Raw genomic sequence first — 264,949 nt, 5'->3', positions numbered from 1 at the left:
TACAGTGAGATTTAGACTTGTTTTATTTGTAAGGCCTCCTGTGTTGCAGCACCGCTCTGTACCATGTCTAGAAACCCATACAGTTATTTCCATATGAGCAGTTACATGCTGCTTCCCACCCGCCGCCTCCTACACAGATCTAAATTGGTTCTTGGCTTCATGATGAGCTAAAGTGTTGTAGCATCACTTAATAATTCTTTTGGTGTAGCAGGAAATATGTTTACCAATCAGGGAGTGAGTGCACAAGTGAGTCTGACAATATTTCAGGCAGTTTTTGCTGACAATTACTGTCCTGCATTCAATACAGCTGAGTGAGAAACAGCCGGAGGTAGAATGGTCAAAAATATATAAAGAGGCTAATTCTGTTATTATAGCACAACTACAATAAAACTAAACAGAGTAGCAGGGAAAGCGTGGTCTTCAACTTTTTTTGCCATTCTGTGAACAGGGATGTCAATGCACAGAATACTATAATACCCCTTGTTGCACTGGAAACAGTAACCAGAGGAGAAATATCAAAAACACATAAAAGCAGAATTCAAGTATGACCTTTTCTTTTTCACTGGCAAGCTAATAGATCATAAACCAAACCTCACATTGATGCAAGCCTCGGAGGAACAATCCTGACTGACTGCCAGTTTAATAAATGCTTCATCACTTACTGTGATTTTCCCTTTGATGTGAGTAGAATAAGTAAATTTGCCACATTAATTCTGCAAGCACAGGTGGATATTAAAGCTTTAGTTTGAGAGTATTATATTTACATGTTTTATTCCGGTGTTATTTGTTTTTCTTTCAGCACGATTATGAAATCAGGCAAATTTGAAAGAGCCCGTTGGGAGCTGTAGTATAAACAAAGACAGAACTGCTTAAGTTCTGGCAAAAATCACATTCATTTTCTTTAAAATCAACAGATGTTTGCAGCTCCTGTGCCTTTCTAATTAAACGCCGATACCAAATGAGCAGCTTGTACATATTCACTTGACAACTTTGTGACATGTAGAGGTGTAAATTTGTTATACATCGGTAAAATATAAAATGTTACATTCAGGGGTAACCAATCAAATTATATATACTTAATTAATATCTATTCAGTTTATACAAAGCACATTTTCCTCAATGATTTGAATAATTAAAACTCTGACTTTTTATTTTTCTGCTACGTTTTATTCAAAACTATTGCTTCATGTTTATTGAGGGTGAAGAATCATTTTTTCAAACTTTTTCTTGGAACTTTTGCAACATAAGGTCTAATCCCAAAGCAGCAAATTGGCTACGAAACCATCCAAAAGTGGGTCCACATTGATGCTAATTTACTGACAAGTAATGCCGTGTTGTTTGTCATGGAAGACACTTTTCCAGATGCTTACATTTATTGGCTCAGACTAAGTAAGATCCTGAAACTTGCTCATGTATTTATGCCATAATGAATGGTGCACTAGGCTGTGAGTGTGACTAGATGTTGCGATATTTCCAAATGGTGTGTGTGGTGTTACATTAAATTATCGATTAAATAAAATGAAAGAATGATAATCAGTGATATGATTTTAAAGAAATCATATCAAAAAGATTTTTTTTTAAATTGTTATGTGCTGCCATGTAACCATACCTACTCCCTCTTATGAAAACAGAAGACAATAACTGTTTTATTTTACCAGCAGAGTTATACAAAGCATGCACAGACATTATACCCAGCTACAATTATATGATCTCCCAATTAGCTCTCGGTTGACATTTACTGCCTTTTCATGCTCTGCAGTAGGGGATATGAAAATGTTTATTGAGCTATACACTTTGGCAAAAGGCCATGTTGGACGTGAAGTTAAAGACACAAGAGTCCATATAAACCTGCCTTTAACAGTGTTTGTTATTTTACTTAATTCAAATTACAAGATTTATATCCCTGTTTTTTCTCCCTTTCACTGGGTGGGTGGTGTAACAGATACCTCTCCTCAAAAGCCAAGTGCCTTGTCTGCTGAAGCAGGACACTTTCAGCCAAAGTGTTTATTCCTGAGTTTATTCCTGTCTGTTGTAAGTCCTACAGTCATGCATAATTTCCTTTTAAAAATCATGTTGTTAATCATGTTGCTTTATCAACAAATGCAGTTGCATTTTTATTTTTTTTGCCTCTTACCTTCTCTCTTCTCTTAGCTATTAAAAAGCTTTATGATTTATGATAGCGAGTAGACTGAGGGAATCCACATAATAAATAACTGCAAAGCCAGCTGAAGCTGCTGTTACTTATAAAGATTTCTCTTTGTTTTCATTTGGGGCCATTACAGTAGAGACATCCAGTGGATGCTGAACATGGTCCAGATCAGCAGGTGGCACTCTCATAACAGCAAAACAGAGTAGCTGTCACTCGCCACAGGATGATAAATTTAGGTGGAGGAAATGCGCTGCACTGAGGAGCTGACATTTTTGCCTTTTAGTTTGTCTTAAGCCTTTCAGAGAGGATGGCTTCAATCACTGGGATTATAATAAATGGCTTTCAAAGATAGGCCTCATCTGACCCGCACAGAGGGATGAAAATTTTTTATTTATTTATTTATTTATTTTTTATTTTTTTGGGGGGGAAGGGGGGGGTCAAATTTATGGACAAATGACAAGTGAATATTTTTAAATGGTCAGGTTCTTTGATATGAGTTGATTCCTCTAAATTCTCATTTGAATAATTCTGTTATTCACTTATGGAATCAGTTATGGGTATAAAGGAGCCAATGATAACAACTCATAATATTTCTTTTTCTCTCGATACAATTAGCTGTAAACAGGATCTCTGTTGCCAGTGACACACTCACATAATGCAGTTGATATCTCTTAAAAAATTTAAATTGATCAAAATTTTGCTCATGAAATTGCAGAAAACATACAGTGTGAGATGCAATGAATGAAGCAACTTCCATCAAACACGATAGATCTGCATTTTTAATCAGATAAATAATAAAGACTAAATCTAAATAAATATCTTTATGATCACATTTGCGATGATTATGTCTTTTAGTTATCTGAATTGCTGCAGTCCTTACTATTGCATTTCCCATTACAGAATGGGTTTCAGCACACCTGCATGCCTTGCAAAACCACGTCCCCGCTCTTGTCGTACTGACAATTATAAAATCTGTTTCACAAATCCCTCACAGGTGAAGCGGAGACGCTGTTGCAGCTTATCAGCAGTAATCATGTATCTATTTAGGCTTATTGACCTGTCAGATGAGCAGAGTTTGCAGGTTACAGAGAAAATAAAATTATGCTACTCAAAATAACGATTTCCCACCCGTCTGCTGTAGGCCAGAAAAGAACTGAGATCGGCAAGAATAATTACTTCCAACTCAAACCCTTGACGAATTAATGGCGATAAAGTCCCAAAATGGCAGAGGTCACGCACTGGATGAAATTAACAGTATTTCCAATTTTCTCTTGGATCCAGGTTCCCTCCGTTAAGACTCAGGGTCATTTACTCCTGACCCAGTTTCTTCTTGGTGGGATGCTCAAGAGACTAAGAAGCAATTTCCCTCATATTCCATCAAATAGGAGTGAGGAGTGAGGTGTTAACAGTGTTGCAGGAAGAGAAAACACTCTAGCTTGACTTGCACTGACACATCTCAGGATTAATAAAGTCTGCCAACATGTACTCAAGTTATGAACAAAACGCTATTTTTAAAACATGGTTAAACTCAGCATTCTGGAGATGCACATTTTTTAGGGCAGCATGGTGAAAGATAGTCTCCTTTAATTTACAAAGTGAAAAATTATCTCCCTGAACACATTATTTTTTAACTGCATACCAGTTTCTGTTGAGATGAAATGAGAGCAACAGCATAGCAGGGATTCTAATAGCTTTATCTAAGAGAATGAAGGAGTGAACTGTAGCTCCTGTAAGACTATGATTCACTAAATTGCAAAGAACTTTAATACATATTTGTGTTACTTTTGTGAAGCACTAACAAAAACATATTTTAGCAATAAGGAACACAGTTACAAATGCTTGCTGTTTATTCAGAGGACCTTGTCAGTTTTATGTTGTTCTAAACTGAACAATGTCTTTTTTCTTTACACTTTTGTTCCACCTCCAGACAGGAGGTGCGTTTAACTGTTGCAGACAACCAGTCTGTTTCAGTTGTTGCATTATCTACGTAAAAGGGTTATTTTGTTTGTGCTTTGGTTATGTTTTGGCTATTTTTTTTGCTTGTGCCAAATAGAAGCTGAAGTGCACAATCTTTTGCTCTGTGTACCAGGTTTATTTGGTGACCTCTTTTTTTTTGAATCACACTTTAATGTGAGTGTGTGTGTGTAAAGGTGAAATGCAGGTGATTTGCTTAGACCTCCCTTCCCCCATTAACCCATCTGCCCACCAGTAAACCAGAGCATTGCATTTTAAACTTGTTTGTATAAATAGATTAGAGGGCAATTGATTTTGTTTTACCATTGTCTGTACACTAATTTCTCAATTACTTGAATCACATCTCTGCCCATTTAAGTATAATGGACCTTAACACATTTTTGGTTTTGGTTATTGGTACTGATTTGAAGTGATTTCTCCCTGGGATTCTGTGTGGCAGGTATCTGTGTCTTTGTGATGCACCTTACTTACAAGGCTTGCTCCTGATAACTTTTGAAATGACCACTCCTCCACACAGTGAGTTATTCACTTTGTGGTGCTGATAAAGAAAGAGCTGTCAGACATGGAGCTAATGTGATTTGCTTTCCCATTGAAAGTGCCTGCAGAGAATAAAACTTCTTAGACATCTTCACTTTGCAGTGGCTCAACGCCCTCCTCTGGCCAAGCTGCAATACTTAAAAAAAAAAGAAAAAAAGCTATTGGAAGACCTATATCTGAGTGTGGCAGGGCGTGGCCTGCGGTGCCATGCAGGGAAGGCGGATGCACCTGTACCGCAGGCCACGCCCTGCCACACTCAGATATAGGTCTTCCAATAGCTTTTTTCTTTTTTTTTAAATCACGCAGATCAGTTTGTGATCCAGTTTTAACAAGGACGTCATCGCTGATTCAAAAATGCAAATCCAAAAACCAAGGTGCCTAATTTTGTCTTTTATATACAGTCTATGCTGCTGTATAGACAAAACATTTTTTGGCATCAATGTGAGTTATTTATTTATTTATTTATTTATTTATTTTTGTTTGTCTTTATTAGGATAATACAGAAATGAACAGGACTCGCCCATCTGATTTTAATGAACCTTACATCTATGATCAGTAGTTTTTCTTCGGTCGTACATTTGTGTGTTGTGCTTGGAGTGCACTTCTCCCAATGAAGTGGGAATTTGAAAGAGTGGAATGGCCTTCAGGTCCTCATGACCTCCAATATTTGTGAAAGATGCTTTGACAAATATTTCGGGGCCAGGGTGATAGAAGGATCAACACAACACGGGACTTAATAGATTTAGCATTGAACACAACATACAGCTCTTTGTTTCCTACTTGAAACCAACAGGGAACTTTTATATATTTTCTAAAAGTATGACCGTAGCCTTTGCTCATCTTAACCATGTGTTTATTAATGTAACCATGACAACAAATGTCTACTAAGGTAGAGTAATAATTTTAACCCAAATCTCAGTGTTTCTCTCGAAAATCTTATTTTTAATGACATCAATGAGCATTGTCACATCATAAAGCATAAACGATTTTGTCCTGCTTATTAAGAAATTAAATATAAAAGGAAATTTTTTTTTTTAAATAGTGATTTTAATTTACATCACCTGGACGTTTAATTTGCATGAGTGCCATTTAACCCCAACCTTTCTTGGGGCATGTAGAAATGTCTGCTTAAATCTGCAGTTGCTCACTTACAATTAAAGACATAAGAGCAGTTTCCTCACCGACACATTTAGAGTTACATATTACTGATGTGTCCATCTGAGCTTTTTTTCCCCTTTACCAGCCTTTAATTTGATGCAACAAATAAAATTATGAGACTTGCTCTGAGCAACATTGTGAAAATGCAGTATGCCTAATTAAGTTATCACATTGTCTTGTGAGTGAGGTCTATTATGGGCTATGATTCAGGTAATATCACTGGCTGTTGGTTCTGTATTAGTAAGCACAAGACTGAGAATCCACATATTAATATTTACCATTACCGTGTTTTCTGCCTCCCGCTGATCAATTAAAAGCTACTGCACACAGAATAAAAAAGGAAACACAGTATTCCAACACTCACTTGTTTTCTAGCTTGTATTAAAAGAAGTTTTTCATCTGTAAGAGTTTTCTTTTCTTTTTTTTTTCATCTGAATTCGTAAGGCAGATCCATTCAGTGGATGTACGTGTCATTTAGTGCAACACAGTGCTGAGTTTTACTGTTCGGGAAAGACCATTATTTGAGTAGCTGCCATTAGTGGAGCCTATTCAAGCTCATGCTATCAGTGGCTGATAAGTAGATTAGTGGAGGGGTTGGGGGAGATGGTGAGAGTGGGTGCTTGCTTAGATAATGTGCCAGCGTCTCTCAGCAGTGTGAGCCGCCAAGGCTGATAATGAAAGCTGGCTACTAACCAAAAGGTTCCAAATCAATTTACAGATTTGGGCACATTTAGGAGAGGGCAGTGAAAAGGCAAATTGAGCCATTACTGTGGCTGTGTGTGTAAATGAGAACGTGCCCTTGACAGTCTTCTGACATTCAGGTGAGAGACACTTACTACATTTGATATGTCTGTGGGAAATGTGGAAAACATGGAGGATAACAAAAGAAACTACAAAAAAATCCTCCAAAATCTGAAAGTGAATCAATCCCCAAAGAAGCTCACGTTAAAGTGGCAAGTTTTAAAGCAGGTATAGACATGTTTACACCCTGGTACAAACAGCCAGTACAGCTCACAGATTTAAATTAATATGGACTTAAAGTTATGCATAATTAAGAGGAATGTAACAATGGACGATGATGTCAGAGATCAACTATCATCACTGCTGACCAATCAAGGCAATTTTGATCTAATTTGCCCACTGCTGCATTAAATTAATATTGTTCATATTCATAGATTCATAGCAACTTCAATCTGCAAAGGCACATATCATCACACAACTAAATATGTAATATGTAATACAGATGAGTCTAACATTTGTTTATGGTAGCTCTGTTTCCACATAAAGCGCACCTCATAACTGATCTCAGAGCAGTGAAAGGAGAGACAGTGGCAGCTTGTCTAGGATGCTAATCTGCCACTAGTCTTCTGTCAAAGACTGGAGTTTTATCCAAAACTGCTGGCCTCTCAGCTTGACGGGCTTCAGTCATTGTTATTGGGAAAGAGATGTACTTGTGAACTGGAAACATGCTATAGTTGGGATCAAAGGTAAGAGTACAGATATTTTGCTCTTTTGCTTAGAACTGGAAATGCCAGTCTCATTTTCTGGACTCCAAGTATTGCACAGATATAGTTGCCTTAAATGTGTAGGGTTAGAACTATGAAAGCGTGCTTTGGCCACCTGTTTAGAGAGAATGGGTTATAAGTACTTATGTGCACAGAGACAGATTATCCTTTCTATTGTTTACAAGCTAATGTTTTTCTATTACATGCCAAACTCATCTGACAGTTTGGTTTTTAGCTGATAGGCAATGATGACACATTCAAGTGTTGTGTAATCTGTGGCAGCCAGCTTTAATTTTGTATATTTTCTCAGATGTTTGACATTTTGACAGGTTGACATATGCTGCTGTCTAAGAGGAAGACAAAATAAATTAAACCATGGAGAGGGGAAGCATGGATGGCTCATTTAATAACTTTGAAAATAAAAGTCAGAAAAAATGATTTGCTTCTCCACCGAGTGAAATGTGCCAAAAACGCATTTTTTCTTGCCTTGAGCATGTTTATATGGAAATGGAGCACTGTGAATTTCAAGAAATCCTGCCTCTAGCACAGAATTATATCTGCTATTGTTGACTGGAGATAAATAATGGTGGTAGTAACACAGAGAAAATTATCATCATTTACCAATTCAAAGCTCTGAAAGGTAGTAAGTCTTGTGTGGGATATTAGTTTAATTGATGGGAGGAAGTCCTTTAATCTATCAAAGCAGTGCTCTTTGTTGTCTTGTTAAATCTTGGCAATGGTTGTAAATTTATGAGCAATTGACAAGGGAACTTCCTTTAGAACTGTGCCTGAAGTGATAAGACTATTGTTTGTTTGACAATAATTGCAGTTCCCCAATGAACAAATTAAATATTCAAAAGTGAAAAAAAATTAATAGAAAAAAATATAAATTAATCCTGAGAATGTACTTAAAATGTAATTTAATGTACCTGTCGTTGGTTTGTTGTTCTCATGCAGTAGAGATTTGCTTGACTCATATCTTCAGAATACTGGATTCACCCCGAGAATAACAAAGTCTGTCCTCACACAAAATAGATTTCTGGCAAGACTCATATGGAAGAAAGAAATGATATACGATATCTACGAGGCCACAGGCTTCACTCGAGCTTCAGCCAGAGCCTGTTGAAGCCTGAAGAGATGAACTAGCTGTACCTTTTTTTGCTGTAATAACCAGCTGTTGTTGATTGAACCGCAGTGCCTGGAGGAGTGCGCGGGCAGATGCTTTGGTGACACAGAGAATGACAAACACTCCCCGCCAGCATCTGTATCAACACAAAATGTATGCATGATATGCAGCTTCACACACACGTGTACTCCACAGCTAGGAGAACAATTGTCCAGCGCATCACATGAATGTCAACAAATACTACAGGGGTTCATCAGAATGCGCCTCCAGTCATCCACAGTGGAGTACAAGGGCCAGGCTGTTAGGAACTACTAAAGGATGAGGGAGTTAGAGATTTGTTTGATGTTTTTAAATTATAAGTGACTTAATGTGAATGAGTGAACGACATACATACATATATATATATATATATATATATATATATGTTGGTAGTAATATGCAGAATAACTGTGAAAAATAGGGGAAATGACAAATCTGTTGCCATCTACATGCACAAAACTTCAGATATTCCGCCCACAGTAGTGACGTAGTTGCAGCTAGATGGTGATTTAACTGCAAAATGCCATTGGCACTCACCAACCTTGCTCTTATATAGGAACATAAGCACACTGGATCTAGTTGGCAACCTACCTGTTGCAAAAAAAAGTGCTGACAAACTGTGTAAAGAGTGAGTCAGATTGATTGCAATGTGCTGGCAGATTATCTGGGTTTATAAATTAGATTCCAATTATTTGCAAACCTTCACCAAACTTTCTGAGAGTCGCTGCTTTCAGATTGTTAGACTGCAGTGCTACAGAGAGCTAACCTTCCACATATGCAATTGTCCTGCAGTTTAAAGTGGCTTCCCAGAAGCTGAGGGTCTAGCATGCTCAAGTACAGCAATAAATAAATAAAATAAAAAATTGCATTTCTCTAGAGAAAATGGAATGTGAAAGCTAAAAATGTGAAAATTTGGCTCGAAATGCTCAAAAATATTTGAAATACTAAAAGCAGAACTTGCTGAATGAGCTTAATTGCATAAGATTACAAAAAATATCAATCAGCTTAATAAAAAAGGCAAGAGTACCAAAAACTGAAAATACACTAAATAAACCAAAAAAGTACTGTCATGGGCTGGTTGTGTGGCAGGCAGAGAGAGGACCCAAAACGTAGGACTTGGCAGACAGGCTTAACTTAAGACACACATTATTTTCTGGCAGATGGCTGATTAAACAACATAACAAGCAGAGCTGAACTGGAGTAACTGAAACCACAAACCCTGACTAACAGACAGGAGCGCACACAACATGAGAACATGACAGCGTTGTGACAAGGAAACCAAGGACCTAAATACACAGGATAACGAAAGGATGGCCAACAGGTGAAAACACAGCTAAACCTAATAACTGCTTGTGCCACCCTTGGCAGCAAAAACTGCAGTCAAGCATTTGGCATAACCAGCAATGAGTGTTGTAGAGGAATTCTGGCCCACTCTTCTTTGCAGGATTGTTTTAATTCAACAACATTGAAGGGTTTCTGAGTATGAATGTCCTGTTTAAATTTAAGCCAAAACATCTCGATCAGATTAAAGTCCAGACTTTGACTTGGCATCTCCAAAACCTTCATTTTGCTTTTTTCTAACTGTTCAGAGGTGGAGATGCTGGTATGCTGTTAGACCATTGTCGCTGTTGTATGACCCTAGTGTGCTTAAGCTTCAGGGCATAAACTCAGGGTCTGATGTTCTTCAGGATTTCCTTGGTCTCCAGCAAAGAGCCCAAGACCATCACACTGCCACCGCCATCCATGACTGTTCATCTGATGTTCTTTTTATGTAATGCTGTGTAAGGGTTAGAAAGCCTTAGAAGAGGCTTTGCCACCTTTTCCAGGCTGAGAAATGTCAATGAGTTTGTTTCTTTTCTTGAGTTCCTTTTAGATTGTGGCATGATGTGCTTCTTTTTAAGGGCTTGTAGCCAACTTCACTTTGCCAAGAAATCACTATTTAAATGATTTCTTGACTCAGCAGATTTGCCAATAATCAGGTTTTGGTATCAACCTTTTAAAAAAAATGGTGTGTCACAATTAATTCATGATTTAACATTTTGTGCATATGCAACCAAGTCTTGTAAATTATATCTAACTATATCTAACCAAGATTAGGTTAATTTTAATAGGACTTCACAGGATTTCAGTGAGCTTGCAAGAAGACAAAATAATTTTGGTTATTCATCATTACTTTCATGCGGAGCAGGGGAGGTGTGCTGGAGTTATAAATTTAATCTGAACAACCTTCAAGCCATAGAAGAAGGACTCCTGAGTGCTATTTCCCCGTGAAACTGGCATTTTCTTGTTAACTCTTTCACAATAAAGTATTAATAAAGTCACTGGATTCGCTGGTAGCATCAGAAATATAAGTACAAATCTAGGAGACAACTTCTAGCATTAAGTTTTAAGAGACACGGACATCTTCTTACAATATAACTACACAGATATGAATCATATATTTCCTCACAGACAAGGATTCTGCCTATCTTCGTGAGACATGAAAAATAATTTTCCTTGTATGGGCTTTAAAAACTCAGTATAAACTAAAAGTTTAGGTTTAGATTTCCTGCATATTGAAATATAACAATAAAAGAATCAGTTCTGACTCACGAGCGCATATTTTGCTAGTATGTAATTGTAATTTTATTGATGTTAAGATGTTTACAATCACCCGAAAATAATCAATATGTTTATCTTGACTTCGCTAAGTTGTTACTGGAGTTTTCTGTTTTCTGCTCTGGAGTGCATTTTTGCTCACTGTGCGTGTGTGTGTGTGTTTGTGTGTGTGGTAAATTATCAGTTGGTACCTTTGTTGTTTAATTGTTATAAACCCATGTACTGGATTTTTCCAGCCTTCAGTCTCGATAAGCTCTCGATGCATTCACAGACTTTGTTATCAGTGGGAAGAGAAAAAAAAATGCAGCTCATTAACGGCTTCAGTGACTTTGTGTAATGAGCTTTGTCAAGGCTTCAAAAATCTGTTTTACTTTGAATTCAATTTTCTCAAGTAAAAAAAATCAATTTATTAGTTCATTATCGAGTCGTTGGCATGAAAAAATGTGTAATTGATTAATTTATCAAATCTGTGTGTCTTGGATAGCCTCTGGTTTTCATTTCTATCGTACTGAGGGCGAAGTCTCCCTTCGTGCCCTTGGTTTTAAAATATTGTTATTATTATTATTCATTCTGGCACAGTATCAAATCTAACAATTTTCAGCTGTGCCAGGACACAACTCAAAATTACATCCCCTACTTTATTTATTTATTTCACCACTCTCTCACAGTGACCACCTTGGCAGCAGTTTTGACACCGGATGAATGACTAATGAAAAAACAAAGTAACGTATTGCCTCTTTTTCTGCATTCTATTGAAATGACAATTTCAGTAATGCATATTTTGAAAAGCTGAGTATTACAGAAATATGTCTTTTTTTTCAATTTCTGCAGTACTTTTACTTCTTAGTTTTACAATTTTATCCATTATTTGACCCTGAATTACATTTACATATATAGGTTTGAAAGTTTAAATAATATCCCACGAGGCTGTGACTGAAGGTGGAGGAAATTAAGACTATTATCATATCCGATTTTAGACACCATAGCACAATAGCAGGCTAACACCATCCACTTCCAGAAATTTCTTGCAGCCTGTGCACACCCCCATATCTGTGAAGAATGGCACAGCGTGCTAGTCTGCCTGTCTATCTTTTTTTCTTATCTGTCTATTGAATGTAGTGAAGCAGATTCTGTTTCCAGCACTGGTAAGATCTGGGAAGCTGGGCTCAAGGCGCAACAGCTTGAGCACACATTGGCTAGTATCCACTAACTCAGGCTCTACAGTTAATGAGGACACTGAACTCTTTTTACACAACACCGAGCTTAAAATACGTTCACCCTCAGTACTAAAACAACTATAACACGCAGCAATAGAGAGGTATAAAGAAGTGGAAGGAAGAAAGCAGCGGCCAAGACATGACAGAGCAATCTAAGAATAGAAGATGACAAGGTGATGAAGGACAGGACGGTGGAAGGAGAGGCAACAAAGAAGAGAAGGGCTAAGGACAGAGACAGGACTGGACAGAATGAGGTGGGAGAGAGCAGGACTGAGTCATCATTATGGTAATAGAGAGCGGTAGTGAGTGCTGAGCAGCCGAACCACGCTGACTCATTCAAATGCACTTTCGGTTACACACAGAATGTCATAGTGCACCCCAGGGAGAGCATCGTCAGTCCAAGGTTAGAAAAATACACTGAACTTCACTTGTCTGTCCTTCAGTTACATGCTAATCCTCTTTATACAATGCAGAAAAAGATACTATGATACTGTGTTATAAAAATGTAGTTTAAAGTGATCGTTCATACTGCCGAACACCTTAAGAATTTTCACACATGCATGCATTCATCCAAAAGGTGGGGTACCCAGATCGCCGGCCTATCTGACACAGAGAGACAGTTAGACATTTGCACCTACAAGCAATTTAGAATCACAATTACCATAACATGTCTTTGGTAGGAAACCACATTACCCAGTGACAACCCACATAGGCAAATGAGATTGGTACGCAGGTAAAACATGCAAACTCCTAACAGAAAGATCCGAGCTAGCTGATGGATTCAAATCCAGGACTAACGACTACACAGTGTAATTCTAAGTATTTAAACAAATTCATGGACAGCTTACACAGATTTCAAAAGTAGTTGCACAGACACCAAACAAAATCATGTTCATTCAGTCATTTTGTGAAAAATCCATTGCTGACATCAACAGCTGATTCATAGCGTCCTTTGTGAGGCTCTCGCTGGCTTTCACTACAGCCACTTTCAGCTCCTGATATTTGTGCTGTTGTCTCATATCTTTACTCTAGTCTTCAAGTTGAAAGCTACACTTGCCACACTCTCAAAGCTCAGTCAGGACAGGACTTCAAACATCATTGAGGCTAGGAGGAAACTGTGAAACAGCAAACATGAAACCTGATGTGGTTTGACTTCAGTTTGCAGTACAGTTGTATGACCCTGTTAAAAAGTGAAACTATGTTTTTAAAAAAGGCCAATTCATGTATTTATCCTCTATATTTAAAGGCTAAGTTGAATATATTTTAATAATGTGTTAGTATAGCATATTTTGGAGCTAAAACTTTGTGCAGTTTCTAATTAAACAATAGCCGTAACTCTTGGGAATGATTCTCACAGGCTTTAACACTCTCACCTTTTAATGAGGCGATGTCATGCATTTCCAAACTGAATTTTGCCTCTCTATCATTACTTTGCTCACGGTGCTTGCAAGACAGATAAAGTTAAGAAAAGTCAACTTTTCAAGAGCGGCTGCAGGTACCAGCCAGTCAAGTCAGGTTTATTTAAATGCACCAGCACTGCCACTAACCAACCGAACAGTGCTGTGAAAATGAGTTTGAGTTGGATTCTTTCACCATTTAGCTTAAAAACTGGCAGTGAATAATCACCCTGCTGCCAACTGAAGAGTGGTTAACTTGCCTTGTGAGTGACTGGTTGTTATCCTTGACAACTGCACAAGCCAATAAATCTCTCACAAATGCCAAGCATACCTATGTGTGAATTCTGTTCATCTGCTCATTAATGCAAATATCTAATCGGCTAATCATGTGGTAGCAACGCAGCATTTACACATGGTTAACACGACCTGCTGAAGTTCAGAGCATCAGAATGGGGAAGAAGGTGATTGTGACTCTGAACATGAGCTGGTCTGAGTATTTCACTTACTGTTAATGGAAAATGGTCCAAAAAGAGAAAATATCCAGTGAGTGCTGGTGTAATGGTGTACCTGAGTATTGTTGGTGACAGTATTCATCTTTTTATGAACACGGTGTACCATCTTCTGATGGCTGGTTCCAGCAGGATAATGCATATCACTAAGTTCAGATCATCTCAAGCATGACAATGAGTTGTTGAACTCAAATTTGCTCCATAGTCACCAGCACCTTTGGGATGAGATTCACATATTGATGTGATGCCAACGAATCTGTAGCAACTGTGCTGAGACTGAGCAAAAATCAAAATCTTAGCACCTTGTTAAATCTATACCATTAAGAATGTGACCAGTGAGTGTAGGTTCCCATACAGCTAAAAATGTTCGCACATACCTGCAAGGCAACCTTATTTTCTCCTTAACATAGAGCTGACATGTTAGACAGAGCTGAAACATTTTCATTGTGTCATCTACCGGATTAAAATGAATAGTTTAATTTTTAGCAATTGGCTAAATGAAAGAAGTCAAACTGAAAAGGGGATTTGATTTAAATGCACCATCTGCACAATATTTACAAAATTATTTTCATAATATTTCTGCAAGCACCACCCTCCTAATGAGCTGCTAATGAGTGTGAAACAGAGTGTGGAGTGCCAGATGTAGTGCCCCTTTAACCTAATAACTCATAATGGTGGTTCATGTGCTAAATTAGAGCATCACAAACTGTAAAGTGATTAGAAGTGTCAATAAGACGCCTGAAAAGCTTTTTTCTCCTCTGTCAATTAGCATAACGGATTTCCTAATTGGATTCTTTTTGATGTGATCCGTTTGTTATCAGTATGCTGTTTTCCTAGGAAGATATCAAATTTAAGATCCCTTAGAGATAATTTATTATATGTGTTAGGATAAATAGAAATTCGGCTCTGCTCATATTGTGATCACTTGCCACCTAATATGACCATTTGTGAATAGTTTAGGACATATGAGCCTTTAAATTGTATTTTGTCTTGCTAACTTATCTATAATCTGTAAGACGCATTCAAAACAAAGTGGGAATAACTGCTTCAAGTAATGCAGGAAGCAGCACCAGTGTGGATAAGTGGCTATTAATACCTACATTATTGTGTCATTGAGATTACATTTAAATAAATGATTATATGCAAACTTATATCACATTAGCAGTTTAATAAAAGATAGCCTCTAAAGTGGATTAATTGATTTCTATCATTGTGATTTAATATCTCCCTGCCATAAAATGTGTTTCAGGGCTCAGTCACACTGGTGAAGAGACTGTTCAGTGACCCCTGCAACCTCCTGTTACTAAGGTGCAATCCCCAACCAGTTGGTGAGTGGTGGCTGGCTGTTGCTGGGTGAAAGAGGCTGTTGCACCAAAAACCTCTGTAATTGCTTTAGCTGCTAGCAGATTGATGCGGTTTTCCATAGTTGGAAGACACCAACTTGTCTCCAAACAGTCAACATCTGCTTTTTAGGCTGTAGTGAAATTTGATAACATGTAATGTAAACTGGAAACAGACAGCATTTGTTGGAATGATTTCCTTTCACCCTCAGTCTGAAATAAACAACCTAACATACACACATTAATCTCACACATGTGCACACAAAATGGATGGATGGATGGACTGGTATTTGCCAGGAGCCATTGACCACTCTGTAATACACAAGTGGGCTTCAGCAATCAGTTTCACAGCCACTGCTAATAACATCTAGCAAATACAGGGAGTGCAGAATTATTAGGCAAGTTGTATTTTTGAGGAATAATTTTATTATTGAACAACAACCATTTTCTCAATGAACCCAAAAAACTCATTAATATCAAAGCTGAATGTTTTTGGAAGTAGTTTTTAGTTTGTTTTTAGTTTTAGCTATTTTAGGGGGATATCTGTGTGTGCAGGTGACTATTACTGTGCATAATTATTAGGCAACTTAACAAAAAACAAATATATACCCATTTCAATTATTTATTTTTACCAGTGAAACCAATATAACATCTCCACATTCACAAATATACATTTCTGACATTCAAAAACAAAACAAAAACAAATCAGCGACCAATATAGCCACCTTTCTTTGCAAGGACACTCAAACGAATCAGAATCAGAATCAGAAAGGGTTTTACTGCCAAATGTTGAGCGGGTTTACAACATTAGGAAATTGCTGCGGTGCTTCAGTGCAAACATACTGTTATAAATACTGTTATAAATTAAGCTTAAATAGACATGAAAATAAAAATGAGAATAAGAATTAAAAGTGCTAAGTAGATAGATAGATATATACATGATATATACATGAGTGCAGGTGGTGATCAGTGCCAAACATGGAATGATGCAGTGAACACAGCGTTTTGATCTGTTCACCATCAACATTGCGTGCAGCAGCAACCACAGCCTCCCAGACACTGTACAGAGAGGTGTACTGTTTTCCCTCCTTGTAAATCTCACATTTGATGATGGACCACAGGTTCTCAATGGGGTTCAGATCAGGTGAACAAGGTGGCCATGTCATTAGTTTTTCTTCTTTTATACCCTTTCTTGTCAGCCATGCTGTGGAGTACTTGGATGCGTGTGATGGAGCATTGTCCTGCATGAAAATCATGTTTTTCTTGAAGGATGCAGACTTCTTCCTGTACCACTGCTTGAAGAAGGTGTCTTCCAGAAACTGGCAGTAGGACTGGGAGTTGAGCTTGACTCCATCCTCAACCCGAAAAGGCCCCACAAGCTCATCTTTGATGATACCAGCCCAAACCAGTACTCCACCTCCACCTTGCTGGCGTCTGAGTCGGACTGGAGCTCTCTGCCCTTTACCAATCCAGCCACGGGCCCATCCATCTGGCCCATCAAGACTCACTCTCATTTCATCAGTCCATAAAACCTTAGAAAAATCAGTCTTGAGATATTTCTTGGCCCAGTCTTGACGTTTCAGCTTGTGTGTCTTGTTCAGTGGTAGTCGTCTTTCAGCCTTTCTTACCTTGACCATGTCTCTGAGTATTGCACACCTTGTGCTTTTGGGCACTCCAGTGATGTTGCAGCTCTGAAATATGGCCAAACTGGTGGCAAGTGGCATCTTGGCAGCTGCACGCTTGACTTTTCTCAGTTCATGGGCAGTTATTTTGCGCCTTGGTTTTTCCACACGCTTCTTGCGACCCTGTTGACTATTTTGAATGAAACGCTTGATTGTTCGATGATCACGCTTCAGAAGCTTTGCAATTTTGAGACTGCTGCATCCCTCTGCAAGATATCTCACTGTTTTTGACTTTTCTGAGCCTGTCAAGTCCTTCTTTTGACCCATTTTGCCAAAGGAAAGGACGTTGCCTAATAATTATGCACACCTGATATAGGGTGTTGATGTCATTAGACCACACCCCTTCTCATTACAGAGATGCACATCACCTAATATGCTTAATTGGTAGTAGGCTTTCGAGCCTATACAGCTTGGAGTAAGACAACATGCATGAAGAGGATGATGTGGACAAAATACTCATTTGCCTAATAATTCTGCACTTCCTGTATACAACAACAACCACTTCCCCACCAGGTGAGAACATTTGTACATTTTTTGCTATTAACTGGTGGTTTTCACATGGTCACCAACTAGCCAGGGCCTGAGATACTGATGTTGACTCATTGTCTTGAGTGAATGTGCAAACTGGTATGTTAAAGTAATGTAGAAATAAACAAGAAATAAACAATGGCATGTATCAGTTCACTACTCAGTGTGTGTGTGTGTGTGTGTGTGTGTGTGTGTGTGGGGGGGGGTTGTGAAACATGTTTTTTCCTAGTGAGACTTGCAATTATTCTATAACTGGAAGCACATGTGTGGGTTATTGTTCATGTATACTGTAACTGCCACCCATTTGATCTCTCCAGGATAGCAGGATGAAACAAGCGGAAGGGATTACTTGCAAGTCCTGTGTGACCCAGGTCTTGTTGATGGTCATTACAGCTGTCGGGTCTGGTGGTTGTTGACCTTTTCAGATATAGCATTTAAACCTTTCCGTGTGAGTCATTTCAGGACATTTAGATGGATTTAACTCTGCTGGTGCTGTCATTTGCAAACTGAGCCCTCTTCAGCTTGGGTGCTAAGCTGCTGCGAGTGCTGCACACAGGCAGGTGGAAATTTGGGTTGCTCATATGTATGTGTTGGAAGAATTTAATGGGGGTCATGTCCACACCGTATTGTTTCTGACCTGGGGGCTTATCTGAAATATGTGGTGTTGTGGGGTCAGTGTGTTCATGTCATCTTGATGCTAGCACTAGAGGGAAGGCTGCCTCTTTAGGTTTTGTTCAGCTGGATTTAAAGAGCATATTTGTCTTTGGACACGGGTCCCATTATCCCGGAGAAAGGCAGGCGCCCATTTAGCCATTTAAGCTGATGCTGATAATGCCACAGAAACATATTCATCTGTTTGTGAGCAGCTCTGTCCAAGCTGCTCACAAACCCTTCAGACACTCTCAAAATCTCTTTCACTGTTTTTTGCTGTCATCCTTTCATCTTCATTGGATTCTCAATGTATTTCTTATTATGATCAACACTTTAGGACTAATGAATCACCATTAGGAGGATATAAAGAACAACAATTGGCTGAGCAGACATCTGGCATGTGTATGCCTGGGCCCACTTTTTGCCAATAAATGTCATAAATGATGTTAGGCATTGTAATTAGATGAAACTACAATATCAATGCAGTTGTAAACTACAATTTTAAGCTATTTTATAAAAGCCATACTAGGGCTTACCCATCATTGTTATCTTGCTCAGAGTTTTTCTGTCAGACAAGGACTCTTATCATTGGCATGAGCAGCATTTCTTCTACATCTCGACTTGACACATTTTTCACTGTTACAAGGATACAGTCAATCTGAAACCCAGAGGACAGATTTTCAGTATTAGCTGTATTATTAACAGTATTATTAACAGTAGTAGATTCTTCAGAGACAGGTTTGAGATGGACATGCTTATTGTTTTTGTAATCAGAATACATACTTTCATACATCATAGAATAATTCTTATAATTATAATTATCTAATAATCTTTTTAATCACATATAGTTTTATGGTCATCTTTAGTAAATAGCTGGCATTCTGCAGTAGATTATTTCTCAGATATAATGCAATCAAGAGATCAGGCTTCCCTAATGCATGAGCGCACAGGCATCAGTTTTCCTTTAGTTCCAGAGGAGCCTATATTTTTTGGAATCACATACCAGCAAAATGAAGTTAAGCCTGGAGATGTGTATTATTGTGTCTGCTCCTAAGCAGTGAAAATCTCCCATGTCATTACATCTCAGAGATGCTCTAAAGCAGAGGTTCCCAAAGTGTGGGGCCCACCTTCTAGGGGGGGCGTGAACATCTTTCTTGTAAAACAAAGGGGGCCCAGCAAAAAAGGTTTGGGAACCACTGCTCTAAAGGATTGAGATTTGGAGGCTGTAGTAGCCATTTGAGTATTCAGTGTGCCCACTGTCACGTCATGACATGGCGTGGCAGAAGATGGACACATTGTGGCTATAAAGGTACGGACATGGTCAGCAACAATACTCAGAGTGCTACAAAGAGGCCCACAGTGTGTCAAATCCTTCACGCAATTAAACTCCCACCAACAGGCTGAACTAATGATACAAGCCAAAATCATACATTGTTGTTTGCACCAAATTCTGACACTGCCATCTGAATGGTACAGCAGAAATAAGACTCATCAGGCCAGGAAGTGTTTTTCCAATCTTCTATTGTCCAATTTTTGGTGAGCCTATGTCAGTTGTAGCCTATATCAACTTTTGCAACCTTAACAAGATTGTAAAAAAGATAATCTATACAGAATGAAAGAAAAGAGAAAGTGCCTATCACCTTCAAGAGAGGCAAGCGTGACAAAGGGCGATCAATACAAGACAAACGGCGTTGGGGCAAAGCCCTCAGATCACGGTCATTTTGACAAATGAGCCCAGCTTTGTGAAACAGGCAGTGAAAACAAATACCTTCTGCTTCAGGCATCACAATTTTGGAGGTAAGTGACATTCCCCCGAATGAGCGGAGACAAAACAAAAGAACAAAAGATAAATGTGTTACTGCATGGAAGAGAGAGCGTGGCAGGCTCGCAGCTAAATGTAACTCTGGACTGAAAGTAGTAATGCCGAAGAGAAGTATCTTTTTTTTTCTGACACAAGAACAAAATTAGTTCACACTGGGCAGAAGAACAATCCTCGTCTTTGTTTGCTTTGGGAACTGTTTCCCCCCCACGGAAAAATCCAGAGCTGAAATAAAATAACTATCAACATTTGAACACTGCCATGAAACATTTTGTAGAGACAGACTTCCCCACTGCAGCATTTGTTCATTTGTCCACTGTCCTCTTAGCCTCTTTCTCTGAATACCAAATTAAAGAGAAACCGTAGCATCTTGTCAGCAGGGTCACCTTAGCCTAAATTCCTCTCTGCTATCCAATCTCTCTGGGCAGTTTGCGGAAATTGCTCAGCAATCCTTCACATGTGGAGTATTATAATTTGATCTGTCAGTCAACGGACACTCAAGGGAATGCCACATTCGGGTGATTGACTCTGAGCAAACTGCATTAGTTGTGAACTAAACATGTTGACAAAACAGAGCAAGATTCCAGGTGCTGGAGATGCTGTCATAAACATAATCTTATCATCAACAAGTCCCTTGGCTTGTCCATGATAAAACTAGTACAGGGACGTTGAATGTAATGTGTTGATGAGCTTATTTGTCACTTTAATGAGGTTGGACACAGGAAATGTGAGAACAGTTTTGTTGCCTCTCTGGTGTTTTTTTCTCTCCCTCTTTTGTCTCTTTGCAGATCTTTAAGCTGTGCGGTGACTGACAGTTGTTGTTGTCTTAATCTTTTATTCAAAAGAACTTAAGACCAAAGATTTACTCAGAATACTGTTCAGCCTAACTTCTTTATCACGAGAAAAATAAAGACACTGACTGAGCAAACGTAGCAATAAATTAATAAATCACTAACTAATTTGATATGTATCAGATAAATGCTGTTTAATATGCTGAAGTCCTCTAATTGTCCCCCTCTTAAGCATCTGTGACTGATACCCAGAGGGCCAGCATCCACCTCCTATTTTCCAACAGCACCATCATAATGGACTTTTAATGGAGGGCATAATAGGTTTTATGGCGTAATGAATTTACTGCAATTGTTGCCTTGGGTGGCAAGAAAGCACAGGCAATGTACAGTAAACAGTTTCAGCTGACTGTGACACTCAGTCACGTTTATATTGTGACCTTTGCAAAAACACACAGCTAGCATATATTACCCAGATAGTGCAAAGTGGACATGCCTACTTAGAATTCGGTCAGAAGTTTAGATCCACTTATCATGGAGATGAATGCCATTGTAATTTGGGGCTTTTAATAATTTCTTTGAGCTGTTGTTTTTCCAGGGTGGAATGATTGTACAGTATGCGTCTTTTATGATTTAAAAAACAAAAACAAAACAAGAATTAGGTGCATACGTTTGAAATTAGTTTTAATTTTTGCTCAGTGTCGAAAGTATACCTATAGGCTCAAAGAAGTGTTGCTGACAGTTCTTGTAGCTTGAAAAAGGCCAAGACATATTAACTTATAGTGAAACATGCTCACTCATAGCTTTTAGTTTCTCTCTGGCAGCATGTCCACAGGGAAGGGAGCTTTACAGTATATTAGCATGAACTGAGCCGGTGGTGCAGCCATTACTCTAAAATCAACACAGTCTAACTCTGCCTCCTGAGGAAGTTTTATGGTCAAAGTGTGAGGCTTTTAAACCTAAGACACCTGTACCAGCTCTCAAGCACGGTGATGGTAGCATCACGCTCTGGGGCTGTTTAGCTGCCAGTGGTACTGCTAATTACACAAAGAGGATAGAATAATGAAGAAGGAGGACTACGTCTAAATTATTCAAGTTCATCTTAAATCAACAGCTAAATGATTGCAACTAGAACACAACTGGATGTTCAACCAGGACAATGATCCCAAACACACATCAAAACTGGTTTTGTGATGGATAAAGCAGGTGATCATGATGTTTCTGCAATGGTCTCTCCAAAGCCCCAGCCTCACTAAAAGCCAGGTCTATGCCAGGAAACCTGCCAATTTAAATCCACTCAAGCTCGCTAATGGCTCCAGCGAGGGTGTGCTCGTTTCAGCACGTATGTATACTTTTGACCTGATACTGATTAGAGAAAATTTTAAAAAACTGCTTTGACGAGCATAACTTTTGACCATAAAAGCACATATTGTAAATAGTATGCAAAATAATGCTGATGTATTGTTATCAGAGGAGTCAAATGTAGGCCTGGATTTAAGGAAACAGCAGGGGGAAAAACATCTCAGCAAGAGGCAGGATGCACGCAAACAGACCAACAACTAACAAGGGCAACACATTTCTCTATTTTGTGCCTCCTTGTATCCTCTTTCCTTTGTTCTGCTTTCTGTGACCCAAAAATCAATCTCAGTGTGTCATCTTTAAGGACATCTCAAAATGCAATTCAAAATGTAACAAGGACAGAGAAGCTAGGAGCCATGCTTAGGGAGCTATAATTGAAGATGCACAAAGACGCTGTTTTTACCTGTGACACGTGAAAAGAGGCTTGTAACAGCACTGGAATATAAAAAGGACTCTACAAATAAGTATCTCTTGTATTTCTAAGTTGTTTTAATTATTTAAGATGATCACCTCTACAATCAAACTCTGTGCTCTTCCAGTGTTTGTGCTAAAAACAAAAATATGTACTGGCTCACTCCCGGTGGCTACCTGGCGGGGCCTGGCGCCTGTTGCTCGGTCGGGCCTCCTTCGGGGTGCGGGGGGCCCTCGGGCCTCCAGCCTCTGGGCCTGCGGCTTGGTTCACTCTGGCACAGCTGGCTGCCGGCAGAGCCGGCGGGCACGCCGGTGCAGCCCCCTCTAGCTTCTGGGTGACGCCTCGTCTGGGGATCCTCAGCCCTTCCCATGAGGGTGGCACGGATGCCCCTCCGGTGGTCCTCCTTGGGCTCTCGCATTCTGAGGCCTCTGGATGTCTGGGGCCTGGATCTCCTCCATGCCTGCTTCATGCCCTGGGGGACGGGGCTATGGCTCGCTACATCCTCTTGCAGACCATTACATGTGGAAACCATTTGAATACAAGCGCGCTGATCCACACAGGTGTGCACACGGGTGTTCACTGCTCGTAGACTTAAATTACACCTTTCTTGGCTGCTACTTCAAAGCACATTGTGCGCTGTCTGTCCTGCGTGCTGCACAACAACATAGAATATTTAGTATTTACTGCTGTTTACACTTAGCTAGATTAATGCGATGGTGTTGTGTTTAGTATGTTGTTTTGGTTTATTTTTTGCTTGTTTTCTATTCTTCTTCTCTCAACAGGTGATCCAGGAGATTTTTTTTCTCTCCCCCTTTCTCACTGTCCCTCTCCCCTTCTGTTTTTCTTTTCCTTCCTCTTTCTTTCTCCCTTTCCTATCCCTCAGTCATGTCTGTCCCGTTTGTAACATCTGAAAATGAAATATAATAAATAATAAAAACAAAGGTCGATCAAATGGACCAATACGGCAATGCCACGATGATCCATTTGGCAAAGTAAATCCATTGGGTATCCTTGTTGGTCTTCAGACAACAATTCTGATGGCTAAAGAACCAAATGGGACAGGAAAAAACAAAAACAAAAAAACAAAAACAAAAGTATGAAATCTGTACATTATGTACAACCTGTACAAACCTGTTTTGAATTTAATTAAAAGTAAGCTCAAATATAACACTGAACACTTATATCGGAGATCTGATATACATACTGTGGGCTGTGATAAAACAGTGGACTATTGACGCATCACATTTGACTGACATGACTTTAAAAGGAAGTGTGCCTGTGTGTGCTTCAGCTTTTTTCTTCTAGTGTTCCTTTCGCAGCTCCCATGCTCACATGTCTGTTGAAAGGGAGGAGAAGAGGCCAAGAAAAGAATAGATGGTATATAGAGGATTATAGTGCATTCAAAAAGAGAAAAAAACAGACCAAGATGGGAAGTAAAACAACAGAAGAAGGACAGAAATAGTAGAATTGAATCAAGCTAAGAGGCTAAGCAGAAAAGTAGATAAATTGGGAGACAGACAAGAAAAAAAAGAAAAAGCTAAATACTAAAAAACACAAAGAAACAATTCTACAAAGTTAAACAAAGCAAAAGTAAAACTGTCTTTCTTCCATAATTGATATCAAACTGAAAAGGCACTTTTTAGAGGGGAAACTAAAAATAAAATTGGATCAGAAACATGTTTAATTTTGTTCACCATTTAATCAGCTCACTGTTTTTCTTAGTTATTTATTCATTTATTTGAACACATGCAATGTGAACTGTATCAGGAACAGATTCATAAGCACCCCCACAGACACTTGCTTGACTAGTGGTCAAGCTGCGAAGCTGTTATCATTTTTCATGTTAGTTTTCAGCTCCAGGAGCGAGCAGCTCACCATCCATGCTGTCAAGCTAAATAGAACTTGCCCTTGCTTTGCATTACGGTTGACGTTACTACTGTTGTCAGCTTTGTAGTATAAGCAACACAGAGCTTCTTGTTAGCGTCTCCTACTGGTTTGCACCAGTTTGAGTGCTGTTGATTTCCACAGCGGCTCTGTTAATCCATGTGGTGCGACAGATGCTGAGAGAGTTGATTATGTATCCCCAGTGGCAACATAATACAGTCAGCTGAGCCTAAAGCGCTTGAAGTGGTCACCTACTTTGACGACAGTAGGAGGATTTTGCAACAGATAATTTCAATACAGTTTAAACCCATTTTTGGATTAGTACAGATTTTCTCTCATATAGTACACATCTCTATTCAGTAGCTGGAAAAAAATAAGAATTGCAAAATAAAAAGGAAATGTTTTACAAGATGTGCTTTTATAAAGACATGTCTATGGTCCCTCGACTTTTCATCTGAAGTATAACCGTTTGCTTTCACTGTGAACATTTTGCTGCATGTAGGGCGTAATGCAGCATATAGAGTGAACAAGACAGGAATGCCACTTGGAGAATTCTAAGTATACTGTGTTATAAGGCAATGCTGCTGTTTTATAATTTAAGAATATAACTTTGAGTGCAGGAGCAGGGAAAAGAGTTGGTGTGCTCTCAAACACAACTGAAAAGTTTAGTGTTTAATTCAGTGCTCTGACGACAGGCTGTGCACCCATCTGGTTAATAGGAAAGGGATTTTATTTTCTAGCTGGGTGCCCAGTTTTCATGAAAAAAAACATACACGGAAGAAGGAAGCCAAAAGTATTTTGTTGCATGGGAGTCCATACTACATGTATGCAGTGAATACAATACTTAACAGCAGCAGGAACTGGTCCTTTGGTTATCCACCAGTCACTAATAGGCATGGGAATCCAGTTGAATCCAGTTCCTTAATTGACAGTGTATTACATGTTTGCACTAATGATTTTTTTTAACACCTGAGTCACACTTAGGCATGTTTTTACACCGTGTGCACACTCAGAAAAACCTGTGTATACTGAAAACCTGTGCAGGCCTATTTTTTTCCCAAAGAGATACTTGGTTAGGAATCAGTAAATAAAAGGACCTGGACAATACAAAAATCTTAATAACACTGGTAAAAGTTCTGAAAGTTTTGGACTTTTAACTGTATTTTCATGCATTTAACTGTAGTTACAGTTTTTCATACATATAAAAACATCCCATATAGCCATAAATACATCAATACATATACAGTACGTACTGTACTGTATATAGCAGAGATGACAATAAAGTTTAGTTTGACTTTGAAAGTAATAAATAAACAATTAAACCTGGCAGGACTAAACTTTTATAATTTCAGGACACAATGGCCGATGAGATACCAGAACTCTAATTTTACACATTTATTTCTTACAGTTTATGCCCAAAGAGTCATGTCAACAGATTTCTTTCATTTACTACAGCAGCATCTCTTTGTTATGTAGAAAACCTGAGAAGTACTGTTGAAGTTGCACTTCTTTTTCTTGTATTAAGACATCTCAGGGATTAAATGTGTAGTTAAACTTCTTTACACTAAGAGAAAGTTAGTTAAGTTTTACTGGTCTGGCCCACTCAGGAACAAAGTTGGCTGTACACGGCCCACAAAAGAGTCTGACATCCCAGCATATCATGAACTCTAGAGCCTACCAACAAACTGAAGCATCATTTTCTATTCCGGTGACCCAAAATTTATCAAATCTGACTATATTTATTTTGAAAGCATTTTTTCCCCTTCTAGATCAATTTAATTATTCTGTACTTAATATACACTACACTCTACAGGTCGACACATCAATAAAAATCTCACAGTCTCCAAGTGTTGTCTGGTGGTTCTGAGAGTACCAAAGTACTAGAAATCGATAAAAGACATGCACGAAGACAACGCACACAAAAACATCTTTAACGATTAAAAAAGTGCAGCATTCAGAATAACAAACGCAGAAAGCAACCAAACACAAAAATGAGATGTGAATACTAAAAAACACAGCCAAATACAGAAAATCTGCAACTGGCACACACAAAGAAAACTTTTTCAACAAAGTAACGAAATTGCAAATATGTTCACAAGAATATGCTGGCATGCTGTGTAAAATAATTCTTCACCATCCAGACAATTTATTCAACTGAAGATTTTTAAGAGGCATAAACTAATCCCTAAAAAAACATATTGACCCAATTCATTAACAGACAAAAAACCCACTGAGGATGTAGAGTGGATTCCAACTTGAAGGAGAGGAGGTTTCCTTTTCCTTCTTTTTCTTTTAATCATTTGAGGTGGCATTTTGGGAACAACTAGAATGACTAAAAGAACAAATGCACCACACACTGCATGCCTCGTGAAGCCCCTGTTGTTAAAGTAGGTACAAATTGCAGTATGACAACTATTTTCATTTCACAGAGATCCTAGACATAAGGCCAAACCATCTCTGTGTCTAACATCTTTTTAATGGGAAAACATTGTGCTGCAATACTGTAGGTATACAGAGCATTCTCTAACAAAATTACTGGCAAAACCTCTGTAATATCCCAGGATCCCCAACTAATTAAAGTATGTGCTATCTTTTATGTCTCCAACAACACAATCTCATACTACTCAACCATTTATAACTGATAATGAAGAAAGTCAGTAGCAATATCTGATAATACACATTCCACTTTGCAGGCTTCTCATGTCAGGGCAACAACTTGCAGTGGCATGCTGCTTGTACCCTTGTGCTTGCATGGTCTTCGTGATGCTTTCAAAATTAATTAGCTCTCCGGGATAACATCCAGTACCCCGTATTCCCATTTATGTTGATATATGTGCAAATATTAAAAAGGAAGCAGAGTAAATCTATACACGGCCATGCTTGACTGACATTCAGTGTGCTTGCTCAGGCATACAGTAAAAATGTATGTATGCATCAGCATGCATTGTCCTAGTGGAAATGTTAGTGGAACATCATGCTTGTCTGCACGCGATAGCAACCACACCTCAGCTCGATTCGTGTCTCCAAAGGCTGACCCGCGTCATCTTCATCCGGCCACAAATCTGAGTCATGCTTGTTTGTGAGAAAATCTGATTCTACATCAAAATGTGCTTCAGGCTAACCTAACATTGGTTAACATTGCATTACATTACATGTTAGAGAAACAGGGCAAAGGTGGGATTTTATACTTCACATTTTCATGCTTTTATGGAGCGTAAACGATTTATTTAGCCGGTGCTTTTTGTGTAATCACTTAATTAAAGCAACTGTGGGTTTTTCCCCATCTCAGCCAATTCCAATGTGTTCATTTCACTTACATGACTGTGGAAAGGGAGAGAGAACTATAAGCACAGCATTCATACAACAAACTCGCAGCATGAGAGCACTCTCTAAAAAACTGATTTCACTGACTTCACTGAATCATTTCTGTGTGTGTCAACAACACATGAGCAGTGCATACATTCAGACTGCATCTCCTCTGATGCTGGTGATAAATACTGGCACAACAAGCCAGCTGTAAAATACTGCCTTGGAATAGAGCTTGTTGCTATGGATGAGACTGGATGTTGACTGGCTCACCAATTTCCTGTGGTCCTTCATATAAAAACCTGATTACTACACATGCAATAATCATCCAGCCTGATTGGATTGGCTCCTTCCACCAACCCCTTCTGTCTCCCCCTCTCTAACTCTATCTCTCTCTCAGCACCTCCTTTCTTTTCTGTTTCAGGCCAATTGATTGCCTCTGGTCCCTTCTGTGTGCTTCAGACCAGAAAGCAATGTATTAAGTGCTTGTTTGGATCAATCTAATGTGCAGTGGTAGCACATTCACAAACTGCTGACTGGCCAGCAAAACTCATTAATTTGCCATGCAATGTTTTCCAGAGATCCCAGCGCTTCATTATGTACATGTAACATCCACAAGTTGGACACCTGCAAAGCTTTCAGAGAGAGATTTGTGTGCTTGCAGAAAATAATATTTCTGGGGCAGTAATTAAGTGGTTCAATTAACTTTCCCTTTTTCCGGCCAAGAACAATAGAGTTCCCACACGTAAGGACATTGCTCTCTATGGCATTGCATGATTCATGCTTTGGATTTGAAAGAGGGTTGTTTTCTTTAGCGAAATTCTCTCAGTTTGAGCCGTCCACAGTTGCTGCTAACTCTCTGGCGTGCAGACATGCATTTGCTGCCTCTGTTGCACATGCAGCAACTTCATTTTTCCTGCCATCTTTTTTCATGAGTGGGTTTAAATGCCTCAGTATACTTAAAATAAAGTGCCTGTCAGAACATGTAACCACACCTGAAACATGGTGTCTTGTGCACTAATGGAAATTTTTACGGTGAAGGATGCAGCTGAGCGGAAGCCTTTGAGTCAGGCCATTTAAAAGAGGTGATAGGATTTAGATGTGTTTGGACAGCGTCTCACACGTTTTAGCTATGTCCGAAGACACGCTCAATTTCATATACGAAGAACTACATTTACTGTCATCTATTAAAGTATCTGAAATCTCAATGTGTAAATGTATCATGCAGTGCCTTATAAGAAATAAGGGGGTCATTTCAGGTGCAGCTTATAGTAGATAAACTGAACCCTTAATATGTAGAAGGATCATACTACAAACCTTCAGGTTGCTAAGTTGTGTGATAATATCCTTTATCCAGTGTGCAAGCATGCAGTGCCTCTCTGATGGATGGAAGGTCTATTTTTGTGACACATATGTGCTAAAAGTAAGGTTTTACAAAGAAACATGTGAACGCTACATTTGCCACATTAGGATTTTTTACTGTGGTTAATTAGCTAACAAGGCCCTCCACTGCTGTTTTAATGGAGTAATTTGGTTTTGACCACAGCTGATGTTCAGGCATCATTAACTTGGATGTCTATAATCAAGCAGTGAAAAAAATAACACACCGAAGAATGACGGAGGTCATAGTTTTGTTCATTTTAGCCTTGATTTGTGGCTCTGTCCTGATTCTGTGGCTCTTCAGAGCGGCTATTCTTCAAACCGTATAAACCTGCTCATCACTTACGACATATTTACAGCTGTCTTGGTCTCGACTGAAAGCATCACATCATTTTCTTAAATTATAGTAGCTGGTATCCTCTTTGGATTTTGAGTCTGTGTGTATTTTACAGGTATTACTAGGACTGGGACCTAAATGTGTTTTCACATTTATGTCACATCAAAAAGCAACTCTCCCAAACTTAAAGTATTACACTTTACGGTAAAAATCTGCTTGAAGGTTAGGTATGAGTGGGGAAGTGGAACCAGCTACCAGCTTTGCAGTCACATCTGATAAAAATATCCTCAGAATGACAGAGAACTGTACATCTACACTCCATCGATTTTAATATTTTAACCTCAGCTGTGAAATACAGCACACGTTTCTTTGAAAGTTATAGAGCTTTTGAACTTGTGTACTTAACATTTCAAAAAGCTGAGTCAATTCCACAGTTTCAAAAATGTCTTAAAAGGACTTGTTTTAAACATGATTTTAGTTTTTTTTTTCAAAAACATAAAAATATAATATTTTGTAGACCTTAACAGACTCTCCATTTGAAGATGTTCTGCAGAAAAACATGAATTAGATGAATGCATGCTGTCTATATATACTCTACATGCTAGTTAACATAATGACTCAAAATAACTTGTGAGAATGACCAGGGAGTTACTTTCCTTCACCATGGTAACTGAAGCACTGCAAGCATGTTATTATAAAGCCCATATGGATATGCATATGGAACCATCAATTACAATAAAGTCTTCATTACTTGAAATGCTTAGACTCACGATACAGTAATAGATAAGATAGCCACTGTTTTGTCACCTGACAAGCAAGGAAGAGATCTAATAGGTAAACCTACATTTTGGTGGAAAAAACATCCACTCTTGAGCCTGTTTTTCATCTTAGAAATTGCTGCCGACTGATTAATCAGTTTTACTGCAGCACTTAAACAGCTCTTATTCAAAGTCTATATACTGCTTTCTTTACTCAGCTTTCAAATGATCCTCCATTTGTCCAATAGATGATGTAGACTGCTGATCTTTTCACCCTGTAATTCAGTTGCTTATAGAAGCACTATGTAAATTTTCTGTGATTCACAGATGGTATGGGACATTTGTGCTGATATGTTGGGTTTGAATTTCCCCAAATGTGGTGCTGTGCATTATTACCAAAAACTCTTCCCTTTGGTTGTGTCTGTCTGAAGGACATTGGTCTAGAAGTCTTGTGATTTGTTCAGATGCACCTTTGGAAGTGTAAGCTGTGCTTTCATGTTCATTTAAGACAGAAAAGCTTTCTCCTGGTAAACATCAAAACAACCTAAACTTGCTTAGTCTTTTACTAACTGTGCTGTCATGAGCTTAATTGTTTAACACAATATTGAGGCTTGTAGAGATTTTTGGGTTTTTTGCAGTTTCTCTGAGTAGTGCATGGTCTGACCTGAATGCTCCAAACCAACACACTCCCTAAACTTTTGCAAAACTCCCCAAACACTTGCTTAAGTACATATGTTGGCACTCCCTGGTTGCTACTTACCTTCTTATTTTAATGGAAGTAGCAAGAGTGACTTAATTTTTCACAAAACTGTATATCCAGACATGAACGTAATGCAGTTAATATTGTCCACCATTGTAAATCTATTTTACAGCTGTATCTCTGTAATTGGAAGTCTTCACTGCACTTCAAGTACAAGAGGCTGTGTTCTGGCAAAGGTCAACTACAGATTCTCTATTCCTCGAAAACTTTAAATTCTGTAAATATTTCAGGTGTAAACAGACGTGAGGCTGAAAAATAAAGCTGGAGGAGATACTTTTCATTTTCAACATGCAAAATCTTCCAGCATTTAGGTCATCATATTCATGCTTCTTCATCCTAGCAGATTTCCTCACTTGAATGTCTGGTTCAATATCTGATATTATTGCTGCTATGAAAACTGGATGAAACAGTACCGTACGCTAGTCGCAAGCAGGCGTAAACAGGCATAAATACAACAACCATTCCAACTCAACAGCAGGTTTAGTATCCAAAAAGGTTATGATTAGGCTTTTGTCGAAGAGATGTTAATTGTGGTATTTTGCGCACACATAGTTTATTGCATTGTCCTGCAGTTTGCTTTTAACTGTGTGCACTCCTCATGGATAAATAACAAATCAATACCCTTGCGGTGGTTGGATGCATCAGCAGGGATGATGAGACAGAGTACCGGGCTGTGGTCGACTCCTTTGTCACGTGGTGTGAGCAGAATCATCTGCAGCTCAACGTGGCAAAGACCAAGGAACTGATCGTGGACTTCAGGAAGACCAGGAAACACTTGACCCCTGTTTCAATCCAGGGGGTCAGTGTTGACATTGTGGAGGACTATAAATACCTTGGAGTACACATTGACAATAAACTGGACTGGGCTAAAAACACCACAGCACTTTACAGGAAGGGCCAGAGTCGTCTCTATTTTTTGAGGCGACTGAGGTCCTTCAACATCTGCCAGAAAATGCTGAGGATTTTCTATGAGTCTGTGGTGGCCAGTGCGATCCTCTATGCTGTTGCATGCTGGGGGAGCAGGCTGAGGGTCGCAGATGCCAACAGACTTAATAAACTAATCCGTAAGGCCAGCAATGTTGTGGGGATGGAGCTGGACTCCCTCAAGGTGGTGTCGGAGAGGCGGATGCTGTCCAAGATAAAGACAATGTTGGATAACACCTCCCACCCACTCCATGACATGCTGGTCAGTCACAGGAGCTCGTTCAGTGAGAGACTGAGATTACCGAAAAGCACCACTGAACGACACAGGAAATCATTCCTGCCTGTGGCCATCTCCCTGTACAACGCATCCACTTAACACACTGTTTGCTGCTACAGCTACACATGTTTCTTTTCCAAATATTTATTTATAAGTGACTTATGTATGTATGTATGTATGTATGTATATATATGTATATATTGTACTATTCTTAGTTAGCGTATTGTCTGTCTTGTCTTAATGTTGGTTTAAAATGGAGCACTGTAACAAAAAATAATTTCCCCCAGGGATCAATAAAGTATTCTGATTCTGATTCTGATTCTGAAATTGATGACATTTCCTGATACTATTCAGTCCTAAATCCTTCCCTTTACAATTAGCCTGCATTTCTTATGCAGCAGAGGAACTTTACAACAAATCCACAGCATTTGGTTTGATAAAAATGACTTGGTGAGTTCATTTGTAGATATCACTTTTTATATCCTCTATCCAGCTTTAATTTGCCCATGTGCGATCATTATGTAAAAGGCAAATGCTGACGATATGCGTCACTAACAAAAAGTATGGCTCTGAGCACTGCATGTAAATGTCCTCTAAGAGATCAGAAACAGAGCCTTTTTTCACATTTTAAACTTTGGTTTCATGGCTGCTTTGAGCTGAATTCAAACAGTGGATGATTGAGTTGCAAAGATATGGTTCACCTGACTCATCTGATGCTCCAGCCTGCAGCAAACACACAAAAATACAGTTTCTTTTCTACAGAAGCTCTGGCTTTTGGCAGCTATACGCACATGAAATCTCCAGACAGTTACATCTTGTCCAAACACAAAATGACTTTCAGGGGTCACTGGAGTGATCTGGCTAATCATATTTATGAGGGTAAAATAGTCTGCACTTACCGCCTCTGCCTGCCTACCTCTACCAGTCAAAGTAAATTCCAGGCAAGCTAAACCTCCAAGAGTGGAAATAGAACAGAAGTGTGTTTTGATTGAATATGCCCATCCCAATTATGCTGTACCTCTCAGGCGTCTGACTTCATTATTTCACCTTCCCATCAGGGTGTGTTTCTTCATCAAGGGAGGCAAGTCGAGTGTCGCAGTGAACCCTTGAATTTCATTAGAGAGCTTTTTTTTTTTTGCTCGTTCACTTTTCAACTCTATTGTGTAGTTTCCAGAATGGAAATGTAGTAGTCAGGTGGAGAGCGGTTTAGCTTACCGGGTTCATTGATCCACTTGATTCCAAGCTGTGAATCCAGTCTTCTGAATATTCCCATATAGAGTAATGTGACAGAGACGAACTGAACAGATTTTGTAAGGATTGTCCTAATAGTTACATTTTCACAGGCAATTTGCTGCACCAGTAGTCTCTGAATGTGTGTGATGTACAGCCTTTGTTTTTAAAGTGCAAATGTGGCTCGTCGAGAGCACCTCATTTAAAAATAAAGTGGAAGGTATACATTTTTGTGCACTGCTTGACAGAGCTGCTTTACTAAATTTTGTTCCCCGCATGTGTATGATCACAGTTTTTTTTTATTAAGTTCTAGGCTCCCAGGCATGCACTGGATTATGTAAAACATAGCAATAAATACAGTTATGTAGATTTCAATTCGTTCTGCTTTTTATTTTTTAAAAAGGAATAAATGTAACATGTAATGAAAAAAGAAAAAACACACTGAAATGCAGTTTTTTCCCAAAACACTTCAGTTAGAGCAGATAGTGAGATAGCAGGTGCAATTTGTTTTCATGTTTTTAATAAAAATGCAGCTTTAAAATTTTTTCATGATGCTAAAGGGATTCAGGCTCTTTAATATTTCCAAATAGCTCCAAAAGCACATAATGAGGTAAGTAAGAAACATAATACATACCTCTTTATTCTTTGGGATGTTCTTCATCTCGTCCATATCCCAGATACATCTCCCTCTTTTTATTGTCTTTGTTCCACTCTCGTCTGGATTCACAACCAGTTTCTTTGTCCAGGCTGTAAAACTCCTTAGACGGCGTATCACCCTCCTGCCTCAAAACCTGTGCTGAACAGCTGGCTCCCATCTTTACCCGCATCTTCAACAGATCCCTGGAGCTGTGTGAAGTTCCCTCCTGCTTCAAACGCTCCACCATCATCCCTGTTCCCAAGAAACCCACCATCACAGGACTGAATGACTACAGACCAGTCGCCTTGACGTCTGTGGTCATGAAATCCTTTGAACGCCTGCTGTTAGCCCATCTGAAAGACATTACAGGCCACCAGCTAGACCCTCTGCAGTTTGCCTACCGGGCAAACAGGTCAGTGGATGATGCAGTGAACATGGGGCTGCATTACATCCTGCAACACCTTGACCGCCCGGGAACGTATGCCAGGGTCCTGTTTGTGGACTTTAGTTCGGCTTTTAACACCATTGTGCCTGAACTTCTCTCCTCCAAACTCTCCCAGCTCAGCGTGTCACCAGCTACCTGTCAGTGGATCACCAGCTTCCTGACAGACAGAAAGCAACAACTGAGGCTCGGGGAGATCACCTCTGAAACTCGGTCCCTCAGTATTGGTCCCCCTCACCATATCAGACAGCCCTGTGTCGACTGTGAAGATCTTCAAGTTCCTGGGTACCACCATCTCCCAGGACCTGAAGTGGGAGACCAACATCAACTCCATCCTCAAAAAGACCCAGCAGAGGATGTACTTCCTGAGACAACTGGGAAAGTACAGTCTTCCACAGGAGCTGCTGATCCAGTTCTACACTGCGGTCATTGAGTCTGTCCTGTGCTCCTCCATCACAGTCTGGTATGGAGCAGCCACTAAACAGGACAGGAGCAGACTGCAGCGGACTGTACGGGCAGCAGAAAGGATCATCGGCGCCCCCCTGCCCTCCATCCAGGATCATTACCTCTCAAGAACCAGGAAACGGGCAGGGAAAATCATCACAGACCCCTCACACCCTGCACACAGACTTTTTGATCTGCTGCCCTCTGGTAGACGGTGTAGACGCCTACATGCAGTTTAATTTGAAATGTATGCTTTTATTTTGATAGTGCAGAAAACAGGAAGTTGGGCGAGAGGAGAGTGGAGCCATATGGTTTTTTGACCTCGCAATCTCTCTTCATCCATTTTGAATTGACCTTTATAAGTTTTTGTAATTTGTAATTCTGTTGCTGTGTACCTGTTTGGACTTTTGAAGTAAATATTGAGAAGCTATCAAGGACTGCGGTTTCGTTTTTTGTTTTTTGTGGATAAGGAAAGAGGGACCAAGCGGAGCATCAAGCTAAGGCTCCATTAGAAGGAAACCTACATTAGTCAAAAAACCTGCTCTTCACGGATTAATGGAGTTTGGAAACGCCTGACTATAAAGTAAGAAGGAAATACCGAACCGAGGAAAAACTGAAGATGGAAAACCGTAAGTCTTAAATTGCCTTGCCTTTTTTTTTTTAATTTGCTGAGGTGCATGTGTATTGATTGAGTTTGGAATTTTGCTACCCATGGACGAACAAAACAGTGGAAAAAGGATTGTAAAAATGACTGAGAAGGCTATGGAAGACTGCAAGACTAGAAATGTCAACACACGTAGACATAAGCTCTCTCAATTAACCGGCATGAAAAAAGAAATTGAGCAATTAATGGAAGATGATGCAAACGTTGACCTCGTTAAAAATAAATTACGAGTTGACTTTAGCTCTTTGCAGCAAGACTTTGCTAGCCTAAATTCTGAACTGCAACAACTTATGAGTGAAGAGGAATTTTTGGAAGATCAAAATAGTTGGTTTGATCCAAAGAACAAGTCCCTGAATGATTTCTTTTGGAAATGTGAAGGGTGGATGAATGAAGTCATGAAACTCTCTGAACAGAACAGAGAGGACGACACAAGAAAGCAGGCAGACAATAGGTCCATGTCATCAAAGTTGGCAAGCAAACGCTCCAGTAGATCTGGATCACAGCGCGGAAGCATTTCCTCTACATCTTCTTCTACATCTTCCTCTATTAGATTAAAGGTAGAAATGGAGCGTGCTGCATTAAAGGCAAAGGCTGCAGCTCTGGAGAAGAGTTTGGCAATAGAAAAGGAAGAAGCGGATTGGTACGCAGAAATGAAAGGAAAAGAGGCTGCAATAAAGGCTAAAAAGGAAATGCATGCTATGCAGACTGCCCTTGCTGAGTCAGATGCAAAACTGGAAGTTTTGCAAAAATATGAAGATACACAGCCAGACATGAGCATTTTTGCAGATGATGATCAGAATGGCAAAACTGAAATTAAAACCACATTCCACCCAACATCGCAGTACGTCTCATCAGCACCCTACGATGGCGACGATGTGCAGACACCAATGCATGAAAGGACAGTGCCTGCGCCAAGCACTGAAAGGGCCGGTGAACCTGTGCTCGATAGTTTGTGTCAAGCCATTTCTCAGCAAGTTAATGTCACTGAGTACCTGGTAAAGAATCACAAAGCTTCTCTATTACCTGACATCTCCATTCCAACTTTCAACGGAGATCCACTTGAATACAACTCTTTTATCGGTTCCATTGAACATGGAATTGAAAACTGCACCGATAATAATCGTGATCGTCTACAGTATTTGCTTCAGTACACGAGTGGACAACCACATGAGTTGGTTAAAAGTTGCATCCACATGGAACCTTCAGTGGGTTATACAAAGGCGAAACAAATGCTCAAAGAGTTTTTTGGAGATGACTTTAAGATAGCTGAAGCCTACATAAAGGAGGCCTTGGATTGGCAGACAATTAAGCCAGAAGACGGCACTGCACTACAGTCCTTTGCATTGTTTCTCACCGGCTGCTACAATGCAATGACAGATGTTAACTACATGGAAGACTTGGATAATACGTCTAACCTAAGGGCATTAGCTAACAAGCTTCCTTACAAACTTAAAGAAGCGTGGCGAAAATATGCTTGTGACCTGCAAGACAAAACGAAGAAAAAGGTCAAGTTTAAGGATTTTGTCAACTTTATCAATAAGCAAGTTAGGTACGTGCTACACCCACTTTATGGAAATATAAGGGAAACTACAACAGGTGTGAAGGACTCATTCAGACAAAGAGCAAAGCCACAATATGCAGAGACATTCAAACCAAAGAAAGTGTTTACAACAGCAATCACTGACCCTCAAATGGAAAACAAGACAGAAAGTGCCAAACAAGTGGCATCAAAAACACGGACCGTCCAAGTGGATTCAAGCAGCAAACCTTGTGTTTATTGCAAGGGAGAGCAACACAACCTCCAAATCTGCAGAAAGCTCAAGGACAAGCCTCACAAGGACAAGATTGAGTTTTTAAGGAGCATAGGACTGTGTTTTGCCTGTTTGAAACATGGCCACATGAGTAGCAGCTGCAAAGACAAGCTCCATTGTCAAGAATGCTCTCGACTGCATCCTACCCTGCTGCACATCACCAATAGGGACTCACAAGAAGAAACAGCAAGGGGGGCTGCTCAACAGTTCGTATCAAGTGCTCTTGTACAAACAACAGCAACTTTCAGCATGACTGGGGCCGGTAAGGAAGATTGTATTCTTCCAATCGTTCCAGTACGTGTCAAGGCCCAGAAAGGAACCAAGACAGTAACAACATATGCATTCTTGGATCAAGGCAGCTCAGCCACCTTTGTGACAGAGTCACTGATAAAACAACTGAAACTGAATGGACGAATTACGAAAATTTCACTCCGCACGATGGGAAATGAATCTGTTGTGAACACCTGCATTGTGACTGGACTGGAAGTCAGTAGTCTGGATGGTAGCCAGTTTATTAAACTTTCAGAGGTGTATGCACAAGACCACATTCCTGTAAGTAAAAACAATATCCCAAGCCAAGAAGATGTTGACAGGTGGTCACACCTGACGGAAGTGAAACTTCCCACTATCCAAGCGGATGTTGGATTACTCATAGGAGTGAATGTTCCCAAAGCCATGGAACCGCTTAAGGTGGTAAACAGCGTGGACAATGGACCCTACGCAGTGAGAACAATATTAGGTTGGACAGTAAATGGACCACTTAGGAGTGGAGGCGACATGAGTGGGAGAAACAGATCGGCACAAGTGACTGTGAATAGGATATCAGTAGCCAGGTTGGAAGAGCTCTGGCAGCTACAGTTTAAGCAGGACTTTCCTGATGCAGGACAAGACGAAAATCTTGAAATGTCCAAGGAAGATCGTCAGTTTCTGAACATGGTGTCTCAGTCTGCAAAACTGGAGGATGGCCATTATAGTATTTGTCTTCCAGTGAGAAGCAAGGCGCTGTGCTTGCCAAGCAACAGAGAAGTCGCAGTGCAACGTGCGCTGAACTTACAGAAAAGATTCACCAGAGATGTCAAGTTTTACGAGGAATATGTTGCATATATGGATGATATCCTAAAAAAGGGTTACGCGATCAAACTGAACGATGCTGAATGTAAGTCACTGGAGGGACGAACATGGTATTTGCCTCATCATGGAGTGAGACATCCGGTCAAGCAAAGGTTACGTGTTGTCTTCGACTGCGGGGCAAGCTTTCAAGGAACATCGCTGAACCAGCATCTCTTGCAGGGACCGGATTTGACAAGCTCACTGGTGGGAGTCCTCCTGAGGTTTCGACAGGAGATTGTGGCAGTAATGGCTGATGTGGAGGCCATGTTCCACCAGGTCAGAGTCAGCAAGGAAGATACAGATCTCCTCAGGTTTCTTTGGTGGTCTGATGGGAATTACAAGGAGAAGCTTGCAGAACACAAAATGTTGGTCCACATCTTTGGTGCCACCTCTTCGCCAAGTGTTGCATCTTTTGCACTTCAGAAATGCGCTACTGATTTCGAAAGGGAATTTGGTCAAGAAGCTGCAAGGACAGTCAAGAAAAATTTTTACGTGGACGACTGTCTTAAGTCAATTGCAGAGGAAGATGCAGCAATCACCCTGTGTTCTGACTTGAGGAACATGTTGGCAAAAGGCGGATTTCGACTAACAAAATGGTCAAGCAACAGCAGAAAGTTGCTCAACTCAATTCCTGATGAAGAAAGAGCACAAGGATTTAAAGTTCTGAATCCGGACGAGAGTAATTTGCCGATGGAAAGAGCATTGGGAATTCAGTGGTGTGCTGAATCAGATCAGTTCAAGTTCAAGATCAACCTTAAAAACAGACCGAACACTAGAAGGGGACTGCTTTCCCTTCTCAGCTCCATCTTTGATCCACTGGGATTTGTTGCTCCGGTGATTCTGTGTGCGAAAAAAATCTTGCACGATTTATGTAGGAGGAAATACGGCTGGGATGAATACCTACCGGAGGACGTCATTAAGAGCTGGAATAAGTGGGTTGCAGATTTGCAAAGGCTTGACGACTTTGGAGTTGACAGGAGCATCAAGTCAAAGCAGTTTGGTGCACCAGTCTTTGCGCAGTTGCATCATTTCGCTGACGCAAGCGAAGACGCTTATGGCACAGCAAGCTACCTGTTGCTGCGCAATGCAAGTGGCGAGACTCAGTCCACCTTGGTAATGGCAAAGGCAAGGGTTGCACCTTTGAAGTGTCCAACCATCCCACGAATGGAACTGATTGCCGCAACAGTTGCAGTGAAGATGGATAAACTTCTAAAGAAGGAACTAGAAGTAGAACTGCATGAATCTGTTTTTTGGACAGATAGCACGGCTGTGCTAAAGTACTTGAATAGTGAAGGCACAAGATTCAAGACCTTTGTTTCTAATAGGATCTCAGTAATCTTGAGCCATTCTCACATTCGGCAGTGGAGATATGTCAATACCACTTTGAATCCAGCAGATCATGTCTCTAGAGGACAGACTGTTGCAGCATTCTTAAAATGTGGCGATTGGCTTTCGGGACCAAGTTTCCTATTCTGCTCAGAAGATCAGTGGCCGAAGAATCCAGATCCCAGAATGCTGGATTTTGATGACTTAGAGGTCAAAAGAGAAGCTCAGACACATGTCATTCAGATGCAAGGGCTCAAAGACGCAGTAGACCAGCTGATGAATCACTACTCATCTTGGACAAAGCTAAAGCGTGCTGTAGCCTGGTTCATGAAACTGAAGAGTTTGCTTAAGGAATTAATAGCAAAGAGAAAGGAAGCAAGCACAATGAGTGAGGAAATCAGGATGAGCCAATTCAAGAAAGCTTTCAAGGGAAAAAATCTAACCTGTGATGATTTGTCTAAAGCAGAAATGGAAATTGTGAAGTACTGTCAGAAGCAAAGTTTTGAACAGGACTTGGCAATGCTGAAAGAACATCAAAGGGTGAAGAAAAAAGGCTCTCTCTACAAGTTGACTCCAGTACTGCAAGATGGAGTCATAAGAGTTGGAGGAAGGTTGAGTCGAGCAGCGATGCCAGATGATGCTAAGCAGCAAGTCATCTTGCCAAAGGAGTCACATATCACACAGCTTGTGTTAAGACATACCCATGATGTTACAGCTCACGCCGGACGGAATCACATGTTGGCTCATCTGCGTCAAAAATTTTGGATCCCTGGAGCAAATGGAGCCATTAGAAGGTTCTTGTCAAAATGTGTCACCTGTAAAAGGCTACACGGAAGTACTGGCAAACAAATAATGGCAGATTTACCAAAATGCAGGATCCTGCCTGATGACCCTCCGTTCACCAAAGTAGGTGTTGACTACTTTGGTCCATTCCTGGTAAAAAGGGGAAGAAGTCAAGTAAAAAGATATGGTGTCATTTTCACATGTCTTACCACACGAGCTGTACATCTGGAGGTTGCATCTTCACTTGACACTGATGCGTGTCTCAACGCCATCAGAAGATTCCTTGCCAGAAGAGGACAAGTTAAAGAGATGTACTCGGATAATGGAACCAACTTCCGATCAGCTAACAGTGAGTTAAAGAAAGCAATTAAAGAATGGAACTCCAGTATGATCATAAAATCATTGCAGCAAAGGGGGATCCAATGGCATTTTAATCCACCAGCAGGATCTCACCATGGAGGAAGCTGGGAGAGACTCATCCGCTCAGTGAGAAAAATTTTGAACGTCACAGTAAAAGAACAACTGTTGGATGAAGAAGGTCTCCACACCTTGCTGTGTGAAGCTGAGGCTATTATAAACAGCAGGCCTATTACAAAGGAATCTTCAGATCCCAATGACCTGGAGGCTTTAACACCCAACCATCTCCTGTTGCTGAAGGTTAAGCCAGAATTACCCCCAGGAATCTTCAACAAGGATGCCCAGTATGTAAATCGCAGGTGGAGACAAATCCAATATCTTGCAGACATTTTTTGGAAACGCTGGTGCAAGGAATACCTCATGCAGCTCCAAGAGCGTCAACGATGGACTACACCTAAGAGAAATTTCCATGTTGGTGACGTTGTGCTGATCGTAGATGACACAGCACCCAGAAATTCATGGCCACTAGGAAGAATCGTAGAGACCTTTCCAGACCAGAAAGGTCTGGTGCGTCAGGTGAAAGTAAAGACCAAGACCAATGAGCTTTGTCGACCAGTTACAAAGCTGTGCCTTTTGCAAGAAGCTGAAGATAATTGATGCACTCTTCGAAAATCAAGAACTAGTTTCCTCTGAGGGGAGGAAAGTGAAAGAAGATTCTTTTAAGATAGTTGAAGTTCAGTTAAGTGATGTAGCCATAGATCTTTTCATTTAAGTTAAAGATTTTGTAGTAATTGTTTCAAAGACATTGATAACAATTAGGGGCCGGTAATGTAGAAGCCTACATGCAGTTTAATTTGAAATGTATGCTTTTATTTTGATAGTGCAGAAAACAGGAAGTTGGGCGAGAGGAGAGTGGTGTCAAGGCTCGGCTGTGTGGCGGGCAGGAGGAGGACCCAAACGCAAAACTCACAGACACGGGGATGAACTCAAAATCACAGCTTTAATGCTGGAATGGCAGAACATAGGAGATACAAAACTAAACTGGGAAAAGTAAACTAACATACGCAGAGAGACACAGGGAGATCCACACAACATGAGGGACGACGTCACGCTGAACAGAGGGAGACGCAGACAGAAATACACAGAGGGTTAACGAGGGAAGTGGGAACACACGGGGAACACAGGTGACACTGATAATCATAACGAGACAGGGCGGGGTGAACTGAACACTGACGGGAGAGGTGAAACAGGAAGTACAGAGGTTCAGACAGGAGGAGAGAGAGCACGAGTAGAACACCAACGTAACAGGCAGGGGAGACACGGAATAAACACGAAAGGGGACGAGGGCTCATAAATACATAGAGGGCACACAGGGGGAAGAGAGAGCACGGGGAGAACTTAGACATAATGGGCAGGGGAAGCATGGAATAAAACATAAGGAGAGACGAGGGCTCACAGATACACAGAGGGGCACACAGGGGGTAAGAGCCATGAAGGGAGAACACTTAGGGAACAACACAACAGGGCAACTCAGAAAACATGGCCTAAGCAAGGAACAAAATACAAACATACAAGGAAACTAAGAACACTGGGCCAACATGGCCCAGGACCATGACAGTACCCCCCCCTCAAGGGCTGGCTCCAGACAGCCCAAACACAGAAAAACAAAACCAAACAGAAAACAACCCAGGGCGGGCGGCGGGGGCCCAGGACGGAGGGCTCGGAACAGAAAACAAAAGAAGAGCACAGCAAACACCGGAGCCCAAGAAAATAACCCAAACACAGAGCAGTTCAGGGGGCCGACCGTGCGGAAGGCAACGGCGGCGACGTGGAAACAGTTCAGGAGGCCGGCCGTGCGCAAGGCAACGGCGGCGACGTGGAAACAGTTCAGGAGGCCGGCCGTGCGCAAGGCAACGGCGGCGACGTGGAAACAGTTCAGGAGGCCGGCCGTGCGCAAGGCGGCGGCGGCGGCGAAGGAGACGACGGAGCAGTTCAGGGGGCCGACCGCGCGGAAGGCGGCGGCGGCGGCGAGGGAGACGACGGAGCAGTTCAGGGGGCCGGCCGCGCGGAAGGCGGCGGCGGCTCTCCAGTGTCAGGCGTGCTGGCCATGGCCCGGTGGGCACAGGACCAGACGAAACGCAGGCTGAAGACTCTGAGGCTGGACCAGACGAAGCGCAGGCTGAAGACTCTGAGGCTGGGCCAGACGAGGACGAAGACTCTGAGGCTGGGCCAGACGAGGACGAAGACTCTGAGGCTGGGCCAGACGAGGACGAAGACTCTGAGGCTGGGCCAGACGAGGACGAAGACTCTGAGGCTGGACCAGGCGGAGCAGGAGCAGCTGATGCAGAGGCCGGACCGGGCGAGGATGAAGGCTCTGAGGCTGCAGAGGATGAAGGCTCTGAGGCTGCAGAGGATGAAGGCTCTGAGGCTGCAGAGGATGAAGGCTCTGAGGCTGCAGCAGACGAAGCACAGGCCGGAGCTGCAGCAGACGAAGCACAGGCCGGAGCTGCAGCAGACGAAGCACAGGCCGGAGCTGCAGCAGACGAAGCACAGGCCGGAGCTGCAGCAGACGAAGCACAGGCCGGAGCTGGACCAGGAGGAGCAGAAGCCAAAGCTGGACCAGGAGGAGCAGAAGCCAAAGCTGGACCAGGAGGAGCAGAAGCACAGGCAGAGGCTGGCCCAGGCGTAGCAGAAGCACAGGCAGAGGCTGGCCCAGGCGTAGCAGAAGCACAGGCAGAGGCTGGCCCAGGCGATGACGAAGACTCGGATGCAGCTGGCCCAGGCGACGACGAGGCGGTCGCAGATGGCGGCTGGACAGGCTCCTCGGGCCCTCCAGCTGATGCGGCGTGAGGCTGAACGGGCCCCTCGGACCCTCCAGCGGAGACGTGAGGCTGAACGGGCCCCTCGGACCCTCCAGCGGAGACAGGAGGCTGAACGGGCCCCTCGGACCCTCCAGCGGAGACAGGAGGCTGAACGGGCCCCTCGGACCCTCCAGCGGAGACAGGAGGCTGAACGGGCCCCTCGGACCCTCCAGCGGAGACAGGAGGCTGACCGGGCTCACTGGAACCCCCAGCGGACGAGGTAGATGGCGGCGTGGGAGCCGCGGAGTCCTGGATGAGCTCATCCGAGCTTCCAGCAGGAGCTGATGTAGAGCCAGAGAGGTTTGAGACCCCTGGCTGAATGTTAAGCCGAACAGAAGACCGTATTGCTGTCGGGGACTGGGCCAATGGTTCAGGTGCGAGCTGAGCTGCTGGACACACGGGGACCTGAGCTGCTGGACACACGGGGACCTGAGCTGCTGGACACACGGGGACCTGAGCTGCTGGACACACGGGGACCTGAGCTGCTAACGGTGGAGAAGTAAACGACTGTACAGGGGACTGAACTGATGTCTGTAGTAACGGTGGTGGTGAGAGTGGAGTAGGTGGTGGAGTTAATGACTCCACAGGGGAATGAACTAGAGGTGGTGACGGTTGTGGTGCTGGTGGTTGAGTGGGTGACTGTGCTAAAGGAGGCTGCACTGGGGACACTGGAGACTGCACTGGGGAAAGCAGGGCTGCAGGTGACTGCACTGGGGACACTGGAGACTGCACTGGGGACACTGGAGACTGCACTGGGGACACTGGAGACTGCACTGGGGACACTGGAGACTGCACTGGGGACACTGGAGACTGCAGTGATGGTTGTAAAGTTGGAAACCGAGCTGACGATAAGGCTGATGATTCCTCTGCCAACTGAGCTATTGACTGGGCTAGGGATTGAAATAAGGTTTGTAGTAAGTCAGGCTGTGGATGTGACTGTGCTATGGGAAGCGAGGCTGAATGTGGTGGAGGTGGCGACTGAGCTTCGGGCCGGGCGGCTAACAGAGATTCATGGCGAGTCACTCCTGGCAACTCTGTAGGCCTTAAGCTGTCCATGTTAGGAGTAGCAGTCTCTAAAACAGTCACAGCACAGGAAGATCCAGGTTTAGCAGAGTCAGTAATACCGAGCACAAAGGGATCCGTTGCGGACACAGGAGCATTCACACAAACGGTTTCTAAATATATAGGTTGGAGAGCAGAATATTGTCCGAGTTGGTCCGACTTGGAAGTGGCATGGAAGAAACAGTTAGTGTCACTCACCACCGGAGTTTGCTCAGAAACGTTAGGGCGGCGGCGGCGTGAGCGCCGTTTTCGCCGAGAGGGGGGAGGAGATGAGCCGGGCCGCGAATCCTCCAGCGGACCGGGCTGAACGTCCTCCGACCCCTCACACTGGAGAGGCAGCTCCGGGCGGACGCCTACGGTGGAAACAAGGAAGTCCCGGATGTGGGGGTGCAGCGCGCCGAACAGCCACGGGAGTCCGGACACCATCCGCTGTAGACGGGCGGCTACGACCTCCCGGTGTTCGTCTCCTGGCAGCGCCTCCCACTCCTGACAGTGGTACTCCACCGTATAGATCAAATCCTCCCGGAGCTCAGCGGAGGGGTTGTGAGTTGCTGGGTCCATTACTGGTGACGTCGTACTGTCAAGGCTCGGCTGTGTGGCGGGCAGGAGGAGGACCCAAACGCAAAACTCACAGACACGGGGATGAACTCAAAATCACAGCTTTAATGCTGGAATGGCAGAACATAGGAGATACAAAACTAAACTGGGAAAAGTAAACTAACATACGCAGAGAGACACAGGGAGATCCACACAACATGAGGGACGACGTCACGCTGAACAGAGGGAGACGCAGACAGAAATACACAGAGGGTTAACGAGGGAAGTGGGAACACACGGGGAACACAGGTGACACTGATAATCATAACGAGACAGGGCGGGGTGAACTGAACACTGACGGGAGAGGTGAAACAGGAAGTACAGAGGTTCAGACAGGAGGAGAGAGAGCACGAGTAGAACACCAACGTAACAGGCAGGGGAGACACGGAATAAACACGAAAGGGGACGAGGGCTCATAAATACATAGAGGGCACACAGGGGGAAGAGAGAGCACGGGGAGAACTTAGACATAATGGGCAGGGGAAGCATGGAATAAAACATAAGGAGAGACGAGGGCTCACAGATACACAGAGGGGCACACAGGGGGTAAGAGCCATGAAGGGAGAACACTTAGGGAACAACACAACAGGGCAACTCAGAAAACATGGCCTAAGCAAGGAACAAAATACAAACATACAAGGAAACTAAGAACACTGGGCCAACATGGCCCAGGACCATGACAAGTGGAGCCATATGGTTTTTTGACCTCGCAATCTCTCTTCATCCATTTTGAATTGACCTTTATAAGTTTTTGTAATTTGGAATTCTGTTGCTGTGTACCTGTTTGGACTTTTGAAGTAAATATTGAGAAGCTATCAAGGACTGCGGTTTCGTTTTTTGTTTTTTGTGGATAAGGAAAGAGGGACCAAGCGGAGCGTCAAGCTAAGGCTCCATTAGAAGGAAACCTACAGACGGTACAGAAGCCTGCAGACCAGGACCACCCGACACAGGAACAGTTTCTTTCCCCTCGCCATCTCCCTCCTAAACAGTTGACCTGTCACACTGCCAGACTGCAACTGCACCTTATGTACATTCTGTAGTATTCATTCCACCTCATTCATTTCTGTATTTTATGTATATAAGTTTAGATTAGTTATTTATAGTTGGTTTACAAAGCTTTGTGTATGTATGTGTATGCATGTGTAATGTGTGTATATAGACACGTGTGTGTGTGTGTGTGTGTGTGTGTGTGTGTGTGTGTGTGTGTGTGTGTGTGTGATTTACATTGCTGTGCTTGAGAGCCACCATCTACCGGAACCAAATTCCCTGTATGTGTCTGCACATATACTTGGCCAATAAACACGATTCTGATTCTGATTCTGAAAACGTAATACTTTATGTAACATCTGTTCCATGTGTTAAATAAAAAGAAAATTATTATTTGACATTTTCCTCTCATTGTCTCTGTAGGGCAAGAGCTTGGAAGATGCTTGAATCTGTGAGTGAAAAAGGTGAAATAAAAAGTACCAAGCCCAGTACAAAACAAGAAGTGGTGTTGTTAAAGTAAACCCCCCATGATATGACACAATGGCTGCTCAGCCATGGATCCCCATGCAATGAAGTCATTAAATGCCATTCATAATCAAAAAGTTTCTTGCCAAAAATCTGAGTCATCTCCCTGTTGGGCACTGTGTTGCGGAGTGCCTGCTATGTTCATCTTACCACTCGCACTTGTGCACCAACACAATTTTCACTTAACGTTACTCGGCATGTGAATGTGGCTCCCTGTGACTTCATCCTCTTACTCAAAACAAATTCAAACTGAAGGGTTGTCATTCTGACAGAGAGGAGGAAATCCAGCATGTATTACACATGCAGGAAACCACAGCTGCACGGTGATGGGCCCATATATGCAGAGGAACAGCTAAGCCGTTTGTATGAATGAGAAAATAATAATCAAAGCAAACGATGGTCTATCCTGTACTGTGGGGAATTAATACATAGTCTGTGGGGATGTTGATCAACATGATAAAATAAAGGCAGATTTTAAAAAAAAAAGTTGCCTTCACAGTTAAGTTACAAAACAAATAATCTGAAATGTAAATTCTCTTTTTTCAATCAACTCTTTTCTTGCTTTTGGAGCAGCTGTTGAAAAGCTAACCTCTAGAGCACTTGCTTCCTGCTCAAAGCCCATAATAATGATTGTCTTATTGTAGCTATTTCACATTAGAGTACACAAATGACAACAAAAATGATTTAATTATACATACGAGCCTGATGTGACTTTTTTCCAGGACAGAACAAATGAAATGGAACCAGCAATTAGAGCTCAGTGTTTGGCAGATCGGCCCCGAGTTTCATATTCAGTATCTCTTGCGCTGTTACAGCTGACATGCTGCTTAGGAGTCAGTGGGCAAGCATATTCATGTTTAGTCTTTAGCATAAATGATTAGTAATCCCTTCTTTTTCCAGTGAAATATCCAAGTTTTTTTTTTATTCTTTCCCCCATTAAGACGAGTCTTGACACTTCAACATGTATCAATAAAGAAGTTGTTTGACAACAGTTAGAATAGGTTCTGGGTGTTTCCAAGAGGAGCCCTGGTAAGCTATATAAGCAAAGATCACCATCACTAACTTTTGATCCACACCCAATCATTTTGTTGTATACTATAAGTTGTTCACATAAACAAAATCTAAAAATCTAAAAATACATGAACTAGAAACTGCAACCTGCATCAAAGTGAATAATTTTTTGTGTAATTCTAAAGAAATCTGGATCTGCACAGCATAAAAAAAGTCAATGTTGATGTAGCTCCCTGATAAACATGCTTGATAAAGTTTAGCGCATATTTATACAAGGCGTATAAAACCTTGTGGTAATTTGCCTTCACTAAGCCAAATGTAAGAGCAGAAGTGGAACATTTTCTTTTATGTTTCGTTCTCTTGGCGTTCACTCTAACATAGGTGAACAATGAATCGGTGTCCTTGCAACGGAGTGATTTTGACTGGGGTTCAGTATGTGCTCAAATAGCTGCTCATCAGAACACAGACAGCTCTCTGAAAAACACATACTGAAGATTTTTCATAAGGATCACTGATAATGGACAGCAGAATGTTTCTCTGACATTATTGACTTGCTGTATGTTTGGTAATGAACTGATGATGGTGAGAGGGATAAAACAGGCAGATGGATGACTCTGACCCTGTGGCAGTTATTGATGCACATCTACTTTGAGCTTAAGGCTGTAATTCACATTTGATGGTCAGCTGGTTTTATTGTTCGGTCACTTTTGTTTTTCCTCGATTACTTTGCAAATTATTTTTTATAGTGAAGCAGTGTTAAATATGAAATAAAACAAAATCGCAGTTTTAATTTCAATACACTTGTTCACAGCATTAATCACACAGCATTAATTTAAGTATGTGATAAGTGAGGAGCAAGGTCAGCCTTTTCTTTCTTTTTCTTTTTTCTTTCTTTTTGTAACCAGAAATCCACTGATACTGCAGAGTCTGCATTATATTAATATAGATAATAAAATCTTAAACTCTTTAAAGGTCCAATGCATTCTCACTGAAGATATAAAAAAGTCTTTACTTTGCAAATCAGACTGCTCAGGTTTATGCCCCGTCCATTCAAAATGAATGCAGCACTTAAGTGAGTTACTGCCTTGAGGCTTTTGTTCTTTTCAGCATAACTGAATATATTTTCAGAAAAACTCCAAAACAAAGCAAATGCCTTTAGAATGAAGTGCAGCACAAGAGAACGGACACTGTCTTGCAGTCTGTCTGTGGTGGTTTTAATGATAAAACCTCATCTCAAATTGCTTATTGACCTGTTTATGTACATGGCTTTAACCCATGATGCCACTCAGGCCACTGTTCCTGTTTTTCTTCTAGCTGGAGGCGGTGAAGCGCATCGATTTGCCCATTTGAAGTCTTACTTAATTCAGAAATAAAAACACACTGTACCTTCCTCCCACTGTGGATTAGTATAGATGTTGGTCTCCTATGGCCACCGCTAAACAAGTGCAGGGTTGTCTTATATATTTTACTTTAGGGTTTGCACAAAGTGGCAGTTCCATGATATCAAATTAATGGAGTGAGTGAACCACTTGGTCTCCCATTGATTCCAATAAGACAAAGCAGTCAAGGGAGAAACGTATCACAGCTAGTTTCATAAACATGCTGAGGAAGGAGTTTCAGCTTCAGGACTGGAGAATTTTTCAGTGTTTACCAAACACAGAAAAAGCATTATTTAGAGTAATGGGTTTACAGTGGACTAATCAGAAAAAACTGTCATTTTGATGCATAAAGTGGAGCTTAAAATTACAGTGGTGTATAAAAAGGGGCCTCCAATTATTTTATTATATAGTTTAATCAAAGGTTAAAATGGGATTTGGCAAGTGGGGAAACCCCTGAGATCCAGTCTAGCACTCTAGCAGTGAGGAAAAAATGGCTCACCTCAGAAGAACTCTCAAACTTGATTGGCACACTGAGTTCTAGTGGAGTCTAGTCTTTTACAGGTCGAACTGATCAGCTGACCTGCACTGCCGCTGTGCATCTGACCTTTAATGTTCTCTGTGGGTTAAGGTGAGTGCTGTCAGTGACATGTTAGCAAATGTTACACAAACCATCATATTGTGGCTGCTAACACCTGAAAGTGAAAATCTGGCAAGCACTACTTAAGGTCATCATCAGCTTAATGATTAGTGCTACCCCTAACCTATAGCTGGCCAAATCCCTGTCTTACTTTAAACTTTATTACACTACTGCAGATTATCCAGTTATATAGAAACCACTTATTTAAACTGCACTTATAGTTCACTCACAAAGCCTTTGGATTACACAAATATAATTTTCATCTGATTCATCTAATGCAACAATATTAATTAGCTAGATATCTAACTGATTAAAGTCTAAAACGACTGACATTGCAAATTCAAACTTTAATTGATTCTATTTCAGTCATTATCATGTTATTTGCTGAACAATAACAGCAAATAAAAATCTATAATTTCCTGACCTCTTTCTTCTATGCAGTTAAAACACATTAACAATATTAATACTTATTTTCCACCCTGATTTACGAATAAATTCTTTACAAATCCTACCATGTGGATTCATGGATTTTTTTTTTCACATTCTGTCTCTCACAGTTGAAGTGTACCTCTGGTGCAAATTACTGACCTCTGTCATCATTTTAAGTGGGGGAACTTGCACAATCGGTGGCTGACTAAATACTTTTTTGCCCCACTGTATACAGAGGGAGAGAGAGAATGTCAATTTCATCATTTTTGTGACTAAGAATTTCATTTATAAAACATTGTGTATTTCATTTCACAGTTTTCTAAAATTCAACTATTCAGAAATTGTGACTAGCTGTCTTTTTCAATGTGCAACAAAATGGTTTGAAAGTGGATCGACTGAGTATTTTTCAAAATATCTTGAAAACTATATATGTATGTATGATCAAACTGTACCATAACAGTTTTACAGCATGTAAATTGAAGACATGATGATTTGAGGTGGAATAATCGTACAGTTAACTCAGTGTCAGATTATTTGAGCTTTGTGACATGTTGTGTTATCCTTATGGACTCAGCCATGATCAGCAGCAATACTCAGGATGTGGCCTTTAGACAATGCTCATTTGGTACTAAGTGACCCAAAGTATGGCCATAAAATGTCATCCACACGATTACACCACCTTCTGTTTCAGGTAACACTTTTTCAGATTTTTCCAATTTGGCTGATCCTAAGTTACAGCAGCCTACAGCAACAGAAAGCCACACCAGGTGCTATCCTGTCAGCTAAGAACAGGAAACTGACATCAGCAAGGCCTTTTCACCTAGAGAACTGCCACTCAACGGTTATTTCCTCTTTTTCGTACCATTCACAGGAAACTCAAGAGACGGTTGTGTGGGAAAATTCCAGTAGATCAGCAGAGATGTCTTCTGATCTCTTTTCATGCAAAGTTTTCATTAACTTTGCATGAAAACAAAATGGCACATTAAAATTGAAAAGGGTGTAAATGATGTAAAGATAAAGATCTAAACCACGCTGTAAAGCTTTGATCACCTCAGACTCTGAGGGGCACATTCAAGCTAGGTTCATGTTCAGATTTTGAGTTTTCTTATTTGACTTTGTGAAGTGACATATTAATGCACAGCAAATAAAATAACTATTTTCACAAATGGAGTTAAGTCCATATGTTTTTAAGCCTGTACACCACCCCGATGGATTTAAAATCAATCAAAATTTGAGTGAATTGCAGACTTTTAGCTTTGATTTGAGGTGTTTCACTAAAGTATTGAACTGTCTAGAAATTACACATTTACATATAGTGTTATATTAAATGCTTTCCTGATGTGCACTGTATTGTAGGTTATTTGACCTAAAAACAAACAATAACGAAATAAAATTTTCAGTTAATTTTCAATGTGAATTTTGAGCTAATGTTGTTTTCAAATGTGGCTAAATAGCACTCACTCTTCATTACCCTGCAGTGCATTATTTGGCTTGCATATAAAGTTTAGCTGTATCATATGTTTGGTATGGAGAATTTTAACTTGCAAGAATTTTCCTGTGACATCAACAAAAGTGTGACTCGACCCTGCTCAAAAGCAAGAATGTTGAAATGCCCGAATAGCCCAATTCAGGCATAATACCAGCGCACATGGTTGGTTTTATATTGAACACATATTTTATATCTAAATACATTTCTGTGCATATCAAATACCTTCATATGCAACCTTCATTTATCATCTAAGCAAAGTTGCATATGATGTACTCATAATGGATAAAAAGAGAGGGCAAAGTACCGCATAATTTTTATGGAAATAAATGTCCTTTTCATAGCTTTTGGCATATTTGTTCTTGTTGAATAATTCTCACAAGAATGCTGCTGTAACTGGTAAAGTCGTTTTTTAGTCTGCATCTCTTTCAGACAGTATATAGTAAAAAGTAAAATATTTATTTTCTGATTTTGTTCTTCATCTGCAACTCAAAGCTTTGTAAAATCTATATAAAAACAAAACACAAGTTAGTTAGTTAAATAACAGGCACTGTGAAATGACAAAACTGATATTTATTTATATATGTATTCATTTTTTAGAACATAAGTATAAATTTCCATCATCCAAAGCCCATACCGGGTCCACAGAATCCATCCACCTACACATCTGCTGTAAAAGCAGTTTCCACAGTCAAGGTTATGGCAGGTGAAATCAGAATGATCCCACGGCTCATCATATAGATGAGCTAAAGGAAACATGTTTTTTTTCTCTTAATCAACGTTTTTTTTTATCTTGATATTGCTTTCTGCTGTCAAAGTAATAGCCACTCAATCAAGGCCATACACGCTGAGCAGCTGTAGTCCAATATCCTCTTCAAGTCTGCATACACATGCCGGCTTTACAAACACCCTAAACCTCATGACTTTGTGTCCTTGCGAGTCTGCTTCTGTTATCACTCTGTTCTGCATATTATATATATATATGAGTATAATAACAGTGCAGTCATTGTTGTAAGACAATGCCAAGAGGTCAATATCAGCATTGTGCCTTCATTTACGTAATTGACAAGATCATCATAAATATATTCATGTTCCTATTCCAGCCAGCAAGTGTTTAGATTAAATTTCCTCACATTAAAGATGGAGAGTATATTGATGCCTTAAGCGATCTAAAATGTATTATTATCACTGTTATTCATTATTTGCACTCTGCCTACCAAGAGAAGAAATCAAGCATGATAATCCTCAACCATGCATGCCCCTTCAAACAAAAGCAAATTGATTGTTTTATTAGAAGGGAAAAAAGGCAGTGAAGTGTGTATTGATGATCTGCCAACATAGAAATCTGCTGATAACCTATGTCACTGCAAGATTTTCAATCAGCAACCCATGAGGTGTGAATGTTCTGGGATGCTGAATCAAAGGACAGTGAACTTTTAAAATGTAAGAACAGAAAAAATGAATTGTTAAGAACTGCAGTAATCATTTGACATTTAAAGAGCCAGAGCAACCTTGAGGGACATAGAGCACACTTTCATCTTTCAAATGAAATGAAAACTTTCCTTTTAGTGTTGTTCACCGGTGCATAATGAAAAGCATCTTCTCCACATGGAACAAAAGTTCAGTGGACTGAATCTACAGCTTGTAAAGCCAAAGCACAAGCACGGCAAATGACGGATGAATCAAGAAAGGGCACATCTACATGAGTCTTGTCTTAACAAAAATGTCTTCTTTGATAGATTAGAGTTCTCATAAATACCTAAGGGGGTTGTATGGGCTTTTACTTCCTCTGCCTCGCCCATTGTTGTGTCTTAATAAATGATGGTAATCTTGTTGAAGCCGGGTACAGCTGCAGACATTCCAGCACAACACTGAATATTTCATTAAGGTTTGAAGAGTTAGCGTGCAGCAGCTAATGATGGACCAAGCCTCCTCTAAGCCACTTCCATCCTCCAAAAATACTTTCAGTGTAGTTTTTCTGGGTGCCCTGAGAATAATAGGAGAATATCATTATGACCCAATAAGCCACAGCACCCGAGAGCTTAATTTTAGTTAGCACCCTGACTTGCACTATCCACTATGCATGCTTGAAGTATTTTCTTGTCTGTCTTCACACGCATATGAACTTGAAGGACTATGATGTTGGCCTACCCTAAACTGGGTGGTATGTATTAAAATAGCATCTGCTTCAATGCCGAGCCCCAAGGATTCCCAGAAAAGTCTTGCTTTGGAATGAGATAGCCAAGGCTATTCACCTCACATGGCACCTGTGTGACCTGTGTAATGTGTGGCTGACACAATTGTATATGATTATATTATTATATTAAATTAATATTTACCTTTTATATTCTACGTATTTCCTCTATACTACAACAAACTTGAAAGTACAAAAAGAAATAAAAGGTTATGGTCCAAAACAAGCAGCAATTTTATGTCAAGTTTTGCAGCCTTGGGTGTTTTTTTCTAGGTACCATAGTTTGTCCTTAGACAGTTGTCTTGTCTTGTATTACTGTTTTGTCCCGAAGCCCAAGCATTCGTATCCTCTTGGTGGTGAGTTACTACAGCCTCATTTGTCCTTCTGTTCTATTTTCTCTGCATCCCTCAGGACTGTAATAATATTCAGACCCTCATGGTCCTTGTCAGAAACAATCCTCTTTCATACCACACTCTGAAGTCTTACTACTAAGACTCCAGAGTGACTTAAACACTTTCTCTGGGACTCCTATGAGAAGAAGCCTCATGCCACACAGGTCCTGACCACTTGCCTACTTACTGTGGTTGGGATGTGAGCAGTGCAGACAGTTCAGGGACATGCACAGTGAATTTCCATTTAGTGTCAGAAAGATTAAGATCATAGAAGATGATGGTGGCACAAAACCATTTTGCGCCAGACTTAGCATATAAATGGAAAAAAGATTAAATCACCAACAACTAAAGAGTTCATTGTCACCTCCTGATAGGCTATGCTACAGCATGCACAAGAGGGAAAATGGCTTTTGTTAGTAAAAGTCAAGATATTATGCTATTGGGCAATTAAAATAAAAGCTTCCGAAGTCTGGTGGTGGTGAATTTCTCAGTTTTCTGCACCACACAGCTCTGACTGTAGCTCATATTTCCTCTCTTGGTCGCTCTGTTTACAAGTAACTAATTTGCATTCTTCAAAAGCAAAGTTGCTCTGGGGAAATAGAGTGTTTTTGAGTCAAGAGTGATATCTAAGAAGATTATAAGTCAAAAAAGGGCTTAGAGAGTGCAAACCTCAGCGAGATTGCCTAATCCTAGAAATATATTTCAAAAGTAAGATATTTAATATTTTTTAAATAAATTTATTGAAAAAAAAATAAAATTCTATCCTCTTCAAAATAAGGCTTTCAAAATATGCTCAGCAAAAGATCATCACGGTTATTTTTACATCTTAGAAAAGAGCTTAAATAAATATTTGAGTTGCATCATAGCTTGCTGTTGTGCTGCCAATGACAATTAATCATTTGGACCGTTTGGTATTTTAGACATTTTTATATGTGATAAGTCTAATATCACCTTTAGTTGCTATTTAAACATAAAAACAATCTGAAAACGTTGCTTGCACAAAAGAATTAAAAACATGGAGAAAAAATGGACGAGATAAACAGTTAATATCTATCCTCTTAGACTACTGTGTAAAAATCTTGAGCCACCCTTCATATCTTCATCCTTTGCGAGGAAAATGGGAAAAATAGTTCAGCAATTTATCCAAATCGGCAATCACATGTGGAAATAAAGAACACAGTTAGTACAGTTTTACGAATCTTGAAAGTCGGTATCTGATATGACCACCTTTGCTCCTCAACACATTGTGAACTGTTTTAGACAAGCTTTCTTATAATGTCATTAAGTTATGAACTATTCTTTAGGAATAGTTCTCCGTGCTTCTCTAAGGACAGTCAAAGCTCTGTTTTGGTTGTTTGGTGCCTTTTGTTCTCTTCTCTCTCGGGATGATCCCATACTGCTCCAAAAATGTTGAGGTCTGGGTTCTGGGGAGACCAATCCATGACCAGTGTTGGGCAAGTTACTTTGAAAAAGTAATTAATTATAGTTACTAGTTAATTCTTTTAAAAAAGTAACTGAGTTAGTAACTGAGTTACAGAGTCTAAAAGTAATTAATTACTTGAAAAGTAACTATTGCGTTACTTAAAAAAAAATTTTTTACCCTCTGGGGTCCAGGGTATAATTGGCCATTTTTAACTACTTTTGATGTTTCCTCTGCATTTCACCTTTAAAAACTATTTACTTTGCCTTTTTTGGCATCATTGTTTTCAGCACAACCTCACGTGTCTGAATTTACAGTTATATTTTCATTTTGACGTACTGTATTAACACAATTGATCTAAAATCAGGCAAAAAAAAAAAAATTCAAGTAAAAAAAGTTATATTTTTTACTGTAACAACCACAAACATGTTTAATGAATCCTATTTCATAACTTTAAATGCAAATATAAATTGTCAATTTTAAAATCATATGCACAAGTTTTGCAAACAACAAAGTTATTTGCAGCCATTTACCTTTTACCCTTTTTAAAATAACCATTTCAAACTATTTACAGAACAATCAGCTGTTCTGCATTCAATAAGATGCCACACAAATTATTTGTGCCACTTCAAAAATTTCTGTCCACTATAAAGGAAAACATCACAGCCTGATACCTGCAGGTCTGACAGCAGCAGGTGTATCACTCCTGTTTTCTACCTGGAGACAGCAGTCGCCTCATTGTTCTGAAACACAACACAAAACTATCCACAACACTACACATTAACTACACAAGACAGCACATTAACTACACACTCCAAACACGATAAACGTCACAAATCTCTCACATCTCAAAACTCGCTCTCTCTCTTTTTCTGCTGTCTTTCTCTCTCTCTTTCTCTCTCTCGCTGTCACTCCTAAACTTCCCCCTCTTCCTAAACAACCAAATGTCATGTTGCCATATCACTTTTGATTGGTCAACATGGTACATTTTTCCACCAACACGAAAAGGCTAATTTTTTGTTTTTTGTTTTTTTGGTCATAAGCAGAGAGTGCTTGCTAGCGCTGGCCTTAGACCAGGGGTCGACAACCTTTCTGATGATGAGTGCCATTTAAAATTTCCTCAGAAGTCAGTGTGCCATATGATTGCATTAGCAATAAATTTAATAACGCTCTATATTAACAGTTACACACTATATAGAACAACTTCATAGAATTATATTTGTTTGCAGATGTTGGCAGCTATCAGCGAATAGTTATCAGCTATTTTGAAACAAAAAGACACTTTCTATCCATAACAAGAACTCTATAACAGCAAATGAACAACAGAAAATGCAAATGCTATTTATGGTCTCCTCACAACAATGATAAGAAAAATAAACTGGGTCAGTATGGCATGTTTGTTAATACAGGGATACACATGTTAATGTGATCTCTGGTCTCCCACTCAGACACACATGTCTCTGAGTGTCCAGCATTCAGACGGCTACCCGAGGACACTCTTCGTGTGAGAGAAAATCTGCTCACACAGATATGTGGAGCCAAATACTGTCAATAAGGCCTCTACAATGTTCTGAAGACAGTTAAACTTGTCAGGTAGTGATGGCCAGCTGGTGAAAATTCAAGCTCCATGAACACGCACAGCTGTGGATTCTAGCTGCGTTCGTAGTTCTGCAAACTTTGACCCCCACAGAGTCGAGCTTTTCAGTTCAATCAGCTGCATGTCGATGTCCTCTGTGTCCAATCAGTTAATGCGAGACAAACCCAGCTGCTCATTAAAGCTTTTTGATTTGATTAGAAAAAATAAACATTGGTCCAAAGTCCCAAAAACACATTCTGTCTCGAGTCTTCGGATGCTGGTGCTGCGCTGAGCGGACAGCTCCTGAAGCATTTGAAGTGTTGGAATGTGGAAATTTCAACATCACTTGAAAAAACTGCCAGCTAGCAACGTCCCTCTCACCAGTAGGTTAAGTTATTTTTAGCCAATTACAAGTTGAATCTGGTAGTTGGGATTGTTAGCTAAGATACTGTCATTAAGATGCGGCACAACTATGCGAGCTAATTTGCGATATGCACCGCTATGCACGGTAACGGCGTTGTAACGATTGAAATGTAATTAGTTAGATTACTCGTTACTGAAAAAGGCATTACTGTCCATGACTGATAATGTTTTATTGTTTTTTTTGTTTTTGTTTTTTCCCAAATGCATTGGTTATGTGCCTTTGCCACAGATAGTCAGTGCAATTTCTCTTTGTTTCCCTTGCTTATAATTATAAAATTGCTTATAGGCTGCGTTCACAGATTTTGAATTCTGCCAACAGTTGTCAGTTGCCCAAATCAGAAATTATAATTAAAGAGTTGTTATATTTAAATATAACAACTCTTTAATTATAATTTCTCATCTTTGTAATAAAAGCATCTCATGCAGCAATTAAAGTGCAACTACCATCCACCTCTGTAAAAGAAATCTATCTCAGGTTTCCACTAATTTGTTGTCAAAATTAGTCGAATTAGATTAATGTCTTTAATGTGTTTTTAAAGAACGTTGCATGTGCTGTCCAAAGACTTTGGATTGAAAGCACCAAAATCTTAGTTTTTGCCCTTATAACCCTGCCATTGCCCAATGCCATAATACTTGATATGATTAACTTAGCTTGAGGTAAAAATTTAATTCATTTTTGCACAAAATGGCTGAAATGATGAACATTGGTGGTACTGACAACGTGAAAGCTACTAAATGTAAAAACATGATGTTCTGGCAGTACACAATCTTGAAAAAGAAAATTGGCTCCAAGGAAAAGCTTTTTGAGACAGCTTTTTTTAAAGGTACTGATTGGCAGAGATCCCCCTATTTCCATACAAATGTATTACTTTGGTAATATTATTTGACACATATATCCAACATATATCCAAATGTTTTCATGATGAAAACAAATCTCACTCACTTGTGGCCATTGATTAAAATTTAAGGCTACGAGTTAAATGAATCATGAAATTAAACAGAGATGTAGTGACACAATTAAATCCTTCACTATCTTTATGTTTATGCTTCATAGGCAACCAAGTGACACAGCACGTGCTACTGGACTGGATAGTGAGCGTGACCCACTCCTATGTGCAGCAGCCCCTGAACAGCGTGCAATGTTGTCTGGTTATCACAGATTGCCAGGATGGCTGGTGTTTTGAATTGTTTGGACTGCCATAAAGAATGCCTTCTTGACAGCAACTAAAACCATTTCTGACGAGGCTTTCAGTGAACAGTAGTTGGGTTAACTGAAATGTCAGATCCACCTTGTAGGTCCTGTGTTTGGTCTTTGCTGATTTTTTTCCTCTTTCTTAAGGACACAACTTTCAGATACTCATCAATCACTTTTCTTTTATCCTCTGCTACATTATACATTATTTGAGATATGCCAAGTTCATAGCTAATATTCCTCTGGGAATCACCTTGGTACAAAAATGCTATTTTATGTCAGTCAAACTGTCTAAACATCCTATTTTGCATATTCACACAGGGAAACAGAAACAAATGATGTGGTTTGTGATAGGCTGCCAACAAATTGCCTAAAGATCCAATTTAAAATTGGCTCTTTACTAAGTTGTCTGTTCTGTGTAAACACAACACTGGTTCATGCCTTGAGATAGGTACCTTTTTATGTTTGAATGATCATAGGTCAGTGTTAAGTGGCTGAACAGACAACAAAAGAAAAAGTATTACTCTATAAATTGTCAGATACAAGGAGTACTGTGTGTTCCTAATTTGGGTAGGCTAAGTTATTCACTTGGGCTGAAAGTGTTTCTTGCCCGTGTGTGATTTAAGTCTGAAGCAGCGAGAGCCTCACCTACGCCTTTGCCAAACAGCAGTTCTGACACGGACATGCACAGTATAGGGTATAGTATGTGAGCTCCATTAGCCGCCCCAGCATTGCCATGCCTGAGACAATTTCTGGTGGAATTCTTGCTTTGAATTCTGTGCAGCTCAGGAGACAAACAGCCTCTAAGAGTGTATATTTTATTCCACAGCTGATTATTCATTTTCACAACTAAATGGAGTCCTTGTCATTTAAATTGCACACACTATTTAGAGCTATGCCACTTTATAACAAACAGGGCATCAGAGGAATTGGGTTTTGACATGTGTGTAAATGCTGTGGATTTTAAAAAATTAATCAGTTAGATAGAAAAAAATGTAAAAGGACATTTCAAAGTGCTTAAATTGGAAAAGAAAAGTATCACTTTGGACCTTTTAGGCCCATTCAGGAATGCCATTATTAAGCTCTATTGTGTGTTTCTGCTGGAAGAAAATGACGTTATTGTTGGGCCTCACACGGTTTCACCTCTTGTTGCTTTCAGAAGGCATTTGAAGTCGCTCCCTTCTCGCCCACCTGTAGAAAGAGATCAGCGGGAAATTTATTGGTGCTTAAAAACAGCAGTAGGCAGGTCAGTGTGCTCCCTTTGATGTGCAGATATTTCACCTGCTCATACTCCGGCTTTCTGTGAGTGTGTGTGTGTGTGTGTGTATTTGTGTGTTAGGACCCACTACAGGCTGTCACCAGAGGCTGTGCCTCAGACACTGTTGTCATGGTAACACCATTCTCCAATTCGATGACAAGCATGAAAGGCACGTTAAGAGACTGAACGTTTCTGTGAGGGCAGAGACACACTTATAGGTTTCGCCCCAATTGTGAGGCAAATAGATGTCTCTCTGTTTTTCTGTCTCTTAGTCTGTGTGTGTTTTGTCAAATGCAGCGTGTTAATGTTTATTTCATATTTGTAAGATAACGTATCCCTGTTTCTTTGCTAGAGAAATCCCCACGAGGTTGTGACTGGGGCTTTCCACAAATTCAGACATCTGTAGTTCTGTGTAGATGACAGGGGTGTAGGTCATTTAACTTATGCAGTCTTTTGTTTTTTTTAACTGTTTGCATGATTTGTTTACAATGTGGCTCATCCAAGTTTCATCCCACTGGCAGCTGTGATCAGATCTGATTTCCCGCTAAGGAAAAGGTGAGTGAATAATGCATTCTTTCTGTATTTCCGTTGACCTTTTAAGTCAGCATGTGAATTCACATCCAGAAATTATTAGCTTGTGGTCCACAGCCAACAAACACAGCTGACTCAGAGGTTATTATCTTATCTTAAAATTTGGTAAGCAGGGGATAAGTCCACTTTAGTATTTATCTAAAACATGAGAACACAAGCCTGATCTATTGTTATATATATATACACACATACACACACACACACACGCACACACACACACACACACACGCACGCACGCACGCACGCACGCACGCACGCACGCACGCACACACACACATGCCTCTAAAAGTCTGTTTTTTTCTTCTGTAATGGTACCTTTTTACTTCCGAAACGTAATTATGGATTATACAACCACTAAATCTTCTGTGTAAAAACACACCTATGCTCACCAGAAACACTGGCCTTCAGAGCACTCTCTCATGCAGATCTGGGCAGGTTGATTATACTGGAGGAGCCAGAAGAGAAGTGAAATAATCAGTCCATAAACAGATCACAGGATCCTCAGGTGGCAAGAGACTACAAAAAGGAATAAACAAAAAAGGTAAGTTAATAGACCCTTTGTCAATGGCAATGAGCCAGGAGGGAATGAAAACTAAACACAAAACACAAGAGCCAAAGCACTACCAAAGAAAACGGAAAACAAATAACAATCCCAATGAAACACAGACCCGAAAACTTAACAGAAGAGGAAACTAAGAGGGGGCTATTAAATTCCACAGTGTAAAAAGCAGCTAGAGTTAAAATATAACAACAAGGCTCATAATACAAAATTAAGAACACCTAATATTACACAAGAAATCAAAATCATAAAACACTGGGACCACATTGGGATTAAGACACTACAATATGATATGGCATTGTGATATATTCAAATGAAGTTGAAAATTTCACACAGGAGAAAAAAAAATTGCTTTTTAAATTTTTATTTTTTTAAATCCTGTCCTGTCTTGTAGATTTTGAAATCAGAATCATGATCTGAATGAGCTGTTGTGTCAAACACATTTTGCTTTTCCAAGATAAACTCTCTATATGCTCCTCTTGTTCAGGTGTTTCTTGTATCTGTTTTATTTATTCTTTTCTATTTGTGTTACTTCAGTTATTACATTGTATGTCGTATACAGTATGACAATGTCTAAGTCAGGACAGGCAGTGAAAAAAGGGAAGGAGGAAGGAAATAGAGGGAAATATAATAAAAGGATAGAGTACAAATAGAAATGCACAATGTATCGGCAACTGCTGCACCTGTAAGAAAAACAAACAAACATACAGCACGTGGGACACAGAAATATGAAAATGCATGGGTACATAAATCAACAGTCTTCCTGCAGTGTGTGTGTGTGTGTGTGTGTGTGTGTGTGTGTGTGTGTGTGTGTGTGTGTGTGTGTGTGTGTGAGACAGAGAGAGAGTGTCTCTGTATATAAGATAAGATAAGATAGAACTTTATTAATCCCTCGGGTGGGTTCCTCTGGGAAATTCGATTTCCAAAAAGCACAGCACCGACAGAAGTTACAGAGTTATATGTGTCTTTGTCCTAAAAAGTACTTGAAAATGAGGGTGGAAAGTCGCAATAACGCAACCCAGGAGCCAGAGGCAGTTAAAGATGGATCCAGGAGAACCAGGGAATCCTGGAATTGTTTTTAGTTTTAGCTATTTTAGGGGGATATCTGTGTGTGCAGGTGACTATTACTGTGCATAATTATTAGGCAACTTAACAAAAAACAAATATATACCCATTTATATATTTTTTTTTTTTTACCAGTGAAACCAATATAACATCTCCACATTCACAAATATACATTTCTGACATTCAAAAACAAAACAAAAACAAATCAGCGACCAATATAGCCACCTTTCTTTGCAAGGACACTCAAAAGCCTGCCATCCATGGATTCTGTCAGTGTTTTGATCTGTTCACCATCAACATTGCGTGCAGCAGCAACCACAGCCTCCCAGACACTGTTCAGAGAGGTGTACTGTTTTCCCTCCTTGTAAATCTCACATTTGATGATGGACCACAGGTTCTCAATGCGGTTCAGATCAGGTGAACGAGGAGGCCATGTCATTAGTTTTTCTTCTTTTATACCCTGTCTTGCCAGCCACGCTGTGGAGTACTTGGACGCGTGTGATGGAGCATTGTCCTGCATGAAAATCATGTTTTTCTTGAAGGATGCAGACTTCTTCCTGTACCACTGCTTGAAGAAGGTGTCTTCCAGAAACTGGCAGTAGGACTGGGAGTTGAGCTCGACTCCATCCTCAACCCGAAAAGGCCCCACTAGCTCATCTTTGATCATACCAGCCCAAACCAGTACTCCACCTCCACCTTGCTGGCGTCTGAGTTGGACTGGAGCTCTCTGCCCTTTACCAATCCAGCCACGGGCCCATCCATCTGGCCCATCAAGACTCACTCTCATTTCATCAGTCCATAAAACCTTAGAAAAATCAGTCTTGAGATATTTCTTGGCCCAGTCTTGACGTTTCAGCTTGTGTGTCTTGTTCAGTGGTGGTCGTCTTTCAGCCTTTCTTACCTTGGCCATGTCTCTGAGTATTGCACACCTTGTGCTTTTGGGCACTCCAGTGATGTTGCAGCTCTGAAATATGGCCAAACTGGTGGCAAGTGGCATCTTGGCAGCTGCACGCTTGACTTTTCTCAGTTCATGGGCAGTTATTTTGCACCTTGGTTTTTCCACACGCTTCTTGCGACCCTGTTGACTATTTTGAATGAAACGCTTGATTGTTCGATGATCACGTTTCAGAAGCTTTGCAATTTTGAGACTGCTGCATCCCTCTGCAAGATATCTCACTATTTTTGACTTTTCTGAGCCTGTCAAGTCCTTCTTTTGACCCATTTTGCCAAAGGAAAGGAAGTTGCCTAATAATTATGCACACCTGATATAGGGTGTTGATGTCATTAGACCACACCCCTTCTCATTACAGAGATGCACATCACCTAATATGCTTAATTGGTAGTAGGCTTTCGAGCCTATACAGCTTGGAGTAAGACAACATGCATGAAGAGGATGATGTGGACAAAATACTCATTTGCCTAATAATTCTGCACTCCCTGTACTTTCGAGAAAAAAAAAGCTCAGCTGGTGCAAGAATATCAGTTCGACCCAGGTTTTAACATCATTCATTAGTCAAATACAAATGCAGCAGATGTTGTAATGTAGATAAATAACAGTGCTCAAATTCAAAGAGTTCTTAACTTTAATTGATGGTTGCTGTTAAGCTATAATCTAATACAGTAATTAATACACCTTTTCTTTACACTGTGAAATCTGTTGACAGTCTATGTAGAAAAAAGAACTGCATGTCCAGTGTGAATCACTTCATAGCCAAAATATATTAGCATATCAGGTCACCTGAATGAATCTTGACAACCTGTGAATAATATTCATGTTCATTAAAGCTGAGTCACTATATATTTGCATTTCAGAGTGCCTTTGAGTAGCTCATAAACCTGAACCGATTTTAATAAGGACAGATGAATAAAAACTGAAAGCAGAAAGGAGATGATGATATATGTATCTTTTTAAACTTCTTTTCCCCCATGCTTCACCAACTTGTGTTCTTCTTTTCTTGCTGCGAAAGTAAGGACGAGACTCACCCAGACAACAGAAAGTACAGGAGTTAGGAAGAGCATCTGCTCAGCTTAAATATATGAAAAAAATCCCTCACTGTGATGTTTGAGAAGACTTCAGTAATGAAGCAAGGTGTTTCCCCCCCTTCTGTTCTCCCCCTTTTGATCACATATTAATTCACTCTGAAGGAAGCAGAAGAGCTGCTTTGAAAAAAAAGGAAATCTAAAAGATCAACACCTTTAGCACACTATTTGAATTTGGTAATAGTTTTGGCGGAAAGGAAGTTAGGACACTGGAGTTTTTTGGTGTCTCTGGTGAGCAATATGACTCACATGGGAATCCAAATGGGTATAAATATTCAAACCAGCTATGTTTGCATGTGCATTTCTAAAGCTGCTCTATAGAGAAGCTGAAAGAACGGCTCTCAGCCAATGACCCTGCATCAGTGTGGAAGGGCCTGCAGGTTTGAGATGGATAGACTCACACCCCTAACCCAACCCTCTCACCCCCCTATCCTCCCGCCTGGAACTAAGAATATACATTCAGGATGAGAGCTGACTGTTTCAGAAACAGAAGCCCCGGGACCAGGCAGTGTTTCACCCACCTGTCTCAAAACATGTGCTAAACAGCTGGCTCCTATCTATACCAGCATCTTCAATAGATCTCTGAATCTGTGTGAAGTTCCTTCCTGCTTCAAATGCTCCACCATTATCCCGGTCCCCAAGAAACCCACCTTTATAGGACTGAATGATTATAGACCAGTCGCCTTGACGTCTGTGATCATGAAATCCTTTGAACGCCTGCTGTTAGCCCATCTGAAGGACATTACAGGCCACCAGCTGGACCCCCTGCAATTTACCTACCGGGCAAACAGGTCAGTGGATGATGCAGTGAACATGGGACTGCATTACATCCTGCAACATCTCGACCACCCAGGGTCCTGTTTGTGGACTTTAGTTCGGCTTTTAATACCATTGTGCCTGAACTCCTCTCCTCCAAACTCTCCCAGCTCAGCGTGTCACCAGCTACATCTCAGTGGATCACAAGCTTCCTGACAGACAGGAAGCAGCAAGTGAGGCTCGGGGAGATCACCTCTGAAACACGGTCCCTCAGTTTTGGTGCCCCTCAAGGATGTGTCCTCTCACCACTATTACTCTCCCTCTACACCAATGACTGCACTTCCAAGAACTCAGCTGTTAAACTCCTGAAGTTTGTAGATCACACCACCGTCATTGGCCTCATTCAGGATGGTGATGAGTCTGCATACCGGCAGGAAGTTGAGCGGGTGGTACTCTGGTGCAGTCAGCATAACCTGCAGCTGAACATGCTTAAGACTGCAGAGATGACAGTGGACTTCAGGAAACATCCCTCAACACTGCTCTCCCTCACCATATCAGACAGCCCTGTGTCTACTGTGGAGATCTTCAAGTTCCTGATTACCACCATCTCCCAGGACTTGAAAGACCACTCCCTTGGTAACGATGAGCAAGAGGGATGAGGAAGTGTGATTAGTGCTGCGGTTTGGGGAAGGCCTTGAAGGGGACTGGTGACGGCTCTCGGGCCAGGCAGAACCCCCTGTACTACGAGAAATAAAGGGAGGAAAGGAAGAGAGGAGAGGACAGGAGAAGAGAAGATAGAAAAAAGGGGGGGGCATGAAAATGAGAACAGCAGGTATTGGAGAAGGGGGGCTTTTATAGGCAGAGGCCAGAGGGGCGTGAAGGAGGAGTGGTCCCGCTCCTGAAATTCAGATCATATCTCCACACATATATATATGTGTGTGTGTGTATACTGTGTCATTTACATATTGTTGTGTTTTACAGTGTTGTGCTTGAGAGACACCATCAACAACCAAATTCCTCGTATGTGTTTGCGCATATACTTGGCCAATAAATGTGATTCTGATTCCGATATGAAGTATCTATAACTTTAGAGAAATTTGAGGTTCAACTGGGTTTTAAAATGTCAGGGCACAGCTTGTTTATATCCCAATTATTCATGTTTGCTCATAAAGATGCATCTCACATCACTGCATTTCATAGGAAGCAGCTAAATCACAGGCCATGACTCAAGCACTTTATGTGTGTGTGTGTGTGTGTGTGTGTGTGTGTGTGTGTGTGTGTGTGTGCGCGCGCGCCTGCATACATGTCTGTACTCACAAGCACAGGGGCGACTGAGCCCCTGAATTCACATTCTGACAAGAGCCCTGCAGAAATCGACAGGAGTGGGATTCTGAGGCAGCCTTCTTTCTGTATCAGGGTTCATTTGAGGCACTAGAATTGCAGCGTTGATTAAAGTTGCATGCAAATCAAACCCAGTCTGCTGAAATAAGTGTTCTTTAGAGGCACACTGTTATGCCCTGTGTCAAACTCAACTAAAAGGAGGTCATTCTCAACCAATAATTACTTCACATGGCTCAGGGACCTCTGGATTGTGAAGACAGAACATAAAGGACCTTCGGTCTTCATGCCTTTATAACAAATGTACATTCTGATGAAATTGTAGCCTTGAAAATCATCCTGTTCTATTTCACGTGGTTTTTTGAGATCGTGTGAGACCTTGTGAGGGCATTTACATTCACAGTTGGGGTATTTTACAAAAAATACTTAATGTAAAATATTATACAGTGCATTAGAGCATGTACGTTTTATCAAAGTAATAAATATAATAGGTGCGCTGTTCAGTAAGAAATTTTATTCTGGCTGACATCAGTGAGAGTTAATGTCTTCTGGGAAGAATAACAAACCTTGCCGGATTTAGATTTTGCAAAGGCATTAATGGAGATAGAAATTACACTCATGCTTTAAGGAATGAACTTGTAATTAGGTTTTAGTGGAGCAACTTTATTGATCTCTTCTGTTTCTCAGTAGCAAACAGTTGAAGGCTGTATTTGTACTCTACAGTCTGCAAACACTGAGACAGTACGTGTTTTTTTGTAATTATATACATCATTTCCTGCTTCTTATAGTATTTGATATGTATTTATCATTAAACAAAGGAGTTGTAGTTTGTCTCAGTTTGACATGTGGCATGATTACCTTCAGGCCGATGCAAGCTTTTCACTTTTTTGTGCCATTGACAAAGACAATAAATGTTTCCATTCATTCAATTAGCACAAAATAAAGGCTTAGATTTAACTTGTTTTGGCATTTCTTGTTCATCCTGGTGGTGTGGCTTTTAGATCAGAGAATATTGCTCAGAATCTATACCACCTGTTATTCTGTCATCATAATCCAGCCTATGTAGGCTACACTTAGATTCATCAATCATGCTCTCAAGAGTTATCTCTGATAAGGAGGGTTTTTATGCTTACCTTGGCAAGAAGCACAGCTTTGAAAAAGATGACTATTTAGTCTCATGGTAATATATTTCCATTGCCAAACAGTAGTACTCCTTGTTGAACATGCACCATATTTTTATATTATCCCATCAAAAAGGGATCTTATAAGCAGAGTGGATCTGTGATGGATGACGCATTTAGCACTTCATCCATCAAACATGAGAAGCAGGTCTCCTCCTGGGCTTCATTCCCTGAAGACGGCATGTCTGTAGTGCATACAGGGCTCTTCTAACACCGGATCCGCTTTTAGAGTTTTTTCACGAACAGTACAAAAGAAGGTTGCATCCATTATATTAAAAACATCACAATAAACTGAAGGCATAATAATAAAAGCACACATCAATGCTAATTATTTTACCCTCTAAAGCTTTGTGTGAACCTCAGGCAACAAACTATGATATCCCTTTTAATGTGGGCTGCTGTACTGCTATGTAACGGCACAGGATTACGGTTTTCTGCTGCCATACACAGATCTAAAGCTGGAACAGTGAATCATATATCAGTGTCTGACCTCAGTGAGCCTGGCCACAGACAGACATAGTGATATATAGTGCCTATCTGATGTTCCTCCCCCTTAGCTTTAAGAGTTTAAAGCGTTTAGTCGCGTTGTCTCTCATTTTCCCTACAAACACGTGCATATTTTGCTGCCTTCATAGGTCACCATCGCTGCTATTTCTTTAGCACTGAATCCTTAATATAGTTCTAGCAAATGTGGCATCTAATTAACTGTCACAACTTTCCCAGAGAGAAATGATGGATAATGTGGAAGGGTTGCATTAATAAAACTCAGCCAAGCAGTGTAAAGCATAGACTTGGGAACAGGGACGCCTGGGCTCTGGGGTACTATTGCATGCAGTCGGGCTTTGCAGATGGAGGCGTGTGTGTTTCAAGTTTAAATCAAGTCAGAAGCTGTGCGAAAGGGTACTCCCTCACTCCTGGGGAGCAGCAATCGGGGAAGAGTTTTTAACAGCGGTGTGCAGTCACTGTCATGCTGCAGAGTCATCTGTGATTTACAGTGTAATTGGTGCATAATTTGCCAGCTGGTACATGTTTAATTTAATAAATTATGTTTCCAACACAAGAAATGAGAGGGGAGTCAAACATTTATTTATTATTTCTTTTTTCCCCCATCTCTCTATGTTGCCCTTGACTTTACAGGAGCTCCATGAGGTGGTTGCTTAACTCACAGGGATATTTGCAGGTCTCCGCTTTTGATATTGGAAAGCTCTGTAATGGGGCACGATTGGACTCTGTTGTTGGCCTTGAGTCTTTCTCTGGTGTGTATTCATGCTTATCTCTGCCTGCGGCTATAATCAGAATCAGAATCAGAATACTTTATTGATCCCTGGGGGAAATTATTTAGTTGAAGGTCAGAGAGATGGACTGTAGGCAAAAGTTTAGAAAGTGCCTATTTGCATATGAATGAAGTGAGGAACAGAATATCTGGTAACATGAGCTGTAAAAAGACTTGTGGTTGTCCTGTTCTCAGCAGAGTGGTTAGCACTGTTGCCTCACAGCAAGAAGGCTCTGGGATTGGATCTGCCATCAGGCTGATGTCTTGATGTGTGGACTTTGGATGTTGTCTGCATGTTTTCTTGACTTCTCTCCAGGAACTCTGGCTTCATCTCACAGTCCAAAGACATGCAGTTAGTAGGGTTTGGTTATTTAGTGATTCTGTTTGGTGAATGTGAGTGTGAATGGTTGACTGTCTCTCTGTGTTAGTACTGAGGCAGACTGGTAACCTGCCAAGGGTGTACCCTGCCTCTTGCCCTATGGCAGCTGGGATAGGCTCCAGTATCCCCGCAACCCTGAAGTGGATAAGCAGAAAATAATGGATGGATATAAATACATATGCCCTTTTTGACTTTAATATTCCATCCTTTCCAGCCGCATTGGCTGCATAGCTGTAGTTTGAATAGCAACCCTATTCTTACTAGAAGTCCAAGCAGTGCTGTGATAACAGCTAAGCAATAAATCAGTTTCAGTTCAGGTGATTCATCTGGATGTGGCACAAAACAACAGCATGGGTGTGTTATACCACTGTAAGGTTACATGCTGAGGTGTTTGTGAGCACCGGGCTCAGCTGCAAACACCCAAGTACAAAGTCACGTCACAATACAGTAGCAACACATTTCAGCGCCTCGGCTGGAGACAACTTTTACGGGGAACAAAATCTTTGGCAACAAGCTAACAAGTTTTAAAAGGAGCAGTGAGAGGATGTGGCACTGGTTTCTTACATGGATGCTCGTGTGTGTCTGCGTGTGTGCGAGTGTCACCTCTGAGGGGAAATGGATGCAGCTGCGCTTGATAAGAGTGCAATCCGTGCCCGTGGTGCTGTCACAATCCCCACTTTCATTTAACATGCCCTTTCCTATGTGAATCAGTCTGTCTCATGTCACCAAGCTTGACACCCACATATCTTCTCGCCCTTTTTTCCCATTTCGCGGGTCTTGCTTCTCTTCACTCTCCGTCCCTCTCTGTGAGGTCCCCCCTCCCCCTCCCCCCCGTCCACCATCCATGCCGCCACCAAGTCTGATTCACTGTCAGGTCCATCTGCCTGTTCCTCGTCAACTTCGCAGCATCCTTTCACTCAACAGTACATTGAGGATAGCAGTTACGGATTGTCTAAATTACTGTGAAAGCCAAGGAAAACTGGGAAGCTGGAAAAAAGATCCACACATCGACTCATCAAACCTGAGAAAAGCATTAAGTGAAATTATTTACTGGTTTTCTTTTTAAAGCAGGTTTTCGGTGCAGCAGTGCTCTGTTGGTACTAATGCAACCATTCGCATGTCAGGCTGTCAAATATTCTGTAAGGAGTGGGCACAAAGTATGACAAAGATGTAAAGTTAAATGTAGCATATTGTACAGTAACCCACTGAAAGGCGAGGCAGGTAGGACAAGTCACGATACAATGATTCACATTAAAGATCATGTCATTTGTCCTCGGGGGAAATCCATTTCCATGAAAGATCTGTAAATGTCTACTTCTTTTTCAATTTTGGAACCTCCTTTATAAAATTCATCACTTGTAAAACATGCTTCAGAGTAATTGACAACTCTGACATGCACATGCTTGCTCTATATCTTTGTCAGTTTGAATCAATTTCAGTTTCTTGCTATCCTTTTAGAGTGTAGACAGTTCCCCAGACTCTACGTTTCCATCTTTAGTTTATCATCCATGTTTCTGTGCAAATGTCTGACTACATTTACTTTGTGTCTGCACCAGCTTACGCTGTTGTATGTGGGGATCCATTAATTGGTTTTCCTTCCTGCTTTTGTTGCTTGAGCTTCTGATTGGTGGCTGACCTGCTCTGCCACCTGATGTGATGTTAGCAGCTGCAGATGTGTCCTGTCTTAATATTATCAAAATATCAAATTAGTAATTCTCTACCTCAGGTTCTTGGAGGTAGTCCCACATGATTTTTCTCCAATTTGCTGACATGATTTCTGGCTTTTGTGGCTATGCCACAGCATGTTGCCTTAATTACACAATAATGGGAAATTGCAGTAATCTCATAATAATGTACTGCTTTTTTGGTTGTTTGTTTGTTTTTTCAGTGCACTAAATTCACCAAATTTCAAGAATAGAATCAAATGACATTCACTTTTTGCTTCCATTTTCAGGCTAGGCTAAAACACAAGGATACAAGTTATACTAGCTCCACTTTTATGATTCCGCTTAAAACTTTCCTGGGGGCTTCCCCTGATGCACCAAGCTTTTTTTTTTTTTTATCATAACTTCAGTTTTTTTTCCTTAATATAGCACCAAATCACAATAACAGTCATCTCAAGGTGCACTCTTCTGTTTTCAGTCTCCATGTTTATGTGACTGCAAATCCCTGACGTTATGTTTATACACCGCCATTGCATTTAATTGTTAGTTAGTATTGAATAATCTCCTTTAGTGTTCCTTTTCTTCTGTCTTCCTCCCGTCATCCCCTACTACAAGCAGTAGAAGGCTGCCTTTCCCGGCTGAGGATGTGTCTGGTTCCGCTGAAAGTTTCTTCCTCTTAAAATGAAGTTTTCTCTTCCCACTGCTCCCAACTTATTGCTTAGAGGGTGTCATGAATTTGGAGGTTTCTTTCTAATACTGTAGGATCTTTAACTTACAACATGTAGTGGTTTGAAGTGAATTATAGGTGCTATATAAATAAAACTGAACTGAATTGAAGTTCAGTAGTTTATCACAAAACAACTGGAGCGTTCAACAACAGGGAACGAATGAAATCCAATCAGAGGAAAATGACAGATGTGGAGAGATCTACAGATCTAAAGCACAAAGAAAAAGAAGACAGATAATGCCAACGAAAGGGAAAACCTACCTTGTCTATGGAAGTGTTGACTTTTCTTCTTTCCTACTTACCAGCAGTATTTAACCATGGCTCTCCACTCCATTGATTGCCACTATGGTAGTAATACCCAGGGCACTCACTTTCTTTTGTGGATTTTCTGTTTGTTTAAGAAGAAACTCTATTCAGTACTTACTTTCTGTGTCTCTCCTTCATTGCAGAAAACCTCTTAGAACGCTCGCCAGTTCACCCTCCGGAAAAACCTGCCTGACGCACTTTCACACTGGAAACACTGCCATGCAGAAGCCTCAAAGAAACTGGAAACAGGCTCTGTAGAAAAGGAAACCAAGGAACTAAGGAACTAAGAAAATTTAGTAAAGTATTACGAAATTCTAAGTTGTTGATTTCTAAGTTTGTTCATTAAAATCTGTTAAACCTTTTCCCGTGTATCGTACTACTGAGAATTTAATTATTTTTTAGAGAAAGAGTAATAACAATAATAATAATAATAATAATAACTGCATGGAAGAAGCCTCAAATGTCGCATGATGTCTGGTCAGCTGTTGTTTCCCCCCTCCCCCTTCCTTTGAGCCATATGTGTGGTATCACCAGAGCAGGGATAAAACCTCTGGATTTTACAGTATTAAACCTGTTTTATCTCAGCTTTGCTGGGAGATTATGCTTCACAGAAGAAACCCACCATCTGTCTGCTGGGCCAGAAAATAAAAGACATTTCGCTCCCTGTTTATGGATGAAAGGATATATGTTGCAGAACTACTACAGAGCTAAACCAAGCTATGCTTCACGGGTCAGAGAGTGCAATATCGGCGGAATAACAGTCTCCTTTATGTACTCAGGCAACATACTGTACAGAAGCCATACAACGCCCAGTTCGCTTTTGTGACATACACTGGGTTGGAGGGCAAAAGAGAATCTGAGGGTTTTGATTTGATTTTCCACACTTAACTCCATCTCATCACCATTCTTTGTTTTCTTCAGTCACTTGAAACGTCCTGCCATAGAGAAGTGCACAAGTGTAAGAAAAAAAGGAATTTTAACCTTTATGCTCTGTCCTCTGACTAGTGCTGTTTTGCAAAAAAGTGACAAACACTGCTGAATAAAATCCATAGAACCTGCTCAACTTTCATTCTGCTGCGCTTGTAGAAATATAATCCCAACTTGCAACTTTGCAAAAAAAAAAAAAAGATGGTGTAGCCAAAAAGGTAACTGATTAAATATTCATCCTGATCCCTGTCTTGCACTACTCCAACAAAAACAATGCCAGTGAGCTGAAAAAGTATCCTTGATATGTCCTTCATAGCACTCAATACAACGCATTGACCAAATCATTCTCATTTCACATTATGATGTTACCTTATTTTCACATTTCAGCAGAGTAATAGAAAGATTTTCACTCAAGGTTTTTCCATTCATCACACAGCAGTAATTGAGCTAAACAAGAGGCCAGCATCCGTTCCATTCTTAGCGTATTCATTTGGAAGATGTCATTGTCCATGGATGCAAGGGTGAAGAGACGATCAAGCAGCAAATGAGTCAGATTTTTCTTTCTTTATTTTATGTCTTCAGTGTACTGTATGAATGAATTTCTTTCATCCTTGGCCATCATCTTCTGGGAACAATGAGAGCTGGGAAGTCACGGACAGGTCGGAGTATGTGACCAGGATTATTGGTGTCATCTATCAGTCCGCAGTCTATAAATATAGCACTTTGTGATGTGTAGCGTTGAAGACAGGTTGCATGAAGAAATTCTTACCAAAGAGAAGTGGCGCTAAACATTTCAAAAGGCTAGTGAGACCAGTTAATGTTTTTTCAACACACAAAAATCAATCAAGTCTGCATAAAAAGTTTTTTGTTTTTGTTTTTGTTTGTTTTAACCTGACAAAATGTTCTCCTAACAGACCAGCTGGTCCACTAGAGGACAACATGTGAATCTATTACACGCTTTGTTGTGACACTGTGTTGAGAATTTCTGAGGGTTTCTTCATAAACTAGATTTCATTGTTAATTTTTTTTTAATTAACACTGAAAATTCAATATTATAATCTAATATAATATATTCAGTGTTAAAATGAAACAAGTATGGTTACAGTCTAGCCAGTTACCACATAATTTCCCTATTCTTGAGAACAGGTTAGCACTTTTCTACAACTTACCTATATTTAACGACCATGCTTAATGTTATGCATTATTAAGAGTATGGTGGCCCTTTTGAGTGGCACATGAGTGTCAACACAGGCTGCTATATCCAGTAGCTGCCTGCTTGGCATCTCCTCGGCTTACCAAGTCGCTAAAATAGGCATTTTGACTGTGTTTATAGTGTTGACGCCTTTTGGGGTATTTTTCATGCAATGACGTTACAAAGTGCATAGGTGTCTATACAGTTAATTCTACCAAAAGAGACAAAACTATTTTACCTACACTGTACTTTTGACTTTCCTGTCCACCCACAGCGCCTTGTAGTCTATTAATGCAACTCACTTGCCAAGCATGAAATGATATCTTAGCATGCTTCACTCTTCTGTAATTATGTTCACTTGTGGCTACAAAAACCAAGATGGCGAGTGCCGATATACTTAACCTTAGGCTTCACGGGGTAGTGTACAAACAAGTGAGTGATGTTGTGCTGGCTGTGTTCACATTTATATGGAAAAAGGGATAACTCAGAAATATTTGTAGCAACTTTAGTGTCAGAGAGGCAGAGTGGGACCGTTCTTGGTGTTTATGTTTGGCATCTGACTAACTCCGAACTCAGTAGTTCTCTTTGATATTCCTCTCCACTCCACTCCTTTTCCCTCCCATTTCTGTGTGTGCGTTTATTAAGTAGAAAGCTCAGGCTCACACATTTTTGTATCACCCAATTTCAAAGATTTTACACTAATGATTCAGCTTAGTGTGAATTTGGAGTGCATCTAATTGCATCTTGCTAACACAGAAAATACCAATAGGGCTCTTTTTTTTGTAAAGCTTGTCATGATGTTTGTCTATCTCAGAGTGCTTTGCTCTAACTTAAAGTGCCTAGCAACAGCCATCTGGGATCCTCAGGGTGCTCCAAGAGGTGATTGACTTCATCTTCAAGAGCAGATGGCAACCCTTAAGGCAAGGTTGCCCTAACGTCATATCCCTAGATTTCTCTTTATCAAATCAAGAGATGGTGGTCTGTCTGAGGGGTAAAATGTAAACAAACAGCAAGAATCAATCAAAAATAAAACAAAGAGAGGGGTTAAACACTGTACAGAGGCGCCGAAAAGAATGGTTGCTTTTTATTGATTGTGTCACTGTCAGCTCCATGCTGGGATATGGTTCTGGCACATGATCTTTTTTTTGCAATCGGGATACAGAGTGCAGGAAGAGCTCAGTCTCCTCCTGCACAATATGATCTTTTTTATAAACTTCAAGTAACACTGAATAGCATAACTTAGGTTGGACCTTTTAATAAGTATCACTTTTATGACTTCATATTTATTATATAACAACATGTTCTGTTAAAGTAGACCAAAAGCCCTGAAGCTTGCTTCTACTGTTTTCTTTTACAGAATACAGATGAGCTGTACTCTAGCTCTATCACCACTATCAGGATGTCTTTTTGTGGGATGTGTGTAAATCTTACTTGCAAAGGAGGGACTTATCTGGTGGGGTGCAGAAATTAAACATCCTGAACTCGGGCGTTTTTGAATGAGATGCTCAAAATCGAATCTTCGCCTGTTTCTTCCTGCTTTCAAATGCGAGCACTGAAGTCATGACGTGAGCCCCTCAGAAACATGCAAATTAGACTGCACAGGCTCATATAATCTGATAAACATCCTCTATTGAATACCAAGTGCCTAAACGCAATTTCTGCAGGAAATTATAGTGCTGATGAGCAGGCGATACGTCGTTATAAATGGCGCCATAAAAGCCCGTCAGGGATTTGCAGTCACAGTCTTATTGTCTTTGAAAAATGTGCTTATTGTGGCACGTCCCCCTGTTGTGGAATTACGCAAAAAACTATCTTACCCTCTAATTAGCCAAATATTCTGACCCAGATATGATCGACTGGATTTGGAAATAGAAGTCGATACGCTTGCAGGCAGCATGTCTCCGAGGGCTATCTTATCTGTGAGCACACAATCCCAATAGAGGCGACCCACAATCAGCTCTCTCTCCTCCCCAGACGGATCATAACCAAACTGTGCTGTCTGCTGAAATCCAACCACCAAAGTCCTTGAAAGCATAGCAAGGACCAGCAAAAAGAATTAAAGCCTAAATTTAGCCTCGGCTGTCTGCGTCACTTGATGCAGTGGTAAGTTAAAGATGGGTTTATGGGTTTAGTAGAAAATGTCTATTTTTAAAACAAGGCAGTGAGTAAATTGTTTGATTTAAAATCAAGCATCAACATTTTGTACCTAGACCAACAGGCCCTCTACATTTTTTTAATCTCTTTAACTTTGAAAGTGATAATGAGGATTTGTTCTTTGGAGTATCGATCTGGTCAGAGATGCGGATCACATTTTGAAGGAGTGGCTGTTTGGATAAGGCTGCGGGGCTGATAAGTGTGACTGTCGGCTGACATTGGCTGAGAGGACGGTAGCTGAACTCATTAGACTAATGAATTTGGGGGAAGGGAGGGGAGTGAACGATGCGTTTGAAGGAGAGGAGAGGGCAGGAATAGACTGACCTTTTTGAAGACTGAAGAAAGTGAGATATGAGAGACTCAGGTTAGCTGTGTCAGCATTATCTAGAAAGCTAGAGTGTGTAGCCCGAGGGCGGATGTGTTTCAAATTATCAGGCTGTAAGAACACTTTCCCAAACGAGATTATTTAATGAGCAACTCCGTGCATACATGAGCTACACGTCCATATTTTCTTTACAGCTTCACTATTCACAGGTTTTGAAAGAACAGGACCAAATCTCTCGAGTTCTATAAAACCATGTCTTTATATTTCATGCCTTGGATGAAGGCTGTAATTTGCTCTTAGTTATAACCCCGAAGAAGGTCAGGAGAATAAAGAGATCATATAATATCCAGGATTCCCTGAAAGCTGCTTTCAGCTATGCCCTTATTCATAAGGGGTTGCCAAAGCAGGTAGTGCCAAATTAAATTTAGCAGGTTTTTACACCAGACACCTGTATTTGTGTCTCGCCACAGAATCAAACCAGAGATATTTTATTTGTTTGGCAAATGCATAAATGTGTAAATCACTAGACTATAAAAAACTGGATGAAGATGGTGAATAAAAAGAACATAGCGTGGCCTACAAACCACAGGACCTCTGAAACAATGTCCTTTGGATGGACATGTTTGGTGTCATGTTTGGGGAAAACCAAACAAAGCATATCAACACAAACACGTCATACTAACTTTCTACTAACTAACTTTTTGTCATGTTTTGCAACCACAGGACCTGGACATTTTGCCCTATTGACAGTGAACTCCTTTTTAAACCAAAGTATTCTAAAGTAAAATGTGAAGTCATCTTTGTAACAACTAAAGCAAACCCATAAACCCAAATTATGTCATGCAGAAGGCCAACAATGCCAAGCACACCAGCAAATCTCCAACAGAATGGATGAAAAAGAAAAGACTCAATGTCCCATACATCACTGTATGTAAGTACAGTATATGGTCTATTGCATAATGTCCACTAATGGAAGTACCAACTGAAACACAACTGAGACACAGTAAATACTACAGCCGGCAGGGAATTAGCTTACAGACAGAAAAACAGTAAACAAACAAATAAAACTAGAATGTTCAGAGTATTAAATAAGCAGGAATTTAAAAGTCCTCTGTGGGAAGACACATATTGTATAAAACCACACACTGCATAAAGGCACTGAGGGTTTGAACAAAGGTGAGGTAAAGGAGACCTGGGAGGATTAACTGACTGTCATGCCAGAGGCGTGCATGGGAAATATCTTCCACAGGGGGGAAATGACAATGAGTCTCCTAGTAAAAACGCACATTCTGCTGGGGAAAAATGCAGCACAGGCCGAAGGAGAAATGAGGGTCAATGAAAACATCCCATGGGCTGATATGTTCTGGATCAGCAACAAAACTGCACTCCACCAATAATTTTATGAAAATGCTCAGCACTGAAGCGCTCCTCATTATTGTTATACTTTTAAGTTCTTCTTGGAGCAGGAATTTTTCCACCAGTAGTAACCACCCTCAAAGTATAACCATTCACACTCGTGCCTATATGCATTAGTTTTGTAATCATCGCTGCTTCCACTACTGCTAGTGTCAGAGCCTGGTTTTGTTGTTTTTTCTTGTTAACTATTACATTCCCATGAGTACACAAGACAATCCTCTGGTCTAAGCTGCAACTTGGAAAAATGTACATGAATGATTAATAAACTGCAGGTTAAAGGTAAAAGTTAAAGTAAACACAAGTCCTGTGCACAAAGCCAACAGCACAATACTCTCTTCAAAAATTCATAAAACAAGAGAGGGGAGTTTTATACAGAGGAAATTGCCTCTCGAGGCAAAATTTGCAACCTCTTTACAGACAGACAATGACACAGAAAATCATTTGTCTCCTCTGTAAATCCAGTAATATCCCTCAAGCCTTTTGAAGTATAAATATCCTGCAGTCTGTGCGGTATTTTCTACACAAACTATATTTATCCAGTGAAAGACTTTACCGAGCAGTATCTCCTGGGTGCACAAGGCCCGCACAATATGATCTCCATGGGACATTTTACTTTATTGCAGCAGCTGCAAGAATACAGGCGAATGCCTTGCTTAGTAACGAGGTCAAATATATTCTATATGGTGGGAAGGCTACTTGTTATTTGTTGAGTAAGTTGGGGGAAAAGGTGATCACAAATAAGGTAAGACTAACTTATCTAAGGGCAAATCCTTATTAAACAAATGTATTCAGTGCATGGGAGACAAAAAATACTGCAGTGTATGAGGAGTTGCAGTGACTATGTTTTACAAAGGAGTGAATGCGTTCCTGTGCTGCATCATTTCTAGAAGACCTGTCAGTAATAAATATTGCAGTGCGACAAAAAGTCCATGTATAAACAAATGGATTCCTCGCTGACTGTCAAAGTTTTAAATTGCAAACTTGAAAAAGTGTAAAAAGTCAGATTTTTGCCAACATGAAAGCCGGTTCTCCATCCCATCTGGCCTTAGGAGTAGGGATGGGTATCGTTTAGGTTTTATCCAATACCAGTACCAAACCGGTACTTTTGAAACAGTGCCGGTGCTCGAACTGGTGCTGAAAGAATGGAGAACACAAACTTTGTCCAAAAACCTCTCATGTTTAGCCGTTTTCCACTTTTTCTTTGGTCATTTTAGCTTTTTGCCAGGGTGAAGGGAGTATCTGCCATCAAACAAGAAGACATGTAACTACGACGGTGTTTGCTAGTTCACCTTACATGCATTAATGTAATAACGTGGTTAGCCTACTCAACGTAAATTACACACCAACAACATGAAGCTACTGACCCAGAGAAGAACGGCTGCTGCTGCCATCATCATCCGTCATCATTTCTGCTACACTGGCAGGACTAGGGGCCAGGACTCTCCTCTTCGGGTTTTTGGGGGATGTTGCTAACTCCGGGTCCGATAACAGGCAACCCACCTGCAGTAGATGTGCACGGTGTGAGGTCTCGCAGCAAGCTATCAAATACGGTGCATTTCTCGGCTTTTAAAAAAACGCTATGCGTCGCCAGGTGTTTCATCAGATTCGAGGTGTTACCTCCTTTGCACAGTATCACAGTATCAGCTTAAAGCACTTGTTGCAGGCTGCTGAGTTTGCATCTTTTGCTGTGAAGTACAGCCAGACTTTTGACCGCTTCGCCTTGGGCATTTTTAATCTGTAGCTCTGCTCTAAAAGAACGTACGTACCTGGGTCCGCCTACTACGCTTGCAAAGGTAAAATGATTGGCTGGAATCCAAAGTGTATGACATCTCAGGGAAAAAAAGCACCAAAATAAAGCACCGCAATGTGCGCTGCTTTTCGGTCTGGTTACTAACGTTTATGTCAGAACCGGTGCCATCATGGCACCGGACACCGGTACCCATCCCTACTTAGGAGATGTGAATATGTAATGGGTGCTGCTCGGCTAGACGATTGGAGTTTTGTTTTGCTGCTGTGCAGGTGCTTCAGGTGACTGGCAAAGCCTTTGACACTTTTCACCCGTACTTAGGACTTGATCAGTGGCGACCAAAGAAGCAGAAAAATCAATGGAGCAATAACACCCGCTTCACTCCAGGACCAAGTCAATATTAGTCTGAGATGGTTTTTCTTTCCACGGTTTATTGAAGCAATTCACCCCCTTACTGCTGAGGAAATGTGGTTTGTCCTCAAGCTCTATTTATCACAAGGTGTGCACTTAGCTCTCCTGTATGTCAGTTCCACAAAATCCCCACCGCCAGGACAGTTTTTTTTTGTCCTTTTTAATCACAAATATGATGAGGTAATCCAGGAACAGGAGGACAATGATTAGATATTTTTTATGATTCATGGGCTGGTTTGACAGTTTGCATGAATCATACAGGGGGCACTATAGTGTTTTTGTTACACTCTGCTTCTTGTCACAGTCGCTTTTTTCTTGCCTCTCACGCTGAAGTCTGGTGTATTAAACTGTAGACAAAAAATGCTGCAAACATCCATGTAGTGTGAATAAATAAAGGGTTGGACACAGCTGCATGTTGATTTGTTTATCTGGACAGCAGAGCTTTTCGGTGCTGACTTGGCACCGCTGGGGTTTTGAATGCACACTCACACAAACTGTCTCGCACACATACCATAAGCCTATTTATACATCAAGCAAAATTATTTTTCGGGAGACGCTAAAACAGAAAATACTCGGTTATGACAAGACGTGTGTGATAAAAGCAACATTTTGGATGTAAACCCAGAAGCATTCCCTTGAACTGAATGCATTACAGGCCACAAATGCTGTTATGTACACTTTTCTCAGCTTTTGCTATTATCTTTACATCAGCGTAAAAATCTCTTTACAAAAAGACCAGCATTAAAAATCCTACCGAAAAGCACCCATGTATTGTGAGTATTGTCAGCAAAAAAAGTGTATGTAAAGAAAAAGCATTAAAGGAAAATGTCATGACACTTAAACTATTCAAAACAAATCTGCAGAAGAATTCTGTAATGCCATTGCTAATAAGGGTGTTTGTTACTTTTCGTGTATCACACTTTTCATAATATAAATTAGCATAGCATTAGCAGCGCTTTAGACAGATGAGCCAGCAATGATGATTATGGTAGCACTCGACTTTGTCATTGTACTGGGTCGTTTGACCCAGTGTTTCTATGTTCTGGATGATACTGTTTATTTTCAATATTCTATGTTGATTTCTAGGTTCATTGTTGGATTTCTCCTTGTCTTAAGAGCATTTAGGTTGACCTGCTCTTAGTTCTCTTTGTTTTCCCCCTTCAGGTCAACATGTCTCTTCATCTGCAGTCATAGTGTCAATCCCTCTTGTTTTAGTCCTGGCCTCTGTGTTTGTTACTTCCTGTTTGTTTGGGGGTTTTTTTGGTTTTTTTTATAGTCTCCTGTCTCTGTGTATTATGTTCAGTTTTGCTTCCCCTGTTTGGTGTTGGGTGATCCATTTAGCGGTGTGTGTGTTTCTTGAGACTATTTAGTTCCTGGCTTCAACTGAATCTGAGTTTTGTTCAGTAATAAAGCTGCCTTTCGCTTTCACTCATGTTGTCCAAGTCCTGCGTTTGGGTCCTAACTTGCCTGCCACACAGTGAACAGATTATAACAGACTGAGTCACAAATAAGACAAATTTTGTTGTATAACCATACTTCTGTGTAGTAGAAGAATATCCTGGGGAGAGAAACGTCTTCAAAGCCTTACTTTGTGGAGAATTTATCAAAAATATAAGGGAAAAAAAGCTAAAAATCCATCTTTTAAAGTAATCCCTGAAATTAAAATTATGGTCCTCTCCTAATTTGTTCAGATTACGGGTTGGCGTTAAACTGCAGAAGCTGCCAAGAGCTGTTCCAAATGTTGCAAGTGCAAAAGACCTGCTTCTAGAAGGAATTTCCTTAAAGTATCATGAGTAAAAGTACTGCTTTCTGTTGTATTGCAGATCAGAACAGCAAGTTTCAACCTAGTGCTCAGGCACAACACAAATGTGAGTTTTAAGATTCGTTATTATAAAGAAATAAAAAACTAAGTTTAGATTTATTTTTGAACTGGTCTCAATTATTTGTGGAATGCAAGAAATGTTTAATATTTCTTTGGACTTCAGTTAATCATGAAACTATGTAAGCAGCTAAGAGGTTAAATGTGCCTTTAGTTTACCTGCTTAAACTTCTGAAATATTGCAAGGTCCTTCTTTTACTTACAAGGTTAAAATGGGCCAGAGCGATCGAGAAAGGCATCCCTGCACCTTCAGCTAATGTGTAATTCAAACTGATGGGCAATGTAATACTAAATACTATCTAGTCAGATGATTTTTCTTCTCTGTTAAGTATGCACATGGCCCTGACAGCACACATCCATTCTTCCTTCTCATTGCTGTCCTGTGTTCATGCTGCCAAAGTCCATAAAGTTGAATTTGCATGCTTCAGCATCGAGCTAGCAACTGAAGAGGAGCAGGCATTAATGGAGAAACATTTTTTTAAAAGTGGCAGGTAATTTGAAATAGCTTTATAAATATCAAATACACAAACTGTTTCTTTGTAATTTGGTACTGAATTTGTTCGCTAACTAAAGATGCATTTGCTACATTTTCCAGTGAGAAAAATAAAAGTTGATGAGTGATACTCCTAACTAAACTGTAAATGTCAATTTTCTTTTCATAGTAGCAAATCAGTGTCTATTTATGTAAATTTAATGATATTCTAGAAAAACTGTACAAAACTGTAAAATACACAGTAAAATACTTTTATATTTGTAACGGAGCGGAAAGGCTGATTTTATTTCCAAGATGTTTTGTGTTTTTAAAAGGAAGGAAACCTTCCTCAAAACGGGCAGAGCAGTGGAGCCGCCAAGGGAAAGCACACGATAAAAAAACTGTAAGATTAAAAATATAATTTATTATATTTAAATAGTTAAAAATGTAGAATGAATTAAAACAACCCTGGCCAAGGGATAACACAATAAAAATCAATAAAACACAACATTAAAAGTCCAGTGGGATCCACCACGGCATAAAAGTCACAAAAAACTAAGAAATCCAGCGTAGTAGTAAAAGAGGGAAATCCAGCGGAGTCCTCGCCTTCCTCCCCGCATTCCACGTCCCGGTGCACCCGGGTGGGCAGAGCTCTCAACTCCGCCCGCCGCTTCTTTAAAACTGCAATCGGCACCAGCTGTCTCACTGCTTCTGCTCTCCCGCAGTGCACAAGCTGGCTCTTGTCGTTATTGCCGTCTGACTGCCCGCTGCGCGTCCCTAGTCGCTGGTGGTGGCGCGTCCCCAGTCGCTGGTCACCTGCTAACGCCCAGCTCCACCAGCCCCTTCGGCTTGCAGGCGCTGCCGCCTGGCACCACTTACTCCTGGCCGTCTCTCTAGCCTCTCGGTCGAACTCCTTCCTTTGGTCTGCCAGGCCCTCTTATTGGCCTCTCTGGGATCTCTCGCAGGTGTGATCACTTTATTATCAGGTAGGGGCGGAGTCTTTCCAGGACAAGTCACCAAATAAATACCATTAAAACATGCAGTAAAACTCATAAAAATAAACCAGTGTACAATATTAAAATATTAAAAAGGTAAAACGCAGCAAAACATGCATAGTAGAAAAACTTAGATGACTTGTCCCTTTCCACCCCGTGACATATTACAATTTTGTTTTTACAGTGCAGTCAGTAATACAGTATATGATGTGCTACAGGAGGTATGTGAAAAAAGTGTATTTGAATTACACTAAAAGTGTTTTACAGGTCAGAGAGTGCTGGGTAAACTAGGTTAGACTGGTAAAAGTATAACTTCAGCATAAAAAGTTTTATTTAAGGCCTTATTTGTGCTGGGAATTGCTTTGAACATAATTAAAAAGGGCTCATATGTGTTTCAGTATAGCTGTTAAGTAACAGGGCTTGCTTCTATAAGGACTTCATTAGGAGTCATTAATTTTAGCTGATGATGTTATTTAATAACACTTGCCAAATTCCACCTTGATATTACTTTTATACTGGAGAGGGATTGGAAAGTAGTCATAATGGCTCGCACAACATCTGCTTTTAAATCCACAAGAGCAATAAACCAGCAGCGGCACAGGTCAGCTGATCATGGTTGGTATGCAAAGAAAGCAAATCTACTCCTGCAGCCAAAATCAAAAAAGGCTGGAGGCTGTACTGATTTATTCAAACATGCAAACATAAATGGAAATGGGGGTCTATACGCTAGAAACAGAGTTTATCCAATTCTAACAAGTTTGAAAGTCAACATTTGATGACCAACATGGCTTTCAGATACTATTTATCTGCTGTAGATATCTTTTTTTATGCCTGCAACGTCCTCTTATGTCCTCCAGTTGTCCAGTTTAAGTTTTTAGGGATACACTACACATTGTGCTGACATATGCCAGGTTTTCTGGCCAATATCTCTTTGGAAATCACCTTTTGGTACAAAAATGCCATTTTATGCCTGTCAAACTGTTATCTTTGACACCTTTTTGTCTGTGAAGGTTCTCAGTCATCCAGGTCATCGCAGTCAAAGGAGCTTGCAAAGAAAAGCGTCTGGACTTCTTTAAGTTGCTTGAAGACGTTTCACCTCTCATCCGAGAAGCTTCTTCAGTTCTAAGGTCAAATATCTGCCATCTATAATCCAGTTTTAAGATCCCTTCCCAGACGCCTTAACGCCCACTCACATCCTGGGCCATCTGACCTCAGGAATTCGCATGATAAGGTGGGGCCAGGTTTCACAATGAGCTCACCCGAAACCCTGGCTGATTGGGACCCACACCCAGTTTCACACCTTGGCTCAGGCGATTAGATGATCTTCAGGGGGTCCTTTTGTCCCTCTTTGGGGGGTTACTCCCACTAGGTTTAAATCTGGGACTCCCCACCATTTGACCTTAGAACTGAAGAAGCTTCTCGGATGAGAGGTGAAACGTCTTCAAGCAACTTAAAGAAGTCCAGATGCTTTTCTTTGCAAGCTCCTTTGACACCTTTTGTAAGTTCGACTGAAGAAAAGTGAACAAATGATGCAAAGTAATAAGCTGTCTGATACGTGGAAACAACATTGATCCATACCATGAGTTAAGCAAAGTTAAGGAAAGGGAGACATTACACAGTAAAAGTCTTGAGTGAAACTCAAATTACAGTACAGTACTCAAAAGCCAGTAAGCATGCACTACTGTGATTTAATGAGCAGGTAAGGCACTTAAAAGAAGTCATATGATGAAATATGGCATCATGTAAAATGTTCCAGGCAGTGGGTAAACTGGGAAACCTTCTTCTGTTTCTCCCACAAACATATTTTGCACAGCATAACTGCTCGACCTATAAGCAGGTTGTAGTTCAATACCGTAATAACGAAAGAAAATGTAAGAAGCTTTGTGTTTGTGTTGGCCTCTCAGGGGATGCTGCAGCTTAAGGCAGTGTTAGTGCCCCACTGACATCAAACTGCTGTCTCTTTGAAAGAATAAATATACAACTGGCTGATGGGTAAATTCTCAAATAAAACCAGCATTATCTAAAAGCAGAGAGAGTCGAGGATTGCCCCACACTACACTTAGAGGTCATAGTGTGAAACTGGGCTCGTTATCACACAGTAACACATTTAAATTCGTGAAGCTCCCTCATGTACTTCTGAGTTGCCCTTGATCAAGACACAAAACACCCCTTTTGCTCCAGTCGAGCAGTCGGTTGCGCCGAGCAATCCCCAGACATGTTGTTCCCCTCAGTACTTGTAATCTTGTGAATATGAAGCAGGAAAGTGCAGGCAAAAGAGCACGTATGATCATGTGATTTGGATAAAGGCCGGTGTTATGAAATGCATTTTTCAAAAGCCTCTTTATATTTAATTCCTTTTCCAATATGTGTTAAACACAGACTAGACCCTGTCCACCAACAGACTCCCTTATGTGAAACTTGGCTTGGTGTCAATAATGTACGTTATTTAATGCGCAGACAGAAGCATCATTTATTTAAGTGCTGAAACATGACCATGTATATAGAACAATTGATCCTCACGTCAATAAAGTGCATTGAGCTACCCATTTAACCTTGCCTTCAATTAATCTAGAATCAAAGGAGCTCGCTAGTGCGCACTGATTCACATTTGCATCTTTATGTCTTAACAGCACAGTCTTGCACTGAGTTGTGAGAATGGTCTGAGTCCCCCTCTCTTGTGGTTGAATGTTGCAATGTTTCTAGGGAGTACTTCAGTGTGTGCTGTGATGTAATCTGTCATCCTAAAAGCCACAAGATAAAATAGTGTCTGTAACTCCATAGTCGGCTTCTGTTAAAGCTGAGAAAATAGCAGCGCACTACCAACGTCATTACGCAATATTACAAATAACAAAATCCCAAACTATTCCGGGACAGTGGGGGATTAAAGCGTCGAGATTTGGATGGGAAATCTCAGTTTTCTAATCAGACCACGCATGCAGTTCCCCATCTGTCTGCAGTACGCTTCCGTTAGACGCGTTTATTAAGCATCTCCAGTGAGTCGAGCTTTGATCTCGAAATGCATGCGCTTGGCAAAGTTATTGTTGTCTAATTTTTATTAGTGTGTCCGTGTTCGGTTGATGGAAGAGAAAAGCCTTTGTTTGCTGGAAGCCAATGCTTTATTGATTATCTCACCGGTTTTAAGGTAGCTGAGAATTTCCCCTTTCCTGCATTTTCACGCTGTGCTTTCTTTGGGCCCCTGAGTGCACTTCAGTAACCTCATCCATAAATTTGAAACAAACTTGCCATGCAAGCAAATCATGGGCTGGGAGGCAAAACTGCAAACGCCATTCAAATACAGAGGGGCGGGGGATGTCATTTTTTATGCTGCTGTTGCTCTCAGCAGTAATGAAAAATAAACATTCAAATACTGTATGTACTCTACATACAGTAGTGCTTGCTCATCTTTTTGGATATTTTAAAAATATTCAGTCACTGGAACAACTAAACCCAGATATCTTCATTTATTAACATCTGCAGAAAAATTAAAAAAAGTAATACCCATGTATCCAAGTACAGATTGTATACTGAAGTGTAAAAATGCACAAAGTCACAATTGGAAAATTGCACATTTTAAAGAAAATATGAGTCAAAATTAGGATATAATTAGCTTCCCAGTACAGTCAGCCATCAGATGCACTGCCGCGGGGACACAGCTGTCGATGTGCTGTGTTGTTAATTATTTATTTGAGTGCATAGAGAGGATTCTCTCTTTGGGATCATTTCTCCATACCTGCAAATTCCCAGAGCTCTCAAAACCTATGCATGAAAAAAAAAAAATGAACCCTTTTCTGGTGGCAAAGGGCTGCCTTGGATTCCATCTATTAGGGAGGGAGGCTGTAATGCAGTGAAAAATTGACACTAAAGAGATATTGCTTTCCCAAGTCAGAATGACCTGTGTTAGTTTTTTTTTTCACACTTTGATAGCAGGCCCAGGGTCACTGAATATATCAACAGATATATGCAGCAGGTACGTCGCCAAGTTCAGTTTTTGCCAGGCGTAGATGATCATATTTTTGCTGGACCCTAACATTTGCCAATGCATACTGATGAAACTGCTCCTTATTGCGTCCTTTATCACCACCCGAAATTGCACCTTTCAGCACCTGAACTCTAAAACACAAAGCGGTATTTTCGTAGAGAAATGAACGCCAACGGCGGCGTCCAAATAGAGGCGGGCAAGCACAGTTGCAAGTAAACACCTATTTGTGCAGTGATGCATAATTCCAGGAAGTGCAGTGTGTGGAGCTGTCACAAGATGAATGTGTTTCCCTCCTTATTCATGAAGTGGTGTAAAAAAACACGGAGTGCACGGGGTTCATGTGTAATGGGAGTTAAAGCAGAAAACAAATGTATTGGAGGAAAAAAAAATGCCTGAAAAAAATTCACGTCATTTAAACAAAATCTCCAGTTTCTTTTTGAATCAGTGTTGACTCACTACTGCGAATACTTGGTACAGCACCAGCAAGAAGAACATGGTCGATCGTTGTTCTAAATCCTGTTCTACCTTGATTTTAACAGCAGTGAAATCAGTCGTGGTGACCCAACGGGAAATATTGTTTGTCGGTTCGAACACAAATCCTTATTACTGACTTTGACTTAGAGCCTGCTTTGAGAAGGGCATGAGGTTACAGACACATGGTGAATGAGTCACATTGTCTGCTTTTATCATGGATAATATTAGACCTGTGTGAGAAAAAATCCTGCTAGGGAAAAAAAGAAGGCTTAAATAAGTTGTTAGTGAGTTTCTGTCACAGTTTTAATGGTTTATTGTGATTCTAGACATAAAACAAAATAATTTGCAAATCTCACTCTTGGATGTCCAAGGCTGGAAACGAGAACTTAACAGTATGGTATGTACCAGCTCTTTTGAATAAAATCCAATTTGTTTTTCTAGGTCGCATACCTTTGGCAACAAAGAGTTGTCTGCATTGAATTGCTTGTGAGCTGTTAATCTAAGTTGAATCTAACATCTTAAAACTTATTGCAGATTTTAAATTGGCACTTTTTCAGAACCTTCTTTGAGATTGTAAAGTCAATCTGACAAGAAAAAAGAAACTGACATTACAACGTTGGATCAGTCTAATCACTATTTGCTTTTTGTTATATCTGCAGCTACTTTGGCGTTACAATCAAAAGTACTTTAAATGAAAATGCGCTGTCAAGTATTATAGCTGGAAATCACCCCTCAATACAGCTATACTTGTGATACAATGTTATTGAGATTTGTAACATTTTTTGATTAATAACATATATTGCAATGATTCACTTATTTTTCTGCAGCTGCAAATCACATCTTAAAATTTAAACTTTAAGACTGACATAACTTTAAAGATCACGTTTGTTTTTTCACACCAACACTGCCACTAAAATTTGCCATAAGACAAAGTCAGCCTGCTTTCAGTCTGTGACTGACTATAGCAAAGTTGGCAAATAGATGTATGTTTCTGATAATACAGCAATTAACTGTGATAAACTGTCAAAATCACACATCTGTTGCTGTTACCAAAGTTTACATTTAACAAAAATTCACATTTATCAATTACATTTTCATCCACCAACCTTCCTGTTCTACAGTAATATAACCAGAATACATTCAGCGGGCAAACAGTTGAGTTGAGTCCTCTCAACAAAGACTCATTCAGTCTAAATGCGACATACTGGAAATATGTCTGCATTTTTAAATTAGGCAGCAATTATTTACAAACCTTCAGCAATTTTTTTTCACAGTGACTGCAATCAGTCCAAGTCACACTGCAACTGTTTGCAGAAAGGTCGCCTCTGCAATCATCTTGTGATCAGAATTTATGGTTCACAGAAATTGTGAAAAAATTCAGTAAAATCGCCACAGCCACAGTTTTTTGTAGATTTAAGGAGGTTGTCCTTTTTTCACTTGTGTGACTGAACCGTTAGCTTGCTATGAAATAGCAGGTAGCTTTATCAAGCTAAGTGTGTCCAATAAGTGAGGGTTTTAAACACGTTGGAGCTGATTTGATATAAGTATTTGAATTTATTTAATAAAATATCCGTAACTGGTGTCCCTGTATTGATACTATGTTGCATGGATTTGTCTTCCCCTACCCTAGTAAGCATCTGGGTTTTTGAAGAGACACCAGCTGTTATTTTTTTTATTTTCTTTCTGTGAAACTCTTTTTAACATTAGTGTTAACTTTGAAAATATTTTTTTGTTGTTGTCTCATTTGTATGTAAAGTGAAATGATATTTTTCCTTTAAAAATGATCTCAGTGAGTCATGTAAGCTTTTGATTCCCATGCAAATTTGACACTTTATCTCAAAAGTGACTGCAGTGAAGTAAAAAAAATAAAAATAGCTTCACAAACGTGGGATAAAATAAGCAGAATTTGTCATCAGCCATCAAGTGCTGATATTTTTAGCTTTTCTGTTTCCCCACTGAATCGAATAATAGCTAATATCTGTTTTCAGCAATATCAGACCCAGCACTGCAAATTTGTTCAAGAGAAGGATTTGCATTGTTCACAAACTTATTGTATTCCACAAAGTGAAAATAATTTTTGTTCTGATAAATTAAACATATGCATATTAAACCAAAATCAACCTATTCTCAACTGTATATTTTCTGTTACTGTAATTAATACCACCAAAAAAGTAGAACGCACAGGTCAGTCAAAGTCTGTCTGCATTTGTAGAGCTTACAAAACACAATCACTCATGGTGAACAGCTTGTTGGATGAAATAATGCTAATTGTAAAGGCGAGAAGAAGGTTGTTTATTGCGGCTAAACTGTGATATCCAGACTGGTGTAAGTACAGTGAGGGGTTAAGTGGTTCAGTGTGGGAGAAAGAAGACATGCAGCATTTTTATCCAGTCCACTGACTGTCAGAAGCTCAGCAGTGGTGGCAGTCTGTGATTTGTAGCTGTCTAAGGATTTGCCCTTGAATCAAAGGCGTCAGACATCTGTTTGTTGATGGCTCTGAGTCGTGTGTATGCCGAAGACCCCGTCCAACTGATGGCCTTATTCAGTGTAAATACGGTGCCTTCTTAGCCTACCTGCTGTTGCCAGCGACAGCTGTGCATCAGGCAGACTTGGCGTCCCGCCACTCTCCCCCTGAGCTTTTGAAAGCACTGTAAATGACATTTTTCCCATGAATGCAAGAATTAAAGAGTGATTCTGAAGTAGTTTTCTACATCTGTCTCCCTGTCTGTGTTTGTGGATAAACTCATATTTATGTGAGAACATGAACTGCTATTTAAAACCTAACTGTTGTTTTAATATTTAAGTGACATATTACATTTTGGGAGTTCACCCACAAATGACCATGTATGCAGCGTGAGCTAATGCTGGCAGAGACAACCAAAAAGTGCACACCTGTCTGACATCATTTCATACATAATGATGAGGTAAACAGGATGACCACAAATAGCCATGGGTGAAGTGTGTTGCCCAAGGACACAACGACCGAGACAGTCCAAGCCGGGGATCGAACCGGCAACCTTCCGATTACAAGGCGACCTCCCAATTCTTGAGCCATGATCGCCCACACTTGGATGCCGCCCGTCTGTATATTGGAGATCCAATGAAGTCATTCCCAGGACCAAATGTAACTTTTAATTTTCCGCTTTTATTTGCAGCGACTGATAAAGCCGTCGGGGGAGCAATATACTTTTTTTATCGACTACAAAAATAATTCAGTCACGAGGTTTACTTTCATTTCCACAGCTGCTCTCTAATTTTGGTTCCAGGAAGGCCACTCATTTGTTATCGGAAAATGGGGCCAGCACACCTTCGCGATATATCAGTCTCCGGGACTACCGGTGGGGGTCACCTAGCAACCCCCTCCCCCTTCAAGTAACGATACAGCTCAAGGCCGTAGACACAGGGAAGCTATAAATGAGGCTGTTATGAGGCCGGCCACCTGCCCGTGGATCAGCTTAATGTTTTTTATAATCATCAGATACGTGCAGGTGCCATTCATCCACACCAGAGACAGTTTACTATAGAGATATCTGAGACACCTGTGACTCAGACATTTTACAAAACAATGACAGGCTGCCACAATCTGTCTGTACTCCCTGTTTTATTGGTCATAAACATGCATATCTGTACCCTCTCTTGTATGCAGCTCGGAAAAAATAGCATAATTGTGTCTGACACAGCCCTGACACTACCCTTTTCCATTCTCACTCTGTCGTCTCTCTTCCCTGTACGCGTGTGCCTCTAGGCCATCCTGCAAGCCAAAAAAAACCCCCACAATTGCATGAAAGTGTTGTTCACCGTGGACTGAATTCCAAAAGCAGTCGACAACTAAATGTTTCCTAAAAAGAAACTCTTAGAGAGATGGCACTGCAATTTTTTGGACACTGCAGGGAGCAGTTACCTTTCTTGTACTGAAAAATGAGGCACTTCAGAGACATTTAATCCATATATTGGGAGGTTTTGCAGGATTTACTTTGCTTTGCACTTGTACGCAAGCAGCAGCAAAACAGCATAAATAGAAGATTGTTTCTAGCATTCGCTGCCACATTTTGCACAATATATGTGGGCTGTTGTTGTAGTGTTAACATGTATCATCTCTGACAAGTGGCTGTTTTTGTCCATGCAAATAGAAAAGCCTTTTCAAAGGATGCTGAGTAAAACACTATTTAGAATAATGTAGCAGCGGAGCAAAAAGGAGTACCTCCCTTAAAAAAAATATATTGCTCAATCTTTATACTTTTTTGTGTAGATGGAATAGGAGGTGATAGTAGGTCTGTTTTGGCTGGGCTACAGCACCTTTTAAAAAGATGTGTACTTTATTTCAGTGAGAAAGGCTAATGAATACTTTCATAACAAATGTGGTGTTCTGTAGTTTGCAATAAAAGAAGACTTACACTTACCATCCACCAAAGAAGGGCATTTGTGCAATAACTCCCAGACTGGTTTCACTTTGCCAAGCAAAGTAGAACGACATTGTCTGCATTCAAACATGCACTTCAAAGTCTGTCAGAACATTAGATATCAATGGACCCCCAATGAGGCCAATGGGGCCTGCCCACCGGGCCTGGCTCCAGCACTGGCAACATATCGGGGCCTCTTCCATCTGTTGCCCTCGTGCCTGTGTGTGTTTGCGTGTGCGTGAGTGTGTGTGTGTGTGTGCGCGCACGCTAGCCTACTCAACTCCCATCTCTATCATCTGCTGAACTCCGGTCCCTCTCTGTCCTCTTATTAGACTTGAAAAGACACACCAGATGGCTTGCGGGGAAAAAAAAATCATAAATCGCCAACAAGGAAAGAGGCGCCACCCACAGCCATGGCAGGGCTCTCAAAGATTTAAGGCATACATGACATACTTTGAACACACAAATGTAGACACACGAGCCCACGCCAGTTCATGTTTGACATGCGGAAATGGCACGTGTTGGAGAAAAAAAAAGACAGAGCGCAGCAAATAAATTACAAGATCAAACCTTATTATCGATTTCTGATGTGTTCAGTCAACACACGCTGCCTTGACTTTGTGACTACGAGTTATGCCAGTGCGGGCACTGCCTGCACAGTCATATTCTGCTTGCAAACCGAGTGGTCGGGTTTATATATAGACCTGCAGAAAAGCAGGTTTCAGAGGGTCCATGTATCAAACGCACTCAGGCTCACATTCACAATGATGCCTTCAGACATTCCAGTGCACCAGTGCAAAGTAAAACCGAAACTTAGTTCCCAAACCCTCTTGTTGTGCAACACTAAGGAAGGACAAAAAAGACTATGTAAATATTAAAAGTGTTCATAAAACTATAAGAAGCTTATTATTGTTGCTGTTGGAGAAAACAAAGCTGGTTGCTTTTATTTACTTTTCTGTCTTGTGGTAACTTACTGCTGACTGCAGTCTTACCAGGAAGGCATGAAAGTAGTAGAAACTCTTTAATGTAACTCACAGGATGAAGGGAAACTCAGACCACACTGCTGAACTATTTCTGTAAGTTGACCTTCAGCTGATATAAGATCAGAAGCTGTTTGGAGGTCAGCTGTGGTCTTTTGTTCTGGCATATCATAAAAAGTCCAGATAAACAGTTTCACTGAAGGACAACACACCATAGGATAAGTGCCTTTGTATCCACTTTGAAAAGAGTATAAACATTCAAGTCTTCAGAGAATCCCGTGAAGAAGAAGAAGTGTCAGAGGTTTCATAATAACAATAATAGCAGCTCACTTCTACTTTGGTCTGAACTCATCTTACAGGCAATACCCCTGATTCTGATTTGATCACATGTGATTCTAACCACTCTGTGGACTCTGTGCAACCTCCTTTAAATTTTTCTTTGCAGTACTGGAGCGCTCATCCTTGCCAATAAATTGCTCTGCCCAACGCCTGTGTAACACTCTCGTGTTTTGTTTTATTTTTGCTTTGGGCAGCTCAAGTCATGAGAGTTGGAGCCGACCGACAGGCTAAAGCTCAAAATACTGCATGGCACTTTGCAGCAAAATGTGGCATAGAGTCGCAAGATCTTCTGCGGGGTTTTTTCTTCGGGTTATTCAGGCTTACAGATGAGCACAACATCGTGTTAGTGGCTGCTTGCATAGCAGTAATTCAGCGATTTGAATTCCATCTTGGCTGCTGCCTTGAGAGATGCAAAGCAGTCTGTGAGTTTTAATATAGTGAAAGGACTTAAAAGCATATGCGTAGAGATGTCTTTGTACGCATGTGTTATAATCAGAGAAAACTATGTCTTTCTTTCTCTCTCTGCTAATTTTTCCAGGTATGACATCCACCACTTGAACAAGGCCACCTCGCCTGTTCCAGCATCCCTTAGGTGGTGAACTGGCTCAAGTGGCGTTTCTGATCCTCGCACCAGATGCTGTCTCACCTCCATCACAGGCAGGCTCTTTATTCAGTGACGCCTGAAATTAGATGGTGCACATTTAAGGCGAATGGAAATTTTGGTGGTGAAATTGGCACTGGGGTGTTTGTTGCCAGTCACCGAGGCTATGGCAGCGTGAAGAGAAGCACACTGTGGATTTTCTAATAATTCAGAACCAAATGGCTCTTTTGAGAGTACAAAATTTTCTTCATTCAACCCAGTTTCCAGCAATAAGTTTCTGCGTGTGTGCCGCCGTGCAGCCAGTCGTGCGTGAGGCAATCCTTTGTCTGTGAGTGAATTCACCATCGCCAAAACCAACATATGCTCTTGCATACAGCGATGCTCCTCGTGACCAAGCTGTTGTCTTGTCAGAGATAAGGGATCTGTAAAGAAGAGTGGCACTGAGGAGTGGAGGTTGTGCGGTCTGCCTCTTACTCAGGGTAAGTAAAGTGGCAAACAAGACTTATCAGTGTACTTTTTCCCACTCTTTTTATTTTGCTCAGCATCTTTTCCCCTCCTGTTTCACTATTGCCCTTTCCCTCCTGCTTCTGAGCAGCTCCTCATTTCCTTCTTTCCTCACCCCCCTCTCGTGCTCCTTTCATTGCTGCAGCCCACCCTGCTCCGAGCTTTAATGGTACATGCCATTAGAAAGCCCGTCTCTGGAAGGGAGGAGGGGGGAGGGTGGTCTCAGCCTCAGCTAAGAGGCTACTTTAGTCTCCCGACATAAGCACATTCACAGATGTCCCTGAACGGGCAGAGTCTCCTCACCCATCACGACAGAGCAGCCCGCTCCTGTGTGAAGCGACGAGCCGTGGACAGAGAGGAACGCAGAGGGATAAAAAGCGAGGTAGTGAGAACGAGGGCGGGAGGGAGAGCAGGAGAAAGAAGAGGTGAAGAGCCACAGAGCAAAAAGAAATACATCGCTGTTACTCTGACGTCTCCCCCCCGTGCTCCCTGTTTTGGTGTGAATGCAAGAAGAGGAGAAGGGGGGAAAGGGGAAGGAAAATAAATCCCGGGAGCTTGAGTCGACTCTTTGCTTTATATTCCCATCTTTTTTTTCCTTTCTTTCTTTTTTTTTTCTATCTCCATCATCCAAGGCATGACGGCGAGTTTCAGCTGGCACTGCAGAATATAAGAAAGGGATGCTTTTTGAATGCCGCTTCTCTTCTGACAAGGGACAAGGAAGAGCGAAAGAGGGACAATAAACAGGATTTCTAGATTGATTGGGAGTCCCTATGCCGTATGCACTGGAATAGCAGGGTTGCTCTGAAGTCTTTCAATGAGGTAAAAAAATAAAAATAAAAATAAGATTATCTTTCTGTTTTCTGTGCGCCCGATTGGCTGTCATGGTCAGATATACATCTGAGAGGCACTTGAAAGCATGCACGTAGAAGCTTGACAGAGATAAACCCATTTCCATGCCGATCAGGTCTGGAACAGCAGTAGGGAGATTGCCATCTTTGTCCCTGGGTCGCCGTGAACAGCGGCACGCTGGAAGTGACAGGGAGAATCTATTCGTGTTGCATGCCGCAGAGAGGCAGTGTGAGCAGGCTTTCTCTCTCAGGAGAAGAGTCTCGGTCGCCCTGATGAAAGGAATTGCTGATAATCCTCATGATGAGCATTTGAGTGCTGAAAGAGCAGAAGGGCAAGGAGAGATTTTCTCTCAACCAGAAGTGCCGCCACACACGGTCTGACTGGAATTTAGAGTCAGCTGGCAAATGGAAACATAAATTTACTGTGTATATATATATATATATATATATATATATATATATATATATATATAGATAGATAGATAGATAGATATAGATAGATATAGATATTAAAAGGTCTAGTGAACAATATACATCCCCCATGAAGAGTATAAAAGAAGAGTTGGTAATGGAACAAGATGCTGTTTTCAAAAAAGCAAAGTCCAAGCACTTTCACTTGTTACCCTGGGGAGCTATACACTCCCTTCTAGACAGAAAATAACAACTTGTCCACACCACTGAACAAAAAAAGAGCATTGGCTTGAGAAAAGGGAAGCTTGAGTTAACTGGGCTGTATGTTCTTTTTCGTGACACCCAGCCAGGAAACTCCCAGCTCTTTGAGAAAAATGTAACACTTGCTCTCTCGGCCAGCACAGGTGCTCGACAAACATGTGCATGCAGAGAATAACTGTACTGTATGTATGCTGTCATTATATATTGTGGGTTTGGGTGATGATTGTGATTATTAGATGTTTGTGTGTGTACATAATTTGAAAGGTGCAGAAAATAGTGCTCCATCATGGGGAAGAGGGAAAGAGAGTGCAAATTTGGAGTGTGTATTGGTAATATCAATATTGCAGGGTTCAGTGCTTACTTACATGTGTTTGCTGCAGGTTAGCTGGGAGTTCTTAGCCTACTAACAGAAGTGGAAAGTCTTGCGCCATGTGGTTACAGGTCTGGAGGTCTGGGCTGTAGTCCTGAGTCCTTAGTCATGTGTCAAGACACATCAAGTTGTCTGTCCCTGGAAGTTCTGACTGGTACATTCACGGCATCCTCACACCCATCATGAATTCATTCATATTGGGCAAATATGTTTTCTCTCAGGCTCATATTAAAAACAAAAAACAAAAAAGTGACAGATTCGAAGAAATAAACAGTCCAAAATAAGTTGTTACACTTTGCTCCCTGTCTGATTTGGTGGAGTAATTTTTATAGTCTTTTTTTCAGCTAAGTGGTGTATTTATGTGCATTTGCAACATTAAATGAGAAATGAACCCAAAGCTGTGGTCGCTCAAAGGACAGTGTTTCTATTAGCCATGCTTAGACATACAGTTACAACACGGAAATATAGGCAAGTGTATAGCTCTGTTTCTCCACTTAATCTGTGTCACTGTCTGCATACATGACTGCAGCAACACCTGGTGCCTCTCTTTCCATTTTGTACAGTACGGTGGGCTAATGCTCACATGCAGTGAACCTGTGCATATTTGCTCCCAGCTGTTTCTCACACGGGTGTTGGGATGCTCGTGTAGCGCACATCTCCCTGACTGTGTATATATGAAGTCTCAGCTCAGTCTGGCAATGTCAGCAAATAGCATCCGTATCTCATTTATGGAAGCGGACGGCTTGTCATTTCGGTCTGTGTTCAAGGTTGCCCCCTCTTTGGCCACACAATACACAAAGCGCTCAGAGGCCAGAAATAAACACAAACACCGCCACCTTCCACCTGCCACCATAGCTCATGGTTTACAGGACAGAGCAGAACAGAGTCAGATAGGTATTACAAATCTACTCCTCTGGATTTATTTCCTATTTTTTTATAAAAACCTTTTACCACAATTACATATAAATCAAAATTATTTTTGTTCTGCGACGCTATAAAGCCAAAATTTCAATATTTTCCCTGACTATCCAGTTTCCTTTATAGCAGTAATAGAATGGCCTGAAAGCCTCTTTTTCTCACCGTCTTCCAGAAGGTTGTAAAACCTTCTATGTAGAGTGCTAATTGGTAATGTAAACACTCAAATGTCTTTATTAGTAAACCTTTTCACTGGATAATAAACCTTGAAATGTTCAGAAATAAATGTCAGGAGCTCAGAAACAAAGGTTTTGAAATCCATATCACCAAACTTAGCCGTCTCCACACAATGGCCCTCATTTACTAACAGTGCGTATGCACAAATCTGTGCGTAAATGGTGCGTACAAACATTTCCATGCAGACATTAGCAAATGATTACAGCAGCATATTATCACATTTTTAACAGCACTGCTTTAATGTAAAGCGGCAGCAGATTTTTTTTAAACAGTGAGGACTTCAGAATAAAAGTCACTATAATTAACATATAATACACTATAGCGCCACTATCCACAATCTTAAAGAGGTGCAGGTGTTGAATGTCCATGTGGAATACACATGTTCATCAGCAGCAGCTCAGCAGCATTTCACACCTCATTGCGCGGCGTAATAATATGTATGAAACCTGACAAGACGGAGGGATTAGACTTTGAACAAATGTTTTGAGAGCTATTGAGACGAAACCGCGGAGGTTCAGAAACAGAGAGCACCACGTGGGTGGATGCCAAGCAAGTCTACCTACACTGAGAGCTTGCAGATAAAGGTTTTGGAGCTGGACAACTTTCATTTATGTTTGATGTCTGTTGGGAGTGTGTTGTAGGTTTCTCTTTGAAGGTAACCAAGCTCCTCTGAAGATTCAGTCATGGAGCTGCCCAGCCTTGGGCAACGGAGGGGTAAAGCAGTACGTGACAGTACATTGTCTTTATCACAAAGGACAGTGTATATGGCTTAACAAAGTCTAAAGCAGCCAGTATGTGTCTGTACAGAGTAGTATACTGTTCCCCATAAATCTCAATGATCATGAAAATAAAATAGATGAAAAAAATCAGACTGTTTGCCAGAAGGCTTTGTCACCTCTGCTTGCAAATATCACACACTGTCGTGAGCAAATACAACACCAAAATGTGTGCCTGTATTTCACATTTACATTGAAAAATGAAACTGCCTCAAAGTACTAGTATTACACCAGAAAGCGATGTTTATTACTTATGAATGGTGAAGAAGAAACTGACTTTCTGCCTATTTTTTATGAAAAACACCTGTTAATTCATTTTGTGCCCCCCTGCATCAACACCAATTATCCACTTTATTAAAACATTATTTTGCACCAGGAACAGAGAGTGTGTTGATTTTTTTTTTTTTAAAAACCCATCTTTATCTTCCACCCCTGTCTCTAAGTGTTCATGGTGCGAAAGCTGGGTAAGGATGAATGGAAGACAGATGAGATTTAGACTTGATTCAAGGTTCTTTGTTATATAAATATTTGTTTCTTAGCACTGTATGTAAAAGCTCAGTCTGGGCAACAGTGTCAAAAGCTGAACTTTTAATTGTATGAAAACAAATGATGGCACGGTCTGAATATGGCCCAAGGCAGTAGGTGGGGAGGGCGGGCTAAAAAACATGCCCTTTGTAATGAACAAGCATAGAAGCGAAGTAAAAGCAAAATGGCAACTAAAAACAATCTGCTGGGCCTTGCAGCAGTGTTGTTGTACCTCAGCGGATTACACTCCACGGGGCACTTAAAATCTGTCTGGCTGCCCATTAAGACAGCCACTATCCTGGCTCATTAATGTCCTGCAGAGGAATTAGAATAAACGGTGCTCTACAGACTCACGTTGGCAGAGGCTCTCTGCCTTCTCTCCAGCAGCTTTTCTCCCTCCAGGGACAGCAGTTGTTTGCCCGCGGTACACCAGAGTAGCTTGGAGTGACCAGCAACACCAAATAATTAGATGCTCCACTCCTCCAAATGGCTGTAGCTGTTGAATTCATCCTGACTTGTTACAGCTATTTCAGGGACGATGCCAAATATAATCACTGTGTAGGATACCAACACTCACTTCAATGGGAAAATTGGGTTTGAAAAGCAAAGATTATAAGAAGAGGTTGGGATCTTGAAAGTAGCGAGCGATGACGCTCATAATCAAGTGCATTAAAGTCAAAGGAAAAGAGTGCCTGGAGGGGGACTAGATTAAGTTCTTCTTGTTTTTTGTTTTTCTGAGCAAGTTTTAGCATTTTTTAACAAGTGTTTAAATCTCCTGAAAGGTTATTGCTTCATAGCTTCTTACTTCTTACTTTTAATGGGCGATCGTGGCTCAAGAGTTGGGCGTTCGCCTTGTAATCGGAAGGTTGCCGGTTCGAGCCCCGGCTTGGACAGTCTTGGTCGTTGTGTCCTTGGGCAAGACACTTCACCCGTTGCCTACTGGTGGTGGTCAGAGGGCCCGGTGGCGCCAGTGTCCGGCAGCCTCGCCTCTGTCAGTGCGCCCCAGGGTGGCTGTGGCTACAATGTAGCTTGCCGTGAATGTATGGGTGGATGACTGGATATGTAAAGCGCTTTGGGGTCCTTAGGGACTAGTAAAAGCGCTATATAAATACAGGCCATTTACCATTTTAAATTGCAGTTATGAACAAAAAAAAGGGGAAAAAATATATTAGATACCATAATTTGTCAGGTGGAAACCATTGCATCCTGTCAAATACATCACTATTCCTCAGGCCAAGGGAGGAGACCCTCAGCTTTGGTTGTTCTTTTTGTTGCTGCTGCCATGTTCTTGCGTTATAAATGCATCCCGCCACTAGATGCCTCGTTCACTAAATCAATGTCAAATGAAAATAAATCTGTTTTTTTTTCTTCTTCTTCTTTTTCATTTTAAACCAACAAAAGAAAATCAATGTGTCAGTTCAATAAACTACACAAGTATGTTTCTCTTCTTGCCGTATTGCCGCGGGGAAATGAATTCAAATTTTTCAACGAAAAAAAAAAGAAAGAAAGAAATGTGACATTTTACCAGCTTCAGCTAACGTGTTTATTTCGCATACGCTGAACAAGTTGGTCTGATCATTAATCAAATGAGCAACGGGGATTTGCTGCTTTGGCTTGTAATGCTGTTTACCAGTTTAATCAGTAATGCTGCACGATTCAAATAAGTTTACCCTTTTTCTTAATTATTTTGTTCTTGTATAATCTCATTATGTGTATTTGTGGCTAACCATAGTCCCTGGGGGAAGTTCTGCTGTTTTAGAAAAAAAAAGAAGGGAGAGAAGCTATTAGAGACAGCTGGCAGTGTGGTATCAGTTGTGTTCACATTCATCGGGCATGCTGTAGATTAGGAGCAGAGATGCTACCGGAGGCATATCGTATGTGCAGTCGCATACTCTATGCACAGGCACACAAAGCCACACACAGTCTACAATATCTGCAAGCACAAACAATAAAGCTTTCCCTCCCCCTATTGTCGAATCCTATTCTGCTAAATAGTGACCAAGTATAGGGTGGAAAACACTTTTTTTTTTTTTATCCCTTTTCTTCTCTGTCTCAACCCATCTTAATATACTTTCATTGGGTGCATAAGCGAGGAGGGAGAGCCTCTTTGTGTCCTTCATGGCAAAATGAGCTTAACCTATAATCAGCGTGGTGGAGATGGCACAGCTCGAGTATCGCGGGGAGCGTTCGGCCCAGAGGTGGGAGCTTTTGCATGAAGCCAGCTGTGAGGCTATAGTATAGTTCCCTGCCTTAATAGTAGGTGTCTGAGATCAGGGGGGGCTGAGATGATCATTTCACATGATGACAGGGGTTTTCCCTTATCACGAACATGTCCACACAATGATAATGTGACCTGACAGTGCTGGTGATCACTGTGGGCGAGGTCTGTTGGTGCTGGTTAGAATGGAGTATTTCCGAGGGTCTACGCAGGCATCACACAAACACACACACACATAACATGTAGTTTTGAATATTTTATGCGTGTGCCAACTTGGAGATCATTCCTGATGTTTTTTGTGTTTTTTTTAGTAAGGAGTCTGTTCACAGCTATCAACACCAAATATAAATGTCTGACTGAGTCTTCTTTGCCTTTTTTTGTGCGTTTGTTTCTTTGTTGTTGTTGTTTTTTTTCTTTATTCGCCTGATAAAAATCCAGCTCCTACTTGTGGTTGCAGCTGTTTATACTTACAAATTAAGCAACAGTGATGGCGAGCACACAGCACAATAACATATTCCCAGGCACAAACGAGCTCTCTCAATTACCCTCTCGAGAAAATTCTAGAGGCTTTGACGTAAATCCCTCAGCTTTAACTGCAATAAGCATCCGTCCACCTCTCCAAGGGGAAAGGATCACCTTTTGAACATGCTGAGAGATTATTGCAGTGAACACATGGACACATTTATGAACCTCAGCCAGCTGCAGCCAACAAATGCAATGCAATGAAAAAAAGTGGTCTACCCATGAAAAAGAGATTGTGCTATTTCTCAGAAGCAGTATGAATAAAGAATGTGCTTCATATAATCAATATTGGTATTTATAGAACGACGTCTATTCAGCATAAAACTTCTAATTGACTACTAATTGACATAATGGATGGGTAATAATATGAGTAAAGCTGACAGCTGAGACATGGCATAGACTAATTTGCTTTCTGCTTAACCCTGATTAACTGCTCACCTCAAAGCGGGCTTACACCAAAAAAGAAAAGGCATCTTTCTAAGCTGATTAGGATGTATTTTGACCTCTTACATGTTACATTGTTAAACACGCCTTGCAGGTAAACTGACATTTTGATGGAGGTTTTTCTCTGATTCTCTGAGTTTTCCACTGATCTTTACTTTGTAATGCAAAAACAGTTTGTTTTCAACAAATCAGCAACTTTGGTTATTCTTGTTTTTGTTGTAGGTGGATTCTATACTCAGTCTGTGTTCCCATCTGTGGCCAGATCTGTGATCTTTGAAGGTGTTCAGCTTCATCCAGAATAACTCCTGATATCTCACCTTTGTTACCAGCTATACAGGAGCCAAGACTAGCATCTTGCACTTTTCCTCTTTCGTGGTGCATTGTGTAAATATTGAGATGCTATGCACTCGACGAAAAATAAATAAATTGCTCTTTGGTAAGCAGGTCCTTGATGTGTTTTGAGAAATCATTGTTAGAATTAACGATGGTGCTAGACGTGAGAATTCATCAGTAGGCTGCATCTCATTTGTGCTGAGCTCCATTCATAATGTTATTAAGAAACTGGATGTTTGACAGACAGAGACTGTGTTTCTCTATCATGTTATTGACTCACCTGAGACCAGTCGCAGCAGATGGTTGCCTGTCTCTGAGCCTGGTTCTACTAAAGGTTTCTTCCTGTTAGAAGGGTGTTTTTCCTTCCCACTGTTGCCAGGTACTTGCCCATATTTGGTCGTCTGATTGCTGAGGCTTTCTTACCATCACTGTGGGCTCTTTACCTTACAACATAATGCACCTTCGAGTGACTATTGTTGCTATGTGACTATTTGGTGCTATGTAAATAAAAGTGAATTCAACTGACTTGACATGTTGCCAGTTAAACTAATAAGCTACACCACCTATTTTTACAGACATTTTTTGGTCCCTGTCGCAACCTTTTTGAGACATCAAACTTAAAAATGGCCTTATCGTTTTCTCAACAAAATAAATTCTCTCAGCTTAAACATTTAATATGTTTTATGAGTTTCATTTTAAGTGAAATATAGGCTTTATGAGATTTGCAAATCTCAATCTATTGTCACTTCCATACCAACGTTTTTGGAATTGGGCTTGAAAATATAAACACTTAATATTCACTAAGTAAAAAATAAAACAAAATAAATCTTTGAGTCACGCTGTTGTGATTGGCAAATACTTTCCTTAAACTACACCCCTGCAGATTCTGTTCACAGAAGGCGGCCATATTAACACCTGCCAAAGCAGAGCTACAGTTCCTGCCACAGTACATGGAGCTGGTCTCCAGGACCACATTTTGCAATGACACACACACAGACAGACTTACAAGGTGAGAACAATGCCAGCCTCACTACTGCAGTTCATAATAAACTGACTGACCCTTTGAGGGCGTGCATGAGATTCTGTCTCTCTGTCACAGTTCACAGTGTAAGCTGCAGTTGTGGACCTTTGCAAAAACCAGCTTAGTGTGAAATAAGAAGAAATGCCAGGCTACTAGTGCGTCAATTTTCTAAATGATTTTCTAAATGATTTTCTAGATCTGAGACCAATCGGATTTACTAATCTATCCCATGAAAACACTATTTAAAACCATGACATTCTTGTGTTTTTTGTATTTTTTATCTTTTTTTTTTTTCATTTTATCCACCAGTGCTGGATGTGCTGAACTCATTTTCTGCCATGGCGCAATCATCCTCGTCACACAGTATGAAATAGGATTGGCACAGTGAGGCCTGTCTGGTTTTCCTATTCAGAGTTACTCGAGCTAATGTATGCAGCAGTTGTGACTGTTTTGACTTAGTGAGACGGATAAACACTCCTTTACAACCGGGAATTGCTCTAGATTAAATATTAATGAATGTTTCTTCCGTGTGTGAGAAATTTACATATGAAGACCAGCAATATCAAGCAAGATGGACCAAAAGTGATTAAATTCATCGTTTTTGATTTCACTGTTAAATTAGGTTTGTTATGATGGACCTTTAGAGGAACTAATTGAAAATATGCCCACTTTAAGAAGTCGGGGTGACATGAGTGAGAGGAAGAAGGATTTCATGTTCCAAAAAAACACTGCCTTATGCATAACGAGGAGTGAGACATGACAGGCCTCAACTAGCCTGTTGTTATTGTTCTAGTTGACGTGACTGCGTGGCATTTCATGTGCAGTGGGTGCCAATTACATCCCACTGGCAATCAATGCAAAGTGTCCCCGCTGCCGCTGATATACTATTAAAATGTGGGTTTGAACCACTTTAGTAAGTTTACTTTGCGTATGAAATATCGTCTCTGTTGTTGCTTTTGGCATCTGTGGATGAGAGGCCCGCTTTGAGGTGACGTGCTTTTTGCGACTAATTGTTACGATCAAGTTAAAGTCAAAATTTGAAAAGGACGAGCTGACCCGTTGGAGCGTCTTTTCATTTATCACCTTCTCTGCTCTGGGCTTCAATTTTTGAGCTTAATAAGAGCAGGGAGCAGCAAGTCTGACCGGCGTTAATTTGCTAAGCTTCTCAGCTATAAGAGTTAATTACCGTGAACAAACTGTGAAATACAGATACAAAATAAAGAGCTTAAACTGTTCATGCTTGTAATCATTTCCATAATCATTTCATAAGTGTTAAGTCTCTCTGCCAAAGAAGACTGGCACATTATGAAACGCGTGGACTTCAACGACAGCAGGCTTTCAAAGTCTATATTTCAGAACATGGAGAACGTCGACAGATGCCGAGTCTAATTTCTCTGTACTTAATGCTAACTAAGTTGTAGTTTTTATTTGCAGTCCTGAGGGCTGCTGCGTGGTGCCCCTTAGGCTACAGCTACGGAGCTTGTCCGTACCATCTGACTGCAGATATGATGGCCATGAATATTATCATTATCACTTAAAACATATCCAGAAATTACTAGAGCAGAAACTGAGCAATGACTTGTGCAGTCATGGTGCACAATTTGCACTTTATTTCAGCATGGGCATTCATGGCACTTCATAGCATGGCCTTGATGTTCATTTTACTGTAAGGTCAGCATTTAAAAGGCACAATCTGTAATATAACTATGGGAACCACTTATAACGCATTTTCATGCTGCTTTTGGATGATCACTAAAAGCAGCTGGGCTTTGAGACATTATAATCACAGACAATGTGAAAAAAGTGGACTGAAAGGGTAGCTGGAATTAATGTCATATATGGATTGTTACAATTTTCAGTAGAAAATGAGGGTCTATTGAAAAATAAACACATCCTAATGCATCTTTGTCACTGACCTGACCTGAGAGTAATGCATTGCAGGGTGGAACACACTGTCATCTACGTCAAGTTTAGCCGTCTCCCTGTAAGGCAGGTGATTTCTGAATGACTTATCCAGTTGTGTTCTTAACAGATCAATAGAGCAGTGCACTGAGGGACCTATTATACTGTTTCCTCTTTAGATTCCAGCGCAGTTTGAGAGGATCTCAATGAGAATGAATCAGCACTGTAGTCCTTTTTGTTCCCGTGAGAGACTCTGAGAAATATCTTATTCATGTCTACCTCATCTTTGCAAAAGTACAGGGGGAATGGAGCAAAAGAATGCTAGACAAGCTTTCTGTAAATTGTTACTGTGTAGATAAAGTGGTAGTTGCATTAAATGCCATCTAGGTATCTCTGACAGCGTAATAATTGTTTGTGCTGCCTGATGACGCACCCGTGTGAACGTGCGGTGTGTCCAAAATGCTGCGCGCTGATCAAAGTGGCTGTGTGAACATTTTCAAACGTGGAACTTGATGCCCGGCCTCAGGCGGAGCCCAGCTGGAACCCGCCTCAGCTATGTGGTGTCCAGTAATCTCGCATCTGTTCTCCTGATACGATTTATGTACACAAATCTATATGGGAATGTCTGTTTCTACTATTCATATATGTTAAATTAGCAGTAAACTGTGGTATAATGTGCTCTCATTAAGCATAGCAAATTTAATTTTAGCTCAGTGTCTTTGTTATTGAATGAAAACAACACTAGGCAACATGAAAGCTCATCATTGCAGCAACACAAATGCACCCGCAGCGAGCACCTTATCAGTTAAAGTGAGTCTGTGTGTATGCATGTCCTTTGTTTTTTACTTCCATAGACACAAATTCTGTAATTTGAATGAATGCCAATAGGCTGTGCGTGGCTACAAGCTGCTCAGTTTAGCATTATTGGTAGGCGCAACTGAACAGAACAATGTTCACACTGATGGAAGGAGTCGAGTTATAATATGCAGTGGGTTGGAGGCCCGAAACGAATGCCCTTGTGTGATTGATTACGCGCTACAAGCTAATGAGATAAACAGAGCCTGAATCGATTCAGCCGAGGTGGAATCATGCCAGAGGGGCATATGCAGCCATGTGCAATGACTCTATTGACACGCTCATATTCAAAGGATCGGTGAAAGAAACCAAGCTCCGGTTTCAGCTGAGAAGAGAGCTGTGTCCTCTTCCACTGCACGGAGCTGCTTTATACCCAGCACTGCAATAAGGGTTATTGTGGTCAATTCAAACACTCACGATGAGATCTGACAAGCTAGATACTTACTGCTAAACAACCACTGTTAAGGAAACCTTTTTTCAAAAACAGACAAGAAAATGGCATTGTAACAGGCCATTTTCTTTTTCAACAAGCCTAACAGCAGTTTACAAGTGTGAACAACCATCAGCATGGGAACTATTTTCTGTAGCTGCTGCAGTTTTGGCTCATTGGCCAGTGATAGATATTCCAACTACTGAGGTTGACCAATTAAAGCTTTATGTTTCAACAAGACAACTAGGGGAGGATAAAAACGGCTGGGCCGGGCACCTGTGAGTGCCTTTCCAGGAGCTAAATGCTGAGCGTGTTTAAGGCGGTGAATTAGAAACATTGAGTCCAGAGACAAACTATTTCATATAATTGTGGTCACGCATGAGATACTTTGTAAGGTTCAAAAGAAGCTAAATACTTGTTTTTATCCCACTCCCTGGGGCTTGACCTTACACACCAATATTCCAACATGAGTTGTATTTTTCCATGTTGCATCTTAATTTCTATCAGCACGGACAGCGTTTGAAACACAGATCGAGCATGGTGGATTTTAAGCCTTTTCACGCTCTCCGATAAGCACGACTGCAGGGAAATACGACCAAACTCCTAGAAGGGCATTCACAGGGGGCGTGTTCACTTGACTGCTTTACGATTGTGTCACTCAAAGTCTTGTCTGCACACTAGAGGACACGAGGGGGAGATTCATCAGTCACCGAAAATAGGGAGTGGAAGATAAAGTACAGTAGAGTATGGCATTATTAACTTTTTTTTGCAGAGGACAAAGGGGACGGGTGTGCCAGTGTCTACGTGCCTCCAAAGGCTTAGAGGGAAAACACAAAATTTCATCAGTGTCCAAGTGCATAAAAATTAATTTGTTGTAGTGTCTGATGATAAGCCTTTAGGCAGGAAGGCAGCAGAGTGGCAGGGTTGTTACAATTCCTACACAGATGAACAGTTCAAAGAGAGAGGCTTTTTCATTTGCGTCCAGACTTTCCCCATGAGACTGACATTTCCTTTTGCCGCAAAAGATCATCTGTGTGTTTGTGTTTGGAGGTGCATTATCGTTAAAGGCTTAACATATATGTTTATGTGGCCTGTACAGTACACTTTAGAAAGGCAGGATCTCCTACATTAAACGAGGCTTAATCATTAAAAGTTAAATATGTGAAAGTGTTAAGTAGCTTAAGCATCATCACAAATGATTCTTGTTTTTTTTTTTTTTTTTTGCTCAGTCCTACATTTAAAACAGTGAACTCATATATAGCAACTGTAAAGTATAATACTGTTTAAACTGTAATCCTGTAGCAAGCTCTTCATTCAATTTCAAAGAAGTGTTTTTATGTTAAGTCTAGAAGGCACAGCTTAAATCTACGAGTTATGTAAGAAGCCCAAGCTTCAGCTAAAGGAATCACGTGCTCTTTGTACTTTAGAAAAATGATGTAGTACACATCTCCTTCAAAAGACGCTAAACTGGCTGATTCCACGGTTCAGTGGTTGTACGGTGCAGCAGCAACAGTGATGCTAATCACCACATGACTCATGGTGATTGGCAATGTTCGAGTGAGGCCTCGATGATGCTAAATTTGAGTATAGCAAAAATAAACAGGCTTCTGCACTACATTCAAAACTGGGAAATCAATATGGTTTCAGCCACGCCACACTGCAAATGAAAAGCATGCATGCCATGATAATGGATATGGATTCCTGCTTGTGTGGCTCATATTTCAGCACCATGCTGTGCTAAAAATCTTCATATTTAGCACTAAAGGAGATGGTTGATGGTTGTGCACAGGAGAGGAAGTGAATTTTTTTTCTGGTGTGACCTCTTTTAGAATTACTGCCAAAAGAGCAGAGGAATAGTCACTTTGTGTGGCTGCAATATTCTTTTTGAGTAGACCTTTCCTTTAACCTATAACTGCTTAGCATATAGTACTGTAGGTGGGTTTAAAAGGCCACTGCCAGATCTGCCTGCTGCTGCTCTTATAATTAGTAGCGGTCAGAGGCCAGCACAGCAAACACAGAGTGGAGATGAACTTTTAGACGGCGGGTAAAATGCAGCAAGGTAGGCAAACATTACTGTATGCAGAAGAGACAGTGAGGAATCAAGGCAGAAAGAGCTACATTAGAATACATATCCTGCTGAGAGAAGTTCCATCACAGTCTTGGGATGTCTCACATTGTTTGTAACTACTAAGACACCTTGTCTGCATCAGGCGTCCTGGTGTGTCTTTCTGTTTGTGAGCCTTTGATGACGGTGTGTTTGTGTGTCTCTCAGGGTCACAGCGTTGTATTCCGGATATATTTGCTTCGTGAACAAGTTGTGGGTTTTTCTGTGGCTCTCAAGGATGATGTTACCAAGGTGATTCTGTGGTTGTCACAGGAAATATTGTCCAGCCAAGATGAATCTGGTCATAAAGAAGATACAATTTTTATTTTTTTATATATTTCACTGGGAATCATCGGATCATCTAGGATCATGTTTTCATGGCTTTATAAACTCTTATGATTTCGATCAAAGCATATAGGCTCCTTGATGTTAATGGGACGTGGGTGACTATAAACATAAGCCATCCCCACTTATATTTAACTGGCTTTAATCTAGATATGTTTTCACATTCAGATTTTAATTTAAACATTTGGTTGAATACTTTCTTTATATTGTCTGCATATTCTCAGAAATTATCACTGAAAAGCAGTGTCTGTGTTGATGGACATTAAAAGGGTTACATGGCAAGCCTAGTTAGCCTGTGATGTTAGCTTGCATAAGCAGACTACACAGCTCTGACTAGAGCCTGGCTGATAAAGGATTTTGGAGACAAAAATCCAATATTCCGATATTTCTCTGACACCATTAGCCATTTATTTTATTTGCTCTACTCCACAGCTCGGATTGGCTGATTGTTGTTTGCCGCACTCCAAACACATGTTGCAGAGTGCCCTCTGATGGACAAACTATGCAACATCAACACTCCTAACATGTCTGAAGGGTGTTTCTCCCATTTCTTCTGCACTTTTTTATTTTAATTCATGGGCCTTTGCAGATGATAGATTGAGAAATAACTAATATTAGCAGACAATCTCGGGCTGCTGACAATTGTGTTGGGCCCCAGCTATGACATGAGTCAGACAGAGTTGATGATAACAGCCAAAATCACGCTATAATCAGTCAAGCAATAAAATTAACTCCATCCAGACGCCTTTGTCACAATCCATTTTCTCTAAGATGTCCAAAAGCTGTAATATCATCCCTTGAATATTCTGCTTAATAGTTGCTGTAAAATTATAGCTTAGAAGCAGATATTCATATTCATTCACAGTCATTCTGATATGTATGAATTGTGGCTGAATATGCTGGTTTAACCTGGTCATCTCTTACTCTTACCCATTTATAATAATAATAATAATAATAATAATAATGCAAACATTGTCCTATACACTGTGCTGATAGGAATCAAACACATTCAGACACTGTTCTATAGTCAAACCTATGTTTAACAAAGACAAATCCACTATTTTACACATTTCATCCTTGTTTCTTTTTGGACCAAAAATTACAGCGGTGAAGTTCCACTTTCAAAATCTCATCAGCGTTCACTTCAGTGTAATTACATTTTTTCTCCATTTGTTAAGCTCTCTCAAACAAGAACAACATGCAAGAATGCTTTATCCCACTTTAGTTCATTGATTTCCGTTTTGAGTTAAACATCAGTGTGCTTTGTTTTGTGTTAGTTTAAAGAAAATCTATGCAGATGCAAAGTTGTAGTTTTCCTGCAGAGAATCTTATTAAAACAGGTGATCAGTGCTACTAAAGAATAAAAAAAAACACTTGAATAATAAAACTGCAAGCATTATGTCAAAAGCAGATAGCTTAACAGATTAAATAAACAGGCAATGGCTTCATGGGGATCGAAATAGACAGGCTTTGAGTGTGGTCTAAGGCGGTGATTACTTCAGCATCCAGATCGATTAAAATTGTCCAGATCACCAAAGTCATTTCCTGAACCAAGCAAAGGGGATGACAATTTGTTTTTTGGACCACACACGAGCAGATTTTTGTTAGTTTGTTTCGTTACTTGTTTGTGCCTGGCTTTCATCCTGAGCTTGTGTAATGAGTGATTAGGGAGGCCAAAAGGGCTAAATGTAAGAGGGTTTAACCCAGTGAAAAAAAGAAGAAAGGGTATCCTGCAAAGCCGCGTTAAGCTTCAGTTATCTGATAAACGCAGTGTGCCCAAAGTAGCTTCAAAAACCAGCTCCTCACTCGATTAAGAACAATGTAGTACTGTCCTGGCTCCATAAGGAAGGAACAAAAATAACAAACCAATCTTAGGAATACCTTGTGATTGCTGAAGTTTTATCGATTGGGTGTTAACCACTCAATCGATAAAACTCGCTCACACTTTCCTCCATTGTTGGCGGGTAGAAATAATTAGGAGTGTTAGGATCCAAACAAAATACATTTTTTCAGTACCATTGTAGCCTTGGTAAACAGCTGCAAAGTGTCTAATAAATGCCACACGCATAGAGTGTGTTCACTTCTTAAAATATCAGGGGTTGTTCATGTCCACACAGAGTTGTGTATTTTTTCGGAGTTTTGATTTTCAAGTCGAAATTCAACACACAACTGACTTGGTTTAAATAATTTCCATCCTGACATTATTCCCTCTCTCGTTTAAACATAATTGCACCATCATGAATCACTTATACCTACAAAGAGCGATCAAAATATAACTAATAATAAAACTGAAGTAGCTGGGAAATGTACACCTACATCTCAATCAAGGCAATAAAATTTAATAAGCCTTTGAAACTGCAAACAGTGGTTGAATCCAAACATATTGTACAAACATGGCAAGAGATTTCGTTAATCAAAATCCCATGATGTCAAAAGGAAGAGGGGGTGAAGAAAAAAAAATAAAAAGACAAAGACTGAAAATTTTCCTCTGGCTCAGATTAGCACACACAGCACGTAGGCCTACAGAGATACCAACACTGAGTTTTCTCACAACTGAATACTGACAGGAAATGTTAACTCAAACCTGTTTGCCCCAGGAAACATCTCAAGGTTAAGAGAAGCCATGCATGAGGTCTGTATTCTCTGAAAGAAGACCTGCGCCCTTAGACCACCTGAGCCATTTCTTTTTCTCTCCGAGGTACCAAAATACATCTCCATCCAGCTTTCCAATGTAACCAGTAGCCTCAATTTGTCTGCTTGGACCTCTGTTTTGCCTAAAGGCACTGAAGTTGATTAAAGAGACGGTGTCAGATATGAAGCACCTCTCGCAGACCGTTACCAGTTGGAGGCCAGAGTGCTCACGCGGGTGTTTTTTCACATGGAATCACCTTGACACAGCACCTCTGATATCACTGGGCCTTAACTCAATCTCACCATAGTATGGTGTTAGATGAAGCAGGCAATAAGCTGTGAGGATGAACGGACAAAAAGCAATACGCCCAAGCTCTATTACTGTTAATTGAACTGGAAAGGAAGAGGGATATGTTAGAAAGACAGGCAACAGGGAGAGAAAGAGATAGTACATGGGGGTAATATACAGAGAGAACCTCCAGTAATAGCAATCTTATCTCTAGGTGAACTTAAGGTATGCAAGAGGTTAATTCAGTGTCGCATCGGAGAGACGGGTCCATTACACCGTCTCATCTGAGATATAGAGGCATGATGGTATCGCTACCTATCTGGGAATAAAAGCCAATTTGTGTAGGGATTTAGAGCTAATTGTAGATGCATGAAATCCAAAATGACTTCTCGTGTGTTACCAGCTGAAAACAAATGTGCTTCAGAAGTTTCGGACTTACAAGCTGATGAAAATTAATCACTTTTTTCTCTTTGCTGTTTTATTAGCAAAGATTTATTAGCAGAGATTGTCATGCTTGCTGTCTATAGATTATGCATTAATCCAAATCCCATTTACAGTACAGGCATTAATTTCCCAAAGGTGTCAGACACAAGTAACATTTTGCTCAGCAGCTCTGAAAGAGGAAGAGGAGACGGGACCGTCATTTGCTCTTCTCTGTTCCTGTGAGTGCAGACGTCTGATGGGTCAGGAATTCTGCAACAGCTGGGGCCACAAACACACAGGATATATTCTGCTCAGTCAAAGCTACCTGCGGCATGCGAGACTAAAGGACATCTACAGGTTCTGTATTTGCGTTATCTCAGAGCTCGTATTGCCTTCGTTGGTATTTTGAGCGACATTTCCTTGAGGTCATTCATACCACTCAACATCTGATGTGTTTAGAGCTGCTCAAGGCTGAGCGAAGAAACAAATAATTTCACATTCAAGTGGCATGTTCTGATAAGCACCTGACAGAATTTCAAAAAACCCCAAACTAAACTGTCCACCATGATTGTTTTGCTGTTTTGTGATTTACAAATCACATTGCATTATTCCTAAGCTGCGGGCTTCTTCTGGACTCCGCTATCCAACAACTGGAGACTGTCTCACTACGATGTCCAAGAGATGAGTCATCAGTGACATCAGCAAATGTATTACATTTAGGAATGAAAACGGGGTACTGTGTATGAAAATTGCTACAACTGCTGTAAACAGTACTTCTGTTACATCCTGTGAATTAAAGCTAACAGTGTGCACTTCAGCCACATCCTGATTGTTTGACAAAAATCCACTGTGGTTGGGTGGAGAGGCAAAAATTACAAAATGCATTGTAGCACTGCACAGTCTGATCAGACTGGGAGTCAAATCCTTTGCTACATGAGTCTTCCAGACAAAAGTTGTCTGTCTTTAATGTTCCGCATCCAAAGAAGCTGGTGAATAGCAGCTTAAGGACAAATGCCCTCGCTCATTCATCAAAACCAGACAACCACTTCGTGCCCGGTGGCCCCAGTGACAGATGAAGACCAAAACATCTTCTGGGGGGCAAGAGCTTTGGCTATTTTTTATATTTTTTTTAAATCCATATGTGCTTCCCCTGGCTGCTCCCTACGCTACGGGATTATAGAAAGCCTCTCTACATTTTGTCTTGGGCAATGAACTGCATGACAAATTGCTCTTTGCACTTTAAGCCGAGTTCAGTAGGGTCCCAAATTGGCATTTAAAAGTGTGCAGCGAGAATGAGACAGATGTGGCTGAAGCGGGCTGTGAAGACGCGTGGAGACGTAAATCACATTTTGTATTTGGAGGCGCGGGGAGGCAGCCATCAGGGAGAAGTGATTATATTTGAAGGCCGGTATCAACTGGAGTCTTCGCTGCATATTGTTAGAAGTCGGCTGAAATGGGAGGAGAGTGCGCTGGTCGGAAAGGAGAAAAGAAATTAACTCACATAGAAATATGGGATTCCACGTTTCTTTCAAAGCTCTGAAAAAGCCTTTGAAGAATGACTGCCTTTCTAAACAACCTAATTCACCTAGGCGCAGATAGATCTGAATTTTTACACTATCACTCAAAAGCATATATATTTATGCCCACAGAAAACAGCAAACTATATTGATTTGAGAGCTGAACCTAAAACGGTCTATTCTTACAGCTTCACAGAGCACATAAAGACACTCTGGCAAAAAGGAGAGTTTACAGCTTTCTTTAATGCTGCATAAATGTGGGACTGTCCAGAAATTAGATAGCAGCAGCAGTCGAGGTGATACACTCTTTGTAACAACAGCACTCCCTAAGTGCTCCACTCTGCAGAGGGCTGTCTAGCACATCGACATGGGTGGTGAGACCATAAAGACTGACTTCTATAATGTAAAGTTTAGACAGCTGCTGTCATTATTCGATGTGACTAACCAGTCTTTGCACAACAAACACAACAATAACAAGTTTGCAAATAGCAAAAATCTCCAACATGGTTAGCTTTAAATTAACATTAGCATCAGTAATTAGCTTTACATTTTAAATATCAATACAACTTGTATTGATGTTGGGGAAAAACCTTAAACATAATTCTACCTGAAGTTCAGAAGACGGTAATAGGCGGAGCTAAAAAAACAAAACAAAAAAAAAGACTTCAGATCTTATAGAAGTCTATAAAAAATGTATTTCTGCCCTGACCCTTTTTTAAACAAGACCAATGGATGATGTCACAGTAGGTATGTCCATCATCTGTCTACACTGTCTTACCAAGCACATTTATAAATAAAGTAGCTTGATTACCTGAGCCTATGAAGACATAGAATCAAGAGCTGACAGAGTTGAAATAGTAAAACCTAATAACAGGTCAATTTAAATTTTACATAATTTATCAACACTGTTAGTTAGCTAATTAGCTAACCAACCTGCACTTATGATACCCATTTGTAGGGAGACTTTGTCACTTGTTAGTCTGTTCTATAGGATCATGTTGCAGCCATGCAGTAGCATAGCTACACAAGCCAGGCTTGTGAAACAGTTACTTTAATACTAGTATTTTGCAGTTCTTTTCCCAGTTACCTGAAGGCTTACAGCGGGTGAATTGCTGAGACTCAGTCACACAATGAGTTAAGAGTAAAAAAAAAAAGAGGCTAAAACGCTTCAGAGCGGCTGGCTTATAGTCTAATTCCCAGTTACTCTGGCACTATGGGTGACCCATTCACATTACTTGGTCATTTTATTCAGTGTCAGTATTAAAGCTTCTGATTGATGCGGGTTTAAATTCAAATATGAGGGCTAAAACTGGCTACTTTCTCTGGTTTCTCAAAGCCTGTGCTGATCAGCGTCCATTTAAATGTCAAGACAGCGGAGATGTGCATGAGCTATCTCTCCCGCTCACTCCTTCACACACACAAGGACCAAGGCAATCATGGGCTTACACACACATGCACACACTTTGTATTAGCTTAATTATGAACTGACTTTGACTCTGACTTTCATTTTGCAGCTTAAACCGCCCATGCCCCCAAATGCAAAGGAATCCATAAAACCCTTAAACTTCCCCGGATAATTCTTATCATCAGTGGCTCTGTGAAGTGTCTCGGTGTACTTTAGAGGATTTTTTTTCGGCCTCTGCATTTGTTTTATGAAGGCTGAGTTGCAAACTGTGTTTGGTTTGATGTTTGCATATGTTATTGATTTTTTTTCTGAGTGCTCAGGGTGGTAAATAATCACAGTGGATATATTGCTGCGCACGCAAGTTTAGCTTTGTTTACAGAGACAGAGCTGTTTAATTGCACTTTGTGCTTAGTGCTCAAAACAGCTTGATATGGAAATTTATTGGATTTTCGAAATTTGTTCAGTATAATTGAATTTATTGCTTGGCTGTCTCTTGTTTAAAAGAGATTCTCAAGAAACTGCATTGCACTATGCAACGTATATATCTGCCTATTAGGTAAAACTTCTTAACTTTTAACTGATGTTAAAGCAGCAGTGATTATGACTCAGCCTGGAATCAGCCTAACGCTTTATAACATACAGCATTCATATTTTAAAGGGCTGTTTTGGACCACTTTTCACTTTGATTGAACTTAACTGAAAAATATAGCTAAAGAAATCTTTCTGATCCCACTGTTTCCTTTCTCTCAAAGAAAATTGTCATCTTGGTTTATTCGCCTTAACTTCCTGCAGACCTTCTCATTTTGACTGCTGTCGTCTTTGCAGTACCTCCTCGATGCTTTTGTTTTGTCTCTACATTTCACTCGCACTCGGTCTGAAGACATTTTACAGACACGGGTTTAAAAATCAAAACTAACAATGTCTCCCTTACGGCTGCAGCAAGCAAATTGTGAAGCAGAAGGATGCTTCGGAAAAACAAATACATCGTATTAGGAGATGGGCTTTCCTTACCTGCTCATATGGGTTTCTATTATGTGGAGCAGGCACAAAATTGTCAAAAAAAATACACCAGTTTTCCCCTCTGAGGTCAGATAATAGATTAAGCTTGAGACCTCCACGCCCCCAACTTCAATGTCAGTCACTCCCACTGAGCCCAGCTTTTCGGTAGTAAGGAATTCTAAGTCTCTTACACACATTGCTGCAGTTCATCCTACCAATCATTTCATGAAGCCCCTTTTTTTTCTTCCTCTTCTTCTTTTTTGCCTTAAGCAAGCGTTACACATGGTTGAGCATCTACAGGGAGCCGCGGTGAACCTGCCATCTCAGTATGACAGGTTGGTTTCCAAATAGAGATAATTCCCACAACCACTGAAGACATAACTGCATATATTTGCATGAATAAAGCAAACCTATAGATCTGTATGTACTATATGTGCACATATTGTGTGTAATATGCAGCAATCCTCTCACACACTGAAGGTAAGGCGCTTAGCAGAAAGGTAATTGGATTCTGTGAGATTATCAGAACGGGCATCTCTCCCACCATTAATCCGCACAGTGAAATATGCAGATGAGAGTTTTTTATCTTTGCTAACATCTACAGTTTGTAAACAGATTCTTTACCTCTGAATTACATCAAACAAGCTCTTAAGAAAAGTCAGTCAGCAATTACACCACAATTCCTCCAGTGTCTGCAGCGTGATCTGCCGTGTCAGCATATCCAACTCTTTGTTAGGACACTTGCAATTAGAAGAAGAACTTCTTAATGGTGAGAAATCCCATATTGCAAGCGAGATGGTCTCAGTGTCTTCGCGTCAACCAAGCTGACAGCGTGACAGCAATTAAGTGAAAAGAACAGAGAAACTAATACAGAGCCATTCTCCCATGTAGGGTCCTCAGGAACCTGGCAGAGGGAAGGTGTTTTCAGGACCAAATGATGGGCTGTTTGATAGGTTTGATCTGTCTGAGCTTGTCTCTAATAGCACACAGTCCAGCGCATGATGAGAGTGAATCAAATTAATTCACAGGAATCTGCAATTACAATAGGTTGTGGGTTTTTTTATTACTTGTTCAAAGATTATAGAGAGTTGGTTTGTTTTGAAATAACACAATGCGACTGACTGATGTTTGCCACAGATGTCTTTGAAAGACTTTCCATAAACAGAGCCTGAGGGGAGCATAAAATGTGCTGGACTCTGCATTTTAAAAAGTTTTGGGGGTGAAACAGGCACAGGAGCCTCTCGCAGTCCTGTCGAATCAGCTCTCGGATAAATGAACTACCGTGACTCCCAATCTATCACTATAGATTCAGCCACATCCTTTCTGCAGAGCATGATGTTTGCTCTGCTCCCCGGTCAATGGATTGAAAATGCATCCTTCGCCAAGTGGCCACATCGCCGTATCAAATCGAGATGAAATGTCACTGTAGCTCAGAGCAGTGTCAACTCACGACACCCTCTGCAGTCACCAGCGAAGTCTTCGCGTTGTTGTGACTGAACGGGAAGCATTGTGTTATAGGAATGCAGAGGTCAAAATTCCCTGATCAAATGTGAAGTGCTGCCTGAGAGAGAGGAGTGTAGCAGACAGCGCTCTGTCAGTCCTGCTGACGGCAGACGGGGTGGATCCCTCGTCATTCCTGTGTTCTGATCTGACCTGTCAGTAGAGATTCGTGCAGTGAAAATCTTCTCTAGCCAGAAGTGCCTCCTCCCCCTTCTGACTCAAAGCTTGACCCGAATTAATAAGATGGATGGTTATAAATTGTTCTAAAATGCTTGAACCTGCCCATTAATGAGTTTGTGATGCTGCTCAGCTCCCACTGTTTGTCAGATGATGCAGTGAAGGAACTTTTAACCACGTTTTTATTATGGGGGGCAGTCTCTCTGGTTAATATTATGTAGCAGTACCGATCCAGCCAGAGTGTTCATGTTCTCCTTAATGCATGCCCTCTTACTTAAGCTTCCAGTTCAATGTGTACCGAAGCTCTTCAATTTCCCCAAGCCCTTGCAATTATGCAGACAAAAGAGTATGAGCCATGTGATTGTGTTCTACTGCAGAAGGTATATTACCTTTTTAAGGTGTCAACGAGAGTTCCTGAGGGAGAATAGGAGAATTGCAGCTTGGGCAGGATTCAATAGTTAGAGCATGTAAGAGGGATTTTCCTGGTGTTTGCCTGACTGCACCAGTGGCCACATTTGACTTCAGACTGTGAGTGCAGTTGTGGAGTGAAATATGTAGGTAACCTGATACATCATCAGAGGTCAGCGCTGCTGCAGAAGAATTCACAGGCCGAAGCAGAATCACTCTGCCCTGCCTTTTCATCTGGGACCATTATTGGGAAGAAATTTTGACATGCAAATTAAAATGTGAGTGTGCTTTTGTTACACTCTGATTCTGAAATCCAGCAACGATGGAAACAAACAAAACTGCATGAAGGCATTCAGTAGCATCTTCACTGTCATTCTCACCAGTTAGAATAACAGATGTCACCTCCAGCAGATTACGTCAGCTCTTGCTATTTTACCTCTACTGTGTGGTAAGCCAACAATTAAATGATGAAAACTCTTGTCTGAGGGAATAAGCACTTTTCTGAGCCAGACTTTTCTGTAGCTCCTTCTCGTGTCAGGGAAAAACAGATTGCATTGTGTAATTTTATGATGATTCATTCTTTGGATCAAGTTGGTTAGCATGCAAATGTTTTCTCAAAAGTCAGATCACAGATATACAGATTAAAGCTGAACCAATCAGTCATTCATTTATGGGCTTCCATTTTCTACAGGGGATTTTGGCTTATTTTTGTCATCTCTTATTTTTCTCGAGCCAAATAAAAGCGCTACAAGTCACCAACACCACATGCACAGGTGAGAAGTCCAGTTCAGTGGCTCATATTAGCTGAGGTTAAGCCTAGCAAACTGCTAGTAGCTACAGCTTCCTGTGCTGCCAGCCAGCTGTCACTGTTTTAGGCCCATTCCACCCGCCGTCATCGCCCTCGCAAATTGCGTTGAACACAGAAAGTGACGTCACATCCACCGCCGCAAGCCACGCGTTCACTATGCGGTTTCTGTCGTGCACCTCTCAATCAGTCAAGTGACACAGCTGAAAGCAACAGTGTATGAGCTTGCTGGGTTTCACTGCCATGATATTATACAGAGGGAGATGATGCAACAGTTTGAAAAGATGAAACTTTCTTGAAAAAACAACTGCAATTTCTTTACTTCCCATTTTGATTTCTTCTGCTTCTCTTATGGATGTTTTGCCTGAGTACTGACACCTGTTATTCAAGACAATACTGCAGTGAGTACTGGTATAAATGGTGGCAACATCACTGTTCAGCAAAATAATTGTCCCATAAGTGCACATGTCCATCATGTATAACTCTAAGCCCTGATTATTAAGCTAAAGATCATCCCTGTATATTTGTCATATAGTAAACCTGTTCATTTCTGCTCAACAGTCTAGCATATTAACATGTAACTTTATTGGAATTGACCCACTTTCAGAGCCAAACTAAAGCAGCTTTAAAATTGCAGGTTTATTTGCACTTTTTTAGCCCCCACAAGTTGCTGCCCACATATTAACTCAACATAAAATATGTATGATTACAATTACTGAAATTCAAACTCAAATACACCGTCTGTTTTAATAAAGTCAAAGAGTAAACGGGTGTACCAAGTGTATGTACTTATGTGTTTTTAAACTGAAAGAAAAGAAACTCAAACTCTTATAACATCACTCATGCATCTCTTAAATTAAAAACACTTTCAAACTTTAAAACATCCTACTTTACATCACCAAAGAAATACCTCTCACACCTTTATTCCTCATTCAAAACCTTCTAGTCACCGCATTCACACTTAAACTGTGACCAGAGTTGAGGAATATAACTCAAAACACACTTTCCTAAGAGTATTTTAGACATGCTTGTCATAATCAGAAAGAGCAAGTCAAAAACAAAAAACAATTGAAACCCCTATTAATTCTCACAGCACACACAAGAAATTGAAAAATAAAACACACCAGCAACTATTGCTTGAGAGAAGGTACTGAAAGTAACATGTTAATCTTAAATATACACAGTGCACTCTATATTTATCTATCTACATTCAAACTCAGTCAATTACTATACATCCACTACGGCAACTCAAAACTTTATTTATAACCCTCTAATGAACATAAATGGCATTTGAAACACACACTCAACAATGTTTGCAGCAGTATTTGTAAAACCAACTGTGGTTTAAACAGTTCACTGCTTACTAATTTGCATTTTCACACTCACACACATACATCTAAAAATAGCAGCAGGCAGTCAGTGCATTACTGACTCGACACACAGAGATCTCTCACACCAAATTTTCTTATTCTATATTACAACGACGTCTTATATTTACAACCACTGTCAGATCTGTCAGCTTTGGCGCCTACACAATTTCGACAAATTTAAAATAACCGCCCAGCGGATAAACTCCCTGAGTTTTTTGCGACCAATCAACCAGTATCAGACTTTAACTGTTTCTGGCCTCATCTCTAAAATCCCTAACTCAATTTAAAAGCGTCAACCAACCCAAACTTTGCCTGAAGCTCTATTTTTGGCATTACACAGCCAAGGCTTACCCCGAAGTTTTAAGTTAAAGTTACACGCCCGAAGTCCAACTTCTTCTGACCAAAAAAGCGCAGACTACCATTCCAAACGGTAAGGAGACTCTAACTCCTAGCTATTTTGGAGGTTCCCAAGTTCTCCCCGGTTGCCAACCGTACTAACCCTATTCGCCGATAGGTCAGGGCCAAGCGTCCTTGGCCGGGAGGGAGCATTACCTCCGAGAACTGCGCTTCCTACCAGTCCAACTGGCGTTCTTGAGTAATTTATAATACTTTGAAACAACAGTAAAACACCCAACAAAGTGTATGACTGAGGCAGATCGACCCTGATGGACAATGGGGACTCTAACCCACAAATTGACCAACAAAGGTCTGACCTAATGACCAACCGGGACTTTAACCCACAAAATGACCAAATTTCCTACCAAACTACTTGAGACTCTAACTCAATTTCTTTGGGACTTCAACCCAGTATTTAAACTTTTCCTGGCAGACTCTAACTGCTCTCGCAGACTTTAACTGCTTTCATTTCTTCTTAGCAGAACTCTAACTGCTTCAACTCATGAGATTTTTCATCAAAATCAAAACAGACATTTACCGGCAACTTTTACTGAATAGACATTTAATTTTATCATCCAATTCAGCACACTTCGGATAAACTCAACAGGCCTGTGCCTACCTCTTTTTAAAGGCGCCTGTCCCCTCAGTTTGGTTGCCGGGTCACGCCTGCCTGTCTGACCACAACGGACCACCGAATACATCACCGTCTACACCTTCAATTCTCTCCCTCCTCAACCACCGGACGAAGCCCCCAAATGTTAAGGTTCAAAATTGAGGAAGGAGAGTACAAACAAGCAGGTCCAGAAGATCTTGGTCAAACGATGATTTTTAATGAATACACACGTGTGGGAAGACAACTCTGTACGCAGACAGCAAGTAGTCTTCGACTTAATCAAAGCATGAACAGATATTTTATAGCATCAGGGTTTGATTTACTGACGCCCCTTCATGCGTCACAGATACATTTTATACATAGATCAGATCAACAGCACAATGACTTTTAACCCAGAAGATCATCTTCTATTTTCATGGCTGGTACTTTCCGTTCTTGTCTTAAAGTGAATTGTTCCTCTTTCTTGCCGAGACAACAAGGACGGTTCCTCTTTTACCGAGACATGACTAATCTCTCCTCTAAATAAATCTAACTCATGTGTGTGTGTGTGTTGACCTCACATGCTCTTTGTGTCACCTCTTCACCTACTAACTGTCTGTGTCTCGTCCTCAAATGCTCTTTCTCAATTCACCTGTTGCACTTCTGACCTTTCACCAGACCAGAGGCTCACTGAGACTATATGTATGTCTTCTACTAAATAAATGTTTTAACCAAGAACCTCTACTTAAAACCTTAATATAAAATGACCTGATATATAAGTGTTTTGTAAGCATGTATTGCAATTCCTTCTATGTTCTAGTTTTCCCTCAGCATGTATCACCTGAACAGTCACGTCAGTGAAGCTTAAGACCTTTAAAGAACCTGAACATCAACTCAAATAAGCACAGATATGCATTGTGTACACAATAGTTATAACTGCATCTGAAATACAAAATTAACATCATCATAAACATCTTAAGGCCATCTTAAAGCTATCTGTTACATTGTTAAAGCCTCGTCTTAGCCTGCTGCTCAAAATAACTTCCTGCTTCTGCAAACTCTCTGCAAGCCTGTTTCCTGTCAGCCTGTGACTTTTAGCCTTTCTGAAAGACACACACTGTTCAACCCCTGAATGCAATATAAACTCCAGATTATATTATTAATGCAATGGTAATAATGATGATTATTTAACAATAGCAGTAAAATAATTTCCCTGCTCCACACATGTACATAACATACCTGTTATGTATCAAAAGATTTACTAAGGATATTTGGTTTCATTTTCAGTTTGTAAGATAAGTGTGCATAGGGTATTTGATTGGTTTTTATGACAAGCATCACTGTGATGCAACATCTTAACATTTGGCTCAAACCACTGAGATACCACCAAAGCTGTTAGCATGTTCCAGAGCTTTTGTGGATATGGGGCAAGTTATCTGAATATTAAATATACAAGCACAGTAACTTACTCTGAAGTGCGAGCATACATGCTACAATCAAGACTGTCTCCTTTTGCAGCGTATCATTAACTTAAAAACTGTAACAATGCTCTCTGAAGCGCTGAAGAGAGCAGAGGTGTTTTTTCCTTCACAGTAGTCACATGGAGTATGATACTGTGAAGGAACAAACTAAAGGAAAGAGAGTGATGAATATTTCAGACGTCAGGCTTTTTGGCTTTCTGAAGTGACTGCTACAGCTATGATAAGAGAGCTCATAAACATTCAGCACGGGAGAGTGACTAAACTTAAAGCCATGGAGCATGTCATCGCCTTCAAAGTTTTCCAATGACCATTTACAATCTCACCTTTTTGTCAGTGCAATGCACGCAAGCAAAGATGATAGGCAAGGCTGCGGGGACACGCAATACAGTTACACAAGAGGGAAACTGAATCACTCCTTGACTGTTTCTTGAACCCTCACAGAAGTTGGAAATGACCCAGAAGGTTGAGTGACAAATGTGCAGATGAAAGCCATCTAGAGAAAGATAGAGCCGGCTTCACTTTTGGGAGTGAATGTGCTATTTACTGTAACGATACTGCACATGTGAGCACATGGCATATAATTCCCTCCAAGGGTAAAAGTCTAAAGGGATGAAGTACACAGCAGATTTGAGACTGGGGTCAAACAAAACATATTTATTTATTTACTGTCACTGAAATAGCTCTCATCAGTATTTGAAACATTATATTAAGGTCAGTGCTGCTTTCGAACAGAGGCTTTTATCTATTTATACCACAGAGGCCAAGTGAGATTGTGGCTGTTACACCTGGCAGCACCTTAAGCCTGCTGGTTATTCCTGCACAGCTTCACGGCTCTGCCTCTGGCTGGACACTCTTCACAGGGATCAGTGTATTCCAGAAATGGTGTATGTGATAGTGTTGTGTGTGTTTGTGTGTGTGTGTGTGTGCGTGCGTGTGTGTGTGTGTGGCAGAGGGGAAGCAAGGTGTAATATTACCAGGGGATTGCCTATAAATCCTTAACCTTCTACTGCCCTCTGACTCTGAAGTCCTCTGTGGGTGGTGGTGGGTTTGGGGTCAGTGGGAACATAGTGTCAAGAGAACATTTAGGCAAGAAATTTAAAAAAAACTTTGGTGATTTTGTTTTCTTCCTGTTTAATAAATGTATGAGCTGATTCCAGAATATGAAGAGTCTGATTTAAGAAACGATTTTACATTTTCTAAAGGCAGGTTAAGTGTTTTGGGACCTCACTACCGAATTTATCTCATATCCTGGCAAAGGCCCTGACAAAGTTGTCATTGACTTCAGCACTGAAAGTTCAGTGTTGCCTGCTTTTGTTGCAGCCATATATCTGGGCAGATTTAACACCTCTGGCTCTAAGCCAGGAAATGGAGGAGTTATGAATGGATGCAGTTATAACATTAGTGGTCAGACGGCTGCAGTGAGGCCTGATACTTTCCAAGAAACAGCTGCTACAGGAATTATATGTCATTTCTTGGGTGTATACTTTATTACTATTTACAAAACTAGATAGACTGTATATAAAAGATGGACAAAAATTGATATGAAGCCTAAATGTCAGCAGTTTTCCCACCACAAACTGGCCAGATGTGGACAAAAGGACAGAGTTTTCACTAAAGTTGGAAAGCTTTGTTATACGGTACAGTTGCTCTATCTGTGTTCTGAGCTGACACTGGAACCTGATCCCTAGACATATAAAATACTTGAATTTTGAACATCAAAACCAGAGCACAGATGTCTTGGATGTGCCAGTGCAGTTAGCCAAACAGGAAGCAATGCTAATATGTCAGATAATTCATAAAAAAGGCTCAAACATGGCAAACATGATTGAGAGGTGCAAATCAGCTACTTGATTTAGCAAATACAAGTCACAGGAATTACCTGTGTCCGCACCAAGCTGCCAGTCTCAAAGCAGCCATAACAAGACCCTACATTTGAAGCCCCTGTTCACATATGGAGTGATCAGTTGCTTTCTTCACTCCTATTAATAGGCACTTAAAGTGCTCACCTTGAAGCTGAGAACACTTGTGGATTGAAATTCCATTGACAGCTCTGCTCGTCTCCTCGTGTTTATGCCCTTCAAGCCTTAACAAAGACAAGCTATGAAAAAGAAACAAACAAAACAAAACAAAACAAAAACACCAGATATAGCCATTTTAATTGGGTAGAGACCAAAGCACCATCTGTAACGACCTCTAATCATGTTGTGGTTGTGAAATTAGCCTCAAGTGGTTAGTCAAGGAATTGCATGGCTGTGTTTCATTATACTCTGTATTTTTACTTTTTTAAAATACTTTTTATGTTTTAGCTGCGGAGCATCTGTTGCATAGTCTATTGGAATCAAGCCTTTCAAATGCATGTATTTTGAAGGATAAATTTGAATATAGTAATAATAATTTTGATAAAAGAGGAATATATTAAATAGTTTTTATAAAGGAGGAAGATTGAGAGAATTCCTTCTTGTGGATGTGCATATTAGCTTTTGAACAAGAGATTCCTTTAAAGCTCAGTCACTGTTCTTTTGGTGTTCCAGTAGGTGTACTGGCCAGCAGGTTCCACACAGAGTCACCAGTCTTCTCTTAACACAGCACGAAGCACAAAGTCTGACCGCGATAAGGGTAAGACAACAGCGCGAGGCAAATAAATAGTTCTTTTGATTTAACCTGTGCCAAGCTTTTCTAACGCGCCATCAGTCCCAGCTGCCTTGTGTTGCCATGGCAACTGATGGCCAGGCTGAGCTCAGCACAGTACAGTTTTGGTCTTGAGAAAACCATAAACAGGAGAACAAACAAAGACTGCTCTCCAAAGCTGTGATGAGAAGAAAAAATAAAAACACACACACACACAGGGTTATGTTGATACCAGCCTGTGTACTGTCACAAGCATGCAAATTATCTCACTTGAGTGAAGCCTCTGCTACATCCATCATTCACAACTCGTGCTATTTCATTGTGTCAGTGCACACAGCGTGCAATTAAACTGTATACCTCGCAGAATGCACGGAGGGTGTCGGGAGATTATTGCTGTAAAATCGGCAAATAAATCACCTCCAAGATAATTACATCACATCTTTGCTATTGGGCCTGTGGCATTTCCCTTTTCTTTTTTTCTTTAATGTGTGTATAATGAAAGGCTTACATTAAATTCAGCGTGCATCTACCCGGTTGATAATCGGCTAAATGGGTAATTATGATTTAACTGGATGATTGCGAGTTCTGAGGGCTCGGGGGCGACCTGCACACTTGACGATTGTTCTTGTAAAAGGACATCCTGTGCTCTGCGGCTCGGCCTTCATTGAGCTGTCAGGAGCTGTGGGGGACGCAGCTCTGTCAACATGCCTTCCCACCTCTGCCATCCATAGGATCGATCACGCCGCCGCCACCTCCTAGAGAAACCCAACCACCGCAGCTCCTCCAATTACTGCTGATGGGCCACATCTTTCTATCAGACTGGGTGTCAGAGCCATACGGCGCCTTTCAGAGACAGGGACAGAAAGAGGAGGGAAAGGATAGAATAGCGAGCTTGAAGTGGAAAGAAGAGGAAGGGAGAGGAAGAAGGGACGTGGTGACAGGCGTGCACAGCTGGTGAAACCGTCCATGTTAGACTTTGCCAAGACGGATGTTAAACTTAGACCCGCGTGTGCATTATTAATATTGACTACGTACACGAGAATAAAGAAGCATTTACTCACTAACTGACACGTCTGAATTAATCATAGAGGCACGATCAATTCTCTTTCATGATAAACCTGGCAGCTTCCTCTTAAATGACAGACGTCGTCAAGAATTTTTTTTTTAAGAGCCAACAGCTCAGTCATTATCTCAGGTATGACCTGACATGCCATCAAAAATTCATTAGAGGACCTAATGTTGTTTTTATTTAGCTTTTTTGTTTTTTCATCATTATTGATGTCTTTAGAATCCAGTATTTCTATCAAAAAATGTGTACTAGTGATGAACAAGGGTGATTGTTGGATTAGTTGGTAGAGTTTCTGCAGTGGAGTCCAGCAAAGGCCCCACCCTCTGTTGACGCAGAGATATAAAACAGTTTCCATAGTGAATCTTGCTGAAAATAAGCATCCACTTCTGTTTTCCCATAGCGTACTGATTGCCTTTTTAGCCTTGGGCAAGTAAATCTATGTGGATACAATATATTGTTGGGGGTCTATATACTTTAAGTGTGCATGTATGTGTGTGTGCTACATGATATGGTACTCACATGGCTCCCGGTGGGTCTTTCAGGTTTAGACTGAACTGGGAAGAATAGAACCTGCAGGGCTGTTAAAGCTTCTCTTTCGGACTCCGGGCTTAGAAAATGGTGCAGCAGTGAGTGTACATACAGAAACACGAATCTCAAACACAATCAAGGGAGGAATATCTGCAGGTGCACTTTTGTTTTTACGTTAATTGCTTCTTTGTCTGCAAGTCAGGCTTTGTTCGTGTAAGACAACTTCTGGGTTATGAATTATCGCTCCTTAATGATCGTGCGTGCAAAAAATAGCATGTGTGAAAGCAAGTGCACCCCCACCTGTGTTCTGATGGGCTACATTAGTATGTTTGAAGTCAATCAATACCAACGCTAGCCTGTCTCTGATTCCTCTCCTTGCTCCCAGAATCCAATCTTACATTTTCAGGTTTTTGGCTCTTCATCCATCACTGTCAGATGCACAGATTGACGTGGTCACAGTGGTCATTTCGTATTAGAGCCACCGCGGCCCTCTGCGCAGTGGTGAGATTGTCTGAAAAGTGTGTCTCCCTCAATGTGTGTGTGTGTGTGTGAGACAGAGAGAGAGGGTGTGTTTTTAAGTGTTTGCTGTCTGGTCATGGAGCAGAACATGATAGAACAGTGGTTGAATGGTGTTAGAGCCAGCTGCTGGAGTATGGAGTTGGTGCTTGAATGAGTTTTCAAGTACTTTGGACATTTTAATACCACATCAAATGCATCACTCTGTTGTTTTAAGACTTAGTTGTAGTTAGATGCTTTACTTAAGAATGGCAGTAGCCCTTTATCACTGTTTCCCTTTTTATTTTTTAACTGTTCGAAGAGTCGATGCAGGACTGCTTCTAGCTGTGATGAGCACAAAGACATTATGCTGCCATGTAGATGCTGAGTTGTGTTTCAAGAAGCCATTGTCTTGGTCAGTGGAGGCGTGGTAAACAGTGCTGCCAGCCAATCACAGATGTAGCTCAACAATTCCGCATGTGGAAATGTAGAGATGTTGGTGGGTAAATAATAAAATGCAACAATCTCCGGCAAACATCTAAAGCACTCTAACGTCAGCATCAATGCCATTATTTGTGATGTACCACAGCTCCTATCAGCGGTGTACTGTTGTAACCATAGCTACCTATTTTGGTTTAGTGCTGGGTTTTATCTTGAACCCCTGATGACCTACAGCACAGCTTGAGATTCTTCCTTTGGTCACCCAACTGCATAACCTGAACATTATTGCTGTTTGTGCCTACTGGGTAACAAGGTCCCTTTGAATACTTAAAAATATTTTTCCTTTAGTTTTCCAGTTTCACTGGCCCTGACAGCTGTCTGTTCACATCACATTATTATTTTTTTGGTGTGTGTGTTTTTTAATTTCCCATGCTATTTTAATCATATATCTCTAAAACATTTTTTTAGAAGTCCGATATTGCTGTGGCTCTGGGAATAACCGTGATACTTCACAACCAACTCAATGAAAATAAAGTAGCATTGGTAGCACAATGATATATTGTTCCCTGTTGTGCAAGAGGTGCAGGTTTGCAGTCTTTCATCTCTGTCATGTCAAAGCACAATATAACATTGTGTGATGGAGACAGAGGGCGCGTGTTTGTGAGTGATGTTGTAGGTACCAGGAGAATACATATGAATTTACCATAGGGTTCTTTTTGCTTTGCCGATAGATGGATAGTTAGAATGTGGAAAAAATAAAAATAGTATATTCTACAATAAATAAACAACAAAGTCAGAGTAAAAGGTCCTCATACTGTGAGATAAAAAAATATACACGTACAACAGTGATATAAAAAAAACAGAATGAATTTGCATTAATAAATAATATAAACACTATAAATCTAAGAAAACGTGACAAGGAGGTATTATACAGAAATACTGAAGTAGTGTAATGTGCAGGTCGTCCTCAATGTGGGGGATGTCGTGTTGTTCAATTATACGCGGGTCCACTGTACGATTCATAACCACACTTTATTTTCTTGTTCTTGCTCTGCCCCCACATAACATAACATTCTATACAGAAACACACCGGTCTCGCCCTCTAGCTGCCATCAGCCTAACTACACTGACCGGCTGCATTAACATCTACTGTACAATGCAATTACACCACATCTCCCCTTTCTAGAATCAATGGGTAGACTACCATTGACTCACCAGACCTTAGAGGGTTATTCTGCCTCTGTGGCTGGAAGGTCTGGTCCTGCGCTTACCTGTAAGGAATACTATATAATGAAAATCTTAACTCTAATTAACCCGTTAAGTAACACAAATTCTTACATGCTAACTTGTCACACCCCCTGCATTTCCCAACTTCTGAACATGCATATTTGAAAATGACAACCTTTTAGCTTTTACACTTTTACCCATATTGTGCAAACAATACTACGAAAGAGGGGTATTCTTGTATAAAACAGTCCTTTCCATCTTATCCGTTATAAGTCCAATCTGGTTGGTCTCACAACCACTCTTCCGGATCTGGTTCTGGGTGTAGATGGAAGCTCTGGAGAAACTGTCTCTGGCATGTCCGTGGAGCACTGCTCCCCGGCTTCTGCAGATTCTGGCTCCCCATTATTGCTCTCAGTTTGGTCTGGAGAGTGTTTCATGGGAACAAGATGCCGACGATTCCGCCTAATTGTCCCACGAGGTCCCTCCACGAGATATGATCGTGGTGTGGAGTGGCTGCCAATAACGGTGCCGCTGGCTCTCTGGTCTGTTATCCACACTTCTTGGCCTGGAGTGAGCCTGTCGAGGCTGCGTGCGCGATGACGAAGGTTATATGACTGTGCCTCTTTAGTCCTCCTCTCCTTTTCCCTCCGGGTGACAACCACACTATCAGGAAGTGCGGGGTCTAGCAGAGATGGCAGTATTGGCACTGTGGTGCGAAGCCGTCTCCCCATCAAGAGTTGGGCTGGACTATAGCCATTCTGCAGTGGGGTGGCTCTGTAAGCGAGCAGAGCCAAGTGTGGATCAACAGCTTTCCGCAATAGATTCTTGACAGTCTTAACTGCTCGTTCGGCTTCGCCATTGCTTTGGGGATATTTCGGGCTGCTTGTAATGTGACAGAAGCCATACACTTTTGCAAATGTCTCAAAAGCTGCCCCTGAAAACTGTGGCCCATTATCTGTTACCAGCTGCTCGGGGATCCCATGTCGTGCAAAAATCCCTTTGAGATGATGGATCGCGTCCTCTGACCTTGAAGGTGTGAGAGGGGCAATCTCAACAAATCTTGAGGCATAATCCACGACAAGAAGGTAGGTTTTCCCTCTCAGCATAAACAGATCGGCTCCTAGCTTTTGCCACGGCCGCCCCGGATACTGTGATGGCATCAGCGGTTCTGTGTGGTTTTCTCTCACTTGGCAACATGTCCGACAGTTAAGGACAAGCTCATTTATCTGCTGGCTTAGCCCTGGCCACCAAACCGACTGTCGTGCTCGCTGTCTGCACTTAACCACTCCCTGGTGACCTTCGTGCAGTCTGGTGAGCACATCAATTCTCATAGTTGCAGGTATAACCAACCTGTCCCCTTTGATTAGCAGACCATCATGTACGGTGAGGAACGCCCGTTCTGCCCAGTACAGTCTTAGCGCTGGTTCGCTGTTGAAATGTGTGGGCCATCCTTCCTCACACAGCTGCATCACGCGAGCACATACGCTGTCCCTCTCCAGCTCTTCTCTCAGCTGCTCCAAGAAATTGTTGCTAGCTGGCAGATTGTCCATCAACATGTCCACGTAAATATTTGTGCTCTCCAACAACTCCTTGTCTTGAAGTGTTTCTTTTGCTTTCACTGGAGATCGTGAGAGCGTGTCAGCTGTCCACAGGTGTTTGCCTGGTACATGCGAAATCGAGTAGGAATATCGCATGAGGCGCATCCTAAAGCGTTGAATTCTGGGAGGGAGCGCATCCAGAGTTTGTGCCCCCAGCAGACTTAGCAGCGGCTTATGGTCTGTCTCCATTTGAAAGTGTTTGCCAATAAGAAAGTTGCGGAACCGCTCACAAGCCCAGGTCAGACCTAAAGCCTCCTTTTCAACCTGAGCGTATCTCTGTTCTGTTGCAGTGAGGGAGCGTGACGCGTAGGCAACGGGTCTCCACTCCTCGTCCCATCTTTGAAGCAGCACACCCCCTAAGCCATACGATGATGCGTCCGCTGACACCTTGCAGTCACGGCTTGGGTCATACATGGCCAACACTGGCGGTGATGTGAGCGCATCTTTCAGGTTCTGAAATGCTCTAGCCTGGTCAATGTCCCATCTCCAGCAGTTTTTCTTAGACAGTAAGTCTCATAAAGGTTTTTCCTTCTCTGCGAGCTGTGGGATAAACTTTCCAAGCTGGTTAACCATTCCCAGAAAGCTCCTTAACTCACTCACACTTTGTGGCTCCTTCATCTCCCTCACAGCCTGGGTCTTGCTTGGGTCAGGGCTGATACCGCTGGCTGAGAGAACATGCCCTAAAAACGTCACCTGCTGTTTCGCGATGTCGCACTTGTTAATGTTCAGGGTGATGCCAGCTTTTTGGATCCTGCCCAGCACAGCGTGTAGGCGAGAGTCATGCTCTTCCTGCGTTCTGCCCCAGACCAGCACGTCGTCCATGTGGCAAACCACCCCTTCCATACCATCTGTGACCTCTGTGACCATCCTGTTCTGGAAATGCTCCGGTGCTGAAGCAATCCCGAAGGGCAGTCTCTTGAAGTAATAACGCCCAAACGGTGTGATGAAAGTGGTGTATTTGGCTGAGTTTTCCGTCAGAGGTATCTGCCAAAACCCCATGTTAGCGTCCAGCTTGCTGAATATGCTGGCACCAGCCAATCTGCCCAATGTTTCCTCCACCGATGGCAGTATGTACTTCTCTCGACACACCGACTCATTGAGGTGTGTAAGGTCGACACATATGCGTACATCTTCTGTCTTCTTCGGTACCACCACCATGCCTGAGCACCAATCAGTTGGCTCCTCAATCCTGCTGATCACCCCTAGTTCTTCCATACGGGCCAGCTCCTGCTTAACTTTGTCCATCAGAGGCAACGGGATTCTCCGTGGCGTCTTCCAGGAAAAAGGTTGAGCTCCAGGTTTCAGTTTGATGTCGTACGGCTGACGTACTTCACCGAGACCACTGCACAGCTTTGGGTAGCACTTTTTAAGCGTCTCTATAGTTATGCTCTCCAGACGAGCCACAAGCTCCAGCTTGCTAATAGCAGGTCTCCCCAGCAAAGCAGTGTGCAGGTGTCTGATGACAAAGACATCCTCAAGTATTTCTTTGTCTCCCTTCCTCAGTGCAAGCTCACTGACACCAACGACATCCAAACGACTCCTCCCGGGACCCAGCAGAGCCTTGGTTGATTTGTGGAGACTGGGGGGGTGGTTGTGTCTGTAGAGCTCCTTAAACACCTTAAGGGGTAGGACTGTCACATCGGCTCCTGTATCAATTTTAAATGACACGTTTTTGTTGTTTATGCTTAAGTCGACAGTCCACGGCTCACCCTCACACTTAACACTGCCCAGGAACAAACCATGTTCATCCTCTTCAACCTCATGCACTGTTTTTGGTGCCCTGCATACACGCCTGTAATGTCCTTTCTTTCCACATGCATGGCATTTCACTTCATTCGCTGGACAATCCTGCTTTGAATGGGATGGAGCGCCACCACATTTCTGACAGGTTGGCCCTTTTCTGCCATCTTCTCGGAATCCACGTGTTTTAGCTTGACGACTATCAGTCTGGAGCAGTTTGGTTCTAACAGGCTTACGACTGATTTTATGCACTCTATCTACTGACTTAGCATCGCTAGCCTCACCTCTAGAGTCACCTCGCAAGGAGGATTGTTGTCGCTTTACCTCTTCACTTTGCCTCGCCATGTTGATAGCCCTCTGCAAAGTCAAATCTGGGTCAAGCTGCATGCGTTCTGACAGCCGTTTGTCCGTGAGACCGACAACGAGCCTATCACGTATCAGCTCATCATGTAGCACTCCATAGTTGCAATGTTCTGCTAGCGCATACAGTGCTGTCACAAAAGCATCCACTGTCTCATTGTCTCCCTGTCGGCGCATATTGAATTTGGCGCGCTCATAGATCACATTTTTCTTCACAATGAAAAAAGCCTGGAAACCATCACGTACCCCCTCGTACGTTGTCCTTTGCTCCGCTGTTAAACTCAGACCGCGAAGCACATCGTCCGCCTCATCTCCCATGCAGTAAATCAACGTGTTGACTTGGTTTTCCTCCGAGCTGACGTTCAAATTACTGGCGAGACGGAATCTCTCGAACCTCCGTATCCATTTGGACCACTCCTGCGGTTTTGAAAAGTCGAAGGATTCCGGTGGCTGGATGCTGAATGTCGCGCTCGGCCCCGCCGGTGCTCTCTGTGCAGTCTCATCCGCCATATTCTCCCCTCGTTATCCCGTGAGCTCCGCCAGACACAGGTTCGTTCAGTCGAGGTTATATGGATCAGTACAGGACTTCTGACACCATGTCGTGTTGTTCAATTATACGCGGGTCCACTGTACGATTCATAACCACACTTTATTTTCTTGTTCTTGCTCTGCCCCCACATAACATAACATTCTATACAGAAACACACCGGTCTCGCCCTCTAGCTGCCATCAGCCTAACTACACTGACCGGCTGCATTAACATCTACTGTACAATGCAATTACACCACAGGGGATATTCATCTCTGACGTCTTTCAGCCTGTCTTTGTACTAGCTGATTCTTCCACCTCAATTACAGTAGCTTCATATTCATTTCCAATGGCTTCATTTTTAGTTGTTCCCATTTTATGCTGCCGAGCGTGCTTCACATTCTTGTGCTCGGGATGAGTCCAACAGAAGGGGCATTTCCCGTGTTTTTGAGATAATTGCTTGCTCCCCTTATAAACAGCCCCTGTTGAATTTAAATTAAGCCAGTAACAAGCCTGCAGCATAGCATGCCCTCTGGATTGCACCCTGTCAATAGGCTGTTAACGTGTCCGACCCTTGTCTTATTTTGCCTCGTGTGGCATCAGCTGTTCCCCTTGTACATCCGCAGCGGCTGCCCACAGGCGAGTACAACCAACACAGTGGCAGATGAGGACGCCAGAGGAAGTCTCATCAATAATGGAGAGCGGTAGAGGAGGAGGAGGGGAGGAGGCATGTAGAGGAATTGTGGTAGAGTGAGTGAGAAGTGCAGCTGGTGTGTTTCTTTCATTTCTTCCAAATGGACATTTTGAAATGATGCTCCCCAGAGGCCACGCATAAGAGGAATGCAGCTATTAATAGCTGATGGGTTGAACAAGTTGTTAAAGTGCTTTTTTGTGATTCATTTTTTTCCCCAGGGAGCAAAACAAATAAAATAATAATTTTTCTTGGAGGCCATGCAGGTGCCTGACTTACAGCTTGACCAAAACACAGACTAGCAGATTGCACTCCATGAGACACACCCCATGAGTCAAAAAACTATTTCTTGTCTGTCAAGCAGCATGCAGCTTAAGCTGGGAACAGACACACACACACAATGATTATCTTTCCTGACAGCTGTCCAGATGCAAACAGAAAATCTGTCACACGGCCACCGAGAATGACCGCGTGGCTCTCGTAGTGTGGCAGCTCCTCCGCCCAGCAACCATCCTGCTCGTTCCTTCCCTCAATGCCCCTCATTGTATTAGCAAGAGGAGGACCATTCTTACTCACATCTCTCGTGCTCTTGTTTCCCCAGGGGCCAGCCCAGAGGAAGTGAAACTGTTGCAGGAGTTCGGATGTCACCCCCGTGTCACGGCTTCCACTCAGCTTGACCAGCTACACCCACACACAAACATATCTCTGCTCCCCGAAGGACGCCAATTAACGGCAGGCCTGAGACAAAGAGCAAGGAAGAAGGGAATACGCTCTAGGAGGCGCCTGTACCTGCAGTGGAAGGGGACAGCACTGCTTGTGAGTATCGCATTGTTCTCGTGGTGCTCGGGTGAACACATTTTCGCACAACTGATCATGTGATGCTACCTATTTCATATCTTTTTCATAGCAAAACAAAAAGAAATTGAGTTCATAAACATAATGAACAATATGAGATATGTAAGATATTGACTTTCTTGTTAGGTGCAATGCAAATGTAGCTAGAAGTGTTTTTCCAATATCACAATAGATTTTATCTGTGTGTATCTCTTAGAAACAGCTGGGCTGAACCTGGCAATCTTGCTTTGTTCTCTTTTTTCCTGTTACTTACACAGCAGCTTTATTTATCTATTTTTCTACAGGAGAGCTAAATTTAACACTCAAAGGATGTGGTTAAATCTTTCTTACTCTCAGCCTCACTCTATCACGGCTGTCTTTCTTCTTTATGTCTTGTTTCCTGTCCAATAGAAGTTACATTTCCCAGAAAATCCAGCAGAGGAATTAGGTAGACGACAGGGGCAAAATGATCTGGCAGATCCACTTACCTCCTCTGTCTATGATCCCCCTGGCCTCTGATATTATTAGAGGTTGATATATATGTAGAGAACAGCAGCGGGAGAAGGCTGGGTAGGGGAGTAAGATGGGGAAGGCAAGGTGCAAGAGCTCAAAGACCCAGGGCTGCTGATGACAAAGCCGAGGCAATAATCTGAAGGTGTAAAAGCTGGAAATGATTAGACAGTGAGGGGAGAACAACAACTGGAAAAGATTTCAATGTTAAATCACTCGCAGACTCAGATTTCTCCTCCTTACAGCTCTCAAAGAAAATATAGATATAAATATAGATATGATGGCTCTAAGCTTTTTACTGTTATAAAACATGAGCAAAATAAAACATGTTAGCACTAGGATATCACGGATGTGCATGTAATGCAAACGCAGGTCAACCAAGTCCATTTCACACTTTGCCTCTCTAAAGCGTGAAATGGACACAAAGTTGTAGTACCAGCAGGGGGAGACAATATGTTTGAAGCCAAGAAGTCGGTAGTGAACAAGGAAGGCATGAAGTACATTCCAGTCCCTCTATGGCACAGGTGTCGAACTCCAGGCCTCGAGGGCCGGTGTCCTGCAGGTTTTAGATGTGTCCTTGATCCAACCAGCTGATTTAAATGGCTAAATGACCTCCTCAACATGTCTTGAAGTTCTCCAGAGGCCTGCTAATGAACTAATCATTTGATTCAGGTGTGTTGGCCCAGGGTGAGATCTAAAACCTGCAGGACACCGGGCCTTGAGGCCTGGAGTTCAACACCCCTGCTCTATGGCTATGGCTAGGTGGCTAATATTTACATGTAAATGTGTTCAAAATGTCTCTTTAAACACTTTTTGTGATTATTTTCATGTTAGCTTGAAATAAAATATCGCAAGTTACTACATCGCCGTACTACTGCATATATGCAACCCACTGCTACCGCTTTGCAGTATACAGTATAGGTCTTAGATAACTTATGGACCATTAACTAAGATCAAAACACCAACTAATTAAACTTGCCTGATATTTAGATAAAGGGTTTAATTCATAAAGAGAAATCCAGTAGAAACAAAAATTCGTTGAAAAAAGTGGTTTAATAGAAATTCATGCTTTTGTGAAAAGGTAGACTATAAATACAGCTCTTAGATGTCCTTTTACTACAAGCAGCTATTTTCTTAGTGTGCTACTAGGTTTTTGTTTGGACAGTCAAGGTTAACAGGCCTACCATTACTTTTGATTTGGCAAAGACACAAGTTTGACATATGTTTTGTTAATTTTTTGCAAGAAGCACATCGAGAGCACAAACCATCAAGGCTGTTCACGCTCTAGGTGTTATTTACTTTCACTGATGTACTGTAGTATTTGTTTTTTCTGTACGGTCATTTGGCTTCCTTTATCCTTTTTTTAATGTACTTTAAGGTGTACCTTGGATGATGTAAGCCAAATTTTAATGGATTGTTAACATGACCCTACTCTACACCCCTACAAAGTTTTATCAGTATTCATTCAAAGCTATGGTGATTACAGTCACACAAAACATAACCTCCTTCGGGAAGGTGACAACAACAGATTAGTGCTGGATGGTCTGCCACAAACTTCTGCAAAGACATTCTTAGTTTAGATCACTGCTGACTTTTGTGAACTCTTCACTTTTCATAATCGGAAATTCCTCAACAATTATTGACTGGATTCTCATGACGTTCCCCTCAGAAACCTTTATAAATAAATTTGTGAAACTTATTTGAGTCATAAGCTGCACGATACCTTGACTTGACCCTGCAGCTCACCATGATTAGGCATCTCCTGTTTGCATTTGTGGATGCTCCAAGGCCTGTCTGGGAACTTTTTTCTGAATTAGAAAGAGAGGACAAGATCTTGCTGCTCCTTTTTTGTGACTAAAGGGGAAAAAGTTGTGCTCACCTTATCTGGAAGAGATTAGGCTAGTGAAAAAAATCATAAACGTGGCCTAATACGCTCCGTAAATGTGTGTAGTCCCCTCTGTTTTCATCTGCACCAATTTGCAGTGAATCGCCCTGCATATCACAACTGGGTCTACTAAGTGGTAATACCACATGAGTGAAAACCTCTCAGGATTTCTCCAACACGATTTAACACATAAAAAGACTGCATTATATTATAAAATCATTGCATTTATTCAGCAACAGGGTTGTGTAACCACACTGATTTCAGCATTTAGCCACAGAATCCACACAGGATCTCCTCTGCACACTGTCCACAACCATTAATTAGCGGATATCTGTGCGAGTACATGGAGATCATGGATGCAGATAAATGCCAAATGTGCCTGCTCTTGAGTATAAAGCCAAATGATATTCTTCTGTCTTAAATGTAAATGTTTTGGCTGAAAAGAAAATGACTGACTTCAGGGTAACAGACCAAAAAGCCAAACAACAAACAAGGAGCTGTGTCAAATGCACATACAGGTCCATGCATCAGCTGTAATGATGTAACTGCAGAGGTCTGTAAGTGCACTTACATATCCGCACGGTCTGTGCCGAGACTAACCATCAAAAAGCATTTAACAGACTCTAAGAGCAAGGCCTTACAATATTCAACACAACAACCTTGCACTATGCACTACATGTTTAAACGACAGGAGTTAACTTTCTTGGACTTTTTAAAGAATATTGCCACTGTCGGTGTCCTTAAAGGCAAACTGCCTCCTCTAACATGTAAAAAAAAAAAAGTGGCACAACACTATAACACTTCATGATCATAGCTTTATTTACAGTCTCTCCACCAAGCTTAGAGCAAATAGCTTATGTTGGGTAATAATTTAGATAGCACTCCAAACCCCTTTAATTAGCGCCGACTAATCAACATAGCAGCTTCTCATCATAGATTTATGGACAGCCATGATTGCTGCCAGGGTGAAATTAACTCTTTCCATCTGCAGGGAACTGCTGAAAGATGCTTGGCTCAAACACACTCCTCCTTCTCACACACTGACATGAGCTTAAGCAGGCAAACACACACACATAAACACACACATGCATATATGCAGATGAGACTTGTCTCTTCCTTCTGGCTGTCTCTGTAGAGCTGCCACACATGCTGCGTTGCGTCTCGGAGCACCAGGAGGCCGGGGTTGACTTGAATTAAACTGAGAGGATGTCCTTTCCAGATCTGCAGACGGCCACACAGAAACACCCCAGTGCAACCCCCCACCCCCAGCTCCTCATCCACCCACAAGAAAAAGACAGTCAGAAAAAGACAGAAGAAGAAAGAGCATAAGGGAGATAAATGAAAGAAAGGAGGGGAAAGAAGTGAGGCTAGAGACGGGGTGGAGAAGAGGAGAGAGTTAATAAATAAGAGGCAGGGAGAAATTGCCTGTGAGAGATAGGGTTGGGAGATGAGGTGGAGTTGGAGGAGGACAGGAGAGTAAGAAGAAGGGAAGGAAGATGAAATTATGTGCATGTGTGTGTTCATGATAGAGTTTGGCAGAGAAAGAAGAGAGTTGAGACAGTAAGCCTGGAGAAGCTCATGCCACCGGGGGCATATTGAATATACAGAAGATCCTTCTCCTTTGCCTGGTTAGTAATAAAAAAAATACACACACCAGTGGTTTATAACAATAGCTACAACATAAAGCACGCTTTTCAGGCAATATGTCATCAAAGCAACAGCCAATCATTATATTTTCAGACATGGCAGTCTACTAGTATTTAAAGAAAGAAACATTACTCAGGCAACTAAGAAGTTCCCATCTTTTTTCAAACGTGGGATTTTGATACTGTCCCTGTCACAACACTGCTGTGGTTTTCAGCTCAAGACAAGACATTTTATGACCGCACCATTAACTATTGTAACAGATTCACTGGGCAGATGATCCGAATGCTGGACATGGGCGGCAGAGATAAAATCCAAAATCGAAATCTGTAATCGACTATCTTGAGGTCACACAGGCACTCAGGCAGAGTCTGACTCTGAACAATGATCCATAAACAAATGCAAATCAGAAACAAAAGAAAACATGGAAAATATAGCTCTGAAAGCGACAGGAAAGCTTGGCTGTGAAGAATGACAAGACAATCTGGAGAGAGTGATTCATAACTACTGGCAGGTGGTGTTTAAAAAAAGCAGGGAAAAAAAACCAAGATTAGAAGTAAATCTACTGAAACTCAAGTGAGTGATTTCAAATTAAATCAGGAAGTAACTAAACAGAAACCCCAAATAATGACAACAGTAAATAACTGCGATGCACATTTTGCTTTTATACGATGAATAAATGACTCAATCAGCGACTCAGTCAACTCTGAAAGTAAACATTAATTCATAAAGATGAACTCCAATAGTCTGTGAAACACAAGCAGGGGTGAAATAGCATTACACAAAACTGAATTAAGTCTGTAAAAAGATTATTTGACATTTTTCTTTTTTGTCTGTGTTTCATTTCTAATCAAGGTTGATGTTAGAAGCAGGGAAAATGGGCAAGCGTAAGGATTTGAGTGAGTTTGATGACAAGAGCCAAGTCGTGGTGGCTGGGTCAGATCATTAGGATGCACTGTGGGAAGAAGGCAAGCCGATAGAGGCAGTGTGATGCTTTGGGCAACGTTCTGTTGGGAAAGCTTGGGTCCTGCCATCCAGTATTCTGTGATGCCTGAGGCCTCTTTCAGCAGGATAATGCACTCTGCCATAAAGCAAAAATTATTCAGGAATGGTTTGACAAACACAACAATGAGTTTGAGGTGTTGATTTGGCCCCCAAATAACCCCAGATCTCAATCCAATCGAGCATTTCTGAGATGTGGTGGACAAACAATTCCAATCCATTGAGGCCCGACATCGAAACTTGCTAACATCTTGGTGCCAGATACCACAGCACACCTTCAGAAGTCTAGTGGAGTCTAAGTCTCTATTGGTCAGGGCTGTTCTTGCAGCAAAAGGCGGAGCAACACAATGTTAGGCAGGTGGTCATAATGTTGTGCCTGATTGGTGTATGATGTAAGGCTGATGATGCTTTATGTTGCTGCTCCACTGGACTCCTGTGCTATACAATTACAGCTTAAGCACATAGCTGTTCATGTGTTTATGGAGCCTGTCAGACAGTGTAATAGTGGAGTATAGGGACTCGGGTAATGAACACTTCAGTCATCAATCACAGGTAACGCCATGCGCAAAACACGTGCCTTAATGTGCCTCGGTCTTTAGTCTGAATGCTGAAGCTGTGATAATCTCCTGCATTGAGGTAGATTACAGCAGTGTCTGTGTATCCTGGCCCCAAGCTGCACAACATATTTACAATAGGCAATCTTTTTGTGCATCCCACCTCCAAACATTGTTATTAACAGTAAGTGCTTTTGCTATTCTGTTCTAGCATACTGCGTCTCTCCTGTGCCCTGGATGATAAACACGTTAGAGACCGAATTTGTGTGTGTGTGTGTGTGTGTGTGTGTGTGTGTGTGTGTGTTGAGCAAGAAATTGGAACATAAATTATTAAGTGAGAATGCACCTTTAAAATATAGAAAAGAAAAAAAAGCACCCACTGTATTTTCTACTTATGCCTGCAAAGTAGGCGATCCTTGAATTTCCTGCCTAAGATGATGCAGGATGAGCTTGTTACCCTTAATACAGCAAAGGCTTTGCTCATCATTGTTGCTCTAAATCTAATGTAAGCCTTTCGCAGCATTTCTTCTGCCCTTTGTGGCACAAGCTTTGTTCTGTAATGACACTAAGCAGAAATTCGGCGGTCTGCGTTTTCTCTCATTTCAATTTAGGGCATTAGCTGCTGAATCATTCTCAGATTGATGATGCAGTTCCAGCCATGACACACTATCATTGTATGTGATTACTTACACGCAAGGGAAATGGCACTTCAAAGATAATAACACATATTTGGTGGTTTTCGGAAGCCCTTAAATGCATCAATATTGACTTGGATTCCCCACCCTGTTCTGCAATTACATTTGTGCCCCTGGCATTTTTTTGTAGAGCTAATTCTTACAAACCAAGCAAGCATACAAATGACTGACCTAAAAAAATGTGCTGAAAAAGCATCTCCTATGAAAATGCTTTGTGAATGAGTTATTGTTTAGTCATTTCTACATGGTTTTCAGACTAAGAGAGACCTTCTGCACCACCTACTAACTGCTGGCTTCAGGAGTAATGAATGCCTTGTTTTACGACACGCAAGCATAAAATATGCGCAAAAATATTCAAATGTGATCTTTTCCGAAATGCTAAAAGGCCTGTGTGCAACAGTAGCTTGCAGCAGTTCTTAATGGGGATGCAAAATGTAACGCACATGTATACAGAGCAGATTCTTCAGACGTGTATGATATCGTGTTGTAAGGTTAAAAGGAGTGAAGTGTTGTGCTATGATGCAACCGCTTGCAATTTCATTGTTGTGATGAGAAATGTCTCCTATTGTTACCCTCTTAAACACTGAATTATTCAGTGCACACCAACCTAGTTTTCCGCGTAAACCAGTCGAATAAGAGATAAGATAGCATTATTGTAACAAATACACAACTCGTGCTGACAGGATGCCAAATCGTGATTAAAAACACATGTTTTCTGCCCAGAAAAACAGGTCTAAATGGGTGCAGCAGATCAATGAAAATTCAGCATTTGGATAACTCCATTCCACTTCGATCAACATGACCCAAATAACAGCAGTCTCCTCGGCATGTTGGGATATATCCAGAAAGCCAGCTGAATGTAGCGCTGTATGGTACCTGCACACAGCGAGCTCCTGCAAGATTAGATAACTAGAACTGCTTCAAGACTCAGCGAGGTCTTGGGGAATTGTGAAAGTTGGTATTGAGCTGTGTGATGAAACCCACACACGTATAGACAACATGAGGCCATCTGCGGCAGGCACAAATACAAATGTATCGACTTGTGCACTTGGACAAACCTGGAGATCATGAAGGCTTTTAAAGAACTTAAATCACCCCCAAAGCCCATCAGACCACATCAGTGTGTGGTCTGTTATTAGGCAGTCAGTGGCCAGCCCAGCTACCGCAACTTAATAGAGCAACAGCCTCAGGTGGGAGGCAAAAAAGGAATACAGCAACATCGTCTCGCTCTGCAGCTTTACAGCCCAAAACAACCCTTCCAAAAGAGCCTTTTTGTTCAGTTTTCAAGCTTAACATATGGACACTGTGTGTGTTATTTTCAAATGGGCAGCCAATTGCATTCGGAAATAGATTTTTCGAAGTTAAAGTAAAACAGGGGAAATCTGCAGAATAAACGACATTATTATTAGTTGTCTTGCCTTAACTGTCGCAGTCCTGACGGTTGAGTTAGCCAAGCATGACAAAACAAACACGCGGTAGTTCGTGGAGTGTTTAAGTTATAGACAAACACACACACACACACACACACACACACACACACACACACACTGAACAAAAGCAATTTAAGAAAAGTGTGTGAGGCTGCCTTGTCATATAGGAATATTTTTATTATTAGGCCTGTGCTGCATGTGTTTTAAATTTTAAGTTCTGCTTGGGCCAAGATCCGCATCGAAATCTATAAACATAGACTAGTAGGCTAAACATAGGCTAATCAATAGTGGGCCGATGGAAAAAACAATCCTCTCCAATGTTCAATCAGAAGTTATTTGATAATGCAACACCACTACAGGGAGAAAGGGTCATTTCTCCTCTTGCTGGCACATACACTGCTCATGACACAGCACGAGAGAGGCGAGGAGAGAACGCCAGCCACTCAGAATCACATTAACGCACCGCCCTTCAAATTCTCCAAAGAGAGTGTGATACTTTTTGTTCAAACACTGGTTTATTCCTAGAATGATTATCCCATTTTCTTCCCTGCAAGCAAATGAATGTTAAGACATTTTGTGACAAAGACTGATAACGTGTGAGGAGTGGCAATGAAACTATGCAGGAAAATAATGAGAGCGTACACAGTCAGAAAATGAAAGCGTCCTCCATAGTTCACTGAAATGGAAAATCTTTCAAAAGAACAGTGACAATTATGAAAAAGCACATAATTAATATAAACATTTGACATTATTGTATGATTACAGAGAGATGAATGATTGTGTTAAGCAGGCAAGCTTTCTACCTGCTTAATGGTTATGCTCAATCCACCCAAATCATTTTTTAAAGGTCACAGGGCTTTAGAGGTCAGTCAGAATTTAGCAGATACATTCATCAAAGTCATGATAATATCTAATCTGCTTATGGTTCTTATTTTAAAACTGTGATAGTAATAATATTACTGGCCTTTAGTATTACTTTATAATGTGGATTTATAGGTCTTTAACCTAGAATGATTTGGTGTGGAGAGAAAGAAATCCAGGCCCTGATTCGTTTAATCTGCAGTAAAATGCATGCTCACAGTGACTGAATAGAGCTTAGGTAACACCTGATTGTACTCCAGTCCCATCCATATCATCCCCTCCAACTTTGTTATTGTCCAGCCCTCTCATCCTGGAGGCTTTACAGCTGGATGGCCTAATTGGAACCATTTCCACATATAATATGGCAGCCCCACGGGGGCTCATTATGCAGTAGATACTGGTTAGACTGACCTCAGCTATTCTTCAGCCTCTGCCTCTTCGCAGTCCTGTGGTTTAGTCCGGTGATACGGTATGGTTTCCTTCATCCTACAGGCCATTGATTACCATTTGGAGGAAAAAATTCATGCTGGCTGTGTGATCATACTGCGTGTGACTGCGTTAGCGTGTAAGTTTTTGTGTTGCTACGGGCACGATGCTGGGCACTGCAGAAATGACTCATCTCTCATGTACCAAAACTCAAAAGAAATCAATGGCTGCTGCAAAGATATACATGCTACAGCTCCAGTTTGAGTAGCTTCGTGTAAAAATTGGGACATCTGCTTGATTTATAACAGCAAAGTTTATAAATAGCAGTTTAAATGGGTAGTTTGCTGTTTTGAGAAATGTATGGCTAGAGGAGAAGACTGATTCTACTGTCACGTCTGTCTGCTAAATACAAGGCCACAGCAAGCAACCAATTAGCTTAGCACAGACAAAGTAAACAAGTGGAAGCTGCTAGCTTACCTCTGTGTGAAGGTAGCAAAATCCATCTACCAACACTCTAATTGGCAGTGTCTTTTTTTAAACCAAGACTTTTAGACTGAAGTGAAAAGCAAAAAATTGGAGCCCTGTGGTGAATCGATTCTGGCCTCTTTGCTAAGATTAGAGTTTTAGGTGCTTTTTTCACTGTTTTTCCTCACCTAGCTTAAAGTGAATAGACATCTTTCCAGAAAGAAATCCCCTTTTTTCAACTTTATTGCTGTCAGTAGTAACACACATGGACAAAAGTGCTGGGCCAACCACACAGTACACCTTTAGAACATGCTCAACTATGGAAACCCATCCCATGAAGCTGCAGCTGACAGAGGAGGCACTGCACAGTGTTAGCAACTTTCACACTCTAGCTCTGCGCTTGGCGACCCCACCCAATAACATTACAGGGAGTGCAGAATTATTAGGCAAGTTGTATTTTTGAGGAATAATTTTATTATTGAACAACAACCATGTTCTCAATGAACCCAAAAAACTCATTAATATCAAAGCTGAATGTTTTTGGAAGTAGTTTTTAGTTTGTTTTTAGTTTTAGCTATTTTAGGGGGATGTCTGTGTGTGCAGGTGACTATTACTGTGCATAATTATTAGGCAACTTAACAAAAAACAAATATATACCCATTTCAATTATTTATTTTTACCAGTGAAACCAATATAACATCTCCACATTCACAAATATACATTTCTGACATTCAAAAACAAAACAAAAACAAATCAGCGACCAATATAGCCACCTTTCTTTGCAAGGACACTCAAAAGCCTGCCATCCATGGATTCTGTCAGTGTTTTCATCTGTTCACCATCAACATTGCATGCAGCAGCAACCACAGCCTCCCAGACACTGTACAGAGAGGTGTACATTTGATGATGGACCACAGGTTCTCAATGGGGTTCAGATCAGGTGAACAAGGTGGCCATGTCATTAGTTTTTCTTCTTTTATACCCTTTCTTGCCAGCCATGCTGTGGAGTACTTGGACGCGTGTGATGGAGCATTGTCCTGCATGAAAATCATGTTTTTCTTGAAGGATGCAGACTTCTTCCTGTACCACTGCTTGAAGAAGGTGTCTTCCAGAAACTGGCAGTAGGACTGGGAGTTGAGCTTGACTCCATCCTCAAACCGAAAAGGCCCCACAAGCTCATCTTTGATGATACCAGCCCAAACCAGTACTCCACCTCCACCTTGCTGGCGTCTGAGTCGGACTGGAGCTCTCTGCCCTTTACCAATCCAGCCACGGGCCCATCCATCTGGCCCATCAAGACTCACTCTCATTTCATCAGTCCATAAAACCTTAGAAAAATCAGTCTTGAGATATTTCTTGGCCCAGTCTTGACGTTTCAGCTTGTGTGTCTTGTTCAGTGGTGGTCGTCTTTCAGCCTTTCTTACCTTGGCCATGTCTCTGAGTATTGCACACCTTGTGCTTTTGGGCACTCCAGTGATGTTGCAGCTCTGAAATATGGCCAAACTGGTGGCAAGTGGCATCTTGGCAGCTGCACGCTTGACTTTTCTCAGTTCATGGGCAGTTATTTTGCGCCTTGGTTTTTCCACACGCTTCTTGCGACCCTGTTGACTATTTTGAATAAAACGCTTGATTGTTCGATGATCACGCTTCAGAAGCTTTGCAATTTTGAGACTGCTGCATCCCTCTGCAAGATATCTCACTATTTTTGACTTTTCTGAGCCTGTCAAGTCCTTCTTTTGACCCATTTTGCCAAAGGAAAGGACGTTGCCTAATAATTATGCACACCTGATATAGGGTGTTGATGTCATTAGACCACACCCCTTCTCATTACAGAGATGCACATCACCTAATATGCTTAATTGGTAGTAGGCTTTCGAGCCTATACAGCTTGGAGTAAGACAACATGCATGAAGAGGATGATGTGGACAAAATACTAATTTGCCTAATAATTCTGCACTCCCTGTATATGTTCTGCCATTTTGTGGCTAAGTTGCTGTAGTTCCACTTTACAATAATACCACTTACTGATCGTAGAATATCTTAAAGAGAAGAAATTTTATGAATTGACTATTGCATCAGTGCCGTCCTTTTAGAGCACCACATTCAAATTTATTGAGTTCTTTAGAACAACCCATTCTTTCAATTCTTAAGATATTTCAATAATGACTTGTACTTTTGTGATAAATCTATGCCATAGGTACATCATAGCCAGCACTGTAAATTAACGTTTACCTTCACGTTTAACTACACATCGCAGTCATGTAGCCCCCAACTATTGTAACTGGCCATCAATATCTCGATTCCTTTTATGCATATCTTTTATATTTAATACCTTTAGAATAATGTATTAATCCATATTGTCCTATGGCAAGTAAACGCACAGACATTTTGTTCTGATGCGCACTAACTCGTAGATCTTCTGAATGGCAATAAAAGCTGTAGACTAGGGATGGGTATCGTTTAGGTTTTATCCGATACCGGTGCCAAATCGGTACTTTTGAAACGGTGCCGGTGCTCAAACGGTGCTCAAACCGGTGCTTAAAGAATGGAGAACACAAAATTGGTCCAAAAACCTCTCATGTTCAGCTGTTTTTTGTAAAAATATAACAATGTTAGCCTTTTCTGCAGCTATGGGGCATATATGGTATCACTCTTGGCTGGAAGCAGTGCTTAAACAATGGAAAAAACACAAACTTTGTCCTAAACCTCTCATGTTTAACTGTTTTCCACTTTTTCTTTGGTCATTTTAGCCTTTTTAGCCAGGGTGAAGGGAGTATCTGCCATCAAACAAGAGGACAGCCGCATGTAGCTATGATGATGTTTGCTAGTTCACCTTACATGCATTAATGTAATAACGTGGTTAGCCTACTCAACGTAAATTAGCTACTCACGCAGAGAAGAGCTGCTGCTGCCATCATCATCCGTCATCATTTCTGCTACACTGGCAGGGCTAGGGGCCAGGACTCTCCTCTTCGTGTTTTTGGGGGATGTTGCATAACAGGCAACCCACCCGCAGTAGATGTGCTCGGTGTGAGGTCTCGCAGCAAGCTATCAAATACGGCGCATTTCTGGGCTTTTTAAAAAAAAACGCTATGCGTCGCCAGGTGTTTCATCGGATTTGAGGTGTTACCTCCTTTGACAGTATCACAGTATCAGCTTAAAGCACTTGTTGCTGCTGAGTTTGCATATTTTGCTATGAAGTACAGCCAGACTTTTGACCGCTTCGCCTTGGACATTTTTAATCTGTAGCTCTGCTCTAACAGAACGTACGTACCTGGCCCCGCCTACTATCCTCGGAAACGTAAAATGATTGGCTAGAATCTAAAGTGTATCACAGCTCAGGAAAAAAAAGCACCGAAATAAAGCACCGAAATGTGCGCTGCTTTTCGGTCTGGTTACTACCGTTTATGTCAGAACCGGTGCCATCATGGCACCGGACACCGGTACCCATCCCTACTGTAGACTCTACCTGGACAAGAATTTGATTATTATCCTTCTGAGGACAATCACAAAGATCCTCCTGAAGTAAAAAGCCCATATTTTCTGACTTTTATCAGAAAGAATTGGTTCTGTGTCACTGCATGATGCCTAAAATTGTTTTACCATGTGATAGATTTAAACATTTGGCAAGTAGAATTTAAGTGTGTGTTTTATTTTTTTGTTTTTTTCAGTTACATGTTTATTGCACCACTTTACATAATGTCCTGCACTGAACAGGAGTTCTTGGCTTAAAGATACATGTCAGCAAGGTGGTAGTAGGGATTTATAGCCGAGAAAAATTCTTGAGAAATACCTTGCTTACATTATAGCCTGGAACTTTTGTGTTTTACGGTCAGAGCATGTCTGGTTTCTTCCCAGAAGCTTGCAAAGAGCTTTCATTAAACTGAAAATTGCCTTTGGATTTGGTGATGGCGTTGTCAGTGGCGACATCTTGTCAGTCACCACCTTTCTGTTTATCGCTGCAAAGTCATTGCTCTGTTGAGTCAGTGACACCTCTATAATGTAGCATCAGCAGACACGCAGTCGGTGTGTCAACACTGTGATGACGGTGTCATCTTTCTGTGCCCGAAGTTCTCTTTTAAATGCTGCTGCATAGCTGAATCGAGGACGAGGGGAAGGATAAATAATACAAATAAGACATAACCGATAATTTAAGAGACCAGCAGATCATGCAGGCTTGAGTTGAAATGTCAAAGGTGCCTTGCTTTTTCTTTTATTAAGATGAACACTACTAAGCTGGAAGCCTTACTTGACCTGTTACTTTTCTATGCATGCATTCAGTGTCATTGCTTATTTGACATTTTACTGCATATCTTTAAATGCCAATGCTTTTCTACTGGTATTCAAGAGACTTGTGTGAAAGGTGAGTACACATGCTACACTGTTTCTAATGCAGGTTTGAAAATAATCACACTGAACTGTGTTAAAACTACAATTTCATATTAGTCCCTTTTTATATACCATTTTAACTTTTTTTTTTGAAGATCAGTACACCTGCAAGTACATCATCTCAGAGATCACTGCATTCATTAAATGCAGTGCATAAAGAAAATAACAATTGGATTGATTCATGTGCAGTAACTATGAGAAATAATGGTGATGATGATGTATGTACTCATTACCAGGGTTACTGAATGCATCTCCACTAATTAGCAGTCTCCTGGGGGGCTGTGTTTCACTGGCAGGTTCAAAGCTAATGACAGCATGTCAAAGGGAATCCCATGCACTGATTCTCTGATTAATTATGTACTCTGGAGAAAAAAAACGAGACGGACATAATATACTGTAATTGATATGTGGTTTATCCTGCTGTTGTTCTTACCCCTTAAATCTGAGTTTTTCTTCTTAGTGGCTCATCCAGAAAAACAAAAACTACTTCTCGCCAACAGGGATTCATTGTGATGTCAAACAAGTGGTTAGCGAGACTTTTTCACATGCAGTTCTTCACCTGTCTCTTAAATTCTCTTCACTATATACACCAATTATCTTTGAGTCCAAACAACTTTCAGCTACAGTCCCTGCACTGGATCAAATTCCCTCAGGTTTAATTAACGATGATCAGCTTAATAATTTTATATATTTTCCCCCCACAGGCGCATATAATTGGGCGATTTTGACGCTGGGGAACCTTCCATCAGAGAAATCTATGGTCTAGCCCTCATTAAGGAACTCGGAGCTCAGCGAGCTTCTCGTGCTGAAGTCTTAGAGTAAGAAGGTGCTGCAGAGAGCTCAACACCTAAAACTCCCCCTTAGGAAACCAGCTTTAATTAGCTAATGAATCTGGGAGCTCCTTCTGCCAACCTTCGACCTTGTGCTGAGACACAGAAAGCCCGTTTACTATGTTAGACTTATCACATGCAATTAAAATCAGTGTCTTGTGCCCTGTACAGCAAAACCACTTTTTAATTAGATAATTGCTCTGCTGTCTCTGTTATTGTTGGTAACTCATGAATCATTCCTGAAACTCCAAAGGGTGCAATGCATTGATTTACTGCCAACAAAATCCGGCTTCATGATTGATGTTGTCACGCTGACGGCACACAAAGGCCCAGTAACATTTTCCAACCAAGTTTACCAAATCTATAAGCATAAGAAATTATCTTTGGTAGCCAAGAGTAGAATATTTCTTTTCTTGTACATTAAATCACAATAAATAATGTTAAGTTGTGATGACCACATATATCATCGCTGTTCAAGTTTAAGTTATTTATTTTAAGTACTTCAAAGTCACTTTTAAGGGGAATCCTTTTTGGCAAATGTGGGGTTTTTTTGTTACTAAAATTAAAATTGAATTAGATCCTCAATTGCAATTGTATCAACATCAGCACCACTGCAGACAGGCACACGGCTCCATTTCTCTCTAACAGTTGAAGTAGTTAACATTCATAACACTGAACAACACTTTTGGAGGAATTTAAAGAGGTCAGTAAAGCTCCCATTTTATAAATATTGAAGGATTAAACGTTATCATAAATGTTAACCTGGCAAGCGCACACATTTACATTAGCCTTTTACCCATTAGCAATAATCTGTTAGCCACATTACCCACCTGTTATCATTAACATAAAAGCTAGCGGACTAAAGTTAGATAAAAGATGAGCAGAAAATCCAGAGTTTGGAGAAATAATAAAGAGCAAAAAAGGAGTGATTAATCAGACAGTTTCAGGCCTGACCAGCAGAGCTGAAGAAGTGAAGAGCTATGGACTGAGGCAGAGCAGTGGACGAGAGAGAGGCTGCAGACAAATGCAGACAAGATGATAAACTTGAATTTTTCTACATTTAAGAAAATTTATTATTTATTGTATTAAATTTATTGTTTAGTTGTAGCTACCTGTAAGATCCGCTTTAAAATGCAGGCAGTGACTAGTTGACTAGTGATTAATTGAAAAGCCTTCAATTAATCCAAAATGCTGCAGCAAGAGTCCTGACAGGGACTAGAAAGAGAGAGCATATTTCTCCTATATTGGCTTCCCTTCATTGGTTCCCTGTTAAATCCAGAATTGAATTCAAAACCCTGCTCCTCACATACAAGGTCTTAAATATTCAGGCCCCATCTTATCTTAATGACCTTGTAGTACCATATCACCCTATTAGAGCACTTCGCTCTCGCTCTGCAGGCCTACTTGTTGTTCCTAGAGTATTTAAAAGTAGAATGGGAGGGAGAGCCTTCAGTTTTCAGGCCCCTCTTCTGTGGAACCAGCTTCCAGTTTGGATTCGGGAGACAGACACTATCTCTACTTTCAAGATTAGGCTTAAAACTTTCCTTTTTGCTAAAGCATATAGTTAGGGCTGGACCAGGTGACCCTGAATCCTCCCTTAGTTTTGCTGCAATAGACGTAGGCTGCCAGGGGACTCCCATGATGCATTGAGTTTTTTCTTTCCAGTCACCTTTCTCAATCACTGTGTGTTAATAGACCTCTCTGCATTGAATCGTACCTGCTATTAATCTCTGTCTCTCTTCCACAGCATGTCTTTATCTCTAACCCCAACTGGTCCCTGAGCCTGGTTCTGCCGGAGGTTTCTTCCTGTTAAAAGGGAGTTTTTCCTTCCCACTGTCGCCAAAGTGCTTGCTCATAGGGGGCTGTGTGATTGTTGGGTTTTTCTCTGTATCTATTATTCTACGATCTACTGTACAATATAAAGCACCTTGAAGCGACTGTTGTTGTGATTTGTCGCTATATAAATAAAATTGAAATGAATTGAATTGAATAGTTCAATCTTACACAGTCACTGCAAGTGTTGGTCAAGTTACTTGAAAATAGTAATTGGTTACTAATTACTGATTACTTCTCAAAGAAAGTAATCCCATTACTTTATTGTTTACTTATTTTCAAAAGTAATTACTTACTTTATTACTTAGTTACTTAGTTACTTTTTAAAAACATGTTATTGTCATGAGACACTCTCACAAACAAAACCACAGTTTAGTAATGCAGTAACGCAGCGTGCTTACGGGAAAGTAACAGTAATCTAATTACTTTTTGTAATAGTAATCCCTTACTTTACTCGTTACATGAAAAAAGTAATTGGATTACAGTAGCGCATTACTTGTAATGCATTACTGCCCAACTCTGGTGAGTGCTCTGTTTTTTATACCTCCTTTATTTCAGCGTAACTAATACCACGCTTTATCCAAAGTTCATTTTTAACCTTTCCATAATGCTCTCCTTCTAGAATAATTTCATTATTTAGATCAGTTAGGTATCGTGTTGTTTGCTGTACCCTTTGTTTATTAGTGAGTTCATAAATGTAGTTTGACAATCTGTAATAAAAAATCTGTAATAAAATTGTCTAAATATTTGTAAAAAAAAATGTATAATAAAACTATTACTTAATCTGAAATATTTAATTTGTTAACTGTTATAAATTAGGAAAATTAGATGAGTCAAAATTTACTGAAATGGTGCTGAAAACAGTATCAAGTATGTTCCCAGGTATTGGTATTAAATATGAAATTCTAGTGTCGTGTCAACCCTAATACAAATACATCTCAGTAGTTAGCTTAACACAAACTGCATCCCATGATAACACAGTCAGCATCTTTACAGTGATTTGTGTGACTCTTCTTGAACCAGTTTTAAGATATTTCTTAAGAAATACGCTCTTAAGCAAGAAACTGTTGGGTCTGCACAGGAAGGAAAATTACTCTTCTTCTTGAACAGGCAAAATAGGATGTGTTAATAGTGAGGTTCCTGCACCTTTTTGTTTTTAACACAGAGCTGATTGTTTTCATCATTTGACATGCAGGAAAACAATATTCTCGTGGAACTTTATCGAGAAAACAAACAAACTGTTGGTTATTACACAGGATCTATGTGCTAGCAATTGGATTATATGAAATTGTAGACAATATGTGCTTTAATTCACAAACAACTACAATTGTTTTTTCCTGATTAATACTCAGGAACAGTCCCGTGTATTAAGTGAAACTATCAGGCAGAGCTATCATTACTCCTGTCGCTCCCTGTGTTCTCCCTAAGATGACTCCCTTTGACTTCATTCTGATCAGAGCCAAGCCGTACTGGCCCAGAATGGCAGGCACAGGTCTCAGTGGCAGCCTCTGGAGTCCTGGCGGAGCTCCTTTAGTCTGTTCAGCCAGCTGTGAGAGGCTGCAGCCTGCTCTGAAGTCCAGCATTGGAAATGTGCCCTGAGCGAGCCACACTATAAATTAGTCAGGATAAGTTAAGGGCAGCATGCGTTAGGCTATCCCCCGTGGTTATCAGCAGAGAAGAACCTGCCTGAAGGTTGGCGCTCTTAAATCTTTTACCACTGCTGCTGAGGCAGCCCAATCCACACATGGACTGGAGCCATCAGTCAGGGCCAATGCTCGCAGCTAATGGGTTATTCAAGTTTTCCAGAATATAAAACAGCCATGCTTATCTAAATCAAGCATGAGAAACAGCACTTGCTGCTACAGTCTCTAGTTAATTTCTGTACAAGAAAAGCGTTTACAGTGACTGGCTAACTGGGGAGAAAATCTGGTTGAATTCAGGCTGATGGTGTATACCTCTTAATCAGCCTTTACAAATTTTGGCAGATGTGAATAGCATTGATGGGACAAGTAACTCAAAAGTAATGTGACAGTGACCTTTCATTGAACCCAAACCTTGAATAAGAATGGTAGCATTCAAGAAAGACAAGACAGATCTAAAAAAAAAAAAAAAAAGCCGATAAATTACTAGTCCTGGTTTATTTTAAGCTTGTTTTAATTCCAAAAGACAGACTTACAGTGTTAACCTTCTGAGAATAACTGCTAACTCTACTTGAAATGTAAATATCTTACAGTAAGAGTGATTTTATACTTGGTCTGTTTCAGGTCTACGAAAGAACTCAAAATGAGCTGTGAGCATTTTTCCCCATATGCAAATACAGCTAAAATGAGAATCTTTTGATATTTATTTTTTCTGTTCTTGGACAACAAATTTCTCAAAGTAAAGTTTAAAATCAATTAATTAGTTAATTAATTAAAAACAAAAGCTCAGACTCCATTTGAGTTCTTGTATTTTGCTCAACCTGTGCATTTTTGGGGGTTTTGACACTGTAATATAGCTTTCTGCCACATAGCACATACAATATGAAGACCATTCAAATGTGTCATGCTTGCATCAGACACCAGCTGACTACTGTAGCAGAGTCCATGCTCACTATCTGGGGTACAAAAAACTTAATACAACAGTCAATAGCAGAATAAAGTATTTGGCACGTTTTTACAATATATTTTGGCTATATCATGATACACGATATATATGGTAAATGGTAACGATATATATCACAATATATTTAAATAACCTCCAAAAACAAATGTTATTTTCAACCATACAGTACCTAAACTTGCACTGGTATAGTTATTCAATATTTTTATTCTACTTTGGATACAAGAAATCTGAATCAAAGGAAAAAACATTTTAGCCTTCAGCTGCACACAGAGGTTTTTCACAAATGATAATATTGTGACAGTAAGCCTCTTTCTGTGATTAATACTAGACCTTTAACAAACAAAAGATAAAATAAAATAACTGAAATTTAAAAGGTGCTCTTCTGTGCTTATAAGATATAAAAATAGTAAATTAAAAACTGTGATGACCTCAAATTACAGAAACAAAAGTCCAGATAGTGACAAAAAAAACAAAACAAAAAAGAAAACACTGATCAAGACCAGTCACCAGTATCACAGCTGGTTTATTTAGCATTTTTTGGGTGTAGGGAGGTAGTGGTAGGTGTAGTGTAGGGTGTTATCAGAGATGTGGCTCTTATCGTCTTTGTAGTTTGCTCTGGGCCTCTTATTTGACTTGTCAAAGTAGGTTTGGTCTGGCTTGTCGAGATAGCCACTGGTTGCGCAAGATGGACCCGTTGAATAATGGCATTTGTTCTGGTCATGATGTGACCTTTCGTGTTAATATGATATTTTTCTGCTTGCGTTTTTTTCCAATCAGTCATTTTTCTTTTAACCTCTGGCCCACCCATATCCTTTATATCTTCTTCAAGATGCTTTATTTTAAACTGTGATTTGATTGTAAATGTCTCAGCATTTTTCTAGTGATTGGGCCTAATGAATTGGGGGGGAGGGGAAGTTCTGTTGCGCAGGTTGTCTGGTGTCAGAGGGGGGCTGGTGCAGAGACCCACACACTTCTGTCCCCTATCTGATGTCGCTGTCTTCTTTGTAATAAAAACATTTATGTGCTCATAGCAGGACTTATTTGCATAAGCCTGATGCTCAGTGATCTGAAAAGTGAAGAAAGCAACAAAGGTCAACTAAAGAGACTTATTTGAGTGTGTCATGTTCTCCATAGAAACATGTTCTTTTTTTGCCAACTAAATGGTCAAAAAGTATACTTACGTAGAAGAGGTCATCCAGAGAACTTTATTTCTCTTGTCTCCATGAACCAAACCTCAAAAACTTGTTAGCACATTGGATAAATGGGCACTACAAAATTTGTATTTTACAATACATTAAAAATCAAGGGTTAGAAAATAAGTAAAATGCTAATAGGTTTAAAGATAGGATTAACCAGAGCAGTGGTGAAGTGGTGGGTACTTTGACTTACCAGTGGTAGTTGTTGCAGGAATTTAACTCTCTGCAGAAAAGATGGGCAGTGTTTTGCCCACAGTCTAACTTTTTCTCTCGGGGTTGCCCTTGGGTCTCCATTATGTAACTCAGATGTACCCACCCTAGATGTACCCAGAGACCATACATCTACGATTTCTGCCCTAGAATAATCTCTGGAGACCTGATGGAGGGCAAAAAGAAATCATTGTTATGTTTTTTGTTAATACTGATCATTTGGATAAGTATGAGTTATACTACAGTTGAGAAACCCCTAATATAAAGCACAAACACTGAAGTGTGTGTGACTGTGTGAGGAAGAGATTAAATTTGATTCCAGCTACTTACTGGTAAGGACGGGTCTTTGGCAGCTGAGGTTTCACAGGCCGGGCCGAAGTCAATTACTTTAATTCAGTGTGGCACATGTTGATGTTTCAGGTCTGCGTTTATTGTTCCAGTAGAGTTGAGGTGACTAAGAGCTCTTGCGATCTGAAAGTTATCAAAGAATATGTCATGTTATGATAAAATTTTATCAGTGTCCATTTTCAAAACATTTAGGGAGTTAAACATACCTGCATGATGATGGGGCGAATTGCCTTTAAACTAAGCGGCTTGAAATTTCTTTCTTTCTTTCTTTTTTTCTTTCACTTTTTTTCAAGATATTCAAACTTAAGACATAGATGTCCACTGTCTCTAAAAGACATTGAACTATACTGTGTTTGATGGACTTATAGGCATTAAGTCTTCTCAGGGCAGTGAGCTAGAAACATAGGTTACAGATGGTTTTTACATTAGTTTTACAGAAATAAACATTTTTTAGGCATTTCATCACAGTCCTTACATCCACTGCACACATCTTTCTAACTGAAATTCTAGGGAGCAATATTTACTTCTTGGTTTTCTAACAGGTCTTTTGGGTTCTCATGTTTCATTATTTTAATGGCTACAGTCTTTTTGTCAGCTATTCTGACACATTTTGCAACTGTGCCATAAGACCCTTCTCCAAGGAGTTACAATTTGGTACTTGGATCTGGAGGTGAGCCAGCCTCCGGGAACTAACTTGTCCTGGACATATTTGTTGGAGGACATGTCTGATGCCACCACAGGGATAAACACTAAATGTTAGAAGAGAGAAGCAGATTTCAACTTGAAAAATTACAATGAAATACATTGATGGTAAATTCTAATAAGAACAGCAGAGGCTGTTAGAAGCCAAAATATTAGAAAAGTATTGTGCGTGTAAACGATAGATAGATAGATAGATAGATAGATAGATAGATAGATAGATAGATAGATAGATAGATAGATAGATACAGGGAGTGCAGAATTATTAGGCAAATGAGTATTTTGTCCACATCATCCTCTTCATGCATGTTGTCTTACTCCAAGCTGTATAGGCTCGAAAGCCTACTACCAATTAAGCATATTAGGTGATGTGCATCTCTGTAATGAGAAGGGGTGTGGTCTAATGACATCAACACCCTATATCAGGTGTGCATAATTATTAGGCAACGTCCTTTCCTTTGGCAAAATGGGTCAAAAGAAGGACTTGACAGGCTCAGAAAAGTCAAAAATAGTGAGATATCTTGCAGAGGGATGCAGCAGTCTCAAAATTGCAAAGCTTCTGAAGCGTGATCATCGAACAATCAAGCGTTTTATTCAAAATAGTCAACAGGGTCGCAAGAAGCGTGTGGAAAAACCAAGGCGCAAAATAACTGCCCATGAACTGAGAAAAGTCAAGCGTGCAGCTGCCAAGATGCCACTTGCCACCAGTTTGGCCATATTTCAGAGCTGCAACATCACTGGAGTGCCCAAAAGCACAAGGTGTGCAATACTCAGAGACATGGCCAAGGTAAGAAAGGCTGAAAGACGACCACCACTGAACAAGACACACAAGCTGAAACGTCAAGACTGGGCCAAGAAATATCTCAAGACTGATTTTTCTAAGGTTTTATGGACTGATGAAATGAGAGTGAGTCTTGATGGGCCAGATGGATGGGCCCGTGGCTGGATTGGTAAAGGGCAGAGAGCTCCAGTCCGACTCAGACGCCAGCAAGGTGGAGGTGGAGTACTGGTTTGGGCTGGTATCATCAAAGATGAGCTTGTGGGGCCTTTTCGGTTTGAGGATGGAGTCAAGCTCAACTCCCAGTCCTACTGCCAGTTTCTGGAAGACACCTTCTTCAAGCAGTGGTACAGGAAGAAGTCTGCATCCTTCAAGAAAAACATGATTTTCATGCAGGACAATGCTCCATCACACGCGTCCAAGTACTCCACAGCATGGCTGGCAAGAAAGGGTATAAAAGAAGAAAAACTAATGACATGGCCACCTTGTTCACCTGATCTGAACCCCATTGAGAACCTGTGGTCCATCATCAAATGTGAGATTTACAAGGAGGGAAAACAGTACACCTCTCTGTACAGTGTCTGGGAGGCTGTGGTTGCTGCTGCATGCAATGTTGATGGTGAACAGATCAAAACACTGACAGAATCCATGGATGGCAGGCTTTTGAGTGTCCTTGCAAAGAAAGGTGGCTATATTGGTCGCTGATTTGTTTTTGTTTTGTTTTTGAATGTCAGAAATGTATATTTGTGAATGTGGAGATGTTATATTGGTTTCACTGGTAAAAATAAATAATTGAAATGGGTATATATTTGTTTTTTGTTAAGTTGCCTAATAATTATGCACAGTAATAGTCACCTGCACACACAGATATCCCCCTAAAATAGCTAAAACTAAAAACAAACTAAAAACTACTTCCAAAAACATTCAGCTTTGATATTAATGAGTTTTTTGGGTTCATTGAGAACATGGTTGTTGTTCAATAATAAAATTATTCCTCAAAAATACAACTTGCCTAATAATTCTGCACTCCCTGTAGATAGATATTGACACACACACACACACACACACACACACACACACACACACACACACACACATATGTCATGATTCGGCCGTGTGGCAGGCAGGATGAGGACCCAAATTGCAACAGACACGGGGGATAAACTCAAAATGCAGCTTTATTGCTGACAGGTGATAAACAATAACGATGATACAAAAGCAATGCAAAACTACACTAAACTGGGAAAAGCTAAAGTAACATATACCGGAAGACACGGGGAGAACCACACACGGCATGAGGGAGAACGCGACGCCGAACAGAGGGAGACTCAGACAGAAATACACAGAGGGTGAACGAGGAAAGTGGGCACACACGGGGAACACAGGTGACACTGATAATCATAACGAGACAGGGCGGGGTGAACTGAACATGACATGTACAGGCACAGAGGTTCAGACAGGAGGAGAGAGAGCACGGGGAAACACAGACATAACGGGCTGGGGAAACATGAACCACAAAGGGAGACGAGGGCTCATAAATACATAGAGGGCACACAGGGGGGGAGAGAGAGCACGGGGAGAACTTAGACATAATGGGCAGGGGAAACATGGAATAAAACATAAGGAGAGACGAGGGCTCACAGATACACAGAGGGGCACACAGGGGGTAAAAGCCATGAAGGGAAAACACTTAGGGAACAACACAACAGGGCAACTCAGAAAACATGGCCTAAATAAGGAACGAAATACAAAAATACAAGGAACTAAGAATACTGGGCCCACATGGCCCAGGACCATGACACATATATATATATATATATATATATATATATATATATATATATATATATATATATATATATATATATATATATATATATATATATATATATATATATATGTAGCGCCTCTACTCAGGACCAGTACACTCTCACTTCAAATAGAGACCCTAGACATCTTACTAGGTTCAGGAGGAGGTTTTGTTTTGGGGACTCACAAAAGGAGTTGGCTTGGAAGTGAATAACTGGGACCTTTATTGCCTCAGTACCATTTATATACATATACAACACAATAACCCAAATTGCACACTAATAGTGCATTTTAAAGGTGAATACATGTAAAACAAAACAAAATAAAGACATTCAAATGGAAGATTTATGCTGAACAGTATCAGAGCTCTTGGGAATGAATGAAACAGATTAAAGTGTTCCTGTTGTGAAGTTTGAATTGTCCAGTCTGAATTGTCCTTTAAAGTCGTTGAAAACCCAAACAGGTGTACTGTAGGGGAATTGTCAGTGTGCAAACCCTATTATCCGGGTAGGAAAAGTAGTGCATAGGGCTTATCTGTAATCCAGGGTTGCTTGAATCAGTTTCTCAGGCAAATCCCACAATCCGATCGCATGGCTGGCCACACCATTTCACGATCATCCAGGATCTCATTTGGGCTGTTCTCGCCGTCAGTGGTTCCCCAGAATCCTTCTAGTAGTTCAAAAAAACCAATCGGGATTTTCAGACACAAATAACGTGACAGACGTTATTCCCTTTGTGGTCAGAGTTCGGGGCCAAGATACTTTTTCCATGCGCTCCGACACGTACTTGACCGCCATCAGAGGGAAGATCTCACAGGAAGAGAGAGGTAATACTTCCTGCGCACTAGACGCAAGGTCGTCAGAACACAAGACTGCATCACAGCGCCCCCTTGTGACAATAACAGGCTATAGCCTTAGATTACAAAAAGGGATTTTGCAGCCCTGTATTTCACATGGGTTACACCCTCCCCCTTTGACCCAGCATGAGCCCCTTCATGCGTCACGCTGTGGTCTACAGATGAACTCTCATAGTCACCTATTGTATAAAGTGCTTGGTTAAAGCTCTCTATGAGGCTCTGCGCAAAGGAAATTAAGGGATTTCCCAACTCAGGATAATGGAAGCGCCTTGGTGGTCGACGTGTCCTTTCTGACTTACGAACATGGTCATTTTTTTCTCCACTGTCAACAGTTTCCTTATGCTCCAGAGCTACCTCAGGGGTTTGTGGGTTCAGATCAATGGTTTCCATAGCTATAGGAGCCTCTACATCAATGGACGGTACATCAATGCTGTCTTCGGCCACAGCTGATTTTTGATTAGTCATAGTTGGTAAAGTTACATCGTCTTCAGTAGGGTGTTGCTCAGCCACAACATCTGGCTCCTCTCCTTCAGCTACTTCAGGAGGTACCCCTACAGGCTCTGCAGGCAGCAAAGGGGAGCTGCCTCTGCAAGGCCCATCCTGAGGCTGAGGGTTTACACAGTCTGCTGGCATAGCTGGTATACAACTACCCTCCGGTACTGTTTTTCCTGTTTGCTGTCGTCTCTTCGGGATTTCAAACACCTGAACCAACTTTCCAGGAATGACAGAAGACTGCCTAGGATAGACAGGTGAGTCGTCTTCAGATTCTGATTGCTCCTCCAGTAACAGAGGCTGACTGCGCCTCGTTCTTGGCCTGCAACTCTTTGGCTTGACCTGGTCAACTTCCTCAGCTTCAGATAAGTCACCACAAGGGAGTAAGAGATCCCTGTGAAGAGTTCGAATAGGACCATCTCCATTCATAGGCTGTACAACATACACAGGTAGGTCTACCATCTTTTCCACCACTCTGTACATGGTTGACTCCCACTTATCTGCAAGTTTGTGTTTATTCCGAAGTCGCAGGTTCCGCACTAGCACTTGATCACCTTTCTCCAAAGTTGACTCCCTGACAGTTTTGTCAAAACGGCGTTTATTCCGTTCAGCAACCTTCTGAGAGTTTTTGGCAGTGATCTGATAGCTCTCTTGAAGGCGAGCCTTCAGAGCTCTCACATACTGAGAGTGAGATGTAGGAGAGCCATCTTTAACTGGCAGGCAGAATGCAATATCCACGGGAAGCCTCGGCTGGCGACCAAACATTAACTCGTATGGGCTAAACCCAGTGGTCTCGTTCTTGGTGCAATTATAGGCGTGAGTTAGTGGTTTCACATAATCGCGCCAATGAGTTTTCTCTTTGTCTCGTAGAGTTCCTAACATGCCAAGAAGAGTTCGGTTGAACCGTTCAACTGGGTTTCCCCGTGGATGATAAGGACTGGTGCGCACCTTCGTGATACCAGCTAGGGCACAGAGCTCTTTAATGAGTTGGGACTCAAAATCCCTGCCCTGATCACTAAGCAGGCGCTCAGGAAAACCATAATGCACCAGAAACTGCTCCCAAAGACACTTCGCAACTGTTGTAGCCTTTTGGTCTTTTGTTGGCATAGCAACAGCGTATTTGGTGAAATGATCAGTTATGACCAGAATGTCTTTGGTGTTGTGACTGTCAGGCTCCAAGGATAAATAGTCCATGCATACGAGTTCCATGGGACGGGTTGTTTGGATACTCACAAGAGGTGCTGCTCTTTCAGGAAGGGTCTTTCTTCTAACACAACGTCCGCAAGACTTAATCTTTCTCTCTACATCAGTTGCCATTTTAGGCCAATAAAATCTTGACCTAACCAAGTCGAGGGTTCTTTCCAAACCCATATGCCCCATGTCGTCATGAAGGCAAGTGAGAATGGTGGACCTTAAAGACTCAGGGACGACAAGCTGAAAGGTGACATTTTCACCTGATTTGCGGGTTCTGTAGAGAAGACCATTTTTCAGTTCCAAACGTTTCCACTCTTTGAGCATTAGTTTAAGCTCTAAGGATGCAGAGTTAGGATTGGAATTTGCTTCACCTCCATTTTCTAACATGTTGACCACATACCCAATAATTGGGTCAGACCTCTGATGCTGTTGGAGTTCTACCTCACTATAGGTAGGTATGACAGAACAACCTAATGTTCCATCATCTGCGTAGACGTCTGGCACCGCATCGGTATGTAGAGCAAGGGACTCTACCAAAGTGATAGAAGGTAGGCTATTGTCAGATTCACCTAAGAGATGACGGTGGCACAAGACACTGAATGTGTCAGCTGTCACATCTTGTCTGTTGGGAGATGAAGAGAGATGATGGGAAGCGAATTGTTTCATTCGCTCTTTTTCTTCAAGAGAAGCATAGTCATCATCCACAGTATCATGTGGCCGCCTAGAGAGGCCATCTGCATCTTGATTGCTCTTACCAGCACGATACTTAATATTAAAGTCGAAGGTGGAGAGAGCGGCCAACCAGCGGTAGCTGGCAGCATCGAGCTTGGCTGACTTCAAAACATAGGTCAATGGGTTGTTGTCCGTTAAAACCGTGAATGTGTTCCCGTAGAGATAATCTTGGAACTTCTCTACAATGGACCACTTTAATGCAAGAAATTCCAGTTTATGAGCTGGATACCGCTTTTCACTGGGTGAAAGTCCTCTACTTGCGTAGGCAATAACCCTCACTTCACCATCCTGTTCTTGATACAAGGCTGCCCCTAACCCAGAGGTGCTCGCATCAGTATGGAGGACGTATGGTAATTTTGGGTTAGCATATCCAAGCACTGGAGCTGATGTCAGTTTCTCTATGATTACCTCAAAAGCTTCCTGACAAGCAGGTGTCCAACGGCTGGAAAGAGGCTCTTTAGGGTTCAAGTATCCGCTAGGACCGGGTGTCACCTTTCTGCCCTTCCTGTATGGTGGGTAGCCTTTGGTAAGATCATTCAGGGGTTTGACAATTTTTGAATAGTCCTTCACAAACCGTCGATAGTACCCTGCAAAGCCTAGGAAAGACTTGAGGTCACTGAGCGTCTGGGGTCTTGGCCAGGTTTTGAGAGCTCTGACCTTCTCAGGATCGGTCTCTACACCTTTGGTAGACACGATGTGTCCTAGGTATCGCACAGAACTTTGGAAGAAGGAGCATTTTTTGGGAGAAAGTTTCAACCCATATTCTCTCAGTTGCTGAAGGACACGTAGAAGCCTGGTTTCATGTTCCTCCAAAGTGCTGGAGAACACGATGATGTCATCTATGAACACCAGAACTTCTTTCAGATTGAGGCTGCCCATACACCGTTCCATTAAGCGCTGGAAGGTGCTGGGAGCGTTGGTGATCCCCTGGGGCATACGGTTAAACTCGTAAAATCCCAAGGGGCACACAAAAGCTGTCTTGGGCTTATCACATTCCTCCATCTCAATCTGGTAATAACCAGACTTGAGATCCATTACTGAAAACCATTTGGATCCAGCAAGGGCTGAGAAAGCCTCTTCAAGGTTTGGAAGTGCGTACGCATCTCGTATTGTTAACGCATTGAGCTTACGATAATCAATACAAAGACGGACCTCTCCATTCTTCTTTTTAACCACCACAATCGGTGAAGCATAAGGGGACTCTGATTCACGGATTACTCCTGCATCAAGGAGTGCTTGCAAGTGCTTCCTCACAGCTTCATAATCATTTGGGTGGATTGGCCTGGACTTTTGCTTAAAGGGTGCTTCGTCCTTTAAGTTTATGTGATGTTTGACTTTAGATACATGTCCAAGATCCAAATCATGCTGGGCAAAAACATCAGCATAGGCACTTAGACGCTGGGTAACCCTCTCTTTCCACTCCTGCGGGAGGGGAGAATTGCCAAAGTCAAATGTCAAATCTGGGTGAGCAGGTTCATCAACTGGCTGTGCAGTAACATTACAACATTTCACAGTGTCATCATTTTTGGTTGAAATGGGTGATTCGTCATATATCTTTGCAGGACTATGGAGCTCTGCAATGACACATCTAGAAGGCAGTGTTACGTCATGCTCAGTTTCATTTCTCACCCATATAGGTAACCTATGAGGATGCTTCTTGGGCAAAGTGACAAGACAGCACTCCACAAAAATTCCCCCTGGTAAGGTGGATGTCGTTGGCTGTTCAACAATGGCACATTCACCAGCACTGCTGGATCTGACACAGCCTTCAAGGAGGACCCTCCCTTGAGCTGGTACTACGTGTTGCACCTTGCCCTTAAGAGTTACAAAGCCATCGTTTCCGGCTAGGTTTATCTCTCTCCTGACCTTGAGTGTACGGAGGATCTGCCTGTAGCCATAGACCGACGACAAATCATTGGGATCTTTACCTTGACAATATTCGTCGTACAGAACATCAAGTGCATTTGTCCCAATCAGCACAGGCAAGTCACAGTTAGAGCGTAAGTCAGGTACTACTAAAGCAAGGCTAGAAACCTCAGGCTCAGTTTCAATAAAGCTTTTTGGAAACTTAAGGCTGATGGGTATGTATCCCAAGTAAGGAACATTTTGGCCACTAGCAGCCTCAACATCCAGGCCACTGATAGGCTGAATGGGATGTTCTGAAAGATTGGTGTTGTAAAATGAAGCGGACACTGTGGTCACTTGAGACCCAGTGTCAAGGAGACAACTGCAATTGACTCCCGACACGGTAACATTTGCTGTACATTTCTGTCCTACAAGTCCCTTGGGTAACCTAATCTGGGGTCGTGCTGCACGAGAGAGAGAAGATACTTTGCTCTGAGGTTCCGGTTTGGGACGTTCATGATTACTTTCAGTTCCTGGTAGTCCCTCCCCAGAAACTGATTTTAGTTTAAAGCTGACATATTCTGTTCCTCCCAGACTTGTAGTTTTTGGTTGAACTCCTTACGTTTCATTTCAACTAGTTCAGGGTTTGGTTCATTGCTGCAAGAGGGAGCAATATGACCATCCTCGCCGCACCTGAAGCAGTACCATGGGCGTGGCTTCTTAGTGGGCTTAGTCTCACTTGGGTCAGATTTCTCTTTAGGAAGAATCTTGAACTTAGGTTTGGTTTTCTTATTTGGCTTGTCAGAGTTCTGGCTTGAACTGTCAATAGCTGATGCTTTCAGTGAAGCCACTTGGGCTTGTAGCTTTGCAAGTTTCCTTTCTAACTTATGTGCATCAAAAGGCACTAGCCTATCATTAACAGCTGATACGTCTGTATCATCAGTGACATACTCTCCTACTTCAAGGGAGTTCAAATGTGCCTTAGGTTTAGAAATGCCTAAGTGCTGTTTCATTCGGCTGGACTTTGCCACTTGCCGGTCCTCCTCAGTACGTAGCATGAGGAGCAACTCTGGAAATGAAGGTGGCTTGTCCTTCTTCTGCTCAAGCTGCAAGGTTGTGATCAAGCTGTTGTTCCAGCAACCTCTACAAAACTGTTTAAGCAGTTGGCGATCTGAATCATTTGTAGTGATGCCACCTCTTTTAATGACTTTACTCAGGGTTATCTGCAACCGCTGTAAATAGGCAGAAGGCTTTTCACCTGAGTTCTGGTTTGTGCTCAGGAATTTGGCAAAAAGCTCATCCCCATCATCAACAGTACCATATGCTGAGTCAAGAAGGCTGAGATAGTCATGGGGAGAAGCGTTAGGACCAAGGTGCTTTACAATGTTAGCAGCTGGTGGAAGAAGGCTCTCAACTATTTTCCTTACCATATGTTTGTCAGATATGGTACAATCTATGAGGTGGAATTCAACATTGTTGCGCCACGTATCATAATCAGCTTCGAAAGTAGAGCAAGGGGTTTTCCCCGAGAAGGGCCTGAGCTTTGCATGACCTTGAGAAGGCATTTCATTGTTCTTAATGACATGCTCAACTATTACTCTCTGTACTTCAGGTGTAGTGAGCTGTTCAGGTGGTAAGTAGATAGTGGTTTTTCTGTGCGAGGGAGTCACTTCTACACTTGGAGAGGATGAGTGAGAGTCATGCTCAGGCAAGTGGGTTAAATCACTGCCCAGTTTAAGAGGACTTTGATGCTCTATGATGGCTGGTTCATCTTGGTCTGTGTCACTAGTGAGCTGCAGATTCTGATTAGGCACTGTTACATTTGGCCCAACTGCGGGATCACTCTCAGTGGACTTCTTCATTCTGGCCAGCTCATCTAGTAAAACCTTCTCAAAATCTGCACCACTCAGTTTAGCAAGCCCTTTCAGTTCAGTTAGGTAAGAATGGGTTAAACATGAACCCCTGTCTGCAGCATACAGCGCAGACAGAAGCTGGATATGATGGACAACACTTGGGTTACGGCTTTGTCTTTTGCAAGGCAAGCTATCCTTAAGGAACTGGACTGGTTCACCTGATTGGAACTCCACAATGGCTGTGTTTTTAAACTGTGCCTCTGTGCTAGTTACTTTGATTACTCTTCCAATAGAACCAAACTGCCCTAAGTAATCAATAACCTCATTGTCAACCTCATCGCCTGTTAACCCTCCTACTAGGACAGAGTTAGGTACTTTGACACCTTCACTTTGGATTACATCCATGTTGTCTTATTGCTCCAACCCAGAATGTCATGGACAATTGTAATGATTTGACCCAAAAGGCATGAAAGCACCAGTTGCTCAACTTCCAAAATAAAAGGAATTAAACCTCCTGGCTGGCTCGCCACGTTTTGTGTAGCGCCTCTACTCAGGACCAGTACACTCTCACTTCAAATAGAGACCCTAGACATCTTACTAGGTTCAGGAGGAGGTTTTGTTTTGGGGACTCACAAAAGGAGTTGGCTTGGAAGTGAATAACTGGGACCTTTATTGCCTCAGTACCATTTATATACATATACAACACAATAACCCAAATTGCACACTAATAGTGCATTTTAAAGGTGAATACATGTAAAACAAAACAAAATAAAGACATTCAAATGGAAGATTTATGCTGAACAGTATCAGAGCTCTTGGGAATGAATGAAACAGATTAAAGTGTTCCTGTTGTGAAGTTTGAATTGTCCAGTCTGAATTGTCCTTTAAAGTCGTTGAAAACCCAAACAGGTGTACTGTAGGGGAATTGTCAGTGTGCAAACCCTATTATCCGGGTAGGAAAAGTAGTGCATAGGGCTTATCTGTAATCCAGGGTTGCTTGAATCAGTTTCTCAGGCAAATCCCACAATCCGATCGCATGGCTGGCCACACCATTTCACGATCATCCAGGATCTCATTTGGGCTGTTCTCGCCGTCAGTGGTTCCCCAGAATCCTTCTAGTAGTTCAAAAAAACCAATCGGGATTTTCAGACACAAATAACGTGACAGACGTTATTCCCTTTGTGGTCAGAGTTCGGGGCCAAGATACTTTTTCCATGCGCTCCGACACGTACTTGACCGCCATCAGAGGGAAGATCTCACAGGAAGAGAGAGGTAATACTTCCTGCGCACTAGACGCAAGGTCGTCAGAACACAAGACTGCATCACAGCGCCCCCTTGTGACAATAACAGGCTATAGCCTTAGATTACAAAAAGGGATTTTGCAGCCCTGTATTTCACATGGGTTACACCTATATATATATATATATATATATATATATATATATATATATATATATATATATATATATATATATATATGTATATGTATACGTATATATATATATATATATGTATATACGTATACATATACATATACATATATATATATATATATATATATATACACATATACATATATATATATATGTATATACATATATATATATATACGTATACATATACATATACATATACATATATATATATACATATACATATACATATATATATATATACACATATATATATATATATATATATATATATATATATATATATATATATATATATATACATATATATATATACACACACACTTACACACACACAAAAGATAAAGATATATGAGAGAGAATGAATTGAATTCATGATTTACTTAAAAAATAATATTACACCATTACAGCATCAGCATTAAGTGCTTACAGCTAACCAATTTTTGATAGCTGATTTACACATTAACTCTTACCGGACCGGTTTCCTCTGTTGTTTTTCACTGGTAGTCGTTAGCCACTGTAGCTTCTGATAATGGCGACGCATTGCCCATTTATTTTGGGCATGTAATTTTCAAGCAGGAAGCTCAGAAAGCCCTTTGGGTAGGAACAGGTTAAAGCTCTTATTTACCACATTTACAAGTTACAGCTTCTCTATTATCACATGAGTATAATTTAAGAGTTCAGATTGTTGCTATACACTATATCCTGCATGCTGTGCCCACACATAATTTTAATTAGGTTGAGAAAAACGGACAGGAAAGATTTGCACAAGCTTCAGCACACCTTGCTCTTTAAAGCACCAGATTGTTCTTGACTACTCCAATAGGGCATCCACTAATTGGTTTTCCATTTAGTATATTTTACAGTTCCTCTCTTTGAGTCAGAATAGATGATTTGAGTCCATGGATGGAATTAGAGCTGATACAAAGTACACTAAGTGCTAGTTTATAATGTATTTTCTTAGTGCCATCTCTCTGCAAGAATTTAAGTCTAGAAAAATGTGAATAAGAGCTGAAAAGCAGCAGTGACAGTATTATTTAAACATGCAAATATAAATATATATTGGACAACAATGATATAAGACATAGATTTTTAATTCTCTTGTACATTTGTTGCTGTGTTTGAGATCGTTGTCCTTTGAGCTGTTGGACAAATGGGCTCACGTTTCACTCTAGAATGCTTTGGTATACAGAGAAGTACGTGGCTGACTCAATGATTGCAAGGTGCCAAGATCCTGTGCCTACAAAACAAGCTCAAATGGTCATCCATCCACCACCGTGCCTCACAGCTGGCATAATGTAGTTTGATTTTATTTTTGTTTTTTTACAGGTTTACGAAATCTTTCTTTTGCTCGTGATGTTGAACGTGATCATTAAAATCTTAAAATTCATTCCAAAAATACCTGAAAACCAAAAAAGATCATCAATTCAATCCCAAGAGGAAACAGAAACCCAATGTTACAGCTAGTGTCTAAAAAAGAACTGCCAAAAACCTTTGTAACTTTATAAGCTGTCAGTTTGCATAAAATATTATCAACAAATACAAACCTGGTGATGTTCTATACAAGATTATATAATAAAGGAAATATCAGAGAAAGACAGATCATCTCCTCCTGGCATAATGTCCTTCAAAAGCAATTAAGCGTGTTTGAATCTATGCCCATGCATAAAAATTAATATTTAATGGCAGCTCAAAGCAACGCTGTTTTTTATGGCTATGACAGTAACATCAATATTGATCTACTGCAGCGGCATGTCTTCGAAGATTCCTCAGATTTTCCTGAAAACTCCTCTGAGCATTGCCAAATTGGTCAGAGGCCAATGAATTCATAAAGGAAATCGAGCAGTTGGACATATTAGGGCACACTGTCTCCAGAGAGCCTGACTTCCCCACTGCCTCAAGAGTAAATGAAAATGATGCTACAGCGAAGCAAGCAAGCAGAGGAGGGTGTTATTATTGGTTTTCAAAAATGGCATATGTTCAGGGGTTAAAGGGGAATGTAACGACCCAAAACAGAGTCCCGAGACACGCAGACCAGATGATCCTGTCTGCACACACCCTCTTCCCATCTCATGCCTGTGCTGTGTTCATGGTTCAGATGTTTTTGGCACTTCTGCACCCAAGTTAACACTACAGAAATTAAATGAGCATAATCTGAGCAATTTTTTAAAAGGTAATTTCAAATTCAGCGTTTGAAACAGCTCAGCAGACATGACACACAAACTCATCTCTGTTCTCCTTCTTAGAGGTCAACACAGAGTCTGAGATGGGGAATGATGTAAGAAAGAGAGAACGTGAGGGGAAGCCGAGAGATTGATTTTGAAGGTAAAGACTGCTCAGCAAGTGTGATTTGATAAACTAGCAATGTACATTAGGGCTGGGTATCGTCACTGATTTCTAGAATCGATTCGATTCCGATTCACAAGGTCCCAAATCGATTTGATCCACAATTCGATTCGGGGAAATTTTGCCTCAGACAGTCAGAAATATTATCATTCAGATCATGCATCAGTACATTTCCATATTTTTATATCTATAAAAAGAAAGCTGACACTTGCGAGACTTTATCAAAGGTGTGAGCGTCACAGCAGATGCCTTTGTGTCAAAGTAACTGAGGATAAAACACAGAAAAACATGAAGGTGATTTTCCTGGCCTGGGATTTTATAAAAATATTCTGCAGTAGATCAAAAATGAAAGAAAACCATTAATCAACATGTGAACATTACCTGATGCTGCGGAAGTGAAGCAGAGCAAAGTTACAGAGGTTTTAGAGACACAGCTGAGCGTTTTGCAATTTTGCATAATTTTAAAAAGTTTACATTTGTTCAGAAGCTTGTTGAACGGCAGAAATTAGGTTTTCTTTTCGGAAGTAGGTAAAAGGAAAATAACAGCGGCCGACAGCGCTGTAAACAACGGTAGACTTGTGCATAACAAGCAAGCGAATAATGCAGAAAACAGAGATTTTTAGATGGGAAACTGTTCTTGAAGTATACTGAGAAAGAGAGAGAGCTGTGCATGAAGTGTGATTTTATCGTGGTGGCAGCAAAACAATAAGAGGGAATTCATGACGATGTTTATGTGAAGTGTAGTTTGGATCTCCTTTTGCTGCTGGTTCAGTCAATATTGTTTGGAGAGAGATAAAAACCTGCAGCTTTTGAATCTAGCGCAAAAAGGGCGTAAACACAAAGCGCGGACCCGCCGACGGATCAGAATCAGTGAGATGTGCCTTTCTCACCCGACGGCACGTACACGGTCGGGGCTGAAAGCTGACAGCTCGCTGATCCTGATCCGTCGGCGGGTCCGCGCTTTGTGTTTACGCCCTTTTTGCGCTAGATTCAAAAGCTGCAGGTTTTTATCTCTCTCCAAACAATATTGACTGAACCAGCAGCAAAAGGAGATCCAAACTACACTTCACATAAACATCGTCATGAATTCCCTCTTATTGTTTTGCTGCCACCACGATAAAATCACACTTCATGCACAGCTCTCTCTCTTTCTCAGTATACTTCAAGAACAGTTTCCCATCTAAAAATCTCTGTTTTCTGCATTATTCGCTTGCTTGTTATGCACAAGTCTACCGTTGTTTACAGCGTCTTTGTGCAGAATCCGTGTTCCTGCTCTCATTTACTGTTTTAGCTGTTTGGTGGTTGTTGAAATTTAGTGCGGTTTAACCTGAGATTCACGTTTCGGGCAAAATAAATTTATATTAAAAAATCGATTCAGGATTTTAATGAATCGATATCACGTAATCCAAGCTAGAATCGATTTTAATCAATAAATCGATAATCAAAACCCACCCCTAATGTACATGTCATGTGTTTTTTTTAATCAGGTATTTGGATCTGTACATGATGTATTTTGAAAGCAAATTAAATGATAATAATTCAATTTGTATCCAGAGTTTATATTAGATACTTCAAAGTGGGTAGTTTGAAGTGTTGTGGTTCAATTTACAGTGATAAACTATGTTAGAAGGGTGCAGGGCAGAACTCTGGTATCGCTGCTAGATTAGGTCCTGAGTAGCATCAGAGACATAACAGAAGGAGGACACGGCACTTGATTCTGCAAAAATAAACATAAGATGCACAACAAAGATAAAAAATATACATTTTAGATAGTCACATACAACATGGCAACGATTGTGCCACTTTGAGCTTATCAGCCAGAGCTGAGAGGCTCCTAACCCTGAACTGTCAGGCTGTCCATCAGTATATGTCAGAGCCAAGAAGCGCTTTACATGTCATATGAAAAACCAAGTTTTCACAGGGCTTTGTGCAGTCCTTGACATACTTGACATCCTCGTTTTAGAGAGAAGGGGCGGCATGTTTATGGCTTTAAAGCTTCAAAACTTTCTTTTTCACATGATGTTGAAATGTGATCAGTAAAATATTAAAATCCATTCCAAAACTGCCTGATAACCAAAACAAAGCAGTGTCCTTGTTTACAGAATGTCATAAAGGCTTTTACATAGGATTCACGATCTTTGTAGTCATGCATTGACTACATAGATATACTGTACAGTGTTATGCAGTACAGTCTGCACTTTATTGTTTCCTGTTTAGTTTTTATGAAGCATTAAACAGCATTAAAACTTGTCACCTTGTAAGCTGTTAGTTTGCAAAAAAAAACATTAACATGTACTAACCTGGTGAAGCACCTTGAAGGCGACTATTGTTGGGACTGAATTGAATTGACGTGCTATACAAGACTCCGTAAGAAACAAAGTATCAGAGATAGACAGATCACCTACTTCTGGCATAATGCCCTTCAAAAGCAATTAAGTCTGTTTGAATCAATGCCCACACATAAAAATTAATATTTAATTTAATAGCACCTCAAGGCAACGCTGTTTTTTGTGGCTATGACAGTAACATCAATATTGATCTACTACAGCGGCATGTCTTCGAGATTCCCTAGATATCCTTGAAAACTGTTCTGGGCTTTACCAAGTTGGTCAGAGACCAATGAATTCATAAAGGAAAACGAGCAGTTGGACATACTAGGACACACTGTCTCCAGAGAGCCTCTTTTCCCCACCGCCTGGAGAGTACATCAACACGATTCTACAGCGAAGCAAGCAAACAGAGAAGGGTGTTATTATTGGTCTTCGAGAAATAGGATATGTTCAAGGCCAAGGGAGCTCAGAATTCAGAGGCAGACTGATTACAAACTTGGAAACATGCCCCTGCTTCATCTTTGAAGATGGGATTTTATAAATCTAAGACACAGAGCAAGGAGGGAGAAGTGTGAGCAAGTAGTGCCAAGATAGGCGATAGACTATCGGCATAAACATACAGAACATACATATGCAAATAAAAATAAGTAAGGAAGCTACATTATTCTGGAACTTCACTAAAGTAGCTTTGCATTATTCACAATTCAGGGTTATTGCCTTTTTTGTTAAAGGTTCTCTACAATCACTCTATTTCTACTGACATCCCTTATCTGGCTTGTGGCTTTTTAAGAAACTTACGAGTTCCTGTTCAGATTATCTACAATAAGTTTTAGGAGGCAGAGATCCCTGTCCGATGTGTTTGTCCCATACACCGCACTATTACGGAAACACTGGTTTCATTAACATTTGAACAACAACGCTGACTGGGAGCCATTAATCACTACAGGAGTCTCAGTCATGGTGGCCTATTAATACTCCATTCTTTGCAACACAAACACTGCAAACAACATTATGCACAAGAGTCCAAGTCTAAACACCGTGCAGCCGAAATAATAATAATCAAAAAACACTGAATAAAATATGTGAGATTAAGATTAACAGCAAGTGTTTGTATTACAAAAATCAAGTATGCACAACCACACTCCTCAGTAAGTAACTCACTATAAGTGTTTGCATTATTATAAATGAAGTTTAACTATTTTTAATTAATTAAATTATTTTGTAATAATGTGAGATAAATTACCCATTAGTTTTAAAGTCAGTGAGCATTAAACACATTTAAAATGGCAAAACATTTGAGGATGGGTTTGGGTTTTTTTGGACATACGTGAGTCCTTTACAGAATAATCTGTTTCACCTCCTTGTTCCACCTTTTGGGGCTAATGTTGTTAGTTCAACAATCAGTACAGCAATTTTCACACATGGCATTGTTGCTGTAATTCTTTATTAATCAGTGGCAGGTGTTCCCTTCACAGCTGGTTAACTCGAGCTGATGTGAAAGGCTGTCAGGCTTCATTGTCTGCCATTGGCTGTTCCAGTCAGCACCATGGAGCTGACTTTCTGTATTCTTGCTCCATCACATAGTTACACCGAAGCTAACTGGCCACCTGCATGCTTTTGGGCTACAGAGGCCTCTTTATGGCCCCCGTTTACGCAGTTACAGTATCTGTTGGGGTTGCCTTTTTGTTGCTGTTGTCTTGTCTGTTGTCCGGACATGAAAGACACTTTAAAATAGAATATGTGAGAGATGTAACACTTGTTTATACATGCATTAGGGTTGCGTATTATCCAGATGAACAATATGATCACACAATTTTGACAAGAGCGTCGATATTTGTGCTCAGTCTAATTATAACAGTCTGAATTAAACTGGTGGATCAGTCAACATGATGGCATACATTAATGAATAGTTTAAGAGTAACTACTGTATGGGTGTATGATACTTGTGCTGGTTGCACTGGCTGTGTGTTAATATGGTGTGCTAGTATCACATATCGCATAGATAACTCCTGATTAAAACAGTGGTACAGCAAAACATATCCAATGACATGCACTCAACAACCACTTCGACTCCTTTTTGATGCAAATACCTAATCAGCTAATTACATGGCAGCAATCCAATGCATTTAGCCATGTAGACATGCACAAGACAACCTGCTGAATTTCAGGCGGGCTGGTCTGAGTATTTCAGAAACTGCTGATCTGCTGGGATTTTTCCACACAACCAACCCTGGGGTTTACAAAGAATGGTCCAAAAACGAGAAATTGTCCAGTGAGCGGCAGCGGGAAAGTGTGCTGAGCAAAAAATTTCTTATTGATATCAGAGGTCAGAGGATAATGGCTAGACTGCTTCAATCTTGATAGGAAGGGAGCAGTAACTCAAGTTCACTGTACTCAAATGGCCTCCACACTCAACAGATCTCAGTCCAATAGAGCACCCAATAGACCCAAAGGTGGGTCCAATTTGGTATCAGGAAGTCATAACTAATGAAGTGGCCCTTGATTGTATGCTGCTGTTGTCCAACCAACAACCATAGCATCTGTGCTACACTGCAAGACTTTAAAATTGAAATATGTGCATTATATCGCTAAACACCCATTTTCAGTACTGTTCTATACACAATCGCATTATTAGTTTGAGCTCCCTTCAGCAGACAGTGTATGCCAGCGTATTTTTGTTTTTCCAAACCTCACTTTTCAAAATGTTAAACTCCGAGAAAACACAATGGCCCGCGGAATGGTCGGAGATTCTGGCAGGTCGTTTTAACTCGACTGTGTTTCAATCTGTTTATAGCTTCATCGCAGTGAGGAAGGCGAGTGTGTTGTACAGAAATCACAACGACAACACTGTCATTGGGAGCTTGTACGCGTGACGGTACCTGGCAGCAACTCTAAAGCTTTACTGGTGAAGCTGTTTATTTTGTCACAACAGTACTTGCTCGTCGCTGTCAGGAAACACAAATACTGCACAATCTGCACCAACGCATGAAGAACATATAGTCCTCTTTCCACGCGATGATGTCAGCCCCCTCACCCCGTCAGATACATTTCAGTTTGAGAAACTTCACAAAACAAGGCTACCTGAAAATAGGTTGTTTCTGAAATGTTGTGCACATCAAGCACACACTCTTCTTTTCTGCTTTACTGGGTCACAGGTAATTTGCCTTTTCACAGAACAGTGTGGCTTCGTAAAATGATTCCGGCACTCCCGTTGCTCATTCCCCAAAACCTACATATTTTGCAGCTTATAAAGCACTAAAAATACAGTCTTCAGCCATCAAGTTGTGGTGCTGATGCAGCACGCAGGCATCGCTGGCTGTGTGAAGCACAAGCCTCCATGGAGGCAGCATTTCCTCAGATGTATTTGAATAAGACATGATGCCAGTTTATTTTTGTAACATTCCCCACCCCAGACTGTTGGCAGGCAATGGAGTTGTGACTAAACCATCTTCCAGTTTCCATATCAGGCGAAAATAAATAAAATACAGAGTCTGTGTCACTGCAATTTAGTTCGAAATGAATCGAGTAAATCACATACCAATATACAGAGCATTAAGCAGAACGCTGCATTGTGAAGCACAGCAGTGGTGTACCAACGGGGGATGGATTCGTGGACGATGCACATCCAAACTAGAGTTCGCTGTATTATACTGGCACACTTTCCCTCTGCAGCAATTTCAGCCCCGGCTCTTTGATGTTAAATTATGAATAGATGTCACACAAGCAGAGTGCTCACTGAGGGTGTCTTTGGTAAAGCATTTCTGTAAGGCTTTTGACTCTTAGACTCTGTCCAAACTGCTTTAAACCTGGGTGACTGTCACTGAGTGTCAGTGGAAGAAGTATGGTGAAACCACAAAGAGGGAAGAAAATGTGGCATTGCTGTAGCATATTAACCAAAGTGATCTCGTCTTCCAGGTGTGCACTTGCTGTTTCCTGACTCTGTGAGTGGACAAGACAGAGGAAGAGGAACAGGAAAAGGAAATGGTCGGCTGATGTGTCATGGAGGATGTCAACGCTAGGTAGCCTGTCTCGTCTCCAGTGTGGCTTTCCCAGCCGCGCAATGATCCAGTTCTAACTGTGGGTGAGCTCACTTTTTTCATTTGTTACACACTGCTCAAAAAACTGCAGGAGCACTTTTTAAATCTGAGTATAGCATCAAGCCAATTAAACGTCTGGGATACTGATCTAGTCAGATCTAGTCAAGTAGCAGAGGGGGTTGTTAATCGGTTTCAGCTTTTTTGGTGTTAATGACATTAACAATTGGTGCACTAGAGGGGAGACAATGGGACAACCCCCAAACAGGAATGGTTTTACAGCAGGAGGCCAATGACATTTTTTCCCTCCTTATCTTTTTGAACTGTTTTTTTTACTAGTTTTGCATCTAGCTGTCCCTACTGCTAGCATGAGGCGATATCTGGACCCTAAAGAGGTTACACAGATAGTCCAACTCCTCCAAGACAGCAGTACATCAATGTGTACCATCGCAAGAGGGTTTGCTGTCTCTTCTAGCAAGATCTCAAGAGACGGGCATTCCAGGAGACGGGCAGCTACTGGATAGTTACTGGATAGGGCTGTAGAAGGTCCATAAGCCATCAGTAAGACCAGTATCTACTCCTGAGGGTTTGACATCCTCTAGTGGACCCTGTGCTCACTGCCCAGCACTGTGATTGACATTTGCCACGGAATACCAGAACCAGTTTGGTGGTGGTTCGGTGATCAGTCTGCAGCGGGACGCACAGACCTCCCTAGCTTGCCTAAAGCACCCTGTGTGCAATTAGGTATCGGGATAAAACCCTTGGACCTATTGTCAAACCCTGCAGTGGTTCAGTGGTTCCTCCTGGGGCACAACTAGTGGAAATAGTATGCAGGCAGCCCCTGGAGGATTAAGGAATTGATACCATTGACTGCCCCCCACAGTCGCCTGACCAGTACCAATAGAAGACCTCTGGGGCATTATGTTTCAGTCTTTTCCAATGCTCACAGATTGCACCTCAGACTGTTCAGGAGCTCAGTCATGCCCTGGTCCAGATCTGGGACAAGATTTGTCATGATACCATGTGTGGTCTCAAATAAGGGCATGCCCTGGTGCTGTAAGGCATGTGTACAACCACGTGAAGCTCTACAAACTACTGAATACAATTTTGAATTTTTTGCAATGACATTTTGGCTAAATGGACTAGCCTGCTACAATGTTTGTTTCTTTTTGATTCCCAGGGTGTCCTTGAATTCAGCCCACTGCAGGTTGAAAATGTTCATTGACATCAAATCCTGTGAAATACTTTTGTTCCTAACACATTACCCAGACCATAACAGCATAGGTACCAGCACTGATGTATTTTTTTCCATTGATATCTGATGTGTTTTAAAAGTGTTCCTTTAAAAAAATTTTGAGCAGTGTAGTTGTATTAGTCATCAGACTCCTGGCAACAATATTTTTAAAGGCCTACCCAAATTTTTTGATCCTGGTCAATTTTCTAAAATAAGCACTATTTCTGAACCTGTAAAAAGAGATCATTAATGTTTTCTGTGGCTGTAGAGGAGCTTTGTTAAGTTGGGGAAAATCAGCCTGATGATGTTATACAGTACAATTAGGGACTGTGTTACAAAAGATGTGCTGTAAAAAAAAAGGAGGGGAAAAAAAAGAAATGATGGATAATTTCCAGGCAAAAATGGGCTCTAAGAAAAGATATTAAAGTCTGGGTCTAACGTTCGATCAGGAGCTTAACACTTGAATTGAAGGTGAGCTGTGATGAATGTTGCTGTTGTCAACTTGTAACACTGCTCTACAATCACAGTTTTTGTGTAGTTCCAAAAATAGACTGGCCTTTGTTCCATGGAATGATTTGATCATTGTAAATCCGACATAGACAGAGACACTAAAATTTTGGAGGGCATCTAAGCGAGGCCAAGAAATCCATTCGACTTAAACGTAAACAGTAGCAGTAATGTTTGACTATTAGATGTCTTATATTGAGAAAGGATTTACATGATGAGTTTAATCACAAGCTTTTTCCTCTAGTGCAGAGATGTCAAACTCATTTTACATGGAGGGCTACATACAGCCCATTTTGATTTTTTGTGGGCCAGACCAGTGAAACTCCCTTTTCTGTCAGTGTAGATAAATTTAACTACACATTTAATCAATGAGATTTTCATTTAAGAAAAAACAAGTGCAATACGTCTCATTTCTTCTACATGATAAAGAAATGCTGTTGTAATAAACATCAGAAATCTGTCAGCACAGCTCTGTGGGCTTAAATTATACGAGTTAAAGATGTAAAATTACAGAAATCTGTCATTTAATTACATTGATGTTGTATGAGTGGCTATGGGGAAGGTACTGATGTGATACCAAGTAACCACAGGGCCAGTATTGCCGATGCTAACACTGATGCTTATAACATATAAAGGCAGCTGTAGGAGAGAGCAGTGTGTCATGATTTATGAGATGAGTCATCAATTTGCAATTAAATTTGTTTTAATGACCACTAAATTCCTGCGAGTTTACTTTTCACAATAACGAGTTAACTCATTAAAATGCAGCTTTCAGCTTTTCGTGTATTTTGAAACTGTTTTTTTTTTTCAGATCTGTAAATGTGGCTGACTGTTAAGGACTTTGGATCAGTTACTTTTGTTTAAATGTTCTATAGGATATAAATAAAACCGTAGTAACAGCCAACTTTAAAAGGCTCAGACATTTTTATAGACGATAGAAACATGTACCTAGTATCTAGATCCTAGTACCTAGTATCTACTGTATCTGATGCCAATACCAGTGTTGGTATCAATGTCATCGCTATTGAGATTGATCCACCTCCCTCTTCTTACTGTTCTTTCAGTATTTCTTAGTAATTTTCCTTTCTACTTAAAAAGAAATAAGTACATACAGATTATATCAGTAAGGAAGCTGATTAAATATTGACCGATAACTTATGGCAAAGGGATGGGATTAAATAAGTGTGTACTTCTTCTCACTCCTTTTCAATATGTAACTGAATCAGAACAGGTGAAGCAATATTGAAATGTATTTGGCTGTATTTTTATAGCATTTTTTCTTCTTTTCTTTGATAAATGGACTTTGTATATTGTTTACATGATCGAAATAAATTAACAAACAAACATACAGACAGCTTTGCAGCGCACAATTCTTTTCCTGGCTAAAGAGCATGAGTAGAGTCTGTGTCAAAAGCATTTATACCTAAGGCTTGGCCATTAATAGTGTATTTATTTACAAAGCAAACGAACATAATTGGCATATACAATTACATTAAGCCACAATATTCTGCCACCGTCCCCAGCAGTGGGAGCAGGATCGCTTTGGGAAATGCGATGACTTGTTCTCTCTCGTGTAAAGCTAAAATGAATGCGCTGAACACCTGTGCCCACATTATGGCTGTTTTAGTCTTTGTTTAATTGAGCAGATCACTTAATATCTGCATTTCCCACTTAGGGCTCAGCATAATACCACAAGCATTTTAAGTATAAGAGACAGACCCTGGGAGAGATGGGCAGGACTGCTGACCTTAAATTCAATGTAAATGGTCAATGAAGAACAGTAATAATAGAGGTATGAAATATAATGATGGAATACAAAACAGAAAGACTAAATAAAACTTTACATTTATGAAACATGACTTTATTTTTGTGGAGAAAATATTGATTCAATTAAGTGTTCATTCAGCACTTCTACACAAAATTCCTGTAAGACTTCGGACAAGCTGCTGAACAAAAATATAGCTGGAGGGAAGGAAATTGGTGTCATTCATGAATCACGATTGTTGTGCTTAAAATGTTAATTGAGAAAATTATGTTTAAATGGTAGACGGTACTAACTACACAATGGTTTAATTGATCGTGTACTTACATTTGAGTTTGATTGGCTATACCCTGTGATGAAGAGCAACTATCCAATCAGACATTAGGAACCGTAACTAGACACTTGTTTCATTGCACTGAAACCACAACCTTTAGCTTTATGGTCCAAATTTGGTAGATGCCAGAAGTTATTTATTAATTTGTATTTAGTTTTATTTTTCTTTCTTTCTTTCTTTCTCTTTCTTTCTTTCTGTTTTAGAAGTTATTTAGATTAAAAAAAAAGCATAAATTTTCATCTAACATGGCTAATTTGGTTTCTAATCATCATCAACTATGAGTAAATCATACACAGAAACACATACATAGATATGTACTAGTTAATATAAATGACATACTAATAAAAAAACGTCCACTGGTAGGACTACTCACCAAAACTAGAGCAAGGGCTTCTTTGTCTGGTAAACTTAACCACACAGAAAGTCAGATAATTGCATTCAAATTGCTTCAAAACACACCAACAGTACAAACCAGGTTGAAGCATCCAATTTAGGGACTCAATTTATCCTTAGACAGATGATTACATGCTACAGACTCCTGTGCAACCATCCATATGTCAGTCATTAGCCAACCCCTTAATAATGTAAGCTTTAACCTCCTAAGACCTGAACTCTTCCACGGCATGCATTTTTAATTTCTCTTTGATATTTGGGCTGATTGGGGCCTGATGAATGTTAAAACAACGAATTACCAGATTTTTTTTTTTTTTTACCTAATTTTTGTTTCTAAGAAAAATGAGAGCCACATATGAGGATATTCGTTTAAAATTTGGATAGAACAGTAGCAGTATAATGTCCTCATAAGTGGATATCAGGCCCTTGTAGAGCAAAATTGAGTAATTTGTTCTAAATAACCCAAAATGTGATGTCCACATATGTGGACGCCAGGTCCTAGGAGGTTAAGTCTTGATCAAATTTGAAAGACTTTTCCCCCCTAATATTAATATTGTATTTTAAATGGAGAAGGGAAAAACAGCCCAACTAGCAACAATGTCCACTGGAACCCTGATACAGCATTAAAGTTTGTATAATGATAAAAATATAAGTAGGTGTAAATATAAAAATTTAAGACAGAAGAAATGACAAAACCAAACACAGCATACTAATGAACACCATTCAAAAACAGCAGTACAGGATGTCTCAAATAGGTTGGCAAATGTGTTGCATCTGAGTCTCTCCAGATGCAACACATTTGCCATTTCTCCCATCCAAAGCTCAAATATAGTCTCATTTTCACTGCTGTAGCATGAACATTTTTGCAGTAACAATTCCAAACAGGATTGCAGTTTGTTCCTACTTTTTTGATTTCAGACTTTTAACTTGAGCCTGAAGTTCAAAGTAATTAATAGAGGAACTTCAGAATAATAGCCACTGTTTCAGTTAATGTCTGATTCCTTCCATGCTGAAATTGAAACTTTCAAAGAGATACAAGTCTGAACCAATGTTCTGGACTCAGAGGGAAAGGCACATTTGCAAAACAGTCATCCCACAGTCTGGTTACATCGCTTCCTGCCATTTGGCCTGTGAATACTTTCAGCACTGGGCATGAAGTCACCACCGTGTCTGCAGTGATAGCGCTGATGAGCTCACTGGGTTAGCAGGGGGCACAAGCTCCTCCATTGCCTCCTCCAATGGATTTGACCTTCCCTTTGTTGGTTACTGCTTAAAATCAGGCCCTATTTATTTATTTTAAATTCTGTGTAGGTAATACAGTAATCATGTTGTCTTTCACTTGAAAACTGTGAGAGCGTTATGCATTTGTGGCAAAATAGAATTCAAGATTGAACAACAGTAAGTAAGCTATTACTCAGTTTTAGTCACTGAAGGTTTTGCTTTGCAGAGAGCCAGTCAGGTCCATAAAGACAAAGTCCTTGAGTGTCTTAAATGCTATTTAAAAGCCAGTCAACAATAATAAAGGTCCTGCAAGTGTGATTTCCTTTTCTTCAAATAACTGAGATTAATCAAAAACAAATATGTTAGCTTGCTCTGGTGAAGGTTATAAGTCTAAGTTGGCTGGCTGACTTTTAATATCTGTTTGGGTTTTTTCTTTTCACGGTTCCCACCAGGTAATGCCGAGCCAAATAACCAATCCTGGAGATGCCGAAGAGAAGAGATATTCTTGCCATCGTGTTGATCGTGTTACCCTGGACTCTGCTCATCACCGTTTGGCACCAAAACGCTATTGCTCCACTCCTCGCCATCCGAAAGGGTACGCAGCACGCTGCACTCCACTGACGATATCGAACTTGAAGTGGGCCCTCGAACTTAACACCGTACTTCAAGTTTAGACAACAGGCTGTTCACACAGAGACACTTGAAAGCCATGACCATCAGCTTCATCGGAACTGAAAAGCACTTGTCCGGTCACTGCAAACCTCATCAGTCAGGGATGATTTTGCAGTGACGGATGAGTTGCATACCCACTCCATTTGGGAGTTATATTTATTCCATATACTCAGTTTGTCAGAATAAAACTGCTAAGCTGCAATTTTTCTTTTTTTGTTAGTAATAACTTGAACAGAGTTGCATATTATAAAACTAAATCCTTCTGCAGCTTATCCATTCACATTACAATTCAGCTTACAACATCAATCCATATCTTCTTGGTGTGACACAGTATCCAGTATAGAGTTTGTGTCAATCAAGCATTTGAGCCAAACCTTTGCCTGTTATAATTGGCTCAGTGTCATTGCAAATTAATTTCAGAGACTGTTGGCAATTAAAAAGCATAAATGTGTCCTATTAATTAACTTCACCAGTGTCTGGTGCCTTCTCTGCAAACCAGAAAAGCAACAGTTTAAAATGTCAAGATTCCTGCAGAATAAACACACCCAAATTAAAGCAACAGCAAATCAATAGAGCAATCTGCTCTATTCCTGTAATCTCAGAAATGCACAAAGAGGGGTTAACAAGGAAAACAGGCTTATTCAAATGAGCTATGGGAGTCTGTACCGAACTTACACATGATTTGACTCAGCATGTTTTTGCAGGTTCTTCAAACCCTCTGAATAGAGTCTGATTAGCTCCTTAACGACTAAGGTAAATTAAAAAATAAAAATAAAAAGTTCCCCCCCCCAAAAAAAAAAATTGTACATAGTTAAGCAATTTTAATTTCTCATGGAATACACTAAAGATATAATAACTTTTTTAAATGACAATCTAACCAAGCTCTGTCCACAGGCTTCCTTTTGTGTTCCTTTAAAAGAGAAAAGCTAGAGATTTATTGGCAGCATGCTCACTGGCAGCCTCTGTTGAACATCTGGCCATCAGAAGATTGTGTTAATCTTTGTGCTGCAGAAAAAAATCCCCTTTTATGCCGGAGGTGCGACTAGAGCTCAAGAAGAAAAGTGAAAGATTGCCATGAGCTGTGGCACAATAGGAAGAAGTGAGCAACCTTAATGACTCTGTAATCACATTCTGTCCATCATGACCAAACTATTCAGGCCAAAATATCACAGCCTTCACCGAGGGAGTCTACTCAAAATGCGTCAGCTGACTGATTCGCTGCGTTTTGTGCATTTCTAAAGAAGGTCAGATTTTTGAAAATGAGCCTCACCTTCCCACACATAAAATAGAAAATGATGTACTGCATTGACACAAGCTATAGACTTAGCACACAAACCTCAGTTTCTGCACTGATACGCGATGTAACACCTTAAGCACCATTCCAATTTTAGGTTGTGTTACCTAAAACATGCCCTAAAACCCACACAGGGTGTCTTATGAAAGCGTTTCCATGAGAAACCTTCACTTTGCTATTCTGTCTGTCTGACATACAGTATGCGTATGTGCAGCTCATGGATGCAAAGAAGATACCGACAAAAGCAACAGATTTTCAGTAGAGAAGACCTTGCAGATTTCTTGATGGCTTGATACAAGAGTTTGCACCTATGGCCTTTAACGAGAAATGGCAAAATCCAACATTATGTCATTGCTGTTTGACTCAAAAGCTTACAAACCTCACTGTAATAGCACACATGTGGATGTGGATGTTTAGGCCTCTCTGAAGTCAAATCCATTTGAACTGTGAACACTGGGTCTAGAGCAGGGATATCAAACTCAATTGATGGGCCACATACAACCCACTGTGATCTAAAGTGGGCCAGACCAGTCTTAGTGTAAAAAAGTTTAACTACCACTTGAACCCTGAGATATTTTAATATAAGAAGAAGAGCAATTTCAACAATACAGGGGGTGAGAGAGTCTGTGGTGGAAAAGGCATGTCTACCGCATTTACATACATGCCTTTTTTCTTCCTTTAAAAAGAAAAGCCCAAAGGCAACACCGGGGGAATAGCAGGGCTCATCCCTCCCTCGTCTTGCACTGTCTCTCTGTCCATCAGCTGTGTTATCCTCTCACGGTGCCTGCTTTCACTTTTTGCAGCCTGTCACCATCTAGTAAAAGAGATCTTTATCATTCCAGAGAGGCTTGCAGTTCGCCACCACCGGCTCTCAGGTACACTTTACCCCCATTGGGTTTAAGTCACCTGAGGCAAATATAGAAAAAGCAGCTCAAGGTTACACTAATGCCTTACATGTCTTCTTATCCCCATATCTACAGATGATGGCGTCGAGGGCAAGAGGGAGGCAGGTGGCCAGGCGCAGGACTCCAAGGAATACTGTGCCTCAGATAAGGACATTGTGGAGGTGGTGAGGACAGAGTATGTGTACACTCGGCCTCCGCCCTGGTCGGATGTGCTGCCCACAATCCACATCATCACCCCCACATATAGCCGGCCCGTTCAGAAAGCTGAGCTGACACGGCTAGCAAACACCTTCCTCCATGTCCCCAACCTGCACTGGATCTTGGTGGAGGATTCCCAAAGGAGAACGCCTCTTGTCACACGACTCCTCCGAGAAACGGGACTAAACTACACCCATCTCAATGTAGAGACACCCAGGAACTATAAGCTGCGAGGTGACACTCGGGATCCCAGAATTCCAAGAGGGACTATGCAGCGGAATCTGGCCTTGCGGTGGTTGAGGGAGACGTTCAACGCCAACAACAGCCAGCCGGGAATCGTCTACTTTGCTGATGATGATAACACATACAGCCTGGAGCTGTTTGAGGAGGTCAGTGGCTGAATTGTAATAAACATAACAAAGTTGAGGACACATTCACGTTGTTTGTGGGCAGGAATCAGAAAGCGTACTGCCCACACCCCCAGTATGAACACGAAGAGAACTTATAGTTTGAAAACTAAGCAGAAACGCCAATCCAGCTTTAACTGTGTCCAAACTGCTGGTTGTCTCTGTGTACTCTGGCTTCCACCCACAGTCCAAACACATATACAGTGGAACCCCGACTTACGAAATTAATTCATTCTCGAGGATCTTTCATAAGTCGAAATTTTTCGCAAGCCGAAGCACCCATCGCGCCTTTTGAGTGAACAATAGGCTATAGGCTAATTGCTAACTGCAACAACAATACGTCGTTTAAGTGGAACAGCGAAATGCAAGTAGAAAAGCCAAAGGGGTTGTCACATGATTCGGAAGGCATTGTGGGCATTGTAGGCATTCTGGGCTCAGCCAATCAGAGCCAGCGGATTTCATATACCGGGCATTTTGTCCTAACACGGGCAGAAATATTGCCGCTAAGTGCCTTCGTAACTGGAATTTTTCGGTAAATGGGGTATTCGTAAGTTGGGGTTCCACCGTAGTTAGTTCATGAATCTGAACTGTCCAAGAGTGTGAATGATTGCCTGTCTCTCTGTTTTTACTCCGAGACAGATTGGTCACCTGTCCAGGGTGTATCCCTGCCTCTCTCCATGAGATAGGCTTCATGATAACTCCATGAAGCTAACTGAGTAATTGTTCTTAAAAATATCAGTGCAAGTACATTTGCAGATGTAGGTTTTTGTTCAAACATACACTATGCATGTACTCAGATCAAAATGTGATATCATTTTAAAATCGTCCCTAATATTCATGTTTGGTGGGGCAGTCGCAGCACTTTCACCAACTTGGCAAATATGCTGCCAGCTCTTATCTAGTTATAAAAAAAAATCTGTTACTCTCAAGCTCCATTAATCTTTCAGATGCTCCACTTGAGTTTCTGAAACACTAACCACGTGCAGAGTTGATGATGGGTATTTCTGGGGGAATAAGAAAGGCCTTAAAGCTCAGAAGCCATTCAGCTATCAGAGGAATGACTGGAATTCTTAACAATGTATTAAAATCATTTTATGCACTGCATTAAAAATAACGGATTGCACCTTTAAATAGTTATGTGAGCAATATATTGTGTCTGTGCTTTTTGGCATACAATGTGTATTCTTTAGAGAAAAAGGACACTGGACATTTTTAAGTTCTATATAAAATAATTCTTGATATACTGCATGGAGTGCCATATATTATCTATCTGTGTTGTTATATACTCACCGTTACAGGAGAAGTGGTGAGGCGTGGGCGGATTTGAACCATAAATTCTTAGTTGAAGTACTTTAAACTCTTAACAAGCACAGTTGGTATCTGAAGCCAGTTGGGAGAAGTTTGGGCATGTAATTAGTACATCTCAGGCCATCCATCTTGACATCAGTTGAATTACCTGAGCGGACACGGTCTAGGTCCTCCGAGTATGTGCCTCAAGTCTTGTTAGTAGTGCCGACAGGAGCCGTAGTAAATGGAGCGCTGGTATTGACGGGGCCTGTCATTACCTTTCCCTGGGAATCAGCCAAAGCGCTTGGTCTCGCTCAAAGGCTCTCCATCACCTCCAATGGGCCTATTTATGGTCCAGAGTAATGGCCCCAAGGGGCACGGAGAGAGTCATGGAGAGGGAAAGGCAACACAGAAAAGAATAAACAAAAAAAAGAGGTGACAGTAAGATAGACAGGGCATGGAGAGTTGGCTATTACTGCAGTAAAGATGGCAAATGTTATTAAACAGGGACTCAACAGGTAGACACATGGGTGACCCCTTCACCATGAAAAAAATCGAAAAAAGCAGTGAATCATTTGCATTTACTAATTGGCAGCGCAATACTGCAATACACAAGTTGTACTTTGAAATGTTCTCCTGTCTTTTGCAAACTAATATTGTTAATGTCACTGAGATTTAGACTAACTAGACACTTTATTAGATACACATTGCTGGTGCTGGGTTACACCTCGTTTTGCCCTAATTGTTTGTGGCATAGATTCAATACTGGAAGCTTCCTCTGAGATTTTGTCATTTTCAACTGCACATCCACTTTTCGATGATCCATGCTTTCACCGGGCAATATTTTTCCAATCTTCTAATCTTCTATTGTTCAACTGTAGTGAGACCATATGACCTGTGACACTCGGTGTGGTCTTATGCTGCTAATAACTGTTTGCTTGAAGGTTTTGATGTGTTGTGCATTCAGAAATGCTTTTCTGCACACCTGGATTGCGTGGTATCTGGTATATGTGGTATGGTATGTAAGTGGATATTTGAGTTAATGTTGTCTTCCTATCAGCTTGAAACAGTCTGGCTATTTTTCTCTGACCTTTGGCATCAACGAGACATTTTCAACTGCATCACACTGGTGTATTTTCTATTCTATGGACCATTTGCACTTTTGGAAAAGTTTGGAAAAATCCCAGCAGAACAACAGTTTGTAAAATACCCCAACCAACCTGTCTGTCACCAACAACTATGCCACGTTAATAGTCACTTAAATCACCTTTCTTCCCCATTCTGATGCTCAGTTTGGTCTACATGCCTACATGTACTGAGTTGCTACTGTGTAATTGGATGATTAGACCTTTTAGTCTACATTTAAATGCGGTGTTTCAAATATTAGTCAAACATACAAAAACAAGACACTAACCCAAAAAGCAGCAAGCATCCAAAAAGACAAGACATCACAAAAGACTACATCACAGATGACTGCCAAAAACGCTTGCATGCAGTTCTTTTAAAGCAGCAGGGAAAATGAATATCAACAAGCAGCAGCAATTCACCTCAGCAAGCTCAGACTGACACAGACACAGTACACTTCAGACACAATGCTCTGTGGCAGCAGGGTAAAGTCATTGTCATCAGCTGCTATAGAGGACACTGCCATTACTGCCACCGACACATAGCCGCTATCTGAATTCAATCTCAGTCTTTCATTCCAGCAGCAGTTACTTTGGCAGACTTTGGTGCATACAGACTGTTATTAAGAGCCTAGTTTTTAGGTCAAGGCTTAATGAAAACTTTATGAAAAATTCATGTACCGCAGTAAAGACCTACATACAGTATATTATTGAGGCCTCATGAGATGTGCTTTATTCCCAAACTCCAAAAAAAGAGAAACCTATTTACTGTTTATCATGCTATTGTTAAGACTACTCCAATTTAGCTGTCAGGCAGGCTGTCGGCCACTTAAATCCAAGAGAAAGGAGCAAACCAGCAGTTTAACAGAGCTGGATGATATTGACAAAAATATAGCATCCAGACACATGAGTCTTATCATTATATTTGACTATGCACATTTCTATTGTTTGGATCAAAGAAAGAAACAAAAAACAAAAGAACTTAATCCACAGACACTACCAGCTGCAGCAGTGGATGACCCTTCTGTTTCTGTTATCTTCTCTGCACCCTTAAGGATTGATTAATGCATCTGGATGCTTGCCTTCTTTTCTCTGCTAGAGTTTGGGGCTCTTGTTTTTTTTTTTCCCCTGCTGTCAACAATTCTGCATTCAAACACGAAGCTTAAATGCACACATTGGCATCCAGTCACAAACTAAAACATCACTGAAGAGAAAAAAGAAAAGAAAAGCTGTATAGATACATCAGATTCACCAGAATGAGGCGGGGTGGGGGTGACTTGGGGGTGGGGAGGGGGACTTGGTTGCATTTTCATTTGCTTGGCTGCCGGCTAAAGAGGGATTTGTGCTACTTTACTCCAGCTGATATTCCCAACAGAAGCAGCAGGCGTTCTCATTTTCACATGGTCTGTGTAGATGGGGAAAGTGACAAACCTCTTCACGCTGCCTGTAAAGAGCCTGATTCATTGCTTGTTTCCTATTGTTTTGAGTTATACTGTTAGGAAAGGGACGCAGGCAGGTATTTTTTGGGCAAGATGATGGATAACTTTACTTGTGGCCGGACTGTAAAAGTGTGAAAAAAACAAGCAAAAGTTGAGACTATCTTCAGGACAAAACAGCAGCTTTTAAGACTCAAACTCAGATGTTTATTAAGGAACAGCCTATTCTCACTCCTAAATCTTCACCCTGACCAGCTGATTAAATATAAAACGTGATAATGGTGCGCAGTAGGTGAAAAAACACCCTTTGCAGCTGCAACAAGCTTCCTCAACTGCTTCCGAAGCACTTCCTGATCTACAATAGTGACATCAGCTCGCTACATTTAACAACAGTTTCATGGCATCTGTTTCCATTATGGTCTACCTGACAACTCTGTGTGTTCGAGTGTGATATCAAAAGGTCCAGCGCAGGCATTGTTGTGAGATGATGTTGGGAGTGAACCCACCCCCTAAGCAGGAAAAGAAAAAAAATGAGCATGAAAATCCCTTCCATGCGTGAGTGAAGCCTCAAAGTTAAGATTCATTTATTAAGTGTAAACCGTGAAAGAATCAAGCAACAATTTGGTGACCGGAAACTACCAAATTTCTAAATGTTGTTTTCCCAACAAAACCCTGTTGATAAAAAGGCAGGATAATGTCATTTAATCTCAGCTTTGAGGCGAAGCCCATTAAGCGTAGCAAAGAATGCAACTCTCTGATACACAACAAGCTACAAAAATATACAGCCCCTCCCTATAAATTATCACTATCATATACGCACATGCATGTAAGCTTTTAATTTACAGAGCTCATTAAGATAGTACAGACAGCTCAAGCTTATCTGGGTGAGTCGAACAGTCATTTCCCCCGAAGCTCAAATCCAATCATTCCCATAAGCCCCCGGGCTGCTTCATGCTGTTCAAACCACTTCTCTCTGGTCACCCAAGCTCTTCGCGCAGCAGCCCATCAGATCACACACCAACCTAACGCAGCAACTCATGCGCACTGCGATATTTGCATGTGATTTGCACAAAATCGCAATCTACAAATACACATTTAGACAAGTAAGCTTGGGTGGATATTTCAGCTCAATTGTGTTAATATAGTGCAATGTCGCAACAGCAGTCATTTCAGTGCCTGAGACATAAAGATCGTACAGCATTATAGAGGAAAGCCCACTGTTCCCGTGTGAGCAAGCGCTTGCTTGGAAGTGGAGAAGAGGGGGTCTTTATAACAAGAACAAACTTCAAGCAGAACCAGAGTCAGAGAGAGCAGCCATCTGCCAAACCCAAATTGGAAGCTTGTTCCTCAGGAGACGAGCCTGAGAGCTGAAGGCTCTACTTCCCATTCCACTTTTGACAACTATAGGAGCCACAAGCACGTCTGCACCCTGTATAAGAGTGAAGTGCTCTGTCGGGGTAATAATGCACTATATAACGTCATTAAGATATGATGGGCTTGGTCCTTATGTGGAGACATATTTCATGTTCTGTTCTGACGGGGAGCATATGCCTCCATGTGTTCTCCTATCATCTATGCACGGAGGCGCTCTCTCTTACAGACACACACACACACACACCTTTATTTTAAATTTGGCCTTCCTATGGAGAGGCACCGGCATCATTATTTCTGCTGCATTGAGTTTGATTAAATGACTTTGCTGTTTCTAAACCTTCCTCTTCCCTCATTATAAAAATGTACCTTTTATGGCTGCAGCAGCTCTTTCTAGAATAGCGAAGACTCGCTGAGCAGCAGACAAAGAAGAGGGCAGCAAAATCGTTTGATGCTGGAAGATTAAAGGACGGGGGGGGGGGGGGGTTAAAGAAAAGAAGAAGAAGAAGAAGAAAATGGTGGCTCTGCGCCTTAAAGAATTTCCTCAGTCATCCAGCTACCAGGGCCACTTGCTCTAATGGCTCTGCTACTTCAAGCCCTCTTGGCACTGCCCCGCACTTACTCGCTTTAGATGCCTAATTATCTCATTGTAGGGCAGCTGTTGAACACTGTGTGTGATCTGCCTTCATCTGACAGCATGTCAGCTTCGCAGGCCACAATAGCTTGGTCAATATTCTTTCAGAATGAATAGCAGCAGCAGCTCTAAAAAGCTTCTGTCCGTGCTCTGCTGTAAAGCCAGCAGCTGATGCTCAAATACTGTTTCGCTGTCATGTATGGTTTTTCAGTTGACTAATTTGCTGTCTTCCCTTGTCTGTTTCTTCCCCCCTCTCTCCTCTCGCTAGATGAGATCGACTCGGAAGGTTTCTGTGTGGCCTGTGGCTTTTGTGGGTGGCTTGAGGTACGAATCCCCCAAGGTCAATGCAGCCGGTAAGGTCTACGGCTGGAAGACGGTGTTTGACCCCCATCGGCCCTTTGCCATCGACATGGCTGGCTTTGCCATCAACCTGAGGCTCATCCTCTTCAAGCCACAGGCGTATTTTAAGCTTCGCGGGGTGAAGGGAGGTTACCAGGAGAGCAGCTTGCTCCGGGAGCTTGTCACACTCAACGACCTGGAGCCGAAAGCAGCCAATTGCACTAAGGTAATTTCCTTGATTTTGGGGGTTAGTTTTTCACATGTTTACTGATGTTAAGCAGCTTGCCTTGAGCGGTTTGTATTTCAGGGATTTGCTTCACTGTTTGCTTCAAACAGTGAAGGCTCTCTGTCTTGTAGAATTAAAATCCTACAAGACAGAGAGCCTTAAACACCACTCTGCTTTTTTTTTTTCCATGTAAAGGGTCACAAGCTTTACAGGCTCGGAACCACATGATTTGAAATGTTGTGGAATAATGGTGTAACATAAAAAGCTAAATGGAAAAAACTCATGTAAAGGACCACAAACCTGTTATGATGTAAATGTACTTATCACAACTTACCAGAGCATTATAAAATAACGACACTAACGCTAAGCTGGCTTCATACTCCGTTTCTGATTCTAATGGGGACAGCAGTACGAAATATATTTGGTATCCAATTTTCAAGACTATAAAGTATCATGTGGCAGGGCGTGGTCTGTAGCGCCGCTGCTGGGAGGCTAACACACCGAAGCTGCCTCAGCTCATCACGCCTCCCCTGCATTTAAGTCTGTACTGGGTTTTGAGTTGTTGGTGTGTGTGTGTGTGTGTGTGTGTGTGTGTGTGTGTGTGTGTGCGCGCGCGGCTGGAGCTGAAAAGCTGCAGCCAAGGAATGTTACTGAGAACAGTAACCGAGAATAAAAGTGTAACAAAGTGAACCATGTGGTCAGGTCTGCCGTGCATCGTTTGCATACCAATCATGCAGTATTGTGCTTCCAAGGAGCTTCACATAGTGGGGGTTTTTCACTTTTTTGTAGCTATTGGTCAAGTGGTCATCACCAATAGTTCCCCAGGACTTCTGAACACTTTTAAAAGTTTTTCTTTTTTGTTTTGTTTTTTGTTCATTTTCAATCCTAATGATTTTCTTCAAGATTCAAGATTCTTTATTTGTCACATGCATAGTTATACGAGTACAACACACAGTGAAATGTAGCCTGACACACTCCTCAACTGTGCAAAAAGAGAGAACATATACAGGAGGACATTATGTGCAGTAAGTAGCATTATGTGCAGCAAGTAAGTGAATTATGTACATTAAGTGAATTAAATAAATAAGACAGTCTGGAAACTTTAAATTGAAAATATGAAAAATGTACATTGTGCGGGTGGGTGTTAAAGTGTCTAGTGCTGTAGTGAGGCTCAGAAGAGTCAGGCTGGGATGTGTTAAGAATAAGTCCTGTCTCAGTCACTTATGGATGCTTGTGGATGCTGGGGGGGTGGGGGGTGGTCCTCAGTTGTCGAAGGTGGTAAAGGCGCTGCCTAGCCTTGTTTTGGACTGGACCAGGTTTATGCCATTTGTGTGTCCGCTTGACTTCTATAGATTCAATACATTTTTTATATATATTGCTAACTCACAAAAACGATTACTGCAAGGCACTTTATATTGTAAGGTAAAGATGCTAATTATTATGGAGAAGATCCCAACAATCAGACAACCCCTATGTGAAAGCCATTGGTGACAGCAGGGAGGAAAAACTCCCTTTTAGCAGCGTCCAGGAGAACCAGGCTGAGGGGAGAAGGGAGGGAGGAAGGAGAGAAGACACACTGTGGAAGAGAGACAAATTTTAATAATATTTAATGATTAAATGCAAAGCGGTGTATAAACACAGACTGAAAAGAGGTGAGTGAAGAAACACTCATCAGTGCATCACGGGAATCCCCGCTCCATAGAACCATTATGCCTGTGCATAACCCGCCTTGACAAGTTTATATGTTTTTAAGTGCTGAATCATCCCACGACATGAATTTCACCAATCATTTAGACTAAGAAGAAAGAGCGGAAAGAAATCCACAATATGTTTTCTCGCAGCGTTAAAATCAAGCCCCCTGCTGAGCACCACGGTCGGCAACAAAGAGAATTATTATTAGTTTTCACAAGTTATGTAATAGTCATTTTTTTCCCTCTCTTTTTGCTGCTTAACACTATTGGAGCCAAACTGTTGTGATTATGCAGAAAAAATAAAAGCATTAGCAATGAGAGTGTGACTTTCTATAAATAATCGAGATCGTCAGAGAAGCTGTTCGTAACAACAAAACACAGAAAGTCTCCTTCATAAGAGAGGTCTTATTAATTATTAAAGAAAAAGTTTGACATTTTAGTGCACATGCTTACTTATTTATGACATTTTAGAGCTGCTGTTTCTTTCCTTCCAGCCTTTGAGCTAAAGATAAGCCAACTGGCTCCTGGCTTTTGGATTTAGAATAAACAAACTTAATTGACTGAGCCCTCACCCCCAGTCCTCTCTCTGGGGAAAAGAAAAAAAATCCTAGTCCTCTTTGAGAGTCAGAAGGTGATGTATTTCATGAAAAAACTTGATGGTTTTCTAATGGTCAGAGTGTCTATAAGTTTAAGGCTCTTGCAAAAAAGTTGGAAATCATTGATTATATTTCCCAGGCTGCCCTCGTGCTCTCTTGCACATCCACACACACACTTGAGTCAGTAGCTTGAGGCTAACAGCAGCAGCAGCAACACAATTTTTTCTCAGTACCCGTTCCACCATTCCTGCTTATGGCCAGTGGTTTGGGTCACTTCACTCTCTCAGGGCAATGGGGAGTCAGCCAGAGGGCTTGAGCTAGCCAATATCCACACCACAACCACCCCCACACACGCGCACAAATAGACGCACACACACAAATACAGATACATGTAGAGAGAGCGAAAGAAGAGAAAGGAAGGGCCAGTTTTCTCCCCTGTTTTTCTCTGCCATTCAGAGGGCCAAATGAAAAGAGGGGATTCAGAGGAGGGCCGAGAGAACGGAATTGGAGTCGATGGAGAAGCGAGGACGTCGGGGTGTCACGCTGATTACAGATGAGTGCAGGGACGGACTGAAGGGCGGGAGCGAAAGGGTTAGGGGGAGACAAAAAAAAGATGGAAAATCGTGCTCAGGCATCTCTCTTCCTCATAATCTACCACTTCAGATGTAGGTTTGATAATTAACCCCCCCTGCGCACACATACAGACACACACACACCTGAGCAAAGTGGGAGTGGACTCCTGGCGTATCTCACACGAGCCCAATGCATAATTCATGACCAGCGCTGCGGCAAGATGAAAGGAGGAAGGGTTCCAGCACAGTGGAGAGGAGAGGAGGGGGGAGAACATGAGCTTGACACTTACAGTTTCTTCTCTCTCCCTGTTTTTCTTTTGCCGTCCTTTTCCTGGATGTTTGTATGCTCTCTGTGGGCCAAAACCAAGCCAGTGTAAAGGCTCGATAGCAACAATAGTACACCCGGAGGAAGTGTGCAAAGAGCTGCACCACAAAAGCAAAGGAGCTTACACAAACTGTGGTGTGAAAACATTTTTTAAAACTAGGCTGTCATTCGGTGGTAGCCATTAACCCCATGGTAAGGAGAGAACTCTTTTACACAAGCTAAACTCAGAGGGCTTCATCATATTTGTAAGATAAAGCACTCCTGTGGTCTCCTGTCACTCCCTTCTAATGCAGGGTTCACACTCAAGTAGCTCTTTGCACATAGGTGGGGGGGCTGGAGCTATAAGGGAAATTGAATGTTTTTGAAGAAGATGAGGCGGAGTGGGAGCTGACCGGGGAGCAGACTGAATGGGTGCATTAAGGGAGCGGCATGTCACTAATGTTCCTGCTTGTTTATCTCCATGCTGTTTTTTTTTCTCACCAGATACTCGTTTGGCACACGAGAACAGAGAAACCCGTCCTTGTAAACGAGGGAAAAAAGGGATTCACAGACCCCAATGTGGAGATCTGACTGCGTTCCCGCCACAGTAAGTCTGCGCTTACTGAGCCAAGAGTTGTTACTGAGCTCAACCTTTTGTTCACTGGCAAGCTTCATTTACAAATAAGGTGAATTTAGGAGGTTAGCATCACCTGATCTCGCCTGGTTAGCCTGTAAAAGGAGCATTTATCATTAATGTTTCCTGATACGCCATTCAGTCATTTTCAGTGCCCCTCTATTAAAGTCCAATTAGCTGCTGTCCATTATTAAATGTCGCCAAGGAAATAAACAGGTTTACTGAGATTAAATTAAACCTTGGTGATCTTTTTTCAACCCGTCTTAATCCTTTCCATTGCAGGTGGCTGGCCTCTGAGCTGAGAAGGGAGAAAACGGCTAAGCTTCTCGATAAGTGCTCACATCTTAATCACGAGGAAAAGGAAAAAAAGGAGGTGGGGGGCATTTAAAGAGGGACTTAATCCTCTTGACTCAATCTGACATTTTTTGTTTAAAAAAATATGGACCAAAACAGTACATAATGTATTGTATTAAAGCACAGATTATAGCAAAAAGGCAGCAGATATTTGTCAGGTCTGCCACCGATGTGCAGAGGAGACAACAGCAAAGGAAGCCTCGCAGGGTTGGTGGGGTGGCAGGGGGGGCGGTGGTGAACAATGGCCCGCTGAGGACAGCCTAACAAAAGAGACAGCACAATACGAAGAAGGAAAAAAAAAGCATACAGACAGCGGATTCAGCCAAACAAGTGTTTTAAGAAATATCCACCTCAAATTTAAAAGAACAAAAAAAGAGGAAATAAAAGACAAATGGGGCTGGATCTGCACATCGTATCCCCCCCTGAGAAATTCCTCATGGATTTAAGGACACGGCCCACATCATCCGCCTGGATAAAAAAACAACACACAAGAAAAAAACACCACTCCGAGGAGAAAGACGCCTGATGTGGATTTTTCCTTTTTGAGCGAACGCAAACATAGACAGGGAAGGAAACTTCTTCATTTCGGTTTGCTTTAAGTTCATTTAACTGGTTTAGGCGTTTCACATGCACTTGGCTTGCTAGTTCAATACTACTGACTCTTGCCTACATTTACTCTGTCCATTTTATAGTCATCCATCATAACTCGTACACTTGAAGACAGACTGCTGTTGCACACGTACCCCTCTGTGCTTCGAAGCTGAACTGTACAAGTAAGCATCAGAAACCTAACACTCTCCCTAGCACTTAAAAACACACAAATGTTCCTCTGTGACGACATGTATAAATACTAATTGAATATGAGAAGAGTCAGAGGAGGGGTTTGACAGATGCATTGTAATTACTGTATTTCTATGTAAAGAAGAAGAAGAAAGAGTCCCTTTCCCTGGTAAATTCCTTAGAACGACACACAACAAGGCACAGGTTCACAATGGGTTCAACACATGGAAAGAGTAATAGCACATCAGCATCATTAACGTGGCAGATTCACAACCGCTGCCCTGACACCCCCCTCCAAATCTACCCTTGACTTCATCTGCTGTAACTTTGTGAGTTTTTTGCAATGCAGAAAAACTCAATGATTTAATATTTCCCTTTATCTGTGCACAAGCACACGCACATCTGCCCCGGACCTCATAAGTCTGCTGTGTATAGCCCCCCCCCAAAAAAGAAGAAGGATGAAGCGGCATCAGAGCCTACACAGTTGGTTTTCACAAAGCCTGTCACTTCCTGTTAGCGCTAAAGAACCCCCCAACCCCAAAACATAGAGAATTATTATTATTAGTTATGGCCTCCACATATGAAATCAAATATTAAACCCAAGCCTAAAGTAACAGTGGGCTACAAGAAGAAAAGCACAATGAAAATCAGTGTTATTTTTGCTAAAGATCTGGCAGTGAGGTGATGTGTGTTAGCATCCATGGATGTCAAGAAATGGAGTCTCTGCTCCTCTGAACATTAGACATCAGTAGGTACGACGCTGCGCTGCTGAAAGTTATTCTGCATCTCGTATAATAGAGTCTCTCCTCTGCTTGATAAATCATCCATCTTAGACACAGCGGTGGCTCTCTTATCTGACGCTGGCCAGCAGAAGTAGCTGGAGATAATTCAAGAAAGAACTGAGCCTCTGTGCTGTTGCTAGATTATCTATGTCCTCCCCCCACCTCCTAAAAAGAAAAAAAGAAAAACGAAACAAAACACCCAGACCATCCTCCATAACCCAGCACACACAGCCAACTCAAAACACCCTACTGCCCCCATGAACACGTACAAGCCGCAGAACCCGTGTTATTGCAGATTTCACTTTGGATGCGATAAGATACACACGCAGACAAAGGCTGTTTGGTATCTCTAAAATAACACAGGCCATTTCCACTGACTGCATGATATTACACCGCAGCCACGGAGAGATCGCTATCCTCCCATTATTTATTCAAAATCAAATTTAATATATTTATTTATATATTTATTTCAAGCTTGGATGTGCAATTCAGTCATGCCAGGGTTTTGCCCTTTAATCTGTATTTTCCAGTAAACAGCATGCACACATACACTACACTGTACACAGGGACGATTACACAGATCAATAACAGGTTGAAGGTGCCAGGAGGACCGTAGCACTGCTGCTGGCTGAGCTCTACTTGAGATGTGTTAAAAGTCAATGACAGAATCCATCTGAAAAGTTTGCTTTTTACGAGTGAAACAAAATGTTCCAAATGCTGCGTTTGTGCAGGCGAACAAATGCGATGTGGGGTACAGACGAGGCAGTGGTGAGTTCAGAACAATGATGCTGCGATGTCAGGACAGTTTAAATCAGGGGTGTCAAATATAAGGCCCAGGGACCAGAATTGACCTGCAAAGACTCCAGTCTGGAAAATGTGAATGACTGTATAGATTTTCATAGGTTTTGTGGCTTTTCCTGTTAATGAAGACCCCCCCATTTGTAGTATGCTAAAGTTATTAAGTAATAAATAAACAATTCATTGACAGAAATTTCCCATTTTCTCAGTATCTACTATATAAATTTGTCATTTAATAAAATATGTTTTGAATTAAAACTTTATATTTTATAATTACAGGCCAGTCTGGGCAATGAATTGTCAGAACTTTTCCAGTAATTATTAATATTTAGCACGTCATTTCACTGCTCCAGCCCATTTAAGATCAAAGTAGCTTCTTTGCGGCCCACGATGTGAAATGAATTTGACATCGCTGGTTTAAAAAGGCTTCAATGTCAGAGTGATGCTGTTTCAACTTTGCCCTTCATCTGATCCCAGCTGATGACGCATCAAGCAGTATGTGATACAGCATTAGTCTGTTATAAAGTAACCGTCCTGCAATGTGCAGCAACATCAACACTGAAAGTCATTTAAAGAACATAACCCCTCTGAGGGCGTTTAAAAGGCACAATACACTTTACACACACGCATGCACACACACAGACACAAAGTCCTCCCTTTTCATCATCTCCACCGTCATCTTTCAGCCTCATGCGATTCACATTTTATGCATGTGACTCTTAAGGTTGTTTATTTGCCACAGCAATTCTGTCTCAGAGAAAGATGTTAGTTGAATCCAGATAAATAAATCACTGAGAACAACCTCACCTGGCTCTGTGTATTGTGTCCAGTGGATGCCTCTGTACTGTCTGTTGTACTGCATGTAATTTCCCCCTCAGAGTGAAGACGTTTAGGGCGCAAAGTCTGGATAAAAGTTTTGCTTTCATGCTATTGTTGTTGTAACCAGTGCATTTTTTGTGCTACTATATAAAATGGTTTTTGCCAAACTTTATGTCTACATACATCTTGCTTGTGTTTCCAGCTGTTTGTAAATCCATTGATTAGATCAAGTGTTGGACTTAATGCATCAGGTTACCTAGTTCAAATGAAGATTGAGACATTTTTCATAGTGCACATTTGAGGTATATGTTTTTTTATTTCCCCCCAAAAAATTATTAATTTAACACAAGTTAGTGGGCTCATACTGAGCTTTGAGGACAGAGACTAAGTATCGATCCAATACCAATATCAGCACTACCAAAACGATCAATATTTTGATCGATCCACCCACCTCTAATCGATCTAGAATGCATTGCTTTCCTGTAGTATGTCTTCAAAGAAAATCCCTGATGATGACCAGACACATGACAGGTTTTCATAAAAAGGAAAAGAGATTTTCAGAGACACTTTGTGTGCATGACCTATCCACAGAAGCACACAACATACCATCAGAAGGTATATTTGAAAAGCAAACAGAGTCAATAAATAAATAAAACAATTTAAAGGTTTCCTCGGCCTTGGTTAGTGGCAGAGAGGTCAAACAACTCTTTATTCACACATTGTTGTTATACAGTCTGGATGCAAGCAATAAATTAAGTCTTTCAGAGGAAGAACATTTATTATAATCAAGTTCACTCTCCTTCCGTTTCTTGATCTCCAATTACGTTTCAGGGTTTAAGGTTAAATCTGTTAAGAAAATAAATAAAAACAAAGCTGCAAACACACAGTAATGAGGAACTGCTGTGAGGAAGTTGGTTACACAGCTGCATTGCTGATGTCGTGCTCACTGACGTGTCAGTCTTGAGTGTTTTTGAGTTGCAGAAAGGCGTCAGTGCAGCTTACAGCGGTCGTGTCCTCCCACGCTATCCTCCCATCCTCCTCCCTCTTCCTCTCTTAATCCACCCTTCCCTCTTGTTCTCCTCACTGGACATCAATAGTCATGCCATAGTCTGGGCTGCTGGCGAACTGGATCTTACCATCGGTTTCCTGCTCTTCAAACACTATGACCTATGACAAGTCAAAAACATTGCATACCGGCTTATTTGAGGTCATGAAAGTACAGTAAGTGTGGGTGTTTAACCCTTGTGTGGTGTTCGTATTTTTGTTACTCAGCCAGTGTTCATGGGTCTGGTGGACCCGCTAGAGTTTTGGCTTTCCAAATTAACACTATCAAACAATTTTATGTTAAATTACTCAACAGATGTTTACTTCATCCCAATTACAAGACATATGAACAGCAAACATGGTTAATTTTTTCCCTTTACCTTTGTTAGATCACATTTATGAATTAATGTGCTTCTCGTTTTTCTTTTATATAAAATGTTATAAATAAATCAGTTATAATCAAGTGGAGTGAGTGGAAAGACACAACACATTTACACGTGAAAAAATAATTAATTGTTTAATTTTTCTTTTGAAAAAAACTGAACACGGGTCTCACAGACCCGAACACCATACAAGGGTTAAGAACTAATGTCAACATACGCACACTAAGAGAGGAGAAAACAGGGAGAAAGAGCAGAAATAAAGTTGCAGAGTTGAACAAAACAGATGACTGAAAACTGCAGCGTATGACCGCCAATATGTTTTGTCATATTAGTGGAGCTCATATAAAATAGCATGTGCATATTATATTATATTATATTATATTATATTATATTATATTATATTATATTATATTATAAATAGTGGAGAAAAATCTAAAAAATGTTGTAGAGAAGGGAAAAAATCTGCATAGAACTAAATAAATACACAGATAGTTTTGTACGCACACATTCACTGGCCACTATGTTATGGACGACTTGCTAGTATCAGGTTGGACCCCCTTTGCCTTCAAAACGGCCTGAATTATTCATGGCACAGATTCAAGATAGTGATGGAAACATTCCTGATTGATGTTGGTCCATGCTGACATGATAGGATGATGTGCTGCAGATTTGCCAGCTAAATCTTCATGATGTCAATAAACACATCCCAAAGATGCTCTACTGGACTAAGATCTGGTTACCGTGGAGCCCAGTTGAGAACAATAAACTCATTGTCACATTAAAGAAACCAGTCTGAGATTACCTGAGTTTTTTGAGATGGTGTGTAATCCTGTTGGAAGCAGGCACCAAAGGATGGGTTCACTGTGGTAATAATAGGATGGCAACAATACTCAGGTAGGGCTGTGGCATTTAAACAATGCTCACTGTAAAAATATCCCCCACACCATGACGCCACCACCAGCAAATTGATACCACCACTGATACAAGACAGTGAGTCTTAAAGTTCTGACCCTGCCATGAATGCTGTGGCAGAAACCAGGACTTGGCAGAGCAGAAAACATTTTTCTAATCTTCTTCTATTTTTCAATTTTGTTGCATCTGTACAAACTGTAGCCCTTGTTTCTTGCTCTCAGCTAACAAGAGTGGGAGCCGGTGTGGTCATTTGGTGCTTTAACCGATCAGCTTCAATAAATGATGAACTGTCCTTTCAGAGATGCTCTTCTGCACGCCTCGATTGTTATGAGTGGTTATTCGAGTTTAGCGATTCTCCTCTGATGTCCTCTGATGTCCTGCATCAGAAAAGAAAACTACTGCTCACTGTATAATTGATCTTATTTTCAGACCATTCGCTGTAAACCCTACAGATGTTTGTGTGGAAAGATCACAGTGTAAGCGGTTTCTGATAAAAATTCAGATCAGCCTGTCTGGCACCAACAACCATGAAGTCACTTAAATCACCTTTTTCCCTCATTCTGACTCAGTTTCAACTGCACCAGGTCGTCTTCACTAGGTCTCTTGACTCTAGCTAAAGTGTGTAAAACAGACTTTAAACAGATTTTCTAAACGGTAAGCACATGTGTTTCTGGAGAAGACACAGTACCTGGTTGTCACCCCTGTGAAGCCAGGGTCCTGGGACATAGAGAGTTTGCTGAGGACCAGTGGACCAGTAACGTCCCAGATTCTTGCCATTGATGAACACAACACCTTTGCTCCAACCCTGTGAACACAACCAGTTCCCCATTACAGTGCGTAACGATATTAAAATATTAAAAGAAAAAAACATGTTCCCGACTACCAATAGTAGGTGGACTTACTCATGCCTTACTGAACATCCTTTTCTCCTAAAAACCTCTTTAGAAATTGTCCGATCTCACTAGCAGAGCGAAAGAATAATATCATTGTGTAAATTTGCCCACTGAATTATAAACGAGTCAGCATGCAATCAAGCCATTTATCTGAGCATGTTTTACAGATGTGTATTAACTATGAAATAAAGACTAATTCATTAAATCAACATTCATGACAGTAATTAGAAAACCAAAAGTCAAAGTCGATTATCACTCCCCAAAATGAAATTCAGTGAAAAGCTGATCTCCTAACAGATGTCTGCTCTAAACTGAATTTCTAGCTTGATGTCAGAATTCGTAACAGATTAGAGGAGAGATCCCCCTGATAACACGGTGACGACAGCTTTAGATTGTTTATGTGAAACTTCTGTGTTTCTGTCATCTAGAAGAATCAAAACTCGAAATTCATGCAAAATAAACATCAAGAAAAAATACTTTTAAATTTGAATTTGTGTCAAAAAAAAAACAAACACCACTCAAATCTGTGAAGTTAGTGAGGATATCATTTCTAATGATGTTTTCCCATTTTGTACAATGGTGAAATCAACTGAATCACTCACAGGGAGTTTGATGAAGGTGTCTTGAGGTGAGCCGTTCACATAGAGTCTGCTGTGGAAAAACCCTGGGAAGGAGGGCTGATGGCGCATGGACATCCAGTGACCTGCACTCTCCAGTCTGTGAAGAATGAATAAAAAGTACAAATGTGAGTTATGTGATATAAATCTGACTTAAAAAAAATCACTTTTAGCAGGCCTGTTTGTCCGCCAGCAGCATATCACGTCCTTCATACAACATTTATTTTGCTAGCAGTGGAATATGCAGATGTATTTACACACTTCACTTTTTTAACAAGTAAGTGAATTCAAAAGGTTACAGTGATATAAGACCAGAATTTCTTCTCCGGGTAGGAATCTGCAGCTTTCATTGGTACAATGCTTTAGGACTTGACATTTTCAGCGCGGTGCTGAGGTAAGAAATTTTATTTTGAAGCTATACAGCGAGAAATACACTAGATTTGCAATTAAAATGTTACTAGGAAAAAATAAAGACCTCTAACAGGCTGACAGAGTAACCCTAGTGTTCATTAGCAATGAGAAAAACTAAATAAATAAATTGCAGTGTGGGGTACAAATGTGGAGCACAAATATGGCAATATGAGAGGGGATTCTAATAATGCAATCATGAGGGAAAAGCATTTGGTCCATGCAGAGTGCCACCTCCTGCCTTTTAATGTTTGACTGTAGTGTTGTGCTTCCATGTATAGAAACCACCAGACCCGATGACCATAATGGCATTGATGGCACATTCAAGGTAGGTAGGTCATAGCATCAAAAAACTGCAAGCTGAACTCTCTGAAAATAACACAGATCAGTTTCCACTGCAGAGCTATGTTCAGTTCTTGCATTTGTGTGGCCTGCCCTTGAAGGTAAAAGCCTCAAAGAACATTTCCAGAAAAACAGCAAACATACTGCAGTATTCAATGCCTGCTCTGTTTATCCATGCTAGTCCATTTCTACCCTCAGTGCCTCTTTGTCTTTGCAGTAATTTTGATGTTTTGGAGCTCTTGTAAGACCTAGGATGAAAAGGAAGGACACTCAGGACACAGGTATGAAGGGGATAAATTATCACCCAGCTCAGTTTATTCTTTAACAGAACATATTTATGCTCATTCAGCAGGTCTGCTAATTTATCCAGATAAAGCTTATGCTTATGCAAGAAGCCTGGAGAACTATTTTTGAAGACTACTTAAAGAATCTATAGAAAAACTTGTCTAAGAGAGTTCAGGCTGTGTCAAAGAATAAAGGTAGTCATACCAAATATTGACTTTTAAGCTTCTAACAAACTTCTAACAAAATATAAAGAAATCAGGGTTGGTGCAAGACTTTTACATAGTACTGTATGTTTTTAATGACATTTTGTTGTGTGTTCAACACTTATCTATGACATGGTTGTCCTTGGGCATGGAATTGGCATTTTATATATTGACTTGCCTTTAGAGCCACTAAGTGCTACTAACTCATTGGACCACCACATATTGGGTTAAAGTATTAAAAAGTACAGTTGATGTTTAAAGAGAGCAGAGTGAGGTGGGAACTCATTTTTGTGACTGACCCTCTTGGTTATGCATTTCTGCCAGTTCTTTTCTCGGTGTGCAAAATCTAGGGAGGGAAATATTGAAATCAAGTGTGCAAATATATTTACTAACATTTCCTAAACACAATTTACTGCAAAGCGTGGCGATACTTAACTCCAAAAAAAGAATGTCTTATTCTTTGGTCCTGAAATGGTGCCAATTATTGCTGCACTTAGGAGCCACCTCAGAGGTGTAAGGGTCCGTGCTAGAAGAGAGAGACGCTTCTCCACTCGTGCCAATTTATTTGGAACATCGGACAAAGATGTGATTAAAAACATATCATTTACAAAGTTTGCTCAATGAACTCAGAGATGACCTGGAACCTCCAACCTGAAGGAGTCACAAGATACCAGTGACAACCAAACTTCCAGTTTTTGCCAGCAGATTCTTTTCAACATATTGCGAGTGCTATCTCACAACCTGCAACTGGTTCCAACAGGAAAGTACGGCAGAACGGCGAGAACAGAGGGATGACAATGTTGACTTTGAACCCTACAATTTAACCGTAGAATTTTGAACTTATCATTTCAGGACCATGGAAAGTGCAAGTAGTTTTCACAGTGCTCAGTGTGCCATTAAGTCTGCAAACCTGTTGTTTTTACTAAACAAATCCATCTCTCAAACCCATCCCTTGCAGTTATTGGCAGATTTAACATGTCTTATTGAAATCAAGTGACTGTGTTTAGAAAACAGCACAACTTTTGTACATCACTTGTAAAACTAACCCCGCCTGTCAGCGTTATTTGGGGATTATGCTCACACTTTATTTTTGCCCCATTTAGTAAATCTGGCCCTTAATGCTTTTAACTGAAGATGTTTTTGATGGTTTTTTTGTTTTGCATTCTGGCATCATCTCCCCACTATCAGGATGGTGATAAGCAGGATTATTACTAAATGGATTGGATAAGAAAAGGCAAGTTTAAAGACGGGGAAACACAAACGTTGGTGGGGAAACTGAATAATAACTGACACATACAAACCTGTTTACAAAGGCAGGCTTCATATCCAGACTGTGAATATTGAAGTCTCGGAGGGTGTGCTCGTTTAGCAGAATATCGCCAACAAGACCTGAAAGGTGAGTCAAAGCTGCTTCAGTTTCTTTATGGATCTTAAAACAATGTTAATGAGTTTCTCTAAGGGTCTCAAATAAAAGGAAAAGATTTCAAGGCAAGACTCGTCTGACTGGAATGTCTGCAGAGCCATCTGTTTGTTAAACTGCTTGCACCTTTGCGCTGTTCATCCAGGGTTTTTCCATAATTCACTCTTCCACAGTTCTCCACCAGTAAGCCCAGAGTTCTTTTTCCCTTCAGTGGGAAAATACATAAAACATTAAGGGGCATTAATAGAAGAACAGCAGCATTAGCACACAAAAAAATCCATTCAGTTGTTTTGATTTTAGCAACTCATCAAGGCTGATGTGTGTCTACTGTTTTCTGTAAGGCTCAAGGTGACTTTCTCATTTGTTAGGATAAACAGTTGTTTGAAAATTTGCTGTTGGCTTAATACTGGGACCCAGCTGCCAAAAAAAACACCCAGCAGCATCCCCTGAAGCTTTCAGATGCTGCATTCTGTTAAATATTTACAACTTTATTCTTTTCAAACAGCCAACTGTGTCACATTTTCACAGAGAAGGACAGACAGACTCAAAAGTTACCTTCCCATCAGGTACAGCAAGTTCTTGCACCGTATAGTCCAAAACGCCTACAAAATGTTTATCCACAAAAACCTGGGGAAAAGAAGGAAAGTTGAACATAGATGTTTTTGTCTTTCACTGCATTCAATCTTTCCTGAGAACTGCCCACTAATACCAGACCAAATGGTCGCAGCCTTGACTTGTAATCCACAAGTACGCTGATCAGGAAATCGCAGCTTTCTAGGTCCAAATGTTGTCACAAAGACTGTGGATGGACTGTGTGTGTGTCTGTCTTCCTGTCCTTACCAGAGCTCTGTCTCTGACATTGTTCTGCGACTTGAGAGCTCCGCCACTGGTGATGGTGGTCTCATAGAGCGTGTAGCCATATGACTGACCATTGTTATTGTTCACGGGGAGATTCTCCATGTTCACCGGCCTCTCCGACTTGAAAGGCTACAAGATATGCATAAGACAGGTATTTTAACACACAGCATAAATACATATATATACAGTTTGTGTGTGAAATTCGGATTTTTAAAAATATGAATGAATAAAATACAAGATAACCTCTCTCAATACAGATGTGATAAGTCTTCCACTTGCAATATGACCTGATGTTAGTGTTTACCATTAACATTGGCGCTTTCCTATCTGCTGCTCTTTTATTCGGCAACAATCTCCTACCCTTGGGAGGCGCATTATCTACCTTTCACGAGACAATAACCACTCCCTGCTATGACACGATTAACCACATACCTCCAAATGCACAGATACAATATCAAGCTCAGACAACCCACTCAGCAGCTCTGGAGCGGCTGGAGAGAAAACATGCTTTTTAAACAAGGGTGTGCGGCTGGACAGGGGCACAGTAATTGCCGTCTCACAGGAAAGCAAATTATTGCGATGGGGAGTGAATAATTAATGTTGTAAGCAACTGCCAGACCTGCTACATCTGCTCTGAATATAAATGCCATTGAAGAACGAGGCGTAAATGGCTAAATTAGACTGGTAGACATGAAAATAAGCAGAAATGACAACACCACCTTAAAAGGTTGGTTGGTGTTTAACCTTAATTGTTTTCTTCTTCCTCCTCTTTAGCAAAGGGACATTTGTTTTTTTGTGCGTGTGTGTCGCATTCGGGCTTTTATTTCCACAACAATCTCTACAGTCATGAAGCTGCACACGGCTGATTTCTGCTGCTCCCTGAGCAGGCCGCCGGTGTAGTTAGGAGAAAATGTCTTGCTCCGAGCGCTGTTGTTCATTTTCTCGTTCAGACTTCTCACAATAGCAATTCACCAGAATCATTTAAAATTAGCCGGGACACGTGCCTTGTGTGATAATGCTTTGTTTTTGGATCATTTAAAAAATGAGACACAAAAAAATGCTCAACTAAAGATGCATATAAACAAACCCCAAAGAGCACAGATGATTAATTTGACAAACTATAGCTAAAGTTCCTTATCATTTATCTTTTTATTATTATCATTAGGAGTTAGAAAAGCCAGAAAAGTGGCTACAAAAGTTAACAAAGGTAACAACCAAAGGCTAACAGTAAATTGTCTGTGAGCTTGGTTGAATTTCTTATGTATTCTCTCTGTAAACAACCTTGCAGCTTTGCTACACCGTGCAGATGAGCGTTGCTTCGTGAGACGCTGTTATTGTTTATTAATGCGTTCCCCATATTTTGGCACTCGCACTGCGGCTGTAGCTTACCTTGTCAGTGAAGCGCAGACTGTCCCACAGAGAGATGTGCTGCTGGATGACAGCGGGCTGGTATGCTCTCCGCTCATGAACAGGGGGCAGTTCAGGGAGAGGCTGAGCTGTGAAAACAAGGTGGGAAAAATAAGCATAGCCTGCAGTTTGGCTCTCTGTCCTTATCCTCTATTCACCACAAGGAGCTTTATTCTTTAGGGAGCTTTTGTAATTATAAAAGGAGTTTGCCTGCCTGTCAGAATTATCTGGACATGTTCTATACAGACGGGCGACGAATGAAATTCAAGTCTCTCTTAAGAAATTAACAAATATGTGGACCCTCTCACTGTAGTGGTCAAGGATTCAGCTTCTTCCTTTAGTTTGTCAGCTATTAAGAACAATTTTGAATACTTGCTGCAAATACAAAGAAGATCTGTTACATCTGGCATGTGAATGATACACTGAAATAGAGAAAAGGTTGCTGGACATCCTCCTAGATTATTAAACCACGACCTCGTACAAGACTTTCATTCTCCAGCCTTTAGATGCTGTCCCTGAAAAACTGTTTGAGCCTCCTTGGATGAGCCACAAAAAGTCCTCAGCAGCATCCAGTTTGCATTCCAGTTTACAGTCTCTTTACAACGATTAGCAGTGGTTGCCCATGCCCTCTAACAGCTTTTAAAGGTGTTAAAGCACACAGTGGAAGAAGTTTCACATGGCCAAGTGGTAACAGCTGGAATAGCCAACACCTTTCCTCTAGATATCTCTCTCACTGCCTCAGCGGTGGATCAAATCTAACATAAGATGACTAAGAACACATACAGACACTAACTACAGACTTAAGGCCTGCCTTAAATTCAATAATTTAAGTGATTTAATGTACCGTTCTGTAAGTGTGTTCTGTTGTTTATAGCAGCGAAATAATACGAAATGCCCAAAGAATATAAAATCATAGGCTTGTTTTAAGAGCCATGAACCTTGACAGAGTTCGGGCAGTCAAAGGTAAATCTAAAAAATAAAAATAAAAAAACACTCCAGGAAAAAGACACAGCTCTGACACAACGTACATGATGACAACCAAACAATAAAAACATATCAAGTTGATCTAATTAAGGAATTAGGTCATGTGTTCGCAGCTGCCGAGAAGAACACAGAGCAGTTTCAGACTCTCATATCCGGGCCATTGCTCATGCTCAGCAGACTACAAACCATAAGGATGAATCACGCACAGGCAGCCTTTCAAACTATCTTCAATCACCACGGTGTTGAGCAAATTATTAGCTTGTTGTGCTGAATTCAATCCCAGATTGCCGAAAGCTAGCCATAGCCACAGAACACTTGAGACTCCTGCACCCGACCGCAAAACCCTTGTTTTACAAAGAGGGAAAACTGCCTAACCAATAAACGTGACAGAAGGCCGAGGATGTAATTTTGAAGATGAGCAGTAATTGAGGGTCATTGACTTGGACACATTTCTGCCACACATGCACAAACCCTCAGACACACACACAAAAACATATCTGTAATCCATGCTTGTAATCATATGCAAAGTGATCCTGCTTTAGCCAACAGAGAACAGGTTCTACAAGGAGAATTTACTAAAGAGGGCGATGGAAGAAAAAGGAGGGGAAGAAGGAGCGATAGAAGATCTGGGAGCCCGTCTCGCCAGCAACGCACAACACTCACTGTGGTAGTGGCTGAATAAATTCCTCAGAAGATGGTACTTGTTGGTGTAATCCCCAGCCTCGGATAATGGAGCATCGTAATCTGAAAGATAATGCGCTATCAGAACATAGGCTCGGGAGGCAGAGAGGGAGGCAGAGATGCCTCTTACTGTGGCAGATGCTTTCACTGTGCGCCCCTATCAAACATCTCGAGGCAGCAGCGGGCCGAGACATATTGCACTTTATCTTGACAGAAAATGGAGGCTTTGTGAGGCAAAAAAGGTAAAAAGGCATTGGGAGAAATAAACACAAGTATGAGGGGCTGCTGAAGGTCAGAGGTGGCCTTGCCTACTGTGGAGCTTGTTTTTTTTAGAATTCTCCTCCTTTCTGAAGAACAAGGTCATTACAATGTTAAGTACCCTAGAGGAGGATATAAAACCCATTGTACCATCTTTAATTTACATTCCCGTGCATTTATTAGGTAATGAATTCATCTGTGTGCTCTGCATATTTATAAGTTTCAGGTCAGATGCTGCTGAGTAGAGATAGCACCATCTACAGACGTCTCAAACATCCTTATCATATTTTTTTATCTACCAAACAACCTCCCATTTGTTTCAATGTAACAAGCTGACAGAATGAGACTATGTTTCCAATGAGTTATTATCTACATGACGCATGCAAATTTTAGCCTATTGTTGTGCAAAATCCGTGGGCTTTGATAAGTGTCACTAATTACGAATATGTGCCTGTGTTGAATCCTTGCAGCAGGGGCAAGTTAAAGCCTGACCAGCCAGCCATGTATAACTTCATTTTCCTTCCAGCTCTAGCAGAGAGGTTTGTTTATTCAAATGTCAGGAAATACTGGCCAGTGTGCTTTAGAAGCTCATGAAAGACAAACTGATTCGTTCCACATACCGTAGCTTGTTACCATGGGTTCAGGTGCCGGTAGTCCAACAGCAAAGGCCCCACTCATGAAGCCAAAATTTGTCCCCCCGTGGAACATGTAAAGGTTGATGGACATGTCCAGCTTAAGGATTTCGGTCACCACAGGTATCATTTCTGTCGAGAAAACCAAAATAAGGTTTAATTTAGCTGAAAGTTTCCCATATGACCAATGAGTGAAGCAGGGAATAACAAACAGGACTTGAAGTCACAAAAGGGGAAAACAAATCCACACAGACTCGAATTTAATGAGCTAGAGCGGCTGTTTTAATACCCCTATTGCCCTCAGTGTCACTTTAACTGAAACACAAACCACAAATCCTATTACAGGAAACTATAATTTATTACGGGGCAATGCTCACACCCAAAAAATGGCCTATTTTCTTGCACAAATAAGCTTAATATATTTTGTAATGAACGTGGCTAAGAAGGTAATTAAGAATTTAAATTGAATTTTAGTAGTGTAACTGGACTGAGTTTAATGATTCTAATCAAGAGGCGTTAGCCTTTTTGAATAACAATCGGGCTAGGCGAGCAGTAGAGCTGGACTCGGCTGGTTTCATGGTGGCAGAACTCACTGTGACCAACTGCTGGGTGTGCTGCAGTCTGCAGAGCACTGAACTGTCAAGGACATGAATCCCCCTCTGAATATTTCAGTGTTCATTTCATTGCTGTGACAGTTTCTGCGTGGTGAGGGTTTTTCTTTCTCCCCATTTTCCTTTTCAGAGCATTTTTTTTTTGTTAAGATGCGGATGGCTGCTAGGAATGACAAGAGCAAAAAGGAGGCTTGAGGCACTGCAATCTTTTCAAGAAATAAGATGTTTCCAAGAGCACTCAGGATGATGATGCCATAGTGTCTGACTGCCATTAATCTCAACAATTGTGAAATAGGTGCTATCATTTACGTCATGACTGTGCATTAGACTATAAATAACACACACAACAGCAGCATATGGAGCATGCTATACAGCTGATATGTGGGGTACAATGTAGAGTTAAAGAGAGAATTCTTAGATTAAAAGACATGAAGATTTGCTGTTTTATACAACCCTGTTAAACATACATACACATATATACATATACACACATATATACATGTATACACATATATATTTCTGTACATTTGTGTATATATATCAGCAAATAGCTAATATATCAGTCAGGCCTGGGTAAAATATAAATAATAATACAATGTAATGATTTTTTAACCAATATAAACCATTATTTAATTTAAAACAGTACAAAGATAAGATATGAAATGATGAAAATAAGAAACTGCATTGCTTTATGAAACTGTACTGCACAAACTTGTTTATCCCAAAATACATAGGAAAACTCCATTAGTATTTACTTTTTCTGCCACTATATACTTTTGCTCCATTGCAATTTAATCTATTTCTATTTTTTTTTATTCAAGTGCAACAATAAACCATTGTAATATGTACAAGTTACATTTAAATTAAATAAGTGAATTGCTATTTCTATACTTTTCCTGTGTTTGCTATAATTTCACATAAAAGTGTCAGAGATTGCAAATATAAAAAAGATTCCACAGGAATTTTGTCATTTTTGGCAAGGTCTCATTTGAAAAGAGATTTTAATTGCAAAGACAAAGATAAAATCAAAATTAAATAAATAAGTAAATGTCCTTTGCTCTTAAGCAGGCAGATATTGCATGAAACATGCATCACGTTATTTCTCATACAAAATACAAACCAGTATAGCAACACTATGGGAAACCCATGATGATGTCTTCCCACCAACAGAAATGTAGTGCACAACACTTGATCTGTATCAGTGTTTTTGTATCTGTTTATCTTTTGTGAGGCTGCAGGAAATACAGATGGGAACTCCTCCACCTCAGTTCAATAAAAATCAGTGAAGCATATCTTTGAACAATTCTGCAATTAAGAGCATGGTACACAGCCTCTGGTCTGTGATACTTGGCTTACAATCAACCAAGCATTAAAGCTATATAAATCTCTAACAAAGCCATCAAACAAGTAAGAAATGACCATATGCTAAGCTGTATACCCCAGCTGCACTGTGTGGGCTCAGCGCCTTCTTTGAAGAAACATGGCGTTAGACACTGTCTTACACTCAGCCTGAAGAAAGGCTCACACAGCTCCCATGGCAGTGAGTTTGTCCTTACACAGTCTTTCCTCTGGCATAGACACTGTTTTATACTCAGCTAAAAGGTTTGTCTTAAACCTCTCTTACCCTACGGCACTGTGACTCTGTCTTACTCTCAAGACAGCCTGTTTTACTTTCACTGATTTTGTGGTAGCTTGCAGCACCAAACCTGTCTTGCTCTTGCCTCAAATTATCCACCACTATCGACCGTCTGTAAAAAAAAAAAAAGTTTCACCCACAACAAAGAATCCATCTGCAGTAATCCTAACTTACGCTCATTCGAACCCCACACGCTCATCATGGATCCTGAATTTCTATTAAAGAAAACATGTTTTTTACATTTGTAAAAATAAAGCACGTCTTACCTTCAGCAGTGTAAACATGGTGGAGCCCGCCCCAGAGATCAAACCAGCCAGACCAGTACTCCATCACCATTTTAGGTTTCTGAGGCTAGTAAAGAAAACATGTTTTAGTGTAACTACTCAACCAGTAAAGCAACTGATAGTTTGAACCTTTCAAATCCCTTTCATAGAAAACAGTTTCAGTTTGTTTTACCAGGATTGTCTAATTCTTGCAGAGAGCAATGCTAACTAAGTGTGGTGATGAGTCTGATTATATCAGAAAACTCCAAAATCTATCAACATGAATTTAACTAATTTAGTGGCAAGAAAGACTTACTTGTATTTGTTCCAGATACTTGATTTCATCTGGGTCCAGTTTTTGAAAATTGATGGTTTCCAGAGCTGCAAACAAAAAAAAGACACATATTACGTTAAATAAGGCACAATATTAAACCACTCTTCAGAGAGGTATTAGTCATTCAACCATGAATTGGTAGTATCTGAATGAAACTAAATGATCCTTTAGTTGGTAAAGACAGGAAAGGCAGGAAATTGTTCTGATAAAAGACTGTGAACATACAATACTGCGCAAAAGTCTTGAGCTTAGCACTTAGCACTAATTGGAATCACTCAAGCATAAAAAAGGCACCTAACTCAAGGGAGATGTGTATACATGTAACAGAATACTTAGCAAAGAGAACATTTTAAATTGTATCTTTAGGCAATTTGTTACCAGCAGCCTGTTGTAGAAACACATAATTTGTTCCAATTTATTTAGCTGAATCTATGAAAACTGCCAAAGATAACAGTCTGAAAGGCATAAAACAGTATTTCTGCTCTAACAATGTGATTCCCAAAGAACAAACAGCCAAGAATTTGTCATATCTCAGCAAACAATTTTGAGGAAACTGGACAAGTGAATTATCTGCAGCTGTAGATAATCTTAAATCGAGTGTAGCTCCAGCGGTAGAGCACGTCATCCATTAATTAGAAGGTTAGTGGTTTGATCCCTGGCTGCTCCAGTTTGCATGCCAAAGTATTCCTGGATAGAAAGTTAGACAGAAAGCACTTGGGTGTAGCGGGGGAAATAAACGTTTGTATGATAGGTAAAAGAGGCACGTTGCATAAAGTTCCCCGAGTGCTTGAGTAGAGTAGAAAACTGCTATAGAAGAACCTGTCCATTTAGCAGATTAACAGTATCCTTTAGAAAGTCGTCTCACTTCAAAGCTCATAACCTGCGAGATGCAGCTGACCTCTCAGGGGATCAATCTACTGTTCACCAAAACGTGATCAGAAATGGTCTCAGTGAAAGGGTGACTGTCAAGAAACCATTTGCAAGGATGAGAAACAGGGAGAAAAGGCTGAGCTCTGCCATATTACACGACAACAATTACCCTATCAGTCATGGACAAACCTCCCAAAAGCCGCAAGCTCAACATTATTGAAGCAGTGTGAGATCATCTTGACAGAGAACAGAACAAAAGGCAGCCAACATTCAAAGAAGAGCTTTGAATGTCCTTCAAGAAATCTGGAGAATTATTCCTGAAGACTACTTCAAAAAAGCTTGTCTGTGGGAGTCTATGAGCGTCAGTGTTGAAAAAAGAAGGTGGCCACAAACTGAAACTCTGTGTTAGCCTTTATTTTGTATTTCCAGTAATGCTTGCACATAGTTTAAACTGTTTTTCCCATTTTCCTAACAAAATAGAAAGAAATGAGAGGTAGCTTGAGACTTTTGCACAGTACTTTTGAAAAATTATTAGAAATACATTTAAATACTTTAAGTGATTCTCAGAAGAAGGTTCAATATAACATACCCTGGTGGATGCTGCTTTCTAATTATATGAATACTACACACCGGAATATATCAGTAATACCAAGTATCAATCAAAATGCTTTAGCACTGCAGTAAAAACCAACAGTACATAATGGTTACTAATTAATGTGAATTCAAAAACATTTCTGGTATGACACTAAGATTTGGTTCTGCATTGTAGTTGTGCAACACTGGCCTGCACTTATTTCAGACGTTTTTGCCGTTGTGCATAAAAATGAGACACGCCAGCCAACATATTGTAGAATGTGTGTGTGATTGATTGGCCATTTGTGCATACAGCAGCTTGTTTGTCTGCCAGCCAATCTGACAATACCTCCTTTCACTCCTCCAAGCTTCAGCCCGTCCTTGTTGTCTGAGGTCAGCAGCAGCTCTGTGATACCCCTTGACAATAGCGCCTGTAAAGATCAGAGGGTGGGGGTATTATAGAGGAAACTAAACAAAACCAAAATTATATATTATATTTTTGAATATATATATATATATATATATATATATATATATAGTAAATAAGTGCAAACCTATTTATTGATAGTTCTTTATTAACTACCTCCTTACCTCCTTGATGAAGGGCATGTAATTTTCATCTGTAGCATAGGAGCCATATTCATTCTCCACTTGAACTGCTATAATCGGGCCACCCTTGGAGTACTGTGCAGCAATTAGCCATATATTAGGACATACAGTATGACTTGACACAAGTTCTTTCTCGTTCCTATCCTCAGCATAGTTAAAATGGAAAAAAAAAATTGAGATATGAAAGCTTTAGTGTTCAGTGATGCACGGAGCTGATAAAAAAAATAAGGCTGTGAACACAAGATAAGCAACTCAAGAGTGTCTGGTAACCACTGTAAGCCTTGCTAAAACTGTTTACCACGTTCTTAATGGCAGCCGGGCCCTGCACAGCATTTCAGGACGTTGTAATGAAAATATTGATGTAGCGATTGAGGTTATAAAAGTGTCATCATCTTACAATTGCTGTATCACATTGGAGTCATGATTGCTTTTTAAACTGTGTGCTTACTGAATTTAAAAGAAAATCTATTAAATTTGTATGTGACATCTGTTTGTTATTTCTCTTACACCATAGTACTTTGGCGTAAGTCATTTTTCTCAGCCCCCCTCGCAACTGGAACATTAATAAGCATGTTTCACTTATAAAGGTCAGGACCTCTACATTTTCAGTAAACTCATAGAAAACTACCTGATGTGGGACGACTTTCTTTATGACCTCATCAAAAAAGGAGTTGGCTGCATCGGTGAATCCAGAGTAGGTTGTTCTCAGTTTCATCTGGGGATCCCTTAGCAGCCAGCTGAAAAGAAATCACAGCGCAAAGTGTTGTGATGCGATTTCACTTTACGATTTTAAAGACAGCTGCACCAAGCTGACCTAAGAATGGCTACCGTCAAGCAGAGGAAGTCATGCTTTAGTGCATTTTTCTGTCCCTCTCGCTCAGATTTGACAATTATCAAATAATTACCTCAACCTCACATTCCCAAAAGGAAAATACTGCTCTAAAAATACTACCTTATTCCTGCCAGCAATTATCTGATTATCTGTCTGAATCTATCGTGATTACAGAAGTAAATCAATTCATCTTTCAGGGAGATGTGCCTGTCAGATTTAATTATGGCTGTCACCAATATATCTCTAAAAGTCTGCTGGTAGTCCTCAGTGACTTTCATTCGAGTAACAGCAGTGGCAAACTTACATGGCGTACTGCATATTGCTGTTTATTCTTAATAAGCCTATGTGAGGCCCTGTTGTACTGCAGGTGCAAACCTGTAAGGTGGGTCTTACAAACAAACAAAACAAAACAAAATAAACAAAAAAAAATATTTCCAGAAGAAATCAAGCAATTTTTGTCCTTGCACACTTAAAAAAAACTCAGATGACTTAATAATGAGGCAGTTCTTATATTTACTAAACAAATTTTGCCCTCTGCAAAGGAACCACTTGATAATAGAAGTTATAAAGTACTGTGCAAGAGTTTGTTTTGTTGGGAAAATGAAAAATGGCTGCAGCATTTAATTTAAACATCTACAAACATAAAAGGAAAGTCTTCAGGAGTAGTTCTTCATGCTTCTTGAAGGACATCCAAAACACTTATTTAGATGTTCTAGATGTTGTTCTGTTCTCTGTTAAGATATTGAGGTCTGGGCTAAAGGGAAGGCCAATCCATGACTGACAGCGACTATGTGTTTGTTCATCAAGTTATGCTTTTACTGGATCAACAGTGTGTTTGAGATCATTTTCATGCTAACAAATGAAGCTGCAGGCAACCAGATACTGTCCAGATGGTGTTACACAGTGGATGAAAATCTGACAGTACTTTTCTCCGTGCATAATTTCATTCATTTGTGTCAAGATCTCCAACACTACTACTGGAAGAATGCAGCTTTACACCATGACAGAGCCTCCACTGTGTTTTGCAGATGACTGCTGACACTCACTGTTGCACCTCTCTCCCAACCTCCTTCATACATATTGATAACATTTTAACCAAAAATGTCATACTTGCATTCATCAATCCATCAGACCTGTTTGCCGACTGATTTTCAGTCCAGTTCTTGAGCAATTTGGCTAGCCTCGGTTTTTTCTCTACATTTCCCTTCCTAACGAATGGCTTCCTGTCAGCATCTGTTCCACTGAGACCATTTCTAATGAGGCTAATAGTTCTTTGAAATCACCTGTAAAACAACTCACAATGAAATACTATTCCATGCCTGTGAAAGTGCCTAAAAATACAATTTAAAATTGGTTCTTTGGTAAATTCTTTGTTATGAGTAAACACAACACTAGTCCATCAATTGAGCTATGGGCATTTTTACGCTTGAATCATTGAACTGAATCATTTAAACAAGCAGAAAAACTAAACAAAAAACATTCCTCTGAAAATGGTCAGGTACAAGAACTGCAGTGAAAATTAGTGAATGTCAATCTAAAACAATTCTCAACGCTCTTCTAAAAGTCTGGAGAACTATTGTTTAAGATCATTTTAAATATTACGAGGAAGTCTGCTTCCTTGGAGGCAAAATATAAAGAAATGATTTTGCACAGCACTGTAATCAAGTTAAACTGCTTAGCAATCTACTAGCTGTTTTACGCATCAGATTCCAGAGTAACTAATGCTTTAAGGCACTTACAAATTATGTATAAATATACAGTAACACTTGATTGCATATCTAAAATCTTTACCTGGGTAGTCCCCCTAAGTCCCACTCAGCACAGATGTAAGGCCCTGGTCGCAGAATCACCCAGAGGCCCAAGCTGGCTGCAAGACGTAGGTAGGCTCTAAGGAACGGATGTAAAATGAGCTGTCAGTGGGGGCCATTTATTATGAATAAAAGTCAATAAAGTATTTAAATGAATAATATATTTTCTCACTGTAAAATATTTTTCTTAACCTTCATCGTGTACTTTGAAAACAAAAAACAGATTTAACAGGTCAATGACATTATAATTAATAACTCAATCACTGACAGACAAAGTTCACTAATTGATTTAAAACATTTCTTATAACCTCAAATCACTCAAGGCTGGCAAACTCAAGTCTTTAGCAATATAACAGTGCCATCTGCAGGCAATCTTCTGAATTCCCTGAAAGCCTTCCCCTGCCTTCAGTCCTTACTCTAAATCTAGCTGATCCTCAAACTTGAAGACCCCCCGCTCTGGCTCGTGCAGGTTCCAAGGAACATATCTGAAAAAAGAAATTAAACTTTTTTAAATGCATACGTGTGCATTATTATGTGCATTATTTCAGCCGCAAACTCCTTACAGAAGTATGGGCAATGAATTTTCCGCTATGTGTTCAGACAGTCTTGAGTTGTAGTAGCTTACGTAGTCAGAGTATTAAGGCCACAGGCCTTCATCTTCAGCAGCCGGTCCTCCCAGTAAGCTCTTGGGACACGGAAGTAATGAATGGAGCCTCCCAAGATGAGGAAAGGTTTTCTCTCCAGAGTGAACTGAGAAGAGTTGGCTCTCAGGCCCTCCACACAGTTCATTCTTCTTGTTTCAGGGTGGTTCCTAAGAGGCAAAACTTTGAAACTGTGAAAGAACTCGCTGAACAAGAAAAGGAAAACTGCTAATATTTAAAATCTGTTGCAAGTTCGCGGAAATCTCCCTTACTGAAGCGCAGAGGTAATAGGTAGCTTGTATATCTTATCGTGGTGAGCATAAAAGGAAAGCCACACCTTTAGGGGTCAATGGTTAGTGTAAGCACTATATTGAAATACTGAGATTTTGTCTTTTGTCAGCTTGCAATAAAATGCTTATGGCTGATTATCTTGAGTTTGATTTTGAGTTCTGATCACTACTAGATTCACGAACCAGTTCTCTCATGTTTTACTGCGTCACCCTTGTTTTTACACTATTTAAAACCTATATTAATTTAAAAAATAGTACAACGGCAACATTGTACTATGTTTGGGTGGGAGGAGGGGAGGGTTGCATCAGTGTTACATCATCATAATTTCTTTTAGTAATTTAGTAAATGTCTGCAAACATTTAGTTTTTGCAGGTCTTGAAGGTCTTGGTTACTATATAACTTCAGCTGCTTCAGAGCTAATTTGTTATACTTTTAAATTCGTTATATTTTTAATGTGTTTAGTGGATATTTCCCCGCAGAATCATGCTGCTGTAATACGGCCAAAATGTCAAATACAAAATTATACAAAATTCCTCCATTTGAACAAAAGCAAAACAGAAATGATTCTACTTGGGCAACCCAAACGCATTAGACGGGTAAGACAGCACCACTGGACTCTTAGCCTCTTCCTGTCATCTGGTTGCAATGAACCTTGGTGTGATTCTTGACTGTGCATTAACATTTGATAAACTAATTAGCTGTTTTGTTAAGACATGCTTCGTTCAATCAGGTGAAGGCCTACCTCGCGCCACCTGACTTTGATTGTGTAATTTACCAGTTTATTACCTCTTGTCTCGATTATTGTAACTCTTTATATGTTGGCTCTAATCTTATTTCGTCATCTTCAAGTCGTTCAAAATGTAATGTGATGACATTACACCTGTACTGGTGTCCTTTACACGGGCGTGCAGTCCCTTTCAGGATCCAGTTTAAAATTTTATACTTGTTTTTAAGCGTCTCAGTGGTTTGATGCCTTTACTTAACATAACTTTTAAAACCCTAACAGAGCACTGAGGTCTAGAACCATCTGCTCTAGGACATTTCTAGATCCAGGCTTAAAAGCAGAGGCTACATAAATAAACTTTGACTTGACTTGACAAAATGTGGCATTGTCCTCGTGGAGGCTTTCCCAAACGAATATGTTGATTTGAATGGCAGATTATCACTTGGTTACCGGTGCCTTTGCAAGTGTGCAGGTTACCTATGGTTTGTGTAAGATTGTGAAAGCTTGTTTTTAAACTGGTTTCAAACAAGTTGGACAGTACCTCTTCTTTTTTATTGCAGAGGAAAGTGTCTATGTTATCTAAAAAGAATTTAAACAGTCAGCACATGTTTTCACCTCAGTCCATCTGAATTGAGCTCTGGCCCAGAGGACATCTTAAGGTTTCTGGAGGTGTTTTTGTTCATGTTTATCTTCCATTTGCACATGCAATGATAAACAGTGTTTCTCTGTTTCTGAGTTAAGTTTTTTATGCAGTGTTGCCTGAATGCCCAGAGATCACGTCCATTCAGCACTGGTTATCTGCATTTCCTCTTACATGTAGCTATTTCTCCTTATTGTGTTTAATCTTTTAGTGATGCTCAGATGATGAAATCCCCGCATGCTCGTATTGGAAATCTAGACGGACAAATGCTATTCTTCAGCTATTAAACTATTTTCTCTCATAACCTTTCAGAGAGTGGTGAACTTAGCCTCTCTGTGATGTTCTTATCGTCACTTTTCATACCTACTATTTCTACTGGCCTGTTACAGGGTTATCTAAGCAGCAGTTACATGCCTAATTTACATTTTACATAGCATCCCAACCTTACTGAAAAAAGCTGAATATATTTCAGCTGAATAACATCACACAAGTTTTACCTTATCCGTTTTTTTTCACATACTACAGTCTAAGAATAATAATTTTAATGTAAATCTCCAGCGTTTTGTTTTGTTTTTTTAATTCTCCAGGACTAGGCTTGAGTATAAAATGTGTGTGGGAAAAGTGGGCCAGTGAAAGACAAGTAGCTGTTACGTAGACACGTAGAGTCTAACAGGTGAGCCAGATACGCGTTCACAGGTGCCCTGGTCAGTCGCTGTGTAGCTGAGTTGAATACGGACCAGTAGCTCCAAGCACGATTCGTGGAGCTTAACAATCACAAACTGTAAACATTTCACGTATCAGTGTGCGAGATGTCTTCACGCACATAACTCTTAGTAAAAGTTAGTGACCGGTAAAAACAGCGCTGTATCAGTGTTTGCCTTACCTTGTAAAGCGATACATAATTATTCCCGCGGCAGCGACGCAAAGTAGAAGAAAATATCGTTGCTTCAAGGATAGACGAAGACCAATCACTGAGCTTTCCATTGGTATCAACAATACATTAATGACAGCACGCTGAACCTTATTGTGTTAACGCCTTTTAAAAGCCATATTTCCACAATTTAGTCTTCCGAGTCTCCTTCCAGCATGGAGCCTGACAGACGAGTCTTCTCAACTAAGGATATTGCTAGCTTAACGTAGTTTCGTGAAACCTGTGAAGAATTGAATGATACCGCCAGCATTCGTACTTCCGGAATTAATTATTAAAAACTAATGAATTCGCTATGGTTAATTCAAGTATTTTTTCTGATCGCGCTACAAAATAAAGCTTCTTATTCCCATGAGAAGCGAGCGTCCGAGTCCGAAAAGTCCAATGAAATAGTGATGGGTCGGTCGCGAACGAAATGGCTCTTAGAGCCGGATCTTTGAAGTGAACGTTGCGAGCCGTGGGGTTTTATTTTTCTTTCTCCTGCCCTCTCTTTCACTTTTTTTGCTTCACGCTGCAAGTCACCCTTGTGTTTGCACTGAGCAGAGACGGCAAACAGAGCCTTGCGTTTGCGTCCCTCCCCCCTGAGCTGAGGGGGCGGGTGGTAGTTACACTTGCAACAGCAGTAGCACACAACAAGTAGTGATGGGATTTCCGGCTCTTTTTAGAGAACCGGCTCTTTCGGTTCGGATCACTAAAAAGATCCGGCTCTTTCGGCTCCAAACCGGCTCTTCAGGTTGTTTTGTTGCTTTAATTAATTTATTATTAACAATAATATAAAATTATGCACAAAAGGAATTACTAACGTAAAAACAAGTGGTTTTATTTATATATGTTTATATATAAATATATGCGGTGGCCCCTAGAGACAAAACACGTACAAACTCCAAAACACATTTCTAGCATGAACTGAACTTCCAAAGCAGAGCTACTAGATCACTTAAATTACACAATTGAAAGCATGTGTGTATTGTTTGTGTATTTATACACAGGCACTCATATATATATTCAAATAATTTAAAAAAAAGTTCATTTACCTGTTATTACCACACACCAAATCCGGTCATTGGTACTTGCTGGCTTGTGTAGCCACAAGATAACAAAGGCTCAACACTGCGCCCAGCATCCTGGAGCACTTCTGTTGTTCTTTTGTACGTGTTTTGAGTTTTTATGTGCTTCTGAGTTTTTATATGCTTCTGAGTTTTTACGTGCTTCGGAGTTTGTACGTGTTTTTACGTGTTTTGGAGTTTTTACGTGTTTTGGAGTTTGTACGTGTTTTTACGTGTTTTGGAGTTTGTACATGCTTCAGAGTTCGTACGTGATTTGAAGTTTGTATGTGCTTTGTCTCTAGGGGCCACCATAAATATACTTTTATTTATTCACTCCACATAAAATGTAATAAATAAATCATCTAATACAAAAATCAACTATTCACATTTCAAGTTTTAACTATTTACATTTTCAGCTTTTTCCTTTCACAAATTTAAAGTGAAAAGAACACAAAACACTGCAAACCACAACACAATTAAATATAAATTATAATATGAAAACTAAAAGAACATTGTTACGTTTCGGTGTTGTCGGTGTGTTGCTTTTGGCGTGACTGTTATGTGTTTCCTGTTTTACTTTGAAAGTCTGTGTTATCTTAGTGTTTTCAGTTTACGTTTTGCCCTGTCTCGTCAGTTCTAATTTGCCCCAGCTGTGTTTCCCTCCTGTGGTCCATTCCCTGATTGCTCCCTCTATGTATTTAAACCCTGTGTTTCAGTGTGTCAGGGTCGCGATCTCCCCCCGTTGTAAATAGTTTGACGTCTTGTGTTTTGTTATAAATAAATAGTCTGTTGTAAATACTTTCGTCATGGGATATTTTCGTTTTGGGATTTTGGTGGAGGGCCTTCGTGGTTTATTTTTCCTTATCTTTGTTTTTCTGCGTTGCACCCCGGTTGCCTAGGCCGGGGTGTAACATATGGGGGCTGGTCCGGGATCGCTGGAGGGTCCGAAGGAGGGACAGCTTCGGCCTTCTGTCTTCGCTGGAGGGTCCGAGGACCGCTTCAGCCTTCGTCTGCCTTCATCCGCCTTCGCCGGGGGGGAGGGTCCGTGGGACCGCCCCAGCCTTTGTCGTCGCTGGAGGGTCCGTGGGACCGCTCCAGCCTTCATCCGCCTTCGCTGGAGGGTCCGAGGGACCGCTCCAGCCTTCGTCGTCTGCTGGAGGGTCAGTGGGACCGCTCCAGCCTCCATCAGTTTCATCTGCCTCCGCTGGAGGGTCCGAGGGACCGCCTCAGCCTTCGTCGTCTGCTGGAGGGTCCGAGGGACCGCCTCAGCCTTCGTCGTCTGCTTGAGGGTCCGTGGGACCGCTCCAGCCTTCATCCGCCTTCGCTGGAGGATCCGAGGGACCGCTCCAGCCTTCTGCAGCTGGTGGGCTGCGTGTCCGTGTGTGCAGCTGGTGGGCTGCGTGTCCGTGTGTGCAGCTGGTGGGCTGCGTGTCCGTGTGTGCAGCTGGTGGGCTGCGTGTCCGTGTGTGCAGCTAGTGAGCTGCTCGTCTGCCTTCGCTGGAGGGTCCGTGGGACCGCTCCAGCCTTCATCCGCCTTCGCTGGAGGATCCGTGGGACCGCCCCAGCCTTCGTCGTCTGCTGGAGGGTCCGTGGGACCGCTCCAGCCTCCATCAGCTTCGTCTGCCTTCACTTCAGCCTTCGTTTGTTTGATCAAACATTTCACTTGGGGTTACATGTTTGATTTTTGGGTGGGGGGAAATGTTACGTTTCGGTGTTGTCGGTGTGTTGCTTTTGGCGTGACTGTTATGTGTTTCCTGTTTTACTTTGAAAGTCTGTGTTATCTTAGTGTTTTCAGTTTACGTTTTGCCCTGTCTCGTCAGTTCTAATTTGCCCCAGCTGTGTTTCCCTCCTGTGGTCCATTCCCTGATTGCTCCCTCTATGTATTTAAACCCTGTGTTTCAGTGTGTCAGGGTCGCGATCTCCCCCCGTTGTAAATAGTTTGACGTCTTGTGTTTTGTTATAAATAAATAGTCTGTTGTAAATACTTTCGTCATGGGATATTTTCGTTTTGGGATTTTGGTGGAGGGCCTTCGTGGTTTATTTTTCCTTATCTTTGTTTTTCTGCGTTGCACCCCGGTTGCCTAGGCCGGGGTGTAACAACATGCATATTCTCTGTCATATGGACCTGCATGAATAAACTTTCTCAATCCTTTATCATCTGCAACCGAAAATAGTTGTGGATGATTACTATACCTTTCTAATGTTGTTGTCCCTGCCTCTCTTTCTCTCTCTCTGGCTCTGTTCCTGTGCTACTGAGTGTAACTACCGCCCCTCCCCCCTCTGCCCAGCGTAAAGCACAAGGCTCGCGTGCAGAGTGAAGCGGAAAAAAAGTGCGAGAGAGAGAGGCTGAGAGAAAGAAAAAAGAAAAAAAACCACGTGACGGCTCGCGATAAGGAGCCGGCTCGCGTCGTTCACGTCAAAGAGCCGGCTCTAACGACCCATCACTAACAACAAGAGCAGGAGGGAGAGGGAAAAAAAGGCAGCCGGGAGCAACAACAAGAGACAACACCGTCACACTGGAAAGGTACAGTAAAGAAAATGAGTAACACCAAGAAAAGAAGCAAAGTCTGGAACCATTTCAGTCTTATTGACAACACAAAGGCAGAGTGTAGAGTCTGCAAGAAAAGGATATAATATAGAGCCGGCTCCAAAAACAACATGCACAGGCACCTAAGAAATGTCCACCCATCAGTGCAATGGGAAGATAAAACGCAGTCAGTTGAGTGTGACATTAATATTTCTCAGTGACAACCTTTCCCTTAATTAAAGGTCTGGGCGTTCTCCCCCCCCCATATTCTATTGTGTTGTGGTTTGCAGTGTTTTGTGTTGTTTCACTTTAAATTTGTTTAAAAGGAAAAAGCTGAAAATTTAACTACTTAAAAGTTTAAATGTATGAAATGTAAATAGTTGTTTTTTGTATTTTATAATTTATTTATTACAGTTTATGTGGAGTGAATAAATAAAAGTATGTCTAAAGTGGCCACTAGAGACAAAGCACATACAAAACTCCAAAACACAACACAAGTGCTCCAGGATGCTAGGGGCCGTGTTGAGCTTTTGTTACCTAGTGGCTACACAAGCCAGCAAGTACTAACAATCGGATTGGGTGTGTGGTAGCAACAGGTAAATTAATTTTTCTTTAATTATTTGAATATATATAAAAAAAAAAAACACCCAGCACGCCCCTGCGGGCGGTTTATCCTTCAAGCTCGGGTCCTCTACCAGAGGCCTGGGAGCTTGAGGGTCCTGCGCAGTATCTTAGCTGTTCCCAGGACTGCGCTCTTCTGGACAGAGATCTCCGATGTTATTCCCGGGATCTGCTGGAGCCACTCGCCTAGCTTGGGAGTCACCGCACCTAGTGCTCCGATTACCACGGGGACCACCATTACCTTCACCCTCCACATCCTCTCGAGCTCTTCTCTGAGCCCTTGGTATTTCTCCAGCTTCTCGTGTTCCTTCTTCCTGATATTGCTGTCATTCGGAACCGCTACATCGATCACTACGGCCGTCTTCTTCTGTTTGTCTACCACCACCAGAGGTGGGACCAAGTCATTGTTTTGCAAGTCTCAAGTAAGTCTCAAGTCTTTATCCTCAAGTCTCAAGTCAAGTCTCAAGTAATGTCAGGCAAGTCAGAGTCGAGTCTCAAGTCACTGGTGTAAAAGTCCGAGTCAAGTCACAAGTCTGAAACTTTGAATTTCAAGTCCTTTCGAGTCTTTAAAAAAAAAAAACACGAAAAAATAATGTTGCAGTTATATGCTAAATGTAAATATTAGACCATGTAATTTTAAAATCTGTGTTTTTCTCAACACATGACAAAATAGTGAACTTAGAAAATATACACAAATTGTGAAATTGCACCTCTTTAAAATGCAGCTCAATTAAACCTAGCTCCAAGAATAATTTTCACCGACAGTTCTGAGATAAGCTGCATGTTATTCTTGGATGCGGTTGTAGGACCAGCTTTAAAATCGCATGACAAAAATATCATACACATTAAAAAATACTGCATCACCAACGTAGCCTGGACAACATTTGCTAGTTAGATGAAGTCAGCTATCTCATCGTAGCATATTTATTAGGGGTGCAACGATACACAAAATTCACGGTTCGGTTCGGTTCGATACTTTGGTGTCACGGTTCGATATTTTTTCGATACAAAAAAAATGTTCATGCCTTTTTAATTTGTCATTTATTAAAATTATAAATATATATTTTAACTCAGGCAGCACGGTGGCACGGTGGTTAGCACTGTTGCCGCACAGCAAGAAGGTCCTGAGTTCAATTCCAACATCAGGCCGGGGTCTTTCTGTGTGGAGTTTGCATGTTCTCCCCGTGTTTGCGTGGGTTCTCTCCGGGTACTCCGGCTTCCTCCCACCGTCCAAAGACATGCAGCTTGTGGGGATAGGTGAATTGGAAAATCCAAATTGCCATTAGGTGTGAATGTGCGAGTGAATGTGAGTGCGAATGGTTGTCTGTCCCTGTGTGTCGGCCCTGCGACAGACTGGCGACCTGTCCAGGGTGTACCCCGCCTCACGCCCTATGACAGCTGGGATAGGCTCCAGCGCCCCCCGCGACCCTGAAAAGGATAAGCGGAAGCGAATGGATGGATGGATGGATGGATGGATGGATATTTTAACTCAAAAGTACAGTTTTTAAATTTAACCCTAACCCTTGTGCGTGTTTTTTATTTTGACAGCGAATGCGCACCTGCGGACCACTTATGTGCAGCCCTGGTTATTTAGCTCATCATATTGCAGCCACAGAAATTCTTTTGTCCATGAAACCATAAAGCTGCACTTTCTTTTTGCCTTATAGTCTGATTTGTCATAACTTCTCCGTTTTGTGGTAAGCTTTTCTTTGGCTGTCACTTCTTCACCCTGACCTGTCTTATTTGGCTCAGCAGAACTAAAATATATATACTGCTGCTTTTACACACACACTCACATGACGGTCAGCGATTCTCTGCGCGATCAACCTCTCACATGTTTAAGCTGCGGGAGATTTCACTTGTCATGTTTGCATAGTAAGCTAACGATTAATAAGACGATGTCAGAGGAATTGGTGCACAAATTATCATCACTCACAGATCAGTGCTGTCGCTCTCTATACACAGTTCGCACGATTGCAAAGTGAAAGCAAAAAAACAAGCGCAAATTCAAACGCGATTTCAATATGTCACATATTGACAGTGGCTCACCGATGCCAATGACATAATTACCCAGCTACATTTCTGAAAGAATGCAAAAGCATTGACATATATTTTTCCTTCCTACAATAGCCCGACGGGCAGGGCAGAGATAGATTTTGGTAGCCCGACTGAAAAAAATTATTGCGAGCCCTGTATCTGATTGAGGAATCACTCATCTTTGGAAAAGAGAGTTTATTACAGAGAAATGGCTCTTTCCAAAATAAAAGCTATACTATCCGCTTCTTCTGGGCTATATTCTCAGCAGCATAAGGAGAATCATGTGCTAACAGCTGTCTAAATGACTCGGCTAAAGTTAGTAGCATGCTTGTTGTTTTGGTCTTTGCACTAGGATGATGTCGGAGTAAATGTGCAGTCATATTCGTTGTGTTCCCACTAGTGCTTTCAGGTTAATCTCGTTGAAATGACCTTAACGCCACAACACTGCAAATCTCCGTTAACGAGCTACCGCCGATCGCCCCGTGTGTGGGGCTAGACGGCCAACACGTTAACGAGCTAACTGCGCTAACACACTAGTTCCCACCCATGTAATTGAGCATTGCATGGCACATCCAACATACTGTTTTACTTTAGTCCATGACTCGCTTACCTTCAGGGTCATACGTCACATGAAAACCAAAATAATTCCAAACGCCAGATCTGAATGAGGGTGGGGGAGGTCCATGTGTCTTGCTAGCTTGCCCTGCACTCTTCCTTCTGACTATGCTGTCTGTGTTGAGCGCTCAGTGGATCTGCGCTCGACAGTGCAGCCTAGGCGGAGTAGTCGAACGCAGATTCACTGAGCGCTCAACACAGACAGCATCATCGGAAGGAAAGTTGATAAAATAAATTACAAATGTTGTATTGTTCGATACATATGCGTACCGAACCGAAAGCACTGTATCGAACGGTTCAATATCGATACGAATATCGTTGCACCCCTAATATTTATATGCATATTTATAATCATACGCTTCTTGGAGTGAGCGCATACACTCATGAAGTTTAGTAACTTCAGGTCACTGCAACAAGCCCAGGTACAGTTTACCGACGGATGGGTACAGGACCTTGAAATGCACCGTGTAGAATGAAAGACCATCGTACGTATCATAAGTTTACCAGTCTCACAAATTGTCGTCATAAATACACATTCCTTAACCGTTTATTAATAGGACCTTTGAGCTCAACGGTAATTAATTAGTAGTGGAAATAATTTCTGGTAGCATCACAGAAATGTAGCAGTGACAATAATACTGTATGCTGTAATCGTACTGGGCAATTAGTGATACAAAAAACCTGTTTTATCCTTTGAAGAAAAGTATATGTTTTTGTCAATGTACCATAATAACAGAAGCGAAACGCAATATTGTGTCAGGACAATTCACTATTTATGCACAATAAATAAAGAAGCATAGCGCGACAATTTCTGTTCAGCGCCAGACTTGCTTGTAACCTATATCACTAATTATGTTGTGAAAATGACGTATTAACTACTAAAAAACACTGACCTTCGTGTAAATGCTTGGAGCAGACTAACCTGTGAGCTGGAGTGTTCTGGGACGTTATATTTGATCTTTGAATGGCTGAAATCCAGGCCATCCGTCGCGTCTTTGTTACTTCGGAAACATGGCTTGAACAATTTCTCTTCAACGACGTAATCCGATAACAACCGATCTCTTTACTCGTCGGCTTCCCGTGGCTGTCATGCGACCGGCTATTGCAGTTAATAATACAACAGCTTCTTGACATTTTTGTGTTTCTTTTTATCGCTGTATAACTGATTTTAATTGAAAGCCTGCGTGCGCTAGTACCGCTTGCCACGAGTTCCCAGAATCCTTTGCGGTTCTATCCGTGAATGACGTCACATTTTCAATCTCTATATAATATGCATGTTAAATTTTATATTTGGGGTAAAATATCAAGTCTTTTCAAGTAAACCGGTTCAAGTCCAATTCAAGTCCCAAGTCATTGGTGTAAAAGTCCAAGTCAAGTCACAAGTCTTAGAACATTTTTTCAAGTCAAGTCTAAAGTCATAAAATTAATGACTCGAGTCTGACTCGAGTCCAAGTCATGTGACTCGAGTCCACACCTCTGACCACCACTATGTGTATATATATATATATATATATATATATATATATATATATATATATATATATATATATATATATACATACATACATACATACATACATACATACATATATATATACATATATATATAACATCGGAGGGAATAACATCAGAGATCTCTGTCCAGAAGAGCGCAGTCCTGGGAACAGCTAAGATACTGCACAGGACCCTCAAGCCCCCAGGCCTCTGGTAGAGGACCCGAGCTTGAAGGATAAACCGCCCGCAGGGGCGTGCTGGGTGTTTATATATATATATATATATATATATATATATATATATATATATATATATATATATATATATAAGATAAGATAACCTTTATTAGTCCCACACGTGGGAAATTTGTTTTGTCACAGCAGGAAGTGGACAGTGCAAAAGTTATGAGGCAAAAATTAGAATACAATAAGAATAAATACAGTATACAACTGTACAGAATAGAATAAAATACTATATACAGTAGAATACAATAAAATAAATATACAATAAGATAAAAATAGAATACAAATACTATATACAACTGAGTAAAAATACAACGATGACAGAAAGGATTATTGCACTTAGTATTATTGCATATGTATGGATGTGTGTGCTTGATCAGTTAATATATAATCACACAAAACAATCATATATATATATATATATATATATATATACATATATATATATACATATATATATATATATATATATACATATATATATATACATATATATATATATATATATATATATATATATATATATATATATATATATATATATATATATACATATATATATATACATATATATATATATATATATATATATATATATATATATATATATATATATATATATATGATTGTTTGTGTGATAATACAAAAACAATAGACATATGCATTCGATTGTGTAATTTAAGTGATCTAGGTAGCTCTGTTTTGGAAGTTCAGTTAACGCTAGAAATGTGTTTTGGAGTTTGTACGAGTTTTGTCTCTAGGGGCCCTCATAAATATTTATATTAGAGATGGCACGATACCACTTTTTTATGTCCGATACCGATACCGATATCATAAATTTGGATATCTGCCGATACCGATATGAATCCGATATAGTGTTTTTTAATCAACAAAACTGTTTTTTAAAATATCTTGCTACATTTTGCAAGTCTGCAAGTTCATACTCAAGTTTAAAACAACAACTACACTAAAGCTATTCTGTTATACCTGTATACAAAAAAAATATTTCATAGTTCAGCAATACTGATCAATCTAATAAACTTAGACCTACACCATTCTCCCTATTCTGGTATTTTAAAGAGTACTTAGCGTAAATATTAAGCAACCTAACTAATAGGGTTCCAACTCCCAGCAACAACAAAAATAAATAAATAAAAAATAGGGAACCACCCCTCACGCGCCACCTCATGATGCTTAATCGACGTAATCAACCTTAATTTGATGCAGTGTGAAAAAAAATGCACAGAAATATTAAATAGATTCAACATCTTTCTTCAACAAAATTGCAGACTGCACAGATGGTACCTTCCCAAAGGAAAAAGTACTATAGCTTACTAGGGTATATATATTAGACTTAATAGTCACTACACAGCAAATTCAAAAGTGTTAAATGTTTTGGTGTTAATAGTCTTCTTGCAAAAGTAGAGTTAATTTTACTCTAAGCAGAGTCACATTCTTTTAATGTAACTCTGAGGTGTAAAATGATAGTAGTTAAAATCGAGTGTTAAAAATGAGTGTTTCTCTGTCATATCTGGAGGTGTTACAATGGAAACATTAACTCTTGACCTCTTAACTCTGAACTCCTAGAGGGGCTATGACACCAATAGAGTAAATTCACAGACTCCGCCCCCAGCACGGCTCCAATCGAAGCTGAAGTGAAGCCGTTTCAGAATATTTTGCTCTACATATTTGAGTTGTTTGCCATGCTTGGTAAGTCATTTTTTCAAAGATTGTTTCAATTATTATTATGAGCTTTTACTTCTGTGGCTCTTTGGAGTTGAGACAAAGCTGTGTGGAAGGCATTAGCCATGTTGCTCGGTGATAGCATAATATTCTGTTTTAGCTAGCTGAAAGGTATTGTACCACAGCCTTGAAAAAAGCTTGCATGTGAATTTTCAGTCAAACTTTTGGTCAAATACACCTAAAACAATGTCTAGAATGTGAAATGTTGGTATAATGGTGCTACTTGAAGCCTGAAAACGATCGCCCATAAAAAAAAAAAAAGCGAGCAAACAGCAGTAGCTGACGTCCTGACTGGATTCTACGTTAGCATAGATCCCTCCAGAGTTTTGTGCACACGGTTTAGGTAAAAATTAAAAAGGTTGAGGTTTTACATTTAGTTCAGTATTACCTGTTGCCTGTGTCTTTGTCTTTTGGGAAAATACTTTACACAAGTAATGGCTCAAAGAGGATTCCTTTTTTTTTTTTTTTTACTGTGCTGCAATTGTTTACTGGATTATTTGTGCCATTAATTAGTGTCAACTAATTTTTATTCAATCTCTGCACAGGATATGCTTGTGAAGATGGAATATGGGGGAGAGCAGAAGTGCGTTGAAGTTCCATAAAGGGATGAATGAAGGACATGCATATTGTATTGAAGAAATAAGTGTTGAGAATGCTGTTATTTATGTCAGACCTTTTGATAAACAAAATTCTAATGAAAGTGAGAACATGTATACTGTTACATCTTTCAGAAAATGTTTTGAAATTGTGGTGCACAAGTCAGAATAAATGTTTTTCAAAAACCATTGCATCTTTTTAGTAAATGTTTATTTCCAAAAGAAATTTCTAGAAGTTCAGAACAGTAAAATTCCCGCTTTTTAGAATGAATTAGAAGATAACTCTTACGTAGTTAAACTAAAATACTCTTTGAGAGTTAATATATAAACTCTTAACACCAAGTGTTAAATTATCAACTCCAGACAGATTTGGTGTTTAACACTAAATCAGAGTTAACGTACCAACTCTCCAAAAAGAGTTAAATTAACACTCTCTGGTGTGGACCCATATAGACACTTTAATAGTGTTGAAATCAAATCCGACAGTGTTAATTTGGACATGCTGGATTTGCTGTGTATATACAGTAATTGACTTCTATTCGTTTTACATCAAATTAAAACTTTGGGTGTCAGATAATTATTTATTAAAAGCTAGACATTTTAAATGAGAATAAGAAAGAAAAGTATGTCTTTGTGCCCCCTTTTCCCAGTTAATGCCCTATCGGCCCCCCTGGCTAAACTTTGCTAGATCCGCCCCTGCACAGTTACCAGCGTCAGCTACGTAGAAAACGATCCTGGTGTAGAAAGTAATATTAAATAAATTCTAACAACAGCTTATCAAGCTTAAACGTGCTGCTGTTGTTCAGCCGCTGGTTTCCTCTTTCTGGTGCAAAGTGGGCCAAAAACAAACAAGAAAGACGGACTCGCTACAGAAAAGCCGATCAGCTGATCATTTAAGCAGTTTCATGATTGAAGTAGCAGCCGGAGAGCGAGAGGCAGTCGCTCGTTAAGCTTAACGTGGGAATGCTTTACAAACATTCAGAGATGGACTTACACACTTGCTTTACTTCTCTCGGGGATAACTTTGTCGGAGATGAAATGCCAGGTTGCTAGCGAAGCTCCAAATGCTATCCAGACCACCGACAGGTCCCGCATGCCACAGCCGCTCTATCACGTGATGCATACTGCTCCAACGTGCTAACGTTCTGAGGTGAGTTACGGCGTGTTGCAAGTTTTGTGAGGTGCTTTCGTGATATTTAATGGATCGGATTACATTTTTTATTTTTCTCCGATATCCGATCCAGTAATTTAGGTCAGTATCGGACCGATACCGATACGTAATATCGGATCGGTCCATCTCTAATTTATATATAAACATATATATAAAGAAAACCACGTTTTTTTACATTACTAATTCCTTTTGTGCATAATTTTATATTGTTGTCCATAATTAGTTAATTAAAGCAACAAAACAACCTGAAGATCCAGTTGGGACAAAAGAACCGACTCTTTTTAGTGAGCCGAAGGAGCCGGTTCTCTAAAAAGATCCGGAAATCCCATCACTACAATGAAACGCGACAACTACGGTAGATACTTAGGGACCACCAAAAAGTTCACCTGCTCATTGAAAACGGAGAGCACTCTAAATTCTTGTAAATAATTTATTGAATGACAGATTTTTTTAAAATGGGATCTACAGACAGACCCTTGTCTTTTTAGTGGCTGACTTTGTCTTGTGTGTTATTTTAATGAATAAATAAATAAAAATCCATGTTATTGGCAGGAAAGCAATCAATCCAGAATGCTATTTAATGAGGTGTAATAAATATGTGTAAACCTGATAAAACAGGCAAATAAGGGGGAAAGGGAATGTTCCCGAATTTTTACATTTTTTTCATTATTGCTTTGTTTGGTGAAGATACATTTGAAGCTATAGAAATTACAACAGCAGCTAACTTTATTGATTGACACAATGCTATAAAATTACTTTACATTAGAATAACAAAACAAAACATAATTTTGCTTTTTAGGATATACACACCAGCAGTAAGCCCAGCTGTTAGCGTTACAGTTTTTCAGGTGCCACTTTCAGGGCTGCTAAAGATCCAAGAGTCTTTCCAGCTGGTGTCTTGCAATGGCCTGTGTGCTCAGGGTTGAGAGAACAGCCACCTGTCACCCTTTGGTCTCTTTCACAGTTTGAATGGCCTGATTCCACCTTGTGTGCACTGGGATGTGGCCTCGCCATAGCTGCCCTTGCAGAAGCACACAAAACCACTTCTCCTGTCCATATGGTTAGAGAGGTACTTCCACTCTTTAAGAATGTGTGATGGTGCTGGCGGGTGTAATCAAATGCCTAGAAAATACTTCAGAATATGTCAATCAGCCATTAAACTCCTACTCCTATGTTCCTGTTTGTGCGCTTATAAAAAGGTAAATAATTGTGAACAGCCCCTAACCTCATAATGCAAATTTTCATTCACAGGGAACTTCTTGTTCTTTTCTTGTTACAAGCACCGTGGATGAACCAGAAGTCTCAACAAAGGTACTCCACCTGCCTTCGCTGGTCATACTTTAAGTTATGTTTGTAACCGCAATTACACTGAACAGTTGAACTGATTGAACAATTAGTTGTTCAATAAAGTTGAACCTTTAGCATTTCCTACCAAGTACACTTTGTTAATGGGACGTTGTTCCGTTTGCCCTCTAAACCGAGAAAAACAAAACATGTAAAAACTGAGCAAAGAAATATGAAGAGACCAACATTACTGTGTACAGTGTGATTTCTGTTTTCTGTAAGGCAGTGCTTCACTGACAAAGACTAAGGGGTAGAGAGAGAGTGAGAGAGAGAGAACTATTATATTTTTGTTCTAAAACAACAATAGTTTCCCTTATCCACAGTGTTTGAGGCCTCCCAGCACCATCCACCCCTTCCACGAATGCGCTCTGGTAAGCTCAGCTTCAAGCCACAGCACTGACAGTGTTTTTGATGTAGCTGGCAGTTTCAACTTTCATGTTAAGTCTTGGTAAGGTTTTCCATTTACTCTACCTAAAATGTATGCGTTATTTGTGCAGTCTGCAGGTACTACAATGTTTTAAATGCATCATTTGTTACTGTAATGTCATGCTAAAATGTTTCAAATGCTTTGACACAGCTTAAAAACACCATAATCCAGCATGCAATACCTGCTTTAAAAAAATGAACTTTTTTCTGTTAGATTATATGTTAGTGATTTTTTTCCCCCTCAGACATCACCTTGATGTGAGAAGAATGAGTCGTTTAGAGGGACTGAAGGCCAACTCGTCTCAGTTTACTCTAGAAGGAGAGCCTTTCCGCATCCTGGGAGGCTCTGTCCATTACTTCCGTGTCCCCAGAGCCTACTGGGAGGACAGGCTGCTGAAGATGAAGGCCTGTGGTCTCAATACACTCACAACGTACGTTCCCAGTGCACATTCTGTACGCCTTAAATCACAAGTATCTGTTCTTTTGGTGAAGTAAGCCAAATAGAAACCAGTTTAGGGTCTATGTGGAAGGCCTGTTGAACATTTCTCCTCCTTATACACTGTACTATTGCTGATGATACAAAGAATATATTCTTTGCTGCTTTATTTTTCAGATATGTGCCATGGAACCTCCATGAGCCTGAGAGGGGAACATTTAATTTTCAGGATCAGCTGGACCTTAAGTAAGTTTCCCACCTAAATGTGTTACGTTTGTAGGACTACTTTTTTTTTTTTTTTAAGACATACAAAGTATTTATTTCTGAAAAGAGCATGAAGCATCTGTGCCTGTCTCAGGGCCTATGTCAGTTTGGCAGCACAGCTGGGTCTCTGGGTTATACTGCGTCCTGGACCTTACATCTGCGCTGAATGGGACTTGGGCGGGTTGCCTAGGTAGTATCATCTTCCCATCAATTTGAAGCTGTTCCATAAATACGCAGTATACCACACCGTGTCTTCTCTCTTGTTCCTCTTTTTTTTCTCTAGCTGGTTGCTACAAGATGAAGAGATGCAGTTGAGGACAACTTATCCTGGATTCGTAAATGCTGTCAACTTGTACTTTGACAAGCTCATCTCAGTTATCAAGCCTCTGATGGTAAGTCCAGGTGGCTGTTTTCTCACTACATTTTAAGCCAAAAGAATAACTAGAGTTTTCTCTGTTTGGTTTTGTTTTTTAGTTTGAAGGAGGCGGCCCGATCATTGCAGTCCAGGTTGAGAATGAATACGGCTCATTTGCAAAAGATGACAAATATATGCCATTTATAAAGAATGTGTGTATTATTGCCAATTTTAATCATTAAAATGGTTTGTGACATTGCAGCATGATGGATTCCTGCACCCTTCATTGTCTTTTTTGCTGTAGTGTCTCCAGTCCAGAGGGATCAAAGAGCTTCTGATGACTTCAGACAACTGGGAAGGCTTAAGATGTGGAGGGGTGGAAGGAGGTAATAACACTGATAAACCTTGAGCTAAAGAAAGATACAAACAATCGTTGTCTGTGTCCTTTGTTCGCTTTTTACTTTATGGTTTTGTCCTTGTTATTGGATCGTGTTTGAGAATGTGACATCTTGCTTATTTCAGCTCTAAAAACAATAAACCTTCAGAGACTCTCATTTGGAGCCATCCAACATTTGGCTGACATACAGGTAAGTGATGGTCAACGATGATCTGCGATTGTCATGACAGGTTGACATTTCAATCTGAAAGACATTTAAGTCAACTGAGAAATACTTTGGGGATTTTTATTATGAATTGATGGTAATGTTTTATTCAGCCTGTGACAGTGAGGAGCAAGATAGAGCCTACTTAATACACGTGTTCTGTTGTGTAGCCCCAGAAACCTCTAATGGTAATGGAGTACTGGTCTGGATGGTTTGATGTCTGGGGAGAACATCATCACGTGTTCCACGCCGAGGGTTTGCAAATGTTTTTTTTAAGTCACACAATTTTTCCAAGCATATGTTCATTTTATGACAAGATTCAAAGTGACAAGTGTTTATTTATTTGAAATGTTTAGGCAGATTGTAAATGTGCACTTTAAAACTCCATATATTGCTGCTTGTTGGTCTTTGTGTGTTATGTCGTCACACACTGCTACAGTGGAAAATCTGTGCTGCCCTTTATGACAGACATGCTGGCTGTGGTGTCCGAGATCTTGGATCGAGGCGTTTCCATTAATCTGTACATGTTTCATGGCGGAACCAGCTTTGGCTTCATGAACGGCGCAATGGACTTTGGCGCCTACAAATCTCAGGTCACCAGTTACGGTAGGGTGGGATTAACCTTAGACCCCAGAGCCCAGAGATCAAAGCACAAAGAAGTGTTTTACATGTTTGAGGGATATCTTTTCCAGCAGTGACACATTACAACAGTCCTTGCAGCCATTCACTGGCTACCTGTTAGTTTTAGAATTGAGTTTAAGATTTTTATTGCTGATTTTTAAAGCCCTACACGACCTGGTCCCTTCATTTATATTGTATTTATTTTTCACTTTTCACTTTTCCTATTTTTTGCCCCTGGTATTCTTTAATATTACTGCATATTATTCTCGCTTTGTTTTGAAAAGTGCTGCATAAATGCAAGCACTCTTACAAGAAAAGTTTTACTTCTTGATTGTAAATAAGAACTACTTCAAACAGAGCAAAATAACTTTGGGAGAAATTTATCTGAAGTGGACTTTTTTGTTTTAATTTGACCCCTGTTAAATCTGTTAACGTGGAAGGGGCATGGTTTATGTACTATAATACAGCTTGTTAGCTGTGGTTTAAATCAATGCAGAAAACACAGACAACATAACGGCTCTCCAAAAATAAAACCAAAATTTTGCTCGTTTAAATGTTTAATATCTTTTCATTTTAAAAAGTCAGCGGTCTCAATGGTTTCTTGGCAGATTATGATGCTCCCCTATCTGAAGCTGGGGACTGCACTCCAAAATATCACCACCTGAGGAATTTATTCAGCCAGTACCACTGTAAGTTCTTCTTAAGGATCCATATTTATTTTAATTTATGAAAAACAATGTAAATCTACTAAAATGTCTAACTCAGGCATGACTGAATGTTTTTGCGAACTCACAGCTGAGCCTCTTCCTGGAGTGCCCTCTTCTCCGGAAAGGAAAGCTTACAGCCCTGCTTTTATCCAGCAACACCTGTCACTGTGGGACATCTTGCAATTCAGCGACAAGGTGAGCTGCAGATGACAAGCGCCCATCTGGTAGAGTTGATAGTATAACTGACAAAACTAGATCAGAGCAGATAAATATGGGGTCCCTGGTGGAAGGAGAGCAAACATGGTACAATGAGTATCAAACAGACATGACGCTGCTGTTATCAGCATGTGTGTCTTTGTGCAGCAATCTGGCAACTTGCTGCTTATATGCTTAAGACAGATGTCTCACAACTTGCAGTTAGGTTTGACCTTACTTCTCCTTTAGCTATGTTTCTTCCCCTTTCTGAATGTGATTCAGGTAGTCTTTCATGAGCACTTGTGAAAGCTTACATTAAGAAACTGTAATTTTCAAGCCACAACACTACTCCTGTTTTTTCCCCATGTGTTGTGATGCAGCAAGAGATCTGATCAAATTGCATTATGTTTCAAATTCTTAAATTTTTCTTAATGTTTTACCATTTACTTGATTTTACCTCCCATTTCTCCAGCCGCACAAGTCAGACAAGCCAGTGAACATGGAGAATCTCCCTGTGAACAATAACAATGGTCAGTCATATGGTTATACACTGTATGAAACCACTATCACTGGTGGAGGCGCCCTAAACTCCAGGAACAACATTAGAGACAGAGCAGTGGTAAGAGCATACCAGTGATAAAGTAACCACAGATCCAAAATACAGCATAATTATACACTGCCTGTGTGACTTTTCAATCTTTTCCAGGTTTTTGTGAACAGGGAGTGTGTTGGTTGTTTGGACTATAAGACTCATGAGGTTGCACTCCCTGATGGAAAGGTGCTGATCATTTTTTCTGTATCTACTCTGAACTTTACAAAGTGATACTTAAATTAAGGATTAGGGTTAATATGCTTAATCATCCCATTTTACCCCCAAATTTGTCTTTGGAGTGAAGTTACAAAACACAATAGTGCCATTAGTTAATTGGGCCGTAAACTCTCTTTGCACACTATGATTTACCCCCACAGTCCATAGACGTGTGTGTTAGGACTTGGAATATTCATAGACTCAAAGAAAATTGTACATAGTCATCTTTTATTTATACTCAACATTTAAAGCACTAATTTTTTGTATATCAAAGGGGGAGAGGACATTAAGCTTCCTTGTGGAGAACTGTGGAAGAGTGAATTATGGGAAAGCTCTGGATGAACAGCGCAAAGGTATTCCACATGTTGCTGTGTGTTTTTTACATAGCTATATCAAAGTGACTGCTTCAGTCTTTTGACAAAATGTCATTCAGAAAGTTTTACAATTTAAATTCAGCAAATTTTCATACTGATAATAATACTTCTGCTGTCAGATTGCATAGCTGCATGGACTTTCAGGCCAGGGCACATATTTTTTAAGCTTAAGTCCTAAAAGATGTTCTATGCTTACTGCTTTATTTTTATTTATTTTTTTTGCCTTTGTTTTGTATGAAGAAAAAGTAAATAAAATCCAGAGTAAGTATCTGGTTAGACATCCACATTTGTGGATAGTGCTAGTAAAATAAAAGTATTCATTTCCTAATGAGGTTGGAAGGACACACGTTTTTTTTCCTGCATGCACTATTAAACCTATCAGTTGCAATCAAGACTAGTTATTTTTTACATGTGTATATATATATATATATAAGTCATTTAAAGTAACGTATAAACGACATAACTGTAAGGAATATTCAGTTTATAATTCAAATTACAGGTATTGTGGGAGACATTGTGTTGAACAACACTCCACTGAGAGGATTTTCCATCTCCTGCTTTGATATGAAGCCCAGCTTTATAAAAAGGTCTGTTATCTGGATTAAAACGTCTTTCTTGCCAAAATCGTACAGTGTTTAGAATGGCAGGTTTCTAAGTGTACCTTTTCATTGTCTATGTTAAAGGGAAGATTCAATCAAAAATTGCTCGAGTCTCCTTGTATAGATTCAATGTGCACTTTGATAACAGTATGTGTTTTGTGGCTCTTGTTTTAGATTAACAAATTCAGGCCAATGGAAAACTGACTTCAAGTCACATTGTATCCCCGGGTTTTTCCAGGCCAGGCTCTGTGTCGATGGCCCTCCCAAAGACACCTTTGTCAGCCTTCGTGTGAGTATAACAGTTTGTGTGGAAAACATTAACTAACCAGCAAGTAAGCTAGAGGGTTTTTTCTTTAAAAAAACCCAATACATGCTGTATTGGCTGGCTGGCTAGTTTCTGTTTGTTGATAGTGTATTTATCCACAGAGTTGGGGTAAAGGCATTATATTTGTCAATGGGCAGAACCTTGGACGTTATTGGTTTATTGGCCCCCAGCATTTCCTTTATCTCCCAGCACCTTGGCTTAGAAGTGGAGAGAATGAGGTACCTGTGTAATATCAAAAGATGGAACATGAATTATAAGTGTAACTTGTAACTAAAGAACCTTAGTTAATTTATGTTTATTTTTCTGCTCTCTTTCAGATTATTGTCTTTGAGGAACAACGGGTGCATGATAAACTACTGTTTGCTGAAAATCCTGATTATGGAAAGGTTATCGATGTGTACAAACTTCCTTTCTGCACACTGCTGTGAACATGCTGTAAAACAACAAACTAACTTTAACACATACACACAGACAAAGACAACCATGCTCTTTCATTAAAAGACTGATAGATTCATTATGTTAATACTGTCTAGCCTATAAAATCTATTGTAAATATTTTCATTCAAATTATAAAATCTTGCATTTTGTTTTGTTTCCTTTACTATGCAATCTGCTGATTTCACTCGACTTATTATTTAACATGCATCTTGCTCTCACTACAAATAATGCAGTTTGAACCCATTTTACACATCTTGAACCTTTGACTGTGTAAAGTCCCTGATTTGACCAGAGCAGGAGTGTCAAACTCATTTCATGTTGTGGCTCATGCAGCACACTTGGATCTTAAATGGGCTGGATCAGTGAAAATCCCCTTTCGGTCGTTTTATAGAAGTTTAACTACACATTTAAAATCCCCGAGAAGTGCAATTTCAACAGTATGTCTCAGCTTTTCGACATGATACATTATAGCCGATGAAAGAAATCTGTCAACACAAATAATTAAATGGCTAAAATTATACTTTTTTGCCTTTTCACTGTGAACCCGTTGTAAAAATTGAATTCTATAGCAGAGAATAAAAAAAAAAAGAAAAACAAGATTTTTTTTCTGTCATTTGTTTATTTATCTGTTACTGCAATGGGAAGGTCTATGTCTCACGTTTGACACACCTGAACTAGAGACCGTCCTTGGCTTGAACAGCGCCCTCACGTTCACTAAAGACGGAAATAAATCTGTACCTTGACAATAAAGGTACAATGTTTGCCATACATGTGAGCATACGATTAAATACACAGCAACTAATGAAGACACAAGTGTAACTTTTATTGCGTTCATGGCTACAGAAAAATAATAACAACTGGAAAAGAAAATCCCCGTGTATACCCCATAAATAAATGCTGTGAACTTTAGCAGCAGTCATATATTTTGAAAATTACTAAACGGAAGTACCCTATATCCTTTACAGGCGGCTTTACCATCAACTGTCACATTTCTTTCTGTGTCGGCGCAGGTGTAAAGTAAGGGTACCTGGTCGTTTCAAGTTGTAGACGACCAAATGTCCTTCAGAGCCTCGGAGTAACTTAAAATTTTATAACTTCTGAGTGAATGTAGTTGCACGTGTACGCCTTTGAAATGGGTGTATAGCAGTTGTAGAAGAAGCTCCATAGTTTATTAGCCTAGCTTGAACCGGTGAGCTGCTGAACCGGTAGCTCCATAGATTTTGATATAAGTTTAGCTTATTTACCGTAGTGTCTTTTCAGAAATTGGGATTTGCTTCCGCATTCTAGCATGGAGCCTTTTGGAGTCGTCGGCATTGTTCTCGGATCCTTTACAAGCCTGGTGCTGGGTGGGCTACTGTTTGCAGCCTACAAACTTGGCATACTCTACCAATTGTTCCACAAAGTAGGTATTTTTAAAAAAGTCAACACCGTAATCTGTGTGCTTTCTGTGCTATCCTTCGTTATGCACTCTGTTTTCAGTCATTGCATAATCTGTGGCCACTTAAAAAAAAAAAAGTCTTCTACAGGCAGTCAGTGTTGAAGCGTAAGCTGGACTCTATTCACGTAAACTTTGACCAGCCTTGTGGTTTTCCAGCACAAAGGTTATCAGATCCCCGCGGCTCCACATCAACACTGCAGCCCTGAACAATATGCGGTTGTTGCATAATAGGAAACGACAGTGGGATGAAAAGGAGTGTGACAGGTGGCCCTACAGAGCACAGTCAGCTCTTTATATTAGACAGCGGTTTTATTTTAGTTTGCACGATTGTTTATGTGGTTACAACAGCCACGATCTTGTCTGCAGTAACCTAATTCTGTCCCTCTTTACTTATTCCAGACTGACACAAAGAGCTCCAAGCACGGTGGCGACATTGTGGCAGAGGTCCTCCACGCCCATGGGGTCAAGTACATTTTCACTCTTGTGGGTGGGCATATTTCACCTATCCTGGTGGCGTGCGAGAAGATGGGGATCCGGATTGTGGACACTAGGCACGAGGCCACTGCAGTCTTCGCTGCTGATGCTGTGGCAAGACTTTCAGGTGCAGGTTTAGATTGCGTGAAAATGCATCTCCAGTGATACGACTCATTCTTAATGTGCGCACACGTTGTGTTCGTACAGCTTATTCTAAACAAAACGTGGGCGTTGAAGTCTTGTCAGGGTTTGTCTTAACAGCAGGCGTTCCACCTCCTGCAGACATTATGATTTATCAAGCAAAGGTGCATCTAACAGCATTCTTAGAGGCTAAAAGGAGTTAACACTTCCTTGAAACAATGGCTTGGTTTAGATGTTATTAAGGTGGCATGAATAATAATTTAAAAACCTGCTAAAAACCTGACCTGATCACTTGATTTTGGTTTGATCATGAACAAAGTGTCTTTCAACATTATGTGTCTTACTGTCCTAGTTTGCATTACCTGGACAGTATCAGATCCCCATGGCTATCAGAAGATGGGTTTTTTTTTCACAATTTTGGTCTCTGTTCAGATGTTGTTACACCCCTATTACCCCCCAGTTGAGAAATTCACATTATTACTGCACCAAAACGAATAGAGGGATTCAAATAAATTAATGCAGAAGTAAAACATAACTTATAGCAACAATACTACACAGCAATGGAACAAAAATGTACACTACACAAGGTAGAGATAAATGTAGGTGCACCTTAGTAATAGCTCTGACAGCAAGCTGTTATGCTTGTTTCTGCTTCAGGTACGGTTGGTGTAGCCGCTGTGACGGCTGGCCCAGGCCTCACTAACACAGTGACCGCAGTGAAGAATGCTCAGATGGCTGAATCTCCTTTGCTGCTCATTGGAGGAGCTGCTGGCACGCTACTCCAGGTGGAGTGGATTCAGATATTATTAATGCCACCACAATATTAATGTGCATGCAGAGTAAAACGACAGGCAAAAAAAAGCATTCTTCAGTGTTTATCAATTGTGTTTGCGGAACAGGGCAGAGGAGCACTGCAAGATATCGACCAGATGTCTCTCTTCAAGCCTTTGTGTAAGTTCTGCACCTCCATCAGGACTGTCAGAGAAATTGTGCCTACGGTCAAGAAGGCGTTGGCCATTGCTCAGTCAGGAACGCCTGGTCCTGTTTTCATAGAGTTCCCCATTGACACGCTCTACCCCTTCCACCTGGTGTCTAAGGAGTTTGTTGTTAAGAACCCTCCCAAAGGCCTGATGGGAAGAATTGTCTCATGGTATGTTGTTTTTGCACTGCATGCTACTGTTTGGGTTATTTATAATGTTTGCATCTTTTATAATATCATAATTTGGGAATTTCTTTCCTCATTATTCTTCCCTAATCAGAAGTGTGTTCATATGTTCTGAATTATTTGATTTTTGTGGTCTGCTTTCTTCAAAGGTACCTTCATAACCACCTCATGAATCTCTTTGCTGGAGCCTGGGAGCCCAGGGATATGTCTCCACTTCCCGTTCACATCCCTCAAGCCACAGACAATCAGGTAAGTCTTGTAGTAAATGTTCGTCAATACGTAAATGCTCTGGCCATTGGAGATTGACAGCATTTTTAAACATTTTTTTCGATGCATGCCAGATCCAAAAGTGCCTAGAGCTGGTGAGTCGAGCCAAGAAACCTGTTATTGTGCTGGGTAGCCAAGCAACACTACCCCCAACACCAGTGGATAACATCAGGTAAAAGATGAGTCACGTGTCCTTTTATTTTTCTGCCACTCTTTGTTGTTTGGTGTTGATACTGGAAGTGTTTGTTAAAATGTGTTAAACTATTCCTGTGGTGAGCCTTAAGCAAATTTTTCTTCAGTCTTCAAATATCAGTGAAATTATATTTTGGTATTTTTACTTGGATGTTACATCTGGTCAAAATGGTTTCCCCCTTTTTAAAAAATGTTTTTATTTATTTCATTTATTTGTTTATTTTAAACAGGAAGGCTTTGGAGGATCTGGGCATCCCCTGCTTTCTCGGGGGTATGTGTCGTGGCTTGCTGGGTAAAGACAGCCCCATCCACATCCGACAAAACAGACGAGATGCTCTGAAGGAAGCCGATGTGGTAGTCCTGGCAGGTCAGGCAAACATTGTTTCCTTTTTATTCCATAATGATAAAAAGAGAAATAACATTTTGAGACCAACCTATTTAATATTAATATTATAATCTAAAGAAAATTGTGCAGGATAACTGCGTTTCAAAATATGTCGGAGTAAATATTTAACAAAGTTCCACGATGGATCAGTGTTATTGATTGCATTTTTAATTTTTCAGTAATTCTTTTGCATCTTTTTTTCTCCTTCTGGATTTAATTTATTCTGGAAGTATGTGTTGCGATACAGAGAGAGGTTAAACTGTGTTTTTTACATAGTGTGTATAGCTGCAGGCTCACCACGATCCCTGGAGAAATATTGACTTTTGTGCACCGTGTTTACAGGCACTGTGTGTGACTTCCGGCTGAGTTACGGCAGAACTCTCAGCAGACGCAGCAAGATCATCGCTGTCAACAGAGACAAGACACAGCTGCTAAAAAACTCAGACATGTTCTGGAAACCAACTATAGCAATTCAGGGTATGTTTGCCCCCTGATTTCATGCTAGCTTTAAAGGAAGGAAAGATTCAAAAATCTTTAGATAATCATAAAATATTGTACATGTGGTGCATATAAATATAAGCATACTCCTGATTTTTTTTTTTTTTCTTTAGAGTTGGACCTAAGAATAAATACATTAATTCAACAACTGCAAAAAAAACCCCCAAAACTGTATGTTGTATTTTCAGGTGATGCTGGATCATTTTTAGTGCGACTTTCCGAAGGGCTGAAGGGCCATCGCTGTCCAGAGGAATGGCCTCAGAGCCTCAAAGCAGGGGATGCGACCAAAGAAGCTGCAAACAAGTAAGCAGTGGGGTTGTGTTAAATTATGCATTGCAAAATCTTCTATCTGTAACCATCACAAAAGCTAACATGTTGCTTTTTTAAAATTTATTTATTTTTTATTTCAGGGCTAAAGCTGAGGAGAAGACTGAATACCACTTAAATCCCTTGAAAGCCCTCCATTGTGTGGATGAGCTGATGGCTGAGGACAGCGTCATTGTTGCAGATGGAGGAGATTTTGTAGGAAGTGCCGCTTACATAATGAAACCAAGAGGACCTCTGTGTTGGCTCGATCCAGGTAGGATGCTGCTGACAAAGCAAATAGTTTAATTAAAACAATGAAATATTTTGGTTGTTTAAACCAAGAGCTTTATAAGTAAAACAAAAATCCATAGTGCACAAGTTTTGGCTGGATGATAACTATATTCTGAGTTAGTTGCAATCATGATGTTTTAATCTTGCTCTTCATTCCTTTCCTATAGGAGCCTTTGGGACTCTGGGAGTTGGAGGTGGTTTTGCTTTGGGGGCTAAACTGTGCCGGCCTGAATCTGAGGTATGTCTGGGGAGCTTTGCCTGATCATCTGATGATCAGTTTAAAAAATCATTGACGTTTTAAAAACAAAAGCTATGTTGTGTTTGTTTCAGGTGTGGATAGTCTATGGTGATGGCTCCTTAGGATACAGTATTGCAGAGTTTGACACATTCACTAGACACAAGGTAAAATCACACACAATCCTATTTAGATTACATGTATGTAATCTATGGAAGCAAGGTAGATAACAGTAGTCAGTTAGGATCAGTGCACATGTGGTCTAGAGAAAGATCTAATGATCAAAACCAAATGAAAATAATGCAAGTGTTAGCTACTGGTGTGTACGGCCTTAAACATCACAGACTCAGTTCTTGTGTCATACAATGGAAAGATGCACTACATAATATGTTTTCATACTTGCTGTATGACCGCTATGGACCACTGACACGACAGCTTATTTAAGCATTCATTTTTTTGTGTGTGCATATTTTTCTGCTGATGTCTTTTGATAATGCATGCTCTGCTTTTCACACCTCAGACACCAGTGATAGCTCTGGTGGGAAATGATGCGTGCTGGAGTCAGATATCCAGAGAGCAGGTTCCTATGCTCGGCAGCAACGTGGCATGCGGCCTTGCATATACAGGTAGATTTATAATGTTCATGTTCGTGCTGTGATTGGTTGTAGAATACACTCAGTGATGTCTGGGCATATGTTAAAAGGTAAATTCTCTTCTTTTTGCAGACTATCACATCGTGGCAGATGGCTACGGTGGTAAGGGCTACCTTATAGGCTCTGAAAATGAAGAAAAGTTAAATGATATCGTCAGACAAGCTCAGAGGGATGCCCGGGAGGGCAAGGCTGCACTTATCAATGTTCTGATAGGGAAGACCAATTTTAGAGATGGCTCTATTTCGATATAGAATATCTGTGTAATACAGTAACCATGCATTATTTATCCTTTAACTCTGGCTACCCTGATGGACTCTTAATATCTAGGTTTGTGCAGGATTCTTTTAGTGTGACCTGGATCCAATCTCTGCTAGTGCACTTAAAGCCATAATTCACTCTGATAAATCACCTTTTAGTGTGCCGAGCTCTCTTGGATCACTTATTATTTCCTCCATCAGACTAGCAATGAATTCATAGCAAATCCACTATATATCAGTTATGACTGTTATCCTCCCTGTTGTGATACAGATATTTAGCATTAAGTTTCACTTAAAACATAGCTCCATACCTGCCAGCCTAGACAACGATACAGTCTGTGCTTAGAATTTTCAGAGAATAGCTGCTGCATTTTTTTTAAAGGGGGGTAAAAGGGAATGTTAAGGGATTATTCCTGTTTGGAAATTTTGTGGTTCAGTTTTTGACGGTTAAACAGCCGATTACAACTTTTGCAAATAAACAGTGAATGAAATCACTCGTGTGAGAGAGAGCATTAGCTACCAGTATGCCTTTTTCTCCTGTTCTGACATGAACACATAGCCTTTTTATGTGGACACAAGGCATCTTAGAACTGTATGTAGTTCATAATTTATAATTTAGGAAATCACTTTGTAGAATGGGGAAAACATTTTGTTTTTGAATGTTGATAACTGACTAACGGTATGCCTTCATAACGTTTGATTGTATCTTCAAAATGCATTGCCATGAAGAGACTGAAAACGTGTCTGCTGATTCGATTATATGTCTAAACAATATTTGATACTAACTTGTTTGCAGTGATATGGGCTAAGCCTGTACACAGTTTGGATTGCACTATTATCGTAAGATATTTACTCACCAGGTGAACACATCAGTTATTACACTCCTGTATGTACTGTTGTCTTGTTTGGCACATTGTGTGTTGAAATTTTAATCATAAAATGTTAATTTGGATTGATTCTGAAATAAATTTTTAAGAAAGGAGGTAATGTGAGTTTTTTATTTATTTACTTATTTATGTAAAACTGATTTAGATGTTTTAGGTGGCATGTTTACAGAAGTTTGTAATGACAGCAAGCATTCATTATCTCTGCATCACCCATCAACAAAGCCTTTACTCAACGCATAAACATCTCTGTACTTTTTGTATTTTCGCAACATCAACACAAACCAGTTTAAAAACGCTAAAGATTCGAATCGTGCTTATCGTAACAGGTGACTTTTGCCCCAAATTCTTCTCTAGGTGCAGTTAGTATTTCAACCGGGAGATGGCAGTGCAGTAGTGGTATTGTTAAAGTCTGTGCTGACGTGTTGTTTAGCATACGTTATAAAACAATGTAAATGTAGAATTTAGCGTCAGTTTTGAAGACCACCGCAGTCTTTATAACTGAGAATAATTTCATAAAAATTAATAAAGAAATTTAATTTACAAAAAAGTAATAAAAAGTAAAGTTGCACCTGATAGCGTCATTATTTATTTTGGTGATGTTTAATCACAAGACTTTGAACACAAACTGATTCATCTCGGGACATTACACATCTATTTCCACGTATATATGACGTCAGTAGAAAGACGAATTCACATGCTTTATTGTCCCTAAAAGGTAAAATCTGCACAAGTAAATAAATCAATAGAAATTATTTCTTAGTATTAACTCGAGATTCTCTATAACATCTGTATAGAGTACAGAGACGTCTTGCCTAGCTGGACGTAACACGGGAAGAAAAGCTCAGAAAATCTGCTGCTTTCAAATGCTCTTTGTAAATCTCCCCTTTGTGGGTTTGAATTTTAAAGCAGGTCCATTTGTTGGTTTTTTTTTCCTTAAATAAAACTTGTTACTATACCTGGGCTGCCGTGGAGGTCAGAAATCTATTTGTACATTACCGTGTCGATATAACTATCAAAGCATAGTATATTTAAAAAATGAAATTGCCCTAATCTTTGGTTTGAAACAAAGTAGAGCCTCACCTATCTTGCATTTTAAAAAAAAGAAAAAACTCAACACCTCTGTAGACTGGGTGCTTTTTTCGACACGTTTAGCCGATAGCTACAACGATGCGTGAGTTGATCTGTGTGCCTCGCATCAATAAAGACTGCGGAGCCATTCGCTCAGCACATGAAGGCATCATATGACCCGGTGCACTTCTCAGCAGGCGGCGACTTCAACGGTACCGCTGAAGTTAAGAGAGTGACAATGTGTAGAAAAGCGGTGTGAGCCGGTAACGTTTGTGCTGTTTGCGCTGCTCCGAAGAATAAGTGACATAAGTTTTATCTAGAAGGACTGGTTTATATCGGATAGCGGATTTAAATGCTCTACAATCATCATGACAAGTAAACAGGAGGCTAAATCAGGATTTTAAAAACACCTAGAAGGTAACTCGGCTCAGAACATCAGGGAAGTTAACGTTTTAACTGTAGCTAACTGACGTCGCCAGTTCGTTACATTTTTAGGTTGTTTAGTAAAAGACACTGTCTATACTGTAACTTTACCGGGTTGGTTTAAACACCACTGAAAACCTAAAAGCTTCGAATTCAGATCAGTTTCCGAGCTATTTCACTTTACAAAGGACTAACTTTCGCCTGGTTCGCATTAAGAGGATTTCCACTTTAACCGAAGTAAACAGTGGGCATTACCATACCGGTACCAAGGTGAGTAAGCTATCAATACTGAACAATGTACCGTAGCATTAGCTGTTAAATGACGCCGTAACACGTAATCGATTGTATGTAATGTCACCGAAGTTGTGTCTTCAGAAATTAATGTTGTCATGACGAACTGCCATAGGTTAATTAGTAATTACTACTAATTACTCATGGTTTGATATTGAACCGGTGGAGCTTTGAATTAAAGCTGGAGTTATAAAAAGAGAACAAGTTACATGTTCTTGTTATCTAGTTAATGACTAGCTTATGTCATACTCCTACTTTCCAGGTACAGTAGCTTTACTGAAGGTTTGAGGTAAGGTGTGCTTGCAGGAGGAAATGAATAAGTAATTTACTGTTTGCAGAGCAGAACAGGGACATGCGGAACAAGAACAAAGGCAGGCTACATTGATTGACATACCTCCCCCCTTTTTTGACAGGTATTTTCTACTGCTCTGGTAGGATTCAGTGTAATTAGATTCTTCAGAAAGCTTCACACACCACTCCCATTTAGGGTCCAGACTTGTTTTGTTGTGTTTTGCTTGGTTAACTAGTCACTCCCTAAACATACTGCACAGAGGCTCTTAATTGATCATGTTTTCATTACAGGAGCTGAATGGCCTCTGTTGTAGCAGTGAAAACTGAGAAGCGGCCTGCAGTGGATTCTCAGGATGCAGACTCCAATGCTAAAAAGCCCAGGTAAGCTCAGATGCTGCTTTAGAGCCAGCTGCACGCTATGACTATAACTAATTCATCAACAGGGCTGATTAAAATCTTTTCTTTTCTTTTTTTTGAGTTCCTAATTTTTGCGGGCCCTACATAAAAGGTATGGTTTAGTGTCCGACTGCATGTTAGTGGGCTTGAAAATAGTTTGTTTAACCTTCATGCTGTCGGAAGGATTTGGGAAGTACCATCTTGGGAACCATCGTCACTCAATCTCTGCCTACCCCAAAGGAAACTGCTGCCCAGTCTGAAGACTAAGCGAGCCCCCGAGCTTGTCCTGGTGATTGGTACGGGGGTAAGCTCTGCAGTGGCCCCTCAGGTCCCTGCTCTCCGCTCCTGGAAGGGCCTCATCCAGGCCTTGCTCGATGCAGCCAATGACTTTGACCTACTGGAGGAAGAGGAAAATCGGCGGTTCCAGAAGCACATGCAGGAAGACAAGAATTTGGTGCATGTGGCCCATGACCTCATTCAGAAACTTTCCCCGGTAAGCCTGCTTGAGCCTTTCCTCTTCGGCTTTCTTTCCTACACCTCCCTGTTGCATGCACACTAACACATGTTAGACAGACTGGCAGCTTAGTGTGCTTTCCCCAGCTGGAGACATTTTGTTTCAGCTTCTGTGGCTTGACATAAGAGATCATAAGAGGTTAAAACCTCTATAGCCTATAACATAAGGTTTAATGTGGATTGTTGTTTTTTTTTTAAAAACCCCACAAAAGTCAATACAGGCAAACATTTATTCAGTCATTTTGAAATTATTTGCATATGTAATAGAACAAGCTATGTTCACTGCCTCCAGGTGCTTTATATTGGAACAGTTTTGACTTTTAAAATGTTTAGTTAAGTAGTGCCAGTTTGGAAGTGCATCCATGTTTTTTTTATTTTGACTTTTGATTTGTTCCCGTTTTTAATGTTAGTAATAACTTCTGTGTCAGAATGCAGAAATGAAAGCAGAAGTTTGACTTGATATATGAAACTTCTGGATTAATACTAGAGGGGTATATGCCACGTTAGAATAAAGGAAATCTCACAGGTGACGGGAAGGTAGAGAGTAAAGGATACAAATGTATCTGCAACAAGCTAATATGCTGTTTAAAAGGGAAAAAACCCCACAGCTTACAATCATTTCTAAATACAAACATTATATATGTTATATACAAAAAGAGAGTAGGATAAAGATAAAAGCATATAAATAAGATTCAGAAATGCTGCTGCAGTATCTCCAGTATAACATGGGTGTCTTGCACATCTGTCACACTCCACACACCATTTATGTTTTGGAGCAAACCACACTTTCTTCATTGAAAGTCTTTCTTAGTTTAACAGCTCAATGTCAAACCACATTCTGCACATAATGCAACTGCTTCTTAGTAAGAGCCTGAATGTTAAACTGAACTTCCAGCAGCCCAGACCGGTCGCCCTTGTAAAAAAATATTTTGCTAGCAAGGCTACAAATTAAAAAAAATGTGACAAGATCTTCCCTGACCTGTTGAGTGGGAAGTATTTTCCTTTCAAAATTGCTTTGAGTAGAAAAGAATCAGTCCATTTACCCTTTACAGTGATGACTGATGAAAGCATAATATTTTGAGATATGTAAAACATCAAAGGTAAATATCATAGGTTAATAACACCTGAAATGTTATGATGAGCCAATCAAGGTTACCCAAGCTGTCAGGAATTCCCTTTACCTGACCACCTAATCATAACAGTAACCTTACGAGCTTTCACAGGCTCAGTGACACACTGCACAGAAGAGGTGTGGTACTGCCAGAATGCAGTGATGTCCTGACAAAAATGACACAGTCTAAGTGCATGTTCTATATGTGTTTATCTCTGAAAAGGGTGTGGCAGTTAAGATAAAGGAGAGGAGGCTGAAGATAAAGGTGAATTCATCTGTTTGAGGAGGACTGAGACTCAGCTGGAGCTCAGGATTTATCCAAAGTAGAGTCACATTATTCTAAATTATTCAACCGTATAAACCTGACATTTGTGTGTAACCGCCAGCGTGTACTATGTGTAGAAGAACACAAAACATTTACAGTCAGATCCTGAGCCCTCTTGTGTGTTTTTGAAGACGGTTACTGTGCCATGTGTCTAAATGCAGCGCATTGCTATCATTTTTTCCCACAGGCTGTGTGAGGCTGCAGGTGAGAAAACAATGTTTAGTTTATTTATTTTTTTAACCAAACCACGGCTCGCTGGACTCATTAGTTTGCTAGATTGATAGATTTACATGTGACTCAGTTCTCTTACTATTGAACCAGTCTGCTCTGGAGCTGGGCTGGCAGATGGAAGACTTAATACCGTTTGCCTCCTGTGTTAGTCATGTTTCATCGCACCTTTGACATTGATAAAACACGCTTTGTTTCAGCCCTCAGCCTGTTGTAACAAAGGGAACAAACAGCGCTTTTATGGCTTTATCCATCGTGTTTATTTCAATCCACAGTCGTGCAGACACCAGCCCACTCCCGTTGGCCACAGACACAGCCGGGTCTAACATGCTGAGGAAAAAAAACAAGCATAGAATAATGTGAACCAGCAGTCCCCCACTCCCACCCCCACAGCCCAGATTTCACATTCAAGCAGAGTTAAAGTCTAGTGCAAGCACACAGTAATGTATAGTCTGTATGAGTGTTAAATGCCTATAGGCATTTAATTCACAAAAACCTATGTGCAAATACTTCTCTTGGTGAAGAGAAGCACACATGCTAGCACTAGAGCTAGGTAGATGTACACTGTAGTTTTACTCTGCTCTGGGCTAACAGAGCAACTGCTGTACAGTGCTTTAGACAGAACTCAGCAGCTGTGTAATAGTGTCAGAGACCTCCAATAACATAAGACAGAGACAGTTTAACCCACTTTCATGGATTTGTGTATTCGTAGGGTGGCTGCGGTCTGTAATGGGGGTAATCCAAAGTTAAAACCTAAAGAGACTGTCTAGGCCTGAAACCCTTGGCAGTGAAGAGGCTAATTACAAGTGTGCTGACCAAAGGTTTGGCTCAATTCAGGGAAGACGTGTAATTTTGATAGTTGTTTAGACCATAATCTGAGATGTTTAATCTTCAATTTGTATTGCAATGACTACTTAAAACAAATCATAGTATTTTGTAAAAAAAAATTTTTCCACTGAACTCTCTCTTACTGTGCTCCTGAAAAATTAAAGTGTGAGTGTTTTTGTTTGTAAAGCTGCTAAGTGCATTATAAAAAATTAGGATTAGAATTACAAGACAGAGTTGGTCTCGAGTGCTTTAGTTGGTTATTACGTAAGTCCTGACCAGAGACAGGCCAAGGACATGGCGGTCAGGATGGGTGCTGTAGACGCTGGATGTGGATAATGAGTTTCTTCCTGTGGAAAGGACTCCTGCTGTTTAGCCCATTAGAGCTGTAATCTGTGAGAGTCCGCGGAGTATTTCCTTGTCCTAGGATCACAGTGGTCAGTGCATTTCTGAATTGTCTTTTAGCTATTCTTAGCAGCCCAGTTCCCCCACCTCCACCTTTTTTTTTTTTTTTTTTTTTTAAACTAAAAGCTTCACCAGGTGAGGATGAGGTTTAAGTCATAGTCTGTAATCTCTAAATAGACTTAAGCGAAGTCTATTAGTTACTAGAAGAAGTAAGTGAATGTGCCTTAGACAGTTTTTTCCAGCTATCTCATTCTTCGGCGCCACCTAAGTTTCACTTAAATTATCGTGAAGGGCTGTGCCAAGGAGAGGCATTTTAACGACAAGTTTAAATCCTTTGTTATGCCTGAATCACATGGCTGCATTAGTAAGGTGCGCTCAAGTTTGGTCTAAAATGCTCATTTAGCAGTTGCAACTAGACACAGGTCTCCAAACCTACTACATCTTGAAGTAAAAGCCCCAACTGGGCAAAAAACTATCCACTAATAACAACGTGCTTTTCCTTTTTCTTTCTTTTTAAACAGAGAACAGGTAATGTAAGGTCCACGTTCTTCAAGGACTGCCTGTACGAAGTGTTTGATGATTTGGAGTGTAAGATGGAGCACGCAGGGAAACACTTACTGCGGTCAGTGCTGCAGTTAATGGAGAGCGGCGCACTCGTTCTCACTACCAACTTCGACAACCTGCTGGAAATTTATGCAGCCCATCAGGGCACCAAGCTGGAGTCTTTGGACCTGACAGATGAGAAGAAGGTAAATATTACTTGAAATGTGATTGATTGATCTTTCTTGCTGCAATAGATGCCGTCAGCTGTTTGGGGTTTTTTTGTCTTTTTTTTTTTTTTCTCAAATGAGGGTAAAGGTCCCCAACATCATGTGATACCACGAGCACTTTGGAAGGTTTGTAGGTATGACTCCCTAAAATTCAGACAAAATAAATGACAAATTGAAATCTTGCTTAAACTTTGCCCCGAGCACTGTCTTGTGCTCTGGTTACATTTATGACACCGGCTTCCACTGAAGTTCCCCGTTGGCCGGTTTAGGAGAAAAAATAAACGAGGCTTTTGACCTGAAAGAGCCCTTTCTGTCAGGCAGGTGGAGGAAAGTTTAACTTCCATTTTTAATCATTGAACAATATTTGATTTTTGGCTTTAAAGTGGGCTGAAGAGGAAGCACATGTTTTTCTAGTACAAAACGTTTCTTTTAAGTACCAAATAAGTTTTCTGCAAATTCTCAGCTGCCCATCATTTATGTCCCAGCACATTTAAACTTAGCTGAGTGGTTTCTTAAAGAGAACACAAGTTTGCCAGAGTGAGCAGAGATTTCTGAGAGACCCGTTACTTTGCCTCTCAGTCCTGGTATTTATGCCTCATCTCCATCAGGGCGAATATCCTCTCACTGCTGCTCAGTGATTGCGCTCCATTCCCAGCCAGAACAGGATTTTGTGCAATGGACTGTTAAGTGTGCACTCGTGTGTGCTTGTGTGTCTAGGTGCTGGAGTGGGCTCAGGAGAAACGGAGGTTAAGTGTTCTGCATATCCACGGTGTTTACACCAACCCCAGTGGTATCGTACTGCACCCTGCTGGCTATCAGAATGTATTGAGGAACACTGAGGTTATGGTAGGCACTAACGTTCACTGCTTTCTGCCCCCTTTTTGGCTTAAGATGTAAACATTTATATGTGTACATCTTAATGATTTACAATTTTCCTCTGGACGTGCACTAGTTTATTTGAAAGGTTCTCCTGTGAATGAAATAATACAGCTTTATCACTGGGTGTTTTTTGCAGCGTGAGATTCAGAAGTTGTACGAGACCAAATCCTTTGTCTTTCTGGGCTGCGGCCGCACAGTAGACGACACAACCTTCCAGGCTCTGTTCTTGGAGGCGGTTAAACACAAGTCGGACCTCGAGCACTTCATGCTCGTGCGGCGAGAGGATGTGGGAGAGTTCAAGAAGCTGCGCGACAACATGCTTGACAAGGGCATCAAGGTCATCTCCTATGGAGACGAGTACGCTGACCTGCCTGAGTACTTTGAGAGGCTGGCCAATGAGATCTGCAACCGTGACGTGTCCACCAATGGCTGGGGTAAGCAGAATGAATTGGAACACATTAGCCTGCCTTTGAATGATCTGCATTAAAGGGGCCATCACATTTACAAATTTTTTTTTATTTTAGCACTGGGGCTCTATAAAAGAGCTTTCAGTTTATCACAAGATGAGAAATAAGGACAGGAAAGAGGTCATGGATGTTCTTTCTTTGTCAGTATCTATCAAAAATCTATCATAAATGTGGGCTCTTTGTGAAGCACTTTGTGATCTTTTTATCTAGAAAGGTGCTATACAAATAAAATTTTACTTGCTTACTCTTTGCACGTTGTCTCTTTTCAATGTGTATCCGCAGGATCCCCGTCGCAGAACGGAGAGGAACAGCAGATCGGTATTAACACACAGAAAAGCCTCCTTCAAGGTTAAGACTGAACTCGTCTCTTTGGCTCGGAGCTGCGGCCTCTCGCTAAAGACATTTTCAGACTAAACGTCCTGTTCAGAACTGTTTTCTGACTGTATGCTGGTAGAAAATCCAAGTCTGTCTTGAATTTTAGTTACAAAAAAAAAAAAAAAAAAATACTGGTATTTTTTTCCACAAACTGGTGTGGCAGTATTAACAATTGTCAGTGGCATCATTTCAGTAGATGTTCTTTGACTTTTTTTTAAGCTTTTCAGACAATTCCTTCCACTTCTTTTCAACCCCATACTCTTGACAGATGCATTTTCTTCCACAGCTTTACTCACAGATCAAGTCTGATTTTGTTGAATACATTTAGGAATCTATGGGGAACCTTAATTACATCATTATTTTTCAGATTCCCTTCTCATTCCGTTTTTAACTAAAAGGGAAAAAAGTTTGCCTGGCATCCCCTACTATACTGGATTTAAATGTTGCTGGAACATCCACTTTGTGGGAAGCATCCGGGTAACTGAATGGGATGTTCCCCTTTCAGTTCGACAGAAACACTACATGTGAATCCACAGTAGTTAAACATGCTGTTATGCTGAATTTTCAACATACAGTAAATACGCATTGAGCTTAACGCACAACCCCTGCTCTCGATTTTAAGTCTTGTGTGAATAGATTGAATCAGTCACGCTCATCCCACAACCTGGAAAACTTGATTTGCACACTGCTTGGTGGGGAAAGGGACGAGTTACTGTAACGACTGTCGTAAAAACGTACATTCAGATGTTTTCATATCAGAGCGGTTCCCGGCAGTAGCAACCTCTTTGCCACTCTTGTGCTAAAAATAAAGAAAAAAAAATAGTTCTTTAAAAGCCCCTTTTTGTACTTTTAATACTTGCATGTGTTTTCTGATGTAGTATTTATAATAATAAGCACCATTTTCAAAATAAAGCTTTTGGTATTCCATCTGTCCTTTCGTACATGCATCTCTAACACAAAGTACAACAAGCGCCACTTTAGAGGCTGTCATAGCATATAGCAGCTTTATTTAGAAACTTTTACATTCTCATAAATTATCTCAAATTTTCTTTATAGTTCTCATATTGCACTACCACATTTTAAAGGGGGGCCGAAATGTTTAAAACTTCAATTTTCTCTTACAAATGATGAATGAATCAGAGGGGGAAATAAGTCAAAGGGCCACAGAACTTTAATTGACCACTAAGAAGTGTAGTCTGACATCTATGGACACCTGTAAGAACAAGAAAAACCTAAACTTACAAATGGATTTCTGCTTTTCATCCACTATAAACTGGGGAATCAAAGTCTTCATGTTGTAATGGCAATGAATTAACTGTGTGTTATATAGGTGAGGAACTCTGGGAGATGACTTTTAGATCATAACTGTTAATTTGCTCAGGAAATCTTGATGCACTGCCCTGTCGACCTTGATTTTTCTATGCCGTGATTTTCTTCTTGTTGAACACAAAAAAACATCTAACCTGATAAGTGCTGGTATTCACACCCACCCTATTGTAAATCATAAACTGTCTTCCCCACTAGACTAGTGGGGCTGCTTCTTCTTCTTCTGCAAAGCCATGAAATTAGTGGGTAAGTATCCACATTATTGAAGTGTTAACTGAGAAGACAGGAGACAGACAGGCACTGTGGTCACTAACCTTTCCTCAGGCACAGGCAGCTGCTGAAATGTCACATCCAGCAAACACGCACTACCCAACCTCATTTAGATGAAAGAAATCTGACTGACAAATGCCAGGTAGGGAGCTTTTTTCTTTTCCAAGCTTTTACTGTGTAAACCAGTAAACCGATAGCACAGCCTAGGTCCAGTCAGCAATTATATCATTTGAATGAGACTTCACCGTTTCGGAACACAAGCTGATCTGAGGTACTTTCTAAATTTGGCCCAAATGTTTAAAAATAATACAAAGGGAGGCTCCTCTGGCTTTGATGCAACACGTTCTGTCTTTTCAAATGCACACTTGTCCTTTTACTGGAAGAATAACATCCTGCGTGAGACATTTAGTTCATTCATTTGATTCCAAAAGCAGGGGGCGCAGGGCAGCAGCATGGAAACGTGGGCTATAGCGGGGCTGGAACATCTTGTGGCAGTGTGGCAAAGGCTTCTCTGCAATGATGAATAAACCAGAAGAACATGCGGCCAACTTAAGCCTTCATCAGGGCGCTGACCACAGCACGGGCGTTGAGGCTGCGCAGGTCATTGTAGGTCTGCCCCGTGCCCACAAACACAATAGGCTGGCCTGTGATGTAAGTCATGGAGATGGCAGCACCAACCTGTATAGAAGGAAGGATGACGAATGAGAAATAATGCAAATTATTCACAAGGCAGAAAGCAGCTGCAAACTAATTACCAAACTGCATTCAAATATTCTCTAAATCACAGAAATGAGATGGCCCCAATGGTAAAGTGATCAGAATAAAATACCTTGTCATCAATAGTGTCAAACTTGGTGAGAACAATTCCATCAATGAGGCGAGGCTTGTCAGACATGGAGTGGTCTGCCAGAGCCTGATTAAACTTCACCTATGGACATGAAGCAAAAGCAGAGTTGTTCAGGTACAAACTGCTGAGGAAAGAGTTCACATGTAAATCTCCAACCTAATGCTGTCTAGAGGCAGGGGTGTAACAAAACAGCAGCTTAATGCAATAGCACTGCCCTCTGCTGGACAATTGAATACATAGAAATTTTTTTTAACCTAACCAAGTTCTTTTTTAGTAGCGTTAGACACTGACTGAAAGCTCTAGCAGCTGATCGCATGACTCATACAGATATGAACTAACTGTTGTATTACTTCAAATTGAAAATGAACTAATTATTACATCTTATATGTACAAAAAAAATATTTCAACTTTCTGAGTGATCTTACCAGCTGATCAACTGCCTCGTTGCCCACCAGAGCCTCCCCAACAAACAGCACTAGGTCAGGCATGTTGACTGCTATAAGCTTGGCCAGCGCTGTCATTAGGGGGGCGTTGTCCTGCATACGTCCAGCAGTGTCCACCAGCACCACATCAAACGCCTGGTTGCGGGCTACAGGGATCAAAAGTGGAAAGGTGAACAAGTGATACTGAAATGGGTGCAATGCTAATATTAAAAGTGCCACATCCCTTCTTTACAGCTAAGGTACAACACACTGTGCTGTGTGGCATCAACCAGCAACCCCTTACTAATGCCACAGTAGATTTTTGTTTTTTTTTTTACCATAGGCAATGGCCTCCATAGCAATTCCAGCAGCATCCTTCCCGTAACCTTTCTCATAAAGCTGGACTACAGGTCGTCCACCGTGCTTCTCGGGGGGATGCAGAGAGTTCAGGCGGCGCTGGTGAGTGCGGAGTTGCTCCACGGCACCAGCACGAAATGTGTCACAGGCTGCGATCAGCACAGTGAAACCATTCTCTATCAGCCAGAAGGAGATCTAGACCAAGGGAAAGGAAAGTTTACCTTTACAAGGACACGGTAAATTACTCAAATTACCAACAAGCAGAAAAATTTCAATGTCAATTCACCTTTGCCAGGTTGGTGGACTTTCCCACTCCATTGACACCACAAAATGTGATGACAAAAGGTCTTCGCTGGCTCTGTGCTTCCATGACATCTCTCAGAATATCCACTCTTCGCTTGGGTTGCAGGATCTGCACCAGTGAGTCTTGCAGGGCCTGCTTTACTGTTGAGGCCACAGCTACACACACACACACACACACACACACACACACACACACACACACACACACACACACACACACACACACACGGCGTTACCCATATGTGCTAGTGCACAACATCATTTACAGATGTAGTGTATTTAATATAATTACACCATAAAGTAACATAGTACCACAATTCATAATTACAATGAATAAAAGAAATGAATAAGTTGGAATTGCCAGTTAAGGCCAAGTATGTGAATCAAGTCAAGGGGGTCATACTGTTACAGCATTCATATCATCAGAGTTATTTTTTTAACAACAAGAGTTGCAGTTAATTGACTTTACTTATCAGTATGAGAGGCTCTGACATACACTTCATGTTTAAAATGGATTACTGTAATTTTATTACTCTTCCCAGCATGCGGACTGGTGCACTCAGAGGAAGAAGGAATATAAACATGATCCTTAAACCATACTATAAATTACAAATCAATACTTTGCTATGTATATAATGTGTACTTACTGGTGAATGTGCCCATGACTTTGCCCTCCAGTTTTTTGGCTACAGAGTCACACAGCTGGGAGGCAATGTCGGCTGCTACATTCTTTGCTGTGTGATCAGAAAGGAGGACAATGAATACCAGACAACGAATACCAGGCTATCATGCCTTCTGCAGCTGACTTCATACCGATTAGGTGGTCCTTCATCTTCTCCAACACTGGTTCCATATCCTCCCGGGTTAAACTCTTGGAGCCCACCAGGCCCTTCAGCATCCCAAACAAACCTCCACCCTTTTTGGAACTGAAAACGAAAGAAAGAAATGCACAAATTATAGTTTAGACAACATTAAAAATGTTATTCCTGATACTCTAAAACTAATATTTCATACCTTGGCTTGCTTGTTTCTCTGATGACCACTTCCTCATCCTCTTCCTCCATCTCCTCTTCATCACTGGACTCGTATTCCACAGACAGCAAGTCTCCCTTCATGGAGGCTGGCTGCATTTCCTGAAAAACAAACGAGGAACTAAGTATGTGGCATCTCGTCACTTATTTTAATCACATTAATCTAACTGCAGATGTCTTAGGGATCTAGGTGGTTAGATTAAAGACCACTAAATACCGGATCAAATTGTGCTTCCAGGTTCTGTTCGGCACCATTTGGAGAACCATTTCCATTCTTGTCGCTGTAGTCCAGATCCCTGGTGCTGCTGCCTCCATTGTTCCAAACACGATTTTGTTTCCCCTTTGGCTTCTGAGGCTTTGGCGACTTACTGTGAGAACGAGATCAGAATAAAAAAAAAAAAAAAAAAATGAGTGTCTCAACATGCTTTGCACACGAGGAGGAAAGAAAATAATCAATTATCATCATCAAACCATGGCTCTAACACAACACAGCAGACAGTCACACACACAAGTAACACTTAATATAAGTTTTGGGGAAAAGAAAAATGAATGAATTTTAAATAATAAGGAAACAATTAAAAATAATAAACTTGGGATTCAGGACAGATTGATAATGACATCAAGATGTGTCTTTAAAACACACATCGCTCTTGGCCTGCTCTCTCTTTTACATGGAAGTATCAGCTGCTTTACCTGGGTTTTTCAGAAGCTCCTGGCCTGTGCTTACGGAAGAATTCCTCTCTGTTCTTTTGCAAGATCTCCTCAGCAGTCAGGCTCTGGTTACCATTCTCCACCATCTTCTGGCCAGAGGCTGAGGCCTTGTCTTGATCCCCTTTGGCAGGCTGAGCTGCAGGAGCTGGAAAGGATTAGAGTGAACTGAGTTTGAAATCACGTTACCCTTACCCATTTAGAGTTTGCTTTTTATAACCGAAAGAGAGCACTTACCCTCCTTTTTGGCATTTTTATTCTTCTTGCCACCCTGTTCCTTGCCTTTGTCCCCACCCTTTGTCTCAATCATTGACTTCACAGTTTTTTGAGATTTCCCAGATTGCTCAAAGGTCCGCATCCCGGCAGGGCCTCGAGCTTTACTGCTCTCCTCCGCCACACTTTTGATAAACAATTAATATATGTCAACATAGGTAATAACAAAAAGAAACTGTCAGGGATGCATCTTTCACTTTTTCTAAGTTAATAAAACAAACATACAACAAAACTATTAAATCTCACAGCTTTTTGATCATATTTCTTATGTGGCATGTAAAACAAATATTTACAAACATATTTTGGCCATTATCAAGACAGACTTGAGTTTGATTGCTGCTAAAATAAAATTTGAATTGGCTTTATGTTCCCAAACATAAAGCAAAGGAGTTCAAGTATTTATGAGGGATGGAAAGATAGAGTGCAAGTTGGGCAGATAGTTTGATGCAGCCTCAGCAGTAACGCGGGCAAGTACGCAAACGTCCAAGTGGACCCTCATGTTAGCCATCTGATGACAAAAACTGTGTCAGTGGGACCCAAGTGAACTCTAGCAGACTTGTGGAAAGTATAATCCCTGCCTATAGGGTGAAAAAGAGTGACAAGCTGTGACATCTGCAGGGGTCTCAGAGTAGAGCTGCTGCTGCTCCTGCATGTTAAAAGCTGCTGAGATGATTCAGGCATCTGGTTAGGATCTCGCCTGGGCGCCTCCCTTTGGTGGTTTTCTGGGCATGGAAGGAGACTCTAAGGTAGACTCAGAACCCGCTGGAGAGATTTATATCTTGTGCAATCGCCCAAGAACTGAAAAGTGTGGCTGGGAAGAATCACATCTGGAATGCCCTGCTTACCCTGCTGCCACCACAATCTGAATTTGGATTACCGGAAGACAATGAATGAATTGGCTTTATATTACTAATAACATTATTTGCACATTTCCATGCCTACCTACAGACATTGGCCTGTGTGTTGTTTGGTACCTAAGTGTTTATTATGGAAATTATTTTGTTTCTTTACCTGAGAAGCACTTTGAAGTCATTCTCAAACTCAAAGCTGTTGTTGAGCAGCTTTAAAGCTCCCTTCTGCTCCAGCTCATTCTTATAGCGATCCCTAAAGCGAAGCTGGACGTCATTTATAAACTTGTCCACATATGTCAGCGTCAGGATCTTTTGAAAACCCACCTAGAGATGCACAGGTGAAACGAGAAAAAGGTAATGATCATAAACACATATAAAACACAAACACCTATCCCCACCTGATTTTTTTTTAATTCATTCAATACTTATATGAACGACTTACCACAAAAATCAACTCAAACTCGTTGTCGAGCTTGTATTTAAGACTCAAGCCCCCATGACTAAACGAACTGTTCCCACTTCGCTCCTGAAAAAAAAAAGAACATCAACAGCATGTAAACGGGAGCTTTTGCTACTGCAGCTATCGCTGTGTGTGTTTTCAACCACCTAAATTACGTCACTATAGCACAGGAAATATTAAACTTATATATGAATGAGTGGTATGCGGGGGGGCACACAGCCCAGAAGAAGCTTATTTAGTTGATCGCTACGCCATAAGCTAGTGCTAGCATGAGCTACCCGCTAGTGCTAGCATTAGCTGGCCCCTTGTTACAGAGAGCTGGATAAAAAGACAACAGCCACAAGCAGCTAGCCGTGAGGCTCACCTGAAGGATCACCGAGCGGATCAAAGCGTTGACCGGCCCCGTGAAGGATTCAGTGACACCGGCTCCCTGAAAACACCACAACACTATCCCCCCTTTGCTGAAGATGGTGAAGAAGTCTAGCATCTTCTAAGCACGTACCTGGTTTAAATAAAAACACAGACAGATATGTGGATAAAAGCGAAAGAGAGCCCTGGGTTTATAAAATACAGTGTCGTTTTAACGGCTCCTGCCTGCCATTCAGAACACGAACTCTTACCGGATAATACTTAAACTGATAATAAATGCCCCAGGAGTGAAACCCACTACCAGTGAAAAAACTGTTTTAGACACGTCAGAGGCACGATCAGGAAGTGATGTTGACTTCCGGCATTTTTTTTTTTTTGCTGAGGTTTGCGCTTGCGCAGTGTTCATTTCAATGAACCGGTAGTGTTTTCCTGTCTATTTTACCAGTACCAATGCCAATATTTTTACCAGTTACCTGTAAGAATAATTTGTATTGGGCCTGTCTCTTTAGGTCAACTTCTGTTGTTTAAATGTGTTATAGGCTATAAAAATAACTAAATAAATACATTAATGAATAA

At 40.7% G+C, this 264,949-nt stretch overlaps 6 protein-coding genes across 7 annotated transcripts; 4 read left to right on the top strand and 2 right to left on the bottom strand.

The window, feature by feature from the left end:
* The first annotated feature begins 95,626 nt into the window (after positions 1-95,626).
* On the top strand, positions 95,627-196,805 carry LOC146618703 (galactosylgalactosylxylosylprotein 3-beta-glucuronosyltransferase 1-like). Its single transcript, XM_085370395.1, has 9 exons — positions 95,627-96,140; positions 135,738-135,952; positions 177,135-177,300; positions 183,157-183,299; positions 185,474-185,545; positions 185,651-186,162; positions 192,301-192,597; positions 196,265-196,367; positions 196,677-196,805. Exons 4-8 carry the CDS (start codon positions 183,188-183,190, stop codon positions 196,349-196,351), a joined length of 1,080 nt encoding a protein of 359 aa, XP_085226521.1. The 5' UTR covers positions 95,627-96,140; positions 135,738-135,952; positions 177,135-177,300; positions 183,157-183,187; the 3' UTR covers positions 196,352-196,367; positions 196,677-196,805.
* Positions 196,806-201,007: 4,202 nt separating this feature from the next.
* LOC146618702 (beta-galactosidase-1-like protein 2) lies at positions 201,008-222,070 on the bottom strand. Its single transcript, XM_085370634.1, has 19 exons — positions 221,970-222,070; positions 219,416-219,601; positions 219,207-219,275; positions 218,774-218,869; positions 216,779-216,887; positions 216,133-216,225; positions 215,891-215,972; positions 214,081-214,145; positions 213,768-213,852; positions 211,243-211,386; positions 210,347-210,427; positions 208,682-208,788; positions 207,275-207,421; positions 206,990-207,061; positions 206,561-206,639; positions 206,316-206,403; positions 203,762-203,876; positions 202,955-203,071; positions 201,008-201,094 (listed from the first exon to the last, which is right to left on the bottom strand). Exons 1-19 carry the CDS (start codon positions 222,068-222,070, stop codon positions 201,008-201,010), a joined length of 1,923 nt encoding a protein of 640 aa, XP_085226760.1.
* A 14,070-nt stretch (positions 222,071-236,140) lies between these two features.
* On the top strand, positions 236,141-241,590 carry LOC146618701 (beta-galactosidase-1-like protein 2). Its single transcript, XM_085371694.1, has 18 exons — positions 236,141-236,307; positions 236,490-236,558; positions 236,671-236,766; positions 236,860-236,968; positions 237,051-237,143; positions 237,236-237,317; positions 237,454-237,518; positions 237,704-237,788; positions 238,002-238,139; positions 238,763-238,843; positions 238,950-239,056; positions 239,529-239,675; positions 239,763-239,834; positions 240,139-240,217; positions 240,738-240,825; positions 241,012-241,126; positions 241,264-241,380; positions 241,480-241,590. The coding sequence occupies exons 1-18, from the start codon at positions 236,144-236,146 to the stop codon at positions 241,588-241,590; spliced, it is 1,818 nt and encodes a 605-aa protein (XP_085227820.1). The 5' UTR covers positions 236,141-236,143.
* Positions 241,591-242,591: 1,001 nt separating this feature from the next.
* Positions 242,592-248,759, top strand: hacl2 (2-hydroxyacyl-CoA lyase 2). Its single transcript, XM_085371693.1, has 14 exons — positions 242,592-243,002; positions 243,438-243,639; positions 244,311-244,438; positions 244,553-244,803; positions 244,968-245,067; positions 245,160-245,257; positions 245,508-245,644; positions 246,005-246,139; positions 246,349-246,463; positions 246,571-246,740; positions 246,925-246,995; positions 247,088-247,159; positions 247,513-247,618; positions 247,718-248,759. The coding sequence occupies exons 1-14, from the start codon at positions 242,889-242,891 to the stop codon at positions 247,894-247,896; spliced, it is 1,878 nt and encodes a 625-aa protein (XP_085227819.1). The 5' UTR covers positions 242,592-242,888; the 3' UTR covers positions 247,897-248,759.
* A 1,301-nt stretch (positions 248,760-250,060) lies between these two features.
* Positions 250,061-257,205, top strand: siral1 (SIR2 antiphage like 1). 2 transcript variants are annotated; one of them, XM_085370540.1, is made up of 7 exons: positions 250,061-250,550; positions 251,154-251,243; positions 251,499-251,751; positions 255,187-255,414; positions 256,153-256,281; positions 256,451-256,748; positions 257,064-257,205. In XM_085370540.1, exons 2-7 carry the CDS (start codon positions 251,161-251,163, stop codon positions 257,132-257,134), a joined length of 1,062 nt encoding a protein of 353 aa, XP_085226666.1. In that variant the 5' UTR covers positions 250,061-250,550; positions 251,154-251,160; the 3' UTR covers positions 257,135-257,205. The 2 variants fall into 2 exon arrangements, with proteins under 2 accessions (XP_085226666.1, XP_085226667.1); XM_085370541.1 differs by having other exon boundaries at positions 250,061-251,243; positions 251,442-251,751.
* A 938-nt stretch (positions 257,206-258,143) lies between these two features.
* On the bottom strand, positions 258,144-264,700 carry srpra (SRP receptor subunit alpha). Its single transcript, XM_085370452.1, has 15 exons — positions 264,625-264,700; positions 264,369-264,506; positions 263,987-264,070; positions 263,705-263,868; positions 262,658-262,818; positions 262,406-262,568; positions 261,930-262,080; positions 261,696-261,814; positions 261,495-261,607; positions 261,329-261,415; positions 260,665-260,837; positions 260,360-260,573; positions 260,025-260,188; positions 259,582-259,680; positions 258,144-259,430 (listed from the first exon to the last, which is right to left on the bottom strand). Exons 2-15 carry the CDS (start codon positions 264,489-264,491, stop codon positions 259,302-259,304), a joined length of 1,944 nt encoding a protein of 647 aa, XP_085226578.1. The 5' UTR covers positions 264,492-264,506; positions 264,625-264,700; the 3' UTR covers positions 258,144-259,301.
* Positions 264,701-264,949: the final 249 nt, after the last annotated feature.

The sequence above is a fragment of the Diplotaxodon limnothrissa genome, linkage group LG14 (genome assembly GCF_057381915.1).
Source record: "Diplotaxodon limnothrissa isolate DT_005_m linkage group LG14, D_limnothrissa_male_GT1.1, whole genome shotgun sequence".
In the NCBI taxonomy this organism is placed as follows: Eukaryota; Metazoa; Chordata; class Actinopteri; order Cichliformes; family Cichlidae; genus Diplotaxodon; species Diplotaxodon limnothrissa.
Note: the sequence above shows the minus strand (reverse complement) of the source record. Positions and strands in the feature narration are given on the sequence as shown.

Bases quoted from the DNA above. Each gene is read 5' to 3' on its own strand.
- LOC146618703 (XM_085370395.1), top strand. From the start codon at position 183,188: ATGCCGAAGAGAAGAGATATTCTTGCCATCGTGTTGATCGTGTTACCC. The intron at 183,300-185,473 runs GTACGCAGCACG...CACTTTTTGCAG, and splicing joins ACTCCTCGCCATCCGAAAGG to CCTGTCACCATCTAGTAAAA. The intron at 185,546-185,650 runs GTACACTTTACC...CCATATCTACAG, and splicing joins TCGCCACCACCGGCTCTCAG to ATGATGGCGTCGAGGGCAAG.
- LOC146618702 (XM_085370634.1), bottom strand. From the start codon at position 222,070: ATGGAAAGCTCAGTGATTGGTCTTCGTCTATCCTTGAAGCAACGATAT. The intron at 219,276-219,415 runs GTAAGCTACTAC...TTCTTTTTTCAG, and splicing joins GGCCTTAATACTCTGACTAC to ATATGTTCCTTGGAACCTGC. The intron at 211,387-213,767 runs GTAAGACGTGCT...TTTTCTCGACAG, and splicing joins CCATGTTTACACTGCTGAAG to AAATGATACCTGTGGTGACC.
- LOC146618701 (XM_085371694.1), top strand. From the start codon at position 236,144: ATGAGTCGTTTAGAGGGACTGAAGGCCAACTCGTCTCAGTTTACTCTA. The intron at 236,308-236,489 runs GTACGTTCCCAG...TTTATTTTTCAG, and splicing joins GGTCTCAATACACTCACAAC to ATATGTGCCATGGAACCTCC. The intron at 238,844-238,949 runs GTAAGTTCTTCT...GCGAACTCACAG, and splicing joins TTTATTCAGCCAGTACCACT to CTGAGCCTCTTCCTGGAGTG.
- hacl2 (XM_085371693.1), top strand. From the start codon at position 242,889: ATGGAGCCTTTTGGAGTCGTCGGCATTGTTCTCGGATCCTTTACAAGC. The intron at 244,439-244,552 runs GTGGAGTGGATT...TTTGCGGAACAG, and splicing joins CTGCTGGCACGCTACTCCAG to GGCAGAGGAGCACTGCAAGA. The intron at 245,068-245,159 runs GTAAGTCTTGTA...GATGCATGCCAG, and splicing joins CTCAAGCCACAGACAATCAG to ATCCAAAAGTGCCTAGAGCT.
- siral1 (XM_085370541.1), top strand. From the start codon at position 251,161: ATGGCCTCTGTTGTAGCAGTGAAAACTGAGAAGCGGCCTGCAGTGGAT. The intron at 251,244-251,441 runs GTAAGCTCAGAT...TGCTGTCGGAAG, and splicing joins TCCAATGCTAAAAAGCCCAG to GATTTGGGAAGTACCATCTT. The intron at 255,415-256,152 runs GTAAATATTACT...TTGTGTGTCTAG, and splicing joins ACCTGACAGATGAGAAGAAG to GTGCTGGAGTGGGCTCAGGA.
- srpra (XM_085370452.1), bottom strand. From the start codon at position 264,491: ATGCTAGACTTCTTCACCATCTTCAGCAAAGGGGGGATAGTGTTGTGG. The intron at 262,819-263,704 runs GTAAAGAAACAA...GTTTATCAAAAG, and splicing joins GACTTCAAAGTGCTTCTCAG to TGTGGCGGAGGAGAGCAGTA. The intron at 261,416-261,494 runs GTATGAAGTCAG...CTGATCACACAG, and splicing joins GATGAAGGACCACCTAATCG to CAAAGAATGTAGCAGCCGAC.